This window comes from Lemur catta, chromosome 2 (genome assembly GCF_020740605.2).
Source record: "Lemur catta isolate mLemCat1 chromosome 2, mLemCat1.pri, whole genome shotgun sequence".
NCBI lineage: Eukaryota > Metazoa > Chordata > Mammalia > Primates > Lemuridae > Lemur > Lemur catta.
The window spans coordinates 124,526,689-124,747,839 of record NC_059129.1 but is presented as its reverse complement, the minus strand read 5'-3'; the positions used below and the strand labels follow the sequence as shown (position 1 = coordinate 124,747,839).

The 221,151-nt window shown below is 40.5% G+C and overlaps 4 protein-coding genes across 4 annotated transcripts; 1 reads left to right on the top strand and 3 right to left on the bottom strand.

The window, feature by feature from the left end:
- Window positions 1–9,362: 9,362 nt before the first annotated feature.
- HEBP2 (heme binding protein 2) lies at window positions 9,363–16,894 on the bottom strand. The gene is made up of 4 exons (XM_045544452.1): window positions 16,532–16,894; window positions 15,895–16,030; window positions 15,019–15,199; window positions 9,363–9,631 (listed from the first exon to the last, which is right to left on the bottom strand). The coding sequence occupies exons 1-4, from the start codon at window positions 16,631–16,633 to the stop codon at window positions 9,433–9,435; spliced, it is 618 nt and encodes a 205-aa protein (XP_045400408.1). The 5' UTR covers window positions 16,634–16,894; the 3' UTR covers window positions 9,363–9,432.
- Window positions 16,895–34,369: 17,475 nt separating this feature from the next.
- On the bottom strand, window positions 34,370–37,999 carry SMIM28 (small integral membrane protein 28). Its single transcript, XM_045542249.1, has 2 exons — window positions 37,889–37,999; window positions 34,370–34,729 (listed from the first exon to the last, which is right to left on the bottom strand). Exons 1-2 carry the CDS (start codon window positions 37,997–37,999, stop codon window positions 34,370–34,372), a joined length of 471 nt encoding a protein of 156 aa, XP_045398205.1.
- Window positions 38,000–64,931: 26,932 nt separating this feature from the next.
- ARFGEF3 (ARFGEF family member 3) lies at window positions 64,932–199,287 on the bottom strand. The gene is made up of 34 exons (XM_045544450.1): window positions 199,126–199,287; window positions 191,404–191,455; window positions 160,781–160,862; window positions 158,163–158,294; window positions 141,619–141,687; window positions 133,617–133,739; window positions 130,040–130,082; window positions 127,772–127,850; window positions 119,444–119,548; window positions 118,251–118,584; window positions 112,722–112,834; window positions 111,087–111,997; window positions 107,965–108,131; window positions 106,739–106,904; window positions 103,723–103,830; window positions 103,171–103,386; window positions 102,924–103,034; window positions 101,160–101,310; window positions 99,095–99,409; window positions 96,651–96,784; window positions 94,097–94,242; window positions 92,285–92,464; window positions 87,561–87,705; window positions 86,086–86,208; window positions 83,400–83,503; window positions 81,561–81,705; window positions 78,871–78,999; window positions 77,345–77,521; window positions 75,677–75,791; window positions 74,752–74,854; window positions 74,392–74,523; window positions 72,094–72,215; window positions 66,606–67,803; window positions 64,932–65,359 (listed from the first exon to the last, which is right to left on the bottom strand). The coding sequence occupies exons 1-34, from the start codon at window positions 199,208–199,210 to the stop codon at window positions 65,168–65,170; spliced, it is 6,507 nt and encodes a 2,168-aa protein (XP_045400406.1). The 5' UTR covers window positions 199,211–199,287; the 3' UTR covers window positions 64,932–65,167.
- Window positions 152,596–152,993, top strand: PBOV1 (prostate and breast cancer overexpressed 1; the record flags this gene model as incomplete). Its single annotated transcript, XM_045544771.1, is given in 4 exon segments — window positions 152,596–152,689; window positions 152,692–152,801; window positions 152,837–152,881; window positions 152,883–152,993. Coding segments are annotated over 4 exon segments (360 nt in total), but the record flags the coding sequence as incomplete, so codon positions are not given.
- Window positions 199,288–221,151: the final 21,864 nt, after the last annotated feature.

The window sequence follows — 221,151 nt, the reverse complement described above, 5'->3', positions numbered from 1 at the left end:
AGCAAAGATACAGACAAGTGTTTAGAGGAAGCCATGTAGCTAAAATAGGAAGTCTAGAATAACACAGTGGGACATGAGACAGGAAAGGTCATCTGGTGCAAGAATGTAGGGGGCCTGGGATGTCATCCCAAGGAATCTGGGTTTTGTTTCATGTGTGGGGAAACAATGAAGCTTTTTAAGAAGGGAAATAATGTGATAGGGCTTGGTTCTTAGCCCTCTTCTCAAGCTATACTGTCCCTTGGTGAATTTATATTAATATAATCCCATAGTATTGGATAAATGAAATATTCTGGTAACTCCCAAATATCTCTTGTCTGGGCTTCCTTCATGAATTCCTGATTAGTATACCAATTGCTTACTCAAAATCTGCACTTAAAGGTGTTTCAAACTTAATACAGTCATGCCTCTCTTAAAGATGTTCCTGAGAAATGCATCATTAGGTGATTTCATCATTGTGTGCACACTACGGAGTATACTTAGAGCTACGCGGTACAGCCTACTATACGCCTGGACTACCTGGTGTGGCCTATTGCTCCTAGGCTACAAACCTGCACAGCATGTTACTCTATTGACTATTTTAGACAATTTGAACACAATGGTAAGTATTTGTATATCTAAACATAGAAAAGGTACAGTGAAAATAAGGTGTTACAATGTTATGGAACCACTGTGGTATATGTGGTCTGTCATTGACTGGCAACATCATTGTGTAGCATGTGACTGTAGAGCCAAACCCTACTTTTCTTGAAATCCCTTCCCTTATCACTTAGTGGCATTACCATTCACACAATGGCTCAGGCTCCAAACCTAGGGGCATCCTGTGGCCTCTTTCCTCTCCACCCCACATCTAAAACCATAAGCAAGTTAAATCAGCCATACTGCCAACTTGTATCACAAATCCAATCACTTCTCCCTAGTTCCACCGCTACCGCTCAGGTCCAAACCATCATCTCTTGACCAAACTATTGGGAAAGCCTCCCAACTGGCCTCCCTGCCTTTACTATGCATCTTTGACCATTCTCAGCTCAGCACACAAAGTAATTCCTAGCACCCCCTGCTTGAAACCTCTCAAAGATTGCATGTTACAGTTACAATAGAATTCGAACTCCTTGCTGTGGCCTGCACCACCTTTGAGATCTACTGCTGTTTCCCTCACTCATGAAGATTTGGCCCCATTTGCCTTCTTTCTGTCGCTTGACAGAAGCCACTTCCTGCATTAGAGTCTTTATTTTAACTATTGAAAATAAAGTTCTTATATTCCTCTGCCAGTTTAGGTTCTTCAGGCAGTAGACGCTGAGACAATTAATGGAGTGTGACACCACTAGAGGGAAAAGGGAAGAAGCAGGATTGGGCAGGGAGAGCATGAGACTGCCATCCCAGTGGGGACGTGAGGAAAAGGGTCATCTTTGGAGGAGTCCTATGTTGGACCTAATGGCTAGGTCCCTGTACCACTGCCTTGCTTGGTCTCTGGCAAGAGGCCACCCTGAGTAGAACGTCCTTTTGATTTCCATAGTTTAGTTAAATCTTTGGCCACCAACCCCCTCTGCCTTGAGAATAGTATGACCTCAGAGGCTGTCAGCTGCCCCTGCTTCTCACAGCTGGTTGGCCAGTCTTTTCTTGTAGGGGTATCTAAGTGACACATCTCCATGCCTGCCCCAGTCCACCCCTTTCCCCATGTGGATCCACCTCCCCATACACATGCAGAGCGCAGCTGCTCTGGGGCTCTGATGGACCTCTCTTCCTGGGGAGAAATTTTAAAAAACAGGAGTTTGGTGGGACCAACTATAGCACCTTCCTGCAATTGGTCCTGAGGCTACAATGGGTCCTCATCATTCCTCCCGCCATTGCAAATTCCCCTCACCCTCAACTGTCATCACTGCTGGTCTTGGTGTCTTTCTTGATGGTGTGAACCAAGCTCTCGTTCCTGTGGGTCCTCCTGGGAGCCAAACCCTTCTCACACCAGGGTTGCTACACTTGCCCATTCACAGTTCCCACTGGGCAAGGAGAACACAAGTGTCTCCAGTGGACCAGCTGAGTGCATATGCTTTCCTCCCTGTCCCCATCATCTAACAGCTGGCTTACCTGTTCTTGCAGTTCAGGGTCAATTACCCCTGACTACATAGTACTTTTTACCTACTGCTCCCTGGACACAGGAGGGACTCTTGCTATATTGCCCAGGGAGAGCATACACCCTTTGTGAACAAAGACTTCTGACTCTGTAGAACCAGAGTTGGAGGAATGGGAAGAACTAAGTACCTCAGTGGTTCACTGGGCGTGATGGTCAGTAGGGTCATTCCTGCCAGATCACAATTCAAGCTACTAATCTTTTCATATCTGTCACTTCTGGGTCTACTTTTAATGATCTTTTATCCCTATGGACAGTATTTTTGTTTCTCTGTGTTCCTAGTAATTTTTTACCAGAGGTTGGGAATTAACGTTATGTTATTTGTTGATGGATTTTGTTGTATTCCTTTAAATAGTATTGGGTTTTATTATGGTGCACAGTCAAGTTTCTTGAAATCAGTTTGATTTTTCCAAAGTTTGTGTTTTAAGCTTTGTTAGGGGAAGTCCAGAGAAGGCTTTGGTCTATGGATACTTTAACCTCACTACTAAAGCAACACCCTTTTGAGAACTCTACCTGATGCCCCATGCATTATGAGTTATTTCTACTCTGGCTAGTGGGAACACAAATGTTTCCTGGCCCCATATGTGATCTGAAAATTATTTGTTCTACTATTTCTAGTTCTCATTTCTTGGCTAGAGTAGTTTCTTCTCACACCTTCACTAAACCAAGGACTCAAGGGGACCCACGGCAGATCTACAGAGCTCTTTGTGCCGTCCCCTCTCATTTACTCTGCCCAACAAATTCTATACCCTTGGCCTCCTCTCCCCCTCTCATTTACTCTGCCCAACAAATTCTACCCCCTTGGCCTCCTGTAACACTGACCTCTGTCTCCTCAACTCAGCAAGACCATTGGTCTCTGGCTTCCTCCTCCCTGCTTTGCTGCCTGGAAACCGCCTCTAAGCCATTAGCTTGAACATTCATCGGATTCGCCTCATTTTTTCCCCCTTCTCTCAGAGATCACAGTCCTATGCTATGAACTTACATTATCTGAAGACCATTGTTTTATATATTTTGTTTGGGTTTTTAGTTGTTTAAGATGCAAAGATAAAAATGATTCCTGTTTCACCTTCGTGGTCAGAAGCAGAGGTTCACCCAAGGAGCTTAAAAAACATTATTCAAGGAAATACTGGTTTAGATTTACTACCTGCTTGGGAAAGAGGGGACTTCAAGGCTTACACTCTGGTCAAAGAACCAGTGTGGGGTTATTCTGCCTGCCAAGTATGTCAATCTCAATTATATAATCAGGGATGAGGCAAAAATAACCAACATTGGGTCTGCAGACCCAGGAGACCTACTGTAAGCCAAACTTTGATTAGAACATTTCTTTCCTAAACTCCATATGCTCCCATTTTAATGGGGGAGGAGAAACTATAATGATACTTTGGGTTTCTGAGTATCACATGTTAATTTGGGCCCTGATATATCCAGGTATTCCTCTTTCCCTAGTGTGAAGCCACCTGCATAAAGGCCATAGATTCCTTTGGAAAAAGGCTGGGGAATCATTACGGTACACACTTGCAGGGACCTCTCACCCAGGATCCAGTCACCTCTTCAGTTAATGAGCTTTGGGTCAGAAAACTGGCTCAGTCTAGAAACTGGTAAGGAAGCATGGGCTTCTTTTTATTGGCGTGCTCTCTCTCAGCCCCCTGCTTATCCATTTTCGCTCTCTCTGATTGTATATCAAGCATTACCCTTGCTGACCACCTAACTATTTTGTCCCTAGGGATGCCATGTTCTATTAACCATTTCCATAAGACTTTACAGGTCTGGGTCCCTTGGCTGTCATTTTGCGCTTAGTGGTTAATATGCTAATGATGGCATTCTGGCTTCTGTGGTTAGCACCTGGGCTCTCTGAGGTCTCATCATCATCCACATTGCTCTCAGCAAGCCAAGTTCCATCATGGCCTTTCCTGCCAGCCCCAGACTGCCGAGGAGAGCCCCCACAGAGCTCCTTGGTGATGCCCTGGCCCCTCTCATCATGCAGCCCAAGGACCTTGGTGAATGATGGGTCCTCTGAGCCTTCCTGTGAAGCATAACCCCCTGATGGGCACTTTGCCTCATGTGTCCATTCCAGCACACCCCCTTCCTGGAGCCTTTTCATTCCTTCCTCTGTTGTCTATCTCAGCAATTCAGACATTTCAACATTTTGATCACTTTTTCTAGGCTTCTACCGAGCCACCCTAGAGCAGTGACTTTGCACTATCTCTTGGCATTTTTCTCATGGTGTTAAATCCTGTATCCTGAGAAATACCCCCAAGTCAATACACTCTCACTTATCTAATTTTATGAATCTGGCACCTTTGACCAAGCACCCTCAGACTTGAGTCCCAAGAGTACTCCTCTGGCCCCTGCAGTACATGCTGGCTAGTTCATACAGTCCATTTCTTCCCTCCTCAGACCCAGCACAGCCCAACCAGATTATTTTGTAGCTGAACTCTGGTTATAGGCCTAGTAGGCAGGAGGAGGGGTGGGGACAGCTCCTGAGGGGCACCTGTTGCCTTATGGGGGAAAGACCCTGACACTGTCTTTCCTTGTGTTAGGATAGAGGAAGGGAGGGAAGGTAGTTCTAGCTCTTCGGTGGGGAAGGGTGGTTCTCTTCTGCAGGCTCAAAACATTCAGAAGTCAGAATTGTTAGGGACACTAGACGTCTCCATCACATATTTTAGGTTCCCAGGATTGATTCTGACCTTGACACAACAGACCTAGCTTGGTTGAACGTTTGTGGGCAGTTAGCTACTTTTACCATCCCATCCTGTGCTTGCCCTTTGGCTTTTTCTGCTTGGCTACTGCATGGGATGAGGACTTGTTGGCAAGCCACCCAAGTGACTCCAGCTGTCACCCTTAGTTTTAAATTGCTTATTAATTGACCTCAGCTTTTCATTATCCACCTGCAGGACATCAATCCAACTCAGTAATAACCACTCAAGTCCATTGTCCTAGTATTTATTATCCACCCTTCCCCCATATTTTAAACGACTGAATCATCCGCCAGTCACTGCAGTCCCCTGCACCAGCATGCTGTTTCATCTCGTTTTAATAACTGCATAGCCTTCTTGTGCCAGGCGGCTGTCTATCCAACAGGGATGGGGGCCTCAGAACCTGCCAGTGAGTGACTCAGTCTCAAATGCTGTCTTACCATCTGTGTTCTTGGGCCACTGGCACCAATTGTGCCAGTCTGAGGCTGAGATAGAGTTAGGAGTGCAAAAGATGTGTGGTGAAGTTACACCTCTGAAAGGAGAAGGGAAAAGCAGGGTTGAACAGAGGAGCTGTCAGATCTGACAAAATCTCTACCAGTCTATTAAGAAGCTCTGGAGCAAAGACTGTTTACTAGAGGTGTTCTGAGTTGAGCAGAAATGGCTGGGTCTTGTACCGCCACCTTGCTCAGTCACTGGCTGGAAGTTGCCAGAAAAACTTGGCACCAGCTACCACTGCTTTGCTCCACCAAAGGCCAGGCTGCCCCTCCCCCCAATAGTGTGTCCCTATCTTGAATTCTGAAGTGCACTCTGGAGAAGGTAACAGCTGGAGACTATTAGCTGACCACACGCCTCACAGCTGGGCTGCTAGTACTTTCTTGAAGGTAAATTTGCATGGCACACCTCCACATGGTTGTCTGCCACAACCCCAAATCCCAGAATAGAAATGACCATTCTTTGGCCGCAGTAATAAGTAAGTACCAGAAACAATGGATGACAACTTCGCATCAGTAACCTCGCTTCTAAACCAGGCCTCTAAACCGTGCTAATCAGCAGCGGCCTCACTCTGGTAACCAAACCGCACCTCCACAACTAAAGGCTCAGCCAATCCCTAAATGCTTTTGAAAGTCTGTTAATCCTTGAACTCCACGCTTCCGAAAACCCTGTACAAGGTCAGCAGTTTTTAATCTGGAGAGACCATGGTGCGCTTATGAGCACAGCGCTCTCTTGCTCAGCAAGCAGCGTGTGCAGCTCTTTGCTCTGGGCACTGAATGCGGCCTTTTCCTCTGACGCTGACACCACTGCCCACGATGCCCACAACCGCCACCCCTGCTTTCGTCTGACAGGCTCCTTCCCATCAGTCAAGTCTCAATTGTCTCTTCCCTACCCCGTGTGACGTCCACCACACCCGACAAACCACACCCTACCCCAATGTCCTCTTTCAGTTCTTGACAGCACTTGCCACAATTTCAAATAGCATTGAGGCTTGTCTGTCGTCACCGCTGTATTCTCAGCAGAAAAGTGGACTATACAGAAGAGTGAGAGATGTCATTGGAGTTGGTGAACAGGACACCCCTGGTGAGCAGCTGGGACAGTGGTTTTGCTCACCTGCATTGCCCAGTCCCCAGCGTAGTGCCTGGGACACAGTAGGGACTCCATAATGACTTAAAGAATGAAGGAAAATAAATGACATTTCTGTGAAAAGCAAGATTTTTGGAGAGATTCAACAATGACTAGAAAGGAATGCACTAAGTTTAAATGAATTGTTTTCTGACTTTTTAAAAACATAATTTTATGAAAGATTGACTGACCCATAAACACACGTGACAGCTCTGTGAGATGCACAGTGGGGGGTGGGGGCTGCCCACCTTGACTCCCCGTCATGGTCCCCGTGATGCCTCCTCACGACCTAGGGGTCTGAGGAAGACTTTGGACAACTCTCCAGAGAAAATGGATAACCAAGGCAGAGGAGAGATGGGAATTATTGTCCTGTAGCGGAGTCTGAGCCTGCTGGCGTGTGGAACAGGAGAGACTGCAAAGGGGAGGAGAGGAGCGAATTGGTAGAGCGAGAATGAAACCAACAGCACGAGTGGAAGGTGGAGCCTTAAGGAAGAGTCGAGACACTGCGTTCCTATAGATAAATGTTAAACATAAGGGACACTGCATAATCAGTGACAGCCACATAATTAAAATGATTCACTGCTGTGAGAAATGCTTTCTGGATTGATCAACTTAGCACTGAAAAATGTTTCAGTTATGATTTAAGGAAGAGGAAAACACAGGATACCCTCAACTCGAATGGTACAGAACCACTTTTTTTCTTGAATGTGTTTTAGACTACAACTGAATCTTGGTCATCAGAAATATACTTCTTTCACTTAAAATGGGATGTATTGCATTAGAGGTTCATGGTGCATGTAGGACTAGAGAGGAAATATCAGAAATAGACAGTGGAGGTCAGGGTGGTGGCCATGCATCAGTGGGAGGGCTGGAAGGGGCCCTCCAGGCAGCGATGGTAAATGTGCCATAAAAGAAATTCCATGTCTTTTTGGCAAGTGTTAAAAATGCAAAGGATCAATAAATTAAATAAGCAACTCAAGCAAATACCTTTGGAAAACAATTGCCTGGAATTTTAAAATTTATGTCCATAATGATTTCAAAACCCCAAATCTAGCCTGTTTTCTATCAAAATTGTAGTCTCAAAGGTATCTCGGAAGTCACGATCGTGCAGGAAGAGCCCCACCATGTAGTGATGCCCACCGATGGAGCACCTGAGAGAGCTGCACCCCCGAGAGCCACTGCCCGTGGGGTGTGGTGGTCAACATGGTGGTCAACAGCAGGGACCCCGGGGTCAGGCTGCATGGGCTCGAATCAGCTTCTGCCCTCTCAGTTCCATCTGGGGCACGTTATCCAACATCTCTGTGCCTCCAATACCTCATCTGTAAAATGGAGGGTCGAGTGTGATAATTCAGGGGAAGCATTCAGAACAGTGCATCTGGAAGGCAATCCATAAGTGTTAGCCACGGACACTGTTAACTCTAGGTATGCTGGTCTACCATATCGAGGTTCCAGGTTGGGGAGGTTAATACTGAGAGAGATCATACGTCAGGGTTGGAGGGACATCAGACATCCCCTGGCCCCATCCTCTCATTCATTGGATGCTCAGATCTCCTATATGAGTGATTGTCTCCTGATAAGTGAGTAGTTGGTCTCTAATTAAACATGCCGTGATGGGAACTGGAAGTCGTGCCATTCACAAGCAGCTGTAATTGTGGGAAGTTACTGAGCACCAGGCTCCTGCTCCTAAAGCCATCAGCCTCCAGGAGCCTACAGCAGAGCGGCGCCCTTCCCGACAGGGTTCCAGGTGTCTGACTGTGATGTTATCTTTTCCGGGACAAGCATTTTCCAACACAATTAGGCAAAGATTTCTAACCTCCTTGATTTTGCAGCAACCCACTCTTTGAATAATTGCTTTGTTACCTGAAAGATCAGGGTTCGTTCTCTTGGTGAGCAACAAACAACTAACTCTCCAGGAGAATGTGGATCTTGATCAGTAAGAGTTTTGTTACTTGCAGAAAGTAAGGAGAACACTGGGAGCATCCTCCAAAGCAGTGTCTCACTGAGGGGAAGTGGCTGGGGTTTTTATGGGGCAACAGAGAAAGAAAAAAAATGTGTCCTCACACGTAGGGGAGGGGTTCCGTTTGTACAGGCATGATGAGTCTGACGTGCTAGCACACAGGTTGCATGTCATGGTAATGAAGCTGTAGCTCCTCCCAGGGTGGAGACTTTAGCATGGTAATGAGGGAAGTTCACTTGAGTTCATCCATAAACTGCCAGGGTCTGGCAGGGGCTAGCTCTAGCCGGCTGGATTGCTCACAAACAAAAAAAGCTGCAAAATGGGCTGATTGTTCGAATTGGTTGAAATCCTGTAGTCCCTGGAGATCCTTAATACTATATGAAATACTTTAAAAATTCAAGTGAATTTCAAAATTATATGTTTTTGTACATTTCTTCAAAAAAATGTGCCTTTATTGAGAGTCAAATAGGATAGGAAGTCCCTAACTTCATAAGCTTATTATTCTCTGTCACAAGAAGTTAACCAACACTTCTGGGTGAGTTTCCTTGTGCAGTGGAGGCAGTGGGCAGATGGGGACAGAGGTTCAACAGGGAATGCAGCATTGACAGCTACAAAAGACAATTTGATTTTTGTGTCCAACTGAAATTCACCTCTTCAGGCCTGACAGCCTGGTAGTTCCACACAAGATTAATCTGCAACATTTTTATTGGTAATATCTGGAAGACATAACATCCAACTGACACAAATCCAAGCAGAAAAAGGCAACATGATTGTGATGCAGCAAAGAAAAAGGAAGTAAGTGACATTTCCCAGGATCCTCACAGAAATAGGTGACCGATTTGCATGTGTATAGACTACTGTCCCCCGTTTATCTGTGCATCTAGATAGAGTGTCAAGCATTAAAAAGGCACGTTGGAAATAAGCTCAATGCTTAATGGTACTCTCAAGTAGAAGACACCAGACACACACTTATCGATAGTGCTGATGTCTATATTAAATAGAAGTTTTGCCCCGGTGATGGAATTTTTTTCATTTTCTCACTCATTCTCTTTGGAGGGTTCATTTTTCTGAATCAACCACACTTCATTATTTCTATTAAGCAACTTGAAAGGGCTGTTGTAGCCTGCTGTGTAGTAAACCTTTTCATCAAAAACTTTTCCATCTTCCCTCAAGATGCTTGCTAACGTCAAAAGTTGTTCTTGATTCTTTTGGGCACTAGAGAATCCATCGAAAGACCTACAAAGGAGACAGCAAATAATCATGAATGATTTTAGCACCGATGCAAATGTCAGTCTGAAAAGAGAAGCAGGAGCCGGCACCGCGAGCGCTGGGTGAGGGGCAGCTTCACAGCCGCCCCCTCTGCCTCCGCTGACCTGGCCACTCCCTCCCTTGGATTCCGGGCCTAAGTGTGACAGCAGGAGGCCCAGGAGGACATGTCCCCTCCTCCCATCTGCTGACAGACAGAGTTGGAACCTACACAGTCTCATGCACTCTAACCCTGTGCTTCTGAGACTTTAAAGTGCATACAAGTCACCAGTGGATCTTGTTGAAAGGCAGATTCAGCACAACAGAGTGATTATAGTTAACAGCAAGTTATCCTTTAAAACAACTGAAAGAGTGGGATTGGAATGTTCCTAACACAAAGAAATGATAAAGGTTTGAGGTGATGGATGCCCCAATTACCCTGATTTGATTATTACACATTGTATGCTTATACCAAAACATCACATGTACCTTATAAATACATACAACTATGTATCCGTAACAAAAATCAAAAAAATTTTTTTTAAATGCAGATTCAGGAGTTCTAGGGAAGGCCTGTCTGCTTTCTAACAAGCTCCCAGACACATGCTGAAGCTGCTGGTCAGAGAACCACACTGAACTCCCAGCAGAACCCCCCTTCCAGACTCTGAATTTTCTCCCAAACATTGCTCCTTTCTTCCTCTCCTCAGGAAAAGAGTAGGCACTGGCTTCGAGATGAGAAGGATATACTCTGACCTCTATGAGTTTATAGTCTAATGGAAGAGACCGACGTTTTGGCATGAGAACATGACAAAATCTAGGGTGAGGGGTGTCGTCTGAGTTCAGCCTGGAATGGAGGATGGTTTTGCTGAACAAAGAAAGGGGAGGGATAGGAAAAGGAGCAGAAGTCTAAAAATACAGAGTGTTTTCACAGTGAGGCATAAAATAAGGTCAGGAAGGTGAGTCAGGGCCAGAAGGAAGAACCTGGTATAATATATTAGCCTGAGGCCTTTTGAGATTATTCTGAAGGATATTGAGCAGAAAAGTAACTTGATCGGATCTGGATAACATAGGCAGAGAGATGGAAAATCAATTGACAAGGAGGAGCCCATTAGGAGGCTGCTAGGGGGTAGGAAAGAAAAGGCAGTCAAAAGATGTAAACAAAATGTGGAGAAAGAATAAAAATTTGAGTATAGATTTTAAAGTATGTAAGAGAGTCCCCACTAGGGCAAAATGAAAATATACTGAGATTAAATCATGACAGCACAGTGACCTAGCTGAGTTGCTGACATGCAAGCACAATGAATTTGAACTTGAAGGTTCAGAATAAGAGAAACACTGAAAGATAAAAATATTCCTAATATGCTTTCTTTGGTATAAGTCTTTACTGTCAATGTGACAATGCAAAAAATCAATCCTACCATGCTTCAGATAAGATGTAAACTCTCAAGGGTACAAACCATGTCTGTTTTATTCAACAGTGTCTACTCAGCACCTAGAATCACTCCAGGCACACAGTTTCCTTTAAATCCTTAAGTGTGGGGATCTCTGCATGCACACGTATACATAATGAAGCATTGAGGGAGAGCTGATACAACTCTTCTGTGCCATCATTTGAATCATGTCCATTGAATATAAAATTTTGAACCATGTGTTAAGAAACATTTTGGCTCCTAAATTCATTATTTATTTCCTTAATGAAGAGCCAATAATGAGTATGTTCTGTCCAAAGGGAATTTGTTTTCAGATCCCATTTTTGCCCTCAAATCAAATCTTGAACGCTCTAATTAGAAGTCACCTCTTGTTCTCTGAATACATGTTGTTCTACAGTGAACTATCCAGTGCTTTATTCAGTGTGCAAACACATACCGTGCCGCCCACCCCCACACACCCATCTCGCCAGAGGCTGGAATATATGGACTCAGTAACATGCTGTCGTATTCCTGAGGAAGTTACAGTCTACAGGTAAGTCATTATACCATAGAAGAATAATCACAGAAGAAAGGGCACCAAGGACAGAGTAAGTGGCTAGAGAAACTGAGGAAGCCATCATAGGAGAGGTGCCATTTGTCCTGTAGGATGAAAGTGGGCTCTTCAGGAAGAGAGCGTGCACTAGAGCTAGTAGTGTATGCTGCACGTGCTCTAAGTGTCTCGTGTGAATTAACTCATTTGATCTTCATGGCAACCCTGAGATAGGTAAGCACTGTGATTGCACGCATTTCACAGACGAGGAGATTTTAGCAAGGAAAAGTGGAGTAACTTGCCTGAGCTCAAAGGTAAAGAGATGTGGAAGAACATGGCATGTTCCATGAAGGGTGGGAAGGTCAGTGGAGCCCATGTCAGAGGAAGAGGAGCTACTGAGATAGGACGGGGCCATGTCACAGGGGCACTGGGGACCCTGTGAACAGTCTGAGCTTCCCCCAGGAAGCAAGAGGGAACTGACAGAGATTTTCAAATGGAGTAACAGTGTGGAAGAGGACAGAGAAAGACTGGGGACAGTGAAAACTGTCTGCAGGCTACTGATGTGAAATCATCAAGAAAAAATTCAACGGAGATCAATACACATCACTGTATCTACTGGGAGTGTCAGGCACACACCGGGGTATACAAAGATGACTTAGGTGTGGTCCTTCCAAGGTGAGGACCTGAGGAAGTAACGATGGTGATGGAGAACAAGGACCAGATCATGAATCATTCTGAGGTGAGTGGGCCGATCTGGGGACGAGCTGTCAGGGAAGGGTGTGCGTGGCGACCACAAAGCTCCTTGCTGGGGAGACAGCCCGGCTGATGAGGCCCTTTATAGAGACAGGAATTGTATGATCAGAGGTTTGGGAACTGGGGAAGGCTCATTTTTAGAGCTGTTGAGTTTGGTCTCCCAACCCCCACCCCTAAATAGAGATGTCCAATGAGGGGGGAAAGAAGATATGGAGATACTTCTAGACTTGAGGGTCATTAGACTCAGGAGTTGAAGCAATGTGAACGACCAGCCAGAGCAAGTTGGCTGTGACAGGAGGGTCAACAATGGGCACCAGTGGTGATTCCTGGGCCGGGGCACCCAGGAGGAGCCCACGGAGATAAGTAAATGACAAGAGAGTGACCTTCTGAAAGCTAAAGGATGAACAAATATTAAGGAAACAGACTGGTCAGAACAGAATGCTGCAGGGGTCACGTGGGAGAGGACTGCCGCCACGTGACAAATGCAAGGGCACCGCTGAGGATGGCAAGGCCAGTTCCAAGGAGACAGTGGGAGTCGTACCAGATTGTGGCACTTTGAGGTAAAGGCCAGTCTGATGAATTCTCAGAGGGAAACGAGGAACACATTACTGAAAACTGCAGGAAAGGTGATTCTTGTCCTGACACGACAAAGAACTCGGCTGAATTGTGTTCGTGTCCTAGTGTGATGTGCACAGAACTTCTGGGTGATGAAAAAGGATATTAGGCTGAACGAATTTCTAAGCAAAGAGTTGAAGGTGTGGCTTGGCTTCTCTTGAATGCTTATAGTAAAATATGAGAAGAGAAAATTTAAAGATTACATTTTTAAACAAAAGGGAAGCAGAATTTTAAAATTTGGAAAATTCTTAGCTTATCCATATTGAAAGAAATGAGAAAGCTTATTCAAGACAGAACAGGGGTGTGGCCAAGCAACTCTTTGATAAGATTAGCATGGAACTGGCATCTAAACAGAAGCCAGGATCCATTCTCCAAGACAGTGCAAGAATGACCCCAAAGGCATTTCAGAGATTATGGGGCTGCCCCTCCAATCACAGGCCCCTGAGTGCCAGTTCCTAGCGGGGCAGAGGAATTTCAAAGGAAGGGTCTTGGGCACCTGTGGGGCCTTAAAGCTCACTGCCTCGCACTGCCTCCCAGCTCTGCATCCTGCGTGCCACTGCAGCACTCTTTGGCTACCCCATGTCCAGCTACATTGGACCAAGATGTGGTGTGGGCTGCAATGGCTACCCCTCTGGAGGGCACAGGCAGTAAACCTTGGCAGCATCCATGCAGCACTATCTCTGCCAGCTTGCAGAATACACAAGCCATGGGGACGTGGCTACCTCCACCTAGATTTTGAAGGCTAGAGCTGCCCAGAGCCTTGGGTGTGTGACCCAGGCAAAGGGCCACAGCAAGGGCAGGGCCACTACAGAGTCCCCAGTAGGGCAATGCCTACTGGAGTCATAGAAGGGCACACCAGACTGGTAGAGCTACTGGTGTGTGATTCCAGCCTAGTAGAGCCACAGTGGGGGTGGGGCCACCCAAAGTCATGGGACAGGATCCAACCCCTGTCCAGCAAGGCGGGACATCCACCCCCGTAGGCCTGGAGGGCAGAGCCCTGAGTCAAAGAAAATTAATCTTAAGTCTTAAGATTTGGGACTTACTTGGGACCTGTTGCTCATTTCTTTTTTCCTACTTCTCCCTATTGGAATGGATGTCTATCCAGTGTCTGTACCACCATTGTATTTGGGAAGCACACAATGTGTTTGATTTCACAGGTTCACAGGGGGAGGGAATTTGCCTCAAGATGAATTACACCTTGAATCTCACCTAGATTTGATTTAGATGATCTTCAGATGAGACTTTGGACTTTAGAGATGATGCTGAGAGAGTTAAGGATTTGGGGGCTATTGGGATGGAATGAATGTATTTTGCACGTGAGAGGCACATGAATTTTATGGGGCCAGGGGTGGAATGCTGTGGACTCAAATGTTTGTGAACCCTCACCCCCAAATTCATATGATGAAAACTGAATCACTAATATGATGGTATTAGGAAATGGGGCCTCGGGAAGTGATTAGGTCATGAGAGTAGAGTCCTCATGAATGGGATTAGTGCCCTTATAGAAGGCCCCAGAGAGCTGCCTTGCTTCTTCCACCATGTGAGGATGTAGTGGGAGGCTGCCATCTGTGAACCAGGAAGTGGGCCCTCATCGGTCTGAAACTGCCAGCACCTTGAACTTGAACTTCCCAGCCTCCAGAACTGAGAAATTTCTGTTTTTTGTAAGCTACCTAGTCTATGGTATTTTGTTATAGCTGCCTGAACAAACTAAAATAGGTATCATGTACTGTGTTTTAAGGTATTTTCATTCTGGTCTAATTAGATTACAGGTAAAGGTAGTCTTAAGGGTTTTGGGGGGGAAGGTGGGGGAAATATAATTTGTACTTTACCTTATAGATGAAAGGTATGCAATAGAGTTCTCATTAAATGAATTGATTACATCTTCTGACAGACCTTAGTAACACAAAACTAAACCAGTAGAAAAACACCACAAAATGTATTATACCTGATTTATGGAGGGTGAAAAGCCTGCTGAAATTGCATAGGAGCGACACTGAGTGCACACAAGTAAAACCAGCAGTCAGCAGAGCTATAAATTATCTACCACTTACCGTACAAACACAGTCATTCCGGCTCTGTCTTCAATGAAGACATCTGACTCTGAAGGCCTGGGCGGATCAGATTGCTGCTCAGAGGGGATATACAGGGAAATGGTAATGGTAGACTCGCTAAAAGGACCTGAACCGGGTTCCACATAGCTTGTCACTGGAGCTGTCATCTTTATTTTCATCTCTGTGCCATAAAAATGAAAGCAAATTTAGTGTATTTATGACTGCGTTTAAAAATGCAACCTATTCCTTTTTGATCTGAGTCTCTAGATTTACTTTACACTATTGACATATACCTTTAATTTTCATCTAACAAAAATAAGGACATTACTAATTATTCCCTGCCCACATTAAACACCTTCTGTACTATCAATTGATTGTTTTGGTTCATAAATTCTACATTTTTAGAGATAGAAGGGGAAAGTAGAGGCCACATGGTCCAGTCAATTCTTTTTTCTTTACGGTTCAGAAAATGAGGTCCCCGTAGGCTAAGAGGCCTGCTAAAATATAAATAGTGGCAGAGCCAGAACCATAAGTTACTCGACTTGAGACCCCTAATCTTGGGACCTTCCTGCCTCCTGATGTCTCTGACCCTCTGTCACTAAATTTTCTTGAAGCCTTAGCCATAACTTATCCCTAGTTACAGCGAGCTCAGTTCATCCAGCAGAAACAGAGGGCACAGAGGGGGAGAAGTACTACCCCAGGGTGACCCTCCTCTAGCTGACACTAAGGGTCCTGAGGACAGCCCTTGTCTGAAAAGTATTTGATGATCTGATTATTTTTCTATTATAGAGGATATTTCTTTAATAAGCTGAAACTCAATAATAAGCCTGGAGATTCAATCACAATGTAAGTATTCACAAGGAAAGCTGCCTTTACCTTTCTCGTTTTTGCCTTGGATGTAGCTGTTCAGCTTTGTAAACCCAGTCTGGATGGCGGAATCCCAGTCCATAGACTCAACGGAAGTGCTGACCCACTTGGCTGGTCCATAGTGTCGGATCTCGTAATTTCCCGGCTAAAAAGGAACAGAGAAAACTTCGAGAAGAAGCGACTCTAAGAGGGCAGGACGTGAGACCCCACCATACAGGTGCCTTGATCTCGGGTCTCCCTGGAGCCAGCCTGTCTGGGGGCTGCTCCTCCCCGGGGTCTTTGGGATTAGGGACCACAGTGACTCTAGCCCCCCACAACTCGAGACTCAAGTCACGTTAAAAACAACAACCACCAGCACCTATTTATTACACACCCTCAGCCCGGAGGGTCCCACTACGGGTTCTGGGATACCCCGCCCCCAAGCCCCGACAAAGACACGAAATCGAGGTGCGGCCCGCACTTGGGGGCAGGGCTCAACGACCACATTTGCCCATCTGCGCGGGGTCGGGGATAGAGGCTGGGACCATTCTAAAAACTTTTTAATTAACTCTACGGGAACCTCCGATCTCACTCCCAATCAGCCCGACGGCGGGCCGCGCCCCCGGCCTGCCCCTACGGCCCCGCCGCGCCCGTGCTCGGCGCCTACCTGGGGGCCCGCGTCCTCCGGGGCCTGCCAGCCCGGCGTCTCCACGGCCTGGGCCTGCGCGCCCTCGGCCGCCCCCGGGTCTGGCTGGAGCACCTCGGCCATGGGCGGCGCCGACGCTCCGGGAGCCTGACCAGCTGCGCCGCGCACGGCCCGTACCTGGGGCCGCCGGGCCGGCGGAGGTCCCCGAGTCCCCGCCCCGCAGACTCGCGTCCCTCCTCCCCGCAGTGCGGGACACCAGAGCGCACTGGGCACGCCTGGCTCTGGCCGCCAGGGGGCGCCGCGACCAAGACAAGGCCCAGACCGGACCGCCGGCAGCTCGGGCCGGGCCGGCGTCCCCCGCCCGGTCCCCTCCGCAGGGGACAGGGAGCCTAGCCTGGAGACCAGACTGCAGCGCTCGCCTCCGCGGGCTTTCTTCGGGGGGCCTTGCGCCCCCGCCCTTGTGTGCACCGTGGGGCGCAGCCGGCTGGCGCGGTTTCTGTGCAACCGGTTCGGGCGCCTCTCCCGCGGCCCCGCCCGCGCTGGGAGCCGCGCCTGCCCACGCGGCGGCCCGGGCGGTGTCGCAGCGGCCGCCCGCCCCGGGGGCGACTCCCGCGCGCGCTCCGGGAGAGGCGGCGGGGCGCGCCTGGCTCACCCCTGCGGGCCCAGCCGGGGCGAGCGGCCCTACTCACACCGAGCCGTCGGCCTAGGTCCCAAACAGCCTTAGAGGGACATCAGAGAACCTTGAACTGACCTGTCTTGACTTTTCCCCCAAATGACCCCAAACCCTGTGAGAGCCAACCTGCCCTAGCAGGATGACTGGGGGGCAGAGGGGAGGAAGTTTCCGAGGCTGGACCCTGGTAGTGCTTCTTAAAAATTGTGGTTAGATGTATTCTTTATTTTTTCCCAAGAGAGTTGCACATACCATGCAATCGCCCTTTTAAAGTGTACTATCCAATGGTTTTCCGTATATTTAGAGTTGATTTTAGAACATTTTCACTCCTCACCTTAAGGACACCCTGGCCTATACCCTTTAGCTACCACTCCCCAATTTTCCAACCCCCAGGCCTAGGCAACTACTAATTTGCTCTCTGTCTCTATGGGTTTGCCTACTCTGGACATTTCATATAAATGGAATCATACATATAATATGTGATCTTTTGTGACTGGCTTCTTTCATTTAGTGCAATGTTTTCCAGGTTCATTCATGTGGTAGCATGTACTAGTACTGCATTCCTTTTTATCACTGAAAAATATCCCATTGTATGGGCCTGGTGCTTTTAAAGCAATTGGTGTCTTTTCTTTCCCTTGCCTTTCCCTGCCCTAATAACTGTGCAGTGGCCTGAGGACACATGACACTTTCTACTGGTTATATCACATCTATTATTATGCAGAGCTAAGTGTGAATTTGCGAAGACTAAGTAATGAATTTGACTTATTTTTTCAAATAGCCTGTTTATTTTAACTATGTAACAGATGTGATCCATTGCTTAGGTGACTTTGCAAAATTGAGAATATAACTTTATTGCAGGGTTTTTTTTTTTAAAGGAAAAGGAAGTCATTTACATTGTTGCGTAAGAAATCTGTTCTTTTAATCTGCAGAGTATTGTTTACAGTTATCAGTGCTTTTTCTAGGGGGAGCATTTTATTTGTAGAAAATCTGAAGCTAAATTTGAAGACATTCATTTTTTAGGGTTTGGAATATGCAATTAATGAAGATAACAGCAGGTAATTAGGCTGAATTATCTGTATTTACAAGGTGGTAGCTAGTCATATATTAATAAAATAACAGACGAAGGAAAAAAAAGGATATATTTTAAAATAATAGGATTTCAGTTAGAACAAGTTTAATAAAGTTTGAAAGGTTCAAGTTTTATAACCATTATTTCAAAATAATCAAGTTAGTTTTCTTATTGATTAATTATAGTAAATTTGTTCTTTTTACTAGCTCATATTTAACCAATGTTTATGTGACACTGTGAAACATATTTTATTTAAGCTTTACAGCAAGTTTTGAGATAAGTCATATTTTCCACATTTAAAAATCAGTGAAGGATTCTGGAGTGGCGGCTCACACCTGTAATCCTAGCACTCTGGGAGGCCAAGGCAGGAGGGTGGCTTGAGATCAAGAGTTCAAGACCAGCCTGAGCAAGAGACCCTGTCTCTACAAAAAAATAAAAAAATTAGCCGGGTACAGTGCCTGTAGCCCCAGCCACTTGGGAGGCTGAGGCAGGAGGATCGCTTGAGCCCAGGAGTGTGAGGTTGCAGTGAGCTATGATGATGCCGCTGTATTCTACCCTGGGTGACAGAGTGAGACTCTGTCTCAAAAAAAAAAAAAAATTAAAAAAGCAATGAAACTGGTAGAGGAGGGGTTACCCAAATGTTACTTCTTTTTTTTTCTTTTGGACTTTCAAATAGTATTTATCTGCAATTAATTAATAATAAATATTTTAGAAGCAAATATTTAGCATTGTGTTGGTCAGGAAAGACTAAGTTGTGCTGTGGAAACAACCTCAGATAGTACTGGCTATAAGTTACAGATGGTTTCTTGCAAAGTCCTCACTGGGTCTGACTGTGGCCTCCGGACATGCCCTCTCTATGAGATGGTGCAGTTTGGCATGTTTATATCAACAGGTGCCTCCACAATCACCCCAGCACTTGAGAAGAAAGCATTGAGAGTCCCTCAGTAGTAACTTCAGCCAATTCTCCTTATTCATGGTAGTTATGTTTCTTAAAGTCACTATGATCACTGAATTAGCAAACGCTGAACCACTGCTCCTGGGGGAAATACAGAGTTGGTTCCTGTGAACCTCTTGTCACAGGATTTCACCTTGTTTTAAGTGTGTTTCTGTATAAAGATTATCTTATTTAATATGTATTGTTGGTTCATTAACATTGAACTCATGCCTAAATGAAGCTTGTGTAACACACGTATCTTCTCCGTAAGGCACATCACAGCCTTCTTGTGCTTAGGAAGCTACACCTCAGAGCTATTTTAAATGGCAAACAAAAGCACAAAAATGTGAAAACATGACACTCGATAGACTGTGAAAAGAACATTGTTTACAGTATGAGAACTAAAGAAGACAGAGTGTCACCTCAGCTGGGAATGCGTGCACTGGGCAACTGTTCTGTGCGTGCACATGTCTGTGAGTGACCCGCAGTGCTGTGAGTATTGATTGTGGGGTTACAAATATATTTTAGCATTAGGTGAATTTGCAAATACAGAATTTGTGAATAAGAGGATCAACTGTAAATGTTTCCTGCAGTAAGTTAAATAAGTTGCTTCCATCCACATTTCATTGAACCAAAAACCATTTCACCCAGGCTTGATTAACATCAAGGGCATGTGAAAGTGTAATCACTGTGTGTTCTCAAAGGAGAACTCAAAATATTTGAGAAAAGTTCTGTCTATAGTATCGTTTAGTCACTCACTGATTGATTTTTTATTCCATACTTGTGGCAGATTTTATTCCCCAAAGATGTTTGCAACATTATCTCCAACGTGCTGTTCTTATAACGTCACTTTGACATAGCTCCCATTGAGAGACAGAGGTTTATGCTCCCTTTCCTTGAAACTCAGCCGGCTTATGACTACAGTAGAAGTAACACTGTGTGACTTCCACGGCTAGATCATTAAAGCCTTCCGCCTAGTTTGGGACACTTGCTATTAGAATCCAACAGCCATGATGAAGGGAAGCCCAAGCAGCTCCATGGAGAGCCATGAATAGGTTCTTGCCTGAGGTTCTAGCTGAAAGTTGGCATTAACCACTGCACATGTGAGTGAGACAGTGTTCAGATGGTTCCAGCCCCCTGCCCTTGAGTCACCTCCAGACATCCTCGATCTTCCCAACTGAGGTCCCAATGGTCATGGAACAGACAGAAGCTTTCTCTGCAGTACCCACAGAAACTGTGAGAATAATAAAATAGTTATTCTTAAAATGACACTAAATTTGGGGTGATTTGTTTTTCAGAAAGATTAAGTTAAAGAGTATTTACTCTGTGTAGTGCTGTAGTAGGTGTTGGTGCATTTTAGCAATGAACAGAATTTGGTCCTGGCCTTCACATGTCTTACTGTGACATCATCCTTTACTCCAGGGTCACTTGTGCACCCACAACATAATTAACTATGTGTTATTTTTATAGTTACCACTGTCTCAAATGTGATAGCTATAACATAGGTAGCAACTTGATATTCCAACAAGAAATGTAATCTTCTCTTTTGGCTGGCTTCTCCTTTAGTTTTGTTGAGAATTATAACACTCATCCATTATTTAGACACAAGGCAACCCATGAAGCCCCTTTTACACTGAGCACTTTGCTCGGTGCCTGATCCATAATTGCATGATAAATGTTGAATGAATGCCAGTCACAGGATTTATCAGACACACAGAGAGTGATTGAGTGTTTTTAGGAGCACCTGTGAACCACCTTTCTTATGCACCACAGAAAATGAAGAAACATTTGTTAAATTGTGGGGTGGAAGCTAAAAAAGCTAACGTCTGAAGCTGGAAATGCCTTTAAAAATTAAAACATCAAATTTCAACCACAGTGAGTATTGATGTAACTTCTGAGTCTGTAGTAGATGTTTATGAAAAAGAGAGGGACATCCGCACTGATTTTAAAAGGTTCATAGTTTGAAGTAAAAATAGATAACCAAATATATCACAACTATATAGCTTACATTCTCAAAAGCACATAAAAGAAACTAATCCTTGATGCAGCTAAGATAAAATGTTTCTAATAGATCACTTGATTAAAGATTGTTTCCCAAAAACTTGGGGCAATTAAGACATTCTCTTAAACTCTTACATATGGGGTTTTTACTGTTGTATTAGAATTGTTACATTATTTATTGATTAGGACAAATCAAAGAATTGGGAGGAATTGGACTTGACATCCTAAAGACTTTAAGAACAGGGGTGTTACAGTGGTTCAATGTCCCATGTTCCAGAAGAGGAGCTTCTTTGCCCTCATCTTGAACAGACCTATGAACTAGTCAATTCTCAGCCTGCTTGCTAAGTCCTGCGTTAGGGTCTCTCAGTTACTTCTACACCTGAGTTTGTGTTTGAGTCAGATCCAGGCATGGGAGAGGTAAGTGGCAGATTAAAAATTGACTCCAAGTTGGAGAAAAGGTTTAGCAGTAAAGCTTGGGACGTCTCATCTTCTAGATCAGTGCCTCTCAAGCGATCTGTGATGAAAGATCCTTTATTTATTTTTAAAATTTCCAGTTCATCATAAATCAATATGTGATTCTACTGCACAAGACTATATGCAGCTCCTGCTACAGGCTACTTAACCCACAAGGTCTACAGTAATTTAATTGCTTTATGCCAGTAGCAGAGAAATGAGTCCACTGATCACATGCATGGATTTGGTAAAAATGTTAAGTTGCTGTCAATGTCTCTACACATGTACTCTCAATTTCTCTAATTATCTTATCTTAGACTGGTAACAAATAGTTCGTGAACCAGCACCAGTTCATGGACTATGCTTTGAAGAGCACTGAGATGGCTGTCCCAGTCTCCTGTTTAGCTGGAACTTGATTTAGGGTCTCCAACCATTCTGCTTTCAGTGCCTCTGGGGTTGACTCTCTGGACACCCGACTTGTATTTACACTTAAGGAAGATTATTTACATATTAACATGAATTATATGTTTGTATCCTATCCTCTTCAATTTCTGTTCCTATAAAGTCATATTTAAATACATTATATACAATTTTATTTTAGTTTGGTTTTATTATTTATTTAATGTTTAGGCATATGGGGCTTTTGCCCCAGGTTCATGTTTGTAATCTGTTTATGTTGCTTTCACAGCTAGAATTCCCTAAGTTTGGACATTCACTTGAAGCATTAGGATAACCAAAGCAAGGCCTCTGTCTGTGGCCAGTACAAGACTCATTCCACTTGTGAGAGTGTAAATGGTGGGATATTTTTCATTCTGTTGGACTGGAATTGGGCATCGGTTTCTGGACTGCCATGATATCGGTCTTGCCATAGTCTCAGATTTCATAGCCTGTGCCCTTCAATGTGGGCAGCCATTCCTCTGCCGGCTCAGAAGGCACCTCCTTGGCTTAAACCCACGTTTAAGAATCTGGGTTTTTGTCGGAACTCTGCTGCCTTCCGGTGGTGTGATTGAGTCTCACCGAACCTGTTTCTTCATTTGTACAAATGGATGGTATTCGTTTCATACAATTTTGAGGATCTCAAGAGGTAATGTCCAGTTATCTCTTAGCGCAATACTTTGTATGTTGTGTCCTGATAAAGGGTAGTTATTAGTATGGTCTTTTGTGAGTAAAAACTCTGAGCCATTTCCTTAAGAACTGAAATCTGTTTGTTGAACTTGCTTGGTCCTCTGCCCATTGGACACCAATGTACACTCTACATATAAAAAAAACTTATCGAGATCACTTGGTAACTTATTGTTATGATGACATTAACAAAATGGGAGGAAGGGAGGGAGTGAAAGTGTGGCCAGAACCATTGAACATGTGTAGGGGAGGAGAGAAATTAATTCCTATTTCCTCTGAAAAAAATTCTGATTTCTCTCGTTTCCTTTCTTGAAGTTTGCTTGCATTGAATTGGAATAGCCTCCTTCCCAGAGCTGCAATATGACTGTCGTGGGCCCAAGGCACTCATACTAAAATTATAAAATATACTAATTATATTTTATGACTGTATTGATTCAAAGATTAATACAATCTTTAAATCCAAAAGTTTATTTTTTTTTCTTCTGATTTTAAGGTAAATTAAAACATCTTCATGGGTCCCCTAAAAATAATGTGAGCTTTGGGGATGGTGCCCAGTCCCACCACAAGCAATGTAGACATTTTAGCTTCCTTATGTGACAGTGATAACATGTGGTGCCTTATATGGGATGATAAATGCAGGCAAGAGCTAATACTTACCGTGTCCTTAGGGCAGACATATGTTTTAACACTGGATTGTCCCAACAACCCTCTAAGGCAGGTCCTATTAATGTGATAAAGGAATAAATAAATAATGAAGATTTGATGTTTGAAATCAAAATATTTAATTTTTTCCTTACCTTGTTCAGAATCCAGTAGAAGAATGTTAATATTGGCCCTTTAAAACATTCAGCTATGTGCATTGTTTGAGAACTTTGAGGAATTAGAGGACAAGAGGAGATATATTTTACCTGTATTGCAGAGTCCTGCCCATCAGGGAGAACACTGTGGGGCTCAAGAATTTTTGATGCTTATGATGCCTGATTCCCATATTGGAGGAGTGAAAAATAAATACTGTATGTGGTTATCTAGAAGTAATTTGAGAAGAAATTCAGCTCTTGATACACACTTAATATTAAAAGATATACTTAATATCATTTCTTAAAAGCAATCTCTGTGAGGGTATATGTATGGTAAATGTATACTGTGTGTGTATATATATATATATATATATAATGAATAATTCTTGCTATAACAATGTTTAGAAAATGATTTCTTCTTACATAACCTATTCTTTTCTTTTCCTTTTCTAAAAAAAGGCTTCATTTTTTAAGAGTTGTTTTAGGTTCACAGCAAAATTGAGTGGAAGTACAGAGAATTTCTGTATACCACCTGCCCCCCCAGGTGTACGACCTCCCCAGCTATCAGCATCTCGCACCAGAGTGGTCCATCTGTTACAATCAATGAACCTACATCAACACGTCATTGTCACCCAAAGTCCATAGTTTACATTAGGGTTCACTCTTGGCGTTGCCCAGACTATGAGTTTTGACAAGTGTATAATGACATGTATCCCCCGTTAAAGGGGGAGTAGCTTCACTGCCCAAAGCATCCTCTGTGCTCTGCCTATTCATCCCTCCCTCTTCCCAGCCCCTGGCAACTGCTGACCTTTTCACTGCCTCCATACTTTTGCCTTTTCTAGAATGTCATATAGTTGGAATCATACAGTGTGTAGCCTTTTAACATTGCTTCTTTTACTTAGTACTTACTATGCTTTTATGGTGCCTCCATATCGTTTCATGGCTTGATAGCCCATTTGTGTTTGGTGCTCAATAATATTCCATTGTCTGAATGTAGCACAGTTTATCCATTTACCTACTGAGGGACATCTTAGTTGCTTCCACATTGTGACAATTATAAATAAAGCTGCTATAAATATGTGTGTGCAAGTTTTTGTGTGGAACAAGTTTTTCAGTTATTTGGGCAAATACCAAAGAGTGCGATTGCTGGATTGAATGTTGAGTTTAGTAAGAAACTACCGAACTGTCTTCCAAAATGGCTGTACCATTTTGTATTTCTATTAGCAATGAATGAAAGTTCCTGTTGCTGCACATCCTCAAGGTATTTTGTGTTCTGTGTTGGATTTTTGACATTCTAATAGGTGTGTAGTGATATCTCATTGTTGTTTCATAAGCATTTTCCTCATCACATGCGATTTGGAGCATCTGTTCATGTTTGCCATCTGTATATCTTCTTGGGTAAGGTATCTATCTGTTCAGGTCTTTTGTGCATTTTTAAATTGGGTTGTTCGTTTTCTTACTGTAGAGTTTTAAGAATTTTTTAAAAATTTGGATAACAGTCCTTTATCAGATATGCCATTTGCAAATGTTTCCTTTTAGTCTGTGGCTTGTCTTTTTATTCTCTTGACAGTGTCTTTCTCAGAGCAGAAGTTTTTGATTTTAATAAAGTATAACTTGTCAATTGTTCCTTTTGTATATTGTATTTTTTGTGTTTTATCTAAAAAAGTGTTGCCACAGCCAAGGTCATCTAGATTTTCTCCAAGAAGTTTCATAATTTTGCATTTTCCATTTATGTCTATGATCCATCTTGAGTTAATTTTGTGAAGGGTGTAAGGTCTGTGTCTAGGTTTTTTGTTTTTTTTTTTTTTTGCATTTGGAAGTCCAGTTGTTCCAACACCAGTTACTGAAAAGACTATCTTTTTCTCCATTGTATTGCCTTTGCTTCTTTGTCAAAGATCAGTTGACTATATTTGTGTGGGTCCATTTCTGGACAAGTTCTTTTCTGTTCTATTGATATATTTATTAATTTTCCAGTGCCACACTGTCTTGATTAAAGTAGCTCTACAGTAAATCTTGAAAGTGGGTAATGTCAGTACTCTTTGTTCTACTCCATTAATATTGTGTTTTCCATTTTGTGTCTTTTGCCTTTTTTTTTCTTTTGAGACCAGGTCTTGCTCTGTCTCCTGGGCTAGAGTGCAGTGGCATCATCATAGCTCACTGAAACCTCAATCTCCTGGGCTCAAGTGATCCTCCTGCCTCAGCCTCCTGAGTAGCTGGGACTACAGGTGTGCACAACCACATCTGTCCAATGTTTCTATTTTTTGTAGAGACATAATCCCACTCTTGCTCAGGCTGGTTTTAAACTCCTGGCCTCAAGCAACCCTCCCACCTTGGCCTCCCAAAGTGCTAGGATTACAGGTGTGAGCCACCATGCCTGGCCTCTTTTGCCTTTGCATATAAATTTTAGAATCAGTTTGTTGATATCCACAAATTAACTTACTTTGATTTTGGGTGGGATTGTGTTGCATCTATACATCAAGTTGGGAAGAAGTGGCAACTAGACAGTATTGAGCTTTCCTGTTCATGAACCTGGATTATCTCTCTGTTTATTTAGAGCTCCTTTGATTTCTTTCCTAAGAGTTATGTAGTTTCCCTCATATAGATCTTGTACATACCTAAGTGTTTCATTTTTCAGCATCCTAATATAAATGGTATTGTGTTTTAATTTCAAATTCCACTTGTTCATCGATAGTTTACAGAAAAGCAATTGACTTTTGTATATTAATCTTGTACCCTGGAACCTTGCTATAATCACTTATTAGGCCCAGGAGCTTTTTTTTTCTTTTCTTGTCAATTCTTTCAAATTATCTATATAAATAATTGTATCATCTATGAACAAAGACACTTTTTCTTCTTTCCAATCTGTATATCTTTTATTAGCTTTTCTTGTCTTACTGAATTATCGAGGACTTCCATGTTGATGTTGAAAGGACTGCTGAGAGGGGACATCCTTGCTTTGCTCTGTGACTTAGCAGGAAAGCTTCTGCTTTCTCACCGTTAAGTATAATGTTAGTTGTAGGTTTTTTGTGGATGTTCTTTTTCAAGTTGAGGAAGTTCCCCTCCATTCCTAGTTTACTGAAAGTTTTTTTATCATGAATGGGTGTTGGATTTTGTTAAATATGTTTTTTGCATCTATTGATATGATCATGTGATTTTTTTTCTTTATCCCATTGATGTGATGAATTATCTTAATTTACTTTTTAATATTGAACCAGTTTTACATACCTGGGATAAATCACACCTGGTCATGGTATAAAGTATATAATTCTTTTTTTTACATTGTTGGATTTAATTTGCTAATATTTTGTTGAGGATTTTGCATCTATGTTCATGAGAGATATCAATCTGTAGCTTTCTTTTCTTGTAATGCCTTTGTCTGGTTTGGGTGTCAGGGTAATGCTGGCTCATTCAATGAGTTAGGAAGTATTCTCTCTGATTCTGTCTTTTGGAAGCGATTGTAGAAAATTAATATCATTTCTTTCTTAAATGTTTGGTAGAATTCACTAGTGAACCCATCTGGGCCTGGTGCTTTCTATTTTAGAAAGTTATTTATTGATTAAATTTCTTGCCCTTTGTGGTTTTAATTGAGCATTTTATATGATTCTATTTTCTCTCATTTCTTAACATATCAATTATAGACACATCTTTAGTATATGAGGGGGATTGGTTCCAGGACCCCAGAGTATACCAAAATCTATGCATTCTTAACTCCCACAGTTGGCTCTACTGCACCTAGGCATATCTAAAGTTGGTCCTTTGTATACTTGGGTTTCACATCTTGTGAATACTGTATTTTGTATTTGAGTTTGGTTGAAAAAAATCCACATGTAAGTGGACATGTGCAGTTCAAACACAGGTTGTTCAAGGATCAAGTGTATACCTTTTGTTGCCCTAGAGTCTGCAACATATATTTACAATTAATCCAAGTTCTCTTTCAAATAACACTATAATTTCAAGAATAGTGCAAGTACCTTATAATAATAAAATACTCCTAATTCCTCCTTCCTGTCCCTTGTATCATTGCTGTCATTAACTTTACTTATGCATAAACATACATAGGCACATATGTATATACATAAGCAAATATGTTGTTGCTATTATTTTGAACAAACTGTTATGTGTTAGAGCAATCAAGAATAAGAAAAATTAAAAATTTATTTTACCTTCATTTATTTCTTCTTTAATCCTCTTCCTTTCTTTACCCAAGTTTCTGACATATATCATTTTTCCATTTTTCTTCTCTCTGAAGAACTTCTTTTAACATTTCTTGTAAGACAGGTAGATTGACAACAAATTCCCTATATTTTTTGGTTTCTCTGAGAAAGTCTTTATGTCTCCTTCACTTTTGAAGAATAATTTGGAAGGATACAGAATTCTAGGTGTTTTTTTCCCTCTCAACACTTTAAATATTTCACTCCACTCCCACTTGTTTGCCTGGTTTTTGAGAAGAAGCTGGATGTAATTCTTACCTTTGTTCCTCAGAGGTGAGGTGATTTTTCCCTCTGGTTTCTTTCAAGATTTTGTCTTTATCTTTGATTTTCTGCTATTTGAATATGATATGCCTAGGTATAGTTTGGGGGCATTTATCCTGCTTGGTGTTCTCTAAGATTCCTGGATCTGTGCTTTGGTGTCTGACATTAATTTGGGGGAAATTTGCAGTTATTATTGCTTCAAATATTAATATTTTCTTCTGTTCCTTTCTCTCTTCTCCTAATATCCCCATTATGCCTATGTTACACCATTTGTAATCGTCCTACAATTCTTGGATATTCTGTTCCTTTTTTTCCAGTTTTTTTTCTCTTCGCTTTTCTGTTTTGGAAGTTTCTATTGGCTTATCCTCAAGCTCAGCGATTCTTTCTTCAGCCATGTCTGGTCTACTAATGAGCACATTAAAGGCATTCTTCATTGTGTTGCAGTATTTTTGCATCTCCAGCATTTTTAATTTTTTCTTAGAATTTCCATCTGCTTATATTTCTCATCTGTTCTTGCATGTTGTCTACTTTTTCCATTAGAGCCCTTAGCATATTAATCATAGTTTTTTTACATCTCGGTCTGATAATTTCAACATCCTTGCCATATCTGAGTCTGGTTCTGCTGCATGCTCTCTCTCTTCAAACTGTACTTTTTGCCACTTAGCATGCCTTGTAATTTTTTGTTGAAAGGTGGATGTGATATACTAGGTACCAGGAACCCTGGTAATCAGGCCTTTAGTAACATGGTGGTAAGGTGTGGGGGGAGGGTGTGTTCTATAGTCCTATGATTGGGTCTCCGTCTTTTAGGGAGCCTGTGAACTGCACAAGTGCTTCTCAGTATTTCCCCTCCCCTTTAGGTGGGGCAGGATGGCTAGAGGGGCTGGAGTGGAGTATTATCTTTCTCCACGAGGAAGGACAGAGAGGGATTGTCTTCATCTGTTTTCCATTGCTTATAATGGTATACCTGAAACTGGGTAATTGATAAAGAACAAAATTTATTTCTTATAGTTCTGGAGGCTGGGAAGTCCAAGGTCAAGAAACCACGTCTGGAGAGGGCCTTCTTGCTGGTGGGCACTCTCTGCAGAGTTGGGAGGCAGCACAGGACATCACACGGCGACGGGGCTGAGCATGCTAGCTTGGTCTCTCTCTTCCTTTTCTTATAAAGCTGCCAGTCCCACTTCCATGATAACTCATTCATCCATTTATCTATGAATGATTAATCTAGTCATGATGGCAGAGCCCTCATGACCCGTCACCTCCTAAATGCCCCATCTCTCAATACTGCCAACTTGGGGATTACATTTCAACATGAGTTTTGGTGGAGACAAATATTCAGACCATAGCAGGGCTGAAGTTGGGTTTACACTTTCCCCAGGTGAGTCAGATTCTGCTAAAACCTCAGCAGGTTAGGCTCTGGTAAAATAGTTTCTCCTGAGCACAGGCCTCGTTAAGAGGAATAGCAGGCTCTGGTTATTTCAAAGTGGTTATTCCCTCTGCCCCTACCAGAACCATGGGGGGGTTTCCTCTTACGTTCCCTGTGAGAACCTGGTAGAGCGCCTGGAGGTGAAACTCACAAAAATGTGGGGCCCCCCATGAATGGCCCCTCCCAGGAGTTTTTTAACTCTCTGAGTTGTCCACAACCAGCTTCCAGCAATCTATCAATTACAGTTCAGGCTTTCCTGCCCCAGCACTGGCTCCTGGAGGTTTCTGCTCAGGTAAGTTGTGATTTTCTGTGTCTACCTATCTGTCTCTCCAACTTTGGGGCCAGTGATTTGTCCTGTGACCTTAGTTCTCTAATGGATCTAGGAAGATTTGTTGATTTTTTGCAGTTTGTTCAGCTTTTTATGTTTGTTTGAACAGTTTCCAGGTTCCTTACAAGTCAGAGCAGAAAGCAAACTTTATTTCCTTTTTTATAAAATGATGGTTTAAAGATATTTTGTGGTCCAATGTAGAATTTAGTGAAATTCACTGATTCTGTTACATGCCCTCCTATTCTTAATCTTTTTTGGCTAGAATTATTTCTTCCCAAAGTACTTCTTAGTTGTTAACAATGTAATTCTTCTATTTGTGGATTTTCTTCAACTCCACGTTTTCTTGGAGTGCTAACAACCAGACTACCCATGCTTGCCAGTTGTGTCAACATTTAAACAAGGGTGTACTGTTTACACTGTTCCTGATGTTCTGCCTGCAAATCCTGCTTTGCGAATTGCATTGGCTGCAGCTACACATTAGGCTGATGGCCTCAGGAAACAGCTTACAGAGAATGCTGGGTTGTAAGTGAAGGCTCACGCTGTATTTACAGATCTAGTTTTCTCTGAACCTGTCGGCCTACATCTGTCCACTTTGAAGCTTACCTGTATTTTGTGGCCCATTCACATTACCTAGAGTAATGGCTTTCAACCTTGGCTTCGTGTTAGGATCACTGGTTCTATTTAATTGGTCTGGGTGGTCCTGGTATTAGCATTTCTAAAAGTTCCCCAAGTGATTCCACTATGTGATCAGGTACAGCAAGGGCCAGCAAACTTTTTCTGTGAAGGACCACACAGCAAATGTTTTAGGCTTTGAAGGTCATCTAGTCCCAACTCTGACCTTGTAGCACAAAAGTAGCTATAGGCAAGTGGGCATGGCTGTGTTATAAGAAAACCTATTTCAAGACACTGAAATTTGAATTTATGTAATTTTCATGTGTCATGAAATATTATTCTTTAATGTTTTTCAGCTGTTTAAAAGTGTGAAAACCATTCTTGTAAGACATACAAAAACAGGTTGCAAATGGGATTTGATCTTCAGGTTATAATTTGGCAACCCCTGGTTTATAGTTTATGTGTCACTGCTTCAGTTTGGTTCCATAAAATAAAATGTTTCTTTCCTAGATCACTGATAACATTTTAAATGAGTCCTAGCATTGGTTACTTATTTTAAACAAGTCTTAAAATATGACATTTTAAAATATGGCAATGCCTTTTCTTAGTAGCCTTAGAAATTATAGCAGTTGGGATGCTTTTGTCTACAAGTAGCAAGCCTGGTTTAAATGGCTTTAAAACAGTAGGAAAGGTATTCTGTCATTAAAATAGAGGCAGTTTCAGGGTTAATTCAGCTGTGCCACAGTGTCATCAACCCAGGTGTTTTCTGTTTTCCTACTTTTTTAATTTTTTCCTTTTAAAAGAGTTTATTAATTAACTTGATTAATTACAGTCCCTTAAATATTTATGGGGGTACAAATGTTTAGGTTACATATATTGCCTTTGCCCCACCCGAGTCCGAGCTTCAAGCGTGTCCATCCCCCCAGACAGTGCGCACTGCACCAATTAGGTGTGAATATACCCATTCCCCTCCTCCCTCCTCCCACCTGCCTGGCACGCAATGAATGTTATTACTATATGTGCACTTAAGTGTTGATCAGTTAATACCAATTTGATGGTGAGTACATGTGGTGCTTGTTTTTCCATTCTTGTGATACTTCACTTAGTAGAATGGGCTCCAGCTCTATCCAGGATGATGAAAGAGGTGCTAGATCACTATTGTTTTTTGTGGCTGAGTGGAACTCCATGGTATACATATACCACATTTTATTAATCCACTCATGTATTGATGGACACGGGTTGTTTCCACATGTTTGCAATTGTGAATTGTGCTGCTATAAACATTCTAGTCCAGATGTCTTTTTTATAGAGTATCTTTTGTTCCTTTGGGTAGATGCCCAGTAATGGGCCTAATCTAGTATTCTCATTTCCGGTCATGACTGCTGTCTTGCTTCATGGTTGCAAGATGGCTGTGGCAGCCCCACGTTTCACATGCAGACACATAACATCCAGCAAAGAGGAGGAGTATTTCCTTCTATGTTTTGATTTTTAATAGTGAGGCAAACTTTTCTAGAGTAAGCCGTTCCTCCTTATAGATCTCCCCTTAGGTCCCAAAGACCAAATAAGTCCCTGGTGAAGAACTTAAGACCACCATGATTGTCACGATGTACCCCCTGGGTTTTGGAAGGGCCCAGCCTGCCTTAAGCAGGTGGTTTTAGGATCCCAGAACCAAATCAGGGTTCTGTTAGCAAGGAAGAAGGAGGAATGGCAGTTGGGAAGGAATTAGTAGTCTTACACAGAACTAAATTCTTGAGATTAAAAAACTCTGAAGAAAGCTGTGTGCTGAGTTTCTCATTTCTGTTTATTTTACTTAAAGCAGGGGTCCCCAACCTATGGTAAGCTGGGTAATTATTTCATTATATATTACAACGTAATAATAATAGATATAAAGTGTGCAATAAATGTAATGCACTTGAATCATTCCGACACTATCCCCCCATCATTCCCCTCCAGTCCACGGAAAAATTGTCTTGCATGAAAAGAGTCCCTGGTGCCATAAAGGTTGGGGACCCCTGCCTTAAAAAACATTAGAGAATTGGTCAGTACAATTTCCCTAAAAGTAATCTTATTGATTTTCACCTAAGTAGGCTATATTTTGCTTTAGTCCTCATAGATACAACTATTATTTCTATCACATTATATTTAAAAAGAAAGGTATCCTATTTTTGCCTACTACTTTGTTGTTTTAAACCTTACCACATTGTATATCTGGCATAAAAATATTCATACCAAAAATGATTTTTTAAAAGCTACCGGTTTGTGTTCATTTTGAACCATCACATATTATCTACTTTTGCATTTTGTATTGTGAGGATGATAAAAATTGTTTTCAAAAGAATTATAGCATCCAATAAGAGTTTGAGAGCTATGCAAGACATGCCACAGCCCCACCTCCCCTCCCTGGGTGTTTTGATATACCTCCCAAGTGGTAAAACCCACCTCTGTCTCCCCATTTGAAGAACCACTGAGGGAGATTTGTGTCAATTCCTAACCCTACTGTGCTCAACCTCCTGAGCCCACATCAGGAGCATGGGTGGAAACTCCACCTTTGCAATTTCTTGGAAGAGCATCCGGCACAGTGGAAGGTGCTCTGCCCAGGACAGAGAGGCCAGGCGCTGGTCCCAGCTCTGCCTTTTATAAGCTAGGTGACATTGGACAAGTCATTTAACCCCTCTGAGCTCTAGTTTTGATGCCTATAAAGCAAGAGTTTGAACTATGTGGTTTATAAGGTCCCTGTTGGAGCTAATCTGTTTCTCTTTACCGTAGGGTCCAAAATTTTGACTTTCTTTTTGCAATGTAAAGCTGATTTCTATTCTGTCACTGCTGCTTGGTGAAGGTACAACTTCAGTCATAGTGCTATAGCATTGCATAGTCGTGCCCTATAATGAGATGACAGACAGTGACACATGCGAAGATAATGTGTTCTAGCAGCACTCTCACTTCTGCCACAGCACTGTGAGATGACCTGGGATGGTCTAGGGTGAGATATTCCCACATGACAGAACCAAATGCCTCCCTCATTCCAGAAAGCAAATCAGAAGACAAGCAAGGCTGACACTACAAAGGAGTTAACTTTGGGAAGCTTTATTATCATTATTTTTAACTGAAATGTTTGCAAATGTCTGTACATTTTAGTATTAAGTTTCACTGTTAATATTTTACCATTACTTACAACCATCATCCCCTGCAGCTCTAGAGATGTCTTTTACATCCCTCTAAAACTGTGCATTTTGAAGCATTCACACAGAAGGGGAACAAAACATGAGATCCTAAAAAACTGGTATAGGAAGAAAATTTTTATTTGGTTGCAAAAGCAGTTTCCTTTGGCCAGTCCAGCATTTTTCTATTTTCTTGTTCTTCAGAGCTGGTTCCTATGCTCACTAGTAATTCAAAACTTTTTTTTTTTTTTTCTCACCTCATGTAGAACGTTCCTATTTTCTCAGGGGGATTATACATTTTAGGAGAGCCCAGTCATCTTTAGGAGAACGTGGGGAACTTTTCCCTCAGGAAGCTGAAAACAGGTTCACTAGATCGGCATTTGTTCAGGTTTTCCTCCAGCCTAAAGTGTCCCGTCGCCTGGGACCTTCTCCCCCTTCTCTTGGGGGCTCTTTAAATAGGCCTCCTGGCCGGGCGCGGTGGCTCACGCCTGTAACCCTAGCACTCTGGGAGGCCGAGGCGGGTGGATCGCTCGAGGTCAGGAGTTCGAGACCAGCCTGAGCAAGAGCGAGACCCCATCTCTACTAAAAATAGAAAGAAAATTATCTGGCCAACTAAAATATATATAGAAAAAAAAAAAATTAGCCGGGCATGGTGGCGCATGCCTGTAGTCCCAGCTACTAGGGAGGCTGAGGCAGGAGGATGCTTGAGCCCAGGAGGTTGAGGTTGCTGTGAGCTAGGCTGACGCCACTGCACTCACTCTAACCCGGGCAACAGAGTGAGACTCTGTCTCAAAAAAAAAAAAAGGCCTTCAAGCGCAGTTTATGTTTGCTCATTTGGTCCAGGTGAAGCCCCTTCATTCTGAAGGACCATATCCCCTGCAGGGTTCCCGGTGGCCTCCTCGTAGGAGGGCGGTAAGCACCCAGAGAGGGGCGGCAGGGGGGCGTAGGGGACGTCCTGCTCGCTGCCCCAGGGGAGGCTGGGCAGGAAGTCAGTCACCTCCCCGGCGGGCGGGCGCTCTGCGAGGTCCACGCTGAAGACCTGGTCCGGGGGCCGCGGGGACTTGCAGCGGCGGTACAGGAACAGCAGCAGAAAGGCCAGGAAGAGCAGGAGGGTGGCTGGAAGGAGCGTGCACAGGAAGGGCTCCACGTCCTCGTGGGAGGAACTTAGCCTCTGGGTGCCCTGGAGTTAGGGAACGACACTGAGTCAGGAGAGGGGGAAGAGGCCTCTGCATTTCCAAGGCATCTGCTATTCGTCTCACCCTTGTTGCTCACTCTCAAAATCACCATCCTCATTCACGTATGCCAAGGAGCTCGAGCCTACGTGAAATGTTAACTCATGTGATAAAGTGTCATTCAGAATGTCAAAAAAGTACACATTGCTGATATCCTAAAAAATTTCCGCAGAAGTAAAAATAATAGAATAAATTTTAGTTGGTAGGTCCACCACTCATTCTTTGAATGGAAACTCTATGTCCTTATTTTATTTAGAATGAGACCAATTGTGATTTTTTGACACAAAAAGATCACAGGGGATTTAAGTTCTTTAATTCTGGAACAAAATCTCACATGATGTGTTCATATCACATAAATAATATTTGAAATCTGATTTGATAGCTAGTGCTTATGATGGATGAGATTTTTTAAGTCTTCAAATGCATTTTTGTAATATTTGTAGAAGAAATGTGGAAATTTTTGAACTCTTTAAAGAAAAAGAATTACAGATACATTCTTGGGCAACCTAAAAGGTATTGATTTTATAACATTAGCTCACATAAATAAATGATGGTTCCTGGTGGTGTAAATAACATAATGGGCATGAAATGATGCTTCCACAGCAAAGTAGGAAGCAATGTTAAGAAAATACTGTTCCTGATTGCATAGACTCTGCTTTTAATAAAGCTACTGAGAAATAATGAAATATTACAAAGTTTCTCTGTTTTATAAAGCATACAGTAACTAGTAAAAATGTTAGTATCCACTGCTAGAGAGGACAAGAAAACATTTTGGAATTGTGTTTAAAATAAGCAAACAAAATATTAAGCTCTTATTTAAAAGAAAACCTAATAATTAAACGATGACAGCTGGAGTTCTCTCCTTGATTTTGGTGGAAAGGACAAATGTTTTGCTAGTCATGACCTCATAAGAGAATGGCTTATCTAGAGTTGTTTGTGTAATCGTTTTTTTTTTATTATTATTCCTTAAAGACTTTACAACTATGTGTGTTGTTTTGACTCAGAATTAGATGGTGTATTTAATATTTATACTGCCAGATATTTTGTCCTTGGTAAGATATGAGGTAAGTTATATTAGCTTAAAGGGCATAAAGTAAAGGTTTTCTTGAGAAGCAAAGCATAGTGTTTGGGGGTTGACAGCTTTGGCTGTGTATTCCAGTACAACCTTCTGATATCTGTGTGACCATGGGCCATTCACTTGTCTTCTCTGGGCTTGGGTTTTCTCCTCTTTGAAATGGAAAGAATAACATCTGTTATTGAGGGTTAGCATGACAATTAAATGGATTAATATGTGTAAAGCACTTGGTGAATAGTAGATATTTATATATTTATAATCTCAGGGACTCAAATTTATTAAACATAAAATACTAAAGATAATTATAATAGAAGAAATCTAGAAAATTATTGATAAGGCTAGAAAATACAGTGAACAGAAAATATGGCATTACTAAATTTATATTTTAATAAATATATGCAGAAATTTTTAGCAATATTCATGTTTTATGTATGTAATTGTGAAGTTATATTACTAAACTACAGATTCCTTCTGTTTTCTCACAGATAATTTAATATCAGAATTCTTAAAATCTGTTGTGACATTATAAGGACTTTGATTACAAAACCTATAAGAATAGATGTACCCCCAAATTTGCTACAGTTATTAAGAAATCAAGTTGGAATAAAAAAATTTAATTTGTTTTCTCCCTCTAGATGAATCACTAAAAATGTTAAAGGTATTATCTCTTGCAGTACTTCAACCCCCAATAAATATGGACCATTTTTTATAACCTATATTTTTCTTCATTCTCTGTCAATAATACCAATAATAGTTTCTGATCAGTTGTGGTCATCAAATTTTAAATTGTCTTATATCCTGTAAGTTCAATATGTGTGGAATATAAAGATAATATTCCATTTAAAAGGTTTTATGTAATAGATCCTATTGTTTATACTTATGCTACTTAAGATATTAATTATAAACATTTGGGAAAGGAGAAATACCATAGTCCCTGCTATGATCAGTACTTCCATTGGTTGATTTAAATTTGTCCACATACCAAGACTTTTATCTAACACAGCAGACCAGGACAATTTCTTGAGATAACTTTTCCAGTTAAGAGGTGCACAGACCTATAGGACAAATTCAATATGGTATCCTTAAATTTGCTTATTATTCATGGTAGATTGGTTAAAATTCTTGAATTCTTTTTTAATGCAGAAAGGATATCTTTTTTAGTCAAATATTCTAATTTATTCACTAGCCTCAAAGTTGTTTCTTAACTTTGAATATTTTTCTGATGTGTTTATTGACTCAAGGGCTTTGTTGTTCAGGGAATATTTTAAATAAATGTCCAGTTAAAGGTATAACTGCTGAAGGATACATCAATATTGATCTCTACATATCTTTTTTTTTTTCTGTAGAAGGTGGTTTTGGACAACTTATACACCACAGTCTCACCCATTGATTTTCTGGAAAACAATAGGTTGATTTCCCTCTTTCTTGTGTAGTCAGTGGTGTCACTTATTGCACCTCTGATTATAAAATTGTTAGTTTTTAGGTTTCTGCAAATATTCTTCCTTAATGCTGCCTCAGATTGAGACTCCTTTGGTGATTTTTCAGACAAAGCAAAGCAGGTGCTGCATTTCTTAGAGAGAGACAAAACCCTCTTTAACCCCCTGTTGTCCCTCCTGAAGCAAGATGCTTGGTTCCTGCTAACTCTTAGAAACAGTGGTCATTACATAGTCCAGAACCAAAGGGAGTCTCTTATTTTTGCATATGTGGCCATTGCCTACTGAGCAAAGAATGGAGTCATAACACCAAGGCATGCAGATTTGTTGACTCCTAGCTTCAGGTGCTCTTCCATATATTTGACATATCAAGTGTTCTTAGGATATATTTGTGCCAAGATTTACTTGATGTATCATTATCAAAAAGAAAAAAAAATACAACTTTCAAGTTATTCCCTTTAGGCCATGACAATCAGTGAATTCATATTTTTGTCATATCTATAAGGCAAAATGTTGCCACTAAGTTTTAAGATCCTAAAATCATAGGCATTGTTGGTTTCAAAACCAACAAAGAAAAGGCTTAAGCCATAGGTACAGACCTGTAGCTGGGTCTCCAGGAGAGGCAGGCTGGGTTCGCTTGTTAACCACTCGTGTGTCCCCCTGCCAGCGTGGCCAAACTTCCTCCAGCTGCTGCCCAGCAGTCCCCGCATGCTTTCATCCAGCTGAGGCCCCGGCCACCCTTCCACTTTGCTGCCCAGATCCCAACAATGCTGCTTGCTTTTGGCGTGGATCCAGTTTGGATGTGCTTGGCTGATGGCTATTGGTAAACTCGTCTTCTGATTAGTGGCAACAGGGAAAAGAAGCCAACCAGAGAGACCTCTCAGGACTGATTTTATTAGATTCAGTGCCTCTGCATTTGTTTTCGTGGCCTTTGTCACTACAAGGGTTGGCATCAGATATCAGCCATGGAGGAGTTTTCTGCATTAGTCCTGTTACCCTGCAAAGAATGGTCTCGGCGAATAAAGAGCTGTTTATATTCAGGATGTAAATAAGACCCTCTCCCTTCCCTTACCATACCCGTCTCCAGAGACATCTCTGATCAAGAAAAACTACCCAAGCTGAATGCCCTTTAATTATTTCTGGATTCTGTGGTACAGACAGAAGAGGCATTTGGTAGAGAAGCAAGGACTCATTATTAATATTTTACTGAATTATTTAGAAGAAAGATGCCTAATGACAAAATTGTACAGAGGCCAGACACACAATAGCGTAGATTATTTGGATGAAATGTTTGCTGATTTCAATTTTTTAAAAAATTCAAATTACCAGTACCTAAATAATCTTCCTTCTGATTATCTTGTGAACTTTATAAAAGTATTGATCAAGCTTAAAATAAGAAGATTTCAGTTTGAACATTTGCTGAGTTGACTTTGGGATGCTTGGGCCTATATATTTATTATTTAACATTTAAGACATGGCTGAATTCTCTTTCTTTTAGTGGAGTAAGCTTCAGCTTTGAAGATTTACTCAAAATGTTAGAACTTAATGTTGCAACTACCCACATCTTTATCTTCGCATCATTTCTGTCCGGTGATTGTCATGATGTTGCAATAATATTTCTTAACTGGGATACTTTTTTTTTTTCTTAGTTAGTATTCTGGAATACTGGCCCATGGTGGTCTAGGGGTAGGTTTCAGAGGATGGTAGACTTTCTAAACTTTGCAGACACATGTGCAATTTTCTTGGGAGCATCCATAGTTTTCATTACCTTTTCAAAGACAGCCTTCCTCACCAACAGAATTTGGTACTTTGTCAAATTTCTTATTTGTGGTAAAAGTTTTCATTAAGTGTTCCAATACCTCAATCAGTATTTTAGTAAGGAATTCCCTTTTCATTTCATCATTTTATTTCTTATTGTGGAGTAAGCTGATTTTGTGTTTTCAGTTAAAATGTAGCTTTGTTCCATTGATGTGTTTCTATTTTAAGCGTCAGGACGTGAAGTCCTTAGGCAGGTAAGAAAGAATTCTCAGACGGTGTTTAGGATAGAAAGAAGCACCAAGTTTATTTACTCTTTCTCCGAAGAGAAAGAGGGCCCAGCACCAAGAAATAGAACTGTCACTCCTTGAAGAGGTTGGGGAAGCTTGTGCCTCAGCTGTCTGGCTGGGAACCCTTTAAGGCTGTTTAAACAAACTCAGAAAAAAACATTTTTGTCTATAAATAGTAACTCTAAAATGACAGTGGATAAGATTGTTTACCCTTTCTTCTCCCCCCTCCTCTGAAGGCTCCTTTCCCTTGTGGGATGTATAATGACCAGCTCTGGAAAATGTTAATGAGAATTTATTCTTTTTCCTTTGTTAGCTCAGCATCTTTTAATTACTAGGTAAACATCTCTGTAGGAGGGAGATTCATGCTACTAACCTTAGAGACAGGGTTCATGCTACTCTAAGTGCCTGCCAGTTAGAAATTTATTTTTCCTTGTTAGCCCATTAGTAAGACTGTTCTTCCATTAAGTAAATCCTGTATTCCCCCGCCCTGACACATCAGAAATACCTGGTGACCAGTACGCTATTCTGTTTCTTGCATGTCAGTGACTTTGCCAGCCTATGGCTTCAATGTAGGCCATCCTTCTCCACTGTATCCACTCATTTAAATACTGTACCTTAAATTCTTTAGAAGCAAATTGGAAAAATAAATTAAAAGCATTAAATATGCATCTGTAACATTGACCCTCTTCCAGTAGTGAATAAATCAGACAAAAATTCCTGCTTTTACGGATACATTTTTGGGGTCCCATGAGAAACAAACAATTACACAAAATGTATATCAGAAGGCGATAAATGCTATGGAGAAAAAGCAGAGAAGGGACAGAGTAAACACTGAAGGAAGGGGGCACTTTAAGGGGAAAGTCAAATAAGACCTCATGGGGAATCCTATTTGACTGGTATCTGAGCAAAAACTGGGAGGTGGCAAGGGAGTGAGCCATGAAGATAGCAGATGGAAGAGCATTACAGGGAACAGCCAGTGCAAATACCCTGAGGCAGACACATGCCCTGGTAACTTCAACCAATGGCTGGTAGGTCTGGGTGGCTGGAGCAGTGAGTTAGGGGAAAAGTAGAGGTTAAAGTCAGAGGGGATATATGGGGGTTGGGAGTATGGCATAGAGTTCAGGATTTATATAGCATGTAAGAGTTTTGGCTTTTACTGCAAGTGAAATGGGGGAAGCATATAGAGTGTTTAGCAGAGGAGCGACAAGATCTGACTTCGATCCTCAGGCCTCTGTGTTGCACATCGATATAGGATTAAGGGCAAAGGCAGGGAGACTAGTTAGGGGCTCTTTTAATAATTCAGAGGAGAAATACTGGACTGGAGTAGTAGCAGTGGAAGTGGTAAGAAATTAGATTCTAAATATATTTTAGGGGTAGGGGCAACAACATTTCTTGAAGAACTGAAGGTGGAATAAGATAAAGATCTAGAGGGATTCCAAGGCTGTAGGCTCGAGTAACTGAAGGACAGCTGTTGTCATTTACAGAGCGTGGAAAGACTGTGGGTGCGGTGGAGTAGGGGTTTGTTTTTTAAAGCAGGAGTTGAGTTCTGGACATGGTAAGTTTCTAGCATGTATGAGTTTGGATGTTTGAGTTTTTTGGGGAGGACTAGACTAGAGGTACTAGTTGTAATCATTGGTGAAGAGGTGGTATTTAAAGCTAAAACTTAATGAGATCAAGGGAATGAGGGTCTATAGGATGAGGAGACAAAATGAGTGGCCAGGGAGGTAGAAGGGAAACCAAGAGCATGTGGTGTCCTGGAATCCAAGTGAAGAAAATGTTCCTGAAAGGAGGGAATGATCATGTATCTGAAAAGTTGCTGTATGATCAAGTAATATGATGAATGAGATTTAATGCTGGATTTAACAAAATGTGTGGAGGGGGAGTGGGAGGGATGATCATTGGTTATTTGGACAAGAGCAGTTTAGATGCAGTGGTTGGGGAAAAGCCTGATTGAGATGGTTTTAAAAGAGAAAGGAAGAAGAATTGGAGATAGTGAATATAAACAACTCTTGGGTTTCTCTGCTTAAAAGGGAGCCGAGAAATGGTACAATAGCTGGAAAGGGAAGTAGAGTCAAGAGGGCCGTCAGAACAAGTTAATGGATTATAAAGAAAAGAGAACATCAGTAACCTTGATGTCAACCCTCAGCAATTCCATTTCGAGGAATTCCTCCTCAAGAAATAATCTGATGAATACTCAAGTAATCTGCTAAGTACTCAAAGACATATTAATATATTGTTGAGAGGCATTTTAACACATCTTAAATGTCCATAATAACAAACAACTGGAAATAAAAAAGTTCATAAAATGATAGTTGGTTAATAAATTAAGATATAAACAGATAAGGAGATATTGTCACCTGAAAATAAATACCAAAAGATGTAAACATGTTTACAACATATTATAAGGAACTTGTTAGAAAACTGCATGTCTATTATAAAGTTGCATGTCTCTCCATATAGAAAGAAAGTCAGTGTTAACAATGCTATGTTTTCTAATTTGTGAGATTATGGGTTGTTTTTCATGGAATTATGTTCTTATTTTTGCTGATCTATATTTTGTAACTTTTCTATGAATATGTTTTATGTAAACATGACGTGTTATATAAGCAAGAAATAATAGTTCCAAGATTTGCCCATCCTTGAAAGTCTACATAAAAGCCACTCTGTGGTTATATTCTGTAATTTCCTGCCCTCCACCCGAATTAGAATGAATCACGATTTCCTCTGAATTCCCACAGCATGTTGGTTAATCCCAGTTTGTAGCACTTATTTAAGTCAGCATTGTATTATCAAAAAATATATCAGAGGATTGTTAACTTACAAAAGTACTCACTGAGGAGTTGAATGAAATAATGATTTCTGCTGTGACTTATAGCTTATTAAGGTCTGCTTAGCCTATAGAGCATTATCCTGGATTTTTCTGTAACTACTTAAGAAATGCCATCATATTTCAACTCTAAAATCTGTGTGGATTTTAATGATCAAAGTCTGTTGTTTTAGATATATATAGTATATGTTCATTGTTTTATTTATTTTCACACTAAGAGGCAGAACACTTTTATTTCTGTGAGCTTTTGAATCATCTCACATTGTCCTGTTTGGGACTTTTATGACTTTATATTAATCATACAAACACTGCTAACAATTAATCCAAAATCAGATTAGCTACTTCTAAAATTTCTCTAGGTATTTCAGAATTGAGAATAGAATAGTATTTATATTTTCTACTTAATTCTTTTCCTTCTCTCTTTTTTGAAAATCAGTTGAGGTCTTTTTTTTTGAGACAGAGTTTCGCTCAGTTGCCATGTCATTAGCCTAACTCACAGCAACCTCAAACTCCTGGGCTCAAGCAATCCTCCTGCCTCAGCCTCCCTAGTAGCTGGGACTACAGGCACACGACACCACACCTGGCTGATTTTTCTATTTTTAGTAGAGATGGGGGTCTCACTCTTGCTCAGGCTGGTCTCGAACTGCTGAGCTCAAGTGGGCCTCCCACCTCGGGCTCCCAGAGTGCTAGGATTACAGGCGTGAACCACCACCATGCCAGGCCAATTGAGGTCTTTATCCATTCGGTTGCTCTGGTTTTGTTTTTGGTTTTGTTTTCTTAATTCCCTTGAACTCAATACAGTTGACTTGCTATTTTTAAGAGCTACCAAGACTTCCATGTTTTCTGGTTTTATTGGTTGTGGCTTAGTTGTACACAGGGAAGTTTGTTGTTGTGTTACACATTTCATTTTCTGGGCTAATAATGGAGAAAAAGTCCCGGAAAACAAATGGTCTGAGAAGATTCAAGTAAATTAGATCACTATAAAAAGATAGCTTTTATTTCCCGCTATATTCAATTTTTAAACTAGTAAATACATTTGAATTTTAGCAAACTGGTCAGTACAGGGTCTCAAGATGCTGTTAGGAGAATTAAATAAGATTAGGACAATATAAAAACTAATCAGTGGACCACTAGCAGCACTGTGACTAATCACCCTGCCTTCATCAGACTTCCAAGGAGACGCAGGGGTTCATCTGAGGGTCACAGATCTGGTCTTTGTTTTTGTTAAACTTTGGCCCTGATAATCGGGAAGGAAAGAGACAGTGTGAATAAATCCACTACCAATATAGACCCCAGAGTGATTTTTTTAAACCAACCAACAATGATGGTTTTAATAAAAAAAAGGAAAAACTTTTGGTATGAAGTGTACTTTGAAAAAATATAAGCATTTAAGGAATTGGAGGTTTGAACAGAAAATTAAAAAAAAAAATTTGTGTTCGAATAATTAAGCTAAAATACAAGGCAAAGATCTTCTTTGTTCAGTCTGATGAATTTTGATAGTTTTATTCACACTTTTAATCACCACCTAAAACAAGATATAAAATATTTGTATGGCCCTGGTACTTTCCCTCAACCTTATCCGCATCATTTCACCTTCTCCCTCTTGGTTAACTATTCTCTGATTTCTACCTACAGTGGAGCAAGCTTTTTAAGTTCTCAATTCTTTGGAAAAACCAGGAAGCTGGATATGAAATTGATAAGCAAATGGTATTCTCTGGTAATGAACTAGGGTATTTTCAAATACTTGGCCTTTAGTTTTCCCTATCTAGAATTAAGGAAAATACAGGTATATGTAAAATATAATAATGATCACAAATTTTGGAAGATAAAATAATATTCCTCAATTTAAAAAATAGACATTTCTATTAAAAATCCCCATGTAATTTGTCTAGCACGTTGACTGCCAGACTAGAAAAAAATTTTTTCCTTGGGACCACAGTGTTTTATTATGAAAATAGAATAAAAACTTCAAAGACAAAATGATCCTTTCTAATTTAATGAAAAAATTATTATTTTTTATTGTTATCTGTGCATGAGTTATATGCAACTTGAAAAATAGTTGTCTCCCAAGGTGAGGAGATATGTGAGTTACATATGCGTCACGAGGCCCTGGGCTCAAAACTAGCATGAGTTAAATACAACTCTCATGGCAGTTAATGTGTTAAAAATTAATAGAGTATTTTTAAAAACAGTTTTAACTTTATAGAAAAAATATGACTGGAAAGTACAGTGTTCCCATATACTCCTCCCCCCCATTCCCCTAGTTTTAATATCTCACATGAGTGTGGTATATTTGTTACAACTGATGAGCCAATATTGATAAATTATTTTTAACTGAAGTCCATAGTTTACGTTAGGGCTCATTCTTTGTATTGTATTTTCTATGAGTTTTGACAAATGTATAATGACATGTATCATACAGAATAATGGTTTCACTGCCCTAAAAATCCTCTAGGGATTATTTGCATTCAGTACTACCCCTATTCACCCCTCTTCTTCCCATCCCCTGGCAACCACTGATCTTTGACCTGGCTCTATAGTTTTGCCTTTTCCAGAATGTCATATAGTTGGAATCATAGAGTATACAGCATTTTCAGATTGGTTTCCTTTACTTAGCAGGAGTAAATTCATATTCTTTCCTAACGTGAATATTTAGGGTTATAAATACTCTTCACATATTGTGTTAGCTGCATTTAAAGTTCCTCTATGTCTTTTTGTGATTTGATAGCTCATTTCAGTTCTTTTTTTTTTAAGTCCACAAATAAGACAGTTTTTGTTCAGATAATTCTTTTTTAGATTTAACCATATATTTACCAATTTCTTGGCTTTCTGTCCTGCGCTTATCTCAGACTTTCCTTCCTTCCATTCATGAAGGAATAAAGTCTCTCTTTGAAAAAAGTTCCAATACTTTTTTCACCCTCATTGTTGAAAGCTAGCTTTTCTGAGTAAACATTTACAGCATGACAGATATTTTTATTAAGCATTTTGAAGATATTATATTTCTGTCTTCAGCTATTTTTGAGAAAAACTATAATTGCTATATCCTTGTAATTGTTCTCTCCCTTCTGTCTGGCTGCCTTTAAAGAGCTTCTTTGTTTTTGATCTTTAATATGACTATGAAATTAAAGGTGAAGATTTATTTTATTTAAATATGCTTGTTATAAGTTGTGTTTCATAAATCTATATGATGGTTAATTTTATGTTTTAACTTGACTAGGCCATGGGGCGCCCAGATAATTGGTTAAACATCATCTTGGGGTGTGTCTGTGAGAGTGTTTCTGGAGGAGATTAGCCTGAGTAAAGCAGATTGCTCTCACCAATTCAGGTGGGCATCATCCAATCTGTTGAGGGCCTGAATGGGACAAAAAAAAAAGCAGAGGAAGGGAGAATTCACTCTCTCTGCCTACTTGAGCTGGGATATTGGTCTCCTGCCCTCAGACTGGGACTTACACCATTGGTTCTTTTGGTTCTTGGGTTTTCAGACTCAGACTGGAACTACACCATTGGCTCTCCTAGGTCTCTGCCTTGTAGGTGGCAAATTGTGGGACTTCTCAGCTTCCATAATTATGAGAGATATTTCCTTACAATAATAATAAATCATTATTTCTACATATCTATGTCTGTATCTATGTGTTCTGTTTCTCTGGAGAACTCTGTCACATTGTCTTTCATCAGCTTTTGGAAAATTTGGAGTTACCATCCTATACTGCCTTTCTTTCATTCCCTTTATTTTGAATCTGTTATCAAATATATTTTAGACCTTCTCATTCTGTCCTCCATGTCTCTTGATTTCTCTTTCCATGTTTCATCTCTTTGACTCTGCTGCATTGTGCATTTACTGACTCATTAGTAATTTTCCCATCTGCTGAGCCTAATCAGCTTTAAAACACATCTATCCCTGAGTTTAAGAATTATCTAGACTTTTTCCCCCCAAAATTAGTTATTTTTATGATATTTTATTCCTAGAATATTTAATTTTTTGATTCTATTATTCATTCAATATTTCATATAGTTTCATTTTTATTCTTTATCTGCTAATTTAAATATCTGAGTCCTTTAATGTCAAAGTCTGTTTATTTTTATTTAATCTCTCTCTCAAAACAGAATAGCTTTTTCCCCTGTGTGTTTGGTAACTTTTTAAACTGAAAGTTCATGTATTTTGAATCTGATCTATAGGAATCTAGAGAGACTAAATTGAAGATTCTTCCTCTAGGGATGATTTGCATTCAGTACTATTGGAGCAACCAACAACCTGGGATCATGTTAGCCACACTTGAAAATTCAGGATTAAAGGTGGGAGTTGCAGATTTAGCTTGTCCATCTTGTCAGAAACCTCAAGCTCAGCCTTCCAGTTCCATGGTGAAGAGGCAACTCGACCTTGCTGCTCTCTGCTTTGGTTTCAGGTTTGCCTCACTCTGCCTGGAGACAGTAGCCTACCTTCTAGTGTGCTCCACTAATCATCACAAATGTCATTGTTATATATCTAGGATCTAGCAGAATTCTAATAGAAGGACCATTCAAAGTTTATAGTCCACCATGTTGCCACATGATTAATATTCTACACACAATATCTTTCTAGTTTACTATATTGAATATTTTAACTTCAGATTTACTCACTTAGCATAGGTAACATACAGCTGAAAATATTAGTGTTTATCTAGGTTATGGTTTCTCCAAAGGTGTCCCACCTGTTGTTAGTGCTTCGTATTTTAATAAACATAAGAGGAGGACAAAAGTTAAGTGTTCAAATAACTATGGGAAATCCCAGGTCATGGCTAGAAATTTTTCTTCATGAAAGGACTTGTCAGATTCTCGAGTACAGAAGGTCCCTGACTTATGACAGTTTGACTTATGATTTTTTGACTTTAGAATTGTGTGAAAGTGTTACACATATTATGATATGCAATGATTTATTCACTAAATTACATGAGATATTCAACACTTTATTATAAAATAGGCTTTCTATTAGATGATTTTGCCCAACTGTAGGCTAACGTAAGTGTTCAGAGTATGTGCAAGGTAGGCTAGGCTAAGCTATGTGACCCATACAGAGAGAGGAACATCTATCTGTATCCTGTTGTGCATTGCTATATTATAGAACATTTCTTCATCTTAGTTTACCATGGAGTGCTTTTTTTTGAGGAATAATTCTCAGATCTATTTTTTCAGTGACTATTCCTTGACTAATAATGTTTTAGTCCAATCCCTTCGTTTTACAGGGAGAAAACTGAAGCTATATGACTGATCCAATGTTTCATAATCAGTCAGTGTTATAGCCAGAGAAAAATTTACATCATAACCCTAGTGTACCTTCTAGCACTGGAACATCCATTTCTTTCCCTGTAAAAATGATGTGTCCCACCATTAGACATGTTTCTAACAACTGACTATCTTGAGGCAGATTTATAGATTTTTATTAAAATAAATGAAAGTAAAATCTTCAGTTGGGGATAGTGAAATTGATATTATCAAAAATAAAAAGTACAGGTATAGTTCTTGGTTAGAGGTACAATATATACTGTATAGTTTCCTAGTAGTTAGGTGAGGTGATTTAGAAATACATTTGTGTACTCTAGGGTATTGCTGTTGAAATACAGAGGGGCAAGGCCAATTTATCCAGATGAAAGCCTTTGAATTGAAATGTGCATTATTTAACAGTTCTATTCTTTGACATACAATCAGGATACTGGTGATTTAATTTGGGGGCACTGGATTTAAAATGCCAACTTTAATCTGCACTCCCATTGTAAGCGTCACTCCCTAAAAAACAGTATTTATAACTCAAAACTTTGCTTATTTTGTATTTCAATTTCTTGCCTTTGTATCTTTTGATGATTCTTTCCACGTATTTTAAAGTCTCCTGCTGGTAGTTTTCCCTGCAAATAGATATTTGTCATTGCTGTAATGTCATGAACCATCAGTATTAAATTCAAATTTGAACACCTTTCATCCCTCACTCACTGAATGATAGAACGCTGGAGTGCGGAGGATTCTTAGTTTGTGGAGCTAAGTTTAGGGCTTCAAATTCTAAATTAGCTACCAAGCAAGTGGTACAAAGCCTCTACTACAAGGCAATATGTTTATGTCATTCATTAAGCAAACATTTTTATTGGGTCTCTGTTAAGTTCTAGACATTATGATATGCACATATAAAACAGTCCCTGACCAAAGAAGTCTGTAATCATGTGGAGGATGGATAAGTAAATCAACATGGAGGAGTCAACGTGCAACATTTGGGCAGTTGTGTGCTCAAAGAGCCACTGGAACCCTAAAGAGTCCTCACTTTTGTCAATGTTCCTCATCTCTTCTTATCTACCATGGTGGAAACTGTGCTGGGGAAGAGCTGTCTTTTTTGTCCAAACCAAGTTGTGCCCACCCAGGTCCCCCTCCAACCTATAACCCAACACCCCCTTTTGTGATCCTGTTCCCTTTTCCCAACATCCCCTGCCACAGACCCACTCACCCCAAAGTTCCCACTCTGGCCCCTTCTCAAACACCACAGGATGCTACATCCAAACAGCCCCCATCCCTAAGGGATGGTAGCCTCTTTCTTTCAAATCATTTCCCCTCAGTCCATAAGCTTTAGGTTATCTCCCACCTTGAAATAAACAAAGCAGGAACTTTAACCCTTTCCCTTGACCTTCATCCTTCTGTGCTTTGCTTTGTTTCATCATTCCTGTCTTCCCTTCTCCCAATTGCTTGTCTCTCCACAGCCCTCAACCTTGCCCTGAAATTGGTCTGATGAAAGTCATCAAGACCTTCAAATTGACTGTGGACTATTTTCAGTCCTCATTTTATTGTTGCTCCTGCAGCACTGCTCCCTGCTGATAGCTTTCTTCTAGAAATGCTCACATACTTAACTTTGGAAACACCCTGACTCTGTTCTCCTCCAGTCTAATTGGTGTTTCTTTCTCAGTTTCCTCTGAGAGCAACTCTCCCGTAGACTTCTGGTTTTGCCCAATTGATTGGACTCCAAGGTAAACTCTCTTCAAAAACTCAATTTTAAATATAAAGATCTAAGTAGGTTAAATGGAAAAGAATGAAAAAGTATACCATGTAATTAATATTAACCAAATGACTAATATCATTAATATTAGTATCAGACAAATTGATATCAGCACAAGAAATATTAGCAAAGATTTAAAAAGACATTTCATAATATTAAAGGTTTCAATTTGTTAAGATGATGTAACAGTCCTAGATATGTATATACATAATAACAGAGCCTCAATCTATGAAGCAGAAATGGAAGAAACTAAAAGAAGAAATAAACTAACTCAAAATTAGAGTTGGAAATTGTAAGATTCTCTCCCAGGATAATTGGCCTAGTTAATATTTATAGAACATTCCATCCAACAACAGGAGAATATGCATTCTTTCCAGGTGTACATGGAAAATTCAATAAGGCAGATCATATTGCGGGGCATAAAAAGTCTTAATAAATTAAAAAGGTTTGAAATCATGTTCTCTGGAATTTAAATGGGAAATAAACAGAAATATATCTGGAAAATATCCACATATTTGGAAAACATTTCAGTAGCAAAAGGATTAAAGAGGAAATCACAGGAAAAATTAAAAAATATTTTGACCTGAGTGCCACCTTAAGAACTTTGAGAAAAAGAGAATTAAGCACAAAGTAAGCAGTGTGAAAGAAATAATATAGTGGCAGAAATCAAAGACATAAAATATGGACAAAAAATGGAAGAAAACAATGAAATTCAAATTCAAATTATTTGGAAAGAATTAGTGCAATTAATTCAACTGGACTGATCAAGAAGCAAAGAGAGAAGGCAAAAATTGCCAACATCAGGAATAACAGAGCATTACTACAGATATTTAAAGACTGACAGGAGATATCATGGATAACTTTAGGCCAAAAAGTTTGACAACTTACAAGAAATAACTACCAAAGCTTAGTCACGAAAAAATAGATATACAGTATAACCCAGCAATTCTATTCCTGGTATCTACGCAAAAGAAATGAAAATGTGTACAAACATTATATAAGCATTATTCATAATAAATACAAATATGGATTTTTAAAGTTTTGAAGTTGGAAACTGCAGTTTTGGGGTTTGTAAGTGGTTTCTGCTTTTTAGGATAGTGCCTCCCTTGGTGCTAAAAGATAGTCTTCATTCTGGTGAAAGTTCCAAACTGCAGGAATTAACCCAAGTGCAGAAATTTCAGACTGGAGATTTGTTCTATTTAGTAAAAATTTGATAATTGATGGCAATGTAGTTTGTCCCTTTAGACTTCAAGATATTTTCTACATACAATACATTTAAGCTCCTTATGCCTTTTGTGACTGGGGGCCCATATCTGAGCACAGACATGGGCATTTGTCCAAGCAATTATTTTCAGGTGGGAAGAATGGTGAACAGTGTCAGTCAGTGTGACTTGTATTGAACCACAACCTTGGAGGAATGTTTTCTGGATTCTTGTCATTGTCTTGGACTTGGCCATGAGGATTAATCCACAGCCTAGTCACTGCTCACCTGGGACATAAAGTGGGATAAACATGAGGGGTGAGAATGATGATTACAACCTGGAGACTGAAGTGGAACGAAGGTTTCAGAGGAGAGGGTTGATAAAGAAAGAGTCAGAGCAATGTTCTGGAAACATGGTGGGAGCCTGGAGACTCCCTATACTTCTTCTGGCCTGACTCCCAGAAAGTTTTAAGGAACGTGGGATCATCAAGGAAAAAGGTTTTCAAGGCGAGGGAGTAGAAGGAACTGTCTAAAACAAAATTCCCAAGGAAGAGACATTTGTAGATAATAGATCAGTTATAGATCACCTCCATAACTGAATCAAAACAATATAAGTACAGCTCTAGAGGATAACTCAAGTCCCTTTTATTAGATTTTGGATCTAAGCATAAAATAGACTATTTAATAGCAAACTTTAATTTGTTGCTATTCTGAAAAGTATTTAGTGCTTGCTTCAGCAGCACATATACTAAAAAAATTGAAAAGTATTTATACCATCTAGTGCCATTATGAGAATTAAATATTTGATCAGTATTACTACTGAATTTTACCTATTCCTGATTAACTTAAATTTTAGAAATTTAAAAATAGATGTTATTAATATTCGGGTACAGTTTTATTTAATCTTTATAATTTTTAAGGTTATTTTGTTCTGATGGGTTTATAAACAGGCCCATAGGTTAGTAGTCAAAGGCACAGGCTTTAGAGCCAGATTGTTTGGTTTGAATCCTATTTCTACTATTTAAACGTGAATGACTTTGGGTGAATTTAGGGGATTTCTTTAAACTGGAGGTTTTCCCACCGTAAAATAGGGATAATGCCTAGCTCAGAAGTGTTCTGAGGATTATATAAAATAATTCATGTACATTGCTTTGTGTTTAGTAAGTACTCAGTGTTAGCTGCTGTGATGATAGGAAATGCTATGCTGTTATTAAAGGAAAATTGGCACACTTAACTGAAAGTTAACTCTGAGAACTCTTGAGTCACAATCTTCTTCTTAGACAAGGATGTATTCTGAAGAGAGACTGGCAACCCCATAATCCTTTCTTCTCCCTATGGGTGCTGAGGGACCCATGCAGGATTGAGGGACACCTGCTTCAGACTCTCTGGCTTATGCCACCGATTTTTGCCACGCTACAGTATCTGGCTAGTTTGGACCTGAAATCCTGGGTATTTGGAGTGGCCCTTGAATTGTTGAGTGTCTGTAAGTACTTATGCTGGTTATATCACAGAGTTAGCTAAATCACATATTTCTTGAGGGAATATTTTAATTACATGTGATTTACAAATTAATTACCAAAAGGCTTTAAGGTTATTCATAAATAAAAACAATACAAAACTAATAACCACATAGGTGCTATCGGGGAGTTAGGATGAAACATTTTTTTCAACATGTTTGGAAAAGTTGAATTTTGATTCAGACCTGTGCTTAAATTCTGACTGTTCTCTAGCTGGGCAGCCTTAGGAAAGTTATGTCAGTATACTATCCTTGCATGGGATAAAATGAATTGAAGCCACTTCTTGCATTGGTAGGAGTAATCGTGAGTACGGTGAAATGCGGTGAGTAGCACAGTTGCCTGTGTCTTACTTTCCCCTTGCTCCTGAACACTCTACTTGAAACTGAATTTAGCTCTGAGTTTCCTGGCAGCTAAAGCAAAATACAAAAACAAACAGGTACCTCTCCTTTTAAAAAGTCAATATCTATTACAAGATCAAATGAATGTCATCAAAGGCCTTGGCTTTGAATTCTTGTAAAATCGGGCTCATGCTTCCTTATATAAGAAAACAAATGTGTAATGTAATGGGTGCCTACTGTTAATATAGATTTACAGAAGAAAAATTTGGTGATTTCTTATATCGACTCTCTTTAAAAGCTGAGGCATAACATTAAATTGTAATTTAGTGAAGGCATTTCTAAAGGAAGCTGAGATAATTTGGTCTGAATACATTGTTCCTCAACAGCATAATTTAATGCAGGGATAAAATTAGAAATTCTAAAAATTGTGAATATTTAAAATGACCTTTAAGTTTGTCTTGAAGCTAGCTCTCTCATGTTATCTTTTGGCAAATGCTAAATTGTCAGGTTGAATACAATCGTCCATTGAATTGTGTGCTGCTTATTCTTATAGCAGGTGGATTTATTTTATGTTTCCTGTGGTTATGAGACCAGACTCGGTCTCTCATTGTGGGGACTAGTATAAACACAATCATTTTATGAGTACTGATTTTAAAAAGGTTTGATTTTAAGTTTGTGGGTGATTTTCAACTGATTGAGGTTGGAGATACTGCACTAGGCAAGACTTCAGTCAGGCTGTTAATTTCATTTAAATTTTTACCTTAAGGTGCCATGTCATAGTAGAGCATGCATAGCTTTGTAGTCAGGCTGAACTGGGTTTGAATTCCGACTTGGCCAATTTTTAGCTATGGAACCTTCAGCAAGTTATTTCTCTGTTCACCTCTCTGAGGCCTTCCTTTCTCCATCTGTAAAATGTGGTCCAGAAAAGTCACCTTGCAAACTGTTGGTAAGAATGAAAGGACATATTTTAAATAAATTGACTTCTCTGAGTAATAAGTTGTAGGTCCTGCCGACATCACTGTGGTTTGTTGCCTACATTCAAAATGGAAGAACATTTTAACTTTGAGTTAGAAATAAGTGAAAACAGGGCGTTATTTTTTTTCTCTTCATTGTTCATGGGCCTCTTACTTCTTTGTGTACCCTGTGTTACAAATTTCTGTCCTAAAGTGAAGCTACCTGGGAAATAGAATGCTTGGACAACTTCTACTTCTGCATTTTGAAGCCTTGTCAAAATGCAGATTCCTGAGCCCTGCACCGTACTAACTGGATCGGAATTTCTGGGGCAAGACCTAGACATCAGCAAGTTCAACATTCAACAATTGTTAATTCTTAGGGACATCAGAATTTGACACTGTCTAGGATGGTTGAGCTGGTTCAGGTGCCTAAGTGAGCTTGGTGGTGGGGGCGGGGGAGGGGCGGATTGTGGTAAGCTGAGGGGAGGGATCGTTTTGATAGGGGTTGAGTCACTCAGTAAACTGGTTACGTGTTCCTTAGGAAGATTACAGAGAGAAGCGATTTGAATCTCTAAGGCCGAATTTGGCTGTATTCCCATGGAGTGGGAGGTGTCTTTGCTGATTATCTAAACATGAAGTGGGGCTGCTATAGTCCTGGCAGAAATGGACATGGGGTGTCCTAGGTCACCCAGAAGCAAGCAGCATGGAGGCTGTGGAATTGGGTAGGGGGACACATTTGATTTATCTGCCCCACATGGAGTCCCTACCCTGTGGGTGGAACCAAATTCTACTGTCAAATGGCTCACACATTCGAGGGGAGAGCATTTGGGGTCCCAGTGGAAGATGGCCTGATGAGGCAGCCTCGTTCCCAAAGAGGGCGGACAGCTTTCTGAGGCCGAGGGCCACTGACATTGGACTTAAGAGGTCTTGTTAATTGCCAACTCTGTTCATGCTTCCTTGGAAATAACTTTGCATTGGTAAGAACAGCTGTTTTTTTGTTTATATTTTTTTGTCATTCCAATTGCCTTACAAAACAGACGAAAGGATTTACAGTGATTTTTAGATTATGCACTACAAAAGCAGATAAAAATCTCAGCCTTCTACTTCATGTCTCAAATTTTAATTGTCTTTTTCTCTAAGACAACTAAAAAGTGTTCCAAGCCTCTATTTGGCTAGAGTGTCACAAACTTAATATATATGTGAAGGGCTTAGGGTTTTGAAATACAAGAGTTGGAGAAACTCCAGGCAGCTCTTGGCATTCAGCCACACCATCTCCCTCCCCTGGGATAATGACCTCCTGAGCCAACTTGAATAGAGAGAAAGGAATGGGGTGGGGAATATTGGGAGATGAAAAAACATAGATTAATATCTGAAATATACTTTTCAGCCAAATATATTTTTAATGCTTTGGAGGAAAAATTTGTATTGAAGAAAGGGAGCCTGGTAGCATCCATCTACAATCTTTGGATCAGGGATCTCATCCTTCCAATCCATACCTGCGATCATTCCTGAATTTTGGCCAGTCCACCATTTTATGAAAGATACAATCCAAATTGTTCTGATAATTACTGAATGCTGTGCATCCTTTCCAGAGCAGCCTTTGAAACAACTCTATGATTATGTTAACTTATTTCCAGTTGACTCCTAGGGGGAGTGTGAGCAGGTACGAAGACAATGTCCAGGTGTGCTCACCTGAGTGCACAGGATGGGAGGGCTACTGCCCGTAGCCAAGCAAAGCAGGGGGCTACGAGAGACACCTGGTGAGGACAAGAAGTTATTTTTATCCCCATGCCAGGCCATGCTCCAATCCTCGAAGGTTTAAACGCCTTTTTCCCCATAGGAATAAGAGCTAGTTAAATTAAATCTACCAATTTAATAACCTGTTTTCCTTCTTTATCTGTGTTGACATATAACTGCCTGTGTCTTTAGTCAGTTGTGCTTAGAATAAACATCAACTATGCCCAGTTCATTTCCCAAGAAGCCCATTTCTAAATGGTTTTGATCTGAGAGGTCTATAATAATATATATTTCTTACACTTGAAAAAAATACGTATTCTAGACTTTAGGTGAATATTATTTTTATAACCCATTGTTATATTAGAAAAAAGCCAGCAAGAATTTACTGACTCGATGGCTATCACAGGACATTAAAATGAACTATGGAATATTGAATATTTAACTATAATATAGCCAACAATATCTTTCCTTTATAATTGGTAAGTTAGCTTCAGTACTTATTTTTTCAAAGTGATATATGGTCGTACATGGAACTTTCTGAATCACAACATTCCACATCCAATTCATTTTCTTGTGTTTCTAATTCATTCTCTGCTAGAGATACCACTAAAAGAATGTTGGTTTACTTCCTTACATTCTTTGTACTGGTTACAACAATAGCTCGATACAGCTTCCCTATATGCTGATACAACTGGGGCAACGAAACCATCTCAGATGGAATTGAGATTCCAGTATTTGAGTTCTCTGCTCTAAGCTGTTGTGCGTCTGATCCCTCATGTTCAAATAGAACCTAGCACTTTCTTTTTTAAAGAAATGATTTAGAATATGCTTATAAACTTCTTTGGGATTTAACTAGGACTTTATGATCTCTGAGTTTGAATGAGATCATTAAATTGGATGGTTTGTGTCTCTGACAACAAAACATTTGGTGCAACCAGATTAAGTTAGCAGGGCAGGCTCAGGGCACTAATGTCTTGATGGTGTAACTAGGAATCTATAAATAAACACAAACAAGGAGAAGATAGAAAACATGCTTAAAGTGCTCTTTTAAAGGCTTGAGATACTAGGAATGTTGGTCAATATGTGAAGACCACAATACTGCATTATGCTTTAATTCTATTTTCACTTGCTTACTGAACCTACCTTTAAGCTGGATAGAAAAGTGAATTTTCTAATGAGTGATATGAAATATACATCAAAGCTAAATTATAATACAAGTTTTGATCATAAACCAAATAGTTGAAGTGTATCAAGCCTCTGTTTTAAAAAAATATGTATAGATTTATATACATAGTAGTATATTCACTGCTGGATATTAATAATTGAAGAATTGGCCATTGACTTATAATTTAACTCTAAAACTGTTTGATTTATGAGATGTGCTCATGAGCTGCTAGGCTCCTCATATTAGATTGGTATAAAACACCAAGCTTTCTGTGCTGGGGTATGTTTATGGATATGAATGGCAAAAATGTGTACATATTAGATCTCAAGTATAAATCAACTTGCAAAACAGTGGGGCTATTTATGAAAAAGTTATTCTCTTCCACATAGCACTTAGTGTGTGTTTGCAAAGCACCACAAGGTTGAGCTTTCATATTATTTTAAAACAACCTTTGAGGTAAGAATAGATTTTCATTTTACAGAGCAGGACACTTGAGCTCTGAGTAGTCACATGTCCAGGTTTCCCACTCCCAAAAAGGGACAAACTATGGGACGTGAACTCCACTTTTCTGCCTGTGGCCCAAGGCCTTCTCCACTTGGCCACAGGTATCTCCATCCATGAACATGATTGGTCCCTTATGTTTGTGACATCCTTATGCAAAGTACATTAATATCTATTTTAGTTTTATTTCATCCTTATGATGGAAGTGATTGGATCTTGGTGGTATAACTGTGAGATTACCAGAGTGTATGTGTGATAGAATGATAGAATCATGACTTCAGATCACATGCGAAGATTTCGTTTCCATAGCAATTTGTATGTCTTTTATCCACCTATTGTCCAAACAGCAATTTTCCGTGATGAATCATTCCTAGGTTTATGCTATTATGCACTTGTGAAACAGCTAATCTGTTTTAAAAATTTGTTTTCTTTTTTTAAAAAGTTTTTTTGTTTTTAATTGACAATAATTGTACATATTTATAAAGTACAATGTGATGTTTTGATACTGGTACACTTAAAACTGCAATCTAATAAGACCATGAAGTTAAAAGTGGCTGTACTTCTCTTGTCAATATTACCTTTTAATAATAATATTCTTATTAATTGAGGGATTTAGTTATCTAAGAACAAAAGGTAGTACTCCAATTTTTTAAATGAATGTCAATACCTACTGATAATATAAATTTGGTATCCATTCTTATGAAGAAAAAAATCAAAACAGCATTATAGAATAAGCCTTCATTTTTTAAAGCAAAAAAGGGAAACAATGGTATATAGATTTCTGCCAATGTGTTTCTTTAGGTGTATACCAAATTGTCAGTGGCTGTCTCCATGTTACAGGATTGAAAAGGGCCTTTCAGAGTTCTGAAATGCCATGGAAAGGAACCTGGTTATTTTGGCAGAATTCTCCAAGCACAAGCTATTTACATAAATTATTTTGACACATTTATTCAGTAAATAAAATTGTTCCACATACCAGATTTTTAATGCATTTGAATCTTTATTCTACAACACAAGCAACATAAATACAATATCTTTTAAAATATTTTCTCTTTAGAATTTTCATTTTCACCTCAGATAAAATGTACACAAAATACTTGCAAGCTTGCTTACAGAGACTTGTTAAACAAGGAACAGACATTGTATCAAAGCAAACAGTTATATCAACATATAAATAGGAGGGTGCTTTTCTGTTTAAGTACATGTGACCAAACTGAGTAAATAAGAAGGCAAAACAAAAATTATACTTCCTTGACAAGGCCATTGGAGTGAACATAAAGCTTCAAGGCTCCTGGTAAATGGATTGCAAGGATGGATCTTGTATTTTATAAGTAAAATAGTAAACTAACTTAAATCATTACGGCTATACCAAGCTTAGTTTATTTATCATTTTCAGTGAAAATAAATTGATTCTTTGGCATAATACAAGAAAGGATAAAAGGACCCAGACCACCCATGGGCTTTATCTAGGGTGGGAGATGGTCGTAGGGGAGACTGTTTATAATGTAATTTATTTAAGATTATCCTTAGAAATGCAGGAAAAGCATGTTGAATGATAGTGCTTTGGCATGACTAGGGCAATAAACATCTTGGTCTTAGCTCTCCCCCACCCCCAACACAAACCAAGAAACAAAAATAACCTTTCCCTCTAGGCACCTGCTCTTGCCCCATCATGCCGCACCTGGATATTCTACCACATGGTTTCAACCAAAGTGAAACCAACAATATCAAAAGCATCCATCTTTGCCCAGTTTTGCCTATTGAGTGGGAAACCAATTTTTATTATAGAGAAGCTCTCCCAAGAAGACCCAGATGAAAGACCCACAGGGGAACTTGCACATGATCACGAGGTAGCCATGGACAATCACTGGTGGCTCACAGTGTCAGGGCTGGAGCCCCCCCTCACTTTAAAAGGAAACATTTTACATGTTATTTCAAAACATTGGCTTTCAGATTCCCCCCTCCCCTTTTTGGTACCAGTTGGCAAAACAATGTGAAAATAAATTATTCCTAAAGATTGATATTTTAAATTTAATTTTAAAATCAGTTATTATTAAAAGAACTAAATGCACACATAATTTTCAAAAAATGATTATGGGACACAAAGGTGAACTAAAAAACTCCTCAATTATTTCCATCCACTGAGGCAAGAACTTGAATCCTTGGTACCATTAATACTTTGATATTCTTTCTGATCTTAACTAAATCTAGTATTAAATAAATATAATTATTACCTTTGATTCATACAATAGACTAATTTAAATAATGTCAGGGTATTTAGTAAGCAGAAGTCTTTAGACAAACTTTATTGAATCCATGAGAGTTATTTATAATTAATATAGTTTATAAATGGGTTACAATTTTAGGTACCTAATTTTTTTCCCCTCTTCAATCATTCCCTGTATGGTCCTTATTTTTTTTTTAATGGAAAAAGAATTTCCAAAGCTAATTAATTGAATAAAGAGTTAAGAGATAAACTAAGGCCCCCTCTATATTAGAGTTAACATGATTTCTCTGTATTTCCAAAGCACATTGATTCAGTTTTATATTTTCCCCATCATTTGGAAGATGATATAATGAATATGGTCTCCATCATGCAGACATGTGTACAAACACAACCTATTTACTGAAAAAACAGGCATACTTACTGCTCAAAAGGAATTTGGTTCATTTTGCAATTTTCCATCAAGCCATTTGGTAGACTCTTTACAGATATATACAAAATTAAAATATTAATTTGCACCAGACAGTTAAGGGAAAGATGTAGGTACAGCAAGTAGTGTCGTATCATCTTGAAGTGCCAATATTGTGGTGTCCAATGAGAGGTGTAAAATAACTGGCAAGTGAGCAACTACTCAAAAATTACTGTACGCCAGGAGCCAAGGTTGTAATGGAACTAACATGGAAACATTGCATTAAAACTACATGGACTGTAGAAATTCAGATCTACATACTTAAAATCACCTTCAGTACACGTCAAAGAGGGTCAACATGATACAAATGACCATCCATAGAATCAATGTTTCTAAATACAAAAAACAAGAAGCTTAGACTTATCTCACTGTTCCATAGAACTTATACATTCATTGTCTTCTAGTTTATAAAAACCAATTGTTGGTATAATAAAACTGGAAACTGGGAAGAGTGAGCAGGAATGCTGTCGAGAATCCAACCCCAAGTTGTCTGCCCAGGGGTAAATTCAGTTCTTCTCTAGTGCTTGATAAGTCAGGCTGATCTTTAAGGTAGTAGTTAGAAATTTTTTCAAGGCAGTTATTCTCAAAGCACGGTTCCCAGAATGGCAGCATTGGCCTCACCTGGGAACTTGTTAGAAATGCAAATTTCTAGATCTACTGAATTAGAAACTCTAGGCATGAGCCCAGCAACCTGTGTTTTCATAAGCCCTCCTAGTGATTCTCATGTGCACTGAAGTTTGAGAACTACTGTTCTAAAGACAACAGCTACTAGACAACCACCGGTTAAACCTTCAGGATAGGAATCAATAGTACAGTTGTTAACATTGGTTGAAAAGGACGGGATGGTCACAATTGGATGGATTCACCAGCAACTGAGTGCAGTTTTGTCACTAAGATAGTCAGCCAGTCTCTTCTCCCTGGAACCCCTTTGGATTATTGCACAAAGATATAGGGAAAGGGTTTGATATGGTGCTAGTGGTATCGTAGTGGTTTTCTTAAATTATTAATAGTAATTGCTGCCACCATTTATAAGGAAATCCATCTCAGGGTATGGTTTATTTCTTTTATCTGTCTTCCCTGAAGTAGTAATTGTGTTTTGGAAATATAAATGGAGTTCTGTTAAGAAATTTTAAATTATTTGTTACTTCTGCATCAGACACAAACACTATAATACAGCCAGAGGAAGGGTATCTCCCAAACAAACAAACAAACAAAGGTATGTTTTCTAGATTGCTCCATTAGTGAGGAAAACACTCATTTTTTGGGATGAGGCATAATTATAAATCAAGTTCTTGACCAATTTTATAAATCTTTCTCAGTAACAAGCTCATATTTCCAACAGAAAGTGCTCTTTTACTTTTCTAAGGCCACACTAATTCTCAATAGGATCCACCTAAATGGTACCCAAGCATATTTAAGTTTTGTCATCAGCTTACTGTAGGACTCCAGATTTTCCTTCTGCCTGTTTCCTTGTCTGGAAAACAAGTAGAAATATTTAGGTGTCATGGCACATGGTTATCGGGCACATTGACCTGATGCCCCCAGCATCTGGCTCTTTAAACAATCTTGTCCAACCAGTTGCTTCCTCTTCAGTGAATGTACATTCTGAAAAAAGTTATCATTTATTCTGCATATTCCTAAACTTTGATGATGACTTACAAATTTAGTACCATGTATTTCCCAGAGAAGCAAGTAAAGAGGCACCATTGGCTACAGGGCACTTTATTTTCAGCTGATTACACAGTATTTGAAAAAGGTTTACAAATCATGCAGGCCGTTCCAGACACAGACTGCCATGTTCCTTTGCATTCACAGCTGGCCATGAACAGTAGTGTTCCATCATTTCCACCTAACTTGGTGAGTTTGCTAAAGGAACACTGAAAGTTTAGATTTTGGTTTCCTTTATTTTCAGACACTCAATGTTATATATGATCTTTCTATGTATATACACTATTTTTTAAAAAATTTTTAAACCTTATTTTCAAAAACTCCCATAACATCCCAGACAGATCTGGGATATCAACCAAATAGTCTCACTTTAATTGCCTAATTCCTTGAAACTTTCTCTCTCATACTAGAGTGCTCACTCCATGCAGTGAGAGAGCATAGTATTGGGGAGAGAGAGTATGGCCTTTGAATTCAGGAGTGCTTCTTTTGCAACCAACTTTGCCTTTTACTTGTTATCTTGGGCAAGTTTCTTAACCTCTCTGGGAATGTTCTCATCTGAGAAAATGAGGAACATACTATCTGTCTCACAAGGTTATTGTGAGAAGGAAGTATGATAATCTAGGTAAAGGTCTGCATTCACAGCGACATTCACCACCCCTCTTCCCCGCTGTTTGTAAATGTTTGCTGTTGTAATCAGTGCTAACCAAAGGTCTTCATTCTGTCGAGTTTGATGGACTGACACAAATGGATTTCCCTTTCTGAGAAGGAAAACTTTCCTAAGTCAGCAATATTGTGAAGTATTTGGCAAGGATATCTATTATACAACTAACTGTATTACCTTCTTATAGTTAAGGCATTTGACTCTCTCAACTGATTCTGTGTAAGCCTTTTCCTTAAAACGAGAATAATGAAAAGCCTCGTGATCACTGTAACAAGAAGTTTCCATTTCAAGGTACTTTTAAATTATGTTAACATTTTTGTCATGTTTGATTTAAAATATTTTAATCTGAGCTGCTATGTGAGTTAGCATCTGCCTGGGTCCTTATTGGTCAGTCATTGCACAGCAGCCTCCAAATAGTAAAGGTGTTCTGGTTTTAGGTGTATGGTGAAGGCTGGAAAATACTCACAAGAGGAGAGAGATGTATAATAAGATGGTGTAAAGAGGCGGTCTTAAACATCTTTAAAAGCAGATCAGGAGGTGCAAGAGCTAGGCAAGATCCTATGAACAATGCACTAGCTCTCCAACCTCAAAACCTATGTCCTCCTCAATGGCAGAGAGAGGACTCTGGCAAAGAGTGCATGCACTTGGCTAGGTTGTTCGATTAGGAGTTCCCTTACACTTGGAGTTTTCCAGAAGCTTGTTTCTTGAGGCACACTTTACCAAAATATAAGAAGAAAAAAAATCTCAACTTTAGTGTAATATACTTTTGGCAGTAAATACAGGCAACCAAAAGCAACGTGTAAAACTTGTTCTGCTTAGATCTGTAAATACATGCTAATAACTGCTCTTAACTTCAAAAGGCTGCCTTGCCCTTGGGTCTTACTGTTGCCACAATGGGGACCGTGAGTAGAAAAACACCTGACACTTTCAGAGACTGAAGGACACAGTAAAGAAAGAGAGGGAGGCAAGAAACCAGGAACAGTGAGAGAGTGTAGTCTGGGAAAGGGCCATTCACCCCCAGTGTCCCTAGTCACCTCCCTTCTTCCCCACACCGGAAAGAGTCAACCGGGGTCCTGCTCTTTAGAGACAACTTTGCATCAGGCAATATCCTTTTTGGAAACTGCAAATACCTTTGGGAAATATTGCTGTGACTTAGCTACTTTTCTAGTTGAAATCTGACGTGGTTGTAGAAGCCAGGTAACCCCAGAGCAGAGTGTGTTAGAAACAGAGGTGGGCGTAAAAGCAACGTGGGCCTCGGACTAGGTAACAGAGGAGAGGATGGGAAGGTACCGAAAACCTCCTCCAAGATTGTAGGTAAAGAGCTGTGTACATTTTCTCATCCTTTTATTCTTGGGACTCATAATCAGGCTAGTACTAGAACAGGGTTTGAACACAGTATGGGATAAGCTTAATTTCATGAACCAACCTTGGACCCCATAATAAAGAATCTGTGGGAAAATGTATTCTGATTTCTAAACAATTAACTAACATAATTCTGGGATGTGACATTCATAAAATGAGACAGCTTCCTTTGAGTTTTTATACTTTATGGAAAGTTGCTATGTATACATACTCTAATTTTATACAAAGGCTTTTTCCCCCCAGTAAATTACGGAGTACTCACAGGCTCACAAAGGAGAACTGAGCCTCAGATACGCTATCAAAAGAAACAAATAAAATAACCATGGTGTACTGCTTTTGTTGGAAAAAAGTTATCTACCTGACTTTTGATTCCATTTACAAAGCATAAAAATTCAGAAGTATAGAACAGAGCTCATTGCTATCTCAACAATTCATTGCCTGTTAAGATCAAATAGTTGATGATCTGTGTCTAAACTTGAATTATTGTCTAATGAGTAAAAACTGAAGGAAAGAGAGTGTTTTGTAAAACTGGAAAAATGTCTTCCAGATTCTGCTGTGATCTCTAGATGACACACTGATGGATAGAGTCTTTTAGATCACCTAAGAAGTCAGAGAACCCTGCCTTCCCCTTAACCTTGTAGATAGACTGTTCCGTGTTTCTCAAGGAGGGCAAAGTGTACAATTACCACCACTATTCAATCCCTTTTAAATCCTTACTTCAATACTGTACAATTGATGTTATATTTTTAAAGGATGTATTCAATTATGAATACATTTTTAAGGACTGGGAAAATTATATGCCTTAGCAACTAACTCTACTCTCTAGAATATACATAAGTGGGCTTGAGTGAGGAGTTTCAATTATTATTGTAATATAAGAAATATAAAAATACTGTAAGTAATAACATAAAGCTTTCAAATTCATTTTCTAGTAATACTTAGGAAAAGAAATATACACTTAAAATATTGGTCTGATTAAAAAGACTTCAAACATAGGGTAAACTTACTTGTTAGGAGAAATATTTTAAGTAGAAAAAATTAATTTTCTAACTTTAGTGTCCCCTTCTTTTATTTTCTGAGACTAGTATGTGAATAACTGACATATGACTGCTCTATCATATTTTAAGATTTAAAGTGATTTCATCATCAACCCTCCCTACCCCACACTCCTTGCTCCCTTCCCTGAGAAGTCTGCTCTCTGGATGCACAGAGGACTCTGAGTTCCTTTCCTCCAAGGGTGTTGATGTAAAATGAGTTGCATTTTAATGATTTGTTTTCTTAAAAACCAAATGTTGTACCTTATGTTCAGATAGTTGTGGGGCATAGAAATGTCTGTGCAACAAAGGATTAAGGCACCATTTTTTCTTTCCTTTCCTTGTCTGCCTTGGAGGCAGACGCCAAGAACAACAGGACGGCCAGAGTAGCCTGTCAGTCTTCAACATATATATCGGCTACTATTATGGCACTCTGTGTCAGAGGCTGCCAAGCCACAGACTTAACACCTTGGTTGGAAAGAATTTTCTTCCATCAGAAATGGGGAAATAAAGGCATAATAGTACCTTACATGGGGAAGTTGGTGAATACCTGAAAATATTAACAATTTAGGAATAATTTTGCAATGTTCTGGATTATTTTATAACAGAAGTCATTTCTTTCTTGATTATGACACCCAAGAATGTTTATTGTTGTTTTTTTCCCAGCCAAACCCATAATCATAATATAAATCTTCCTCCAGTTAATAATGTCTAGTACTAGATGTCTGAGTGTTTACTTATCAGCTTGACTTACCAGCAGATATTGCCTTAGGAATTGCATTTATTTGTAAAATGATGGATCAAATGGATCAATGTAGTGTTTTCAAAGGGGTGGTCCTGGAACATGACCCATTTTGGGACAACACTGTAAGCAAAAGCACTGGGAAATAAACTTCAAGATTTGGGGAGGTATCAAGGAATGTAGACTCTTCTGTAATATGCAAAATCAAAGTATCATTTGTGTCATTAAGATACAACATTAGTACCCAGAATGGCCCCAATGCTGATTATTTAGGGAGTGGCTAGAAAGGCTTTTTGACTTTAGGAAACGCTGTTCTCTGAGACTCTAGTTTAAGTGGGGCTGCTGGTGGGGAAAATGCTGTCAGCTGGATTGGCAGGCCAACTCTAATTTTCGCTAACGTATTTTCTTAGGAGCGGAACATGAGTTAGCTACACGATGATGTCATAGACGCGGCCCACTCTGCCGAGCCACTCTCTCACAGCCTGGCGAACTCTGATGTCCGTCACATGACAGGTCAGCTGGCTGATGCACGGGAACACTGCCGGCTGGAGGGCAGTGAAGGTCTGGTCTGGAAGGATCTGAATCTGATTGAGCACTGTTAGCACCATGTTGGTCCATGCCTAAGAGAAAGGATTTAAGAGTTTCAGTGGCTTTCCCCCGTAGTTTCATTTGAACACTTGAATGTGCCCTCCCAATCTGTAAATGGGCTCTAGCTGCAAGAAATTAGTTTGCACTGATTTAATGTGCCTATATATAAGGGTGGGCAGAGACTCATATCACATTAAAAATGCCTTATTTTCAGCTGTCACAAACTATAAAAATCTTACATGTTACTTAGATTAAAAAAAAAACCTCTCTTGCCTTCTCATAATGAGATTTCCCATAGGCCGTATGATACTTTTAATCAGCAGCCTTTATAATGCCCAGATAACTTGGACTAGGTCTGCCTTAATTCAGGATAACTTTTAAAATGATAAGCAAATCCCCAAGACGTGAAAAGGCAATTAAGATGATATGATTTGCCAAGAAGGTTGTCTGTTAAAGAATAACCATCTCAGTTTGGCTAGTCTAGTCTAAGGTGATTTTTGCAGATTCTGAATTTTAATTCTATATTCAACATACTTCAGAGGAAAATAAGGCATCTTACAAGATTCATGGTAATTCCAAAGTTATGTTCATTCTAAGAATACATGCCTGTGACAGGAATCTACAATTTAAGATAAACATCCAAATTATTTTTAAATGGCCTCTCTCTATATCCCTATTTTTCTCCTCCCTCTCACATTATCTCTTCTCAAACTGGCCAAAACAGTACCAGCACTGTTTTCTTCTCAAACTCTGATATACCATAGACTTACAAATAATAAACATATGAAGGAACAGACATACTCAAAGCCCCTTGAAAAATGAGAATTTTTATGTGCTCGGGATGGGTTAGAAAAACTTAAGATGAAAAAAATTCATTGGCATAACCACACTAATATGTACTTTGCCTTTTTCCTTTACATAAAGCTTCATAACTACAGAATTTCTTCGAGGACATTTTCCAATGGCAAACTAGGTCCATACATTTTATAAGTTTTAGCTCCACCTTATTTATTTATACAGGTGGGTTCCTAATACATGTCACAATGGAGAAAAACAGTTCCTGAAATTATCTGACAGTCAAATTTCAGTTTCACACTGGTGTATTGATAGACTGATCCTACATCTTAGGCTCGGGCAGCCCTCTGACTTGGGAGGTAAACGGGGTCCGCGTCCCCTGCTAGTTCTGTCGCATCTTAGGCCATGTGTGTGAGCTCTGGCCGGGTCACCTCCTTAGGCATCCTAACTCCCACGGGCCCCCTCTGGTCCCCGGGTACCTACCTGGATCTGTGCTTCGGCATCCCTCACTGAGACACTCAGGGAGCTCCCGGTGGAGCCCGAGCGGGGCCTCTTGTCCTGTCGCAGCAGCTCGGGGCCCGCGCTGAAGGAATGTCGCATCTGTCCCTGGTCCACCAAGTGCTGCGGGCGCTGAAGCAGCGGGGAGTCCTGGCCACGGGGGCCCAGCGGCTCTCCCTTCTTTTCCCCTTTGACGTCTTTGGGGAACGTGGGCAGGTTGTGCTGCTGTTTCCTCTTTTTGTATTCAGTCATCAGCTTCGAGAGTGTCTTGTCGGCCGCCATGGTGTAGATTTTGTTGCCGGCGTTCTCCCACCACTCCTTCTTGCGCCCGGGGTCCTTCTTCTCCACTTTGGGGCTGGGCGACGGCGGCAGCAGCGCGTCCCCGGGGCCCGCCCTCAGGCCCAGGGGCTGACTCCGGTCGTCCTCGGAAGGCGTGTCCTTCCCGGAGAAGCCGCCCGTGGACGGGGTGGACGACTCGGACTGGAAGGAGGGCAGGATGAAGAACGGGTCGCTCCTGAGGGCCGGCGGCTCCTCCAGGCAGGTCTCCAGGTCCAGGTGCATCTGGATGTAGTTGTTGCACAGCTCCATGCACAGCTTGTGCAGCCGCTTCACCAGCCACGCCCAGTCCGCGTTGCTCACGGGCTGCGCGCTCAGCGAGGGCGCGCGCCACCGCCGCTGCTGCCGGCCCCGCGGGGGGCTCACCTGCGCCGTCTCCTCGAAGATGTCTTCGTCCTCCGACGAGCACTGCTGCGAGGAATCCGTGCTTCTCTCGTCGTCCTCAAAAAGGACCTTCTTCACCTGCTCGGCAGTGATGGTTTCCTGGTTGGTGAGGACCGCGCACACCAGCGCGTGGAAGTAAATGTTGAAGCTCATGGCAGACTGGCGGTAGAGGTTGGCGGCGCCCCCGATGCCGGACACTTTCTTCAGCAGGCACTTCAGCCCGGGGCTGGTGTCGAACTCTCTGGCCGTCCGGTAGGAGTCCAGCAGCAAGTCAAATATGACCGCCAAGTTCTGCATGGAGATGTAGCGGAGGAAGCCGGCCAGCTTGGCCTCCGGCGCCTGGGGCGTCTTCTCCTCGCCCGGAGAGGGGCCTTTGACGAACTCCTCCAACAAGATATCGTACAAGTTCTGGAGTAACACTTGATGGGACAGCAGGCTCACCACGATTTCCCTGAAAGAGACACTTCAAATGAAAAGAAAGGGGTTGAGTAATGGTCTTCTGTCCTATATCAGTTATTTCAAGGCAATGCAGACATTAATCATTTCAGAATGATATCTGTGAAATTACAAACTAAACTTATTCAAATGTCTTCCTTACAAAAGGGCAAACTTCTGGGGCCATTATGTGGTAACCATTTTAATCATAGCTAGTGGATGGGGGAATCTTGGGCAAGTGTGGAAAAGATACATCGCAGCTGAAGGGGGCTGGGAGGGTCTTTTTTTCCTTGGGGGTGTTGAGTATGTTGTACACTGTGACTCATCGTCACATGAGGTCAGGTGATGTCCACCTGCAGCATCATGTCAGCACTCAAAACGTTGCAAATGTTGGAGCATTTCGGATTTCAAATTTTTGGAGTGGAGATGCTCAACCTGCCCTACATTTACCAAACATTTTAATTCGCCATGGGGGTTTTGGGTTTATGGTTTAATTTTCTTTTCATTGGTCTTAGAATTTTGTAAAAATAGCTTATGCCATTATATTGCCAACTAATTCCCCAAATTGGGTAATTATAAAATTATGACAACTCTTATTAACAATATTGATTTCAAAGGCACAACTATTATGTTAGTAAGGTTCTGCTTTATTATCACAGTATGACCTTGAATTTAAAAATTATTTTTGTAAGTTAGCAGGAAAAGTACTTTTTTAACTAGCAGAAACTAATAAAAAATCATACAAAAATCTACATGCTGACTTTTACCTCAGTGACAACTACCAAAGGGTAAACACATTCCCCTCAGGGAAGATGAAATGAGTAAGAAAGGACTGTCATTCAAAAACAGTAACTTTTTAAATAAATCACTTTAACTTTTTTGTGGTAAAATATACATAAAGTTACTATTTTAACCATTTTCATGTGTACAATTCAGTGGTATTATGTATATTTACAACCTTGTGTAATGAGCACCACCACTATTTCTAGAACTTTTCCATCATCCCTAACAGAATCTCTGTACCCACTAAACAATAACTTTCCCTCCCTCTTCTCTCAGCTCCTACTTAAGTAACTTTTGATAAGTGACTGAAATTATTAGGAAACCTGAATACAAATTCTTCTGAAGAAGTGTCTCCTGTCCACACTATAGGACCCTAACTAAGAAGGGAAATCCTTCACTGATCATATAAGTCTCTCCTCATGACGCCATAACATTCTCAAGGGAGAGGGCAGTATCTTATCTTCTTGTCCCCAGTAACTGGGGAAATGTCTGGTGACAGCAGCACTCAGTGAGTCTCCAAAACAAACCAAATAACAAAAGCCCCATGTGAGAGCTGCTCAACAGACCACTGCCTGGAGGAACAGCTCTCCTTACAAATGGGCCTGACACTTCAAGGTCACTCCCCTAGGATCCAGACCCCGGAAGCACAACCAGAGGGATGAGCTGAATCAGCCCTCTGCAGATGTAAAAAGCCTTGGCCCACAGGGATATTTTCTGTTACTTCCCTGGGAAACGGAAAGCCATTTTCTAGCAAATACCTGAAAAGAGGGCTAGCACAAAGCCACCTTTGGGATTGTGGAATATCTTTATCAACCAACACCATCTTTTTGATGCTTTAAGATATAAAATTGCTAACTGTGCATGTATAAAAGGACAGAACATATCCTTTATTTTAGGTTTGAGCTAAATGATGCAGCAAGAAGGAAACAGGGGAAGGGGAAACTTTCAGAAAGATACAGAAACAGTGAAATAACTTTATAGATATGTAATTCTTAATCTTCTATGCTGACAGACAAGAAAGATCTCAAACAAAATCAACAAATAACTTTCCAATTCATTGGTACCCAAGTGTTTCCACCTTTTTCTCAGCACACTTTTAAGAAGGGGACTGCAATCTGAGTTTGAAAGCCAGCCTGCAGATTGGATAATTGAGAGTTAATTGCATAATAAGCATTGACTTAAAACATGCTAATGTATCAGAGATAAACAGATTCATAGTTTAAAATACAGCTTAAAGCTGTAATTAAGATGTGGATTGTGTAAAGTTTGGGGCTATGAATGTTAAAGCTATTAAAACCAACCAACCAACCCAGATTTCTCTTTATTTCAATGCTCTGATCTGTTTTAGTTTAGGTCTTTTTTTCCATGGTGATTTTAACATGGACCTTTAAGGATCCACCTGACCAGTATATAACAAACTTTCCTTAAGTTGTTAAGGATCTTCCACTGTATCCCATGCTAAATTAAGCGTTGCCTCTGCTAACTTAAAGAATGTTAGGGAATGTCTTTTGGCTCAGTGGGATTGGCTAAAACATTTAATATGCTTTTCCTATTTTACTTAACTACAGTGAATAATTGCCTAGTGAAAGTGCTAAGTAAATTTTACGAGCCATGTTGATATATTTTTAAATCTTAACTTTTTAAACCAATAACATAAGAACATTAGGTTATTCTGTCATTCCTATGTTATGTTCTATTTGTAATTTGAAGTCAGCCTATTATTCCTTTTTCCCTACTTTTACTTCAAAGATGCTCCAGTAAGAAGAATTTGCTCAATGGGATCCAGAAATATAAAAAAAGGAAAAGAGCTAGGAAAAGAAATGAAAGTAGGTCAATGTTTAAAGATGTGAAAGACTAACATTTAAAACTAGTGACTGGCAGTTGAGGGAGGCAGGGGCTAGAACTGGGGAGGATACATTTACATGGGACATTGGGAAAGTTCTATTTCTGAAGTTGGGTAGCAGGTTCATATTTATTTTAGTTTTTATTCATGATTTATAACTTCTGAACATTCCATATAGTCTTTTATATGTACCAACATTTGAGTAAAACAAATCATTACCTAGGAATTTCACCCACATGGTTGTATTAATCAAATTGCTATGCTAACCAGCTAACTTTTGGACAAATCTCTCAGAGCTCATAAAATGATACCAATTGTCTTAAATTGGATTGCTATAATAAAATACCATAGAATGGGTGGCTTTTAAATGATAGAAAATGATTTCCCACAGCTATGGAGGCTGGAAGGCTGAGGTCAGGGTGAGGGCCCTCTTCCCCATGGCAGACGACTATATTTTCATTGTATCCTCACGTGGCAGAAAGAGGGCTGACTCACATCTCTTCTAAGGGCACTAATCCCATTCATGAGGGTGGACCTAATTTCCTCCCAAGGTCCCATCTCCTGATACTATCACACTGGGGGTGAGGATTAAAACATACGATGTTGACATATGGACAAATATTCAGTCCATTGCCCCAACTCTCTGCCTAAAATGGAAATGGGAAAGGGCAGAGGCCAGACATTTAGGAGACCCAGTTCTGATTCTGACTCTCCCACTTTACAGTTGTGTGTCCTTGACTAAGTGACCCAGCCCCTCTAAATGTGTTGTCATGGGTAAAATGGGAGTGGAAACATCTACCCTCTGGTCTTCACATACAGTGAGTGCTCAAATGCTTATCATTACCATTAATGTGTCAGCAGTTTAAAAATGGAAATGTCAGTCTTGCCTTCATCTTCAACTCTAGGAACAATCTTTTTTTCCTGCAGAATGATAGTATTTAAAAAGGCAAGTTTCTTGGCAGAGCACAGATCTTTTTGTCTCCTGACAACCATGTTAATTCATGGAAAAGTTTATGTATTTCTCACAGAAACAATATGAACCATGCCTCAAGTTACAATAAAAAAAAAAGGTTTATAATATGTATGGTGTTATGGGCTGGGCGTATCCCTTATAAACTCATATATTGAAATTCTAAGTACTAGGGTACCTTAGAGTGTGACTATATTTTGGAGATGTGACTATATTTTGGAGAAAGAGTTGTTACAGAGATAATTAAGTCAAAATGAGATCATTAAGGTGGGTCCTACTCCAATATGACTGGTGTCCTTATAAGAAAAGGAAATTTGGACATAGACATGTACAGAAGACACAGGAAGAAGACAGCTAACTACATGCTAAGGTGAGAGACCTCAGAAGAAACCCTGCCAACACCTCGATCTCTTACTTCTATTTTTCCCCTCCCCCATGCACTTGATCTCTGACTTCTAGACTCCAGAATTGTGAGAAGTAAATTTCTGTTGTTTAAGTTACCCAGTCTGTGGTACTTTGTCATGGCAGCCCAAGCAAACTGATATATATGAAATGTGAGAAATTTGGTTAAAAGGCTAACAGTTTTTATGAAAGCTTTTTCCAAATGACTCCACATGTTTTCAGTATTCTTGGCCAAAGTTTGGATTACAATGAGCAAGAGCTGGGAATAAGTGAACTTTCTTATTTTTATGTGCTCTACGTGTTGAAACTTAGGTGCTCACCTTTTCTTGGTGTGTCCGTTGGGTTTCTCATCAGGAGGCAGCTCAATGATGAGCTGACAGGACTGAGCATGATCGAAGTTGTTTGGAGTCTTTGGGGAACACTGGGTGTCCAACATAAACACCTGCACAGGGACACAAAGGCACAGTTCAGAACCTCACCTCCTCGACTGGCTCCACCAGAGATTAGCTGGATGGTCTTGGGCAAGTTGTCGATTCTGTCTACTCATTTCCTAAGCTATAAAATGAGGCTGAGAATGGTTTCCTACCTGGTGTGTTTATTGAAAGAATTAAGCGAGTTGATTTATATGTATTACGTAGGCAAAGCATTAGAACAGAAGAGTAAATACTCAATGAATGTTAGCTGCTGACACTAATAACGCTACTAGTTCTACCATTTGACAATTCATTACACTTCAGATAGAAAGCACTGACATTTAATATTAAGAGTAAATAAAGAAGGGCTATGTTTGTAAAAGGTCATCTCTGATTTTGAGTCTGTTTGGTATCCTATTATATCCAACACAGGAATAAGAAATTAATTAGGACTTCTGTCAGGACTACTGATGTGGCCATGTGACTCTACTAGGCAATGGCAGACGTAACTAAGAAAATAGTAAGCACTTACTGGATCTCTGATCCTAATGATTTCACTTTACACGACTTGAAATACCTTCACTACTTTACTTTGGAAAGATTAGAAAATTTTAAAGAAACCTTTTCTTTCCAAGTCTTATAAGAATTATCAGATTATTGAATATGGGGTTATCTTAAGAGTTAATATGGGGGAAAGGTTTTAGACTGAGAAAGACAGACATATTAAGAAGCTAAAGATTCACTGAACACTTCTCACTGTTCTTCTCCATTAATGATCTATTTCAGAAGAGGAATCCATTGACATTTTCACATTCTCCCTATATGGTTGGATGTAGTCGTAAAGACGTATGCACACGTAAAAAGTCTTTATCTAGTTGGGTATAATAGCTTCTTATTTAGAGAAGTTATTCCTTTAGAGGGCCGCCCTTTTGGTTTCTCTGCTATTGCTCCTAGCCACACTGTAGCTGCAGCAGTCACAACTGCCATGCTGTTGGCAGTGGCTCTTTATGGCAGCCTCACAGCTGTTCTTCTGTCCTGACTTCTGCAGACGGGCCATGGAGGCTTCCGTGGGATGTGCCTCCCTCCCTTCAGAACCAGCAGAATCACCATGTCCTGGATGTTATGAATGTGCTCACAGCAGATGATGTGAGCAACTGGAGGTAAAAAGTTCTTGACCCACTACCTGAGGAAGCTGTACAGATGCCAGACCTGCCTAGGAAACTTCTCAACTGATAGAGTTCCTTACCTGGGTAATCGGGGGATCCTAGATTATCAGTGTGCTAAGAGAAAACTTTATTAAGAATTCAAGCAGATCTTGTAGAGAAAAAGAGACTTTTGAATATACCTCCAGTGCATTTTATTCCTTCAAAATTAATACAAATCTGACAGTTCATATACATTTATAAAACCTGTTTAATATTATAAACACAACACATGCAAAATAATTTCTGCATATGAAGACACAATTCAAACATGTCTGTTGCTATGACATGATGGATTGCTTAGCTAGTCAATGATTGTTGGGAACTTTGTCCAATTTTGTTTTTTCACTACTATGCATAGCATTGTTATAAATGTATGTGAATTTAGGGATAGCATTTAGTTATACTGCTGCTGAAAGCCCCATACAGGGTTTCTTACAGGCAGACTGCCATGCCACTTAGGGACATATCTGTAGCTTGTGCTAATACTATAAGGTCTTCTGTGATTCAGTAATTCATTGATTTAACAAATACATACTAAGCATCTTCTCTATGTCTTGCTCTATGAATACCAAGGTAAATATACAGAATATGTTCTCTGTTCCTCAGGTGTTCACAACCAGCTTTTAAATGTTCTGTGTTCTGTATGGGAGATATAAGAAAATATCCAGTAAGTGTGCCATCGTTAGGCACTCATAGTCTAGCAGTAACAATAATATTTCAGCAAATACTTATATGTAGTTGAGGCAAGGTATGGATAAAGTACAGTGGCCAGGCTGCAGAAGGCACTGGAAGATGCAACAAGCAAGAGATGGTGGAGAAGAGATGACACTGTGATCAGGTCCAAGTCATTCCTGGTAAAGAATGGCAAAAGAATGATTCCCAAGGGGCATAAGTTCCTAAGGGAATGAAAGCCAGTTTGGTGATGCACGACCTTCAGGAAGGATTGCCAACACGTATTTCAAGTTTCTAGAATCGCTGAGATCAAAAGCCCAGCCCTTACCTGCTGGGCCATAGCTCGGATGCGCCAGTACTCGGCCTCGGCGCTGGGGGAGGAGGAGGGGGCTGCCACCCGCACCTGGCAGCCTTCCCCGCTGAAGCTCTCCGTGCCGCTGTGGAAGCAGCCCAGCAGGTCCTAGGGAGAAACAGCAGATGATCACTGGGTGGATCCTGGTTCACGGTGCCAGGCCCAGTCTTGGATCTGACAACGTCACTGTGCCTGGGACAAAAGTACTGACCCCACAACTTCTTTCTCACCTTCTGCTCTGAGGAGGCAGGCAGAACATAGGTGCCCCACTTGGTAAGGCATCAGGGAGCTAAGGAAGGTTCGAACCGCTCTGGCTCTCTCCTCCCACCCATTTACCTTCACTGGCTTGAGTGTGGCGGAGAACGCGTCCTGCAGGGCGCAGCAGGCAAGTCTCCACATTTCTTCTGTGAACACGGGGCCCGCTGTCACCAGGACGTACCTGCCCAAGAAACAAGGAAAGAAGTCTGGAATCCAGACACTCCATTGTCACAAAATTCAGGCCCTTATGGACTCACGCTTAGGTTTATTCTGCAGTTTCCCTGCAAGTCTTCCTGTCTCTTATCACTTTTGCCTTCTACCCATCTGATATCCCATTGTCAACATGCTACTTCCTAAACCATTTTACTAAAAAATATCAGTGGATCCCCACTATGTATAGGCCAATGATTAAACTCATACTTGTATGCCAGACTGTATGTATTCTGTACTGATGATTCCATTCTAGCTGCATTTTCCACCATTCCTCTACAAATAATAAACTAAACCAAACCCTTTTATTGTCACTTAAAATAATCCTTATCTCCATGCATTTGTTCATTTTGTTCTTCTACTTGGAAAGTCTCCACCTGTCAAGTGCCCACCTTAGAGGATGTGATCACGTGTCACTGCTATAATGAAGCCCTTGTTGGCAGCTTCCTGTCCTTTTTTGGCATTTACCACTTAACTCCTCACTATTATCATTTTTAGTGTGACCCTCTCTCTGTTACCTCATTTTAAATAGGCTCTAAGCTCCTTGCAGGTAGGGACTTTATATATAAAGTTTACATATATCACTTTCTCTGAACCGGAGTACTCTGTATCATGCCTTATACAATAAATATTTGCTGCCTGAATACAGGAATAAAGAATTGTCAGCACGTAGTCATTTTTAATTACAAAAAACAATCCAAAAAGTGGATTGCTACTACAAGGGTACTTTAATTTCCTTGGATTTTGTAATGAACATTCAACTTCGTAGAGAGTCAGGAAACTTTTTTCTCACCTAATACAGGAGCATCCCACTCTGGAGATGGTTTCCGTGGGCTTGGCCACACATGCCACCAGTAGCTCGAAGAGGTCCCTCAGCATGGCGTTGATCATGCTCTCATACCTGATGTCTACAGGAGAAGGAAAGGGTCAAGGTTTCACTCAGCTCTAGTGTAAAGAGACAGACTTTTGAAATGGCCAAGTATAGCAAAAGAGGGAAGTCTGAGTCATAAAAAGATACATAATTATCTGAGAAAGAAAAACAGAACAATGAGAAAAATGGCCATACCAAAACAAAATCCAGTGAAACTTTTTAAAATTTTTATCCAATTTTAGCTTGTTTCATTCATTTCTAGATAAATCAAGATGAAATATATGGTTCACTTTTATGTGTTGATAAACATGTTTCAAAATCAAATGTATAATTCATCTACTCAAACAGAATAGATAGAACATATAATTAATATAGCCTAAATATTATGCTAGCTGGTAAAAATTTTAAATTTTTTTTAAAAAAGGATAAAATAAAACATATTTTCTTTACTGCTGATACCAAACTAAAATGAATTAACTGCTCTTGAAAAACAAAAAATTTCTAGTCCTACCACTTGTTGAACCTTGTCAGTCTGGCTTCAGTCTGCACACTAGCTCCAGACTAAAGAAAATAACACTTTTAAAAATCACATTTTATTTGTCTAATTCAAGGAATACATCTGCATTTTTTTTCCTCAAGGTCCTTGTAATCACACAGAACCAATTTTCACAGAAGAATCCTCCAGGGTCCCACATTGTGCAAAGCAATGCCCTGGTCAAGAACACAAACCCCTAGGGATAGGGTCACCGGTTACCACCTATATGTGGAAAAACCCACTGTTTTCTTTCTCAATTAGTATTGCTTTTTGCAGGGCAAATTGTCCTTGCTAACCTTAGTAGAGACACAGTTTCTTATCTCTGCCTTGTGACTCTCCCTTGGGGGTCCATGTTCTCTTTAGTTTCTCCACCCTCTCCAGAAAAGACAGCTCTCCCCTTTTACTTCCACACGCCTTTGCCTTCTACGTATTAATACAAGCTCTGTGGCCAGCAGAGATGCAGTGATGTTTCTTCTCCCAGACTTCCAGACCTTCACACATATGGCCCCACTGACACATTCCCCCTGCCTCTAGGTCCCTCTCCATCTGCTAACTTCAACATCCAGTCCACTTCATATCTTTTTTCAAAATGCCACAGATATAACGAAACTTCTCTTCATCTTGAGCCTGTTAAGCTACTTTTTGCCCATAATCGGATCAAAACCTCCTGAGCTGAAGCAGGACAGCAAGATACACCCCTTCTCCACCCCTAGGCTACAGGGATGTTTCTTCTTTTTTATTTATTATATATCTGAATTTATTTCCCCTCTCCTAATGCACAAATATCCTAGACCTCTTATTAGGTATTTTATTTTCAACCATGCATGTATTTTGACTATTCTGTTTGATAATTTTGCAGAGGATACATGGGTATCAGTTTTCTCTTTGATAATCTATTAGAAGGCTGACACTGCCCATGTGTTTCTATTTTAATAATTTCCAGGACAAAAATCATGTTACCAGTATTTGCATTAGGTATTTACTAAGCCCTTTTAGGCAATGATGCTGCCTACTAAAGAAACAGTCCAAATGAACTGCTCTGGCGCTGTGGATACCTGAGTGTAGAAAGCTCTGAATGTGCTCTACCACCAGCTCGCAGGACAGACCGATGGCATGCTTGAAATTTGCAGAGGCCACGTCCCAGTAGGAATGGTCTTTATGGCTACGACGGAGCCAAAGGGACATCACAGGAAGGAGAAGGTGAACAACTGCATAGATACCGAACCCTGGTCCTGCAAAAGAAAAAAGTCAGAGTCAAAATTGTGATATGAGCAACAGCCTGTCACTAAAGGGAAGTGCCCTGCCGTGGCTTGGCATTGCCGATCTCTTTCTCTCCATTCTCTGAGAAAGTACAAGGAAAAAGAATTTACCAGTGATTGGGGAATATAGGATCTTCAGTAGCATTTTTCATAATTAATTATGTCATTAAATATTATTCACAAATATTAATTTTAATGCCTGTAAAATATGTAAATGCTTTTACCATGATTTACTTAACTGCTTTCCATTTAGTGTGCTCATAATTTTTTTATATTCAAGATGTTTCAGCAAATGTATATACATTTTTGTCTTTATTACAGTTAATTTCCTTAGATGATAGACTCCTAGGAGTAGAAATATCGGGTTAAATGCTTCTCACACACATTTAGTGACAATCAATGTGAAGGCAGAAAATTGTGCTGACCAGTACAACAGATTTAGTGGCATATAATTAATTCTATCAAATACTTGCTTGTTATTTGATGGAAGGCTTTTAACTTTTTAACATGTGGGAGTAGTTAAGGTATTTTGTTTTTAAAAAATTCCAATACAAACTTTGGCATAGATTTTGAAAAAGTATCAATTATCAAATCTTTATTATAATGAACACAGACCTCCTCTTCTTACTATGGAATTAATTAGTGGTTTCATTTAGGGTTCTGATTCTGTTAGTAAAAAACTTAAATTTCTATAAAAAGCTTCTTTGATCTCGGGAAAATTGGGATGAATGAATGTGTATACTAAACTTGATTAACTCAGAATAAGAAAATTCCTAAGGGTCATTCTTTTCTTATACTGTCAGGGGCTGCACTAGGTGAGCACTAAATATCTTTTTCCAAACTAATCACCTATGACCTTTACACAAACAAGTTGTTGCTGTCTGGATACTGCATATACTTACGAGCAGTCTGTTTATGTCCGTGGTAGATCAGGTGAACCCAACCCACAGCCCTGGGGCCTGGGCCAAGACAGTGTGACTCTGAGATCCTGCCACAAAGGAAGGCTGTGATCATGGGACATGACCAAGCTAACTGATACCACAGCTGGGGCCCAATTAACATGGGGCTCCTGCACACCCAACTAACTGGCCACGATATTTGTAAATGGACTTCTGGAAAGAAATGCAAACACCACGTGGGATGTATCTTAAACATCACATCATCATAACCATCCAACAAATAATTATTGAGCATCTTCTTTTTGTGAAGCTTTGTGCTAAGTCTAGGAAACAATGAAAACAGATAGACACCTGCACAAATACCTTCCTGAAAAAAGTTGTATGTATAACCACTCCCCCCTAAAACAGATATAGAATATTTACCAGGTGTTTTGGTAACATCTCTCAACAGCTCAAAGAGTAGATCCAAGGTTGGTGGCTGGTGCTGCCGGGGACAATTGGACACAGCTGCTGTTAGCTGCTCCAGCAGGATGATCCAGACTTCTATCAGACCTGCAAACCAAAAAGCAGACTTCTATGAAATCCATTTAGATATAATGTAGAATCATCACACGTTGTATGTAAACTGTCAAGTGCTATACAGAGGTGAGACACCACCCAGTGTGTTAGCATTCAGTGCCCATAAACATGAACAAATTGTGATTGACAGGTTCTGACAAAGTCAAGGGAAAAGAAATTGCTCATATTTCTTCTCCTCCTTTAATAAAATGGTGATATGGTATGTAAATTCTACTGCATCGAAAAGACTGTCAGATTTCTTGGGAGCTGATGATAGCAAAAAATAAAATATCCTATTTCCATTGCCTTGGTCTATCTTCTTCTTCTTTTTTTTTTTTTTTTTTTTTACAAATTAACTTTATTGTGGTAAACACATATAAAAATAGCCATTTTAACATGTGTAATTCAGTGGTGTTAGTTACATGCACCATGTTGTGCAACTATCACTATTTCTAAAACTTTTTCATCATCTGAAATAGAAATTCTCTAACCATTAAGCAGTCATTCTCCCTCACTCTAGCCCCTGTAACTTCTAATCTATATAATATGGTTAATTTTCAGCTGTGATAATGGTATTGTGGCTATATTTGTTATCTTTAAAGAACACACACTGAAACATTTACAGATGAAATGCCATAATGTTTGGGATTTGCCTTAAAATACTATGGAGGGAGAGAGGGGGAGGAAAGAAGAGAGAGAAAAGATATACATGATCCCAGACTGGCCATAAATTGATAATAGTTGAAGCAGGTGATGGGTACATTATACTATTCTGTCTAGTTTTATATATTTTATATATGTATATATTTTGGGTATGATATCTAGTTTTGTATATACTGGCAATTTCTGTAGGGGAAAAAAGTAATTATTTGCCTTTGGAAACCAGAGGAATAATATCTGAGAATATGTTAATGCTGAGAATTGTTTAATTTTTCATACTAACTTAAAGCTATTACTTTTATTATATTATCTACTATGTTTTGACACATAATTATAACTGTAAAGTCCTGAATGAAATGATTATGTGGGCAACTCAAATAGGTGCTTGACTGAACTTTATCCATCAGAAGATGGGCTTCCTAGAAAAAAAACTGATTAATGGTTTACACAAATGGGAAGAGGAATGCTCACTGTTACATATACACCTGTTTAGAACTGTTTTAAGGAATGTATTATAGACAGACAACACTAGCTCCTGCTTATAATTATCTAGGTTGGAGGTTTAAAATGCTAATTTTTTTTCAGTTAATTTAATCATTAAACTGAAACTTCCATTAGGTAACAGCTAGCCAATTTTCAATACTTGAATTGTCTTCTATGTTAGATATTTATTCTTTCCTATAGTTCTTCCTGAGAACTAATCTGAACTCATGATGTTTTATTGTTAATAATCTCCATTGAAAACTGTATATCTTCCAGCCACCCCCATAAATGAATTTATATCACCAAAATTAAAAAAAAGAATAAAAACAAACAAAACCTCCCCTAAAAAATGCTTTTTCGCAAGAGTTTGAAAAAAAACCTATGTCCAGACACTAGACCTATATAAGGGCATGATTTCCATTTCTAGATGCAGAATAGGACAGAGTCTTCTGGGAAGACAGTAGGCGTGAGCTTGAGTTAATCCATCTGAAAATTATCCGGTTACTAGACTGAACTCTGATTCACAAGAGGTCACATGGGGCCTAATTTGAAAAAAAAATTATTAAAATTATTCTTTCCATGAGCCTTCAGCTTCACTAGTCACAGATAGATTCTTTCTTTAGTAATGGCTTAATTTCCCCAGTCTCTAACCAAATAGTCCTCCAGGAAGTATTTGTGTAATGATTGTGTTTCCTAAAATATATTAAAGACAATTACCAGCCAATTTAAGTGCCAAGGCACCAATACAACTTCATTCCAATTTGCTAGAGTCAAGAGAATTCATAGTTAGAAACTACATTTAGTGGAATCTGCAAATCTGTATCCATCTAACAAGGATGGGTCTGGAGGCATCTATTGTAAAGTGATGCATTTTGGAAAGTCCATGGAAACTTTAAATAGACTCGTTCTGATAAAATTGTAAAAAATAACAACAAAAACAGATGACCATTCTTATGATATATGCTATGGTTTGAATGCATCTCCCAAAGTTCATGTGTTAGAAACAATCCCCAATGCAACAGTGTTGAGAACTGGGACTCTTAAGAGGTGATCAGGTTTTAAGGGCTCTGCCCTCGTGAATGGATTAATATCATTATCTTGGGAGTGGGTTCCTGATTAAAGGAGGAGTCCAGCTCCTTCCCCCCTCCCTCTAGCGCTCTCTTCTCCTTCTGCCATGGGATGATGCATCAAGGAGGCCCTCACTAGATGCAGACCCCTCAACCTTGGACTTCCTAGCCTCCAGAACTATAGGAAATAAATCTCTGTTCTTTATAAAGTACCTAATCTCAGGAATTCTGTTACAGCAGCACCAAAAGGACTAAGACAATCCATAAGCTACTTAATTTATGGCTTAAGCTTCTGAGCATATGAACATAGAGAATAACATGATTTAGTCCAATCAATTAACTTACCAGTGTCATCATCAAAATCAGACAGGATGGATTCAATTCCGTCCTCACTGCTGGCTGACTGCTCCTGAAGTCTTCGAGGCAAGCTAGCAAGTCGCCCACTAAGGAATATTGGCTTCAAGGGCATTTTGTAGATTTTGGCCAATAACTAAATTTTAAAAAAATGCAATTATATATTGGAAAAAGCTGTACTCTGGGTGTTAAAGAACAATGAAATTATACACCAGTACTAAAGGGAGACAGGAAACTAGAGAAGCCACCAATGTATAAAAATTTCAAAGTTGGTTGTGATTTGGATTTATAAAGGTAGTTTACAGGAGGCATTCATCCCATGAAGCAGATGAAACGGCACTCAATGGCAACAAAAAAGTGGGAAAAAGGACCCTATGGATAATTTTTCAGTGTTTTAATTACATATGAGTTTTATAGACTTTTAGAAAACTGCCAAGGGAACTATGGCACATGGCAAGAATTTCTGCCTATGGGAAAAAATGTTCAATGGGGATCACTGAGAAGTCTGCAGGCAAATGGGATACCAGATTGATTTCCCCTCCCCTGACTCAACCTCTAAGGAAACACAGGGGCAAGAATGACTGGGGAAAGGGAGGACTTTGGGGCCAGGTGGGAGAGATGAAGGTCTCAGAGCTGACAGAGTGGCCTGGGCTCTTTATTCACCTCTTGCTACAAGGGCCCAGGCCCCCAGGGATCCCTGTTGCTGGGACAGACTCCCAAGGATCCTTCTGTCTTCATGAATTGGAATTGTGTCTGCCATGCCCACACTGTTCTAGAAACCAGGGAAACGGCTGTGAGCAAGATAGACAAAATTCCTGTTCTCATGGGTCTTACATACTAGAATTCTGTCACAAATAATAAATAAAATCTAACATAAATGCTATAAGAAAAACTGAACAGGTTGTACTAGAAAGAGTGATGGGGTGTGAGGGGAACATTGGCAGGAGCTGGCAGATCTTTTAGTCCTGGGTCTCTCTGAGGAGGTGATGTTTCAGATACAGAGTGCCACACGGAATCTGGGGAGAGCATGTCCAGGCAGAAGCAGCAGCAATGGCCCTGGTCAGGAATGAGCTGGTGTATTTGGGGGGCAGAAAATCAGTGGGTTGGAGGGAAGGATCTGAGGGTGGAAGGGAAGGCAGCTGGAGGGAGAAGTTAGGGCTGCATGTGTTCCTGAGGCCATGGCTTAATGCCACCAAGGGACAAGGTAAAAACACAGCCCAGAAAAGACCCGGGGGGGACACGCTTGGGAAGACAGCAAAGAAACTATTAATTGAGGACTGTCATTGAAGCCTAGAGGAGAAAGGGCTTCAGCAGGTAGCATCTCGCTTGTTGGCCACTGAAGCAGAAAAGACAGTGCGTGAAGGTCCCTGCTCACTTTGATAAGACAATAAAGTGGCTCTCTTTACTGGGTCTTGATTGAACATGTCCCTCTTTCTTTTTTAAATGTCCCTTTTCACTGTTTGCACCCCCACCCTCTCCTTTTGGGGACTATCAGGAAGATTTCCCATGACCCCATGACCTCTTTCCCTACAGCCGGATGCAAATATAGAGATTATGCAAACATAGAGATTGTAGAGCCTGAAGGAGAAGTTTCAGGGATCTCAGGACCCAACTGTGTGTTCTAGCATGTTTTCATTATTTTCTTTTCTTTGTGGAAAGGGTAGGGACAAAAATTTATACTCCAAATCTAAGCCCTAATCTCCTCAGAGACAGCAGAAAGCATTTCTCCTGGGCTTCAGCGACAACATCCACATGTATCTGGCCGACATCTTCAGACGCAGTTTCTGCCTGGGAGCTCGGGGCGGGCACCTCCGGGTAATCTCCGCGTACCTGAGAACAGCGCCGGAGGTAATCCAGGGCCGGCAGGCACAGGTCTGTGGACGCGGCTCCCGGTCCTGGGACACAGTCTCCAATCTCTTTGCAGTCCACCTCCCCTGGGGCAGGCGCGGGGGACAGAGACCAACAAAGTTACCCTCACTTGCCTCCTTATAACAGGAGACCTATTATTCACATTGCATTAATTCACCAAATATTTACTAAAATAGAAAAGAAAAATTACCCTCAATAGCACAACCCTGGGGAAAATCCTGAGAAATATCCTTGCAGGCATTTTTTCCCCACTGCATGTGTCTATGTTAGATACAGCTCGGATCACACTGTACATGTTATTTGGTTGGGATTATACTGTTTTGCAACTCCCCCTTTCACCAAACAACGAACATTTCTTCATGTTCTTTCACGGTACTCTCAGTGGCTGGATGGTGTTCTTTTGTACACGGCCACACTGGAATAGACATCTCCAGGCCCTGCTGTTGGACTTCTGAAGCTTTGATGATAAGGGACAGTCCCAGAGACAGGCCCTGGAGTGGGCTGGAAGGAAGCACTCCCTCTCTCTCTTTGGAAAAGGACCTCGATCGTCGCCAATACACAGCACTAAATGGTGATGATAAATGAGGACTCTGGGAAGAGTCTAAACATCTGGGGCTTGGGGACAGAGACTACTTAATTGAATTTAAATGATTTCTATTTTTTGTACACATCCAGAGATTTAACAAATCTGTAGAGGGGCATCTAGATTTTCTATAGGAATAGTAACAAGAATTATTATTTTTCTTTTCATAATGAATCTATCTCTATACTTTTAATAAAATCATTTCACAGTACTATAATTGTTTCTAATTATCTATAATTGTAGCAGCTAGCACCATGCCTTGTGGGTAAACAGACATAATTACTAGGCATTAGTTAAAATTCAGAAGCAAAGAGGCATGTTTCTCCTTTAAAAAAAAGAAAGATAAACATATCTTATGTTTTAGATCAGGGGTTGGCAAACTTTTACTGCAAAAATCCAGACAGTAAATGCTTTAGGCTTTGTAGGTCATACCGTCTTTATTGCAACTTCTCAGCTCTGCTGTAGCATGAAGGCAGCCATTGACAAATGAGCATGGCTGTATTCCAATAAAACTTTATGCATAAAAACTGTCAGTGGGTCAGATTTGGCATGTGGGCCACAGTGTGCCAACTCCTGGTTTAGATAAATATACCTTATAATATGAACATAGACGAGGTCAAATTCATGTTGAAATAAACAGGTGGGAATAAAAAATACATTCATTTCCTGCCCATGACTATAGCAGGTATTGCCAAGTTTTTACTTTGCTGCTGTGTTACACATCCAAGTCTATGCAGATGGCACTCCCTGGAGCCAGGCAGTACGCAGGTACTATGGCCATACTGGGGGTCTGCCTTTTCCACTGACCCCCAAACCCCATACACGTACCTCCACCTTTTGATTCACAGATGAAAACTAGAACCTGTTTTAAACATCTATGTGATAATTAATTTTAGGTGTCAATTTGACTGGATTAAGAGATACCCAGATAGCTGATAATGCATTATTTCTGGGTGTGTCTGTGAGGTTGTTTTGGAAGAGACTGGCATTTGAATCAGTGGAATGAGTAGGAAGATCCATCCTAACCCTGTCACCCAAGGTGACAGGCCACCATGCAATCAGCTGAGGCCTGGATAGAACAAAAGGCAGAGGAAAGGCAAATTCTCTTTCTCCAAAGCCGGGACACACTTCTCCTGTCCTAGGCATCAGAACTTGAGGTTCTCCAGCCTTTGGCCTCAGAATGAGAGTTATATCATTAGCTTCCCTTTCTGAGGCCTTCAAACTTGGACTGAGTCATGCTACCAGCTTCTCTGGTTTTCCAGCTTAAGACAGCCTATCATGGGACTTCTTAGCCTCCATAATCACATGAATATTTTAAGAATTGGAATTTAAAAATTAGAATAAAATTAGAATTTTCAATCTCAGAATATTCAATATTATATTCAATAATTGTCCTTATGCAGACAACTAGTCTCCTCAATGTCACATAATTTGCAGCCTGCATTAATTTTCCAGCTTCTTTGCAAAAGTTAAGAATGCCTCCTGCCCTAGGTTTCATTAATTGTAAATATAATTTGGAAGTGCAGAAAGCCCCCTCCACATTGAGGCCTCGTGTTTCAAGAACTACCTAGCTAATTTTATGCTTAATTTAGGAACACTTTAATACAATAGATTCTTGCTATGCAACATGAACTGCTATAGCAGATTTTTATATAGCACAGGTTTATCTGCGGTGAAATGAATGGGAACGGTAGTTAGTTAAACCACAAGTTTAGAAGAAACTCAAAAGTTTTGAGAGTTTCACTATGGAGAGCTCTTAGACCAGGAGCCTGAGAACCTTTTTAAATAGGGCAATTATGAGGTTGATGTTATTCTTTGAAAATGAAGTTTTTATAAAATATAGATTGAAAATATGCTACAAGATATTCATGACCACAATAAAAGGTATCAATCTTGGACAAGATCCAATCTACTTTCACAGTAAGCTTTCTACTTTTGGGTACACGGCACTCCACCACCTGCTTAACCCCAGGACGCCTGCCTGTGCCAGGCAGTCTGTGCCCTGTCTCCAGCCACACAAAACCACCCTGGAAAGGGTCCTCAGCCATGGAGGACTCCACTTACCCAGTCCTTTGACAAACTTCATAAGGCACATGATGTAACTAGTGGCTGCGTTAGCAAAGACCTGGATGTTGTCGGTATTGAGAAAAGCTTCAAATACATCAAACACTGGAGCTTGGCCTTTTCCTGAGGGAGGGAGATCGTAGAATTTTAACAAAGTAAGTTTCTACCCTTCAGGTTTCCCATACTCCCAGAACCTTCCACAGAGCCCTGGGAAAGATCTACTGGAGAAAGGCCCAGGCTTTTTGACTGGGCCACTGGCTTGGCTCTGATGCTGTCCTTCTCAGCTCTGCCTGCAGGAAGCCACAGGAAGGCTAGGAAGAGAGAGCTTGAGAGAGAAACGAGGGCAAAGCTGGCTGGATTCAGGGCTGAACCAATGTGTTGGTCTATAGGGCAGTGAACTATGTGGCCACTGTAATACTCTTGCACAGATAATCATAGAATATCTACAGGGAGGGGCAGGGCAGGTTTAGACAAACCTCTGATAGCATATGCAAATTCATTCATACCTATGCAGAAAAGAGTTAACATAGGAGGCCTGAGACCACTATCCTTTTAGAAAGGCTTGCTTGGTTGACCTTTGGCTGGCATCCAGGAACTTGGCTCTCAGAATATTCCCAGGCCACAGTTAACTGATAAGGGTAGTTCAGCGTGCCAAGACTGTCTGTGCAAACAATATGGTTTATGCTGAAGACCTGCTTCCCTTCGGGGAGTCTGGAATTTTGGTATGTGCAAGACAGAGGGTGTCTACATGATCAGCCCATGGATAGGTCTCTAACGGGCTTCCTTGGGCAGAAACATCGCAAACATGTTGTCGTGTTTTCACTGCTGGGGAAGAGTGTGCTCTGTGTGATTCTCTCGTGGGAGGGCAAGACCATATGGAAGCCAATGAGTAGATTTCTCCAGATTCTCTGTCTTTTTCCCTTATAATCTGTGTCTTTACTACATTAACAAAATAAATGTTAGACTTGAGCTGTGTAATAAATCTTGCATAACTAAATGCTGGGTCCCATGAGTCCTTCTGGTGGGTTTCTGAATATAGGGGTGTCTTGGGAACCTCAGAGACAACATCCCTGGGCCCTGGCATGCTTCATGGTATCCACCCATTCCCAGCCAGACCTAATCTCTCCAATTCTGATTCCTCTGTGTTATGATACTTTTCTGCTTCTTCCAAGCAAGTGGATAACATTTTTTCTTTTTGGCATTGAGAACGAACTCAACAGAGCAATGTGTAAGTGAAACAACAGGAACTTCTCTGCCTTTTGTTCACTTGTCAGTGAGAGCAGGGCCTGACAATGCTCAGAGCTCTCAGCCTGCTGGCAGAACGCAGAACTTGTGTTCCTGCTGTGTCACATAACTTCTGGCTAATAAAACATGGCTGAATGTCTGTTTTCCCTGTTGTTCAATTTTTTTTGATAGCATGAAACTTGGCACAGAGAACTAATGCTCCATGGCAAGACTCATCCAAACATTCTTACCCATGGAGTAGTCACCAACCAGGTATTCCTTCACCTCAGACTTGTTCCCGCTGTGCACTGTTTCCAGGGCACTGAACAAGGGCCTCCACCCGGACTGGATCTGCGTGGAACACACTTCCACCAGCTCGCCAATGGATGTCACAACCTGGCAGAGGCAAAGGAGGTGGCATTTAGAATCCTCTCCTTGCAAGGGGCAGAATTTCTGGGAAGGGTGATATAGTGACTTCTCTGCCCCCTATTTGGGGGTTAATTTTAGTGAAATAGAAAAACCAGAACCCAGACAAACTCACTCAAAAATCTTCTAAATAATCAGCCATATTGTATTTGCCTTTCACTAATGACTAATATTGCTGAGCAACTTTTCACATGATTAGCTATCTGTAAATATTGTGCTGTTTTTGTAAATTGGGTTCGTGTTTTCTTATTATTGTCTTTTTATTACTGTTTTTAGAGTTCCTTGTGTATTCCTGAGATACGATTTGCAAATATTTTTTCACAGCCTTGGGCTTATCTTTTTATTTTTATTTAATGGTGTCTCTTGAAGACTGAAAGTCTTTAATTTTGATGAAGTACAATTTATCAATTTTTCTTTTAATGGATATTTTTGGTGTCATTTCTAAGAAATCTTTGCTTAATCCAAGGTCTCAAACATTGTCTTCTATGCTTTCTTCTAAAAACATTTATTATTTTCACTCTCACATTTCAGTCATGACCCATTTTGAGTTATTTTTTGTACGTGGCAAGAGGTGAGGGTGTAAGTTTATTTTTATCACATATATCTGAGCACCATTTGCTAAAAATACGATCCTTTCCCACTGTTGAACTGTAATGGCATCTTTGTCAAAAGTTGATTGACCATCATAAACATGAGAATTTATTTCTGCACTCTTTAGTTCCATTGATCTATGTGTCTGTCCTTATGCCAATACTACACTGTGGTGATTAATGAAGTTTTGAAATCAGGTAGTGTAAATTCTCTACATTTGTTCTTTTTCAAATTTGTTTTCTCTATTTCAGATGCTTTGCACGTTCACATAAATTTGAAAATCACCTTGACAATGTCTTCAGAAAAGTCTGCTGGGATAGGAATTGCACTGAATCTGTACATCGATTTAGGGAAATTTGCTGTTTTAAAAATATTGAGCCTTTAAATCCATTAATGTGGCATACCTCACATCTATTTGAATCTTCTTTAATTTCTCTCAGCAATGTTTTATAGTTTTCATGTACAGGTCTTGAACTTCTTTTGCTTTATTCCTAAATATTTTATTATTTGTAATGCTCTTATGAATGGAATTGTTCCAATTTTATTTTTGGATAATTTATCATATATAGGAAGTCAATTGATTTTATTATGTAGAGCTTGTATTCAGTGACCTTGCTAACTATTAATTTTAGAAATTTTTGGTAAATCCCATAGAATTTTCTGTACACAGCCCCATATTATCTGTGAACTACAACAGTTTTACTTTTCTTTTCAACTCTGGATGCCTTTCACTTCTTTAGACAATGAGTCAAAGTTAATGTTGAATAGAAATGGTGAAGGTGGAAATCCTGGCCTTATTTCTGATGATAGGGGAAAAGCATTCAGTCTTTCATCATTACGTGTGATGTTAGATGTATTGTCAAAAATGGGTGATAGATTTTTTCAAATGTTTTTTCTGTATCTATTAAGATGATCATGTGGTTTTAATCCTTTATTCTACGGATATAATACATTACATTAATTGATTTTGAGTTGTTAAACCAGGCTTATTATCCTGGGATAAATTCCATATATCACAGTGTTTTATCTTCTTTGTATCTTGTGGATTTAGTTTGCTAATAATCTTTAAAGGAATTTTTCATCTAATTTCATGATTAGTCTGTAGTTTTCCTTTTTGTGGCTTTGGCATCAGAGTAATACAGGCCTCATAAAATGAAGCTAAGAAGTGTTTCTTTCTCCTTTATTTTCTGATACAGTTTGTGTAGGGTTGCTATTATTTCATCCTTAGTTTATAGACTCCCCAGTGAAACCAACAGGGCTTGGGTTTTTGTGGGAACATTTTTTAAAATTTATGGACCTTTGATTTATTCAATTTGTTAAACAAGAGCTGATGAAATTATTGCCTCCAAAATAATAGTCATGGAAACATGTTACCTATTTTAAAGAATAATATCATTAGTTAGTTACAAAATTTAACTGTAATGATCTTGGTCAAATCAATCCACACGGACAGCTTTGAAGTGTTCAGATGCTAGTTTTTAAATAAAGGTGACAAATACCATTCAGATTCTCATAATTGTTTCCCATAACTCTTCAGGATCTACCTAAACTTGATTCTGGAAACAGTTTAATACACAAGGGTAAGAGAATGACAGTGTAGTCACCAATAATTAAACCAAAGGTGTAATTTTCCAAATCACTTTTAGTAAGACATTTAAAAAGTCTACAGCTACATAAAACTCAAAACAATCTAACTGTTTTTCTACCTGAGATCAAAGTAAGTTTCCTTTTTCCTATCTAAATATAATTCTTGGCATTAAGGTAAATCTGAATTCATGTGATATACTTTGTCAATTTTAAGCTCTACTTTAGAAAATCTTATGCTACATGCATGTTTATATATTTTTCTTCAAAGACTAATGATAAATTTATGAGAGTGATAGGCCTGTAACATACAACCATCACTACAATCTAATTTTAAAACATTTTCATTAATCCCCTCAAAACACTCAGTACCCATCAGTAGTCATTCCCTACTCCACCACCCCACCCTCAGCCGAGGTAACCAATAATGTACTTTTTGTCTCTATAGGTTTGCTTATTCTGGACATTTCATATAAATGCAATTATATAACTTATGGTCTTTTGTGATTGGCTTTTTTCACTTACTGTAATGTTTTCAAGGTTCATCCATGTTGTAGCCCATATCAGTACTTCATTTGTTTGTTGCTGAATAATATTTCACTGTGTGGCTATATCACACTTAATATATCTATCCATTTATCTGTTATTAGAATTTGGGTTGTTTCAACTTTTTGGATATTACGGATAATGTGACTATGAACATCTGTCTATAAGATTTGTATGGCTTTGTTTTCATTTCTTTTGGGTATATACCTTTTGAGGAACTGCCAGACTGTTCTGCAAAGCAACTACACATCTTACCTTCCCACCAGCCGTGCTTGAGCATTTTGATTTCTTCATATCCTTACCAAACTTGCTATTTTCTCTCTTTTTTATTTAGTTATCCTAGTAGGTGTGAAGTGGCATCTCATGTGGTTTCAATTTGCATTTCCCTAAAGACTAATGATGCTGAATATGTTTTCATCCATGCATATTTAATACTATTATGGACATGGTTCTATTTACATCTGTCATTGGATGGATGGATCTCTCTGCATCTGGCATGGATGCAGAGAGAAAGGAATGCTCATACACTGTAGGTGGGGCTGCAAATTAGTACGACCCCTATGGAAAATAGCATGAAGATTTCTCAAAGAACTAAAAGTAGACCTACTATTTGATCTAGCAATCCCACTACTGGGATTCTACTCAAAGGAAAAGAAGTCATTTTATCAAAAAGACACCTGAACTTGAATGTTTATTGCAGCATGATTCACAACAGCAAAGATGTGGAATCAACCCAAGTGCCCATGAATTCATGAATGGATTAACAAAATGTGGTATACACATACCATAGAGTAGTACTCAGCCATAAAAAGGATGAATTAATGCCTTTTGCAACAATTTGGAAGGAACTGGAGACTATTATCCTAAGCAAAGTATCTCAAGAATAGAAAAACAAACACCATATGTAGTCTCTAATAAATCAGAACTAATCAATGGGGACACAAGTACACAGACGAAAGTAAAAGTCATTGGAAATCAAGCAAGGGGGCGGGGGAGGAGGAAAGGGCAAAACCCCACCTAATGGGTACAGTGAACACTATTCAGGTAATGGATACACTTATAGCCCTGACTCAAGTCATGTATCAAAAACATCTGTACCCCCTTAATATTTTGAAATTAAAAAAATAAAAGAATTAGGGGAAAAGAGAGAGAAATCTCCAGTAAGAGCCAATGTTAGAAACAGGCTGATAGCATGCTCAGAGGCGTGGTACTTGGGTTCATTTCTATTTCAGTCTTGGCCTGAGTGCACACTAGCTTTACAAGGTTTGCACTGAGATCTGTCTTCTGTTCCTGTGCCCTTAAGAATGTGATAACCAGAACTTCTGCTTCACCTGATGACAAATTCCTTCAGGGCAAAACCAACTGAAGGGCTCTGTTTACCTCTCTGGCTTCCCATTGTCACTTAGTTTTGGGTGTCTTAATATTCCTTACTTTCTTGCAAGTATGTCAATGGATTTAAAAGGAATTTTTAAACTTTTATTGAACCTTGTTAGTGAATTTCAGAGAGAGAGAGAGCGTGCCTGTGTTCCCAGCCCACCAATGTTAGGTATGAAGTCTCCAGTGAGTTTCTTTACTGTGTGCCTCTCAGAAGAGAGTAGGGCAGGGGTTAGGAATGTAGGCTGGGGATAAGAAGATAGACTGGTATAGCCAGATTGCCTAGGTTCAAATCCCAGTTCCACCAACCACTAAATATGTATTCTTAGCGAAATTGTTTAACTTCTCTTTGTCACAGATTCCACATAGGATTATCAGAAAGAGGAAGGATGCAGAACTCATAGAACAGTGCCTGCCATCGTGGAGATGATGCCGATTACCACGTCACACTGACCTGGTCTTGGACGTCCTCATCACACAACTCCAGCTGCATGATACGCTCAAAAGGTCGGAAGAGTGCTTCATTAAAGTGGAAATGCGGCGGCTCGTTCCAGTCCGTGAGAACCTCTGTCAGTATGTCATGGATGAAGGAAACAGCCTTCTGAGACACATGTCTTTCCTTATGGCAGGCAGCCTGCAAAATGCATGAGAGTGGAACACCGTCAGGACATCCGGCAAGTAACAACGTGGCTTCTAAAGGCTTTCCTAACCCACCTCATTACACGGAGGTGGAAGCAGCAACTCTGTTAAAGTAAAAAATTCTAAAGGATAAGTGTAGATGAACTGCACACTAAATTGCACTTTAAAAAATTTAGCCAGCTTATCAGACACAACTCTAATTTCACGTTAATGTTTCTGGGAAAAATAAAAGTTTCTAGTAATTTCTTTCTTTTTCTGTAACATGACAGTTTTCTTGAATGGTTCAGAACATGCTCAGTATAAGATATCAGAACTCCTCATGGTTTCATCCTTAGCCATGCCCCAAACACTTGAAGGTCAGATGAGTCATCTGTCCCTCAGTGAGGTGGGTCAATTGTCATAATAGCTCCAATTGGTTCTCACCTCCTGGTACCCATGCCCTTTTGTGGTTTCCTCCACACTGACCCTGGGCTTGGATGTGTGACTTGCTTTGGCCAGTGGAACAAAAGCAAACTGTGTAAGTAGAGAATTAAAAAGAAGTTGTGATTTGGGGTTTGCCCTCTTGCTGTTCTCTGGAATCCTAAGAACGCCATGTGAACAAGCTGGGCTGGTTTGCTGGAGGCGAGTCTACTTCCAAGACCATGCAGAGGAGAGTCCCATTTGTCTAGCCTTCCCAGTGAAAGCCATCAGGAGCCAGCTGCCCCATCACCAGCTGACCAGAAATATACAATTAAGGCCAGCTGAGATCAGCCAAGCCTGGCCCAGACCAAAAGAACTTACCCAGATGCGCCTACTTCAAATTTCTGATCCACAGAATCAGGAGCTAAACAAATAGTTGTTGTTTTTAAGCCACCAGGTTTGGGGTGGTTTATTATAGTGTAATAGATAACTGATATATTCTTTCCCCATGATAAGTTGCTATTTGCTACCTCCTTTCTTACCAGAATGTTCTCAGGTTAGTGATTTAAGTTCCAAGAAATATTTTATGACAAATCTCTACCAGAAAAGTGCTAAAGGGCTACTAACAATAGTCATCACTGCAAAACAGGGCAACAGTTTTCCCTATACACTTAGAAGTAGATACTTAGATGCAGAATTGCCATAAAATTGATCACATGAACTGCTTTCCTTTGGAGAATGAAAGGGTCTTAGTATTAATTTTGTTGAGAAAACTGGGACATGTTGTTCCCCTGCAGAAAGGATGCCATCCTGAATATATTTAGCTATAAGAAAAGAGGGACTGGCAGGAAGCAAAGATGTTGCTATATTTCTGTATAAAAACGAAGATATTAAGAACCATGTACTGTCTTTCAGTTCCAGACTACTCAGGTTGACACCAGATCATACAGAAGGAAAAACTGGCTGTGCAAGGCTCCTAGGTGAGTTGTATAACTGTAAAGAAAGAGGGTCCTCGTGAGACCAGGCAAGAACTGCCCTTCAGGGTGACTCTTAGATGCCATGAGGTATAATCACAAAACAGTGATGTCTGTGGCCTGATGATGGGCAAGTTCTCATTGCTCTATGGGCACGGTGCTTCTTGCCCACACACTGACTGGAAGCCCCTGTGCTGGCTCTGCTGTTTGCTGAGTTGTCAGTTCCAGCCTCTCCCCACCTCCCGGGCGCTCACCTCCACCAGGTGTGGGGCCACGAGGCTCCAGCAGCGCATCACATGGAGCAGGGGCCGCGCTTTGCTGCGCACAATCCTCAGCATGGCATCGCCCAGGCGGAACAGGTGGAGAGCGCTTTTCCGGTCTTGGGTGGATTTAACTTCTCCTGTAAGAAGGTAAGACCATAAAAGCCAGAAAGCCCAAACTCAAACAGTCCGAAGCACAGAGAGAGGTTGAAAATCTAGGAACTGTGCTCAGACTAGTGGGATTATTCGGTGTGGGTTAACAAAGGGGAGACAGAGGCCCGGATTTGAGAAGGACTAGGTGGTTCACTCAGCAAGGCCAGAGCCTCTCTCATTCACCACTGTTCCCCAGCACCTGGGACCTGAAGTGTGAGCAATTCTTGTTGCTAAGAGGGGATGGAGTAATGGTTAAGTGGGAGGGCTGGAAAGTCCGACTGCTTGGGCTCAAATCCTGGCTCCACCATTTGGTAGCTGTGTTACGCTGAGCCAAAGAGTTTCTTCTCTAATTATCTCATCTGTAAAATTGGGAAAACACCACCTACTTTTTCAAGTTGCTTTATGACTAAATGTGATAATACACATAAAGTGCTCAGCATCAGGCCTGGCAAATGCTAACTGACCAACATTTTAAAGCTATTATTACTACTGTCATTGTCACCCTTCACAGTCAGCATCTGCTTTGCCAATCCTTAATGGCACCTCTGAAGCCACTGCCAAGCAGGCCAGGCCCCTCTGCTACTCAATAAGGTGTTGATCGACCTGTTGTCTTGCCACAGTGCGATCTTGCCTACCCTGATGTCAGGCCACCTCTGTGCCACTGTCACTGTAGTCTTCCCACTTCTCACTCGCGTCCTGTTGCTTCCCCTGTGCTTCCTATGGAACACTGATCTTTACCTGGCTCTTCCAACCACAACCCTCCTTTCTAATTAGTCTTGCTATATCAAGCTTCAAAATAACAGTACAGATTAAATATCCCTTATCTGAAATGCTTGAGACCAAAGTGTTTCATATTTCAAATTTTTTGAAATTTTGGAATATTTGTGCATATATATATAATGGGCTATCTTGGGAATGGGTCTAAAGTCTCAACACAAAATTCATTGATGTCGCCTATATACCTTTGCACGCAATTTTATTTTTCCCTTGAGGACCCTGAGTAAACTGCGTGTTGTGTGCCTGCATTTTGACTGTGAACAGTCAGGTGTGGAATTTTCCACTTGCAACGGCACATCAGTGCTCAAAAAGTTTTGGATCTTTTAGCATTTCAGATTTTCAGATTAGGGATGCTCAACCTGTAATAATAATCGTGGACATTTACTGGACATATACGCTGCATCAGACATTGTTTTGGTTCTTTACATCTTTAATCACTTTAAGTTTTTAAAGCAGCCTTAAGAAGTAAATACAATTATTGCCATTTCACACAGTAGAAAATTGAGGGTCTGAAAGGCGAAAAGACTTGCCTCAGACGCTGCAGCTGGTAAGTGGTGAAGGCAGCATTTTGACTCATAGCTGACTGAGTCCAAAGCCTGGCTCCCTCGTCCCACGTTTGATGCCTCTTCCCAACCCTGCACTCTTTGTTTTTTGTAAGCTCAGAGTCTACACAAAAGACTCTGAAAGTTACCTCTGGGCTCAGAGATGCTCCAGAAGTCTGATGCATCTGGGATGTTGGCTTTACACAGATAAGCTTTTAAAGTCTACTAAAAACTAGAAGGGAAAGAACTGTGGTTCTCAAATCCCAATCTTCAAGAAGAATGAAAAGGCCGAATATATTGCACTTAGAACTTCGCATTCCTAAGGATAGAAGGGACCCCAGAGGTTGTGCAGTCCAAGGTGTGTCCCCAGCACATGGCTCCATGTCTCTGCCAGAACTCGTCTAAGACAAGGTGCTCATTGTTTCAGCACAACCACCTGTGCTGCTGATGAACAGTTCCATTCGTGAGCAACCTGCCACTCATCTGGGACCCTTGGGCAACTCAGTACAACTCTACTCTCTCTTGTGCAAGGTTGGCCTTTAACAGGGCCTTATCTCTCCACCTGGCCTCCTCGGTGAAGGCAGTGATACTGGCCCACCACTGATGGGATATGCCACTGAGATTAGTTTTTTAAGAGTGGTCTGAGGTTTCTGTTAAGCCTTCCATTTTTCTTTTGCACTGTTCCTTTTGAAATCAGTGGTTGCTTCTACAAGTTGGCTGGACAGAGGGGAGTGGTGTGGTTTGTGATATGGAGAAAGGGTGCTACCCTCATCTGCACCCTAAGAAGTAGCCACACAACTTGTACATCACAAGCACAAAACTTAGCAGAACAGCCTAGCCCAGCTCCAGCAGTAGTACCCGCAGATGTGGCAGTAGCAATTTCCCATCACAAAGTGTTATACCACCCCTCACACACCGTGCCTCAAGACCCGGAGACCAATCTATACTTGAGCTTGGCTCATGAGAGTGTGCGCAAAGGGAATATGGACTCAAACCTTCAGGCATGCTGCTGGTGTTAGAGACCTGGGCTTTCTCCTGCTGACTTCCCGGCATGGTTTCTTCAGGGAAAGAATTACCTGGCATTGCCAGAGAGTAATCGACTGTATCCGTAACAGAATGGAAAAGCTGGGACTGTGAAGCTTTCTTCAGCTGGTAAAGGAAACCTCCCAAAGCCATGAGGTTCAACTTATCTGTAGCATCTTCAAAGAGCCTGGATGCAAACAGAAAGAGATCTGTTATTTGCAAACATTTCAGCAAGGTCTTTATGGCAGAATGATTATGGTAATATTATTGATGTGATTAATGAAAATGTTGCATAAACACTGTAGACAAATGTGTGGTATTATTTTATCTATTATTACTGTATAAAAATATGCTCTAACCATGAGATTTTAATCCAAAGGGCACAAAGCACATTTTTAAAATATAATATCTTTGTATCCTTGTGGTCTAGCTCAGCCATAGTGGGCACCCCTAAAATGATGTTTGGCAAGAAGCTGAAAGAAAGCAAAGCCTTGCTCCCAGAAACTGAGTAATTGGGAACAGAATCCTAAGAATTAGCTTCAATTTCACAAACTATGTTAAAAAACAAAACCTAGTAAATTAATCAAGAGGTTTTTGTTTGCCTATAATTTATGAGAATAACACTTGGCTTGACACGGGGGAGGATACAAAAGCAGTTAATACTGGATCTCGTAAGCCCCCAAGGTTGGGGACTGGCCTTATACACCCAGAGCCCTGGATGTTATGGGAGCTGAAGTATCTATTGGAGGAAAGAATGTTCCCTAATTTGATGGACCTTGCAGGTCATTTTCACTCATCTGGGCACAAATGTTTCCAGCAGAAAAATTTAGGAAGGAGAAGGGAGCACAAAAGCAGGACTTAGTAGAGAATCCGACGATCACTGGAATAAGGAATGTAAAGATCAAACATCAGTTCCATGTGACCACACTGGGAATGCACCAGGCCAGCCTTCTATTGCTCTGGCATCATCCTGCTGCCTGTTCTCCAAGCCTGGGGCGACAGCAGAGGGCAAGCAATAGAGTGCTGTGGGGAGCCACGTACTGCTCCAGGGAGAGGGTCTCCAATAGCAATGGAATCATGAGTCCTTTCTGAAGGAGCAAAATGAGACACACAAGTTTTAAGATGGGAATTGGTAAATTAAACATTCACAACTTATAGAAACGAAGACATTTTTCTTGTATTTTGTAATTTCAATTTTGATACCATTTGGCTTCTGGGTCTCATTAATCCTTTCTTCTCCCTCTTTCCCAGAAAGAAAATAGTGGTGAATGTTCCACCCTACCTGACACCTGCATATCACTTTCCAGACTCGCACACGCTTTCCCAGCCAGCCTGCTGCATAAGCAGGAATACTGAGCACACGTACATCCTGCACTGAGTTAGTAGATGGAGAGTGAGTCTCAGTGCAGCGTGTGTAGACACGACCACGCAGTGGGGACGTGTCAGAGCCGGGACAAGAACCCAGGTCTGTCTGAGCCCAGCCCAGCAGGTGCTCGTCCCCTTCCCCAGCCCCTCCCTGTCTGTCCTCCTTGGACAAACTTCACCGGGCCTGTGCCAGGGAGTCTGGGGCAGCATGGCCAGGTGCAGAAGAGGTGACTGAGGTGGTGGAATGTGTGACTGGTGACCAAAAATACTTTCAATATCAAGAAATGTCACCGAACAGTGGAGGCAATTGTTACTTTTCCCTCTTGACTGTCAAAGGGTTGCTGGGTGTCAATAAATTCCATATCACACTACTGGGTGTGGGATTTTGTAAACAGTCATAATGTAAAAATAGTGTATTTTTACCACTTTCCAAGCTCTGCTCTAGGTGCTTCAAGTGCACTAAATGATGTAACCTCACAGCCACCCTGTGAGAGAATTACTTTTAAAAAGCACCCTGGGCCGGGTGCAGTGGCTCACACCTGTAATCCTAGCACTCTGGGAGGCCGAGGCGGGCAGATCGCTCGAGGTCAGGAGTTTGAGACCAGCCTCAGCAAGAGTGAGACCCCGTCTCTACTAAAAATAGAAAGAAATTATCTGGCCAACTAAAAATATATATAGAAAAAATTAGCCGGGCATGGTGGCGCATGCCTGTAGTCCCAGCTACTCGGGAGGGCTGAGGCAGGAGGATCGCTTAAGCCCAGGAGTTTGAGGTTGCTGTGAGCTAGGCTGACGCCACGGCACTCACTCTAGCCGGGGCAACAGAGCGAGACTCTGTCTCAAAACAATAAATAAATAAATAAAAATTAAAAAGCACCCTGTTTTACCAATGGAGGAACCAGGGCGTGGGGCGGTGCAGAGATCTGGCCCCAGGCGCCTGCGTCAGACCCCACGGTGTTTGGCCACAGAAACATTTCATTCTAAGTGTGGGGTCTGCTGGAAGAGAGAACTGGGTTTTAAAAAGGTCAAAGAGATTTGAGACAGAGCAAACGAATCAAGCTGTCCCTGGAGTGATTCTGCGAGCAGACAGATGGGTGTGGGTGTCGCCGACACAAGGACACTGGCGACAGCGCACCTGTCGGCCTGGGTGGACAGGGTGAGCACCGCCGCCGCCGCGCTGCTCCCGCTCACCAGCCCGCCGCCGCGGAAGTCGCAGGCCCGGCCCCGGCCGCCTTCCCGGACCAGGTCTTGGATGGACGGCGGCTGCACGACAGGGGCCGCGCTCAGGGGCCGCCCCTGCTCCGGGCTCTGCTCCTGGGGCTCGCTCTCGGGGTCCCCAAGGAGGCCGGCACCCCCGGACGCCTTCCGGGGCTGGCTGAACGCCAGAGGCGGCTGCGCGGCGCCGTCGCTGAAGTGCGTGTGCTCCAGCGTGCCCACGTACTCGCACACCCTGGGGACAGGCAGGACAGGGGCGTCAGGACCGCAGCTCCCAACCCGCAGCTCTGCAATCCTCCCACACTTTCCTCCTTCCCGCTTACCCCAGCCAGCCCCTCCCTACCGTTTCCTTGCTACACTTAACATTGTTATTACTTTGGGTGGGACCAGACAGCCTGAAAATGGGTAAAGGGTTCCTCAGGATCTCTCACCTGGGACAGGAGAAAGACGGGCAATGAAGACCCGTCCACCCGCTTCCGTCCTGTCCAGCTTGCTGGCTCGTCTGGACTCTGAGCAAGTTTTCCCAAGGGAACTTCCTCCCCTCTCTACAGTGCTCTGATTAAAAGCTGGGAAGCTTTTCCTGACAATGGGGTCCCAGAATAACCATGCAAATGACAGACAGGCCCTCTGGCCACCATGGGGTCCTGCCCAGCCTTGTCCCGCCTGGTCCTGACAGCTCCATACAAGTCATGTAACTCATGTCAGCGTGGGGCGAGGGGCAGGAGGTGACACCTAATCAGGGGAAACACAGAGAAGGGTCACAACGTGGTACAACTGCCAACTTCTAAGTTGTTTATTCCCAACAGAACTTGGGACTAAGATGGTTCATAAGAGGTCCCTCATCTCAGAGTAAATCCAGTTAGTCCACTCAGATGTTCTATAATTGGGGAATTTTTCGATCCCATACATATTGCTTGGGTACCATCTGAGCCTTTTTCTTTTTTCCTTTTTTCTTGTTAGAGCAATGAAGAGTAGCAGGTGACCAGCCTCCATATTAAACCCATCTTGATCCTGGCTGATTCCTCCTGGGCCTTTCACGTGTTCCTCTCAAGATCAGTTTTTCAACCCCTGAATAATCTGCGTGCTTCTCTCTTTGAAACTCAACAAACACTCATGGCTATACTCGCTTGGAAGATGTCAAACGGAGCCCAGACCTGGCCAGTGCACCGGGCCCTTATCCCGGCTCCTGCCCCTTGGCTGCTTTGCCTGACCTGGGCCTGGTGTGAGTGGGGCCTCGGGCCTGTGCTGCAGAGAAGGAACAGCCGGCAGCCCGGCCACACCTGCTCCATGAGCAGTGCTCCTTCCACTGTATGGGGTCTGCCCTGATGCAACGTCTGGGGAGACGTGCTGTTTGCCTTAGTGGTAGGAAGACTTGGACTTTGTAGCTACCACTTTGTTTTCATCTTACAGACACTGTGAACTATTAATATATAACTGATTGAGAGTTTCTTTTCACTTTGATGCTATAATGCTTAGAGCCTAATTTTTGGTCTGTCTTTGGCACAGATGAACTATTCTGTTTTTTTCCTTTGTCTAGCTAAATTATAATAAAAGTAGGCATCTTATACTTCATGTATCCATGGCCATCCCAAATCCTTCCTTGAATAAAGAAAACATTGATAAACATACAGCAATGTTATATTGCTGACATGTGATCAGTTTTTAGATTTGTACAGTAGTCACCCAACTTACATGGTCTTCTACCATCCACTATTTAAGAAATTGGTTTTTCTTCCTTGGTACAACATATCTGTCTCTCACAGATAATGTCACTAGGTAAGTCACAATTCCCTAAATTCAGTTCTCTTACCTGTTCTTTAAAACATATATTCAGTTGGATTCTAATTCCCTTTTTATCTCTTATTTGGAGTTTATTCAAATTCTGTGAAACATCATAATCTATTTAAATCTATTGAGCCTGCCCCCCACCCCCAGGCTTCCCAAGGCAGGGTAGATGCCACCGGGTGCGGGGTCCCGTCATGCACCTGAACACGTGTGGCCAGCAGTCCGGGTTGTGGCTCCCCATCTCCAGGCCTACGCTGAGGATGGCCTCCATGCACAAGATGTGGGCTGTGTGCAGCCACACCCCCTGCACCTTCCCAATCTGCTCCAGTTTCTGCTCCACTTTTAGTTTCACTGTGCCAGAAAGACATTTATTAAAATAACAGTCTGAGCAAGGGAGACAGAAAGGGAGAGAGAAAGAATGAAAATGAAAGAATGTGTTGTCATGCAAGGGCAAAGGGAAACGACAGACTTCACTGGCAGCAAGCTCCTCTGTGGCAGGTCCCCACGGTTCATCATGCAAACTATCCAGCCAGCACATGTTGGTGACCCCCAGTTCTGCAGCTCCAGAAGTTGAGTGGATCCTGAGCTGGTAGGTGCAATTCCTTGTAGCTAGGAACTAAAGCCATCTGTGCCTAGACCCTTCACTTTCCCCTCAAATTGGTAATGTGGAAGACATCTCTGAGATTGGATTAATGTGATGCTTTCATTACAATGATCATCTCTAAAACAACTTATGTATGTACACTCTGAGCACCAAGGATGACTGCTTTATAACTGAAAATTACCATATCATTTCACTCCCTGAGTTTATATTTGTATCTGTGAGCTCCAAATAATACTTTTAAATATTATAGATGACTAATGAGAAAGGACACAGAAGGTGACTTAAGATGTCAATAATGCAAAATACCAAGGCAAGGCCAAAGGACACCATGTTCTCCTTGAATAAAGGTTTCGAGTCATTGTATCTGATAAGGTGATGGTCCAGAAGCACAAAATACAGCAAGCTAACTGCTAAGGAATCTGAACCACATTCCTATTGTAAAGAGCAAGGTGATTTTTAGCAAAACATCATTTGGGTCATGAATGTGATACTAATTTCATTTTTTTATTTGTATGTAATTTGAATATTTTGGTTTTGGTTTCGTGGTTTTTTTAAAGAACTCTAAATGTAAGGATTTTTACGTGGCTCATGGTTGTATAATACTTAAGTAAAATTGTGAAACCCTTTTTTCAGTAAACACCAGGGAGCTGTGAGAACTGCTTTGCTTTCAAATGGGTCTATAAGTATTATTCAAGATTGAGAAACACTGACCTAAATTGTTTTTCTCAGCTAAAAATGTCCAACTATCTCTGTGACTAAGCTGTCTTACATATCGGATAGACAGTGTTAGCACCATTTGGAGCAAGCCCGCATTTCTCCTTTTGTTTGCTGCTGCCTTGTACCTTCCATTGCTATTAGGAAGGTCATTCTCTTCTATCTAGATAATCATCAGCTTCACTGACTCACTGATTTTAACAAGTTAAAAACCAGCCCTTCCCTGAGTTCACGAAGCTTGGATTTTTCTTTGATGGGAGCAAAGTGGGCCTCCTCTCATGAATTTCGTCCATTTGTTTGATTTGTCCCCTCAGAACACTGGCCAATCTGCCTTCCCCCACTATAACCTGTGGGGTCTGCAAGTGTACACTTCCATGGAGCAGCGGCCCACGGCACTCCTGTTAGCAGTCAACTGCGCTTTCCCTGTCGCAAGGGGCCAGCATGTCCCTCACCTCCAGAGGGGGCTACAGTAAGCACTCTGTAAAACATGTAAAACAGACCCACGCCTGTTGCCCAGTGGGGTCCTGTGATCAGTGTTGTACATTGCTATATACCATACACAGAATGGGGACGAGCGTCAGCTTGATGCAGGTGTGTGCCCACCACATCCAAAGCACCAGGTGGATGCTGGCCCATCAGCTGTTACCTTGTGCTATGGCATCACTGGGTTCTTGTGCCTCCCTTTCCTCTTTCTCTTCCTGGACACAGGAGGCGGCCGCCATCTGCGCAAGGGCCGAGGCACAGTTAGCAGCAACCCCTTGAGAGGAGACAAACAGTTACCCCTTGACTGAGTGGATTCTCTAACCATTCACCTAGCAGAACCGCTTCTAAAGAACTCCTTTCCCACCACAGTCATTCCCAGTGAGTTCTGTGAGCACCACTCCTGCCGGTACCTAGAGCGCAACTCAGCCGCGCGGCTTTCCGCAGCCCGTCGAGGCTCATGCAGATGGCATCCCGTTCCTTCTGGTTCTGCTCTTTGATGCCCTCGGCTCCCAGAATGAAGGCGAGACCTTTGGAGCTCCCTGCCATTCTGCCCGTCAGGGGGGTTGATAACGTATCGATCAAGTTCTTCCAGCAGCCAACCAGAATGTAGCGAGCAAATGCCACGCCTGGGAACATGAAGGGGTGTGGGTCACTTTCCAGAGACAAAAACAACCTGGCAATGAATAAAATGGGGCTCTCTGACTGTCAAAATTAGCAATACTGAGTTGCATGCAATTCTGTAACAGGAAAAATAATTTAATGGACTATATGGGATTATGTCTCATTTTGTACTTGTAAATAGTGAATGTTGCATCATTAGTAGATGATGCGAAGGAACTTCATAAATTACTTCTCCTGCCAAGACAAAAATCTTGATTCATTTATGTCACCACATAATAATGTAATTGCTGGTAACGTATGCAATGTACGTATATTCATAAACTCAAGACCCAAGTCACTACCTGCCACTGTGGAGTCATCGATTCTCCTGCTCTGGGTGAAGGGAGACTCCGTAGCCGCCGACGCCATCAGCTGGCCACCGATGGCAGTGCTCTCCAAGCCGTCGATATCTGCCAAGGAAAAAGGGCGGGGTTCCCCCTAAATAACACACTCCAGTCAAAAACAAACGACCACCACAGTATTCACCATTGTATCTACTGTATATGAAGTATGTAGCAACTTTTTATCAGACTATTATAAATTTTGTTTTATTTACTTGGTCCAATTTTCTTTCATTGTCAGAGTATTCTTCTATCATATTACAGTATATTTTTAATTTGAAAAATAAAGATAAATTATTCTCTGTTAGAAACTCCATTGATTTAGAACATCTTGATCTTTGAATATTCTTTTTATTCAAAACCATGGCATTATTCTCAAATTTTATGTTACTTTCACGTGGATTTTTCTTTCAGAGCTTCCTCATATGAATTAAGATGAGAGTAAGTTTCTTTGGTCAGATAATCGTATGCTCTGATTGCAAAGTACAACAATAATAATGTACAATTTTCAAAGTGCTTTCACATGATGCTTTTCATTAATCTCCCAAACAACTCAAAGTAGGTAGGCAGGGTGGTATTATTTTTCCTATTTCACAGAAGAGGAAACAAATATAGTCATGTGCCACAAAATGATGTTTTGGTCAATGACGGATGGCATTTAAGACAGTGGTCCCATAAGATTATGATACAGTATTTTTACTGTATCTTTTCTATGTTTAGATACACAGATACTTACCATTGTGTTACAATTGCCTACAGTATTCAGTACAGTAACCTGCTGCACAGGTGTGTAGCCTGGGAGCAACAGGCCATACTATATAGCCTAGGTGTGTGTACGTACACTCTGTGATGGTCACACAATGACAGAACTGCCTAACAACACATTTCTCAGAACGTGTCCCCATCCTCACTAAAGTGATCCAAGAGTGTACTTAAAACAGGTAAATCGCTCAAGGCCATGAGGCTGGTAAGAGAAGGAATAAGACTTAATATTCATGTCTTCTGACTCCCAGCCAGGCCTCTCTGCAGGAGACTATTCCAGCTCAGTATGGGATCCTAAATTACCTTAAGTTTTTTTAAACTCTCATCTACAGACTTAGCTCAACAAATCCCTCATCAGTTCATATCGTGTTGATAATCAGATTGCTGCTATTGTTTCTCCCTGCACATAATGAAAGAATCAGACAGAAGTTTCCAAACTCTAGGTTAACTTCTGCTGAAATCCACCTATCACTTAACACCTGGAATTTGGCACAAAGAATCATAGAACATAGAATATATTGTCAAATTTTTATGCCTATGGATTTTTTAAAAATCATTAATCTAAAATTAAATAACTTTCTTATGGACATAGAGATTGAGCTTACTGTTCCATTATAAAAGAGATGGCTGATTAACAGTGATGACTGATGAATACAGCAACTGTGAATAGTCTGTTAGTCTGTTATTTGTTCATTTTAAATCTACTGAATGACTCCTTTTATTAAGGTCTAGGTAAGAAATTCATAGATTACTTTTGGCAGAAACTATGGTATTTGCAAATTAAAGCTGGAATGTTTAGGATCCTCATCCAAATTCCAAGGCACTTACTAGCTCTGGGCAGTACCTTCCATCCCTACTGAAAGAAGTTTGTGAAAACAGATGGAAACCAAGCATTGCTCAGAGGTAAACTAAATAAATATCTCACACATATTTGAATAATTATTTTTCAAATGGATGTAAATGCTATCATGATTAACAAATACAAATTGGTCACCTGTCTAGTGATCACAATCCCCAAGGCTTTGGACTCAGCCTTGCTTCCCACAATAATTCCATCCTAGTTCTGGAAGCAAGACTCCAAATGCCAGACAATGACCAGGACTCTGCCCTCCATGCATAGACCTCACTGTATGTCTCGGCTCCCTGCCTGATTCCTAAGTAGTGTCTCACCTCAAATTCCTCATTGTTGGGTTCCACCTGCCGGTAGTCTGCTCTACCACCTTTGGAAGAGCCTCCAGCACCAACCACAGGCAACATAACATACCCACTGGACAACAGATTCTACCTCCCAGCTGGACTGCCCTGCCCAGACCAGTCCTGCGCCTGTCTGGCATGGAGCCACGCTGAGCTGTGTGAGGGCATGGGACGCTATGGGGGGTGGGGGGTGGCTGGTACAGGGCCACACTCTGCATCCCCTGTCAGCTGGCACCAGGAGAGGATAACTGAGATCAGAAACCGGTCTGGGAGCTCAGAGCAAATCCAGGAGAAGCCTGGAGATCTAACTTACTAAGGCTACTGATGAGCAAACTAAACTTCTGAGCACTTCCTGAACTTTGACATCATGGCTGAGCCATGGGAATCCATAAAATGTTGCTTTTGCCAAAAAAAAATTTATTCTCAACAATACTACATATTGCTTTCTATGCTGTCATGTGAAATTTCTAAAAGTTAAATAGGATTTTAAAAATTCTCTGGACACTGAAGACTAAGATGCCAGGCAGGCAAGTATCTGGCATCATGTTTAGTTCTGGCATAGCCAGGAAGGGGAGGGAGGACTCCAATATGGACAGGAAATGGGAATGAAGCCAAGCTTAAAAACCAGTCACTTTACATTACCGGTAACATCCCAGGAGCACAGAGTGATATGCGCATCTATTAGCATGTGAGAGCTTCTAGGAATATGTCCAGGCTTTGTCCCCAGAAAGTACTACTTATCCACAGAAGAGGCCTATAGTTTTACACCAACAAAGGTGCTAAGTTAGTCCTTATCTAATGGGCCACAGTGAATCCTACAGACTCTCACATGGAGAAAGGACAGAAAACTCCTATGAAGTGAATTCATGATACTTTCCTGGAACTGTCACCACCTGCCAGGGAAGCTCTGGGGATGCTGTTTCAAAGTCTGCTTGAAACACCATTGTTTCTCTAAAAGAGGCTTTGAAGCGTGAGCCATCCCACCCTGCCGGGTGCCCGGACCCCGCGAGGAACCACTGACCAGTGAGCATGGTGATGAGGGGAAGGCTGTTATCTTCAGGGCTGCCCCAGTAGCCAGCCTCTCCGAGCATGTTCCTGTCCAGCACCTGATGGTACAGTTCCTCAATCCAGGCCTGGGAAAAGACCATGAGCACCCCGCTGGTCTGCACCTGCTTCATGAACTCTTTCTGCAGAGACAGAGCACATGTGAAGGTGACCAAACACCAAATCCCCTGCAAACAAACAGGCTCCCAAGCCCTCTGCCGCCTCTTCATGTCACACAGCCCTGAAGCGAGTCAAGGCTTGTTTACTGGGGGAGGGGGCGGCAAGCGAGGAAAAGCTGAGATGCAGAGGTCCCTAACGTCCTGAAGTTCCTTTCACTTATGACACCTTGACAGATACCCTGTAGAAGGAGAGAGGCTGCATTTTGTATTTTTACTCTTTGCTGTGTGGGAGGGCTAGCAACTGCACACATATCTATAACACAGCCGCTCTTCTCGCTGGCCCAACAGCACAGGATGGAACGTGCTCCCTTAAGGAACAGGTGCACTTCAAGAGACACCTCACTTATATAACTTCTATATACACTCACCCTTGCGAATTTACAACTTACTAAGCAAACGATTATTCCCTTCATGCAGAGCCATGGATTTCAGCTCAGGAACTGACAATAGGTACACCACAGAGTGGCTTGTTCAGTCAAGGGAGCCAACTGCAGGACAATCAACGTTATTTTCATTGCACATCTCATGGGAGGAATTTACTATCAACCCTCAGTAAGCTTAGTTCTGGGTCACCAGTAGGTCTGAGAATATTTTTGAATACAATGAAGAGTTTTTGTAACAGGAAGCTTTCATTTTCAGCAAATTCCCTGCACATCTTCTGATCTCATTGAACATGTTGATGATACGTTTTTGAACATGTTTTATGCACATGAATGTTTAATAATGTCACCGGATGACACCGCTGCCATCCACAGGCAGCCTTTCCTGGGCCTCACATCCATATGCTCCTCACTGTCTGGAGCGCGGGGGGCAGCTCTACAGCTCACAGTGCCATGGCAACAGGACATCTGTGCCCTTACATTGTTGTCTCCGTCCACCCTCCAAAGCCCCACAGACGTCACCAGTCCAGAGCAGTGTGGGACAGAACGCACCTCACCATACCTCTCAGGGCACCAATGCTCGGACGTACAGCCAGGAGGCCACAGCCTGCCCTTGGGGCGTCTGGGTCAGACCACACACTCACCATCAAGCTTGGGGACGGGGTCGGCCGCTTCCTGTAGTAGTCGCCGTGGGAGAGCTTCAGGTTGAGGAGCAGGGCGCAGTGTGCGGCCGTGTACAGGCTGTCCGCGTTCATCAGCATCTGGAAGCTGAGGCTGCTGTTCCCGTCAAAGCCAGGAGAGTGCATCATGCCTATGGGAGAGAGCAAGAGACCTTCAGGGCTGCAAACACTGCGCCCGGCAAGACTGGCTTCTGGAGAGCCGTGAGCCAAACAATCCCAGAGATAGAAACTGCATCTTGCAGGACATTTCTGGATGGCAACAACAGCCATCCAAGAATATCGCTGTTTAAATTTTAAACAGAAGACCCTAACTATAATTTTACCATTTCTTGATGACTCAAGGCTGTCATTACTACCCCCAGTGGCAGTGCTACACTCTCACACACAATTATTTTGGGGACCACCACCGTTTGCTGGGCTCTCTGCCTTGGCACAAAGGACACCAAGCTGGCCGAAGCAGCTAAGGCTGCTGGGCGCCTCTCCTCCTTCCAGCTGGGAAGAGGCGGAGAATCGGAGGATCCACCAACCTCTCCGGGAGAGCAGGCTGCCTTCCTCCCCACTCAGAGGACTGACCTGTGACTCCTTCAGCCATACAAACTATTTCACATCTTAAGAGACCAAGCAACTTCATCAGTCTATAATCGATAAACATTTACCTAGAATAAGCCATACATATCTCAGGACCTTAGCATATAGCATAATGCAGTTTCTTTCTATATGTTGGTTGAAGAAGGATTGTGTGTGTCCAACAGCAAGAGAGAGCGAAAGACAGACAGGCGTAAACATACACAAAACATATCCCCCTGGAATGTTCAATAAGAGAATGTCAAACTTAATGATGTGGTACAAAAGATATTAGGGAAAAATACAATTTTTAAAGAAGGGTATACATTTTCCCAGTCTTACAGTGAAACATAGAAATTTTGTGTATGTATGTGTGCTCCTTCACACAAATAAAAAATCCAAAGTTTATATCTAATTCCCAAAGTAAAAATATTAAGGAAAAAATCATGTTGGGTAGTCTTAAAAATTGGTATTTGCATATCTTAAAAAGAATTGGGAAATTAGAAATTAGGGAATCAGAATTAGGAAAGTTGAGAAATTATGTTTCTTTCCATCCTTTTGACAGGTCAGAGAGTTATTTGAAAAGTCCAGGATGAGAAGTTTGGTGTCTCCTCTGGTGTTTGCTACAACTTTGGATCATTTTCATATTTAAGAATGTTCCTCCTTATATATACTTAGATCTTTCTCTCGTCCTCTTGACAAAAGATAAGTTGGTCAGCTTCTTGAAGATACCTAGAAAGCAACCTCTTAACAACACGTCAGTCAGCTTCTACCACGTTCCAGTAACCAGGCTAGACTTTTTTCCTGTATGTGTGTGATGTTTTCTTTGTTGGAAAACAAGAAGTGAATGAGACAAAGTCTCAGCCCTCATAGAACTGAGAGAATAGGGAGGCAAGGTGGAGGCATTAACAAATAACTACAATAAATGTAGTAACCATGACAAACACATGTTCAACATTCAGGGATAGAAGAACAAGTGGTGATCCTGGCTTTTAGCAGTTCTCTGTCAGTCCTCAGGGTCAGCCCTTTATATCTGAGCACGAGCCTAGGGAGATCCATTCACCTCAGTGTTCTGTGGTCAAGAGACCCTTGTATTTGAGGGAAAGGAACAGTTGACCCGCCTGGTACCAGGCAGTCATTTATTCCTGCCATGAACTCTATGGACCCATTAATTGCTTTTCTTCTGTATTATCTTTCAAGAAAATTACCTTCAAATAAATTATTTACTACATGGAATGCTACTTCCATGTATTATCTTCTCCTTCCACTGAAACTCTAGGTGATGATCTTTTGCCCTTCATTAACAGTAGCATAACTCTCTGATGTGCTTTGGCCAATATTCGCCCCAGCAGCCTTGTTTAAATGTGGTCTGGGTCACAATGCTGATATTCGACAGATAGGAAGGGTCTGAGATTGGAGAATAGGATGTTACCGTCTACACTGGAATATCACACATTGTCTGGATATTTGGTGGAATTTAGAATATACTGGGAGGACTTGGCTTGCATCTGATCCAAGACCTTATTCAAAATAGTTTAATATACTAAAAGTGAATTTCTCTAAGATTCTTAGACACCAAGGTATAGAAGCACATCAAGAGTTCAGGGTTTTAAGAACTACAGATTGTCATTTTTTTTTTCAATCAGTAGCGGTTTCTAAAATGCAATTATGAAACCATCTACATTAAAGTAATGTAAGACCATAAGGCAAGAACCATGATAAAAGTCTGATTTCTGCAAAAGTACAGACATAGCTAAAACTTAACCAGCCATTGTTCCTTAACTTGCCTATTGCTGTAACTACTTCTTGAAGAAGTATCATGTTATCTCTGACAGGGGCAAGATTTTTGATTTCTCCATTTGCTTCTATAGATAACATCGCTATTGTAAAACCTAAGACTGATCTCTGAGATACCTTCCACACTCTGCATTCGGGAGGGACCAACTGATGTCAACCTGGCCAGTGGTCCTGCGTGAGCTGATCTGATACGACGAACTGTCTCAGCCAAGAAGACAATTTCTGCTTCCCAGCCCTATGAGTTCATCCCCAGCCAATCACCAGACCCAATTCCCTAGCCCTTTGTTCACCAAACCACCTTTAAAAATCTTAGCCCCAAAATTCTCAAGGAGATGGATTTGAGAAGTTTCTCCCACTCCTCGCCTGGCACTTTGCGATACTAAATTCTTTCTCTGCTGCAACTCCTGCTGTCTCGGTATATCCACCTTTATCTGGGCAGTGGGCAATGGACCGGTTGGGCAGTAACAGTTACTTCGCATTCTTTACGTTGCAGCCTATACGTTTATCAACTTCATAGTCTATTCTAGCCATTGCCTGACGTAGAATTCAAATAAACCACCACCAATAAGGTCTTAGATTTCTTTGCTCTCTTTAAATGGGGGAAATGCAAAGATTCATTAATATGCTCTGAGCACGTCAAACTACAAGCATGATGGTAATTGCCCATTAAGGCAAAATGCTCTGAATATTCTTGTTGACTATACAGCAAAAAACTGTTTACAAACCTGAGCAGAAAGTAGAGGCAAAGTTCTGGAGGGCAGAGTCTACCTCTTCCACGCTGGAGAGAGCCAGGAGCCGAGGAATGAGGCCTTCCAGGGACTGCACGAACAGCCGGGCGCTGTGCTGATCCGCCTCCTGGTTCTTCAGCAGTTTTAGAGACAGGGCAGCAGTTCGCAGGGACCGGTGGCCCAGGCAGTCCCGAGGGGTCTGCTCTTCATCAGCCAGGGAACAGTTGTCCGACCCAATGTCTGACACGTCAGACCTTCCTGAGTCCTTTTCTGCTGCCATCGAGTACTGATCACAGGAATCAAATTCCGTCCTAGAAAGATCTTGGTCGTCTACGCTGAAGTTGCTCTCACTATACCTAGATCCATAGGACTTCGTCCTGCAGTCCACGGACAGGAAGTTGGTTATGTCAGGGTAGGCGACCGTGTGGCTTCTCTGCACGACATCTGGCTGGTCCACTGCTTCCGGCTCCAACACTTTGCTGAGCGTCTCCTTGCCCTCCTGGATGGCTGGCGACTTGAGGCTGTTCTTGTGATGATCCGAGTGGTCCTCGGGGGTAGTCTGGCCCAACTCTCCCTCCAAAGTGGTCTGGCCTGTGTCCGTGGTGACACTAATGCTGATGTCGGGGCTTCTCTCGTTCCCTGTCTCCCACGGTGTGTGTTCTGAGGACAGCACTCGCCGCTGCCAGCGGAAGTCGGCCTCGTTGATCTCCATGGAGTCTCGGCTCCACTCGGCCCCATCCTTCAGCTCCTCCAGGCGCAGAAGCAGCAGCTGCACCTGCCCGTCGCTCAGGCCTTTGCCCTGGCTGAGCTCGTCTAGGGCACCAAGCAGGGTGCAGACACAGGACACGGCCGCATAGCAAGCTTCGATGCCACCCTTGATGCATGCTTCGGTCATGCCGTCCATGATGCTACGCAGTGTTCAAAAGAGAAAACCACACGAATGCATAAAACACAGAAAAATGCTCTGAAACGAACATGAATTGTTAGCCTAGCAAATGCGGGATTCAAGATAGACAAACTGATTTGCATAAAATTAAATGGTCTGGGCAATAAACAAACATGCTCAGGCCAGCAGAGGAAAACGTCCAGGTAAAGTGGTCCACCTTGAATCACATCTCCTCCTGGACAGCTGGATTATCTGGGGACAAAAAAAAAACTCGCAGTGGGAATTTATAATCTTTCCAAGGACAGGCACTGAACAATCTCACTTTTGTAATATGCTCAGTTTTTCAAATAGTTATAATGGCTACACAATAATGTGGACCTTCCTCTCAAATAAACACATTCCTGAACAGATACATGTGAATACAATTATTAGAAATCACATAATGTTCAGTTTTCTAGGGGGATGACATGTGAAAGTCTCCTATAGCAACAGTATTGTAAACCAAAAAGTTATTCTCTAAAATAATCCCAATGAATAATTTTTGTACATTTCACTTTATATTTGGAAAGTTATATGATTATAATAAATTGAGATAGGTCTTCTCACATGGCTTGTAGATAAATTATTAGTCACATTTCATAACATGTAGATTTATAAAAATTTCAGGAATTTACAAGCAAAGTTGAAAGTATTCAGAGAAACATCTTCACCAAGCAATAAAGACCTAAAAGGGCAATCTATCTTACAGTTTAAGAAGATCCAGATGAGATTTTCTTTTTGAAATTGATCTTTTTCTGGACTCTGGTTCAGTGGAGCTGGGTCCCGCCAAGTCGCAGAGACGCTGGGGGCTCCCAAGGATCTTTAAGAAAAAAGGGGAAAAAATAACAGAAAAGTGAGTATCACAAAAAAGGACGTTTTAAATTGTAAGATAAAATAAACATGTACTTTCTCTACTGAATGACTATATTAGGCGAAATACAACCATTTGGAACTTCAAATCTTAATAAAACTGATTTAGTTATTCTTCTTAACATTATAGTACACACTGGGCTCCAGCTCCCCAGCTCAGGGCTGGCTTGGACAAAGAAAATTCTCTGAGGGATTGTTGCAAAATATTTTATGGTACAGAACTAGAAATATTTGGATCTCTGTTCTTTAGTGAGATTGGCCTATAATGTAACTTTCCTAACTCTGTTCTATTTTCTAGCAAGTTGGCTAGCTTCATAAACTGTGTAGAGAAGTATTTCCTCTCTCTGAAAAAGTTCATGGAAGGTTGGAATTACCTGGTCCTTGAAAGCTTGGTATAAGTTGTTTCTAGAGCAGCCTGGGGCTGCTACGGGAAGACTTTACTACAGATTCAACTTCTTTAAAGATTACAGAACTACTCAGGTCCTCAATTTTTTCTTGAGCCAATTTTATAAAAGTTATATTATTTCTTAGAGACTTATCCATTTTACCCAAGCTTCGAAAGTTATTGGCCTACAGTTGCCTTAATATCCTCTTTTATTTCTTTAATGTTTGTAACATCTATAATTGGGTACATTTTTTTCATTCTTTTTTTTTTTTTTTTTTTTTTTGAGACAGAGTCTCTGTCACCCAGACTAGAGTGCAGTGGTGTCAGCCTAGCTCACAGCAACCTCAAACTCCTGGGCTCAAGAGATCTTCCTGCCTCAGCCTCCCGAGTAGCTGGGACTACAGGCATGTGCCAACACACCTGGCTAACTTTTTCTATTTTTAGTAAAGACGGGGTCTCACTCTTGCTCTGGCTGGTCTCAAACTTGTGACCTCAAGGGATCCTCCCGCCTCAGCCTCCCAGAATGCTAGGATTACAGGCATGACCCACTGCACCTGGCCCATTTTTTTCATTCTTAATTCTGTTTCCTTGTACCTGTTCTGAAATTTTTAAAATTGCTCTTGAGAGAAGTTTTTCAATTTTCTTAGTTGTTTCAAAGTCCTAACACTTTCTTCTTTTTGATGCTTTATAGTATATTTGCTTTTTATCACATTACTTTCTGCTTTTATCCTAATTTTTCCTCCTTTCTACTTTCTTTGAATTTATTCTGCTCTTTTTTTCTAACTACTGAAGTTGGAGAATTTGGTCATTAATTTTAGGTTTTTCAACTTTTTAATATAAGGAGTTAAAGCTATAAATATTCTCCTGTACACGGCTTTAGCTACCTGCTCACAAGTTTTCATGTACAGAATTTTCATAATTGTTCAGTTCTAACCAATGTTTATTTCCATATGGCAGAGAAATTTATAGAAAATTTCAATTCAAGGCTGAATTAATTCAAGGAAAGAATGGCTAATGACGTGTATGCAGAGCAGACATCCCGTCATTATATCATTCATTTTCAAAGTGATCTATACTCTAAGCAAAGCAGGAAAAGGTATATTACATGGAAAAAGTTATATTTTCAGCAACTCATCTCTTTCCCTCTTTTTATATTTCTTTCTTACTGCAGAAATTGGAATCTTCTGCTGTATTGGAGGAACAGAAATGAAGCTTCCACTTTTCTCTCCATATTTTATTTCTTTGGCATCAAAAGGGGTCACTGGTGATGCCAGGGCCAAGTCAGGTAGGCATTCTCTTCTCTCTCCCCTGCCCCCTCTCCGCAGGCCTGCAGTCAAGCAGCTAGTCCTACTGCCTCTAGCTGCTCCGTCTCTTGCTAGAAGAGTAAAGTACAGTTCCCCAAGATGGAGTGGGAAACCTCGCTCTCTCCTGGGATCCCACCACATTCTCTAATCCAACTTCACCAGTAATAAATTAAATAATATATTTTAATTTCCACATTAATCTTGTGTTTATTTCTCCACTGCTTCAGAATCTGGCTTCTGATTAGGCTTCTGAAGAACCCTGAACGAGCACTAAAAGGCAAGACATTTTCAATCTCAGCTTCTTCAGGTGGGAACGAGGGACGTGGGGTCAGTGGTTGGGGTGTCACAGGTCTGATAAAGACTAGGGGACTCCCTCTAAAGATGAGCCACAGGAGAGAGAAACGGAAGCAAGGCGTACTTTTGCAATACTGTTCATTTTGGGGGAAAGTGGAAACAGAAAAGAGCATGTTCTTTGAAAAACAAAGTGTCCTGTATGTTGATTAATAGGCACATAGTACATATGGCAGAGTGACAAACTGAAATGAGAACAGGGAAATTACACACCAGGCGTTTAAACTCTAAAAGGCTAAGCAAACATCCTGTGTACCCAGTGGTTTTCTTTGTGTGCACAGTCCTGTACATTTTGGTATCTAGGTTACCAACGTTTCCAAATTATTGGTTTTGGCATGTAAGGTGGAGACACTGCTTTTTAGAGCACCCCAGCCCAAATCAGTCTGCCGGGCTCCATGGGACAGCATTGCCTGGACATGTTACTCAGGTGCTAGCGCCCAGCTCTAGCCTTGCCTCTGTAAAATGACCTTGGGAAGCTAGAAAATCTATGAAAAAGGGGAAAACATAACTAATTTTCTTTGTAGTAAAGACATTATTTGAAATATATTTAAACACCTACATACCCCATAAGCAAAGTATTTACTTAGCATTCAGGATCAAGTGGGTCCACAGTGGGCAGCTCCAATGCCTGCCAATTCTGGGGGGAAAACAATGGTTTCTGGGGCTTACAAAATAGCCTCTTTGCAGACATTTTGTCTCCAAGTCCACCTGTCATCCAGTCAAAACTTATTAAACACTTATTCTTCTTCCAACACAGTAGTGTTAAATACCAGGGGAAATATACAAAAGCAGTATATACAAAAATATATTTGAGAAGAAGCTTATTTCACCTTACATTGTGAAACTATCAGCATGATGGGACATATAATCAATTGCTAAATGGTGGGATGGAATTTTAAAAAGAGCAAGGTGAGTAGTTTGAGGAAGCAGAACCGTGAAGGAAGCGGATCTTGATAGCAAAGAGGCAGCTGTACTTCAAACACCTGAGTTCATGTCCTAGCCTTACTCCTCACAAGCTGAGGGCTTTGGGCAAGTGACTTCTCTCCCCAGAGCCTCAGCTTCCCTGTCTGGAAAATGGGCATATTATCTTCCCAAGGGAGTTTGTGAAAAAACTAATGTGAAGTGTTAAAGTATTAATACCTAGCCTAGGCTGTAATCAACCATTCAACCCTGCTAAGGGGAAGTGGCCCACAGGAATAGCGGCGGGGGACCCGGAATGAGGCAGGAAGGTAGGAATTGAACAAAGCGGGCCGGATGGAGGGAAGGTGCACCCTGGGAAATGATGGGAAATGGGAATGATGGAAGACGGCTCTGGAAACTGGGCAGAGTCATTCAGACTTGATGGGAGAGGCAATAACAAGCCACTGGAGAGCCCTGGGCAATGGCAAAGCTGTGCACAGTGGAGATTTATGAACACAGGTCCAGTAAGACAAAAGGAATTTAACAGACAGGCAGGAGCAGGATTGGACCAGTTATATTCAGCCTCCATAGGTTTTGTTTTTCTCTTGTTTAGGGTAGCAGTAAGTACACCAAATATTTAGCACTTTACACTTGCAAAGTATTTATACAAACTTTATTACACTTTGAACTTGTAACCTCTGGAATACTATAATGATATACAGATGAGAAAACAGTTAAGTTCAGAGTTAAATGATTTACCTACTATCACCTAGCTGGTTAGCAGCAGAGAGAGGATTTGAATCCTGACTCTTAAACTCAGGCTTGTGAAATGGGTAGCACCAGGAAAGGGGCTTCTGGGATTGTCTGTATTGCAATGTGAGGGTCAGTCATAAATGTGGTATAGGAAAAGACCATGGGCTTAGGGTCACGGGCACCAGGGTTTGCACATTTTCTCTCTCTTTGAGACTTTGGACAAATCATTTGGCCTCTTAGTTTCATCATGGGAGGGAAATTCCTTTTCCCTGGCATTGCATTTCTATGAAGAAGATTATCAAGAGCAGTAACATTCTGGCCCACTCTTCTCCCCTCCTCTCATTTCCTCCAGGTGCAGGGGGGGCCCTTGTCTAACTGGTAAATTTAGGATAGGGAGCTGAGCATGCATGGCCAGCCCCTTCCTCTCCCCTCTTTCTGGGGATCTTCCTATCAGGGGAAGCCCACTCCTGTCCCTGCAGGCTGCAAGTTTAACAGGGGTGGGGACAGGGCCTTACGTGAGGTGCTGTTATACAGAGTAGTATAGTCTCACCCGCCTCCAAAGCTGTGCTGCGTTCACCAACCTAGGGGAGATCAGTTCTCAAAGTGGCCTTTTGATCTCCCTTGCTTGAACACTCTGGTGGGGAAAAGTAGTAATATTCCTCACCAGTAAAAATAAAGTTGATGTACAACTTCACAAAGTTGTTATGAATATTAGAGATAGTATATGTGAAATGCCTGGCATACAGTAGGCAACAAAAAGAATGGCAATTATTATTATATGTACACAGATTTTCTTAACCAGCCATTAAATTTGGTTCACTCCTTCATTTCTAGAAATGTTGCATCAGAACTTTCTATTATTTATTACACTCAAATCTCATTAAAACAATACTAAGAAGCAATTCAAATTTAACTCTGCAGAAATTGGTTGTTGTCAAATACTACTTGAAGTCAATAAATCATCAGCAAGGGAATTTTGTTACTCTGGTTTGGGGGAGATTAGGTACCAAAAGGAAATGCAATTTGACCTTTATGAACAAGTTCACACATACGAAAATGCTGATAACTTCTTTTTTGGTTCTTTGAGAGAAAGCAGAAGAATCTTTAAAGTACCTTCAAAATAACCTTAATTCCTCCTTGAACTCATAAAGTAGCACACTGGGAAGGCTATTACAAGCTGCACAACCTTTATGTTCTCCTTGGGGTCATGACATCTGGGAGAAATGAGGCAAAAGAAGGAATGGGGCGAAGGGATTCCTTTTAGCAGTCAGACACTGTCTTGGCCGATGTGCAGCCCAAGTACAAAATCATTTTGAAAGCCAGTTTTGGCAAAGGTGAATAGACATATATATCTGCATAAACAGCACCTAAGATAGCAGAATGACATCTCAGCCTGGGGCCCGTCATGTGCACAGCTAATGGAGTTTTAACAAGCATGTGGCTCCATTATCAAACAGTTTTGCGTCGGTGAGCATTATCAACCCTTCCTTAACCCGGCTCCCAATGCACGTACATACGCTGACTCCAGAGATACCAGCTGTTACTGGAGACCACATGGTAGCAAGGAAGTTCCAGTGAGTGATCAGCCAGCATTTTCTGAGAGCTTCCTGTGTGCAGGGCACTGTGTCCAGACCCCCCTGGGCCAGCCCGGTGGCCATCGGTGCCCTCCTCACCTCTTTCATTATTTTGATGGCTTCTACCCGGTGCTGGGGCGGGGGGTAAAGCAGCACTCGGTGGTAGAGGGACTGGAGCACGGGCTTCATGGAGTCCACCGACCCCACCAGGCGGACCAGCTCGGCCGCGAGGTAGTAGATGGTCCGGGCCACGGGCCCGCTCAGGGCCGGCGCGGTGCAGGAGCAGCCTGATCCCCGGCCGTGGTCGGAGACTCCGGGGGACGCAGAGTCCGACTCCGTGCTCGTGCTGGGACTGCTGCTGTGAGCAGACGTGATGGTTTTGTCGTGAATCGGGTTCCCCAGGATCACGATGAGAGCAGGGCAGAGGTTTTTCCTGGGAAGAGACAGAGGGAGGAATAAGTTTCGCCACAAGTCAAACATGAATACTACCGTGTGGGTAAACAGCAGGTGCCACATAAAGGACTAGTAAGAACTGGGTTTTTTATTGCTCCTTCTTTTGGCTACGTCCTGCCTGGTGTTCCAAGTCTCTGCATCACTTCTGGGTATATCAACAGAATACTTTTGCTCATCAGTAGGGCTAGGATGAACTAGGTCAAATAGCAAGAGAAGCATTAAGAAATCATCTTATGTGGAGAAATAGACTCAACATGCTATGTGCTCAGTTATCAAGCTTCATCTTACTATAAATAACAAAATTATTTCTCATTTGAGAAGTTAATTTCAAATTCCATTCTGACACCTGTCATTCAACTTCCTCCCTGTTGATGAGCCCAGGGATCCATAGCAACTAGTTGGCTGCCTGCGGGGCCTGTCACCTCTGGGACTCTCCGACTGTGAAAAGTGACAAGTATTCACATTGAGGAGGAGAATGTACCAGGGTAGGGCTAAGAGTAAACTTCACTATCTCTTGCCCCCTGCATAAGGCTCTGGTGCCTGTGGCTATTTTCTGAACAAACTGAGAATGCAGAAACTCTGGTTCTTGTCTTTCATGATCCTATGATGTAAACAAAATGTAAGAGGGCCTTGGAAGCATATTCTGTCCTAACAATCACCAGTTTCTCTCTGGATTTTGGTCTGATGCGTGTAAACAAAGCAATTCCCCTGCCTTCCCTCTAAAGCATTTATGCACAAATGAAACTACTGGTGGGTCATGGATACTGAGGAAAGGAACCCAGAGACATGGCCAGCAGGGTCCTCGGGCTGGCATGGGGGGCACCAGGAGGGGTGCTCACCAGATCAGGTCTGTGAATCCCCTGTGCAGGTACATGCAGGAGGAGGAGCTGCTGAGCACGGACAGGATGCACTCCAGGTACAGAAGCTGCAGCTGCTGGCTGTCACTGAGGAACAGCGGAACCCACACACAAACGCAGACAAGATACAGGGTAAAATTAAAGAGGTGATGCGGAAAAACACTCGGAAAAATGTTAGGCATTACTGAAGCACTCGTTTTTACAAAGGATGGTTAGTGTCATGGGTTGAACTGTGTCTCCTCCCCTCCCAACCCCCAAAATTCATAAGTGGAAATCCTAACCCCGAGCACCTCCGAATGTGACCTGATTTGGAGACTGGCCTTTAGAGAGATAACCAAGTTAAAGTGAGTTCACTAGGGTGGATGCTAATCCAACAGGCCTGGTGTCCTTAGAAATACGGAAATTTGGAGACAGAGACACACAGAGAGGGAAGACGGTGTCAAGAGACACAGGGAGGAGACAGCCATCTAGAAGCCAAGGAAAGAGGCCTGGAATAGATCTTTCCCTCACAGCTCTCAGAAGGAACCAACCCCGACACTTTGGTCTTGGACTTGTAGCCTCCAGAACTCTAATACCATTAATTTCAGTCATTTAAGACAAAAGAGTTTAAGTTGTTAAACTTTAAGGCACCCAGTTTGTAGTACTCTGCTACAGCAGTCTTAGCAAGCTAATAGAGTTGGGGTGTTTTTATTTTTATCAATAAACTTTACTTTTTAGGGCAGTTGTAGATTTACAGAAATCGGAGCATGAAACAGAGAGTGACCATATTTTACCCTCACACATGGTTTATCTTATTTATTCACTCTGTCACCCGGGCTGGAGTGCAGCGCCCGGATCACTGCTCACTGTAAACTTGAATTCCTGGGCTCAAGCAATCCACTTGCTTTGACCTCCCAAGTAGTTGGGACTACAGGTGTGCACCACCACGCCAGACTAATTGGATTTTCTGGGTGTTTTTCTTTAGTAGGGATGAGGTCTCTTTCTATGTTGCCCAGGTTGGTCTCGAACTCCTAGTCTTAAGAGATCGTCCCACCTCGGCCTCCCAAAGTGCTGGACTACAGATGTGAGCCACCATACCCAACCAATTTATCCCAGTATTAACATCTCATATTAGTATAGTACATTTGCTACAATTAATGAACAAATATTATTAATTAAAGTCCATAGTCCATTCCAGAAATGTTAATTTTTAATGTGTTTAATTATCTAAACTTTTCAAGAGACCATTTACCACATTATCTTTTAATTAGTGAACACTTTACTAACTTGCATTTGACTTTTCTTCTTTGTTTATTGAGGGAACATGGTTTTTCAATGGATATATTATTTTTCCCTAAATTATTATTACAAGGTTCCTCAATAGAGCCAGAAAAGAAAACAGACAACTCTATGGGAAGCACATTCTCATATCCAGATTAAGTTTTCTGCCCAGCCCACTAGAAAGAATTAAAATCCAGGTAGATGACAAGAGTGACAGGGCTGAGGAAGAATTTAATTTTCAAGGACATATCTATACTACAAATATATAATAAATCCTTTTGAGAGAATGCACAGAGGAATTCAGAAGAAGGAGAAACTTGCTTATAAAAATGATTTTTGGTTGTGTCTCTTTTCTCCTAATTTAGAATAAATAAATGCCCAAAGGAAGCCTAGTGTCGTTAACAGTTCAAATCACTCCAGGAGAAGGGAGTGGAAGGGGAAGCCAACTGGAAACTTAAGGAAATAAGAAGGAAGCAAAGAAAAGTTAACACCAGGCCATCCCAAAGGCCAGAGGTTACATCCGTACAACGGCCAAGCTGAGAAAGCTGTGCAATCTTAAGACAGAGGACAGTAAGATGGGCGGAGGGAGTCCCTCATTTAAGTGCTATGTTAAACGCCCTGACGTTGATATTAACCTCTAAAACCCGTTGTTGAGCTATAGCTCAAGGAGAAAGGCCTGCCCATGACCTGTGAATTAACAAATGTTTTTATGTTTTTAAAAGTTTCTAAAATGAAACACAAACAAAGACGAATAGGAGACAGAGATAGTATGTGGCCCTTGACAGAAAAAGGTTGCTGACCTATATTCTAAGAGTTCCCTTGTCCAAAAAGAACTGTACGACGATTAAAATAACGTCGTTATTTTGCGAAGAGAATGCCACTTATATTCAGATATACTCCACCACCCCCTCTGAGGGCCGGAAAGAGAGGAGTAAAGGCTGAATCTCCACAAAAATTGTAACTATTTGCCAAGAGGAAGGTGATGGTTGGAGGAAGAGTAAGAAAGGCAAAAAAAATCATTAGCCATTCTTGGGCCAGGGGAGGAATCTACATTTCTAGGCTCCTACTCCTACAAGATCCGCTACACTTTTGAACAAGACAGTTCCTGCCCAGAAACAGCACATTCTTTATGCTTATGGGACCAAGGAGGCAGATAAGCGAGTGGATAAAGCACTGGTCGTGGTGCTGTATGTGAATGATTTAATACAAGGTTCTAGGAGACCACAGAAGAGGGGCATCTCCTTAGAAAGATCCAGAAAGAATTTCCACAGGAAATGGTGTCTCAGTGGAGACTTTAGGAGTCTGTCCCATGGTGAAGTTAGGGGAAGGGTGTGTGCAAAGCCTGAGGGCAGAGGGGGAGATGCTTGGGCCAAGAGGTTTGTTCCTGAAACACACAGTGTGGGGATGGCTTTGGCAGGCGGGGGCCGGAGAGGTGGGCAGAGGCTAGTTAGGAAAATCTTGCAGTTTGTGCTAAGATGTCTGGACTTTATTTTGCAAGTAGAAGACTGACGTGACCAGATCTATGTTTTAAAACACCCATTTGGGATGCTTTAGAATGAACAGATTAGAGAGGGCAAAACAAGGGGCCACAATATCAAATATAAGCTGTATTTAAAGAATCCGTTCTGGAAGTATTGCTTTCACTGCAGTCTCAGGTTAATCTTTCTGACCAATCACTTGACCCATTATTAAGAAGAACAATTACTATAATAAATGCCTCGATCCAAAAATTTTTCTTTCTCTCTCAAACTGTCCGTCTAGCATCACAAAACTAAAATAACTATAGTCAACAAAGAGTCTCAATTTCTGATATAATATGGAAATAAGTCCACAGAAAAACTACTAGCCTTCAAGGTTCCCATCAGTATCTGCAAAGTGTGCCGCGGCAACCCCGAGGCATCAGACTGGCTGAAAGGGAACGCATTGCCAAGGTAACTGGCCGAGAGTCTCCGTGGAGACTGAGTACGGCAGCTTTTCTGTGGGCTGCAGGAGCCTGGCAAACGAGTGCTCGTGGCTTTGCATGAGTCATGCTACTAAAGGAGCTGTTTGAAACGTGAGCACCTTCCGCCCACACCCCTCACTAGATACACATGTTCACATGCAGTGTGTGTGCCTTTAATGTTTGTCTTACTGTACAGACAAATAAGTGAAATGCACAGGGCAGAAAGTAGCCTAGAAACCAGACAGCTCTTTCAAAACACATGAGGGAAAAATCTATCTACTTAGAAGGGGTATAAATCACTTTTCCTGGTCTTTTTTTTGAGCATTTCATGGTTGGCAGGTTGAGTGTCTGCTGGTCTCGTGCTCTGCTCATCGCTGCACTTCCCCCCAGGAGCACGCTCCGTGGAGAGCACTCCTGGGCGTGGACGCGTGGACCAGTGGGCTGTGAAGGCGAAGCAGTCACCCGTCCCAGCAAGGGTACCGTGAGAATGACCTGGTAGCACATTTCAGACCTCTGGAGTTCTCAGAGTTTTATTTTGAACCATTTTGAATTGCCTGCCTTAGAAACAGATGTGAATTTATTTAGAAAAAGGAGACAGGAAATTAAGTAACTGGGTAAGGAGTAGAATGGAATTAGAACAAGTGCTAGGAACACTTAGGCAGGCCTCATCGATTCCAAGCCCGCTTTGGTATAGATTCCGCTCTGACATTCTGTACTAGGAGGAGAGCAATGCAGGGAGAGGGTGACGGGAGACAGGCGGAGAATATCATTTTAAATCCAATTATCCTTCCAAAAATTCTTGGATTTAAACAGCATCATGTATCTCAACTTACCTAATATAGCACTCTATTAATACCACATCTCCAAGACACATGAGGGAGTTGTTCGCGTACCTGAATACATTTTCTGAACCTCCTGGGAGACTGAACATATCATGAGTACACACTCCTTCGGAGCTAAAGCTCTGTGAGGTATTTGGGCACTGATTTTGGAAATGGTTGTTTAGTGGAAGTACTGACCATGATGAGGTTTTAAAGGAAGAACCTGTTTAAAAGGTAGAAGAGGCATCAAGTTTGGCTAATAGAAATAAAGGAATTAGGTAGTAAAGTTATAAGAAATGGTAAAGATGTGAAAACTTAACAAGAGAATGATCAGAACCACCAGACCAAGAGCAGCCAAGGGCACAGTCTTATCTGACCAGGTGGTTGTAAATGTCTCCCATTGCAGCTGCACTAAGCATACAGCACCCCCAGAAGCCCTCCCCCATCTTAGGGTAGTAGAATCACAATGGGAAATATCAAACTCAAACAAAGCAAACAGTCTCTAGAGGCAGAATTACAACCAGGAGGATTGCTTGGAGAACTAAGCAAGACTGTGAGAATCCTATAAAAATCATTAAGCTCTGTAATGATATGCCTAAAGCCATCTCTGATCCAACATACAATGAGGAATCCTAGAAAAGCATGTGTGCATCATGAATTATTTTCCCCATTTAAAGCCTATTCTCAAGTCATGTGGTTAAGAAATGTTTTCTTTCTTTTTCAGTGACTGCTTGAAATCTATGGCATGTAGTTTCTAGTGCATGTGTGTGCACACATTTGCAATATATGTTTGTGCGTTGCATTTTTCTAACAATCTACAGTCAAATTTCTGACATAAGAAGCTCTGTGTTCCTAACTGCATCATAAACTAGAATTAGCAGCAACAATTCTGCAAGCAAACAAACCAGTTTAGAGCTAATATATATCAAAAATTTACTACATGCTAGGCACCATATAGTTAAACATAACTCCACTAACAGCAGTACTTCCTAGAAGGTGACAAAACTGAATGCTTATAAAATTATAAAACAAGCATAACCTTGGACTATCCCAGATAAACCAGGTCATATGGTTGCCCTACAGATGAGGGGTTCCTGGAGCTGATGTTGGAACTGCCCAGGTTTTAAAGAACCATGAACTTGAATCCCAGAATGCCAGGAACTTGTTGGACCTATTCAAAGACTCTCTTCTGATTAATGAACAATGGTATGTTTTAAGCCCATCATTTATGGACCTATAGACCCATTCTGACTTATCCTGCTTGCAAGATTTTAATTATTAATTGGTATAATTACCATGAGCCTCTCTCACCTTTTTAGCACTTAAAAACATCAGGTTTTTCCCTTAGAAAACTATTCAGAAGAAATATTTAGCTAATTTATTTTCCCTCACCTGTGAAGTAATGAACACAGTCTTTATGTATTTCAAAGTTCTAGTAGTTTTCATTTTATTCCTGACAATGCTAAGACCTGGGAGGTGAGGGGTGGAGAACAAGCATCCTTGACCACTGGCAACTACCTAGTTGCTGCCGGCTAGGCGGTGGTGTTCCCTGGTGTACACAAACAAGTTCACAGATGTTAACAGTAGACAAGGACTCGCCATGATTACGATGGAACAAGATGAAAGCCAAACAACAACCATGCCTGAACAGAGACTTTTCTTTTTTAAATAAGGGTTCCCTACAACCACACAAATGACTCAATGTCCCCCTCCCCTGCGAGTGAGCCCTACTTCTTCTTGAATGATGACTCTAGCTCCCATCTGTTCATCCTGTCTGCTAGATAAAAATTAAAATGCCCAACGCTAGAATTGTCCCCACTTTCTGACAATGCCCAATCCTTGAACAGAACCCTCAATTCTGCTAACCCACTCCAAAATCACCTATCTCAAGCTCAAATACCATAACAGTCCCTTCTAACACCCTTTAACTGGATGCCCCATGGTTCCCCATAGTGGACCAGCTCCCTGATATAACAAGATAATAAATCTACTCTGTTAACCTCAGGTGCTCTGGGTGATGCTTGGCTGATGAGCCTGGGAACACTTTTAAGCGAATTTTCTTATTCAATCTTATAAAAATCCTAAAATATTTTATATTAATGATATTATATTCTATATAATATTATGATAATTATCAAATAAATAGCATATTAATTATTTTATAGGATACACAAGCTTAGAGGGTGTTGAGATCTTTCTCTGAAGTGCTAGTAAGGGGCAGAGCAGGGGTTTTAACCCAGGTACTCCAGCAAAGGCAATGCAGTTGAGCCAGTAGTGACCAAATGTCACTCTTGATTGGGTCTTAGGAGAAAATATGCCACTCAAAACATATCCCAGTGCGGATGTGACAGCTGCCTTCATTATGACGGAAAGGAACAGGGCAGGGCTGGGGAGGAATAAGCACTAGAAGAAATCAAATCCCTGGTCATGACGAGTAGAGTGAAGACATAACCTATAGAACACCTTTGAGAGTGAAGCAGGGTGATTATAATTATTACACAACAGGCATAACCTGGGACTGTCCCAAGCAAACCATGTGGCACAGGGGCCCTACAGATGGGCTCACCGTAGTTGGTGCTATAGCCCTCAGGTTAGGACGGTAATCTGAGTGCCAGCTCTACTGTTCCAACACTCCACGGTCAGGAAAGGTGGGGACCTGGGCAGGGTACAGCAGGAACTGTTCACATCTCGTCTGCTGTTAGACTCATCCTTCCTGAGGGGGAAAAAAATCCCAGACCTGCTGCCTGCCTGGAGTCCAGGATGGGAGAAACTTGAGTTTGGGGGTAGGGCAAAAGTTAAGTGCAATTTCTTTTTGGTTTATTCTACCCATGTATTAAATAGATGGGTAGAATAATTTATTTTATTTTTGTAAAATAAATTTTACTGTGCATATTGAAGGTATAGAACATGATGTTATAAGATACATACTTTGTGTGTATAGTAAAATGGTTACGATAGTGAAACAAATTAACATGTCCATCATCTCACATAGTTACCATTCCCCTCCTCCCAGCCCCATGGCAAGAACAGCTGTAATGTGCTCATTTAGCCAAAATCCTGAATATAATACTCTGTAACTAACCATAGACCTCATGTTGTACATTAGATCTTTCTACTTGTTCATCCCACACATTTGCTATTTTGTATCCCTTGACCTACATCTCCTCATTTCCTTCCCCCCCCCGAACCCTGGTAACCACTGTTTTATTCTGTTTGACCTTTAAGTGCCTGATCTAAAGCTAGTTTAATTTGGTCAAAATATGAAGGTGACCTAGAGGACCAAGGGGATAAATCAATGTAGAAACTATTTGGCAACAACTTTTAAGAGTAATCCTAAACTTAGCTTAAAAACAATCCTGAGTTTCTGAAAAAACAAAAACGAAAGAATCAACAACAAAACCAAGTTTCTGCAATGTTTCCAGCAAAGTGAGAGACCTCAGTCAGGTCTGTAAATAAACTATTTCTCCTAACTCATTCCTGTATTTAAAATTCTACAAGTATGTTTTCTGCATTATCAAATGTTCTAGTTACCAACAAGTGATGGTTTAATGTGTCTTTCATAATTCAAAGGGCACTTCAGGTTCTTACTGTGTTGTAGAATTTTGCAATTCATTACATATGGAGCTAGTAGAGACAGTTCATCCCACCTTGAAAGTCTGTTTTTTGTTTTTAATGATCTGGCTTTACTGCAGATATATAAATTGTCTTATTAACTGACTACATGGAGAGTTGGGCAGTAGACATCACCTAAATGAATTCCTATCATTGATAAAGCTGGCATGCAAAAATGGAAAACTACATAAAAGTCAGAACAACAAGCTTTTTCTAAAAGATATGTGCGTGAGCTCATAGGCTCAGGGAACATTGGAAGAAATAGAGAAAGATCACACAGTCCAACCCTGTCTTTGACAGAAGAAGAAAATGCAGCACAGTTGGAGAAGAGTCATTCGCAGGAACGCAGCTGGGATCTGCCCGAGTTAGGACCAGCCCTTACACCAACGAGCTCTTAGCCCAACGTTCTCCCCACCCAGCTCCATGTTCAAGGGATTAACTCTTCTTTGCGAGGTATTGTTGTCCCATTTTCACATCAGAAAATCATATACTTTAGTATTTGGTAATTTGAGATTGCCCAAAATTTCAGAATATATTCCTCAGGAATGAGAGGTGAATACCAGTGGAGGGAAACTATTGTCTCTATAATCTTCAATTTTAAGGGATGCGGTAGGCAAAAGTTATTTCAGAAATAGACCTTTGGCGAATAAGGGCAGTAATGGTTAAGGCACTTACTTTATGGCGACTTGTAGCTTCTCACACAGGACAGTGAGCACAGAGACAACATCATCACAGAGGGACTCTACTGTGCGTCCTTCAAAACAGAGGTGACAGGCATTAGACATCGGCAGGGGGCACCACAAGCTCCCTGAACAGTCCTTCCCAGCCTCCACTTTAGATGTCTTTTAGGACTGAAAAGATGATTGATTTTCAGATGTGGAGAAGCCCTTAGGCCACCAAAACGATCAAAGAAAAGATAAGAATCAAGTATACTTATTCCTTTCTAAAGTAAAACACTCCAAAGACAGTAAAAAAATAATAGATTGTTTCTTATGAATACAATTCACTCACACTTAACAAAAGGAGATTTAGCTAATTAAAAAAAAAAACACAATGGACAATAATTTTCTCAATCTTTAGGCCAGTAAGCTACATATGTGTCCCTTATTCTGACCTCTTGAATTTCTGGGTCTTCTGAACTGATTAAAGTTGTATTCTAGAGGATAAAAAAAGGAAGCATGGAAAAAGATGGGCTTTGGAACTAAGAAACCAGAGGGAAAAAAGGGCAAAGTAATTTAGTCACTGTCTTTACCTACTTTATCTATTTGTTCAGTGTCCACAGGACATATGGTCTTTGTTGATTATGGAGTGACAACCAATGTCAGAAAAATAATTTTTCCCTCCAAAGGTGTTCTAGTTTCCAGAAACTAGAACCAAAACTCCCACAGAAGCGCTGCAGGCTACAATTTGGAACCTGTTCAACTACAGGTCCACAACTTGCTGATTGTGTGAGTTTGGGTAAGTTTCAGTTTTGGCAAAATGGGATGAGTAATACCAAATTCACAGAATTGTCAGGCCAAGTTAAATAACAAATAGCATTTGTTTTCTAAAATAAAACTCTGTAAAAATGTATACAAATGTGGCTAAGAATCTGATGATGGATAAATGAATAAATGGGAAGACAAAGAAGATGGAGAAAAAATGGCAAGAGTGTAAGAAAGAAAATAAAAGTTAGAGGAAGACAGGGTAAAGAGAAATAAATGGCTGACTCTCAGAATTTAAAGTCTTAAAAGCCGGGAAAAAATTGAGAAATGATAAGGTACACTGACAAAATATAGTATGAAAGAAATAAGACCCACAAGTAGTCCTTAAGCTCAATTTTAGACAAACTTCAAATGAGTTCCTCCATCAATTTTTTACTAATTTTAGAGATGTATCCTTAACCAAGAGGACTTTGACCTCCTTTTTAGTTTATAAAATCATCCTACATTAAAGTAAAGCTTTTATGAGAACACAATAGCCAAAAAGAGAGGAAAAGACAGTTGGAAAACCTTGGAGCACATCATTGAGAGCTTCCAAAGCTGAAAAGGATACCCTCGGCCCACCACCAAGAACGCAGCAGGAGGGAACTAAAACAATACACTCCAAATGCTTTAGAAAATATGACTTAAAGCATTTCTCTCACTTACTCTTTTTATCCTAATTGTGTTTAGCTGTTTCTCTCTATTTCATTCCCTCCCCTTTTCATCTTCTCCCCACCCTCACCCTCTTCTCTCTGTCATTAACTGGTAAAAATATAAAAACAAAAGCCGATTTTTCCAATATTTAAAAAAATTACTGAATAAAATCTAAAATAAAATCTATATTTCAATTTTTTAATCAGATGATTTGAATTTTTCATATCTCTTTCAGGGGATAATACTACCAAACCTGTTTTTAAAAATTAAATTGCTTGTCAATTATGCAAAGACTTCTATAGTTTTTCTTTTCCTGCGGGTCAGAATGAAAGTTTCTTAACTTGATTTTATCTGCTACCTAAATTGTGCTGTCTGCAAGATTCCCTGTGAGATTACTCAATTTCCATGTCAAAAAATTAGTATTTGACAAACATAATTCTGGTGCAATAGCACTGTATTATGCCAGTCAGGTTTCTGCAACCCTCTATCCTACCCAATTATCCTCACTTTAGCAATTAAACCTGACTTTGTGGAAAATGAAGTAACTAACAAAAGCACCCTCCAAATGAGAGGTATGTGAAGAGTTAATTTCCCTCACACAGTTGGATCAGGAATAGGTGTGGTTGGCATAAGTGAGTATAGGAACAGAAGGAAGATAACAGCTGATTAAATAATACCCCGTGAGACAAAGCTAAGCACAACCTCCAAGAGAATGGCAAACTAACCCAAGAGCTCCTCATCATCTTTACACCCCCGACACCAAGCACATAGTAGGCATTCTCATACCTGCTTTTCAAACTGAACTAGTAAAAATCAAATCCAATACCTTGATTCCTGAATTCCTGTGGGACATCCGGGTTTTCAATTATCTAGTAAGGGAGACATACACAGACAATTAGGAAATTCAGGCAAGAAAAATCCTCTTAGACAATGGAAAATTCTAAGAAACGACATGGCATCCCGAGTGCTCTGGGCTCAGCTTCCTTGTCTGAGCACACCCTCCAGCTCTTGAGAGCATTTCAGTATTCATGGTGTTCACGAGAAAGACTGTGATGTCTGGAACTGAGCTTATCAGTTCCAAAACTAATTCATTCGGGAGTCCACAAAATTCCAGACAGTTTAAGCCCTATGGTGTACTTTATGATTCCTGGGTGCTGGGCGATGACTTGGGGCAGTTCCTTCCTAAAGAGGTGAGTTAATTCACACAGAGAACAATTTATCACAAGGCCACAGTCTGTGCTGTGCCTGGCAACTAATAAATACAGACTCTTGGCCATGAGAAGGATTAGGCTCCTAGACTTCAAAATACAGGTCCAAAGCTGACCACTGGCTAGAAGCATCATCTCCTATTTGGTGGAGGAGCAGATTAACTTCTGACTGTTTGACCAGACCAGCTACTCTTGGCTACTGCTGGGTAGATCCAGAAATATCAGGGCAGAGACAGAACCTTGAGGGAAGGGAAGGATGTTTACAACTATTAAGACTTACTTCCCATTGTAGGGGTAACTCAGCAACTACTGAGCCGAGACTAGGAAGGAAGCATTTATTTTTCCTACCTCCTTACACCGAGATAATAAGGCATTTTCATGCCAATTAACTACTAGATCTGTGAATCATCCCATGGTGCTGATTTTTTTTTAAGCTTGTTATAAGCCCATATTTCTACTATTCTCTGTTCATTAATTTGCAAGCTCAGCTGCTTCCACAACAATTTCTATGAAATGTTATATCAGTGTCTACCACTCAGCACATGGCCAAACACAAGCTTAGAACAATATTTTATAGAGTAAACATATCTGAATCATTTTAAGGGTAGGAGAATCCCTGCCCTCACTGCCCCCCCCCCACAGCCCCAAACATTTGTATGGGGCAATTTTGCTTTTTGAAGTTAGTAACTTACAATTTAACAATGGCTTTAGTCACCTGAAATAATTCAATAATAAAGCTGGATAATATGTAGGGTTTCTAAGGCTATAAAAGTCAAAATTGTAATCTGTCCTGTGGGTGGGGATGGGATGGGGAAAGATGTTAGGTTGAAGATATATTTCATGCTTATGTTTTTGGCATTCTACATTATTTATTTTCCTTCTGCTGCATTTGAACCTTCATAATTCTGAGGTGGCCCATGATGTCTTTCCAGTGATGGGTCATGCTAGAAAATACACACTTCTTCCCCAGGTAATGCTCAGTGTCCCCCAGAGGAAGACACAGCCTCCTTAGAGCAAACCTTATCATTCCTATCGACCCCTCCCCTTCAATAGCTTTTTTAAAAATACCTAATTCAGTCTCCCTTCACTAGACATCACAAATGCTGCAAATATTAGCGTCTTAAAGATTGTGTTTTTCTGGGACATGGAATCACATCCAGGGGCTGCATGAGTAATAGAAAGGAAGTAACAGAAAACGCTAATTTTCCACCTAATTTGGGATCTTGCCTCCGGTTGGGGTGAATCCAGATGGTCAGTGGTGAGCAGGACCAGAAGGCCGGTAAGCCACTAGACACCCGGGACAGAGGCAGACTGCCCTGCAGTATCATCCAGAACTCTACAACTACCCGTTACCATTCTCACAGAAGAGCAATGTGAGCTGGAAGGCTGAGGCATTTGACTTCAAACCTAAAACTTTCCCCACTTAAAATGTTAAAGATAAGATTAAATGAACTAATATAATTGGAAGCATTTTGAAACCACAAGTTTCATTTAAATGTTTCATTTTTTAAGATATTAAGATGTTAATATTATAGCATTTGATCGTGTTGCCATTTAGTAAGGATGGGCTATGACTGTATATTAATATAAGAATTCTTGGCCAGGCAAGGTGGCTCATGCCTATAATCCTAGTGCTCTGGGGGGGCCGAGGTGGGAGGATCGCTCAAGGTCAGGAGTTCAAGACCAGCCTGAGCAAGAGCGAGACCCTGTCTCTACTAAAAATAGAAAGAAATTATCTGGACAACTAAAAATATATATGGAAAAAATTAGCCAGGCATGGTGGCACATGCCTGTAGTCCCAGCTACTCAGGAGGCTGAGGCAGGAGGATCACTTGAGGTGAGCTAGGCTGACACCACGGCACTCTAGCCCGGGCAACAGAGCCAGACTCTGTCTCAAAAAAAAAAAAAAAAAAAAAAATTCTCAACATCTTAGATTTCCATTAAAAACACTTTTTTCTCGTAGTATGTTTTCTACTTATAGATTTTAATTTCTTTCAAACTAATATCCTATGCTACCATATTCAAAATCCTTATATAAATGAAATTGTTTTTAACAAGGGTTAAGCTAAAGTAATAAAAATATCTCAAGTTAAAATAATTTTTAATAGAAACTTGGGCTTTGGATATAGCAAACAGAAAAAACAAAAGTCAACATTTATTTTTCAGATTAGTGCTGTTTTTCAACACCGGCTGCCAGAACACACATTAACTGAAACTTGGACTGGGAATAGTTAGACCAGTGAGGGGTTTAGTTCTGGCTCTTTCACTGAGAAGCTCATTAATTTTAGATTTCAGTTTCATCCCTCTGGGCTTCATCTTCTCATCTGTAAAATGAGGAATAAAAGAATTTGACTAGATAATCTCTAAGGTTCCTCTTAACTCCATAATTTTCTAAAAATGATAAAAATAATTGAAATTAAAAATTACAAATAATTGAAGTTAAAATGAAATCTTAATTTCTGGAAAATTAATTTCTGAGCTATTTCAGACTGCGACTGAGATTTCCTATTTTAAAAAATAACTAATGCCATTTTAGAGCACTCCTTACAGATTTTAAAAACTTTAATCTGACTTATTACAGAGGCAGATTTAAAAATATAAAACACCAATTTTGAAAAAGAATCATCCTCTCATTAACATTCCCAGAAGATAATATATATAAGCAGCCAATTACATTTACATTGCTCCCTGAAATGCTCATTTTAGACAATCTGTTCAAGTTTAGAGCAAAAAGCTCTAGTGGGCTTTGATGACAGAACAGACAAGTTCAGCTTTACCCTGAAGGCCCCAGCAGGTGGGGGTGACCTCCTGCCACAATCTTTTAGGTGACACGGAAACATATCAAGTCTTAAAGCATATGATGAATTCTATTTATTTTTCTTAATTTCAAATTTACTTGCAGTATTTGTTAATATATCACATTTTAAATGAAATTTTCAACAGAAGTTTTAAAAAGAAAAGTAAATTTGAAAACAACGACTAAAAAATTATGGAAACCATAAGGAAAAACTCTCAAAGGTTTTGGGGTGAAACAGGCAAAAATCTAAAGAGCTTCATTTACACAAATAAATGTTCTTCTAAAACAAGCAAGCCCTTCCTACTGTTCCTGGTAGGACGCAGCCCTGGCAGGAGGGGCACCAGGGCATGGGACACGTGGATACCTCCAAGAATGGGGTGAGGGTGCTGAGGACTCACCGTATTCTCCTGCCTTTGCCGTAATTGTAAAGTCAAGTCACTCAGCATTTGGCTGAGAGTCGCCCGAACAGCAGTGTTTATACTACGCTGGTGACAGCTGCATATGTAGGTCTCAATGCACACCTGGTAAAGAAATAAGACAGCAACACAAATGCTCTGTAGGTATCCGTTTATTACCAACATTCTTTGGAATTAACCAGAGAGGATATCAAATCCCTCTTAAACAGAAAGTCAGCCCGATTTAGGACTGGATAGTAATGAAAATAACTGAACATACTTAAAATCCCTGGAAATTTGTTTTTAAGCATATCAGAAAAATACCACTTTTACAACCTGCTCTTCTGAGCGTCACAGGAGAATGCAAATTTGTGATTTTCAGATTTGCCAAATAATTCTATCTAGAACGAACTCAGGTGGCTGGATATTAATCAGGAAAAGCTCCCTTCACAGCAAAATAGAATTTATTAACTCCTGGGTTACAAAGTATGGGTAAAGGGTTACCAAATCCCTTTCTCCTGCTCTATGAATGAGTTTGACCTTAGGTTAACTCTCTAGCTGTGTTCTTCTGGACATTTGATAAGGGTAGAACATCAGCTGTGTTGCTAGGTAGCATGGCTATGGTAACAATGTTTCCTGATTACTAAACTGCATCTGAATTGGGATAACTGTGAATCGATTCTAAATACCTGGTGGGCACCCACAGGTTTGGGCTTCCCTGGGTGCAGTGATTCTTGCAATTGAGCATGTCCTCTGAAGGAACTCTGCAAGCTCTGCTCATAAAATTCAGAAATACTGGTTTATTTGGGACATGGGGCTCCTAGGCCTAAGGTGACTCTGCATTCAATAAGGTGGCTCTCATCTTGCACTTACACTGTCCTTTGGGAGCCAGAGATTATTCTCTGGACAGTTACAAAGACCCCTATGAAAGATAAATGCCTAACATTTTCCTGCTTCTGTTTCCTGTCCTGTGTCCTGCTAAGTGAATATAACACCAACTGTGGCCTCTTTGATTCTTGTGAGTCTGAATGTCTAGTTGAGCCTAAAAAGACTCCCTGGTGGCTATTGCTTGGAAAAATCCAAATTTAAAAAAATCCTTCATTTGATAATGATGATGCTAAAAATCATGACTTTTCAGATTTTAGTGCCTCTAATTCTTCTGGAAGCTACAGGGATGGGCAAGACAGTACATGCTTTAAGTTTGCCACTTTTTTTTCTTTTGGTAAGGCATTCCATTTTACAAAGCATATTTAGACACACAAAAACAAAAAGAAGCATTTAATGTACCCAAATTATTTTTCTAGGAATAGATCCAAGATTATCTAAAATGAAAATACAGGCTTCTCACCTAAATGGCAAATTTAATTTGATGACTGATGAACAAAACATGTGAGAGACTAATAAATGTTAATCTTTGTATCTGTTCCTGTCTAAGCGAGGGAGTTTTCTGCATGCCTCGCATTAGCTTTTAGTGAAATTAACTTGGTAAAATTAAACATTTTAAAAGTTTAATCTATCTCCTTTTGAATGCTTAATATTTTAAAGGAGCATTTGAAACTTAAAACTGTATTGGTAAAAAAAAAAATAAACAAAGACAATCTTCTCAATCTAAGAAAAAACCCCAAAAGCTGTATGAGAAAATTGGCTTCGATTAATTCATTTCATAGTTTCAAAATAAAAGTTACAAAATATTTACTTTTCATAAAACTATTTAGGGCATGTGAATTTTAAATTCATTTTCTCAAAAGATCATGGATTATCATGGATTTGGAGGTAAAATAATTTATGCATACCTAGAAAAAAAGTTGTTTTAATCCTGAAAGGCTTCTACTTTTGCATATGATAAAACAGTTTAAAAACCTTGAAAATACATCTAAATAAGTGCAGTGTTTCACTTCGATGAAACCAAATTCTGCATCATGTAATGGGACACACTAGTACCACTTGTACCTCCTAATTTCACAATTTTCTTTAAATCTTACATTTTCCCAGGAAATCATTATAACTGTTGATCTCTAAGCACTGACATTATAAATATAAGGGGTAATTTTAAGTCTTAAAAGCATTAATGATGAAAGAGTAGCTATTTTGAGAACTGACCTACAGGCTTAATATAAACTCCCTTGAATATTGAGAGCCATCACTATGCAACCTCCCTTAAAAATTACATCAGTCACTTTAGACTCATGAAAGAAAGCACATGAGGAGTTAGATTTTATATAATACAGTGCTGTAAACAGACAACTATATCTCTTTGAATTTTAATGTTTAATTGCTAGTATGAGATATATAACATCGAATGTGATATTGCAAGAGGCATTTTATTAAGGGAAAAGGTGAGTATGTTTACTCAGGAAAAAAAAAAGTATGAATCTAAGAAGCCCATTCTGTTCAAGTTGGGAGTATAAATACTGAGTACGACAAGAGGATATCCTGTTAAATATAAAATTGCCATGTATTTGATAATATCACTATCTTTAATTTAGGTACTCAGAAAGAAATGCTTTATCAGTTCTCCTGATATCTTCCAGAAAAAGTTTCTTAAACCTGTTGTAATAATAACAATAAATTGGCAACCTAGTAAGATTCACAGAACTAGAATTTCCATTTTAAACCTGACTACTGTATTCAAGACCAATGACTTTTCACTATGTGAATGTTTTTCTTCTACCTCGACCTCAGGGCAGTACTAAAATGAGCACACTGAGTCAGAGAAGCCAAGAGAATGCCAAGCCCAAAGGCAGGCTGAGTTTCTGGGAAAGGCTCATTGGTTTCTTCTTTTAGTCTCCCCAATATTCATTCTACCTCCTCATGCCCTTTGCTTTCATAATCCAGAACTGACACCTGGAGAGCCTACTCCTGCATGTCTGCCAGACACTTGAAGGGCCAAGTCAAGCAACTTGTGACAAGCCCCAGGGCTCTGATCACAGGGAACATACAAAGATCCGGGGCAGTGAGGAGACTTAGAATGGACATTTTGATCATTTCATGCATTTGTGGACAATCAGCTTTACAACATGCTAAATACAACTGAGAGCAAAAACACAAATGGTTAAAGAAGCAAAATAAATCCCAAAAGTAGAAGGAAAAAGAACAAGAAAACACAAGTCTGCAGGCCATACATAGGCAGTAAAAGTTTCACATCACTGAGGAAGTAGGCTGATAAACAACAGTACTAGGTTAAACCCAAGGTAGAATCACTAAATTACTAAATATGAAGCAGCACAGTGGAACATAGCAGATATTCAATATATATTGGCCAAAGGGATCACAAATTTTAAAGAAGATGCCAGCACAGAAATTTGCTTAGCTTTATAAAATACATATGACCTTCACTTTGTTAAAACTGTGCATTTTACTTTTTCTTTCCAGTGTGAATGGGGTTATTGGCATGGCTTTGTTAAAACACTGTGTAATACTCAGTAATAAGTTCTATAAAGAGAAGAGCTAGTATACTTATAATTGGAAAAAAATTTTATGGAGATGCAAAATAATGTATGGAGATAAAAACAGAAAGAATCAGAGATTAAGCTACAAAAAAGCAGGAAAAAATGCCTTCTGTACAGAGAAGACTATAAATGCTTATTGATCACATTAGAACCAGAGAAAATTCTGGTTATCACCGTGACTCTAAACTCTATGATGAATCACGGTAACAAATGAGTTACCAGGGCTGTTTCCTAGTCTCTCCTTCCTAAGACAGGTGAACAGCTGTAACAGGTGGATATGTGACAGAACACACCTCGTCATATGGGTCCTGCTGATGTAAACACACACACGCAGAGTGAACTGAAGTTTTATTATTCCTGGTAAATATGTATATAAGTTAGTTTGATCACCTTCTTGGGTAGTGAAATTTGCTGCTTTTCCTCTTGGGTCTCAACTCAAAAGGAAATTTTGTAAGGTGCCAGGCACACATGGGAAACTCTGACTGTGACCTTCCTCTTCCTCCTCCATGTTCTGCTTGGCTCAAGATGGCATATTAAAATGGCTTAAGATACCTTAACCCATCAATTCCTTCTGCTTGGTCTACAGAAGACCTACTGAGACCCAGGCTCTGCCCTATGAACCTGTCTAAAATGAGGTAGAGAGATCTCACATTGCTGTGTGTCTTTTAACATCAAATAAGTTCTTCAAGAGACATGCAAGACAGAGGTTTAAGGAAGAAGTTGAAATTTCTTGCAAAAGCAGCACTAGCTCACTCAGCCCATCCACCAGTAAGCAGTTAAAGAACAGACACCCCAGAGGAGTCAGACCAGAATCAATAAAGAGACTGGCACGTGGAGAAGAAAAGAAAGGGTTTCAGGAAGGAAAAGAGAAGCTCCTTAGAATGGGATTTCCCTACTCTAATGGTGTCAGCTGGTTTGAGGTAGTGTTCCTGCTCCCTTGGCTAGTTCTCTTGCCAGGAGGTGGGGCAACTCCTCCCAGTCTTACAGAGAACAAAACATAGTAAGATGCTTCCAAGATAAGTAGATCAGGGCATCTGTGTACTTTTCTTCTGGATTATGGCTGGAGACTACCTTATTCTTAACATGCTAAGGTTTGTCTCAGAAATAATGCTATCACATTAGAGTAAATAAAGTATCACTGAACATTTTAAGAGTTATAAATCAGCCCAATTGAAAAAAATATTTTGGTGACAACTAGAACTATTAAATCAGAATCATTGGTGGCAGGTCTTAAAGCTTCCATGTTTTTTTAAGTTCCACTGGGTAACAAGCAGAACTATTACTAAGCTCTAGATCCTCTGATGGTAATATAAAGCTCAGAAAAGATAAACTATTAATCTGTAAAGATATCCATGAAAGTGGCATATACCTCATGGCCACTTGACTCTATGGTCACAAAAAACGTGAAATGCATCAATACTTCAGCTTCATATGTAAAAACACCACATAGAAATTATCTAACTAAATGCTTCAGTGAAGGTCCAAGGCAATAAGACTCCTAAGAATTTCAGTTTGTTGCCAATATTATTATGGCAAGAGTCTACAAACATTTTCTAAGACTGAGTCAAGAAGCACTATAACAGAGTGGTTAACAGTACATGTTTGAAATATAAAAAGTCTGGATTTGAATATGTAGCTGTAGAAACTTAGGCAAGCAAATTAACCTTTGCTTGGGGTTCTCTATGGAGTTGTGGTAGAGAATAAAAGAGAAAATACGTATATATATACATATATATATATGTATATATATAAATGCTGTGCCTTAGGGACTCAGTGACTTGTAGCTATTATTATTACATTAACCAGTGTTTTAGAATGGAGGGATGGATGGGTAGAAGGAGTGAAAAAAAGAGGTCTCTGAAAGTATGAATCTTAGAGGAAAAAAAAAACCCAATGGTCTCTGAGACAGATTTTGCTTGAACCTGATAGCATGCTACGGGATCAAAGAATGGAAGTTTCCATGAATCAATAAGATCAAACCAGTAAATATGCATTTATAAACTAGGCTTTCTGCCTTTGAGAAATTCCATAGAGGAGCCTTCAGCAGGCAATAAAATATGTCCTAAATCTTTCCAACGAAATGACATCATTAATCACCTTCAAATTGGCTTCAGAGAGCTTCTGGCTATGGCTGCACCTTTTCCTTTACCCTAGACCTTGGCAATATCTACTCCTGCAGCTTTTTCCTACGTTAAGGTTACTTTCTTCAGAAAACTCAACATATCTGCTAATCTGGGCATAATATTAAGAGAAATCTTGGGCTCAGCTTTCACTCAATAAAGAGGATTAGGCATCCATATGGAGTTCTGGTAATGACTAACCAAGAAATTGTCAGAAAACACTTGTTGGATATTTCATAACAGTCCATTTTTAAATCAGGTAATATTTCTTATTCTTCTATCACAGAGGATGCTGTTCTAAAAAGACTTTCATTATTGCAGTTTAATTAAGCAAGTTAAAGTTAGATACACAAAAGAAGGTTGCCTTCTTATTTACATTTTGTGAGCTTAATGATCCTTTTATAGTTTCTGCATTATAGTTTCTATTTCCCATGGGGAAATAGCGTCATTTTTCATACTTAAGTACACATCCCATTTCCTGATCAACAGGTTTCAGGGTAAACATCATTCTTGAGTAGTGACAATGTATATAAGAGTAAGACACAACAACTAGATTCTTTCCTAACATTTCCACAGGAGTTTTAAATGGTTTCTTTTAAGGTGCTTTTGTAAGTTTTTCTAATGATTTCAGAAGTGGCAATGGCAAACATCTAACATTCACTATGTAGCTCGATGTGCACTAAAAGCTTTTTACATGAATTGTATTTTTCTTGTCTAATTGGCACAACCACCCTATGAGGTAGGAACTACTTATCGTTTCTTTCACAGAGAGCAAACATGAGGCGCAGAGAGGTATCCAAGGCAACACCACTGGGAGGTGGTAGAGCCAGGATTTCTCCAATGTGACTTCAGAGCCCATTCTTTGCACCACCAAGCTCAAATGCCTTTATCTTTATATCGTTCTTTGGCTAAGATTTTTTTTCTTTCTTGTGTTTTTCCTTTTCTGGTTTTGGAAGAGACCCCCATGTTTTGATATTGCATCCTCTCTGGACAGGGCTGCTGAGTCTTTATTCTGGCTTCCAGATACTCTCAGTGAACACCTTTCACTTGTACCGACCTTGGCAGTGTATGTCCACTGTTCAGGAATTACATCTTGAATCATTCTGACTCTCATTTGAAAACTGGCTCCTGTGAGGATGATACTGTCAACCTACTGCTCCTCTCCAGGGGTAGCGTGGCACCCACTGGCAGGCCTCCCCTCCTGAGGGCGCTGGGACTCTCTGTCCCCCTGCCCTGGCTCCATCAGCAGGGGCAGCCGCTTAGCAGCAACCCCCTGCACTTCCCCTCTCTTCCTTCAGATGGGCTAACTAGTCTCTTATAAGCCATTCCTGCTTCATGCTATTTTCAGAAACTACACTGTCCTTTGAAAAGTGAACTTGCAAAAAATAAGGGCACTCACAGATATTTCTTAAAATTCGATTAAAAACAAATACTGATAACTACTCTATTACTTGTATAGGGTACAACACATAAATGAGTTAAACAAAAGTGTTCTTTATATCAACACCTATGTAAAAAGTAATTTACGTTGTAGTGAGAGGTCAGCTGATCAGCTGCTTGTTTTTCTTTTGATAGACACATACATTTTCTACATGCTCAAAAATAATTTTCTCTTAATTTTCACTCTTTAATACCACATAATTCCATTAGAGGCACATGTATCTGCTAATATAAATACTACCCATGAGTACTGATAATTAGACCCTTTCTTCATAATTTCAAAATTCAGACAATCATTACTTCTTTTTGGTCTGAATGTATACTCTTATCAGAATATACAAATCCCGAAGATATTTTTTTCAAGAAATGGAAGGAAAATTATTCTCAGCATTAAAGTTCAGCTTTGAAATGATGATGTTTCTAAAAGCCAAAGGCATATGCCAGGCATTCAGAAGCCAAGTTTTCTGTTGGCCATATTCTCGGAAGTGCTGGAAGGCACATGCTACTCTAGGCTGCAAGACGATTGACAAGAGAAGTCTTTTCAACGATAGCTACAAAATGCGTTCATCAGGGTTTAGGAGATGGGGATGGGATTTAATCAATAAACATCTCCCTAAATCTCATCCACGGTCTCTTAAAAATCATTTTTTAAAATCAAATGCTTTTCAATTAATCTTAGGAAAAAGAGACTGAAAACACAATATGCCTGGTTAGAGCAGAGTAAACAGAGCTGGTGCTGTTATTTCCACGGTTAAGGACTCGAGTTCAGCAAACGCAAGCATGCGGGGCCCTATGACACACGGCATTATATTCATAACTAAGGGTGGCGGGCCACACAGCATGCTTCCCACGGAGCAATTCCTTAGTGGAAATTCCCCACGGTCATAATCAGGGAATGGCTCACCCCACTTCTGGGGCTCAGGTCCACCCCAATATCTATCCCAGTTAGAGGTAGGGCAGCTGTGAGCAGGAAGCACAAACACAGGCAGCACTCACCTCCGCGATTTTCAGCACAGCGCTCCCATTCAGGTCAAATGTCGGGGTGTAGGTGACACACAGTAAAACCTTCGACAAATAGGAGGCGAGAGATGAAGGAAGAGATACAGGGTTAAAAACTGAGATATAAATTTTTGTTTTACATGCCATTTGTGTAGCCCTGTTTTTACGATTCCTTTGCTGTTTGCTTTATCTCATGTTTCTTTCTATCCTACTACTGCCCCCTAATTTGTGGCCAAACTCTAATAAAATAGAGACTATACTTTAAAAAGCAAAGGCTGTTGACCTATCCCCATGGAAAGGACCACTGGAGGACTGGCCAGAAACAGCGTTTCTCATGAACTCCAGAAGTTCTGTCCAAGAATAAGAAAAACCTAAAAATAATTTTTTGCTAGTACTAATTCAAAAAATGGCCAGGCCCAATGCCTTCACATGAATTATCTATGTTGCTATTTTACGTAAGTGTTGTTATTATTGTCCCTGTTTTAGTGATAAGAAAACAAAATTTGGAATGATTAAATACGTTGCCTAAGGTCACACAGCTTTAGTTGTGGAGCTGAGATCTGAACTCAGGTAATCTGCTCAATCACCAGGCAATACTGTGTCCGCCTCTTCCTAGACTCAAATGTCACCGTAACTTTCTGTTCCTAACCCCTTCCCAAATCCACATGGGATCAGACATTCTTTTATGGCATTTTCCCCTTCCATCTTGCAATTTTCCCTAGAATGGTACACAGGGTTTACTGATTCCCCAAGACATACAGATGATGGGCCAATGACATTTTCAACATCTTTAAGAACCATTAAAAATTTCACTTTTGACTTGTAGAGCCATTAGGGAACAGATCAATAAAAGCCCATGACATTTTAAGAATTGCTTCTAATTTTGTAGATAAGAGGCCAGACTCTCCCCCTCTTCACTTGGCTTCTGACTTTTCTTGCTGCAAAAAACAGACATAAAAGTGCTGGCGTTCGCTCCTTGATCTCAAACCCAGCGGCATGCCCTGCCTGCAGCATGGCCTGCCAGTGGCACCCTTCTGAGGATTTTTCTCATCTGTCTAATTCGTGAGAGAGCAGTGAAGCGTAGCAATTTACCTAATACAGGATAGACACCTAACCAGCACACCAAAAAGTACAATTGTCTGATGCGACAAGAAATCTCTCCCCAGTCTCTTAGTGAGCTGGGCCAGCCCTAGGAACAGTTGCTCCTTTGGAGAAAGCAAATATCTGTGTAATTTAAAGGGGAGAAAAAGATATCTTTGCCAGGTTTAGTCTCAAGGCTAGATATTAATTGTGGGTATGCTCCTCAGCCTTTTCATTCATAAGGAGACTTATATTCAAGAGTCAACTCCAATGCTGTGGTGGGAAAGGGATTGCGGAATCAACTGCCTGCCCTCTGACCTCATAGGAAATGGCCTGCTGTCAGTTTCACGACAATCTTTGGGAGTTGGGATTAGGTAGGCAGGGAGGGATGAAAGCTGAGGATAGCAGGTTCCCAGGACCCAATGTGGGCTTGGAGGGAGGCTGGATCTTCTCTGCTTCTGTAAGTACATGGTGGTGGTCCCTTTGCCTGCAAACCCCATCCCTGGCTTCTCCTATGTGTGTTCCTCTTGTGGCTTATGTGATTGGCTTCTTTCAGGTCTCATCTTTCAGGACTCAACTCAAATGTCACCCCCTTGGAGAGCCCTGGCCTGACCGCCCTCTCTTAAATGGTCTCTATCACATCTCCTCATTGCACTGACTTCAGAGTACGCAGCCGTCTCATGAACTACTTGTTTATGTACTTATTTGTAATCTTCCCACTAGACTATCCCATCCACTGGGCCTCTGAAAGACCCCCAGGGCATTCTCATACGATGCTTTCTTTAATTTTTTGCTATATCGCAAGGCTTCCCTTTCTTGAGTGTTTGTTTTCCCCCATCATGTTTCATGGCAGGGGCGAATGGCTGGTGGTGGTGGTGGGAGGGGGTCAGTGGAGGCCACTTGGTCCATTTGGGCTTTTGATTTTTTAAGTATTGACAGTAAAGACTAGCAACTGGTAACACTTTGCAATATGAAAATAATGATGGCAAATGTTTGTCTCCGCTGGTTAATTATAATATTACTTATAGGGCTGACGATGCACTTTCTGCCTGCCATCACTCTATGCACTCACACAAGGTGCATAAGGGTAGGTTTAGAAAGAACTGCTCAGAAACCCGAACCAGTTGTTTGTAACAAGAGCTGCTTTTTGGCTGCAGAGGCTGGAGGCAGGAGGAACAGTGCCCATGTGAGGGCTTCGTGAGGGCACTGGGTTGGCAGTATTTATTTGGTACTTGAGATTCTCAGGGGAACACAGGAAGCCCAGTATATGCAGAGGCAGAGGGAGGCTTCCCCACGACAGCCCACAGGAAGCTGAGGACCCCTGCACCCAGGCCCCCAGCCAATGCTGACCGTGTTCAAAAAATGTTTGTAGAGAGGCTCTCCACACCTCATGTCTGGCCACCAATATTCAAAGACTCACTGAGCTATTAAAAAAAAAAAACCTAACAACAACAGGAAATAATGAAAGCAAAGTGAAGCACATTACTGAAGCCAGCTCTTTAAGCTCATGCTGTTTGTTGTGTAGAAAGAACAGCAAATTTTTGTTCCAGGGCTGATGGGGGAGCTGATGTGCTCCCCGGGACTCACAAGATATATGATGGGCATAGCGTCTAGCCAGGATGACACAGCAGATAAAAATGACTTATCACAAATGGTAACTGGAGAAGCTGTTAATGTTCCCAAAGCCTAGCATTAATTCACTGGATTAAAACACAGACTGGGTGTAGGCAACTTAGGGCAACAGCAAATTAATTTAAAGCATCTGACTTCCATTGCATAATAGGAGGGCAAAAAGTCTAGATTATATATTCTGAGCACATTGGCCCCAAGGAAAACAGGGGCACCTAAATATTGACGGCAATTTTATTAAAAATGTTTTTACAGGGTCATTAAAGCACATTGACTAAATCACCACTGAGCAGCAGAAGCTTGAGTGACAGGCTGCATCTTGCAACCTAGCTTGCTGGCGCTGCCTTCCTGAAAGAGCTCAGAGGGAATAGGGGGCACAGGGCCAAGCCTGCCACGGAAAGGGAAAATTCATTACAGTGGCTAATAAAAGTCGCAAATCATTTTTTAAAAAACCCAATAATTGAATAGCCATTATGTGCAAGAAGTAATCCCTCAATTTAATACATGTATAGAAACCCTGGGTTAAAAAAAAAAGATTAGAATTAGACTGGAAAGGAGAAAATAAAGCTGAATTTTTGCAAGAATTGAGCACAAGTGATGAGAATCTAGAAAACATGGTCACGTGAGGCACAGAGGACAGATGTGGATGAATAAAGAATGATGACGCACACGAGATCACAGGTGTGCTCTTCTGACCGGGAACATCTGGATTACTCCTCTCCCAAGGGCATGTCGTGGTGACGGTCGGCGTTTCTCCATTGAACACACCCTGCCTTGCAACTCTGCTCAGGGCAGAGCAGCAGCTGTGACATCAGGGCCACAAGTGTGACTGTGGCTTGTGATTCAGTGTTTAACGGCGGTGTGACTTTGTCTATGTCCTCTAGCCCCTTATCTTTAAAATTCCCATCCCACCTCACAAGGATATTTAGAGGAACAAATAAATTAATGTTTTTAAAAATACTGCGTATGGTGCGTATCTCTAGGTTGTCTTCTCACAGAGTTTAAACAAGTCTCATTTGATGTAGCTCATGGTAGCTCTTCCGATATAAATGATTAGGCTCATTCTAAGTAAAAAGTAAATTAGAAAAATCAGACGATCTACACTGACAAGTACAAATCTTTTGGAGTTTGCACTCCAGTATTTATCTCTGCCCAAGTGCTTTATCTTCCTGACCCAGCCTCACTTTCTTCCTTATGTTCTCCTTTTAGGTCCTTATGCAATTTAAGTCATTATTCACCAAGGTTCTAATTGCTGTGGAATCACAAATATAAAGACAGCACAATCTTTGACATCAAAAGAGACCTCACCATCTATGGGAGGAACGAACGCCTGCACAACCGCACTTCAGGGCCGACTGTGACAAGCGCTGCTGCAATGGCAAGGTATACAATGATTTTGAAGGCTGGACGACAGAAGAACTTTGGAGAAGACAGACTTTGCAGAGGAGAGGACACGTGAACAAAGCACTGGTACTGGAGAGAAAAGGGAGGGAAAGATGTACCAAGCAAAGGAAATGTCATGAGCAAAGCCATGGGAGTGTGAAAGTAAAGAGGCCAAAGACGACGCTAGAAAGGTTGGCTGGAACCTTACTGCCCGGCAATTTAAGTGCCCTGTGTTCAGTGTTTTGCACATATTATCTTAGGGCTGCTCAGGCCAATAAATCATGACTAAAACTAGATATGCTAGGGCAAATCGGAAGTCAGAGAGATAAAGCAGACACTTAATGAGATGTAGATAAAGTTAGAGACAGATCCGAGTCGTTTCAGTGGCAACAAATTGGCTGGGCTGCATTTGGGGAAGGGAAGCAGGGAAATTCCCAAAGCAGAAGGCAACAGTCACCCACAATGAAACCTGGGTGTCATCCTACCACTGCTCCTCCCACCAACCCCTACTGTTCTAGCCAACCTGGCTGAAATATCTCATATCCCACCATTCCTATACATTTTACAAAGCTTTATATTAGATATTAATAAAGTAACATGCTTTGGAGAACAAAGATATAACTTGTTCAAAATGCTACAGAATAGGCAGAAAAGTCAAAAGGCTTATTCCTATAGAATTTATTAGGAGCAGTTTTGATGTACTACTTAAATCTGTGTGCCCCCTCCATACACACACACCCCCACTAGATGTACAAGATTCTTAGCAATAGATCTACCTTTTTTTGATGCCCACCATGTGTATAGCACCTTGCTGGATCCTGGGAGCTGTGGGGAGTGCTGGCCCATGTTCATTCCCTCCTATGAACTGTCCCCATGAATGATCAGCCTCACAGTTTCAGTGGGACTATGCATCTATGTGCATAGTCATTACTGTAAAATGTGTAGACAATGTAGTAAAATGGCTCTGGAGGTACAGAAGAAAACTGTTCCAGGAATCTGAATGTTGGATCCAGGTAGTGTGATTGGTGAAAGGCAGTTTTTGCAACCATATAAGGCAATACTGGAGTTTGAGATGATCTGGGTAGGGCAGTTATAATTTGGTATTCAGGATGTCCAGCAATCTGACAGGACCTTACTCTGGACAGGGAAAAAACTGTCTCTACTAACCAGAGAGCATCTCCCAAAAGACTTATGGAATATTCCCCCACCTGAAATTTCCTGTTATGCTCTGCTGAAAACCTATCTTTTGTACTCACCATCATAAATGGTAACTTGTATGGGATTTATGAGTAGAAGAGTTCATTTCTATCAAAGTTCCAACAGAGTCCTCTGCAGGGCCATTTCCAGGGGATTCAGGAGTGAAGAAATGATTCCCAAAGTTATTAGACTGCAACTGCCCATCTACTTTACATCTACCTGTGTGCTACATTATTTAGGTCCTTATTCATTCATTCAACAAATATTTATTCAGGAGTTACTAGGGGTCAGATCCAGTGCTAGGTGTTGGACACACGGTAGTGAACAAATAGACAATCCCTGATCTTGCAGTGGTAACACTGGTATGAAGATAGTCATAAAATAAGGAATTGCAATAAGTGGTGATGAACATTCCGACTGGGAAAATGTACTGCCCTCTGGGGAGGCCTGTCAGGGTCCAACACACAATACACAAGTTGTAATACTGTATTCATCCTTTCATGGAATTCTAAATTTAACATGTTGTAACACATATAATTAATAAGTTAAACCCAGGGAAGAAGACAAAGATATCACCAAAAAGTGAGCTGATTTGGGGGAGTCAACTGACCCCTAAGGCACATGGAAGACATGAGGGCATATTGAATGAACAAAGAATATTTTTTTCCTCTTTCTTAAACTATTAAAATAATCTTAATTTACACACAAGTACTTCTTGGGATGATTGTGGTCTCATTTTTCAAAATACCAGATGTTATTTATAAATCACACCAAACAAAATAAACTACTAGAGGTCAAGAAAGCACAGCCCACAGAAGGCCTTGCATTCGTCTCTCCCAGTGCGTGGAAGAAATCCTTAATGCCAGGCACATTTCAAACCCCGGCTCTGGCTCTGGCTGAGAATTTAGCTTTGTTACTTTACACACATCTCCTTCTGGCCTCTCATGTATATTGGCTTGAAACTTCATAAAATTAAAAGTCGTTGCATAATTCCTTCTCTTTAGAAACATTCCAGTTCTTTTTTTACTCTGTCGAATTTAGTAACAAGGAGAACAAAAATTCAACGACACACACGGAAACACTGAGATACCAAATGCCCCTCTATGGGGTGCAGGGCACGCTGGACTTCTACACGCACAGCCTTATGGAGTGTGAATTGCTGAGGTGTATCTAGACCATGAAATAGAAGCAGAGGTTCTTTCCCTCACGGTCCAGGCACAAACACAACACAGGCTCAGTCTTCTGAAGTTACAAAAATGGCAGAATGCATATCTTTAGAGTGAAGCAGGGGAGGGGTAACAGAGTAACAGAGGGAATGTACAGAATTTCAGAGGATATTTCCCCATTTAAATTTAAAATGTCAATGCCAAAAATAAGCATTGCTTTCTTATTTTGATCAAGGTTTCTCAATCTTCGCACTATTGACATTATGGACCTCTCTTTGTGAGGGGTTTGTCCTGGGCATTATAGGATGTTTAGCAGCATCCTTGGCTTCTACCCAATAGATGGCAGTGCTAACTCTCCCATTCCTGCTCCCCCAACACAAACACACCAGTTGTGACAACCAAAAGTATGTCTAGACATTGACAAATGTCCCCTGGGAACAAAACTGCCCCTGGTTGAGAACCACTGTTTCAGATCATTCATGCCCCACAAGCCTTCTGGATATAGCTGAGAACCTCTATAATGCTACCCTGCTCCCAAAAGGGTCAGAGCTAGAATACAGGACTTCCAGAGAGGATCTGGGGTAAGTCACTGGTCCTTCACTTTGCTTCAGAGATCTTGGACTGCAGGTAGTTGAGCTACAATCCCAATCTTTTTTTGATCCTAAGAAAATGCATCAAGTTATTTCATCTCATAAAATATCTACCACTAATGGCAGATAATTAGACAAATCACTTTCTGGCTCAACTTGCCCAAATTCTGAGAGCTTTTTTTAGTCAACACAAGGTTTTGCTAGAGCTCCTGAGTACCCAGTTTGGAAAACCTTTCAAATTACTCATTGGTTTATGGTCCTGTCTCAGGTTCTTTTCTGGCCTTCATTTATTGCCAGTAGTAATAAGTTACCGATATTCATTGGCTATGCCCTTGGCACCTAATTCTAGGAAATACTGTACCTACGATATTCATAGGAAAAATATATAAATATTTATAAGGAACTTAGCTAATTAACTTGAACAAATAAACAAACCGTTTGTATTTCTATTTTCTTCTCCCTTCTAAATTTACTCCCTTGGCAAACTCTTATAACTGTCACCACTAACTAGAGGCCTCACAAATCTGTTTCTAGAGCCAACATTTTCCCCAGGTTGCAATCCCTGATTTCATGTTCTAAACATCACAAATAATATATGCAATTTCACGAAAATCACATCAACCTAACTACGTCTCTGCTATGGTAAGCTGCTAAACACTTCTTGCTCTAAAATTCTTAATTACCCCTGCAGATACCCCATCGAAAAATAGAATCTATTTCTGCACTCCTTAAATATGGGGTATGGAGTGACCATTAACCTGCATTGACCAATGGTCCATCATAAAAACAAACACAAACAAAACCAAACACCACTTGGGATCTGAGTTTCCTAATTCTCCCTGCCACTGCCGTCCCACATATAATCTGGTCTGCTAGAAAGTAAGAGACCCTATAGAGAGAGGCACCAGTCTTCTCGGGTGGACCTGAAGAAGCTATCTTGACACACTGACAGCTACATTAGAAAAAGAAATTTTCCTTGTGTCATGGTGTTTTATTATGAAAATAGAACAAAAACTTTGAAAACAAAACAATCCTTTCTAATTTAATGAAAAATTTGTTATTTTTTGATGTTTTCTGTACGTGAGTTACATGCAACTTGAAAAATAGTTCTCACAACTCCCAAGGGGAAGAGACATGTGAGTTACATATGCTTCACAAGGCCCCGGGCTCAAAACTAGGGTGAGTTAAATACAATTCAATTGCAGTTAATGTGTTAAGTCGCCGGCCCAGCCCACCCACCAACTGACCAAAGACATAGTGTAGTCCAGCTGAGGCCAGCAAAAGAACAGCACAGCTGAGCCCAGCCCAAACTGCCTATCACATTTTGGGGTGATTTCAGATACATGAAGCACTGTCCCAACTATATTTTGTTTTTAAATATGAGCTTGCTTTATTATTTTGAGCGAATTCTAGGAGATTCAGCTGTGTTTATATGGCAATGCAATTTAGTTGTCGAGATGAGATCTAGTCATTCCAGCCCTTATGAAGAACAAACTGGATTGGTCAGTTATGTTTTGATTATTGCTCGATTGACAACACATCATGATTAAGATGAGAAAGAGAAAAGGAACTACTGTGGAAAGGCAGAGTCAATACTATAAACATGAAGCTTCAGTATGAAGACCAGCAAGTGTACGAGGACCTACACCCAAAAGCTGAGTGGAAGAGATTTATTTTTTGGTCTGTTATGTAAGTAGTTCATGTTTTAGAAATAGACTCTCAAAATTTCAATAGAATACAAGATATACGTTCTCATAGAAACAAAGATATGAGTTATGGTGCTCAGGGCAGCCTACAGATGGCTGTTTAATTCAGACATAGTGAAATGTTCTGTATTTGTAATGAATAAAATGGAAAATAATAGAAAAAAGAAAATTCTTAATTATGCTACCATTAAAATTGTATTAAATACTTAAAGGAATATGTATTGTCATGTGGAAAATGTTTATGATTTAAAATTAAGTGAAAAGCAAGAAATAAAATCCAATGTACACACAACAAATATAAACACATAGATAGGATCAGAAATGAATATACAAAAATTAGTCACCATGATGGGATTTATAATTAACTTTTTCTCTTTTGAAATGCCTGTAACATTAAACTACTGGTATTTCTTTAGTCTTTTAAAATATTAACATTCTTTGAGATCTGACGATATGAACTCAGTATCTCTCTCCGAAGTTAGGCACTTAAGACCCATCATTCAACCAGAAACTCTGGCTGCGGGTCTGCAGTCAGCATGGATTTTCTCTTTCCCACCTACTCACTGCCTACGCCACTGCCAGTCACCAGCTGCTCCTGATACTCTCTGCACATCAGCTCAGGGCACTTAGCCGCTTTTCTGCATTCAGCCACGATGGCCCTTCCTACTGCCACCAGCCTAGATTAAGTCCTGGGACCTCCTGCCATTTCACAGTGCCACTGCCTTGGCTCTGCTGATTCCCAGATTATCCTGCAAAGCACTCCTCCCTCCCCCAACCTTCAGTGTCTAACACCCAGCTCTGTATATATCACTTTCCTACTTACTTCGACCAGGTCTTCTAGAATCTTCTTCAACCTCCCCTCCAGGCTCACCGTCCACTATCCTTTACTAATCCCAGTTCATACCCCATGCTTTTCCATCTGCAGGACTTTTCTTCTTTACCAAGAATGACCTCTCTCCCAAAATTTATCTGAATCCCACTCACTTTCCGAAGTCCAACTCAGATAGTATCCCCTTCTTGAAATGGTGCTCTGCCCTGCTGAACGTGGTTTCTCCTTCTGAATGTTCCCATTGAACTTTTCTTCTGCTACAACATACACAGCTGCCTTGAATTATGTTCACTGTGGACCTCTTTATCTCTTTCCTAGTAGATTATAAACCCTTGTCTCTGAATGCTTTGCTTTTAATCCTACAGTTTTATACACTATTGGTAACAAAAATAGATTAACTGAATAAAACAATGAAAATAAAGTCTAAAAATCAAATTTAAAAGTTCAATGAGTTATTTTTTCTAGTTTAACCTGTAACAAGCTCATTTTGACTTAATCTCACAGTTTGAGTTTTAAGAAGTCAAATTTCAGTGTTATGCTCTAGTTAGTGCCCTCACTCCTTGCCTTTTCCCTTTCCCTCCCAGACTCTTCCTAGAGTGGGAGCCTCATCTTGCACAGCCTCTGCCCACATAAACACGGGGCTGTTGATAATTTTATAGTTGATACTTATAGAATTGAGCAACCAAGCCCCTCAAGACAGAGTTTTTAAAGGGCTAGAGCCAACTTCTATATATGTGATTCTGTATATGTGAAACATTTAATAATTATAAAGTTCTTCTAGAATATCCAAATCATATGAACTCCACCTAGTAGAATGGAACAGAAACTTACAGGCTCAGCTAAATAGTGGGTGTTTTCCTTAGGCTGTGGAATAATGGTTAAGACCCTAAATATATCTAGGTGGCTAACTGATATATAATATTTTACAAAATTCTGCTTTTAAGCTATTAATAGATATCTGTAATTCAACAGTAGCAAATATGAGGTCATTCTCTAGGAATCAGAAATATATGTGAGGACATCTACTCTTCTCTTCCATTACTATAGAGAAAATTACCCTGCTTTAGGCTCTGTGGGGAGGGGGTTATAGATTAAAAAGAGATTAGAAGAAAAAACTCATAAAGTCATAGTATTCCTAATGTTTTGGTTCACAATTTGAGTGAGTTTTGAGGTGTTCATTTTATTATGCTACATAATTCTTTTCTAATAACTAAGAATATGCTACACATATTCTTTTCTAATAACAAAAATGGAAGCTAACACTGACCTCTACTATGCATGGTTCTAAGCACTTTTTATTTTTACTAATTTAAGACTTACTGCCACCCTAGGAGGTATACATCAATATTGTTCACACATTTTACATTTCATTAAGTTGAAGCACAGATAAATAAAGTAACTTCCCAAGGTCATCAGGCCTTCTAGTTCCAGAAGCTGTGCTCTTACCATTCTGCTACCAAATATTTTGAAAAAAAGAAAAAGTAACAAGACGATGACAGAGGCCATTGATTATTTCATAGGATAGTCACACCATGCCATTCGCCCAATCTTGCAGACACACCTGGCTGTTAAAGGTTCGTCAACAAATACCTATCTATTGTAAGAGATTTCCATTTTCTCATTATGTTTCGTTATTCTCCAGAAGCTGTATTACTCACACTGACCTTGCAATTAACTCAACTCCCTAGGTCTGGAAAGTTGTCTTCTCTGCCTACCCAAAACCACACATCCAAAGAACATATTGACTCTTAGCCCTGCTCCAAAGCCTTTCCAGAAAACTACAAATGGTTGAAAAAGCAATCCTGCTACCAAGACTGCTTACGCCCAGCCAGGTAACCGAACCACTCCTACTTTAATTTACTTATGAAAAGGATATAATGATGTAGGAAGTTACTTCAATTTTAAAATACAAATCCATGTTATCTTTTCCATTTTTGAACTCACACAGATTATTATCTATAACCTCAATTTAGTTTCTTTTGTTTGTTGCTTATCCTAGTGGACTACTGAAAAATACTACATCCTTCCTTCTCCTCTCCATTAGTCAATAACTAAATTAACAGGCAATTAGCATGTACCAGATGCTCTACTAGGCACCAAAGGGATAAAAACAATACTTACAGTATATCATTAGTTTTCACTTACTAACTAGTGCAATTTTCCAGTCATGCCCAAGTCAAAAGTTGAGGAATAACTAGCTAGAGGGATGACAGTGTGCAGTTTCCTCAAACAGGCCATTGCGGGGAATCCTCTGGGCCTCAGCTAACCTCATACACCTCTGCACGCACTGTCATCCTTCCCTCTGAGAAAAGTGCAGCAAGAAAAGAGCAGGAGGTGGCAGAGGGGATGATACGTCAGATGTCCTGGCTGGGGGAAAGCAAGCCAGACTATGATTCTCACGTGATAAGTGACCTGACTGACTGCCACTTATTACTCAGCATTATGCCCTGCTTTTTCAAGAACACTCCTAGCTTTGCCCCTCATTAGCTTGTAACTTAACTTTCCAATTTGATCATCTGTGTAACAGGATAGTAATGACTGCCACCTACCTTTCAGGATGGGCTCAGAAGGGCAGCTAACCACTGTTTAAGAGCACAGGTTTGGCTTCAGGCTGAATTGTGCTTCAAATACTGGCCCGATCATTTCACTAGCTGTGTGGCCTTAGTATAAATGTACTTACCAGAGTGTCTGATGTATAATAAATGTTAAATGACCAGTCCCTGTCATTTCTCCTTTGAAAATTGTAAAGCACTCCACCAATATTCACTTCTTCTATCCAAAGATCCACATAAAATAAGACACCCAATAATAGAATCCTCATCAAATGCTTTCTCAGTGTCCAGTATCATAACCTTGCTTATTGCCGAAGCCAGCCTGCCCTCCCCAGAGAGGATGCTCACCTCTCCCACGTGCTTGCAGAGGCAGACAGCCATGATCCTTTCAGTCTTTGAAGACTCCGCCAACTGTAGCTGTTAATAACCTCACTGTAGGTTATCCATCAGAAAGAAGGGGGAAAAGTCCTAATTACTCTAGTCAGAGATGTCATTAGTTATGTACATGGCTCCTATAAAGTCTGCCCGGCATTTATGCAAATGGCACACATCACGGGAAAATGTTACCAAGGCAGACAAGTATTTAACCTAAATATTGAATAGCTCCCTACCACCTACTAATCCATTTCAAAGCTAATCTATCTTCAGGGAAACCTTTCTGATTCTCTACAGTTCTGACAGTTTATTTGCTCAAGCTATAAAATTTTTATTTGGATTCCATAGTCATTTCAATAAATCAAAGTTGCCTTTTCTCCCCCTCCTGTTAAATAGTAAAACCAGGTTGAACAGCTCCTGGGCTAAGTGATTCCACCTGATTCCTATTTAATTTGTCAGACGCAAGCATCACTGATTTTTTTTAACCCTATGACTGAAAAGTCTAGGGCCTTCTTTCTAAATGGGAACAACACCACTGGAATATTGGGTTTCATTATTAGCTAGTTTCTATTTAATCTCAGGGAAATCTCTAAAAGAGAAACCACATTATTTTCTCTCCAGGAATTTAATACAACTGCTACATTCTCTTAAGAGTGTGATATGGTTCAATTTCTCATGTTTATAAGCACTAACAGATACCAATTTGCAAATAAAATGCAGATATAACTTTAAAAAATAACACCTAGGATCTGTCATAAAAAATGTTCTATGCTGTGGTTAGACATACATAAATAAAAACTGCATGGTGTAGCTTTATTATCCCTCCTGAATAGTATATACCCAGACCAACATTTGAAAATGTCTACCATATCTCCTTACAAAAGACTTTCTGTGCCCACAAAATACTTATATAAAATGACTGGAAGACTTTTACAGGAAATATCTAGTTTAAATAATTTATCATCAGAATGAGTCATGTAGAAGCACCAAGACTAAATTAACACACCCTTCATATGTAATGGAAATCCAGCCTTTTCCCTGAGGACTCATCCAATTCTCTTTTTTTAAAGGTAATTTTGGGAGAATATGGTAAAAGTATTTTAATATAGTAATGATATTAACAAAACAAGGACTTATTTAAGCGGTTTTACTTGGGTCATTATAAGTATTACAGGATTACAAGATAAAGGGGTGTGAGCTTCTGGAGATTACTAAGAAGTTGGTATAGAAATTCCTCATGCATAGAGAAAGGAGATAAAACTTATTATGCTAAGCCAGAAATTCTGTAACTTGAATCAATCTCCATAGTCAAACAAGTATTTTAAATCTCAGAAATAGGAAATAATCAGGGAGCCCTCACCTGTAATCCACCAAAATCAGATAACTGTCTTCAAAAGTTTTATTGACTGTTAATAATAACATCACCTGAATTATGGTTATCTCGTTAATTTTCTAGCAGCTCGACTAAAAATGTTTGTCCACAATCAAAATATACTACAGCCAATTACCTTAAGGTTAGGTTTGTTGTGAATTGAAATATTTTTCCCACTTCCAATATTTAAGTAGTTAAAAATAATAACACGTATCCCTTGACTAATATCTCTCCAACCCCCCTCCTCTCTAGCCACCCCAGCTTCTGGTAACCACCATTCTACTTCCTTTTTCTATGAGATCAACTTTTGTAGACTCCACTGAGGAGTGAAACCATGTGGCATTTGTCTTTCTGTGCCTGGCTTATTTCACTTAACATAATGTCTTTCATGATCATCCATAGTTACAGCTAGACAGGAAGAATAAATTTCAGGAGATCTATTGTATAGCAAGGTGACTATAGTTACTGATGATATAGTATATTCTTGAAAAATATAAAGACAGTGGATGTTATATGCCCTCACCACAAAAATGATAACTATGTAGATAATGCATTTGTTAATTAGCTAGATTTAAATATTCTACAATGTGGATATATACCATGTTGTACATGATAAATGCACACTGTTATCTGTCAATTAAAAAAAAATAGCACATAGCAAAGGCCCTTATCTTTTTAAGCAGTTTGAAAATCTCATTGTAAAGAACAGCAGCCAAGATTGTTTTTCTTTTTTCTCATAACATCTGATTTTCCTCCCAGACATTAACTAAAAGTACCAAGGTCTATGATGGTATCCTTTGAAAGTCCATTAAGATAGGCTTTCATGATTTCCAGTAGAGTTAACATGTGTCAACTCCTGTCCTGAGCAGGGCTAGCAGAAAGCCCTACTGGGCTGGAATTAGAAAGCAAGTACAAGTTTTCAAAACAGGTGTTACTATTGACATAAGCATTAAACATTCTGCTTGTGCAAAGCTCCTAAAAGAACAGGTACTTTCTCTTTGTAATTTTTAAGATAAATTTCTGTATTTCACAAAAACCTATTCCTCAGAGAATTTCCAGAATAATACATAATCTGTGAGGTACGTCTCTTAGCATGACACCAAAGCTCACCCTCCAGTATTTGGAGACCTAATAGCAGAAGAAAGACTCACAGGCCAGACATGGAAGTCACAAACGCAATTAGCCTGGGAGTTGGCCTTGCCTCTCTTTCAAGAGTAGCACAGAGGTAGTGGAGAAGTAAAACAAATCTAGAGGAAATTACTCTGTGGTTCCCACAAATGCACAGCTGTCAAACTTACATCAAAGGATAAGGCAAAACTGTACATAACAGAATCAAAAAAGAGAGTTGAAGATGAATGAGATCTTAAAGATTGGCCAACCTGGGCGTTCTCAATGTTTACTGTGTCTAAGAATCACCTGGGACACGACAAGCTGCACATTCCTAGACCCATCCACTGAGTTTCTGATTCAGCAACAGCAGGCAATAATGGCATCACCAGTAACATGTAACACTTCTAAAGCACTTGCTTTGTGCCAGACACTGTGCTACGTTCTTTACAAATGTCACCTTACTTAAGCCTCAAAACAATCCTATCGGGTAGGTACTTCTATTTTCCCTTGAGGAAATCAAGGCACAGAGTGGTTAAGGCATCTGTGCAAGTACATCCTGCTAGGAAGCGGAGGGATTAGGATTCAAACCCAGGCAGGGCAGCTTCAGAGTCTGAGCTCTTAATCATGACCCTGCACTACCCACTGTCAGGGTCAGTGTAAGGCCTTGGGCATCAGGAAAATGTCATGACTGAGTGGACAAACTGACACTCAGAGAAGTGAAGTCTCTTATCCAAGACAAAAATCACATGGCGCATTTCCAGGGAGAAATCAGCCATTATATGACACCAACTATTCTTGAATATTCCTCTACACATATTCTCCTAGGGAGGAACTGGACAGATTACATTATTAAAAGCTGTCTTGTTGGTTCCTACTATGTTACCTTGACCAAGGTGCTATTCTGGGGCAGAGATTTCCATCCTTTTCTGCCCAGTTCACTGCTCACTCACAGAATATTATGCTCTCCAATCAGCACAAGGGACTCCCAGTCATGATTGTCAAGGGAACCAAAGGGGAAAGGGGACAGAGAAATGCCACCCCTAAAAGGGAGGTAGTAACTAGAATGAGGGATATAAGATTCACATAATTTGAGGGAGAAAAAAATGTGTTTCTCATGTGCCTCCCAAGTATAATCTTTCTCCCCCTAAACTGGCCATTCTAATATTTCAGTATATAGCAAAATATTATTAGGTCTTTGCTTTGCTTTAACATACACAAGTCGGCAAAATATGCACGATGATCAGACCTAGTCTAAGCTGGAGCTACTCACATATATTCTCCTAAAAGGTGATAAATTTACTTCCCTGACAACATTTGATATGCAAGACAGAGCCAAAAGCTCATTGGTTTATAGAAATTGTCCCTTTCTGCTGTTAAATCAAGGCGATTTGGGGAGAGGGGACTAAAAGCAAGGATGATAATCATCTGGTCCAAATGAAAGATGAGCCAGCATGACCACAATGCGGAGGCATTTTCAAGACAACAACAAGTACTGGGGGTCAGAACGTGTTCCTGTCCCAGTGACGCACGCTGGTGGCCACGTCAAACCAACCTTCATCACTTCCACCTGCAGGTCTTCGTTGAGCGAAGGCGTCACTTTCACGGCATTCAGGATCTGATTGAGCAGCTGCTTCTCATCAGAGTCTGTTTCCATGGATACAAACCTCTCTTCCGACAGAAGCTTCTGTGAAGAGGCACAGGGCAGTGATCACAGATAGGCTCTCCCCTGCCGCCTTATTCTGTTCTATCTTATTACGTATTGATGATCATTTTTCTTACTGGGAGGCACATTAGCTGGAGGCCATTAGGAAAGAATTCATGCTCTGTGCCATTAAAAAGAAAAATGCATCCAACCTTGGGTAAACTGTTCTTGGCAAAGACCTTTTCCTGATATTAGATAATTCATTCTAAATTTCACAAAGTGAAATTCTAATGTGCTGGCCATATAGATTATTTAGGTGGTAGGGATGGGGAATGAACGTGCCAAGAGGAACCTAGCCCTGCACAATAGTCACACACACATGTACCCTTTCTGAATGTAGCTTTGTCACAGGAAACGAGAAGGTCTTGTCGACAAGTTCATTTTTTCAGGTGTTTCTTTTTACTTCCTAATGTGAGCTTGCCATTTATCTGGGAATTATTCATGAATCCAGAAATCTTAATGTATTTCCCCATCAGAAAATGAATGTCACAAAAATGTAAACAAGAAGACGTTCACTTTCATGAGGACTCCCAGGAATCCACGTCACAGGACAGCCCTTTTCTATTTCTTATCTTTCATAAAATTCTTCCTCATATTGTACCCAAGCCCACCTTGCCTACAACTTCTACTCCTTCATCTTTCCCCAGAGCCACACGAGCTTCTAAAATGTCTGAAGTCAACTATCAAGGCCACCCGAGTCTTTTCTGCTCCATGCTAAACCTCCTCAGACTTCTTTAAATGCTGTCTGACAAGGTTTCACTTGTGCTCTCTTGCTTACAGCGTGAACTCCAGAGTGAACACAATACCTCAAGGGTGGGCAGATATTAAAGAGGGATGCATAATGTGACTCACATTCTCAGGTCCAATGAGCTTGGTTGGTAGTCACAGCACATTCTATGCTGCCTCACCCTGCAACCCCTAATTCCCATTCACAAGGGCTGCAATTAAGCTGTTTCCCCCGTTCTGCCCTGGTGCAATTGATTTTTGAGACCCCACCATAGAACTTTGTATTTATGCCTGTTTAATGTGTTATTTTCCAATGTGGCTTAGAGCTGCAGCCTGTGAAGAACATTTGGAAATCTGATTCACCCAGTATAATGACTCCCTCTTTCACCATGCCATTGCAGATCGGGAAAACAAGTACTTCAAACCTGCATCCTTAAGACTCCCTAGTATTTTGCCATTATTCTTTCAATTGGAATTATTTTTAGAATCACATAGTATACCCAGGACAGCCCAGAGTTAAAGGTTATATACAAAGCTATTTTTACTTAAAATGATAAAGACTAGGAAGCCCTAAAAATGTGCTTACAGTTAACAGGAGGCAGCCGGGGATGGTAAAAGGAAGACTCACAGCCTACCAAGTCATTGAAGTTAACCCAATTTGGTAAGCCCTTAAAAACATGGTACTGCAACTGAGATTGTTGCAGGGTTAAAAACAAGAGAAGCTGTATGGAAAATCTATACAATACTATCAATAGGAAAAAAGGAACAAAAGTGGAAGGTCAAAACAAATTCTCACTCATTTTTATGGTTGGCCCAGTCACCTTGGAGAAAAGCAAAAGGTTTTTAACATTATTGACAGTGTTTAAAAATTTCAAATGCTGCTGCATATTGAAATACACATTATCTAATTCTAATCCACTGGTGGAAAAAAGAACAGTTTTCTTACTCCTTCTATGTATTAACTCTTAAAAGGAATTAGGGACCTCTCTGAACTTAAAAAGCTAACTATGAAATAATCCATACTGATGTGAAAAGACATGTGACAAATGCCACCAATCCATGGCCATGCTGAACAAACCCCTGCAGCCTTCACCTTCATAGTGCTTGTCTCTTAGAAACAAAACCACTCTAAAAAGTTGGTGTATTTATATAGCCATCACCTTTTCACTGTGGGAATTAGACCCATTATGTTTAGTGTAAAACACAAACAAATGCTCACAGAAAGAAATGTGTTCAAGCATATTTGACTGTGCTTATTAAACTAAATTTCTTTTTCTTCCCAATTTTGGCCTGGAAACAAAAGAAATTAATCCAACCCAACTGTAGAATTTAGAAAAAAAAAAAAAAAAAAAACCTTTCCAGTTTAGCAACAATTCTTATTACATGGAACTACAAATGGTGAATGTATATAAAATTTGAATTTGTGTGAACTTAGGGTCTCTTTCTTGGGATCCCTTATTCTCCTGAAAACTGGATGTCATGAAAAATATTTCATATCTGTGTGGGCTTAGCTAGGTCCCCATGAATCAGTGTCTGATTACAAAGGCTCAACAAAATAACACTGTACACAGAAAAATTCTGGGTGAATATAAGAAAATTCTGTTATCCTTTATGGTTCTTAGTTCAACCAAATTTCTGTCTGGATCTTTAAACAGCCAGTATTTAAAATGTTAACTATGTGCTTTCAATGCCAAATGGCCTGTCAATTTCTGTCACCCCACTGCATTCAGTCAAAGCCATACCTGCATCCCTGCCAAAGCGTGTTGGGCCAGCTTCACATTCTTGGATTCCAGAGCCAACTGGAGAGGCAGCAGGCATTTCTCCCTGGCAAACACATAAATAAGGACCACATGTGAGCTCAGCAAAGCTGGCAGTCAAGCGATATAAGCCTTATGTACACCCACCCTCAAACACCACCACACACATACACAAAAATAATACCCCCAAATGAAAATGCACGTGGGCTTGAAGAAAACACAGCAAAAAAGTTGTGCAGAAATGATAGCACATCAGCAGCTCACCTACTTCATATGGCTACAGGAGGAGCAAACACAAGGATGTTCATTAATTAGTACTTGGTACACTAATGAGCAGACATTGGGACTATCACCAGTCTGTGAACATGCTTTGCTCTTTCCCAAATTAATGGATTGCTCACACCCAGCACACATGGGGTGAACAACGCTTGGAAACACCATTTATGTAGATTTCTATGCTTTGCTTATACCTCCTTACCTGGGAGGTAACTACATCACCACTGGCACTCTGCCGCATCAGTATAAACTGAAATGCTATTAATTTGTTAATTCTTCCCCAACTCAAAGTATTCAACAGTCATTTATACTACTAAAATTTGCTCTATAGTCTCCATCAAGAGCTAGATCTAAATTTTGTGACAGGTTCTTAATAAATACGTTTCCAAGATGGAAATACAAAGGAACCATCGATAGCATTGGCCAGTGAGAGGTACCTGGATGCAACATTTCCTAGTGTCATGGGAGAGACTAAAAAAAAAAAAAAAAAATGTAGAAAGCTACTTGGATATTTTAAAGTTTAAAGAAAAGCAGGGCACTCAAATATGTTAGGAATAAACCAAAAGAGTTACAAAGACAAAAATATCTTTCTGTTAGAAGCATCTACTCTAAATAATTAAACAATAGACCAAGAATTTTAATCAACTCCATTATTTCCCTATGGAGTTATACTGACACAAAAGTAAAATGTTGCTTCATTTTGCCAGGTTCCTCCACCCACACTTGAACCAGAGCAGCCCCATTTTTATCTGTTTCATATTTTCAGGATAAACTGAAAGATTCATTGATTTTAGAGAGTGTGAAAGCCACAGGGTTAGACTATGGGATTTCATCTTTGGAGAAATAAGGGTCACTGTTGTAGAACACAATAAAACAGGAAGTTAATTATAGCTTTTTTTTCTTATTTATAAATTTAATCCTCCCTGTCCACCCAGCTTTCCCAGGGACCCTCTGTCAGCAGGTCCACCACGGATGAGGCGAGAGTCACAGACGTTCCCCAATGCCAGCCACAAGGACTGAACGAAAACAGACTGTCAGGAAGAAATCTGTCTTCCCCATCCTTCTCATCTCTGCCCTCAACAACCCAATGTTACAACAGTCATTCTTATACAACAATTGATTAATACCACAGCCATTTTCATTAAATATATCCTTCGACAGATGGATATACAACTGTGTTACATCCAGTTGGGTGGTTATAACTTTGTCGCTGTTATCTTACTGTCAGCGTGTCACAGTTACAACACAAACACTGCTGTGCAGTTAATTAGAGCAGGAATAGCTGATGTTTCCAATTTTATTTCTTTTGTTCGATCATAACCAGTTTATAAGCTTGGAAAAATTAATGGAAAGAGTAAAAGTAGAGTGAGAAGTAGGAATCATATGCAGATGGAGAATTAGGAGAAGCAGCACAGAACTTCACATGTAAATCCTTGAAACAAATTTCCATCAGGATTAATTCATTGTGAAAGAACTTAAACCTTGAATTTGGAGTCAAATCTGACAATGAGGGCACAGCACCAGGGACCAAGCTTGGAGGTCCAAAATTCTCACAGCCTACTGGCCCAGAGAAAGGTAAATATATTCAGTAGCTATGGTCTAAAAATGTGTAAGTATTTACACATTACTCACCAAGGGCATCCAACAAGAGTGGATGCCATGTTCAACAGCAATAAAACCCCTTTTGGAAATGCTCAACCTGTTGATCCTTGGGAAGCAGCATTATGTTTGCATATAAACTGCATGTCCATATTACTCTGCCATCTGCAGTATTAGCCTTCAAAATCCTTATTCCACTCTCTCACCTGCTTCCGTGTTCACACAATTGATATTGCTGACTTGAGCCAGGTTACTGACAAATGCCAGGACCACCAGGTTGCACCATGACTTTAGGGGACATCACTGAACTGCTCCCCTTGTAAGTCCTGGTCACCAGGCAGGACTGGTAGATGGAGTTGGTCCAACTTGGTTTTGGTTGAGTTGAATTATGTCAGTATTTAGTGGAACGAACATGGGCTGTGGAATCACATGGACTTGGATTCAAACCCTAATCCTTTATAAGTTGTATAATCTCAGTCAAGATACTGAACTGTTGGGTCTTAGCTCCCTTAAGACCAATCCTGTAGGTTATAGCAAAGAGTACATATAACATATATAAAGGGTTGTCAAACTTTTTCTGTAAAGAGCCAAATAATAAACCTTTTAGGGTGTGTAGTCCATATAGTCTCTGTCCTAACTACTTAACTCTGCTGAAGCACAAAAGCAGTCACAGACAATAAGTAAATCAATCAACACGGCTACATTCCAATAAAACCATATTTACAAAAATAAGCAAATGGCCAGACTTAACCTACAGGCTATAATTTGCCCAGCCTTGATATAGATGAAGTGCCCAACACAGATCATGATTTTTAGCATAAGATAAGCAGATCTAACCTTTTGTCCAGAAAGATTCTATACAGGACAGGGGCTAACTGTCCTGGGAGGGTCTTAGCAAAAGCAATTATAAGTCTAAGATCTCACTCAGAAAATACATGCTTTGAGGAAATATCACTATAGACAAAGATTTCATCCAGGCAGCTAAACCAAGACACTCCATCCAACCATCCATTCAACCAATATCTATGTTCCAGGCACCATGTTGGGTGTTAGAGAAGATCTAACAAGGAACATAACAGAACAGGTACTTGCTGTCATTTGTATTCATGGGATGAGAGAGAGAAAAAAGAAAATTGGCACTTGTTATTTCTCTAGTCTTACCTATCACTATAACCTTAAAAGAGGTATTCTTACCTTTGTTTTACACTTGAAAAAATGAAGGTTCAGAGAGGTTTTGTAGCCTGCCCAAGGCCACACAGCTAAAATGTGTTGGAGACAACTCAAATCCAAATCCATCTGACTCTCAAGACCAAGTTCCTTGCAACCTCCTTTGGTCTCAAGAGATCAGAGCAAAGCTAGAATAGATGTGCTTCTTAACCTTTTTTGGTTCACAAACACAAAATAATCTGTCAAAAGACCCTCTTCTTAGAGGAGGGCACATATCATTTTAGGGGATTCATGGGTCCCCAAGCCCCAATTCCACACGGATCCCAAGTTAAGAGCCCCTGCCCTTAGGGGAAAAGGCTGTGCCCAGCATTCAAGGTATGCATCAGAGAAGAGGGTCACATTCCTTGGCTGGGCTTAGGGTCCTGTTAGGATGGCCTTTGTATTGCCACACTGAGCCCTGGGCAGAGAGGTAGCTCCCTGTGTGTGTGTGTGTCTGTCTGTCTAGGAGGCAAGGAGGACTACCAACTCTCCTTAGTATCCAAGGCCTGTCATCCCCTCAGACCCAACAGCCCCCCCAGAGTATTGTCACAAGCCTCAGATCCTGACTTCAATTGGAAAGGAACACATGTGGAAATGAAGGAAACACATGGGGCATAACTAATTTTGTTGCTTGCTCTGTGATATCACAAAAACCCTCCTGCCTTCATTTTTTTAAAAAGTGATTTTAATGAAAGAGAATAACAGGCCTGGTAATTGGGTCTCAGGATAAAATTTATAATGAAGATGCAACGTGGCACACACTCAATCCTCCCTGCACCCCTTGTATTAGAATAAATCATCTTTTGATCTTTCTGGATGCTGCCTCATTGGGAAAAGGGCATACCAAACACCAACTTCCAATTAAATTAAGTGATTATATTTTATGCACAGGCACATGCAAATTTATTTTTGCCTAATTAAATAAAGGCAGTGGCCCCAGGTTTCATGTCCCGACATGCCATTATTTCTTTAAGAAGAATAATTATGTCTTGTATGCATGAGGCAGACATCATCCGCGCTGTGGCACTGTGTCTGGTCATGTTGAGGAGACTGAACCTATTTCCTTAACTGCATCGTCACAGTTCACAGACCAGCTTTGTTAGGCTGGAAGATAACAATGGACAAAGAGAAATTAAAATAGGTGAATAGGGGAAGAGTTTGGATTTAATAATTGCCTTTCAATACAAGCATAAATATGAACTTCAAGTGAAACCAAATATATTCCTGAATGTTAGGCTGATTCCTCTTTAATGCCCTGGGTGGGAAGGAACACGAAAATGCTTACATTGCTAAGGTCTGCTTACATGCTACAACTCTAGCATTCTATGATCTAAGCCATTTATTAAATAACTACATTTCTTCACATAATAACCATGGCTCTGGTTAAAATGGCTTATATGTGACTTAATATGTGCAAAGTACCATGGTACACGTGTTCATATTTACTATTTTATTTAATTATAACTTTTGAAGGTAGAGATTTAACTGTCAACAAAACTGAAAATAATAGAGATTAGGTTACTTTTCCAAGGTCACATGTTTGTAAATGTCTGTTTTTAAAACCCATGTCCTCAAGCCTACACCACAATGCCTATGGGGGTAGACAGGTCCCCGTCACCTATGCATATGACACACTGCTTTAAAATGGCAATTCAAATATCTACCAGGTTAAGAGTAGAAATGGACCTCAAACAAGTAATGTAAGTTATCTTGAGTGATAATTCGTGAAGCAATGTGTTATATTTGACAGTTGCTGTGTAGTTATAAGAAGGTGTAGACAGTTTGGATATGTGGAAGAAATTTGGCTTTGGAACCAGCTGCTGGGTTCAAGTCACAGCCATGCCCTTCCTAACTTGAGTACAGAAAGTTTTTCACCTCCCTTGTTGTGACACTTGGGATGTTATTATTCATGTTTATGAATATGGATCCTTTAAACAGTTCACACCAACATTGGCGAATTTTCATCGATTAAGCTTTTGCCAGAGCCAATTCCATTGAGCCAACTGGAACTAAATTGGTTCCCTAACTGACTTTCTCCACAGTGTGGTTAAAATGTTTCCATTTCATTTCTATTTTAATGAAATTATTTTTTTATCAGTATCTATCCTTTTCTATTTCAAAACAAAGACTAGATTCACCCTTCAGGAACTGTTTTAAGCTCTAGAGATATAGCTGTGAACAACATAAAATTCCTTTTCTCCTGCAGGCTTTCAAGATTCCTTAGCAAGTCTATTGTAATTATTAAGTTGAGCATATGAACTTGCCATTTTTGCAGATCAGAAGAGGTTGAGTATTGGCAATTTTATATGATTCAATCTAGTAAAAACAATTCTAAATAACATAATATGGCTATGCCATATTTTACCTCAAGATATAAACTTTTATTATTTATAATTTTCTTATAAAAGGTATGCCTGTATATAAAAAATTCAAACAGTACAAAAGGATATATAGCAATAGAAATCAATTAGGGCACTATTCAGAGTGTAGCTGAATGTTGACAATGAGTATTTCAAGATAGTAGCATGGGGTATCTTTTTTTTTTAATACTTTCTATTTGTACCAATTTTTATATAATAACTCCAGAGTATACTTGCATGATCTAAAGAAAATATTTTTTGAAACCCACAAAGCCATTGGCTCCTCACCATAACATTCCCTTTTCCTGCTCAGCTCAAAAAGGTGAGTAAATTTTCCTTTATAGAGATAAAATATTACATATAGAATTCATTTTTCTTCTATTTCTTTATGGCATTTACATCAATAGTCCAAATATTCTCCATAGCAATTAAATGTGTTGTTCTTGTCCATAGAGAAAACCTCCATTTACATTATTGGCCTCACTATGCCAAGTTTATCAATCCTCTGAAAATTTATAAATACTGGATTATATCTTTGCTATTTGATATGTTTAATTTTAAACATAAGTTGCAAAAGAATAGAAAGCAACATAAATACAAAAACATTTGTTACATTATCAATGGGCTTATCTTTTTCAAAGTTTTCCTCTACTATTCTTACAATATTCAGAAAATATAGAACACTATAGGTTGAGAAGACAATTACATAAGAAAGAGTAAATTTTTATTCATTTTGGAAAAAATTAAAGATGGATAATAGCTTGGTATTTTCATCTGCAGTCTGGGATTACCAATATTAATACTCCTGCCATAGGATATAAATTCTATATAATCCATGGAAAAAATACTAAAGTTTTTTTAATCCTAAAGAAAGTTGTTCTAAACAAGTAGCCCTCTGGCTCTACTGGATGCAGACTTTGCGGTGAACACACACATTGGCCTTTTTCTTTGGGTCAAGTGTTCTGTCACTTTCATCCAAAGGATTCCTGACTGATGCAAGGGAGAAAGGCAGCTGAAGTCACAGAAGTGCCATTTATTAAAATCTTCAGTGTGTCAGTCCCTGTGCTAAGGGCTCAGGCACACTATCCCACTAAACTCTCACAATAACTCAATGAGGAGGGACAAATACAGTCATGCTCAGCATAACGATGTTTCCATCAATGACAGACCACGATGGTCCAGACGTTTATCAGGGAGCTGAAAAATTCCTATTGTCTAGGGAAGTCACAGTCATCTGTAGCACAAGACATTACTCACATGTTTGTGGGGATGCTGGTGTAAACAAATCCACTATGCTGCCAGTCGTATAAAAGTATAGCACATACAATTATGTATAGAACATTATACTGGATAATGATAATAAATGACCATGTTAATGATTTATGTGTTTACTAAACTATATTTTTTATCATTACCTTACAATGTACTCCTTCAACTTATTTTAAAAAACAAATTAATTGTAAAACAGCCTCTGGCAGATCCTTCAGGAGGTATTCCTTCTAGAAGGCGCCATTGTTACCATAGGAAATGACAACTTCAATACGTGTTACTGCCCTTGAAGACCTTCCAGTAAGACAAGATGTGGAAGACAGTGATATTGATGATCCTGACCCTGGGTAGGCCTAGGCTAATGTGTTTGTTTGTGTCTTAGTTTTTAACAAAATTTGATAAAGTAAAAAAAAAAAAAGAATTAAAAATAGAAAAAAGTTTATAGAATAAGGATATAAAGAGAGTAAATATATGTTTGTCTTAAGCTAAATGTCATTACAAAAAGTTTTAAAAAATTAAAGTTTATAAAGTATAAAAGTTACAGTAAGCTGAGGTTAATTTATTATTGAAGAAAGAAAAATTTTTAAATAAATTCAGTGTAGCCTAAGTGTACAGTGTTTATAAAGGTTACAATAGTGTACAGAAATGTCCTAGGCCTTCACATTCACTCACCACTCACTGACTTCACTCAGAGCAACTTCCAGTCTTGCAAGCCCCATTCATGGTAGGTGCCCTATACAAGTGTACTATTTTTTATCTTTCATACTGTATTTTTACGGTATGTTTTCTATGTTTAATTATGTTTATATACACGAATACTTACCATTTTGTTGCAATTACCTGCAGTATTCAGCACAGTGAGCTGCTGTACAGGTTTGTAGCCTAGGAGAGATGAGCTATACCATACAGCCTAGGTGTGTCACGGGTAGGCTGTACCATCTAGGTTGATGTAAATACACTCTATGATGTTCACACAATAACAAAATCGCCTGAGGCATTTCTCAGAACGCATGCCGTTATTAAGCTGTTAGTGACTGTGTTATGGGCATTTACTGACGGGCTCAACGGAAAGAGAAGAAAATTCACCCCTGGACCAAAGGTGGGGCAGGCACTGGACCTGTGAGCTCCTGCTCTAGGCAGTATGCGACCTTAATGGTTACCATTTGTCAATCTCAAACTGTATTCCAAGGACTGGCTTGAGCATTTACACCCAGCAAGACTGTGAAGAATTTTTCACCAAGAAACTCCTTTCTTTCTGTCCATCGTCAATCCATCTTCACATTCCCTCACGTTATCTCCCACACCAATCACATACAGGCTGATTTTTACAACTTCCCACTGTGAAACACAGGGCACGTCATAATTCCTCACAGGGCCACTTCCCATGGCACCATGGAAAGTTTCTGCTCTTTACAATTTTCATAAAAAGCAATTTGTCAGTATATATCAAGAGCTTGCAAATATTAATATGCTTTCACCCAGGATATCCTCTGCTAGGAACCTTTTCTAAGGGAATAATCATAGATGTAGCTAAGTTTTATATGTAAAAATTTTTACTATAGTTTTTTTTTGTAATATAAATAAAGTTAAATCATGGTGTATCTATAGAATAGAATAACAATTAAAAGTATTCTGAAGTTTTTATTAACACAGGAATATTCACGAAAATGTTACATAAAAAAATGAGAATACAATGCAGAATATATACAAGGCATGCTCCTACTTTTGAATAAAAAATTACATACACATACAGAGTCGGTAGAGGAGGGAGCAAGAGAGAGTGGAAAGAAATTCCCCCAAACACCTCCGGAATGTGTCTCTGCCTTTAAATGTGTAATTTAAAATCAGTATACTTAATTTAATCTTGCTTCTTTCTATGACATGTTTTCCTACAATCAAGCTTTCAGGCTCAGAGTGTGAATATACTTACAGCATGAAACATGCCTATGGAAATTGTTCTGCCTTGCCCTGGATCATGGGACCACATGCATTTTTGTTATTTAATGATTTTTTCACGATGAAAATGCTCCAACTGGCAATCTGGGTTTAGCTCTCTGCCCAGAATCTCCAGGAGGAGAGCTGTGGAGCTGTGGAGTAGCAAGGAGAAGTAACAGCTACGGATTCCTAATTCAAACCCTCAAATCTTAGGGAAAAAGAGAAAAGTGGCTGGACAATACCATAACAGTCTTTTTCATATGCTGATAACCTTATGCAAATATGTAGCTACCTTTTGAAAAGTGGCAACTCTATGGCATAAATATATTTCAGAAAAGTCTATATAATCAAAGACAGGTAACTTAAAAACAAAACTAATCACTTCGAGAAAAAAAAAACCTGACTTCATGTTCTGTTCAGGACTCACTGGCCTATTAAAGCTCACAAATAATACATGTATGTATTTATTATAATTTCTTATGTATTAAATGTCATGACAGTAAAATGGTAGACTAAATGTAAAGTAATACTTTTCTATGAAATGGCAATTTCCAGTTATGATGTCAAAGTGCCTTATAAAACCAGCCCATTACTAGATCAATCCAACAGTCAGAACTAAGATTGGCATTTCAAAATGACTAATAATCCATTTGTGAGAACTAAATAAGATCTTTAGTAATAAATAGATTATTTCTTTAATAAATATTTATTTAGCCAACTATATGTCCAGGTACTATATGAAATGTCAGGTGTATAACGATGAATGAGACACAGGGTTCCTGTCCTGGTGGAACTCACAGGCTAGGAGAGGTAACAGTCAAGTGGCACTATGCACACACAAGTACAAGGTAATAAACACCTGTAGCAAGGTATACAAAACCAACCATAAAAGTATAATGGGAGTGGAGGCAATCTTGTCTAGAAAAATACAAGTGTCTTCATAGACAAGGTGATATTTATTTAGCCTAGAGGGGACAGAATGGGACTTGGTCAGCCAAGTGAGGAAGAGGAAAAGGACATTTCCAGCTGAGGTAGTAAGTGCAAAGGCACAGAGTGGGTTCATGGAACTGCCCCAACTCTCACTGTGACTGGATGGAGAAGTCCTGGTGGGAAGACTGGTAAGAAATGACTTTCACAAGGTAGAGTTGAGCCAGGTTTTGAAGAGTCTTCAGTGCCATGCCAGAGAGACTGGCCTTTAGCCAGTTAAAAATGAGGAGTTAATGAAAGATTTCTAATCGAGGAAATAATATGTGACCTCAGACATTTTGTACAAAATGGAACTCTGGCTATAACAGACAAAATGGAAAGTATAATATCACAGAAAAAAATTTTGCAGTCAAACTGATTTGGGTCAAATTCAGTCTCTGCCAATTACAACCTACGTACTAAGTTTTAGCCTCTTCAACCCTCACTTTTTTCACCTAAAATATGGAACTAATATTACCTACTTCAAAAATTGTTATAATGATTAGACAAGAAGCTATATTGGTCAAATTCCCAATTGATTGGCCTGGGCCATCCTAACATTTACAGCACTCCTGAAGGCCCCAGGCCCAACCCCCTTCTCTACCTACCCCGGGCTCTGCCCTGTCCCGTGGTGTCTCACAGGCACAGATATGGACATCTCAGCCTGCAGGCCAATCTAAGCCCACAACCCCTGCAAACAGCTGCTTCATGGACAGCCCTTGGGCCTAGGGATGTTCACAGCTGTGGCACCATCTGCCTTCTGAAAGACAGAGCCAGGGAAGCAGCCCCCACAAGTGGTTTCTGGAAGGAGTCTCAACAGACTGAGCAGGGAATTCTGAGGTCTCAAGTACCCAGCAGGGCATAATCTGAGAAAGCAGGGTGGGATTTGGGTGGGGACATTCCCTTGCCCCTGAGGAGAGGGAGAATAAAGCCCCTACAATGTGGGTCTAGGGCACGGTCCCACCTCACCTAGGACTTAGGGTAGCACTGATGATGCCTCACACATTGTACATACTCAAAAAATGATCATGATTATGGTGGTTTTTTTCATTGTCACAATTGTCTTGTTATTATAGTGTTGTTGTCATCATTATTAACAAGAGGCAGGAAAGCTTGGTGGAAGGACTCCACTCTACTATAAAGGCCCAGCACTGAAACTGCATTTGGGTGCCTGAATTTAGGAATGGAAACAGGAAAAACCACATAGAGAACACAGAATTGAAGTAGAGAAGAATGCCTGGAATAACACTTTTGAGAAAGTAAATGGGTAAGATAATAACTATATTCTTGTATATTTTGAGTCCCAGGCTCCTTTGGGCACCCAAGTGCCAATGTGCAAACAATTGGATGTACTGGAGCTAAGAAAAAATTTAGATGTTATCAATATAAAAATGGTAGCTGAAGCCTTGAAGTGGATGAAACTTCCAAGTGAAAGTACAAGATGCAGAACAGAAGGACAGAGCTCTGAGAAATCCCTCCACCCAGACCCAGCGAGTGGAAAGAATAAAGGCTGCCAGCAAAGAAGAAGTCAGAGGTGGCTGTGATGCTCAGGAAGCTGCCAGAAGGACGGCTGTCCTTCTAAGGTATGTCATTTGTGCTAATACCCACCAGTCACTGGGTGCCCACTCTGTGCCAGGCATTCTGACTTGGCATGCATTATCTAATTTAATTTAGTAGTCAAAACACTGTGTGTTATGTAATGATTTCCATGTTATCACTGAGCTGACAGATGCAGAGACAGTAAATAACTTGCCCAATGTCACCTAACTACTATAAATCATGAAGTCTTGTTAGAAGCTTAGCGCTACTGTTAAAAGTTAGGAAAAACTAGGCACACTTTAGTCAGTGCTCAAGAGGAAGAGGCAGTGAGGAAAGAGAAGTGATGTCCCTGTCCACTGGAAGTGGTTATGAGCTAGCAGCTTTCTCATCATGTGGGGCAGTGGGAATTATCACAACCATTTTACAGCTCAAGACATGAAGCTCCCAGTCACGTGTACCCATGGAAAGAACTGTTAAATGGGTGATTCCAGACTCCAATGTAAAGGCCATACAACCCATAAGCCTACACCCTTTCCATATCGACACATTCTTTCTCCACCATGAGAGAATGAAGACTAAAGAGGAAAGGCAAAGGCCCCCACAACATGGAAACAAGCACAGGCATCCCTGGAAATTAACCAAAGTAATGAAAAATTTTAATCTTCTAGTTTTCCTATGTTCTCTCCCCAAACAACCCAGCACACGACAGCCATTATGTAATAATCCCCACTTCTCCCAGGACAAGTAGCACTGAGAACTCTTTCCATCTGAACAGCACACTCAGATGTAAAATGGGCAGGCCCACAGGATCCAGAAAATAGAAAAATCTGTATTCTTCACTCTTTTACTGACTTTTTATCTACAGCAATAAAACTTTCAGCATTAAATCCTTAAATTTAGCCTCGGATGTAGTAAAAGCTAAGCATCAGGCCAATTTGAATATACGGAAAGGCCAAGGACAGCACCTCAAAGGTTCATCCCTGGTGCTGAAAGTGACTGTACCACTCAAGGCCAACAATCGTTCATCAAACACATGCTCAGTGCTTTTAGTCCTCATGTCCATTTTACACATCCCTCCATCTTTACGAATGCCACCCTCCTTCACGCTTCTGCTTGGCCCTTCTAGCATTCCCAGAGCCCCTCCTGGCAGAATTAGTGACTCCCCTGCCTCCATGACACAGGATACGGTGGCTGGTTACATACAGGTGGCTTTATAAATATCGTGAAATAACTCTGGCGGTGGGGTGGGGGGAACATATTAAGCCTGCTTGGTTTACAATCCACTAGCAATGAACATCCTTGTGCACATCTCCGCTAAGCAAGTGAACTGCCTCCTAGTATTGCAATGGTGTAATACACTTAAAATACTGAGACCGTATCTTCAAAGAGGAGGAGATATCTAGTTTTTTATGTCAACTTTTGACCAATTGTTAAAATCATTACCATTATGAAAGAAATGACTTTTCCCCCCTATGGCACATCAATTTGATGGAATTTTAATGGCCCTTAAAATGTTTTTAAAGAACCCTTAATGACATTGGAAAAATGTTTTCGTTATGATGCTAAGTGGAAAGCTATAAAACATTACACACCACGTGCCCCAATTTTCATTACATACTCACAGAGGAAAATAAGTCAAGTGTTAAGATTCACTATTTCTAGGTGATGTGGCTTTTGCACCCACCCAATAGTCAAGGGTTAGAGTTTAGATTTTACCAGTTATTACTGGGTAGGTAACCTTAAGCAAGTTATCCTTGCAAAGCTTCAACCTTCTCATCCATAATACAGGGGTGTAATGAAACCTACCTCATAGTTCAGGTGCTATGACAGTGTGTGTCAATAATGTTTTCAAGGCTTTTGAATTTTCTATAGTGAGAATATGCTCAGTCCATGCCCTGACAACATTCCCTTTTCACAAGTGTAGCATTTGTGTGTTTATTCTCTAATTTTCTAAATAATTTAAAATAGGTGTGTTTCCATAGGTCAAACTGAAACCTTTTTACATTTTGAAGTTACATCCTCTGCCCTGTGTTAAAAGCTCTGCAATTCTTTCTCCATTGGCACTGGAAATCACTTTCATCCATCCGTGTATAGAGATAACTCCCCTTAAGTAATTCATTTTGACAATAAGCATCAGGCAGAGAACAATGATGTAAAATTTTATTTTCCCATCAACAGCAACTTCTCCCAGCAGTAACATGTTTGTGGTGTTTCAACTACTGAACATCCCAATAGATTCTGCACTGCAAGCACTTTTTAAAAATAGGCCTTGGGTGGGAGCCAAAAAGATTGGTTTGGTTCCTTCCTGCTTTAAACATATCACAGACTCTATACTTCTCTCTGCCAGCCCGTAGGGTCAGCTGAATAAGATATACATTAACCTGCCAAGCAAGTAGCCTCAGGTCTGGCCCCATATGATGTGAAGACAAGACTGTTTCTCAGGATAAATTTCACGCTAAAGGTTGGGTTTGTGTTTGAGCACTACAGTTACAGCCTTCAGCCTGTTTTAAACGGCCGTATAACCTAATCACCCCGATACCAGTTGAATTTATAGCAATACATAAGCAACGGGCTGCCGTATTCCACTCAGGGTGATATCAAATCTGTTATATAACTGCAGGACCTTTCTAAATCAGACAGGTGCTGGAAGAAAAACAAATATGCCCAGTATTTTTTCTTTAATATGCTGAAGAGAAAAAAACAGTAGCAGACTGTTCTTTTAGTGAAATGATTAAAGACCAAAGACAGTAAAACTAAGACGGTAAAAGCTTCCTGATGACAATCTCAGTCCAGAGGATGGAGGGCTCAGTCTGAACCGGGAGGGAGGGCTCTCCAGAGCCTCATTATAGCGGGGGTGGGGGAATGACATAAGCCTGCTTGACACTGTTACTCTCACCACACATACCCATCAATCAGAGATCAGAGAGAGCAAATGCAACACAGTCATTTGCAGCAAGCTTGGCTATAAACGCCCTACCTCCGAACAGAGACTTAGTGAATTTGCAGAAATACACATACACATACCCACAAAATCAGTGAAGACAAGATAAGATCCTGAAGGCTAATAGAAATGTTCACAAGGAGGAAAGAGGAATTTGTCAATAAATTTATCAAATAGTCAAGTTTTTTAAACACTGTAATTATTCTGCTGTAATTATTATTTTATCGGCAAAATCCTAATATAGAGTCACTTCTGGCTAAGAAAAGATGTTTCTTCTTCTCCAAGGTTAAAAAAAAAAGGGGGGGACTCCTACTGATTTCCCATCCTAATATTGTTGGGCAAAAGTCCCTAAACTGAGAAAAACAGAGTAATTGATTCCACCATCTAAACACACTGCTGGCTGCACTGATGCCTTGTTGCCAGGGTGACTCGACACACGATTCACATCAGATGGATGCTGAGCTGGACCATGGTATTTTTCTCAATTTGTCAGAAAGCACCAAGGCACTCTCTGTTCTAGCCTGGGAACATGCTGAACAGGATCAAAATTACCAAGAATACCACTGAAAACTAGGGTTAAACTAACCTGGAAGATAAACATTCATACTCAAGTTTACGGGGCATTCACTCATCACCACACTTCATGGTCATGCTGGCTGGTGTTCCTCCCTCCCAGGGGACACATGGGAACCAATAATCTTATGCAGAGCCTTCCCTGCTGAGGTGCTAGGGCAGCTGGGCCTACCCCAGAAAGCCCAGGGTGTCTGAGCAGGGAGTCTCCTGCTCTGGCCTAAATAGAAAGACTACAAGACCACAGCATCGTAAAGAGCAATGCAGTCTGTTAAAAGAATCTGGCCCAACTCTGGGAGATCCATAATAGTTCTGAACAAACACAGGGTATAATCCTGGGCATGTTACTTAGCTCTTTCTGGATCTTAGTTTCTATCCACGAGACACTAGGAAAGTTCAGACCTTCCCAGCCTCCTTTAAAAAGAATGAGAGGAATAAATTGAGTAGGAGATAGGAAAGAGCTTTGAAAGCAAACACTTTATAGAAACATGAGGGATGGCACAGCGAGAAGAGCCGCAGAGTCTAAGGAAACAAGCCCTCCTCTTTTGTCCTGGCTCAGACACTTGTGTTCCCTACAAGTCTCCGCTGTCCTATTTGCAGGGTGGGAAGATCTCTACCAACTCTCCAAAGTCTAGCAGCCTCTACTTTCAAATGTATGGTTGCCAGTGTGAGCAGCCTTCTTTCTCCTTGGTGACGAGATTCCAACTTCCTTTTGCCTGAGTGATGTGGTCAGCCCCAAGTGGTAGGTCAGGATTGATCCAAGCCTTTCCCAACAATCTTACTGACTACTTTTCCAAACTTCCTTGCAGCTCTGAAAAGACTTTTGCTTTACTGATAAAAAGGATCAGACCTGTTTGGTTGCCACTGCCCTTCTGCCTTTTGTGTTTCGTATTTGAACCCCCGTCTATCATATATTAGCTATGGGACTTCAAGCAAGTCACTTTATCACTCAAGCCTAAGTGTTCTTATCATTAGAATACAGATTATATTAGTACCTATACTATTTACTGTAAAACTTAATGCAACAATGCAGGTAAAACCATTAGTATAATTCCTGGCATAAAGCAATGTTCTGTAATTGGTAGCCTCCCCCTCAATAATGGGGGTCAGGCACTTTGTGCCAGGGGCCACTGGGTGTAAGGCTGATGGCATTTAGAGTGTAGCTGGGAGGGCACAAAAGTCAATCAGTTATTCAGGGAGGTAGGGCAAGGCTATGACACACACCTGCATCCTCAGGGTGGGGGAGAGAATACCAAGGCCCCACCTCCGAGACTCCACACCTTGTAAATGCCACAGATGTCTCAGATCTCCTCCGTAATTTAAAGTTACCAAACATTTAATTTATAACTTCAATTCTTTATCCCACAGAAGAAATAGAAAGACAATACAATGGCCAAAGGCAGCCAAACAAAAGGAAGAGGATCCGGACTGACAGACCTTCAGAGTGGTTGCCTCTGCTACAGCCACCTGGACCAGCCTCCCTTCTACAGGTGCCTGAGGGTCACATGAATTCCTTTAGGGAGGGTGCATCAGTTAGGGTGCTTTCATCTGCACATCCAACAGAACATCCGACTCCCTAAGTGGCTTACAAGGCGGCAGCTTGGCTCCAGGTTTGGGTAATTCAGTGCTCCTGTGACACAGATGAGAACCCAGGCTCTTTCCATCTTCCTGCAGATCCACCCTCTGTGCGTCAGCTTTATCCCCTGGTCAGCTCCCCTCACAGTTATAAACAGCTGTAGCCACTCCAAGCATCACTTGAATAGGATATGTTTCAGAGGAAGAAGGAGCTTCACTTTTACAAGACTGAGCCAGCATTTCTCTCATAATGTGATGCAGGGCAACCCCATGGCAGCCTCCTTGGGAGCACAGGGCTGATAATAAAGGCCGTTGCTATGTCCAGTCAGGTTCTGCTGGGGTAGGGAGTGGGTGGATGTTGGGTAGGCAAGCGGTGGTTTCTCCACTGGAAAATTATGGAAGGTGCAGAGAATTTACAAATGCCAATAATGATCCCCCTAAACTAAGAAAACCCCTGCACATCTTCCGGTTAAAAACCAATCCATTATCTTTAGGTAGATACGTGCTGCAGTACCACTGGAGACGTGTCCTCCTCCCGGCCCATAACGATAACCCCATCAGCAGCCACCCTCGCAGCGCACTGACACGAGACAGGCCAGCTCAAAGAAATTTCTTGAGTTTGTAAATAAAAATGGAGGAGGAACATGCTGATAGAGCAGCATTAGATTCCAGTTCTCTTGTTTCAGACACGAACGTGTAAGACTGCCACAATCAAGTTTTCCAGATCTTGTCTGCTCAGGCCGATTTGTTTATAATTCCCAAGGACCAATTAGGCCACTTCATATTCTTAGCAATAGGAAATAACACTATTTAAATCTAGATTCTTATCTGCCCCTTTGTTCCCAGTACTCTTGTTTTCCTATCTAAAAATCACACTTTGAAATTCAGCACCGAAAGGGAAAAAAAAGCCTTAATCATGCTGCAAAACTGCCAAAACACTGCAGGCCTATTTACTAGAGTGATATTTCACTAACAATTTGTTGTACATTCTGCAAAGTACGTCTTACTTGTTATCTTATGTAATCTTCATAAGTACCCAGCAAGGAGTATACCGTTTGCACTGTTTGCAGGGAGGGATATTCTAGGGCAGTAATATCCTACAGCTAGGGGGATGGTAGAAGTATAATAAAAGTGGTTATTTTCCATTTTAAAAAAGAGTCCTTTATATTAACATGAAATGTAATGGGTTTGCTATTGTTATTCTTAATGAATTAATTTTTTTAAATTTCTGTTTTAATTTCTAATATGGTAATCAGACACAATCCAAATTTTAAATAAAAGCTCTTTGGGGTCCTCACTAATCTTTAAAAGTGTACAGGGTCTTGAGACCAAAAAGTTTAAAAGTGCTGCCTTAATCCATGCCAGTAACAGGGAGGGCCTGAGAGTGAGCCCTGGGGGGTGGCAGCTGCTCTCCTGTCCCCGGGCAGAGGAGGAGCATCAAACTGGGGGGCTCCTGCAGGACAGACTCAGCAGGGATGCGTGCCGAGCCTGTGCAGGAGAGGCTGGGGCCACCTCTGTGGCCTGCAATGGGATCTCCCCAGACATGTCACACTTGGGAAACAGAGGAACCTCACCACATTTCAGGTTCCGTCTCCATTTATAGAAGCCAACAGGTAAAATGACTAGCTTAAGGTCCCAATGGTCATATGTGGGAGAACCAGGACTCGCACCCAGGACTTACTGTATCAAGATGACCTCTTTGTTTTTACCTCGGCAAGTGGCTGGCTTGGAGGGGAGAGTTTGCGTCCTGTTCCTCAATCCATTTCCAGCAAGCAGAATGTTGCTAGTTTGGCTCTGACTCTAAACCCAGGCCCCCTATCCCCACTAGCCAACCGCCTCTTCCACCAGAGCCCAGACCCCCACCCTGTCTTCCCACTCCCGACCACACTCCATACACCCCTCCCACAGAGGTGTCAATGTTGAAAACTGAGGGCTGCCAGGTGATCCTCTCGAACAAACATTTATAAAGACATCCTCTATACTGGATGGTTGGGCATGCACACCTTAAACCAACAATTGTTTTCTTTCTTAATCAAATATCCTGTTGACTTTAAATTATATCTCTATTTTTACTGTCTCTGAAGCACATAAATGCTTCCCTCTCCGTTGTCAGCAAAGGTCATGTTGCTGGCCTTGTCTCCATGCCCAGCATTATTTCAGAGTTGAAGGTAAAATCCTGCAGGGTGAATCTAGCAACTCTCCCTGCTGCTCAATCTTGGGGTATCTTTCTGTGTTCAGCCCCCTCCCTCTGCCCTTTCCTGGTCATGGGATCCTCTCCCCCCATGGCCCATGCACAGCTGGACACAGTGTCCTGGCTTCTGCCCTACCAACAGCTTCTGAAATTAGCAAACAAAACCCCTTTTGTTTTTGAAAGATTTTCTCCCAGCTGATAAATACAGAAAATGAAAACAGGGTTTACAAAATGAAGCACACCACGGGGAAGTTACAGTTTCAGGGAAAAAATTCATTTAAACACAACAGTTCTCTCCGGACTTCTTAAACTGAAACTTAGCATAGGTCCACTCCCACTCGAAATATGATCTACTCTAGATGTATGCCTAAAAGTGAGCCCTACCCTAAATCTTCTCTCAATAATTCTGCAAGTTTGCTCATCTTACCCCTCCTTATCAAACTATATGAATTGCTAACTTGCCTCTTCCCTTAGTCAAATCAGCAGAAGGTAGAGGGGTAAGGGTTAGCTGTTTAATTACATAATTATTCAGGATTCCCCAGTGGGTATTCACAACAATGCCAGACTAGAGACTCCTTTATCTGAAAGTTTCCTTCTTCCTTAAACAGAGGAAAAGTCAATTTAGGTCATTTCCTGGCAAAACCATGTACGTACACTAATTTCAGTAGCTCTACTAATACATTACTGTCTCCTCAGTCTGAAGGTAGGACACCCCCTCTTTTAAAAGCTCCAGCTCCTCAGAAATTGCATTTAAAGTTGTTTCAATACAAGGTGGTCTAATACTACAGTCCCCAATCCCCCGCCCATGGCCTGTTAGAGACCGGGCCACAGAGCTCCGCCACCACCCTCCCCCCACCCACCATGGAAAAATTGTCTTCCATGAACCTTAGGAACCCAGGGGCCACACAGCAGGAGGTGAGTGGTGAGCCAGTGAAGCTTCATCTGTATTTACATCCACTCTGCTCCCCATCGCTGGCATCACCACCTGAGCTCTGCACCCCCAACCCCCATCGTGGAAAAACTGTCTTCCATGAAACCAGTCCCTGGTGCCAAAAAGGTTGGGGACTGCTCCTCTAATACACATTCTTACATTGGTAAGTTGCACTTGTGAGTGAGCGGTAGAGAAATACAACAGATTTTCCAAGAGTTTTTTTCAATAACAATGCTTCATCAAATAATTTACTGCATGCCATCTAATTGTATATATCTCATCTCTTCCCATAAATCGCAAATAAAAAAAAAAACTTCTATGTTAAATCAAAGATCCCATAGTGGGTTAATAAGGTAATCTCTGGAGCCCAGCAGCCCTGGCTTTACCTTGGCCAGTTCAGCTGTGCCTCTCTCCAAGCCTCAGGGTGCCACCTGCCTCCCAGGAGTGCTGGCAGGATTAAGTGAGACCAGCTTATATAGCACCTAGCAGAGTCCCTGCCTGGCACAGAGTAAAGTTTGAAAAATGCTAACTTGCGTTATGTGTCCCAAATTTATATGGGAAAATGTGAATCATAAGGCCGTTAAGCATATTAAGAAGCATCTTTTTAACAGAGTAACAGACTATAAAATAAGTAAAAAAAAAAATCTCCTATATCGAATTTATTGGCCTTGAAAGAGATACATCAGGGCATTATATAATGGCATAATAGTATTGATTTATATATAGTTCAACTATACATAAATACACAGTAAAATAAGAATACTATAAAACATCTAATAAACAAAGGTTTCCAAGGAAATGAAATGTGATTCTAGATTCCACACCAGACCTTCCCCAGAAGAAAAGTCCTAGAGGGTGAAAAAGAGAAATGCGAATACACTCACTGAGCCACTGACATCCCTGAATTGATGAGCTTCTCTACCCATCTCTGGGAATCCACTTTTATAACCCATCAATATAAACAATTTCTCAGAGGCATGCTTTAAAATTAAAGCAGGAAATTTGTGCTTTAATTGCCTCTAAGACACAGTTTAATTATGAAAACCACACATAACAATAACCCACACAGCAAAAATCCTACCTTTACTCCATTCAAAAGGAATGAAGAGGCCTAAGAAACAAAATTCATGACTGGGTTGCCATACTTCTCAAAATGGAGTTGTTTCCTTCTAATGCTTCCCTTTAACCAAGTGCTGTAAAACAGACATCAACTATTTGTGACAAAGGAAGGACGAGTGGCCATGGCTAGTTTCTGAACATTAATATCTTGGTCACATCCTAAAATATCACTCAAGCCGATACCCACTAGATTCTAGCTCGTGTGGCTTATGCACTCTTTAAGTGGTGACTTCAGTGATGGCTCCATCACTTAAAAAGTGCTTGTAGGTGGAGGTCATTAACAAGGAGAGGCTTTATAATGGAGAGCTAATTGTAGGTCTTCCTTATCAACAGGAATAGAACACAAAAACCATTAGGAAGGGCTTACAGGCTGGCAGATAGCACACAGAAGCAGCTGTTTGTAAGTTAGGAAATAGTATAGTATTATCACTTATACTATATTAAAAGGTGACAGGAATATTCTTTGCTTTCCATAGTAGCAGGGAAAGGAAAAAGAGAAACTAGATTCTTTATGCCACCTCGATCTCTAACACAGATTTCAGCATCCCCCACTAGTAAAGGCTACTCCACATGCCACTTTCTCCTTGCAGACGGGTTTTGGGGCCAACACTGAAATGCCACTCTGCTCATCTGTTTAGGGCACGCCTGATCTCAGGAATTGGAAGCGGTTCAGGTCTAGCTACTCCAGAACAAGCCCTTGCTTACTTAAGCAGTCCCCACCGAGCCCCAGCAAGGCTGACAATATTGTCCCCACATTACCTTTCACGGATCACTGAGACACAGAATTCTCTAAAACTAAAAATGAGCCAGGATTAGACTAACCGAAGTGTCATTAAGCTCCTATTCTTTTTTTTTTCTTTTTTCTGGTGCAGAACCAGCAAAACTCAACAGAGTTTGCCACAAGAGAGCCAAAACTCACCTCTATTTACGTGACTCCGCAAAGAGAAGTCAGCTGTAGTAGGAAGGGAAGGAAGAAGGCAGTAAGAGGTGAGACCTCAAGATGAGTTTATACCCAGGAGAAGCACAGATGTTTGCAATCCACCTGGAATACTGTGGAAGCTTCATTAGGAGCACCTGTCCTGCACATTTGCTAATATTCTCCATTCATTAGCACAAGCTGGAAACATGGGCTGGGAATTCTACACAGGCATCCTTTGCTTCCTCCTCTTGATGGTGGGAGGTAGCAAGGAGAGCCCAAGACTTCTCCATGACATGAGAAACGCAGAAACAACACTGATGAGACTGAAACTGCCTGCCAAAAACAGCTACTGAGGTATTTGCTGTCCATATCATTTTAAATGACACAAAGTCCTTCCCAGTTGATGCAAGTATGTTTCTTTCTTCAATCAAAACCAAAAAACTCACAAATCCTGCAGAAGTTACTGCAGGGTGCAGGGTTAAAAGCATAGAACTAAAGCACTAAAATAGATCAATGAAGTACAAAAGCAATTAAAATAAAACCATATGAAGAATGGGAAGCTATTATGGATGGTTCTCTCCAAACATAAATGCTGATGAATGTGCTCCCACCCTGCATGCAAGATCAACGAGGTCCCCAAGTCAAGACAAGGAGGAATGTGTCATTATCTGGGATGAATGAAGTGTCTGGACCAGGCAAGCAAAATGAAGTAGAGAGCTGGGCAGTGGCTCAACCAGGGAGGAGACAGAAGCAGATGGGGACCCAGACAAGGAGAGGTGGGAGAAAGGACTATTAGAGTCTTTCTGGAAAGTACATCTGGCAAGAGACAGCAATTAGGCTGAGGTTGGCTCCAAAGAATCACAGAGCAGGTAAGCAAAATGGCAGCTGGGCTATGGCCGGAGTAATCACTGGGATTGTTCCTAAAGGAGCACTGAGTCGTGCCAGCAGAGGTTCGCTGCCAATGGCTGCCTTTTAACAAGATGGCTCGAGGATTCCCTTGACAGTTTTATCTGATCGGGACTGTCCTGTTAAAAGTCACAGGGCTAGAAGGAAGGGATAACCATAGAATGGGGTAGGATGGGAAGGGAGGCTCTTCAGTTCTTTAGAACAGAAATACTCCAAGTCAAATTCATGGTGGGGATGGAGGTAGGACAGGCAGCATGCCTCTTCCAGGGAGGCCAAGGACTTCGCATGGGGACCTGATGAGAGCTGAAACCTTGGTATATTCAGTGTCCTTTGGTGTGGAATATTGGTTAGGGTCCCCATAACTACCACCCTTACTCCCACCCCTGATCTAATACACATTAGGCTGGTCAGGGCTTTGGTTGAGTAGAGGGTGGAGGATTTAAATCTACACTAGCTGGGGTCAATGGATTTGGCGTTGGGCTTCTGCGTCTACTCTTTGGAACCTATCCTCTCACTCAGTGAGACATTAGTTCGGTTGTCTATGCTGAGTAAGATTTTGTTCTGGCACAGGTTCTCCCAAATATAGTGACCCTTGGTATACATGGGGGATTGTTCCAGGAAACCCACATATACCAAAATCCAAGTATGCTCAAGTCCTGCAATCAGCCCTCCATATGTATGGTTTCAAATCCTGTGAATACCGTATTTTCGATCCCCCTTTGGTTGAAAAAAATCAGCATACACGTGGACCCACATAGTCCAGACTTCTGTTGTTCAAGGGTGAACTGCACTGTACTTTCCAAGAATCTAGCACAGGCTCCCTGGGACATGCAATGCATGTTTAGAGATGCAGTTTCATCCCATAAACATTTCTAGGGCACTGAGCTAAGGGATACAAAAATGAATAATTTATATAGATGGGCTCCTTGAGAATAGGGTCAGAGAACAGAACCTTTAAACAACTGCCAGTGTGGCTGATGATAAACTCCATGACAGAATTATATATGGCATACAGAGATGGCACAGAAAAGAGAAAGATCACCTGGGAGAGTGAGGAGGGACCTCAGGACATCTCGGCAGAGTCTTCAAGGATAAGCAGGATGAGGAATGTGAAAGGCGGCCTGTTACAAGACATACCGTGGGCCATGTTGATGAAGAGAGCAGCTCAGAATATGCCCCCTACTATTTTGGTGCCAAATATAAAGAAGCAGCATTGGGTTATTAATCAAACACCTCTAGACCTGTTGCTTTGGTCTCAGATTTGGCATGTGGAAGGATGAGAACCCATGACGAGAAAGCTGTATTTCAACTTTTGAGATGGCACCAGGACCAGGATGTAAGAGTGGGGGGACTGGGCAGTGCCTACAGTAAAAGCCTCTGCATGCAGGAGAAAATACCCTGGAAGCGGGTGCTTACTAAACATGGCCTTGGACGTGGAAAAGAGCTTATTTCCTTGATGGCATATGTTCCACTCAGGGCAGGACAGAAACCAAGGTCTTTAGTGGAAAACAGTCTGTAGAACCCTGGGGAGGCAGAACAAAGCTTGACTTGGCACGTGGGAGGCCTCGTCGGCTGTGAGACATTCCCGACAGGATGGGAGTGCAGGATGGGACCTAGGATGAGGTGCGCCTCTCCTCATTGGCCTTAGGCACAAAATTTAAGAGAGCACTAAAAACTCAGTAACTAAGAGAAATAACATTTTAATGCCATTTAAGAAAATCAAAATTATTAAAACAAAAAAATCTATGATGAACAAAATATGAAATATTTCAATAAAGGCAAGATCCAACCCTGTACTTGCACAACTCAGCCTCACTCGCCTCACCCTGGTCCCAGCCCTGGGGGAGTGACCCTGGTTTGGAAACCTGGACAGGGAAGATGGAGTTGTATATCAGAGAGCCAGCCAGCTCCGCCATGACATCCAGTGGCAGAGGTCTAAGGTCTCTGGGCCTTGGCATGGGGTAAAAAGCCCCCTCCTTGCAGATTTATATAGAGCTATGTTAGGGCATCCAGACCCACAGCTACCAGAATTTGGAGTTTTGAATGCACTGGCGAGGGCAGAGGGCTGGGCATTCTAGCCCACACGCTGGCAGAGGGACTGAGCACTCCCAGCCCAGGTTCGGAGGCAGAAGAGCATTGCAGGTATCCACTGCACACGGAGGAGTGTTCCCTAGGAATGGGCCAGCAGGGCAAGAGTGATCTGGAAGAAGTAGTGACTGCAAACAGCAATGGTACTGAAAGGTCCACAGTAGAGGCATAAGCCCTTTTGCTTTTAATAAACAGGGTTGGAAAAAGTATAAGCTCTTCAACTTTTCAGAGAAAAAAATGATTAGGCAGATATAGGTACCAGCATAACAGAGCCATCACAGGACTGTGGGATGTGCAGGAAGATGGGTGATACAATGGCTTGCAAGAAAGTTAAACATTATAGAAGTTGTGGCACCTCAAGGCAGATTTAAGCCAGGTGCTCCCTGCCAGATAAGGCTGGCAATAGCCTCATAGAACACAGCCATCAGGCCTAGAAGTTCAAAACAAAAACCACAACACCCTAAAAGTTCCATAAAATGACCAGGTTATTTTGGTTCTATCACTTGATTCCCAAAGCCACAGAGAAAAAGCAGGCAGGTATGGGGGTGAGAAGGTAAAGTAGACAGAGGGCTGATGGAGAAAGAAAGCAGTGAATGTTACCAACTACTGCTACGGTCTGAAGGCTTGTATCCCATATGTTGAAATCCTAACCCCCAAGGTGATGGTACTAGAAGGTAAGGCCTTTGGCAAGGAGATCAGGTCATGAGGGTGGAGTCTTTATGAGTGGGATTAGTGCCTTTATAAAGAGGCCTGGAGGAGCTTGTTTGCCTCTTCTATCATGTGAGGACGCAGGGAGAAGTCTGTGACTCAGAAAAAGGCCCTCGCCAGAACCTGACCATGCTGGCACCCTGATGTTGGACTTCCCAGCCTTCAGAACTCTAAGATATAAATTTCTGTTGATTAAAAGCTACTTAGTCTATGGTCTTTGTTGTAGCAGCCTGACCACACTAAGACAGCTCCTAATGGTTCTTGATCAGTAGCTTCCAAGTCTTATTTATCATTTGGTTGAAAAGCCAAGTGGCTAACCATGATGGAGTGAGTCCAGGACTATGAGAGGCAATTTGATTTGGTCAGAGGTATTTCACCAAGTCTGTCACTGTTAGGGAACATCCTGAGTTGACAAGGACATGTGGATGGTAACCCTAATCTAAGGGACAGCCTGAGCTACTGATGCTCTCTTGAGTGTGGGGATACCGCCAGTAGCCCACTAATTCATACGTTTATTCAGCCCTGCAAAGACACATGTAAGAAGAGACCTTGAAGTTTAAGAAGAGGGAAAAGAGCAGCACAGACCACAAGGGTGCAGGCTCCCCGTGCGGGAAGATAGGGACCCTTAAATCTCACCCCCAAAATCAACAGCAGGGCAGGAAGGGCAGGAAGGTGGAAAGATTTTCACATGACTGTCAACTAACAAATTGAGAAAATATCCCATAGGACTGATTCCCTGGGCCTTCCCCCATCCCTGACATTGAATCCTAATGGGCACTTGGCATGAATTCCTATCCCTGTCGCTCACCACAGCAAGGAGAGTGAAGATTTGCTCAGGGAAAGGGCCTTGGGCACAAATAAGCAATGTCTACTCCCATGCCTTAATTCCATCTGAAATATTTTATCATGAGTAGCTCTTAGAATGCCCTATGCATAACTGTATCCAGTCACCAATCACTTAATCATTCATGTGACATTTAAACTTAGTTTTATACAAGAAGTCTTTAGAGCAATCAATGACAAAAGGAAAAAAGGAAAGATAATACAACATAGATTTCTCAGGGGTTCAATTTCAACATGTCTTTCGAGGGCTCTTCTGATTTGAGCTACCATTACTAATGTACACAATTGATCAAAACAATAGCATTAATTATTTACCAGAATGGTAATACATTTAACATGAAAGAAATAAATGGAAAAATAGGAAAAAGAGCACAGCAAAAGTATTCAAGATTTTGAATGATCCCCATACTCCTTTCCAAAACAGATAATAATAAAAAAAAATCTACAAATAATCACTTCCAGGTGCTGTGTAACAGAAATAAAAACTAAATCTGAATATAAAATCAGGAGAATGCAAGAGAAAATTTATAAACTTGGTTTCTTTCCCACATATTAAATATAAGAATGGAAGAAAAATAATTAACATATACAAATTCTCTCTCATGAGCAGACAAATATTTACAGTGCCTAGATTTTTTTGAGCAAATACTCAAATAGAAGGATGCCATGTTAAACATAAGAACTGCACAGAGTCAGTGTTCTCTGGGTTTCGAGTGCCTGGAAGATCAATCGAAGGATTAAAGGAGGACTGGTTCACAACGCAGGGGGAAGAGCCCATTACTGCACATCTCATTGTCTCACTTCCCTATTAGCGACATGAAACAGTAAATCAGACTGTTATTGATTCAATAGCTCCTTTTTGCTCCAATTATGGCTTCTTCCCATATCTTTGAAGAGGATTTGAGAGGCTCCCCACTATTGTGAATCACAGCCAAACTGGAAACCCCTTCCTTATATGCATAAAAGTCTACAATAAATTCACATTTGCTACCACATAACAGTGTTTTCCCATTTTGTATATCTTCATTCTCCTTCAGAAGAAAAAAACCTTTGAGTGCAAGGTTCACATCTGCTGTCTCGTTTATGTGGTTCAGTTCCCTGTACAAGAATGCTTGATAGATCTCATTGTGCACCTGAAATACAATAATGCCCATTCTTTTGAATACAAGGATGATGTCACCAGCTGTTTATCATTAGGATAAACACTCGGAATTGTGTTCCTAATAATGGTGAAGATATGTAAAGACACATGCATATATATTCATTCATAGTCTCGAATCTGGCACCCCTCCCAAAAATTTTGTAAATACCTCCTATGGGTGCACAAGACAGTTAGCTGGGTCTGGGGGAAAGCTAAAGATCATTGAATAAAGTAAAACCAAATGGCTAACAAGGGGAACAAACGCATGTCCTCAGCCACCTGTTAAGACCATAGTCTTTCCAGCTCATCTGGCCACACCCATACACACACACACACACACACACACACACCAAGAGTTGGAAAATACCAGCTGCCTTTTGATGAATATTCCCAACCAGTGGACAAGGAACTTCTTCCAGAGTCATTACTACCTAGTTGCCCCTCACATGGAAGGTGGACCTTTTATCACAAACCCAGAACAGAAAGCCTCATGTTAGGTTAAAGAACAATTTGGAGTGGTAAACAACCTTTAGAGCAGAGTTGATCAAGCTTTTTTGCTTGTCCAGTCACTAAGAAAATTTTAAAATTCTGTTTTTCACAAATTGTAAGTTAGCATTTAAATTTTTCATCATAATTTTAATTAATTGCAAAGGCTGCAATTCTAGCATATTGGAATTACTAAAATTTTTAATTAAAACATATCACTCTTTAAATGTATCTCATGAATACCACAGCAATTTGAAAATCACCTTCATCCGTCAAAAATACATAAACTCTTCTTGAACAGGAAAAATGCTGCATTATTCTCTTTTCTCCTTGAATTCGTATTTCCAATCCCACTTTCCCCAAAGAATTTTCTCTCAATATAATATGCTTTAATGCTTGAAAGGCTTTTATTAATCTCCCTATTATACTTCTCTGTAACAAAGTATGTATAATTTTTTTAAATATTCCTTTTAAAAAGGCTACAAGGCTTAAAAGTGTTTAATTTTCTTACAGTTTAAGCTGTCATTATGAATGCACACAACTGATCCAAAGAACATTAATATTTATCAAAATGTTAAAATGGTTAACATGGAAAATACAATTTTACTAAATATACAATTTTAAAGAAATGGATGGGGCTTATTTTTCCCCCAATTAGTTCATATAGCTATGGATGAGTATTACTTATTGCTATAATAAGGCAGGGTCTAGTATCAATTCCGTATCTTTTTTACTTTTATAGATTTAAGCAGTAAGAAACCTTGTTTACATAAATAATAAGGGAATGAAGGAGACTTATCATCAAAAAACTTTTTGTCCATTATTTTATAACTAGGTTAGGTCCTTCTTCAGTTTTGCTGAAAGCCAAGAAGTCAGAACTATCTAACTTGCAAAAAGATGTGTTTCCTGATTCTTAGAATCACTCCCCTTACCAACATGTACACTAATATTTTCATAGTGCTTTGTAGGTGGGAAAAGAGTTTTGTAGCCTAGGACAACACACCACAGTAAGATGCAGGATGGGTCACAGCTGTGGTTTTCAGGTGTCAAGTGGGAGGAGAATGACAGTAAAAGGTGAGATGGAAAAGGAGATGTGGCAAAGTCAGTCTTCAAGCAAATCAGTTTTTAAAAGGAAGACTTAAAGAAGTTGGGGACAGGAAATCAACTCCCTTAAATTATCCATGCCTTCATAGCTCTTAGAAAGTCTTCACATTTGCCTGGCGCGGTGGCTCACACCTATAATCCTAGCACTCTGGGAGGCCAAGGCGGGAGGATTGCTTGAGATCAGGAGTTTGAGACCAGCCTGAGCAAGAACGAGACCCCCATCTCTACAAAAAATGGAAAAATTGGCCAGGCATGGTGGCATGCACCTATAGTCCCAGCTACTTGGGAGGCTGAGGCAGGAGGATCACTTGAGCCCAAAAGTTTGAGGCTGTAGTGAGCTATGATGATGCCACTGCACTCTAGCCCAGGTGACAGAGTGAGATTCTGTCCCCCTTCCCCCCAAAAAAAAGAAAGAAAAGAAAGTCTTTACATCCTCCCATGGGCTGAATATCCCAACTGGAACACCTCTCCACTAGACAAATACGTTGTCAGACATTCTGTCCATGTATAAACTTTATATACACAAAAGTGCACTCAGTTTAATTAACACATAAATTCCCTTATAACACATAAGCCTGGTAGCAGCTACTATAGGAGAAGTAATGGATTTTTTTAAAAAGATAGAAACATAATTCTTGTTCAATCTACTGGAAAACAGAAAAAATACCTAATATATCATAGTGTCCTAACAATGTAGAAACCATACTCAACAAGGGGCTGGAAGGTCCATTTTTTTTATAATCTCAAGGAAGAGAACCTAGAAACAGTCCAAATGTTTAATAATAGGAAAGCCACTAAGTAAAATAAGCTACAGCCATATAATGGAAGCATATGCAATATTTTAATTTGAAGAACATATAATAGCATTAGAAAATATTATTCATATGGTATTGGAAAAAAAGCAAGCAGGGAACAAGGTTGTAAATAAATTTCATATTAACTTATAAAAATATATGTATGTGGAAAAAAGACTGTTAAGAGAATCTATTAAACTGTTTTCAGTGGTTATCCTTAGGTGGTGTAATTATGGACAACTTTTTTTGTTCTTTTGTTCTTTCCAAATGTTCCACAAAGGGCATGTATTTCTCTCCCAATGAGGGGAGATAAAGGTGTAGGGGGAGGAGAAGAAGGCGGGGAAATTGGTTCACTGTCTCAGGGCTGTCGCATGTGGCTGCAGAGTTTGCACCCAGCCAGGGTCCCCAGTGAGAGCTTAAATCCACCCCACCTAGCGTAGGGCTGCATCTCCCCCTCCAGGAAGGGGGTACAATTTTCTAATTCACAGCGAAAGATACTGTCCACTATCTACTTGTTCAACTCTCTCCTTGACCAGTTTGAACCTTTTTACCACTGACTTCGACGGCTGGTTCCTTTGGATCACTGACTTCACTCACACCACAGAGGTAGAGCTAATGCAATCAGGTTCCCATCATGCTAATCTCAAGAAATATCCCAGCTCATGGATGCAAAAAAAGGCATCAGTCAGCGAGTAAAATGCTATGGTTTGAAGATGTCCCCCAAAAGCATGTTTTGGAAACTTATTCCCCAATGCCACATGTTGGGAAGTGGTGCTTTGGTGATTTGGGCTCTGCCCTCATAAATGGATTGATGCTGTTATCGTGGGAGTAGGTTTGTTATAAAAATGTGAGTTTGGTCCCCTTTTCTTCTCTCTGTCTTGCCCTCTTGTTGCCTTTCGCCATGGGATGACAGGGCAAGAAGTCTCTTGCTAGATGTAGACCCTCGATCTTAGATTTTCCAGTTTCCAGAACCAGGAGCCAATAAATTTCTGTTCATTATAAATTGCCCAATCTGTGGTATTCTGTTATAGCAACACAAACGGACTCAGACATGCTGTAAACCAATGAGGTTATCTGGGTCTTCAAGAAAACACAGCGGGTAACTTTGACTTCTGCTATGTTGCATAAGTTCCGTCTCTTACCTCAGCAAGTGTGGCGGGATCTTGACAATAGTATCCAGACCACCCAGGGTTTCTGCAAATGGAAAATTACAAAGTTAAAAATAAGTATTTAAAGACCAAGAATAGGCCGGGCGTGGTGGCTTATGCCTGTAATCCTAGCACTCTGAGAGGCCGAGGTGGGAGGATCGCTTGAGGTCAGGAGTTCGAGACCAGCCTGAGCAAGAGCAAGACCCCATCTCTCCTAAAAATAGAAAGAAATTATATGGACAGCTAAAAATATATATACATATATATATGTATATATATATACATATATATATGTATATATAAATAAATTAACCGGGCATGGTGGCACATGCCTGTAGTCCCAGCTACTTGGGAGGATGAGGCAGTAGGATCACTTAAGCCCAGGAGTTTGAGGTTGTTGTGAGCTAGGCTGACGCCACGACACTCTAGCCCGGGCAACAGAGTGAGATTCTGTCTCAAAAAAAAAAAATGAAAAATAAAAAAATAAAGACCAAGAATATACATTGTACATGAATTTTACTGTTAGTTTCTTCTTTCTCTGGGGATTTCTCTAATTATAAATTAGTCAATTCTCAATTATCTGCAAGCAAGTCCTTCATATTTTAAAATCCTTTTCCCTCAAAAGCCCCGAAGACTTCCCTGGACCTTGCCTCACTATCACAGATGGGAGAGTTAAAAATTGGGACACATTTCCCTATAGAGACAAAGAACAAATAGTTAAATTCCTATCTTGAACCAGAATGCCAAATTCATCTAGTTACAACTGGCAAGATACTAAATTCTTGCAATAAAAATAGAAAAAGAAAAGCTATTTCTTTGAAAATATCCTTAAACAATACCTCATACTTGTGAAAGACTTTTGAGTTCACAAAACACATATGGTATTCTCACACAGATGTATGACATGGTAGATTAAATTTTTTAAAAAATCACACTATAGTCAGAGATACTGATTGGGAATCCCACTCGCAAATCTCATTCAACCTGGATGTCCAATACTTTCCCACTGTTTGTGGATTATTCACACCATCACTGCCTCCAATTGCAGAGATAATGAAAAGCTCATTAGTCTCTTCCTCAAACACTTTTATTTCAATCTTTCCAACTTGCATCCAGTTTTTCAGCTCAAATTGTGTGGACTCCTCTTTTAGAGTCAACAAACCATGTCAGTTTGAATTATTTTCACTGGGGAAAGAGAAACATCTCTTCTACCCTTGCTCAGAGATCAGAGGAAATAAGACATCAAATGCATCCCTGAGACTCAGGACTAAGATCAGGCCAACGTGGGATAGGATCTGGGCCTGTTGTGGTCAATGGGACAAAACAGTGGATTTAAGAAAGACAATTAATCAGCAAAACAAAAAGATGAGCTCAGCAGGGCCCATGGTGACAACACCAAGGGAGGAGGTTGAAGGACTGAGGTCAGTGCATAAGGATGGGAGAGGATGACAAGAAAAGGAAGTCCTGAGATGCAGGTGCAGGGAACAGCTCACTGGCCACACAGGCCAGCATGGCCCAGCAGTTGTCATGGCAGGGGCCAGAGCCCAGGACGAGCTGATGCTGCCCCCCAAATCAGTGTAGTGTTCCTCACCACACAGAGGGTTAGATCCAATTCAGGACGTGTAACAGTGCCCAGCTCTACAAATGCTACGAGTGAGCTAGAAGACAGGAAAGAGAGAAAGAGCAGTCACAAAGTGGCCATGAATAACCCACACCTCTGGGAGTGGCAGTGAGACTGGCCAGCAGGGGACGGGAAAAGAGTGGAACTCAAGGCACAGAGTAGAGTAGGGGCAAGGAGAGCAAGGCTGCAGCTTTGCTGTAATCGCCCACAACACAAGGGTAACTGGGGAGAGAACCAGGCTCTGTTCCCAGCTCCACGCCAGCTTGTGATACTGGGGGATGCAGGCACGTCACTTACCCTCATCTTTAAAAAGAGGACAATGACACTTGCCTCATGGGATTCGTGTGAGGAGCTGGTGCAATAATGATCATAAAGAGCCTGACACGGTCCTTAGATGTCTCCCTTCCTTGACTTGCTGACTAAACATTAGGCCAGGTACTGGGCTAGGGACCCAATCGTGAGGACAGACATGGTCTGGGAATTCGTGGAGTGTACGCTCTCATCTCAAACTGTGATAAATGCCATGAAGGTAAACACAGGGAATTAGGCAGAGGTGGAACAGGAGACCCTACTGCAGACGGTGGGGTGGGGACTTCCTGCAGGGTGTCATGAGACTGAAATTGACTATGCAAATTAGGGAAAGGGGGCATTCCAAGTATAATAGAGGGAATAAGAAGTTTGAAATGCATGGAAAATCCCAACCACCTTCCCCTGTTCCATGCTGCCACTGGCTCCAGCCTCCTTGCTCTTTCCAGACGTCGTCAGACATTTTCCCACCTAGGAGCCGTCCTTTTGGTAAAGCTTTCCCTGAACACCCCATTGAAATTACCACCCCCCCTTTCCCTCCAGGTACCTCCTGTTTCCCTTCACTGTTTTATGTTTTCCCTTACCTCTTAACACTACCTGGGTTGTCATGTATGTTTTATTTATTTCCTGGATCATTGGCTGTCATCCCTCTCTGATTCTGTAAACTCCATGAACACAGGACAGGATCTCTTTACCTGTTTTGCTCACTGTGGCATCCCCAACATCAGGAACAGTACCTGGCTCGTAAGAGGTGCTCACTGAATATTTGCTGAATTAATGAAGTAAGAGGGAGCACAGTGTATTTGGGTTACTGGAAGTAGGTCAGTGTGGCTGAAACTCAAAGAGCCAGGGGTCAGGGGCTCAGGCCCAGGCTTCGAAGCAGGCAGGAGCCAGGCCAGGCAGGGATTGACAGAACTCATTAGTGACTCTGGGTTTCATCCTAATGGGATGCCATTCAGGGTCTTAACATGGCACGTCCTGATAAGATTCGGGTTTCCAAGGTGACACTGCTTAGAAACAGTTTAAGAAGGACCAGAGTAGGCAAGGAAGGAGCTGTCAGGAGGGAGCTGCAGCAGTCCTGGTGAAAGGGGAAGGCGGTTTAGACTGGAGAGCTGGCCATAGAGGCAGAGAGGAGTAGACAGGCTTGAGATGCACCCAGGAGATAAAAATGAGCAGAACTTGGGTGACAGAACAGGTATGATGGCAAATTAAGAAATGTGCCAAGGATGACTCTAGCTTTCAGGTTTATGCAACAGGACAGGCGCTGGTATCAACTGATCATTTATTAAATAGAAACACCAGGGGTGACTGAGGTCTGGGGATAAGCTGGGAATGGGGAAGAGCACACGGTCACTTTGGGCCTTGTAAGTGGGGTGCCTTGGAGCCATTCAAGCAGAGATGTTGAGTAGGTGGCTACACTTGGGATTTGGGTGTCAGAGCACAGGTGTGGGTTTGTGATATAGCTGTGGGTATCACACTCTCAGAAACTGAGCTGAAGCTGTGGGTGTGTGTGTTCAACTCTAGAAGGCATGGGAGTAAGAGATAGCGCTCAGGGCTAATCCTTGAGGAACTCAAACATGTAAGGCTGGAGAGAGGAGATGCAGCTGGCGAAGGAAACAGGATGAAATCGATAGGATGCGGTCACAGAGACCAAGGTAAGGCAGGCACAGCTTCCCCACCTGTGGGTGGGAGAGAGAACAGCCCGCTAGCTGGATGGCTGTGCGCCTTATTATCCTTCACTGCAAGTTGGTGGCATGATGGGGTGAAAGGCAGATGGGAGTGAGATGAAGAGTTAGCAGAAAGTGAGGACAGGGACACAATCCCTATGGACACTTTTTAAGAAGTCTGGCTATGAAGGCAACAGAACCTGTGGCTGGAAGGAAAAGCAGGCAGGTAGATAGAGAGACAGGTGCTGGCTGGATGGGTAAGCCTTCTTCCTCCACTTGGCATTCCTGCCTCTAGTTTTCTCTCTCCTCTCCTCCTTTTTCCATGCCCATTCCACGTAGTCCCCTGATATATGTAAAATACTAAAAGTTCCAGTTCTCCTGTTCTGCCACTGTATTTTATCCTCCACACCCCAGCTCACAAGCCTTCAGCACTGCCAGTTCCTGAGGACAACACCACTATTTTGGGCTCTCCCCAAGCTGTCCCTTCAACCTACTCATTCTTTTCTACACCTCAGTGAGACCATTCCTCACCAGCAAAAAATGTCCAGACAGCACCAAATAAAGAGAAGATAAATACATACATGCCTCGCTAGTTACTCTGTAGTCATTAAGAACACTGATTGTCAGAGAAGAGTTATGACAAGGCAGACCAAGAAGAAAATGCTAAAGTTAAAAATGCTTTAAAGAAAAAAATATGACAAAGTATAAGAAAATGCTAAAGTTAAAAAACAAGTGACAATATGCCACATGTGGTATGACCCTTTGCAAAAAGGAAAGACTCCCAAAATGTCAACAGTATTATCTGAGTGGGGAGATTACAAGTAATTTGTATTTTTTTTACAAGTGTTCTACTATTTTTCAAAATTCTAAAATGAACATATATAATGCTTATAAATAGAAAAAAATGAGCATTATTTAAATCCCAAACAAGTCACTGAAGTATTGATTTATTTATTGAACATCTGCCTCAAGCCATAGGTGAAGAAGCCACTGAAGAAGTATAATGCACAGTGCCTGTGCTCAAGGAGCTCACTACACTGTTGCTACACATTATTCTGATGGATCAGCACCTGCTCCCCTGCCTTCTGAAGCAACACCCTAATTCTGCTTTGAGGAAACCATCTTTCCCTGACTCCAGATTTCAACAGTACTTGTAGCGTAGGCCCAAGCCAGTTAGCCCACTCCATTCTCTGGCTGGAGGTCTGGTTCTGGGATATTCACATGACACATCAGGACAAAGAGAGAACAAGTGAAACCAGGGATCAGGCAGGAGTGGCTGGAAAAGCTCCACTCTCTTGAGATGGTCTAAAGGTGAAGATGAACCCTCTCACCTGTGATGGTTTAAGTGGGAGATGACCCCCTTTTCTTGAAATGGACTTAGTGTGGAGACAATCCCTCTGTCCTGGGATGGTCTAAGTGCATTGTTGTCTCTTTCTCATGAGACGGTCTAAGTGTAGTAATTCATGAGCCCAAAACTGTGGAGACCCATGCAAAGCATGGCAGTCAAACCACAAAGAGCGGGACAAGATCCTTGAAACAGTATAAAATCCCCGAATCAAACTGACCCTACAGCTATTCTTCTATGGGATATTTTAGCTAATGGTGCAAATAAATTCTGTTTTATATAAGTCAGCTTTAACTAGTTTTTTTGAGCTCTTGCACCCAAAATATTTATCAATTATCCTGCATCTAAGAGACTAGGTATGCACACAATCAACTATAATCCAAAGTAGTAGGTGCTCAAAGAGAGTCATGAGGCACCCAGCACTCTGCACCCAGAGGAGCAACTGATTTACTGCGATGCTCAGGGAATGCTTCCTACATAAGCTGGGCCGTGGGGAGTGTGGAAAGGAAACTCCTGGCAGAAAGATAAGCATGAGCAAAGGCAGAGAGGGAAGTATGCTGGGCATACCATGTCCAAGAAAGTGCCACAGCTGACTGCCACTAGATCACTGAGCTCTTGGTAGAAGAGTGACAAGAACAGAGGCTGGGGCTAGATTCTGAAGAGTGGTCTAAGAAATTTACACTTTAATGTATAAAGAAATTATGAGGGTTGAGGAGTGACAAGTGTTTTATAATCAAAACATGGATGGGCAATGGAAAATGGACCAGGGAGGGAAAGACAAGAGGAAACCGTATCTCCATGCCTTTGTTCATGCTCCCTTCTGCCTCCAGGGTGCCCTTCTAACAAACTCCTTATATGGAGCATTTTATTCATCCTTATATCTCACTGCTCAGTACAGGGAGGTCTTAATAAATATTTGCTAAATAAATACGTGAAGGAAAGCAAGAACCTACAGCCTCCCCATTCTTCAAGTGAATACTTCAAAAGCCCCACCAACTCACACCAATTCCCCCCACACAAACACACACACAACCCTGACCCCACATTCATTCCTTCTTCTTTGACCTGTATTCCTGGTTTGCTCATTCCAATCTACATAATGAATGCCCTGCACTACTATTCAACTATTTCATGTACTTATGTCTCCTCTTGCTAATTACAGAACAATCACTGGGAAAGGAACCACATCTTCTCTTAAAGTCAGGCTGGACTCCAGGCTTGACTTGAATAAATAATCTACCTTACTTAGCTCTCAGCTTCCCTGGTGGTTTTAAGGACCGAAACTCAGTAAGGTTGTACTTTAACAAGATGTTGAATATCAAAATTCAAGCTTATTAAAAATACTAGGTTACTTTCCTCCTCCTTGTTTATCTAAATCTGCTTAATTTACAGCCAAATAATAATGAATACTAGGAATGGCATGTTTAGAGCACAGTTGAGCCTTGCTTTATCATGTTACCCAGCCATCTGTGACCCTTCATTAGAGGCATTTGGGAATCTTGCTCTGAATCACTCTGCTGAATGACAATGGGGTAATGCAAAAATAGTACTGTGGCTTTAAGAGCCTTGCTGCTCTCTAAGATATCTGGTCCATTTTTCTATAACAGTAAGCTAAAATGGTCAAGTGCTGGTTCTATCTACAAGACAAACTTCCTAAGACAATATTCTAGACAATTTTGTGATGATATGCACAGGTAAAAACAATGATGCTGCTATAATTATCTGTACACATACCCAAACATATGTGAATTCGGAGCTTCTAAATATTAACACAGTCACCTAAAAACACTCTCAGAATTCCACATTTAGTTGAAAGCCTGCTAACGGCACGTCTCTATCTCAGGCTGCATCACAGCACAGTGTCGAGACAAACACTTATTGTCTTTGGTTGCAAGGGAAAGAGATTCAATTTTATTTTTCAGCTGAGTGGTGGCTGAGGAATCACATCAGGCTCCAGCAAGGCAAGGGGCCCGCAGAGCTGTTCTGGTTTCTTCTCGGCCTTTCCTTTTCTGAAAGCATCACTATCACCCAAAGTATGCTTCTGATCTCTTTGCGCTCCTATCCTGACAATTTGATTGCCCAAATTCTTGCCCAATTGAAACGTCTTTCTGTTTTTTCCTCTGTTGAGTTCTGCAACCTGAGTCTGACGGGAAACACAAATTTGCTACCTGGAACTTATTTCAGTGCTAGTGCAGGTCACAAATCTCAAATCCCACCTGTGTGAGGGGCAGACCACAACAGAGTTGCATTGGTAACACAATCCCGCCTGTATGTCATTTTTCATGTACAATCATCATGAAAGGTAATACTTGGCAGGCTGGCCTCTATCAGGAAAATCAAATTAAACAAGCCATTCCTTCCTGGTTCCACTCGCCAATGATTCGACATCGGGGCTGTTGGTTTAACTTCGCTCTTCCCCACAGGCGCTTCGGAATCAGGCCCCGGGATTCGCACGGCTCCGGGTCCTGTCTAACTCGGCGATGGGTGACCATCGTCCACGGCGCTGGGGACCGGGAGGAGGGGACCGCCGGCGGGGGGGACAGTGGTTCCCCGGTGAGGTTTGGGAGAAGATAAAGAGAGACCAGAGGGGAAGGGGCTGGATGTCCACGCCCGAGCCAAGATTCTCATCTCCCACGTCAATTTCCTGGGGCAACTCTCGCAGTTGCGCGCACGGCACCCTCCACCCGCGCTCGGCGAAACCCCCCGCTCGCACGGGGGCCCTGTCGGCCCCGGCCGCGCGGCCCTCCCGCCGCCGCCAGCAGGTGCCCGGCGCTTACCCAGGGCCCAGGTGCAGCTCTCCTTGATGGCTTTGTACTTGCTCCCGGACGCTTCCTTCTGCAGCTTCCTCAAAATCTCTTCCATCTTGACCTCCCCGGCGCCGGGCCGCCGACAGGCAGAGGAGCGCGCGCCAGCGGGCCGGGGACGCCGCCGCTGCCTGGCCCCGGGCGCCTAGGCGGCCACTGCGCTCGCCCCCATGCCGCCCCGGCGCGGCTGCTGATGAATCACGCCCGCTCCATGCCGCGGCCACGTCAGTCCCGCCGCCCCGCCCCGGCGCCCCGCCCGCCCGCCCGCCGGGTCAGGTGCGCTCCGCGCGCTGGCGGCGGCGGCGGTGTCGCGAGCGGCGGGTTGGGGCCGGGGCAGGAGGCCGCGGCGCTGACCCGGCCGCCGAGGTAGGCCCGGGGCACCGAGGCTTCACGGAACGGCGAGGCGGATGTCCGGAGCTGGCTTGCCGGCCGGGAGGGGGTCAGCCGGCGGGTTGGGGCCTCGTCGCTGTCCCCCAGCCCCTGGGCAGACGGTCGCCGCGGGAGGAGTCGGGGCGACCCAGCGTGGACCACGGAACCCCCAGGCGGTGCCGGCTCCTCGCCCGCTGCATCCCGTCGTCCGCCCGCGAACCAGAAAATTCCTGCATTCACTAGTGAACAGCTCTTTGGGCCACTCCCTGTGCCAGGCTCCAGCGATACAGCATTGCATGCACTGTGACCCTGCCTGCAGGGAGCTTGCACTCAAGCACTCAGCAGGGGTGTGTGTGTGTGTGTGTGTGTGTGTGTGTGTGCGTGGTGGTAGGACTTAATATCCCCACTATACGAACAAGCAAACCAGGCCCAGAGAGGCTATTTCCCAAGCCCACAAGACTTGATCTCCAAACACGCCCTGAATCCAAAGCCCTTTAATAAAACATCTCTCTCCCCTTCCTTTCTTTGTGCTGAATTGTTTTCCTCTAAAAAAAAGGGGGTCGCACAGGGGCCAACGCAGCAGAAGGCTCCTAACTGACGGAGGTGGAGGGGGGAAGGACAGCAAAGCTCCCCCGACCTTGGCTCGCCTCCTGGGCTGAACCTGGGAGGCCGATGCAGGTGGCTGGTGGGGAAGGCAGTGCCAGTCAGGGCCTCAAATCTTGAAAGAGCACCCTGTGTTTCGTCCACTGATGGAGGCCCTGGGGTGGCTGTTGGAGGAAAGCAGGAGAGGAAAGCAGTGGCCTTGTCGTGAAAGCTGTGACTGGGAGACCAGAAAAGCCGGTGTGCTTGTCTTTAAAATGTAACTGTAGTGTAGTGAGGTCCGATTGGTCTGCAGAGGAGCAGACTGGCAGCTGGGAGAACAAGGTTCTGCTGGAGTCTACCAATAAATTAGGGCAGTGGTGGGTGGGAAGGGCATAGACGAAAACATATCAAGAGATATTTAAGGAGCTGAAGCAATAGGATTTAATGACTGAAAGGGGAGGGGTGGTAGTATATGGGATGGCTTCCAGGTTTCTTGCTGAGGAAATTAGGAGGATGGTGGTCCCATTCTTTAAGCCAAAGAAGGGGAGAAGAGAAGGGTTTAGAATACAGGGACTATATGAGTTCAGTTTTGAACATGTTCAGGTTGCAATAACAATGAGATACCTGTAGGGTGTTTTATTTACTGGCACGAACTCAGGATAGATCTTTCAAATGAGGATTTGAAAGCCATTAAGTACAGAGAATTGTTGCTGCCTAGGGTTTGGCAAAGGTTGCTGCAAGATGCCAGAGAGAGAGTCGAGGGATCCCTGACCCTCAAAGAATGGGTGAAGGAGCAAGTGCCCATGGAGGAGGCTGAGGAAGAGCTGTCAGAAATCCGGTGTGGGAGGACAGCCAGGAAAGAGAGTGCATTCGGAGGATGTCCAAAGATGGGGGATGTTAGACTGCTGCTGCTGCTTAAGACTTCTTGGTATTCAGGAAGCAAAACTTGCAAAGTCCCAGCCCCCAAGAAACTTTCTACCCACTATCCACACAACCAATGAGGCAAGCCATCATTTAAAGAAAGGTTTGCGGGGCTAACAACAACAACAAAAAGTCAAACCAGTGCAACAGATAGTGTAACTTACATTAAAAAATATTGTTAACTATCTGGAAAAATATATAGATCACAACTTTATATCATATAGCAAAATAAATTAAAAATGTATTAGTTAAATTTGAGAATTAAACCATAAAAGGTTTCGAAGAAAATGTAAGTGCATATACTTATCTTAATGCATTCACATTATTTCTAACAAACCAGCTAAGGCAGAAACTGGGGGAAAAAAAAAAGAAAGATCAATAGATTTGACTAGTTAAATATTTAGAACCCTTATGTCAAAAAACAGATGATACTCTGAGGGGTAGATTGAAGGAAGAAAGAGGGTAACTCTAAGTTTTAATGTTATGTGGGTTTATATATTTTAGTCTATTTTAAAGTATTTACTATTTTTGTAATTAAAAACAATTTCACTTAAGCTTCAAAGTAGGAAAATGTTTATAATGATGTCAGAGATATAGTTGGAATAGCTTTGTAAATAAGCTTTTACAAAGTACTAAAAAATAGATGTACACTCTAATTTAAAACATGAGCAATGAATATGAAGTGGGTTCACAGAAGAAGAAATACAAATGACCCCTAAAGTTATGAAAAATGTTCAAGCACCTACTAATCAAAAGAGCACAAACTTAAATTAGATACTATTTTTTAATTAATCAAATTGGCTAAGAGATGTTTAACTCCAGTGTCTAGTGTTAGTAAGGAGCTGAGCAACAAGGTCCTCCCACGTCAGGGGTGCTGATGAGAGTGTAACTTGGTACTGCATTCCTGGAGGAGTCTGGATGCGTATACAGCACAGATATGGCTCTGACCCAACAACCCCACTCAGGGAATTCATCCCAACGAAGTGATTATGGAAATGGATAAAGATTTTTCTACATGGATTTCAATGTGTCTTTCAATTATAAAAAATTGAAAACTAAATGTCCAACAACAGGGAGATGCATAGATAACTCATGATGTATTCATAAAGCAGCATCATATATATCACCTTTAAGAATAATGCAGGAGGCCGGGTGTGGTAGCTCATACCTGTAATACTAGCACTCTGGGAGGCTGAGGTAGGAGGATCACTTGAGGTCAGGAGTTCAAGACCAGCCTGAGCAAGAGCAAGACTCCGTTGCTACCAAATATAGAAAAATTAGCTGGGCATCATAGTGCACACCTGTAGTCCCAGCAACTCAGGAGGCTGAGGCAGGAGGATTGGTTGAGCCCAAGAGTTTGAAGTTGCAGTGAGCTACAATGATTCCACAGCACTCTACCCAGGGTGACAGGGTAAGACTCTGTCTCAAAAAAAAAGAGAGAGAGGAATAGAGGAAAAGAGGATTATTGAATAATACAAAAAGTGGTTTATACTATATGTATATACATATACATACACATATATCTGGAAAATACACATAAAATATTAGTGATTATGGAGTTATAGGTGAGCTTATTTTTAATTAAACATTTTTACTTTTATAATTGCAAAAAGTGTTTTTTTAAAAGGCGGTACAAAAATGGAATAAAAGTAGTATTTGGGCAGCAAGGTCAAAAGCCAGAGAAAGGACAAAGATAAACATAGAAAAGGATATAATGGATGTGAGAGACTACTTAGGATCCTGGGGAAGCCTGCCCTGGGGGAATGATGATGGCAGAGCCTGGCTGCAGTGGATTAAGAGCAGGTAGAATCACAAGTATAAACAACCCAGTCAAGATGTTGGCTATGAAGGAAAGTAAACACCTTTTTACTTTTTCCTTGTAACTCAAAGTAAAAAATATGCTTTGCATTACCATTCAGGGTACATATACACAGATGTATAAATAGGTTTAAAAACTGAAAAAAAAGTTTTCTTTATAAAACAATACTTACTGTTAACTATAATAGTTACTATTAAATAGGAATGTATTCATTGCAGCAGGCACACTTGCTTGTTTCTTTGATTCCAGGCTGGGGGCATGAGGACATCACTATATGTACAACCACAGTGGTTTTTGCTTTGATGCCTATTTCTTCCCATTGTTAGTTTTACTGGTTAAAAATTCTGGTTCACACAAATAAGTTACTGTGGATGCTATTAATAACAACCATATATTCTGCTTAGTAAAATAAATTCTTTTTAATCTTAATCTAAAATGTGATACATTTATAATCACTCTTCAAGGTATTCAAATAAAATAGTAATTAGCTTTCTTCTTTGGACATCAACTTTAATATGGATTCAGAGTTTTGGAAAACAAATAGATGTTTTACCAAAAATTTTTCCTTAGTATTTCAAATTTCTCATTTGGGAAATGACTGAAGTTTGAAATAGAGATTTCTAATAAAGTTAATATCTTTAATTTTATTCCATTCAAAATATTTTAATTAGTATTTTCTCTTCATGTGTTATAAAATGTGTGGACACTTAGTAACCATAGTGATTATTTATAACTGTTGGACATATCCAAATCTTGAAATAATACTGTAATCCAAATTCAGTTAGTTAAAAATGTCAAAAAGAGATCTATATGCCAATTCTTTTGCTGAAATATCATGTTCAAAATGTTAGCCAAATGAGATTGGTTTTCAAACAGAAAAATGTAAAACCCATTCCTGAGTTCATATAATTTAATTAGTACTTTCCTCATAACAATAAATAACTTTATTATTATACAATGTAGACATGTTAGTTAATAGAAAGGCTGAGCTGTTTTAACAAAGACCTAACAATACAGTGGTTTACAGAACACAGACATTTATTTCTCCCTTAAATTGCACTCTGAGTCTGTGGTCTAGGCTGGTGCGGTAGGTCCCAGAACCAACCTTACATGTTACTGCTCTACCATCCCATAGGAGGTTGTTCTCATCTGTGCGACCCAAAAGATGGGTCCTATGCACATTGGGGTCTAGCTCATATGAAAAGAAAAAGAGTAGAGGAGGCCAAGCCTCAAAGGTACAAGTCACACCAATCCCTTCTCCTATATTCCAGTGGTGAAGACAAGAGTTGCAGAGACAAACCTGAGTAACCATAGCTCTGTTCCTGTGGCAGAGGGAGGGAGATTTGGTGAGTAACCGCTAGTCTCAGCCACAGACTCAATTTCTGAACAATATATATCAAAAAGTGAAGGTTCCCTTAATGAAATTAAACAACAATCACTATTTTTGTTTTCAAGTTCAAGAGATTCAGTAGAATTCTTAGGATACCAAATCTTTGTGTGAAACACAGATTTTAAATAGTAATGGAGCCAGTAGTTTCTAACAATATTTTAAGCTATTCGACTATGCTTCCTAGTCATTTTTACTTCTGAACCATTCACAATCTTATTACAATTTTCCAGTTGTATTTATTTTTTTCAGATAGTGTTTTGTGTTAGGTTAAGTTGGAACATCACAATAAATCCTTTACAAAAATCATATTTTCTTATATATATTTGGCATAAACTGGAAGTATTAGTAACCTCAAATATTAGTGTTCTCATTAAGTGGAATCACACAATCTATGTCTGCACATATCTGCTAAATAAGTATTAATTTTATTCTGTATGTTCTTTAGAACTATAATATTACTTAGAAGTATAGTTTGAAATTTCTCAGCTGATTTATCAAGGAGCATATTCACTATATCCACATACGCTGAGAATAATTTTTTTAGCAACTGTTTGAGTAATTTTCTGTTTTGTCACACATATGCTACTATGATAGTAATGCTTTTTCATTAACTGACATGAAATAATGTTGACAAATTTATGTCTTTTTTTTTTCTCTCTTCGAAAATATTTGAATGCCTTATTATAATAAAAAGTTTGGCTTGTTGTATTTCCAAGGCTTTTTCTTTTCTTTTTTTTGGTGGCTCTTAAGCTTTTATTTGCAAGATATCATTACAAATAATACATCTTCAGTGGGTTTCAGCATTTGACAAACTATACTTAATCTTTCTTAAAATGGCTCGTACTTTTTTGGGTTACATTAAATAGTTCAAATAAAATAATTTGTTGATTAGAAGAAACAATTTTCCTAATGTTGTCACTATGTACATGTCCAGATCTGACAGTTCAACCAGAACAAGCCTCTGTGTTTTTCACATGATCATTCTTCTTTCTCCCAATAATAAATTAAACTGTTTTAAGGATAATTTGTACAAATTTGATCAAAATATAGAATTACCACAAAGTCACAAATGCATAACAATTATACCTAATTTAAAACAACACATGGAAAGTTGTTAACTCATAGCCAAACCTTGGTGAAAATTCTTGCTGCCTTTATCATCAGTAGATAAGTTCTTGCAGACTTCTTCATTATTAGCAGTAAATTACATTGACATAAAATTCAACTGTAAGACATGAACTCTCCTTATACAATTATGATCAAATCCAGAAAAACAGATGATACTCCAGGAAGCAGAAGAGTGTTTGGCTGGCAATTTCCAGCAAATGCACATATTTATTATACCCCATTCCCCAGCTGTCACTCAACTCAGTTGTCTGCAAGATTTGCTGCAACGTGGACAGCTCTTGCTTGGAATACATGTGTTGCATTCTGATATTGTAGGTTCCATAAGACTTCATTTCTAAAAAGAATATATTTTCATGAAACATACTCATTAATTTCATAACCCACTAATAGGTAGAGGCCTTGAGTTTTAAAAACACCAAACCAGAGGGAGATTTGAGATTAAAGAGCCTATTGCTAGGAAGTATGTTTATACAGTGAAAGGAAAGAGACATAAAAGCAGAGGTTGAAGAGGCATGAGGAAGCCAGACTAATGGGTGAAACAGGTATCCTAAGGAAATGAGACATTTGGTACCTAGAGTACAGACACAGTCATTGCCCAGTTAGGGGATTAAGGCCAATTTACAGATTTGGAGGGGAAGATAGGAGGATGATTTTTTAATACTATTTAATTTATTGATGTGGGGAAAGGAATTTGTAAGAGCTATACCTGATGACTTCTGTTTATCTCATGACACAAGAAGACATTTGTTGAATATAAGAGGAGAAATGAACAGAGAACCCAAAGTTTAGAAGTCAGAAATGAGGTTTCTCTGAAGTGTTGAAAACCCAAGTAGTTCCCTGTTGATGAACACTTAAGACGTAATCCCAATCCAGCAAAATTTTCAAATCTAGTAATAACTAATGAATTTGCTATTGCTTCAGATGCTGACCAACTAGGTTCATGATGCTAAATCTATACTTACAGCTGAAATTTCTCTTTTATGTTTGTTTTGCCTCATATTCAAACCATTGATCTTTTCATTTACTCTGATGGCTAATTTACAGAATACTGTGCTAAAGAAAGTTGTTTGCAATATAAAGTTATAACCAAATGTGCACCAGTATATTCTGAAAGTAAAATAAGCATATTTTTGGATTAAATTCCATTTTAAATTAAATTCAGACTAGGAAAAAAGTGATTTGAAGATGGTTTATAAAATCATTTATGACCTTGAGCATTTAAAAAAGGAAATGTTACATTAAATACATGTTAAATAACTTGTATAAAATATAGTGTATCCTTCTTTAAGGAAAAAATTTAAATACCCACAAAACATATCATATTTAGAATTATTCACATTGAAAAATTAATTCCTTTATTTGCAAACCAGTTTTCTGTTTTAGTGATGGTTAATATGCACTTTATATGTTACAATTGGACTTTTGCTTCTGGCTATGATACAGCAGTTTGTATCAGAACAACCATACTGTTGAAAACAGTTATAAAATTGGATTTAAAAATTAAATTTAAATAAAATTAAATAAAAATTAAATTAAAAAATTAAATTATTAGAGACCACATGAGCAACTATATGCCAATAAATTGGAAAACCCAGAAGAAATGGATAAATTCCTAGACACATGGACTGAACCAAGAAGAAATCCAAAACCTGAATAAACCAATAACAAGTAATGAGATAGAAGCAGCAATTAAAAGTCTCCCATCAAAGAAAAGCCCAGGACTTAATGGCTTTACTGCTGAATTCTACCAAGAATTCAAAGAAGAATACTAACTCTATTGAAACTATTCCAGAAAATTGAGGAGGAAATACTCTCAAACTCATTCTACAAGGCCTGTATCACCCTGACACCCAAAGCAGACAAAGACACAGCAAAAAAAGAAAACTATAGGCCATTATCTCTGATGAACATACATGCAAAAATCCTCAACAAAATGCTAGCAAACTGAACACATTAAAAAGATTATTCATCATGATCAAGTGGGATTCATCCCAGGGATGCAAAGATGGTTCAGTGTACTCAAATCAATCAATGTGATACATCGTATCAACAGAACAAATGACAAAAACCACATGATCGTTTCAATTGATGCTGAAAAAGCATCTGATGAAATTCAACATTGCTTCATGATAAAAACTCTCAAAAAACTGGATATAGAAGGAACATACCTTAACTCGAGAAGAGCCATATATGACAGACCCACAACAAGTATCATCATACTGAATGGAGAAAAACTGAAAGCTTTTCCTCTAAGATCTGGAACAAGACAAAGATGCCCACTTTCACCACTGTTATTTTACATAGTACTAGAAGTTCTAGCTAGAGCAATCAGAGAAGAGAAAGAAATAAAGGGTATCCAAATTGGAAAGGAAGAAGTCAAATTACCCTTGTTTGCAGACAATATATTATACCTAGAAAAACTAAAGACTCCACCAAAAATGATTAGAACATACAAAAATCAGTAGCATTTCCGTATGCCAACAGCAAAGAATTTGAAAAAGAGACCAAGAAGGTAATCTCATTTGCAATAGCTACAAATAAAATAAAATACCTAGGAATAAACTTAACCAAAGAAGTGAAAGATCTCTACAATGAAAACACTGATGAGAGAAATTGAAGAGGACACAAAAAAAATGGAAAGACATCCCATGTTCTTGGATTTGAAGAATTAATATTGTCAAATTACCATAGTACCCAAAGCAATCTACAGATTGAATGCAATCCCTATCAAAATATCAATAACATTGTTCATTGGAATGGAAAAATCAGTAATGAAAATTGTATGGAACTGCGAAAGACTCAAGCAACCAAAGAAGTCCTGAGCAAAAAGAACAAAGCTGGAGCCATAATACTACCTGTTTTCAAAATATATCACAAATCTATAGTAACTAAAACAGCATGGTACTGGTGTAAAAACAGATGCATACACCAAAGGAACAGAGTAGAGAACCCAGAAATAGATTCACATGTTTGTAGCCAACTGATTTTTGACAAAGGCACCAACAACACATACATTGGGGAAAGGACAGCCTCTTCAATAAATATGGCTTGGAAAATTGGATATCCATGTAAGGAGGAATAAAACTAAACCCCTATCTCTTACTATGTACAAAAAGCAACTCAAAATGGACTAAAGACTTTTTTAAACGTAAGTCTCAAAACTGTAAAACTACAAGAAGAAAACATACAGAAAACGCTTCAAGACATTGGTCTGGGAAAAGATTTTATGGCTAAGACCTCAAAAGCACAGGCAACAAAAACAAAAATAAACAAATGGGACCATACTAAACTAAAAAGCTTCAGCAAAGCAAAGGAAACAATCAACAGAGTGAAGAGACAACCTGCAGAATGAGAGAAAATATTTGCAAACTATTCATATTGCGAGAGATTAATATTCAGAGTATACAAGGAACTCATCAGCAAAACCCCCAAATACTCTAATTAAAAAATGGGCAAATAAGGCCAGGCATGGTGGCTCATGCTTGTAATACCAGCACTTTGGGAAACTGAAGTGAGAGGATCACTTGAGACCAGGAGTTTGAGACCAGCCTAGGCAACATAGTGACACTCCATCTCTACAAAAAAAAAAAAATTAGCTGGGCATAGTGGTACACACTTGTAGCCAAGATATGGAATCAACTTAAATGTTCATCAACAGATGAATGGATAAAGAAAATGTGGTATATATACACAGTGGAATACTATTCGGCCGTAAAAAATAATGTAATCTTGTCATTCTCAGCAACATGGATGAGCCTTGAGGACATTATGTAAAGTATTAATAAAATAAGTCAGGCGCAGAAAGATAAATACTGCATGTGTCATTCATATGTGAGCTACGAAAAGATTCTGAGCTCATGGAAGTAGAGAGTAGAATTGTGGCTGTTAGAGTCTGGAAAGGGAAGGGAGGAGGGAGAGAGGTTCATTAATAGATACAAAATTACAGCTAGATAGGAGGAATACATTCTAGTGTTCTATAGTACTGTAGGGTGACTATAGTTAACAATCATTTATTGTATATTTTTAAATAGCAAAAAAAGAGCATTTTGAATGTTCCCAACACAATGAAATGATAAACATTTGAGGTAATGGATATGGTAATTACCTTGATTTGGTCATTACACATTGTGTGCAGGTATAGAAATATCACTCTGTACTCCATAAATATGTATAATTATTATGTCAATTAAAAATTCAAAAAACAATTTTTAAAAAGAATTCTAAGTGAAAAAAAGGATTATGTCATAGTTTAATTGGCATTTTTTCTTTCATAGTGGTACATAAAATAATAATGCATCTTATAATCACCGGTATGTTAGATTTGGTAAAGTATTAATTATTAATAATCGAATACAGAAAGACTCTGTGCTTACTTTTTAAAAACTCATTTTTGTTTTGTTTTGTTTTCTGATAGAATAAACTCTCATGAAATATGAAAAAATATATATATACAGTTAAAGTGTTTGTCAACAAATTGTCAGACTCTACTCAAAGAACACCAATGTTTGCTTCCACCAACAGTACACAGAGAGCCTGTGTTCCTACTCTTCATCATCGCAATGTATTGAAGATCTTTTCCCCCTTGGCCAATTTATTAGTTGAAAAATTATATTTAATTTTTGTTTTAGTTTATAACTAAACCTAAAAGAGGAAGTTGAACATCTTATTTTGTTTCTTCTCTGCCTACATCCTTGGCCAATTAAAAAAATTCAGATATTTTCTCTTTTTGTCAATTTATAAGAGCTGTCTGTATATTAGGGATAGTAATTTTTTGCCATATATATGTTGCAAATTTTTTAAGTTTGTCATTTGTTTTTTAACTTTGTTTATGATTGTCTACACAGAAATTTTAAGTTGTCTCTCTCTACCTGTGTTAATTTGGTAGCAGGATCCTCTTTATTAAGTCTCTATCATTGTTGCTAGCAGTTGCTAGCTAGTGGTTTTCCTCTAGAAAACCACAAAAGGACATGAGTTTCTTCACAGATGTGAAAGTAAAGGGGGATCTGGGAGATTGTGATCTACTCAGCAGGAGCGGAGGCACAAGAAACCATGGGGCATGGCTACAGGTGATAGCATTGGAAACAGAAGTGGATAAATCTTTGGAAGAAGAGGGAGGGAATTACTGAGGATAAACCTTTGAAAAGTCACCTCTGGGGTTTTATACCCACAAGAAATTCCCATTCTTTAGAACACTCCATACTTCGTCCCCATCCATTCCCCAAGTCTTAACATTCTCAAAGACCCTGAACAGGCTGTAAGAGCTTCCATAAATGATTCGGAACTGGGAGCATCACCAATTCTGATATGTAAACAGTGAAGGGAGCTGTGTTTTAGAGTTCCAGGTTGAAATGAAGAATAAATTCTTTCATAGCCACATTATTATTCACTGTAATTAGGTTGATTAGTTAGACTCTTACTGTGCGTAAAGACAAGCATACAGGCAATTACAAATTACTTTTAGTTGCCCAACATCTGAATGTCCTTCTGATTTTGTAGAAATTTCTAGGAAAGTTAGAAAAGGAACCCTACATGATATCATGGAAGGAAAAGCACGACATATATTTTTCTCTTCATTTTTTGGCAGTTAGAAGAGCTGGGACTTAAGCTTGGCTGATCAAATGTACACGTTTGGGACAAGGACTCTGTACCAAATGCCAAAAAGAATAAAGGTACACAGGTCCAAGACAAGAATGCTCCTATCACCACTATATTCAATAGTATACTAACTAAAATCCTAGCCAGCCAAAGAAACAAGAAAAAAAATACAAGAATTAGGAAAAGAATAAGTGAAACAATCATTACTGACAGGTGATATAATTATTAACATGAAAAAACCAAAAGAATCTACAGATAAATTGTCAGAATTAATAATGGTTTAGCAAGATTTCTAGAGGTAATATCAATATAAAAATAAAATTGCATTCCTACTCAACAGCAGAAAAATTTTAACAGCATAAAATAATATAAAGCACCTAGGAATAAATACAAGAAAAGATTGTGCAGGTCCTTTTACAGAATTACTAAAGTCTTTATTGAAGAACTTTAAGAATATCCAAGTATACGGAGAGACATACCTTGTTTGTGTAAAGGAAGAAATATTGGATAAAAAGCAGTTCTACTAAAATTCCCAATAGGTTTTTACATGAAACACAAATGGCTGAATTTAAAATTTATTTGAGAAAGCAAAGGTCAGGAAGAGCTAAGCCATTCTTGAAGAAGAACCAAGCAAGGTGACGTGTGCTACCAGAAATCAAGAATTACTATCAAGCTATAGTGGTTAAGACAATGGAGGACTGGCACAGGACAGACAGAACAATGGACTAGAATCTGGAACCTGTAAACAAAACAAAACAGAAACCTCGAATACATAAAGGCTTTGTAAAAGAAATTTAAAAACTTTCAATGAAAATAGAAATGATCTCAGAAGAAGGACTTCTTAAACAAGATGCAAAAATCAGAAAACATAATGGAAATTTGCTACATTAAAATAAAGAAACTCTGTTCAACAAAAAACACCATTAAGAAGTGAAGGGGTGAGCCAACTTGGAAGAATGTATTTGGAAGATATAAACTGACAAAGGGCTCCTATCCAATGTGTATAAACAACCTCTACAAATCAATTAGGAAAAGACAGGCAGCTCAGTAGAAAAACGGGTAAAGGACATGAACAGCTGTCTCACAGAAGAGCAAATGGGTATGGCTTATAAACATACAGGAAAACACTCAAACTTAGTAGCAATCAGGGAAATCTACCACACTGAGCTATTCTATTCCTCCTACTGGCTTGACAAAAATAATAAAGCTGGATACTGCTCAGTGTTGACAGAGATGTTGGGCAATGAGAAAGCTTATCACTGCTGGTGGGAATAGAAATTATTACAGCTGGGCCAGGCATGGTGGATCACATCTGTAATCCTAGCACTTTGGGAGGCTGAGACGGGAGGATTGCTTGAGGTCAGGAGTTCGAGACCAGCCTGAGCAAGAGCAAGACCCCATCTCTACTAAAAATAGAAAGAAATTAGCTGGGTGTGGTGGCACGCCTGTAGACCAAGCTACTCATGAGGCTGAGGCAGGTTGCTTGAGCCCAGGAGTTTGAGGTTGCTGTGAGCTATGATGACACCACTGCATTCTACCCAGGGTGACAGAGGGAGACTCTGTCTCAAAAAAAAAAAAAAAAAAAAGAAATTATTACAGCTAATTTGGAAAACAATTTTCCATTACCTAGCAAAGTTAAATATGCATATTCCCTGTTACTTAGAGATTCTACTTTTGACATAGACCTAATGAATTATTAATACTTAATATGTGCACCAGGAGGCATGTATTTATAATTAGCAGCATTGTTGGCTAGGGGAAAAAAAAAAAACCTTTACTTCATTAACAGTAGAAAGGATAAATTAGCTCTAGCATATTAATACGATAAAGTAGTTGACAGTGAACAAACCGTAGCTATTTCACACCAACATGTGAAAACGTATAGTGAGCAAAAAGAGCATGTCACAGAGGAATACATAGTGTGATTTCATTTATAAAAAGCACGAAAACAGGCATAACTAACAATGCTGTATATAGTCTGGGGACACAAATGTGTGCTAAAACGATAAAACAAATCCGGGATCTTACTTATCTCTGAGACAAAGGCTGTGCGGGGAAGAAATCAGAAGAGCACTCAGGGGCTTAAAATCATAGCTCAGCAGTAGCTACCAAGGTGCTCACTTTACTATGCTTTACACTGCCCATAAATGTTAACTCCCCTTTTATATGTATAATTTTTTTTGACACAGTGTAATAAAGTGAAGAAGGGGACAGTTTGGAATTTCTTCCCGTGGTGACACGATGGCAGTGGCACCCAGCATTTGGTGGTGGCAATAGCAGTGATGGAGCCAGATATGAACCGGGCGTGAGGTGGCAGCTTAACTCACCCGCACACCTGGAGATGTGACCTGGACTCTATCTCCGTGGCTTGGTATTCTTTGGATTTGGCCTGTTTTCTAAACCTAGTTCTTCAGCCTTTATATTAAAATTCTGTGAACGACCAAATGGCCTTCCCCCAAATTGTCTTTTCTGCTTGATTTTATCAGAGTTGGTTGCTATTGTTTACAACCAAGAAAAAAACATAATTGCCCAGAAGGAAAGTAAACAGTGCTTCCAGAGGCAAAAGGAGGGGCACCTAACCGAGATTTGGGGCTCTGGAGGCTTCCCACAATATCTAAGCCTTGACCTGAGCTGTGGTTTCACACTTGCTTCATTTTCTTCCTATTTTTCTAGTACTTTATGAATCTTCTTTGCTAGCTCTCTCTCTTCTCTGCTCAAATGTGAAATATTAGAGTAACCTCACCCCTTAATCCTAGTCCTCTTTTTCTCCTTTCTCTCTCTCTCTCTCATTCTCCCTGTGCCCTCCCTCTCTATCCCCCCATCCCATCCCCCATAGGTGATCACACCCCTCTCAGAGCCTTTGATGCTATCACTATGCTGATCACACTCCAGTTCAGGTGTCTCTTCCAGGTGCAAGTAGTTTAAGAGCCAAAAAGGAAGAAACCATGTCTGTTTTGTTGCATGCCCAGTGCTTAACATGGTGCCCGGCACATGGTGGTTATTCAATTAATATATATATGAATGATTATGAATGACCAAGCAAACAATTATACTTACAATTATACTCCAGGTGTCTGGAAACATCTACCTTTTTGTTCCTATTAGATGTTCTGTTTTATATTTAAACCTTAACTTGCCATTTACTATGGAAAAAATAAGCTATTTCTAATCTTTTTAGAGGTAGGCGTGCTTTTAAATAAAGAATTGTGTTTTGTTAGCAGACTCCAAGAGATCCACAGACATAATTTAATGCCTGAGAGAAAAGCAATTTTCTCTTGGAACTAAGCAGTGGATTCAAGAACCAAACAGGATGGACTTTCATCTCTCTTGTCTCAAATGGCTCTGACTTGTGGCTGGTGTAGAAGTCAGAGGGAATTGGGAAATTAGGGAAATTAAGGCTAGAATCAAACACACACATAACCGATTCTCAAGAACCTGGGTGAAACTGGATCACGCGGCTGCTCCTTTGACTACAACTCTGCTGTGTGCGATTTAGACTGTGGGGTCCCTGCACGGGGGGACATGGTGTGTGCACTCTATATGGCTGACGGAGCTCCTCCCACTGGGGGTGAGGATGGGTGCTCTGGTAAAGAACTCTAATACTGGACCCTAGGAGTAGAAGGAAAGGAAAATTCCCTGCTGGGCAGTAAAACCATAAAGACATCTTCTCTAGAGTACTGCTTTCATCTACTTTTGTCACATGTGGAAATTTATTCTGCAAAATGTTCTGCTTTAACAAACACTAAAGAGATTTTTAAAGAAATTCAGGAGTGCAGAAGACTGAATGTTTCGCCTCTGAAACTCAGTTATTTTTTGATTTAGGGAGAACAAATATGTTTATCGTTTTACAAGCACAGACCATGCCCCTCGGAAGCTTAAGGTTTTAACACACAAACAGAAGTGATTTGACAAGCCGTGTGTTTGAAGGAAAAAGCAATTCTGCTCGCCTTCATGGCTGGTGGCTCCCTTGAGTTAGCTGCAGGCATGCCCAGAAAGGAACAGGTCCCCTTTTCATCCTTAAAATTAGACTAGGCTTTAATATTAAAGACAAATATGCATTTAATATTTTATCAAAGAAAAAGAAAAATCAAATTACTATAAATATTAATGTTCACGCTATAGGTAGCCCCCAACCTCAAAAGGTATTTTGTTAAGTCTATGTTTGGGAGTGTTATAAATGATGGCTACATCCTCAGACAAGCCCACAAAATCTTATTTCATCCATCATGTGGCTGAAATATTCCTGAGTGTAGTTCTTAGTATTCCCAGAGAGACCTGCCCACCACCACTGCCACCACCTGACACGCTGAATCCTAGTTCTGAGACTCATGAGTCCTGAGGCCACTGAATCCCTGATGTTTTTGACAATAGGGTTAGAATGGGGTGGTGACACCAATGGCTTGAGAGATCACAAAGCAAGACAGGGAAGGAGATGGAGAGGGCTCAGACAGGGGCTCCTGGAGGTCTCCACGGCATGGTGGGGAAGGGCTTTATAGATCCTGGTGGCAATGACAGAGGAAGGTTCCAGGAGGAGAGGACATCAGTGATAGGAGAGGACTTTATGGGCAAGTGGTAGTGGTTATTCATTTGTAGGTACCATTAAGTCAAGCGTTTGTAAGTCAGGTTATATTTGTACCTATAACCATTTCTAAATATTTTATCCTAAATATTTTAACTTAAAATGTTTTGTTACATTCATTCAACAGGTACGTGTTAAGCCTTAGAGCTGCAAAAAATGAAAAGACATGGGTGACCTTCAGAATCACCTGTGGAATATACACCACTCTGTCAAATATCACTATTTCATATGGGTTGTACAGCAGATCATTTGACTCTGAAGACTTTGGTAAGTGTCTGATTTGGCAGGATGAAAGAGTTCTAAAATTTTTATTGGGAAATGATCCACATATATTAAATACCACATGAAGAAATGACAAAATTGACATTTGTCATACAAATTCAATTTCTTGACCTTCTTATACAAAGCTATTCATATCTTCATTGAGGTGAGCTCTTTTTCTTTCTATACAGAGAAGATTTTTAAAATATGGATTCCTGGGATGACAATTCTGATTGGTAACTACAATTAAACTGTCTGTGATATCTATAGCTTAATTTCAAAAATGAAAAGGCAAAATGCAGATTTGTAATGTTTAGACCTTATAAAAATGTCAACTCTTCTCCTGAAAATAATAAACAAATTGAAAGCAAATAACCAAAAAAAATATATGACAAATTAAAAAAAAACATTTGCAACATATATGACAAAGGTTTAATATCCCTAATAATGGGGTGTTATATGGATAAGAAAAAGAGCAACACCAGAGAAAACTGCACAATAGGAGGAACATATAAGAAGAAATACAAATGACCGATTAATCTATGTAAAAATGTTTAAGCTACATGTTCAAAACTGAACACATGATTTCTCCTAAAAGTGGTTCTCTTCCACAGTACCCTGGAATTATACCACCACCAGCCCTGGAGCCAGACATCTTATAGTCTTCCATGTTCCCAGTAACCCAATTTTTCACCAAGTTCTGTCTCCCTAAGTGTTCTCAGATCCATTCTCCTTTTACTGACACCACCTCGGTGTAAGCCAGAAGCATCTTTCTCCTAGACACTGCTTTAGCCTCAGGAGGGGGCTACCTCTGCCCCCGTCCACTCTGGCCCGCCTCAAACATTTTCCAACCTGAAGCTAGACTGACTTTTTTCCAAAACATAAACCTTATTATGTGACCCTCTTGTTTAAAATATTTCAGTGACTTCCCATTGTTCTCCAGATAAAGATCAAAATTCTTCAATAGGTATCACCAGTGGAATGTATGAATATATAACACTTTTCCCAAAATGTACTTACCATGAACTACAAGGCCCTGTGTGATGTAGTTTCTTCTCCCTTTCCAGCACCTACAGGGTACTTGCTGCACACGATCCACATTGGCATTCGTTCTGGTCCTTGAACATGCACAGTGCCTTTGCACATGCTGTTCCTTCTTTCTGGAGTTCCCTCTACTCCTATACTAACCCTCATCTCTACTCCCTTGTTTATCCAATTACTACATCACTCAGTCATCATTCTTTCAGTGAAGCTTTCCCTGACTTCTTAGATCCCAACTAAATTGTCAGTGTGTCGATCTCCATTTATATACTCATTGCACTGATTCACCATCATGGCACTTATCACAGTGGTAAATTTACATTTATTTGTGATCTTTTGACTAATGTCTCTCCCACTAGAGTGTAAGCTCCATGAGGCAAGGACCAAAGCTCTTTTTGTTTGCCATTATACAAGAAATATTGTTGGATAAATAAATAAAAAATGAATGAATATCACCAGTAATCAAAGAAATGCTAATTATAACATTTTTCCCTTTTCAGATTGTAAAAGATTAACAACATTAACAATAGCCTTCCTTTCCTGGAAGGCAGTTTGTACACACACACACACACACACACAATTTTTTTAGGAATATGGCCAAAGCAAATTATCAGAGAAACATCCAAAGATATTCAATGTCCCTTAATAGAAAATTGATTAAGCAAACCATGGTACCTCCACACAACACACTATCCAGTTTAAATAAGGTCGATCTCTCTGTGGATATAGACAGATCTCCATAATACATGTTAAGTGAGAAAGCCATGTAGAAATAGAATGTACAGTGTGATGATATTTTGATAAAAATATGTGTGTTCCTCTCTCTATGGTGTATAGATGCACAGAAAAAAATCTAGAAGGAGAGTAACAAAATGTTAATGATACTTATCTCTGGGTGACAAGATTAGAGATTATTTCTCACTTCCATCTATATAACTTAATCCTCTGAAATATAGTGCATGTGCATACATTCATAATCAGAAAAATACATATTTTTCTTATATGAAAAACATTTTAAAATGTTATATCTTTTTATCAAGTCTATATTAAATATTTTTTGTTCCACACAACTCGAGATAGACTGCCTCCCAACACAGAATAAACCACTTTTATCCCTGGCAACTGGGAATGCAGTCTTCAGTCATTCAGACTGAGATGTCCTACTTCTTTTGTAAAGGACTCAATTTTTCTTTTGGCAGCTCTAATTTTTAGAATGTTCTTTTTATTAAACCAAAATCTATTTCCATATAACAATAAGACTTTTTTCTGTATTTCATCACATGATTAATGCCTAGTATAATGCCCAGAGCATAGTAGGGACTTAAATACTTACTGAATGAATTATAAGCTCTTTAAGATTATAATCTTCCCCAATAGATTAATATTCAACAAAACTCCCCAACTCCCTAAATTGTCTTAATTTATCAGAGTTTCCAGACCAAAACACATTCAGTTCCTCCTACTCTGAAGTTCTTTAGTCATTAACGCCTCTCTTAAAAGGTCCATAGTACTCCAGATATGTTCTGATTAGTAAGAGAAGAGACAGGCTACTATACTAGTTTTTAAATTAATATCATCTAAATTTGTTTTGTCTTTTTAAAATAAGCCTGCTATATTGTAAGCCCATATTAAGTATGATAAATTAAAACTCATTCAGAAGTCTTCCGTAGAAACTATTCTCAGGTAAAACCTCTTCCATTATGAGCTGATATAATTGATTTTTTAAAAATTTTAATTGACTTTATTGAGGTAAAATTTGCATATTATAAAATTAACCAATTTAATTATATAATGAGGTTTGACAAGCATATGTACTCAGTAGCCATGACCACCAACCATCAAGATACAAAGTAGATCAATCATTAAAAAATTTCCCTCATTACCATAGGCTATCCCTTTTCCTTACCTTGGACCTTTGTTCCAGCTTCATTTGTTGAGAAGATTATCTGTCCCCCATGAATAGGCTTGGCACCTTTGTCAAATAACAATTGTCTACATTTGCGTTTGCCTATGTCAACTTGACTGGGCTAAGGGATAGCTTGGAAAACACTATTTCTGGGTGTGTCTGTAAGGATGTTTCTAGAAGAGATTAGTATTTGGATCAGTACACTAAGTAAAGAAGATCTGCCCTCATCCTTGCGGCCAGGCATCATCCAATATTTAGGGCCTGGTAGAACAAAAAGGCAGAGAAAGGGCAAATTTTCTCTCTTTCTCTCTCTTCCTGAGCTGGGACATCCATCTTCTCCTGCTCTCAGACATAAAAGCTCCTGGTTCTTGGGCCTTTGGACTCTGGGACTTATATCACTGCCCCCTCGTCCCCGATTCTCAGGCCTTTGGGCTTGGACTGGGAGTTACAGAATCCACTCTGCTGGTTCTCAGACCTTCAGACTTGAACCAAATTACACCACCAGCTTTCCTGGTTCTTCAGCTTGCAGATGGCATATCATGAAATTCTTGGTCTCCATAATCATATGAACCAATTCTCATAATAAATCCATGTATATAAATATATGCATATACAGCTATATGCATATATGCATACAAATGTATATATACAGTATGCATTCTCTCTCACTCTCTCTATATAGAGAGAAAGAATGTATTAATTCTGTTTCTCTGGAGCACTCTAATACAGTCTATTTCTGGGCTCTTTAATCTGTTTTATTATCTCTATAGTTACACTTATGCCAATACTGCAGTGTCTTGATTACTGTAACTGTATAATATTTCTTGAAATCAGGTAAATAGTATAAGTCCTTTAACTTTGTCTTTTCATCAGAGATGTTTTGGCTATTCTATGCCCTTTATATTTTCATACAAATTTAGAATCAGTTTGTCAATTTTGGTTGAAAAATCATCCTGGGATTTTGTTTGGAGTTGTGTTAAATCTATAGGTAATCTTTTGAAAAATTAATATGACAACATTGAGTCTTCTGATCCAAGAACCAGGAGCTCTGATGTTCGAGAGCAGGAGGAGATGGATGTTCTAGGTCAAGAAGAGAGAGAAAAAGAAAATTTGCCCTTTCCCTGCCTTTTTGTTCTATGGGGCCCTCAAAATATTGGATGATGCCTGGCCAAGGATGAGGGCAGATCTTCTTTACTCAGTGTACTGATCCAAACACTACAGATGTTGAGCATCTCTTCATGTGCTTATTGGCCATTTGTGTACCTTCCTTGGAGGAATGTTTATTCATAGCCTTTGCCCATTTTTAATATTGGTTATTTGCTTATAAGAGAACTCTTTTTAAGAGTTTTTTATATATTCTAGATACAAGTCTTTTATCAAATATATGAGTTGCAAATATTTTCTTCCATTCTGTGGGTCATCTGTCAGTTTCTTGCATGTGATAATTGATTTGAATCATAAATATATGGCTTTTCATTTGTTTCTGGCATATCTGGTAGATTTTAACAAGAGAGATGCTTTATTTTGACATAATTTTGAATAAATTTTGTCATTCAACATACTTGTTCTTTCAAAGCTTTATGTCAACCATAGATTTGTTAAATAAGATGTATATATTTGTATATTTACTGAATAAAATATAATCAAGGCAAAGCTTTGTGGCATGTCATAAACATGTTCCTCCACATTGATGTCAAACACTAGTCAAGCAACTCATGGATTGAAAACTTTAGGCACTGTAAGAGTCAGTCTAGCTTCATGACTTTTTCCTCCACCTGGTATCCCTTAAGTCTAACCTGTAGACTCAGCTCCTTTTATAGGACAGAATTGGAATGGAAATGGAGGCTGACAGAGAAGAATAAGACTTGGATGTAGGATCACAGGATCTTCCCACTAGGATAGAGTGTATTACTTATCCCTTGATAGTTTGCTTAAAATGCTTCAATTGCTTCCCATTATACTTAGGTTGATGTCCCAACTGCTTAACATAACATATAAGTTCTGTTGACATGGATCTTGCCTAATTCTTTTCATCTTAGTCCACTCATCTTCTCTCTCTCTTGGCTTAGGCCACACTATCCTCCTTCCAGTTTTTGCTAGCCTCAAAGATTTTCATACACATATACTTGCAGCACTTCTCCCATTTGAGATGGAATATCATTTCCTAAAGAAGCCTTACCTGATCCCACCACATATAAATTGTGTTCTCATATGACTCTTTCTCAGAGCACCTTATACTTTCCCTTCATAGCATGTATTACAGTTTGCAATTATGTATTTCCTCTCATTATTACTATTTCCTCTCCCAGAAGACTGCAAGCTCCTTGAGGGAACAGCTTGTATTTGTTTTTCCTTCTTATATCTCTACTGTCTATCCCAGCACCTGGCACAAAGTAGTTGTTCTATAA

Coding starts and splice junctions, on each gene's coding strand:
- SMIM28 (XM_045542249.1), bottom strand. CDS start 37,999: ATGCGGGGACTGCTGGGCAGCAGCTGGAGGAAGTTTGGCCACGCTGGC. Junction 34,730..37,888: donor TCCTGGAGACCCAGCTACAG/GTCTGTACCTAT, acceptor CCCTAACTCCAG/GGCACCCAGAGGCTAAGTTC.
- HEBP2 (XM_045544452.1), bottom strand. CDS start 16,633: ATGGCCGAGGTGCTCCAGCCAGACCCGGGGGCGGCCGAGGGCGCGCAG. Junction 15,200..15,894: donor CCAAGGCAAAAACGAGAAAG/GTAAAGGCAGCT, acceptor TTTATGGCACAG/AGATGAAAATAAAGATGACA. Junction 9,632..15,018: donor GGAATGACTGTGTTTGTACG/GTAAGTGGTAGA, acceptor TCTCCTTTGTAG/GTCTTTCGATGGATTCTCTA.
- ARFGEF3 (XM_045544450.1), bottom strand. CDS start 199,210: ATGGAAGAGATTTTGAGGAAGCTGCAGAAGGAAGCGTCCGGGAGCAAG. Junction 87,706..92,284: donor ATGAGGACGTCCAAGACCAG/GTCAGTGTGACG, acceptor TGCCTCTGCCAG/GTTGTGACATCCATTGGCGA. Junction 67,804..72,093: donor AACGGACACACCAAGAAAAG/GTGAGCACCTAA, acceptor TTTCATTTGAAG/TGTCTCTTTCAGGGAAATCG.